Source organism: Amblyomma mixtum, chromosome 2 (genome assembly GCF_055824585.1).
Source record: "Amblyomma mixtum isolate Tamu chromosome 2, ASM5582458v1, whole genome shotgun sequence".
NCBI lineage: Eukaryota > Metazoa > Arthropoda > Arachnida > Ixodida > Ixodidae > Amblyomma > Amblyomma mixtum.
The window spans coordinates 108,570,552-108,810,772 of NC_143013.1; the positions used below are offsets into that span (position 1 = coordinate 108,570,552).

The following is a 240,221-nucleotide window of genomic DNA, read 5'->3' on the forward strand; positions in this document are numbered from 1 at the left end:
TACTTATGCCAACCGTTTCTTCATTGTGCAGATTTTCGCATTCCTGGCATCTTCTGGATACGCCGCCTTTAACGAAAGCACCGTCCTGTTCGCGCCTTATCACGAGCCTTGGATTCCAGTGGAAACGTGCCACAGCACAGAGCAAGACAGTCTAATCTACAGCGCTGCGGCTTTAAAGATCCCGCCAACTACCTTCACATCATCGACTACAGTGACGTCATCCCTGCCCGACGATATAAACCAAGCGTCGCCACAGGGACCCTTCAGTGGGCTCGGAGACAGCACGGCGATGCGGACTACTTATGCCAACCGTTTCTTCATTGTGCAGATTTTCGCATTCCTGGCATCTTCTGGATACGCCGCCTTCAACGAAAGCACCGTCCTGTTCGCGCCTTATCACGAGCCTTGGATTCCAGTGGAAACGTGCCACAGCACAGAGCAAGACAGTCTAATCTACAGCGCTGCGGCTTTAAAGATCCCGCCAACTACCTTCACATCATCGACTACAGTGACGTCATCCCTGCCCGACGATATAAACCAAGCGTCGCCACAGGGACCCTTCAGTGGGCTCGGAGACAGCACGGCGATGCGGACTACTTATGCCAACCGTTTCTTCATTGTGCAGGTCAGTTGCTATCCGTCTCTCTATAGCAAGAAAACCGGAGATCGTTGCCTTTTGCTGTTTCCGAGCCCAGAAGTGCTTATTTCCGTGATATCTGAGTGCGCTGATGTCGTGAAAGTGTTATTACTAATTGCTGGTGATGTTGAACTAAATCCTGGCCCTGGCCCTGGTACGAGGGCTAATACACAAAGCATGGATCTAGAAGAAATATCAAAGCTGCTTCGCGACGTACACTCAAGAACTGTCGCGGTGCAAAACAGCCAAGAGCTACTTCAAGCTTCAGTTACTGAAATTAGCAATAAGCAAGATAGCTTAGGTCAAAAACTGACAGAAGTTGTCGACCGGCTAACATGCCTGGAAGAAAAGGTGTCTGTTATCGACACTCTGCAAACTGATATGCTGGCGACACAAGAAAATATTGAAACCCTCCAGCAGGAATGTGCTAACTTACACGCACGCCTAGATGACGCCGAAGATAGATCCAGGCGCAATAATCTAATCTTTTATAACATAACTGAAGTGCCCCAAGAAAGCCCATCGGACGCTGAACAAAAGTTAATTTCAGTACTCTCCGAATTACCAGCCTTTTCTTCTTTAAGCTCCGATGACATTGAGCGTGCACATCGGCTCGGACGTGCCGGAGAGAATTCTTGCAGGCCCATTATCGCCAAGTTTGTTCATTCCAAGACTAAGGATCTAATTCTGTCCAATCGAGACACGATAAAAAAGAACAAGGTTTCTGTCGGTGAAGACTTCTGTCCCTCAACTAGGCTAGCTAGAAAAACGCTTTTACAATATGCCAAGACTCGCAGCACGTCATACCAGTTGAAGTATAAAAGGCTCCACATGAACGGGAAGTGCTACACCTACAACCCTACCACGAAAACCGTCATTGAATCTCAACTAAACAAGGCTGTGACCACCCAGAAACCTGTCACTGACCTTGCGCTATCCTCTAGCCCTTCTCCCAGTGGCGTCATCCAACCTTCTAGTTTATCACGTTAGCGGTCACAGAGGGGTCGTGGACCTTTTAATGAGCTTTCTGTTGTGTATACTAATATTCGAAGTGTCCTGAAAAACCGTGAACAGTTAAGTTCATTTATTGATTCTTGTGCAGCCCACGTAGTAGTACTAACAGAAACATGGCTCTCAAGCAAAATACGCGACCATGAAATTTTAGAATGTAACAAACGCTACAACTTTTACCGTAATGATAGAAATTGCCGGCCAGGTGGCGGAGTACTAATTGCCGTAGACCATAACATATCCTCATGCGCAATACATGTGACAAGCAATCTAGAAATAACGTGGGTTTTATTAAACATAAAAGGCAGGAAGATCACAGTCGGTGTATGTTATCGTCCACCACCCAGAGACCTCGAATTCATTAACAACCTACACGATGTCATTAATCTAATCTGTGTTCGGTATCCTGGTTCTCCTATTTTTCTTTTGGGTGATTTTAATTACCCTAATATCTCCTGGGGCGTGGATGGCCCCAGTAGTCTTCCTACTGATTCAGAATCTAAATCTTTTATTAACTTGTGCTCAACGTTCAATTTTTCTCAAATCGTCACACTGCCTACAAGATGCACTAGTCATTCTGAAAACACTCTTGACGTTATCTTAACTACATGCCCTGAATCAATTTCAAACCTCAGCATTCTTCCAGGACTTAGCGACCACTCACTCCTTGAATTTACGCTCGGATTCCCTGCCCCCCGAGCAGGAAAAAAATGAAGATTGTTAGGAATTACAGCCGAGGAAATTACGACGAAATTAATCGTGCATTATCTTCTTTTTGTGACGAATTTTTGAGAAATTTTGAACATCGCAGCCTACAATTAAACTGGGACTTGTACAAAACCAAAACAGCCGAGCTCATCAACAAGCACATCCCCATACGAGTAATTAAGTGCACCAAATCACCATGGTATAATAAAGCTCTCGGAAGACTAGCCAATAAAAAGAAGCGTTTATACCGCCTAGCTAAAACCTCAAAACTACAAGAGCGATGGCAAGCCTATCGCACCGCGAATGCTAGTTACAGTCGCGCTTTACGGGAATCCAAACGCTATTTCTTTCAACACACCCTCCCCAATCTGCTACGTTCAAATCCTCGACAGTTCTGGCGAACAGTAAAAGGCCCTGAAAGCGATAGGATGATTATTAACTCCAGTGATGGTCTACCGTTAACAGATGAACAATGTGCCTCTACATTCAACGATTTTTTTGCAGCATCGTTCTCTAGTCATGCAGACGTCCCTAAACCTCTGTTCGACATACCTCCGCTATCGCCAATGCCTCCCATCACAGTTAATCCAGCTGGTGTCGAAAAGATTATTGATTGCCTGAAGCTCTCTTCTGCTTCTGGTCCTGATGGTATCACGTCAAAATTCCTTAAAAACACCAAATTTTATTCATCTATCATCTTAACAAAACTTTTCGACCAATCTTTATCCACCGGCTTGGTTCCTGATGATTGGGCGGTAGGGAAGGTGGTTCCCACACATAAAAATGGTGACAAGCATGATGTTAAAAACTATCGCCCCATATCTTTGACATGTGTTCCATGCAAAATTCTTGAGCATATCATATCATCCCAAATCGCTACCCATCTTGATTCTCAATCTTTTTTTCATAGTTCCCAACATGGCTTCAGAAAATATTATTCATGTGAAACGCAGCTGGCATCTTTCACTCACTTTCTTCACAGCGTCCTCGACCACGGCGGTGTTGTCAACTGCATATTTTTAGACTTTTCTAAGGCTTTTGACAAGGTATCACACACTCTACTCCTCTTTAAATTACACCAACTTAACCTGGATCCCAACGTTTTTGCATGGTTGAGAAGTTTTCTTACTAATCGCTCCCAATACGTAACGATTAACGAAATCGACTCCAATTATGTCCCCGTTGATTCCGGCGTGCCACAAGGCTCCGTTCTTGCTCCCTTGCTCTTTCTAATTTACATAAATGACTTACCCACCAAAATTCAATCTCGCGCTGGCCTTTTCGCAGATGACTGTGTAATTTATCGTGAAATAACCAATCCCAATGACGAAAAGATTCTGCAATCAGACCTTAACGCAGTAACTGCATGGTGTCAGGATTGGTTAATGACTCTTAACTCTAACAAGTGTAACTTAATGCATGTATCTCGAATTAACTCTAATGTTTCTTCTTATATTCTTCAGGATTCCCCGCTTGAACAGGTAACATCTTACAAATACTTGGGCGTCTTATTTTCATCCAAATTATCATGGGAACAGCACATCAACTATATAACTAGCAACGCTAACAGATCTCTAGGCTATCTGAAACGTAATTTTGCGAACATTTCTTCATCTCTTAAATTACAATTTTATAAAACACTTATCCGTCCAAAGCTTGAGTATGCTGCTTCTGTATGGGATCCCGGCCTTGATCATCTGGTAACAACCATCGAAGCTCTTCAGAATCGGTCTGCTCGCTACATTCTCAGTAATTATCATCGTACTGCCAGCACAACTAACATGAAAAACACATTACACCTACCTCCACTCTCCTTGAGACGTCAGATACAGCGACTTTGTTTGCTCCATAAAATATACTACCACGACACACTTCGCAATCTTTTACTCCACCGGCCCTCTTATGTGTCACATCGCGTGGACCATCGTCATAAAATTGGATCTTTCGCATGCCACACGAATACCTTTCATAATTCATTTCTCCCGCGCTCAATAACAGAGTGGAACCACCTTCCCGAAGATCTTGTGTCTATTACTGATGTTACATTGTTCAAAAATGCCTTAAAAGCTCATTTTGGTGTTCCTGATTAATCGTTACGCACTGCTTATTTATTTTTTACCCCCGTATTACTATTTGTATTGTGTTCTACAGTTATATTTTGGTGTTCCTTACTTGTAGTACTTGTATTGAATTCTTGGATGTTTATTGTTACCTTCTGGTGTTCCTTACTATTTTTGCACTGTTTTTGACACCCCTATATATATGTGTATATATATGTATATATATATATATATATATGTGCCTGTGCTTTTATCTTAATTATGTTGAGTATTCCACTCCCCTCTGTAACGCCCGACCCGGGCCCTGAGGGTATTCGAAATAAATAAATAAATAAATAAATAAATAAATAAATGAAGTTACTGAGACTGGGTGTTTGCACAATGCTTTGTCGGGTGGTTTACTTTCAAATTTTATTTTTTGTCAACTGCTCTGAAACAGCGTTTGTCTTATTTGTACCCTTCCCTATTCTTAGAGAAAAACAAAAACGATTTCCTTTATTTTACACGGTGCATGAGAGGAAGTGGGGCCAGCAAAGCGAACGCAGTTTGCATATATCTTTCCTACCTACTAGCACACGAAGGACAGGCGAAGGGCCGCTGACACATGCTGATGAAGTGGCAAATGTCAGAACTATGGCATTTACAGAACAAATTTCTTGCTAAATTAAAGACTAGTGGCCTCTAAATTTGATGATTCCATTTGGAATCACTGGGCCGGAAAGGGTTAAGAGCAAATAATTTCAGGAGTCCCACAGAGAAGCATTTTAGGCCCCACATAATTCAGTTCGCATATAAACGGTATTGTTCACATTCTCTCAGATGCCAAGTTCATTAAGTATACGACAATGATACGAATGTCCTGGTCTCATCACGTTCTGAAGCTTAAGGAACCACTAAAACGAACATTTTTTGCTTAAATTAGGCGTTTGAACTCTTAAGAATCAAGCAAACTTAACCCTTAAAAAACAAAGCTCTTCGTTCTTCATCAAAAGGAAACCAAATATCCTTACAAGGCAACATAATAATTGGATCTGAACGATTGATGTAGTCCATAGTGTAAATATACTAGGGGTATGTTTTATTCACATACAACTGCAGTATGTTAACATAAACGCTTTATTATGTGAATTGCACAACACCATAACAGGAGTTTAAAATCGCAATCAATCTAGCAAATACAGTATATTTGGTGGTCTACAATGCCGTATTTGCCTCTACTTAATATACTCTTATCTAGTCTGGAGAACAACAGAAGCACTCATTCAAGTTACTAAGATAACAGAAGGAAATATTGCGGATTTTCGAAAACGTAGGATACACAGCACCTACTCGTCTTAATCATCGTTTAATGTGCTAAAAGCAAAAAAAAATATGTACAGCTACAAGGTGTTCAGCGAGTACCGTTTAAGCATGCAACGCCAGACTGTGAGTTTAACTGAAATGGCAAAGTTTCACTAACGATCTGGTCTACAGCACTCTGAACCAGAACAATGGAAAGTTGCCAAATGCCGTACAACCTATGGCCAGCAAATATTTCAAAACAATGTCCCACTAATACAGAAGTGCATAGAAAAGGCAGGCATAGATGTTTTCTACTTCATTCTCTCAGTTTAGTATAAACATTTTAAGGCGATATCGTTCAGGTTGTCTTGCAAAAACCACCAGGTTTCACCGTAGCGAAATTCCCTGAGTGCTAAAGAGGGCCGTTACGTCCACAGCAGAAGAAAATAAAAAAAAATATGACGACTACATGTTCGAGTACGTTACATTGGATGGATAATACTAAATGGACCCACTCTTCTATTTTAATCCACCCACTAATCCACCTTAATCCATTTTCTGGGGTGGGCCAGCTTTCAGACTCTGAAGACTCTTCTATGTTAGTCCACCCACTCATTCCCACTAATCCACCTTAATCCATTTTCTGGGGTTGGCCTGCTTTAAAACTTGAAAGTCCGTTGGAATATTGGGCAGTGAATCAACTTTGAAATGATATAGCATTTCCTTCTATTGGTTAAGAAGGTCCCAATTTTTTTCTGTTTCCGTCAGCTTTCTGTCAAATTTTGTAAACATTTTACGACGCAAGATTCCGACTGACTGTATAAGTTCCATAGCATGTTGCATTCTGCAGTCTAATTCGTACATAACGACCGAAAATGAGTGGCCAATATGTGTTCTAAAATAGTTGGTTGGTTTATGGGGTTTAACGTCCCGAAGCGACTAAGGCTATGAGAGACGCCTTAGTGGAGGGCTCCGGAAATTTCGACCACCTGGGGTTCTTTAACGTGCACTGACATCGCACAGTACACGGGCCTCGAATTTCTCCTCCAAAGAAATTCAGCCGCCGCGGCCGGGATCGAACCCGCGTCTTTCGGGACAGCAGCCGAGCACCATAGCCACTGAGCCACCGCGGCGGCTGTGCTAAAACAGTGTTAAACGATATTATTTACTACAGTGTATTTTACCCTAATGAACAACTTAATCTCGCAGTGATACTCGCCTGTAAATGATCATTATGTCATCGTGTTCCAAACTGTTGCTGTGCGTGACGCAAGAGGGCGGCGGCTCTCTCAAACTGTATATATACAGCCTTTCCTCCGGTCTCCATCTACGTATTGCGAATATATATATATATATATATATATATATATATATATATATATATATATATATATATATATATATATATATATATATATATATATATATATATATATATATATATATATATATGTATATAAGAAGGGGTGAAGACCGGATGGATCCAGTATAACATAAACGTAATTCGGTTGACACACGGTAGAAAAACAACAACTTCATTCTAACGTTTCGACCAGGGTCTGGCCTTCGTCAGAGTGATGACTCTGACGAAGGCCAGACCCTGGTCGAAACGTTAGAATAAAGTTGTTTTTCTACCGTGTGTCAACCGAATTACGTTTATATATATATATATAAAAGGCCCGCCGCGGTGCCTCAGTGGTTATGGCGCTAGGCTGCTGACCCAAAAGACGCGCGTTCGATCCCGGCCGCAGCGGCTGAATTTCGATGAAGGCGAAATTCTAGAGGCCCGTGTACTGTACGATGTCAGTGCTCGTTAAGGAACCCCAGGTGGTCGAAATTTCCGTAGCCCTTCACTACGGCGTCCCTCACAGCCAGAGTCGCTTTCGAACGTTAAACCCCCATAAACATAAACCTCTTGAAAGCTGCCGGCATGCCGCTTTTTATCGCTTTGTTTGTGGTGCAAGATTCGCCCACACCAGCGCCTCTAGTATAAAGGAGGCGCTGCCCACACTTATCTCGATTGATCGCATCCAGGCAGAGCCGATTCAGCGTTATTTCACAATGTCCTAGTAACTTTGCATGCTTTACCTCTAAAGTTCGCTATCAGCTTTAAAGTGAGCATGGCCTAGAGCCAAGGGCGTCCGCAGAATTTTTTGCAGGGGGGGGGCCCCATTGGTTGTTGGCGCCGGAGGGGGGGGGGGGGGGGGGCATGTTCGTAGCAAAAAGGCACTATTTGCGGTATGAATTTATTTATTTATATATAAATAAAAAATAAGTGAAATACACACATGAAATAAAAATTACAAACAGCAAATTAAAGTGTGGCTAGGAGAGATACATTGCAGTTTATCAACGAAGAAACAATTAAAATTAATAAAAAATCCAAAAATATACTGTCACTTCGTGGAGAAGAGTGCTCAGTATTGCTGCATACGGGTTCTCGACTCACCCGGATTGATGACCAGCACACAGCACAATATGGTCACAAACACGCAACTACAGTCACTCAGTCAGTCTTCCTTGAACAGCAACTGTAGACTCCTCGGATTTTTCTGGGCGAATTGCGTGATTACACGGGTGATAAATTCATTTCTGTGCTTCATTACACGCTCTCGGTGCACACTCATCACACACATTGATTGGAAAAACGGTTGAACGCGTACGTTGAAAACAAAAGATGTCTATACATACAACGAAAACTTATTTACAAGATAAATGCACGCTCGGAGCTTCATACACCTCGCTCCATCTTGCTCGCGCATCCGCACAGTCGAGCAACCGCACACTGCTCGCCGCTCGTCGCTTTCTCGTCCACTGTCTTGGTTGTTCTCAGCTTCGTTGACAAACGGCCACTAAAAACACCGAAGCACAAATACAGAGGCGCGCACACGTGCAAGGGCTTACTTCCGTGCGACTTCCAAGGGGAAGGGACACTCGCCACTCCGGTAGGAAAATTTGTTTTGTGTGTTTTTATGGTGTTCAGAGCCCCAAAACGACTCAGGCTATGAGGAACGGAGTAGTACAGAGTTCCGGATAATGTCGACCACCTGGGTTTCTTTACCGGGCACTGACCTCGCACAGTACACGGGCGCTGTTGTCATTTGAGGCCCAGCCAGAGGTGACAGGCGAGCCAGGCAGGCGCCATCGGGCTGGGCTGCGTTGACCAAAGGCGCTGGTTTTCGGAGAAGACGCAAGGGACGCTGGTGTGGGGGCGCCTCTGGAGACTGCGTCGCCGTGAACAAAAGATGCTAATCCCCTTTGCCGAAGATTCTGATAGCGGCGCTTCTACCGCACTGCGCTCTCCCGTGGATCGGAGGCACAGCGAGCGGCGGCGGCGCCAACTCATCGCCCGCTTGCCCCTGAGCAGCCCGACAAAGCGGGGGTGGACACGGCTGATTTGTCTTTCCCTCCTGAAGAATTCATCGGTGGCCGGCTTAACGAAGGCGAAAACAAGATGCACTGTGCACTGTCTGCCTCCGTGTGTCGCTATCTGCCTAGAGATCAAAGAAACAGGCACCCATTTCAAGACGGCTTGAAACACATGCTCGCTGGTGCCGCTGTATGTCTTCAACAGGTCGGCCTTCAGCAGAGCTAACGATGGCGTGGTTTGAAAACGGTGTAAAGACGCGTGCCCGGACGCGGCATTTCGCAGATGTGACCCAAAGCGTGGAAGCGGGGCTGCTTTTAAACTTTTGGCTGAGCCCACCACGGCCCCTGGCGTGCGGCCATCACTCACGGTTCGAGGGAGGGATTTTCCAGGGGGGTGCAACCGCCCCCCCTTGCCCCCCCCTCCGGACCCCCATGCCTAGAGCGGCAGGCATACAGTTCGACGACCGCCGAGCATGATTGCTGCTACGCCGCCGCCGACTCGTACTATTCTTTGCGGGCGCAAGTCAGCTCCAAGCAAGTGTTTTGTTTAGAAGTCATTTTCGCACTTCCCTGCTCTCCGGACTGCAGTCACCATTACGTGACATATGGTGGAGGTGCCTTCCTTAAGATCAACAGTTGGGATGACCAGAGAAAAGTAAGCCATGTTTTCTGCGCCCTGGAAGGACCAGCCAGAATTTGGTTCGAAAACCACGAAGCTTCTCTGGCGACGTGGGAATCATTGAAGTGGGAGTTCCTGAGGTCATTCACAAGTATCATCAGGAAAGAAAGAGCTCAGCTGCTTCTACAGTCACGCATCCAGCACCCGAATGAGACGGTGACCGCGTACTTAAAAGACATGAAGCGCCTTTTTCGACGTGTCGATCCTGACATGAAGGAAGAGAAGGTGGAGCTTTGATGCGTAGGGCTAAAGAGACTTTTCGTTCGTCTGACCAGCAATCCACAAAAGACCGTCGCTGAATTCACCAGCGAAGCAGCCACCATTGAGAAAACTTTGGAAGAACGAGTTCGCCATTTCCCTCGACAGCTCCAAGTGACCTTAAAGGGACAGTGAGGAGAGCACTATTAATATTTTTTATAGCAAAATCCGATAGTTCGGCATGTCATGGCTTTGTTGCCACTTGGCCGGCAGCGAAAAATGCATTTATTTCTAAGAAATTTGCATTCGAAGTTGAAAAAGTTTTTCCCGCCGCTCTGATTCAAACTTGGGATTCTCCTATGACGACAGAGGACTAAGTGACGTGAAACATGACGTGAACATGACGTGACGCAGACTCCGTGATTTCTGGCGGCCAGCAGTGCGGCCTAGCAGCAGCCGAAAAGAAAGCTATCGCCGGCCGCACGTTGAAGGCATCTATCGGCTATTGCGGCCGTCACTACAGTCGCTTCGCTTACGTTTGCACCGGCGTTTTGCCAGCGTTACGATGGATCTCGTTCTCGAAGTAGTCAACGAAGTTCTCGCAAATAGACACCTTTAGCATACCGTGTACCTTGTTACCGCTAGCAGAATACCGGGAGCCCGCCTAACGCCGGCGAGCAGGCGCTGATTGGTCCCGATGCTTCAGGCGCGCGCGTAGCTACCGGGCACGTGGCGCCATCTGGCGACGTCAAGGAGATTTGCGCATGCATGGGCTGCGCCTCAGTGATTTGTGCTTCTCGTGTCCTAGCGTTGCTAGAACCAAACACTGTTTTGTCCTATGACGTCATGACGCTTGTACTTGCGAGTTTGGCCTGTGGCGGCGATACCTGTGTTTTGGTTCTTGCTCTTTTCTACGTTACAAGAGCTTTGTTGTCAGTATTAGTGGCGATTTTGTAATCAGGAGCTGGTATTCTGTCGATACAAGCCAACTTCAATTTCTCCTCAGTGTCCCTTTAATAACCCTCTAGGATAGCGCATCATTCACAGAAAGCCTGCCGGATATGTCATCCGCGAAATTGTGCGGTAAGAGCTGCGTCGCCACGATCTTCCAACCAGCCCCAAGTAGCGACACTTGTGGAAATTGTCCGCGAAGAACTGCAGCATGCGCTTGGTTCCCCTTCATCGACGCCTCCAGCTGGAGCTCCAGCTTAACCTACACCACTACTGTACGCAGTCCTCAGCTCCAGCGACACACCCTAAGGCCGCATCTTCGACGTGAACCAGCTGTTCCCGAACGCCGCCACCCGTGCCCTCGCCTGCCCAACCTACGAACGACGCCCAAGTCCCAGAAAATGCGACGCCTGGAGGAATTCAGACAACCGCCGGCTGTGCTTCCATTACGGTGAAGCCGGCTATATTCTTCGTCACAGCCAGTACCACCGAATTGGTCTTCGTGGCTTTGCCGTTGATGCACCACGACCATTCTTCGGCCAACGTTTGCAAGAAATCATTTCGTTTATGTTTCGTTTCGTTTATGGGATTTAACGTCCCAAAGCGACTTAGGCTATGAGAGACGCCGTAGTGAAGGGCTCTGGAAATTTCGACCACCTGGGGTTCTTTAACGTGCACTGACATCGCCCAGTACACGGGCCTCTAGAATTTCTCCTCCAAAGAAATTCTAGCCGCCGCGGCCGGGATCGAACCCGCGTCTTTTGGGTCAGCAGCCGAGCACCATGACCGCTGAGCCACCGCGGCGGCTGTTTGCAAGAAATCGACGAGTACCTGCGTCGAGAGGAGTATGCGCCGAACTGCCTTTCGCTCTCACCATCACCGTCATACTCGCGTTTCGCGTCGCCACGCCGCAGCTACGCAGCCGCGGTATGAGGAAGGTCTCCCAGCCCCCGTAGGGTAAACTAAAGGCAGCAACCTCTGTAGGTGAAGTTGCTCACGAGCGAAACGCCCAAGACCTTCCAACACCGATACCGCATGAAGGGACCTCTCCCGACACGTCGACGCCACATGTAATGACAACCTCGACCACGACGCGAACCATCTTCAGAACGAGACCGCCACCGGAAAAGCTACGACAACACGCCCTACAAACGATTCAAATACACGACGAAGCCGTGACACGACGCCGAGGACCACGTGCAAGAGCCAGGAGATCCGACTTAGAAGTGGGTATCGACGGCCGGAAAGTCACCGCTCTTCTCGACACAGGAATCGATTACTTGGCGATTACTGAAACATTCGCTGCGCAGGTGAGCAAAGTCGAGACAGCTTGGGGCGGTCCAAAATTAGCACGGCAGGGGGCCACCTCATTACGCCATCGGGACGATGCACAGCGCGAGTAACTGTCAAAGGACATACCTATCCTGCGACCCTGGTTGTGCTACGGCAATGTTCACGCGAAGTGATCTCTGGCATGAATTTCCTTAATGAGCATCAGGAGATCACCGACCTGCAATCCAAGCTGATCACGATTTCAATGGACGAGGCCATCCCTTCGATGAGAACTCTGGAACATCACGTTGCCCTGAGTATCCTGGAGAAACAAGTGAGCGTCCCACCCTGAAGCCGTCATAGGGGAGGGGGGGGGGGGGGGCATGCAGCTGCTTCTAGACCGATGAATCGGCATCGCAAGAGGCATCGCACATTTCCGCAATGGCCAGGCTGAAGTAGTGCGGACTAACTTCAGCGAAGAATGCCGGCATGTTAACAGAGGAACGACGGTTGTCTTCTTCGCCCTCTCCGAACCATCCGCAGAAGCATCGCCTGACCAAGAGAATTCGCCCACTTTCGACGCAAACCCAGCCCTGCCTCAGAACAGACAAGACCAGATCCGCAATCTGCTTCGAAGCTAAAGCAAGTGCTTCTCGTCATCGCCGAAGGTCCGTCAAACGCCAATTGCCAAGCATCGCATTTAACCGAGCAGCACGGCCGACCTCTCTGCCAAAGCCACTACCGAGTGCATCCGCGAGAACGAATATATCAAAATTGCATACGGGATACGGACCCCGCACACCGTTACCTCATATGGGCCCCTGCTCATCAGGGGTTGGCAGGAAACGAGGCAGCAGACGCAGCCGCCCGCGCGCTCTCTCACCGGGCTGTTTTCTCCTCCCCATCCGATCAGGAACCCGATTTTAATCCGGTCTATACATTCAAAGATATTACAACATATTATCAAAATTGTCATCGCCTTTACCCTAGCCCATGTAAAGGCCTGAAGAAGGCGGATGAGCGGCTCCTTCTCCGCCTTCTCACCAATACTTTGCTGTGCCCGGCAGCGCTAAAACATTTTGATCCCTCCTTTAGCGGCAGCTGCCCACACTCTAGTGCAGTGTCTTCTGACACCTATCCCATGGTGTGGGCCTGCCCCTCCAACCCCGCTATTCCCCCGATCCCCAACCCAACCCGGGAGGACTGGGAGGCGACCCTGCTCGGCTGCCACGACTTACAGGCCCAACAAGCCTTAGTCGGGCGCGCCCGGGCGGCGGCAACCGCCACTGGGGTCCCATACTAGGGACCTCCACCTAGTGTTTGTAAAGATCGGGCCCTGACGGGCTGATCCAAACATACCTCCAGTTCATTCGAAATAAATGTTTTCACCACCACCACCGAGAACGACCAGCAACCATTCGGGAGCAAGTAGAAGAAATGATTCGCGACGTCATCCAGCCTTCAAAGAGCCTCTAGTGGTGATGAGAGTGGGCGTGTGGTTGTGAGTGTGAATGGACATGAGTGTGAGTTGTGAGTGCGAGGAAGTAGTTGTGAGTGTGATTGAACATGAGTGTGAGTGGTTGTGAGTGGGAATGGACATGAGTGTGACTGCGAGCGAGTGGACATGAGTGAGCGAGTGGATGTAAGTGCGAGTTACCGTGATAGTTAGTTAGTTTATGGGGTTTAACGTCCCAAAGCGACTAAGGCTATGAGAGACGCCGTAGTGGAGGGCTCCGGAAATTTCGACCACCTGGGGTTCTTTAACGTGCACTGACATCGCACAGTACACGGGCCTCTAGAATTTCTCCTCCAAAGAAATTCCAGCCGCCGCGGCCGGGATCGAACCCGCGTCTTTTGGGTCAGCAGCCGAGCACCATAACCACTCAGCCACCACGGCGGCGCGAGTTACCGTGAGTGTGATTGTGATGAGCCACCTCTCATGATGCCAAGGTATGCTAAATGTACGTCTGGTGGACTCGGCACATTTATATCCAGGTACGTAGGAGGGATCCAATCAGTGCTTGAAATTCTCTCGTAGAATTGTAGAGGCGTAGCTTGTTGGTCCAGTTGGTGCATGATAGCGAGTGGAGAAACCAGAAGAACAGGACGCGCACACACGGACGACGCTGGAGGTCCCGCTAAAGGCCGATTCACACGACGGTCCGCTCGCCCGCGGCCCGCGTACTACGTGTTCATGCGTCAGCACATTGAGAGGCGCGCTGTCGGCCGCGGCCTGGTCAGCGCGCCCTCAATTTGCTGACGCATGAACACGTAGTACGCGGACCGCGGACCGCGGGCGAACGGACCGTAGTGTGAATCGGCCTTAAAGGGACGCTAGGTTCCGTATCACGTGTAGGGCACTGTGTTTTCACCCCTATTTGTTGCAACAGGGCAAATTCACTTTGGCACGACTGCATAGTACGGGCCGCGCGGTGGCGTAGCTTTACACCCGACTTTGCCCATCTTGACAGTGAAAGCGCTCAAAAGGACAAGGACGAGAGAAAAGGAAAGACATACAAAGCCCATGCCTACCCACTGCCCAGAATAGGGGGATCGGAGTGTGCTGCGCCTAGGCACAAGCGAGAAATTATTGAAGGGGAAAGGATACGATGAGTTGGATTAGGAAGTGCTTGCTTGAGCGCCACAAACGCTTGCTGGAACGGTTTGTACTGCGCATGACAAACACCATGACTTCCAGCTCACAGCAATGGAACGGTGCGAAAAAAAAAATAGCCGACGATTACGTTACTTCCTAATGCGAAATTTGAGCGCAGCTCATGGGCTGTTTCAGCTTTTCGTTAGATTGAGGCAAAGATTTCAAGCAAGACATGTACAGACAACTTGTTATTTTTCACACATATTCCTTCTTCAAGAAACACCATTAACAATTCTTGATTGTCATGAAGGAAGCTTTGTGGTCGGAGAAAAAGGACATATGCTCGACTTGCTGCACCAATGCCTGGTTCTCAAAGACAAGGTCTGTGCAAGTGTTTCGCGGGATTGTCACAGCCGCGGGAGGCGTTACGAGCGAGAGAAACGGGATGTTCTCCCGCATAAGTGGCAAGAAATACTTGTTTGTCTTCATATCTACATTAAAGTACCCGTCCACTTTTCCACCCTGGCAGGTGGCAGTTAATGGTTGATCGCGAGAGTTCGCTCACCGTTGTCAGCGCTAATGCATACAGCCTACACACTCTCTCTTCACCCAAGTACCTATAAACGCGATTCAGGCGTCCGCTGACCCAGGGAACCAGTTATGCGCACTTCCTTTCCTTAAAATTATCGGAGTGTAACACGTTCTCGACGCCAACGCCAGTGACCACAACGAACGCCGAAGGCCTATATAGGGCTTCAGCGCCGCGTTTCTGGCACAACGTTGTTAATGCCAACGCATGCAGCGCACATCTGTCACTACCGCTACATAGCTTCAAGCTCTATTGAGGTGTCCACTGTTCGAAGAGGGCAGTTATGCGCCTTCCCTCTCACCCGGATGTGTGAGACAGTGCGCCATTTCCTTTCCTCAAAAACCAATTTACCAATTTTGCCCTCCGCTTTTCAAGCTCCCGCTCCATTGGTTTCGCAGCTGAAAGCACGACTAAGGTGTCCACTGCTGGTTACAACTGACAACGGTGACGCCGCGAAACGCAGAAACCGGCGCCAGAGAGCTGCGCTGTTAAAAAAAAAAAAACGCGACAGGAAGACAAGACGTGACTGACGCAGCGTCAATGAACTGGCCCAACAATCTTTTTTTTTTTTGCAGTTGACGCCCAGTTGTGTAGCACACGTATAGCGTTTGTATAGCACGTATAGCACTTGTATAGCGTTTGGCACACGTCGTAGGGCCGCAGCGGGTGAACTGCAAAATTACACCGTTCTTTCAGATAGCGTCTTCGCTTCGGCGGACGCGGTTGTTGCGACGCGCGTCTGTTCTTTCACTCTTTCCTCTTATCTATGAACTCTCTTCTATCTGCACGTGGCAGCGGTGGTGGCTAGGCTCGAGCCAGTCGGTAGGCCCGTGCACTTTTCTTTTCATCCTTCTCTCAGTCGCAACAACAACATAACAACAACAGCCTATTGCCATGCACCCACAAGGTACAGCCGCCCTGATTTTTAATAATATAGCGCGAGCGTCGACCGAACTGCTGGTCAGCAGTTCGATAAGCGTGCAACAAGGCGAGAGTTCGCGCACACGAAGGCAGAGCGTCGTCTGCTACGCTGTTCCGAGCACGAGGACACCCGCCCTGCCACAATAAGTTCGCAAGATCCCGCCAAGTCGTAGAGCGCATGCGCATGTTTAGTATATGAGACTCCATGAGACATGATTTCTTTCTCTTTTTTTTGCCTATTACGGGAGGCCAGCCTGGCGATGCAAAGTTATGATAAGAAAAAATAAAAGGAAAGAAAGTCTCACATATTAATGCGCATGTGCTCTACGGCTTGGCGGGATTTTGCGAACTGCCCTCTGCCCTGTACAGGGGGGCACATTCCCCGTCAAGCCTCTTTTTGGCTTTTTGTATGTGCCCACCCAAAAGCACGATGTTAAAATAAAGCTTGATTTGATTTGATATTGTGGCAGGGCGTATGTCCTCGTGCTCGGAACAGCGTAGCAGACGACGCTCTGCCTTCGTGCGCGTGCGCGTACTCTCGCCTTGTTGCACGCTTATCGCCGTTATAAGGCGCTGACCAGCAGTTGGGTCGACGCTCGCGCTATATTATTAAAATTCAGGGCGGCTGTACATGCGATGTACATGCGGCTGTACATGCGGCTGTACATGCATGTTATGCGCCTAAAGCGAAAAGACGACGCACAGTGAATGACCTGTGCAAACTGGTAAGAAAACCTGTGCGGGACGTCTGGCTGAGCCATTTAGGGACATTTAGTGAGCCATTTAGTACAAATTTTGGTTGTAAAGATGGTAGCAATGTCGTGGCAATTAATTTGCCCACATCGACCCTAACCCGAAACACTAATAGTTGCATCCATTCGCAGTGCACGGATATACGAATAATCTCGCGTTGCGAACATGTTTGCTCGCGCAGTACCCTCTCTGCTGTCGTCTCGTCATCTGAGATGCCTCGTCAGTCACTCAGTCGTCGCAACTGACGCTGTCAATGTGGGTCGAACGGTATTTTAATACTCCAGCGATCGCAATTCTTTTCTTACTCGTCGTCAGCAAAGCTGACAATAAAGCTAGCGTGAGCGTTCTTAGAAGCGGCTATTGTAGACTTAAACCCCCAGTGACAAGCAATTGTTTCTGACTGCGAAGATATCAAGCAATGCAGAAAGTTGGGCGAGTTGGTAATACATGTTGAACTTAGCAAAGCGCAATTAAAAGACAGGGACAAGAAGAAGCACACAGGACAAACGCTTGTATCCTGGGAACACAAGTGGCACAGGACAAGGGTTTTTCCTGTGTGCTTCTTCTTGTTGTCCCTGTCTTTTAATTGCGCTTTGCTAAGTTCAACATGCGAAGATATGTTCGAACCCAGTCCTAAACTTCATGACAAGTAGGCCTAAACTATTTGGCGGAATCAATTATCGATGTCACGCCCCCTTATTTTCCCCTTGATTGCCAAAAAAGCTTGCTGCTAGTCGGACCATGGAACCATACAAGCGACCAAGTACTAGGCTTGCGAACGTTCCGAGCTTCGACTTCGTCAACGCGGAACAGACGTTACCAAAACACTCCACTGTTGTCAACGCGGAATAGAGGCGACCAAAACACTCCACCGTTGCACCTACCTCTTTCATAGACGCTCCCAGCTTTGGCCGTGCGCCGACGCTGACGGCGGGTTGATGCTCTGCGCGCGCCGTTAGCTGTGGACGTATCAACGATGCCGTCCCGGAGGTTCTGACTGCGTCGCGTTAAAAAGACGCAGGGGAAACAAAATGACCGGTAGTGAGCCCTTTGCTCCGTTATGGTCTTTAACCCGTTCACTGCGTCGTGGCACACCGGTGGGTCACGCAACGCAGTCCAGCCGTGCTGGCGCAAACAACGAGGCGTTTCTTGAAGTGCGGCGACGATATGCTTCCACAAATGCATGAAATTGCGTTTCCACTATCATATCACAGATGGCGGTAGAGATATAAAGCGCGCCTGCATTTATTGTCATTGGCGCTTGCAATGCGTCTGGTGGTAAAGCTGACGGCTATCAGGAATCGGCGCAGAAAATGTTCCAGCTTTTGTTCGGGCGCTTTCCACATGCGCAACGTACTCTTGAAAAGCGCTCACAGCCGCCGCGGTGGCTCAGTGGCTATGGTGCTCGGCTGCTGTCCCGAAAGACGCGGGTTCGATCCCGGCCGCGGCGGTTGAATTTCTTTGGAGGAGAAATTCGAGGCCCGTGTACTGTGCGATGTCAGTGCACGTTAAAGAACCCCAGGTGGTCGAAATTTCCGGAGCCCTCCACTACGGCGTCTCTCATAGCCTTAGTCGCTTTGGGACGTTAAACCCCATAAAACCAAACCAAAACCAAACCGAAAAGCGCTCACAATTCGTGCAAAAGCTCAGCTGAAGCATTAGTCTGTCCTATTCGTAATAACTTGGCTCACTCTTAGTGCCAAGCCTCGTGGTCCTCATCCTTGTGCTTTCCAGCTTTTTGCGAGCACTCAAAAATCGTGATGGACCGTCAAAGATTCGACGGAGGTACAAAAAACCAGAAGAAAAGACCCTGCGTTGGAAGCGGATCCGCCGGGACACACGCAGCTCAAATACGAGTACAACATCGGAACATAGACTACGCTTTAGACATCGTGAGCTGGTGGTACGTAAGACGTTTAGCTGCAAATGCTCTGATTTGAACTGTTTTTTTTTCTTCGGAAAATTATTCTGGAAGTATTCTCGTGCATTGTTGCGCTTACGAAGGAACGGGGACACAATCAGGGACGACACAGAACATATGTGCGCAAACTATCAACTGCAAGTTTATTTCTGAGTGCATGTATATATAGGCATTGTCAAGACAAAAACAAAAACAAAAACAAATCCGTGGTCACATCGTCATGGCAAGATATCTTTTAACGTCCTGTCCAGCAGTAAAAAACATGCATTATCTTTCTGACTTAGCTGTTTGTTTTTATTTTTCCAAAAATTCTTTTTCCTGATTTGAGAGCTCGATAGAAGGCACGCTTACACATGGCCCTTCTTTTCCTGATTGTATGCAGTATGCTTCCCAAAGTTCCCTGATTAGCTTCTCTCTTGAACCGAGCAGTATTGCTGTCTGCTTAAAGTGAGGTGTGCAATTTTTGCATCTGGCGCAATGCGCTGCCAGATTTCCCGGTGAGTTGACAAGACTGCAGTTGCGCCTATGTTCTCTGAGCCTCTCATTGAGGCACCTACTGGTCTGGCCAACGTACGTTTGCCCGCATGATAGCGGTATCTTATACACCACACCTTCGCGGCATTCCACGAACTTTGTCTCATGTTTGACGCCACATGACACCTCTTTCTCGGCATTGTCTTCGTCGTTTACTTTCGCACACATTGCTTTCAATTTTTTGGGTGCTGAAAAAACAACTTTTACGTCGTGTCTTTGTGCAACCTTTTTCAGGTTGTGGGAAAGTGCATGGACGTATGGGATAACCACAGGCCTCTTCTTTTCTTTGGCATTGCCTTGGTCCTTTGTTCGGACTGTCCTTCTTAGCACTTTCTCTGCCACGGAAACGAGCAAAGGTGTCGGATAGCCTGCTTTTCTCAGGCGTGTTGCCTGCAGATGGAAGCTTTCTTGCATCTTGTGGCTGCATGATTTCTTTATGGCCTGCTCAAAACATGACATGGCCATATTTCGTTTGATCAGCTTGGAATGGGCAGAGTCATACGGTAGTAGGCCTTTCTCATTGCGCGTTTTGTACTGCTAGCATATATGTGGTTCAAGAGTGAGAGCTAGATCAAGGAACTGTAGGTTGTTGTTTGCAGGTAGCTCGTGGGTAAATGTGAGCCCCTTGTGGGCTCTTTTGAACTGCTCCAAAGTTTCTTCCAACACGTTGGGCGTGGCAAAGGTTTTATCTGCACATACCAAAAAGTCGTCTACATAACGGAAGCACTTTGTAACACCAAGCGGTACCAATGTTTTTTCCAACTCTCTGTCCCCTCTGGCAAGGAAGATGTCACAGAGAACGGGGGCTATAGCAGATCCTATGCAAATTCCGTCATTTTGAGAGAAAACAGCACCATTGAACTCGACACACAATGATGAAAGGTATGCTTTCAGCAGAGCAAGGAAATCTGTGGTACTAATGGCGCTCTCATTCATAAACTTCACGCAGCCATATTCTCCAATGCACTCTTCTACGCACTCGAGCACCTGCTCCCGCGGTACACAGTAGAAAAGGTCTGTCACGTCAATGGAGAAACAAGTCACACTGGGATCATTCTTCAGGTATTCGATGACTTCGTTCGAATTTCTGATGACGAACGGGTCTTTCACCGGAAGCTTGTTCAGATGGCACTGGAGGTATCCCGCTATGTTCCTTTGCCATGTGCCCTTATCCTCAACTATAGTTCGGAATGGTGCTCCTGGTTTGTGCGTCTTAATTGAGAAGAATGGCCTCAGAGTAAGCTTCTTGCTGTCCTTAACTGCTTTAGCGAGTTTTTCCAGGCCTGCGCTCTCGCATAGCTTTGCCGCTTGGTTGCGGTTTTTCTTCAGGGTTCTTTCGTTGAGTTGCTCTTGCCTGGTGAAATTTTTTGAGATTGCATCCAGAGCTTTTGCGTGGTAGTCACCTGCTTCCACTACGGCAAAGCCTCCTGTCTTGTCTGCCATCAAAAGTTTCAGTCTGTTATTACGTAGAAAATCGACGTTGATCTCGAATTGATCGAATTGATCGAATTGATCTAGCTCTCACTCTTGAACCACATATATGCTGGCAGTACAAAACGCGCAATGAGAAAGGCCTACTACCGTGTGACTCTGCCCATTCCAAGCTGATCAAACGAAATATGGCCATGTCATGTTTTGAGCAGGCCATAAAGAAATCATGCAGCCACAAGATGCAAGAAAGCTTCCATCTGCAGGCAACACGCCTGAGAAAAGCAGGCTATCCGACACCTTTGCTCGTTTCCGTGGCAGAGAAAGTGCTAAGAAGGACAGTCCGAACAAAGGACCAAGGCAATGCCAAAGAAAAGAAGAGGCCTGTGGTTATCCCATACGTCCATGCACTTTCCCACAACCTGAAAAAGGTTGCACAAAGACACGACGTAAAAGTTGTTTTTTCAGCACCCAAAAAATTGAAAGCAATGTGTGCGAAAGTAAACGACGAAGACAATGCCGAGAAAGAGGTGTCATGTGGCGTCAAACATGAGACAAAGTTCGTGGAATGCCGCGAAGGTGTGGTGTATAAGATACCGCTATCATGCGGGCAAACGTACGTTGGCCAGACCAGTAGGTGCCTCAATGAGAGGCTCAGAGAACATAGGCGCAACTGCAGTCTTGTCAACTCACCGGGAAATCTGGCAGCGCATTGCGCCAGATGCAAAAATTGCACACCTCACTTTAAGCAGACAGCAATACTGCTCGGTTCAAGAGAGAAGCTAATCAGGGAACTTTGGGAAGCATACTGCATACAATCAGGAAAAGAAGGGCCATGTGTAAGCGTGCCTTCTATCGAGCTCTCAAATCAGGAAAAAGAATTTTTGGAAAAATAAAAACAAACAGCTAAGTCAGAAAGATAATGCATGTTTTTTACTGCTGGACAGGACGTTAAAAGATATCTTGCCATGACGATGTGACCACGGATTTGTTTTTGTTTTTGTTTTTGTCTTGACAATGCCTATATATACATGCACTCAGAAATAAACTTGCAGTTGATAGTTTGCGCACATATGTTCTGTGTCGTCCCTGATTGTGTCCCCGTTCCTTCGTAAGCGCAACAATGCTCGAGAATAACAACCACCAACTAGCCCAATTTGAAACTCTCCTAATTCTGGAAGTACTTCATTAAAAAAGTCTAGTTTCAGGTCTTGTTCTTGATTCTTGGTGCTTAGTGAATGCTGAAACGCAGGGTTACATGGCGTTGCCCCACAAAGGGGAGCTGGTCGGTGGGTAGTAAACGTAGCAGGCAACGGTTTCAAAACGCACTCTTTATTGTGGAAACTTGTGCATGCCCAGGAAAAGAAAGACGAATAGAGGGCGCGAGAGCAACAATTGTTCCGACCAGAACGACCGAAACTCTTGGCTGCGCTCTAGTTACATAAAGCAGAAATTTGGCGCCGTTTTTCAAGGACATCCTTCAAAACGTGCTTCAGTCGCTTTCACTGGGGATGAAGCGAGCAGAGTCGCGGTAATAAATGACTCGATAAATTATCCAGATGCCGTATGCTACAAGGACTCATTATCCATTTTGTTTTTATGATCCATTTGGTCCTCTACGTCAGGTCATTACTGTTCGATGACGTAGCCGTGCCGTTCAAAGGTCTGTGGGAAGCGACCTGACTGTTGGCTCATTGGCGATCGGACCTCACTACTGGATGCACCTTGCAGCCAATATTGAATCGGAGCACGCAACGAATGGCGAAGGCTATCGTCAACGCGAGTCTCCGCTGCCTTTCATTTCTGTGATTGGTCGACTGTTGCTTTCTTCTGATGATCCCGTCACGCTTACGTCACGCGAAACGGAGCCGAAAATGGACAACGGATTCTTATAAAATATGGCCCCAGGTAAAACAACTTCCTGGAAATGCAAGGGCCAAGTGAACTTTGCGATGACGTTCTGCGCTAGCATACATGTTTCAAGCAGCCCGCACAAGCTATAGACCACCGAAAATGCCAGTAGAGCCATCTTTCAGCAGGCGGGAAAAATAGGTTCAGAAGTGTGCCCCACCGGTGTGTCACGCCGCACCCGAGGGAAGCATCCGGTGACCAACCGGTGGGCCACGACGCACAGAGATCAAAACTATGATAAGGGGCTACGCAGCGAACGTGTTAAACTATATTGAAAAGAACCTTATAAAATATTTGAATATTTGATTAAAGTTTTTTCTCAGCAGCACGCATTGTGCATCGGCCACGTGTGTCGCGCCACATGTGCTACTAAAAATAAATTCAAATTCTTTATTTCTGCCTTGTAAAGATACAGACAGAGGAGGCGCAGAAAAAGCTGCGAGAGACAACCTGACTAAGCCGCAGCCCCCTTTCGCTTGGCAGCAGCTTGACAGCAAGGCTTTTAATACAAAAGGCAGTTGCAAAGCGTGATAACAAGTATACAATAATGAGCAGGTACAAGAGAAAACGAAAGAACATTATAAAATATTGACACAATATTCACATTGGGTAGACACAGGTAATGGCAGCAAAGAAAAAAATAAAAAAAGCACAAAACAAAAATCCTACATGCTAGCATACAAAGCACGCAAAGACCTGTTTGACGAACTAAAAAGGTCAAAATTATTATATACATACGCGTTTAGCAGGGACGGAAGAGAGAACTGCAGGCGTTCTCTACCCGAGTTTAATCGTGGGGTCGGGACTACCCATGTCTCCGCATGCCTTGTTGTGTAGCTTGCATCTCGGGTATGTAGTTCAGCAAGTTTACGTATGTGGTTTACATTTCTACGTGTTTCGAGTTAGAACCGGACACTCAAGCGATATTTATACAAGTTGTGTATTTTTAGCACACCACTTTGTAGAAAGAGATCTTTGCTTGGCGAGTCCCAGGGGACATTGTAAACATGACGAAGAAACTTTTTCTGAAAAATGTAGATACGCTGAAGACAGCTAACTGTAGCTGTGCCCCACACTAGATGGCAGTAGTTTAAATAGGAGTAGAAAAGTGAATTATAGAGGAGTAACTTTACTGTTCTTGGAATGACGTATCTGAGCCGACTTATGACTCCGGTTATTTGAGCCAGTTTCGTGACAATATGGTCCGTGTGGTGTTCCCAAGACATGCTGGAAGAAAAAACTACTCCAAGGCATTTAAATTGTTCAACTATGTCTATACGTCGCGAGTTTAGTTTAATCTCGATGGGGGAAGGAAGTACTTTGTTTTTATGACGAAATATGACAGCTTTTGTTTTCTTCTCATTTATACGCATGTATCTGGATTCGGACCACTTTTGTAATTCACTCAAGGTGTCATTGCATTCCCGAACAAGGAGATCAAGATCATTTCCAGTAAAAAAGATGCTAGTGTCGTCAGCGTAGATAATAAATTTAGCGGCGGAGTTAATGTTGGAGATATCATTTAGGTACATATTAAAAAGTAATGGTCCCAATATACTACCCTGGGGAACGCCAGAAGTAACAAGTTTTAGTTCAGATGTCACATTGTCTATGCTTACAGCCTGTTTTCTATGCGAAAGATATGATTTCAGGATCATTTGAGCCAGTCCACGAATACCACAACGCTCCAAGTTTTTCAGGAGTACACTGTGGTTTACTAAATCGAATGCCTTCGAGAAGTCCACGAAGACACCAATAACAAAGGCCTTATTTTCAAACTGTGTTAGTATATATTCCTTTTGTTCGAGTAGTGCTAACTCGGCAGATTTATTTTTGCAAAACCCAAATTGATTAGGTGACAAAAGGTCATGTTTATCAATAAAATCAGACAACCGTGCATACAGAACTTTTTCAAAAGCTTTCGAAAGCTTTCGAAAAGCTTTCGAAAGGAAGGAACAAGTAAAAAAATCTCTGCCTCTCCCGTAACCGAGAGTAGAGTAAGCATGAAATTTTTAGGGGCCTAATGTCATCTCGGTGGACACCCGAACCGCACCGTACAGGAAGGGAGGAGCGCCACCACCCGTTCAGCGCGATGCCTTGTCATTTGAACGCAAGGTTTTTTGAGGAAAGGAAATGGCGCAGTAATTCTCTGCCATCTCGGTGGACACCCGCACCACACCGTAATGGAAAGGAGGAACGCCACCACCCGTTCGGCGCGATGTCTTGCCCTTTGAACGCAGCGCTTCTCCCCCGGGCCCCTGTGCGCCTGCGCGACTTTGCTTCGATGCGCGAAGCCCCTAAGAGATCACGTATGACAACGAAGTGTATCGTGGCATTTATGTGCTTTTTGCACGCGTTATTAGAAATCGGAAATTATAATTCCGTGCATTATCAAACGCACAGCGACTGATATCTTGATAAACATTGAGAAGGCACTGGCAGCAGTTATTTTTTGTGACTCCTTTGGAGACCAACCAGCGCTTGCATGCCGGTCGCGTAGGAGGGCTTACAGAGTCTCGTTAAATCTCGCTAAGTCTCGTACGGTGCCCGGATGTTCTCGTTTCAGTGCCCGGATGACTGGAATTCAGTGGTGGTGGTGGTGGTGAAAACATTTATTAAGAAAGGACAGGAGGTATGCGTGGATCAGCCCGTAAGGGACCGATCCTAGTATGGGACCCCAGTGGCGGTGGCCGTCGCCCGGGCTTGCCCGACTAAGGCTTGTTGGGCCTGTAAGTCGTGGCAGCCGAGCAGGGTCGCCTCCCAGTCCTCCCGGGTTGGGTTGGGGATGGGGGAATAGCCGGGTTGGAGGGGCAGGCCCACACCATGTGATAGGTGTCAGAAGACACCGCACTACAGTGCGGGCAGCTGCCGTTACAGGAGGGGTCAAAATGCTTTAGTGCTGCCGGGCACAGTAATGTATTGGTGAAAAGGCGGAGAAGGAGCCGCTCATCCGCCTTCTTGAGGCCTTTACATGGGCTTGGGTAAAGGCGATGACTGTTTTGATAGTAGGCTGTAATTTCTTTGAATGTATACACCGGATTAAAATCGGGTTCCTGATCGGGTGGGGAGGAGAAAACAGCCCGGTGAGAGAGCGCGCGGGCGGCTGCGTCTGCTGCCTCGTTTCCTGCCAACCCCTGATGAGCAGGGGCCCATATAATGTAACGGTGTGCGGGGTCCGTATCCCGTATGCAATTTTGGTATATTCGATAGGCTAGGAAGGGAGTGCAGCCTTGTTCGATGTTCCGACAGGCCCCTCGCGAGTCGGTGATTATGTATTTTGAATCGGAATGTGAGGCCGCGAGAGCAATCGCGACCTCTTCTGCTAGTGTTGCACTTCTGGCTCTGAAGGTGAGGCCGTTAACTGTGTTGCTGTTGTGAACTACCGCGGCCGTGTACCATCCCCCGTGGTGAGGACCGGAGGCGTCCACGTAGTATACACCTGATTTGTTGCCATAATGTCGGGCTAGCGCTTCCGCTCGTGCCAGGCGCCGACCATTATGGTCTTCGTGTGACGTTTGCTGGAAGAGGCCGCACGTGGAGGGCACGTCTCCACAGTTCTGGGATGCGAAACCTGTCTTCCATTGGAGGGGTGTGTTGTATGTGGAGTCGAGCAAGAAGGCGGCGACCCGACTCCGTTAGCGACAAGCGCGTGTACTGGTTTGTAAGGTGTGCCTCCCGGAGCTCCCGGAAAGTATTCACCACCCCAAGAGCCATAAGCCGGCTGTTTGAAGTAGTGATGGGGAGGTCAAGGGCACGCTTAATAATTTTGCGAAGGATGACCTCAAGCGCATCCTCCTCTTGTTTCCGTAGGTGGAGATAAGGAGTCGAATAGAGAATTCGACTGGTTACAAAGGCGTTTGCCAGCCGCAAGGCATCCTTACTTCGTAACCCCCCGCGTTTGTTGGAAACCCGGCGGACCATACGGCCCACCTGGTCCCCCACCTTTCGGAGTTTGGCCAATGTAGTGTCTGGCCGTCTGTGTTTGTGGATGTAGAGTCCTAGTACCCGTATCTCGTCACTTTCGCGTATGGGACCGCTCTCAAGAGAAAGAGAGATTTTAGTTGCGCACTTCTGTGAGGGGCGGAGGTGCACAAATTCCGATTTTTGAGGGGAACATTGAAGACCGTAGCGGCGGGCGTAGCGGTCTACTATCGTCGCCGCTGTTTGCAGGCTGGTTTTAATGTCTCCTGTGCTGCCCTGCGTGGCCCATATGGTTATGTCATCGGCGTACAGGGCGTGCTGCACGCCGGCGACACCATCCAGTTGTGCCGGCAGGTGCATCATAGCCAGATTGAAGAGCAGCGGGGAAAGTACCGCCCCTTGGGGGGTTCCCCGCGTGCCGAGTAGGTAAGGACCATGCTCTCTATCTTGGATGCGGATGTAGGATTGACGATCCATTAAAAATTGGCATATGTATCTGAATGTGTTGAGGCCACAGTCGGTCTGACTTAGGTTAGTGAGTATGATCTCGTGTGTTACATTGTCAAATGCCCCTTTGAGATCCAAGGCGAGTACTACCCGGTCATTATGGGGGCATTCGAGGGGGTCAAGGACTTCCCGATTAAGTTGCAGGAGGACATCCTGTGCGGATCTGTGTGGGCGGAATCCGAACATGGTGCTCGCAAATTCATGTTTGTGTTCAAGATATGCAGATAACCGATCCCGCACCATCGTCTCCATGAGTTTGCCCACACAAGAGGTGAGAGAGATGGGGCGGAGGTTATCTGTGTCAACTGGTTTGCCTGTTTTAGGGATGAAAGTGACCAGAGCCGTTTTCCAGTCAATTGGAAGGGGGGTGTCCCCGCGCCAAATTGCATTGATGTAGGCGAGGAGGGACTGGTATGCCAAGTCGGGCAGGTTCGTCAAAAGCTTGACGGTGACCATATCCCTCCCTGGCGCAATGCCCCGTTTCATTTTGGCGAGGGCCGCCCGCAGATCACGGAGCTGGAAAGGTTGATCTAGCTCCGTGTTCTCCTTGCCTGCATAAGAGTACGCAGATCCACGAGCGTCTTGGGCTGTACACAGATACTGGTCCCGAAGTTTCTGTGCCAGTTGAGTTGTGTTGCCAGGGAAAGCATGCATGGCTCGCTGCAAATGTTTTTGTGTTTCTGTTCGTGTTTGGGTTGGGTCGATTAGGGCTCGAAAGAGACGCCACGTGTTGCGGCTGGACATTTGTCGCGCGGCCGTGTTACATCTATCCACCCAGTTGGAGTCGGCGAGTTGGGCCGCGTACTCTGCCGCTTTCTGGGTAAGCTCGGCAATTCGAGCTTTAAGCTTTCTGTTATGTTTCTGGCGTCGCCAACGGCGGACGAGGCTGCGACGGGCTTCCCAGAGGTGTAGAAGGTGGTTATCCACGTCAGTGCCCGGATGACTGGATTTCAGTGCCCGGATGACTGGATTTCAGTGCCCGGATGACTGGAGTTCAGTGCCCGGATGATGGCTCTCGGTCTCGGCGTGACGTCACCACACTGCCGACAACGGGGGCTAAAAGCCTTTCATGCTTAAAATATTCGGAAGGCAGCGCTGCTGCGTTGCACGGTTAAGATATATAGGTGAGGACACTGTGCAGGCGGCGTACTGGCCGCAAGCGACCAGATAAAGTACCAGCCGCGTCATCCAAACCGGGCCGCTGATCGCAGCGCCAGTGTCGATGGAGCGGTGAAACTTCGCCGGGAGAAAGAAAACATAAATGAACTATCTCGTTGCGATAGCAACCATGCAGTTATCGCACGGCTCGTTTGCGTCACAAAAGCTGTTCGCATGGTATGAACTGTTCCTTGCGCTGTCATCAGCAGCATTGTCGTGGCACTTTAAAGGCCGATTCACACGACGGTCCGTTCGCCCGCGCACTTCGTGTTCATGCGTCAGCACACTGAGAGGCGCGCTGAATGAATGAATTAATGAATGGATGGATGGATGGATGGATGGATGGATGGATGGATGGATGGATGGATGGATGGATGGATGGATGGATGGATGGATGGATGGATGGATGGATGGATGGATGGATGGATGGATGGATGGATGGATGGATGGATGGATGGATGGATGGATGGATCGATGGATGGATGGATGGATGGATGGACGGACGGACGGACGGACGGACGGACGGACGGACGGACGGATGGATGGATGGATGGGTGGGTGGGTGGGTGGATGGATGGGTGGATGGATGGATGGATGGATGGATGGATGGGTGGGTGGGTGGGTGGATGGATGGATGGATGGGTGAGTGGGTGGGTGGATGGGTGGGTGGGTGGATGGATGGACGGACGTACGGACGGACGGACGGCTGGCTGGCTGGCTGGCTGGCTGGGTGGATGGGTGGGTGGGTGGGGGGTGGGTGGGTGGATGGATGGATGGATGGGTGGGTGGGTGGGTGGGTGGATGGATGGATGGATGGATGGATGGATGGATGGATGGGTGGGTGGGTGGGTGAATGGATGGATGGATGGGTGGGTGGGTGGGTGGGTGGATGGATGGATGGATGGATGGATGGATGGATGGATGGATGGGTGGGTGGGTGGGTGGGTGGGTGGGTGGGTGGGTGGATGGATGGATGGATGGATGGCGGCCGACAGCGCGCCTCTGAATGTACTGATGCATGAACACGTACGAACAAGTGCTTTGTTGAAAATTGCAGCAGTGGCTTTCAGTGCATCAATATCTTTCAGTGCAATCACGCTGTTTTATTTTCAATGTTTTCCTTAAACTCACTGAAACCGCTACCTACTGAGCTACAATGCGCAAATGTTTCTGTAAACAGTACAATGTAACTGTTCAGATCGCATACATTGTTAGCAATAGCTCCTAATTACGAAAAAAAGCTTTTGTGGGTTGCTGTTCCCAGGTATCGGCCAGTAAGATGTGAGCGATTTTATTGCCTCTGTAAGTATAAGTGTGACGAGTTAGTGGCATGGGTTGGAAAGGCAAGACCAGAAAAATTCAGAAACGGGAAAGTGACGCGCAATAAAGGGTGCTACGAATGAACTGTGTAGCTAAAAGTAAATGAAAAAATCAATACGTTCATCTCGTTTCAGTGCAAACTGTGGCACAGTCAAAGTTTGAGAGCATCCTTGCATCAGTGCCAGAAGCGAATACCAGAATAATTTGTTAGTGGCTTGTCAATACTGTTAAGGTTAATCATTCCTTAGGCCTTCCAGTACAGCGAGGAGAAGTTTAAGGTTGCGCTTGGTGTTGCAATGTAGTAAAGTGAGGAGGATATCACCCGACAATTGAGCCATGGTTATTTTACAGTAGGGGCTCTGGAAACATAGTTGCTGCACTTGTAGTTAGCGTAAATTCAAGTAAGGAGACTGCTAAAAACATACTGCTAAACAGGGGCGTACTTGAGTGCGCTGTCGGGAGAAAGTCGGACAAAACACATCCAAATGAGCGGAAAAATCAAGAGCAAGCAAACGACTGAGTAAACGAACGGTACAATAAGCTAGTGCATAGAAGTGCGAACGAGCGGCGCACACGAAAGCTATAGCAAATAATTTAAGGGATGAACTAACGAGCTAACTAGCGAAAGAACGAGCAGGGCGCGCAGCATGCGAACGAATGAACGGGCCAACTAACGCACGTACCAACGAGCCAATGGTCAAGAGAACAAAAAAGACGAGCGATGATTACATGCTCGGTTAGTATCAGGGCGCCGGCACTTATTCGTGTAGCAGGTTCAAAAAACCCGCGAGAACTCATCGCCTTCCTCGCCTTCAACTAAACCGCTGCTTCATAAAACCGCAGTTGGCAACGAAGAGGTACTGAAACAAAGCGGCAAAAGTGTTCGCTTCTTTTCATCGGCAACAGGTTTCGGGAAAATACCGTTCACAAAGCGCGTATTCCCCATAGAAAAGCATTGCCTCTAACTGGGGCCCGACGGACGGACGGATGGGAGCGTCCCCTTTGAAACGGGATGGTGGCAATTGCCACCATGCTCAGCTTTTCTTTCCTTATTTCTGTTCAATTGTGTTGTTAATTCTCATTAAGATTCGCCATCTTCTTTTACTTCGCTTTCCTACACTTCTAACCTTATGTCATATCTCTGCTTTTCAACCACCAATCCTCCAATCGCTTTTTGCTAACTTCCACTGCAGATTTATTTACATGACCATTGTTATCTTTAAACCCTAAGGCCTCAGGAAGAGTGACTGTGCCTGCATCGACATCCGGATGGATACCATGACATTTGAGTACGAGGTGTTCAATTGTTTTCACAGACCTACCACACACTGCACATGTGTCATCATCTTCGTTGAATCTTTTTATTGCGAAAGCAATGCTAGTTGCACGTTCAGCCCGTCGCGTAGCGAGGCCGGTAGCTACCAAATTAGCATATTGGATTGGATTGGATCGGATCGGATCGGATTGGAATGTAATGGATTGGATTGGATTGGATCGGATCGGATTGGATTGTATTGTATTGTATTGTATAACCGATGCATCATAACAAGTCTAACCACAAGCACCACCACCAGCTACACTACCAGCTGAACCACGGCGTAGCTACGGATATTGCTTTCGCAATTACCAGGCTTAACCAAGTTAAGCCACAGCCATTTTTTGTAGCTGCGTGTTCTAAGACACCCTGGCCTAGCTTCAAAGAGTAGGGCACTGCCTCTTGAGTTATGATAGAAAAATTCTTTCCTGATCTTTCTTTTCCAGTATCGATGCAGTTCTACACTATGCTTCTTTTCTATTGAATTAACCCAATTTTCAACTTCCGCGTTTTTAACCTGTCGTTTAATGCTCTTTCTTTCTCCGTCCTCATGACCGGCATACTTACTGGTTATTTTCCTAGTTTTTTTTTCGCCACTGTGAGTCAACGCTCTTTCTGTATAAGTATTTAAATACCTTAGCTACCCACCTGTTATCGTCCAGTTTCCTCAGGCGTTCTTCATATAGCATTTTGCTCTTAGCATCCCGTGCTTCGTCCCATGCCTAGCCCATATCCCCTTGTACTGACTCGTTTGTGGTTTTGCCGTGGGCACCTAGTGCTAATCTTCCAACAGCTCTCTGATTTACGTCTAATCTCGACTGAACTTCTGCCCTCAAGCACAGAACCCCATTCCCGAAAGTAAGCCCCGGCACCATTATCCCTTTCCAAATACCTCTGAGTACTTCATGTTTGTTGTACCGCCATAATGCCCGATGGTTCATTATACCGGCGTCTCTTCGCCCTTTTACCCTAAGAGCCTGTTCGTGCTTTTCCCTGTATATCTGCCCTTCGTTTAGCCATATCCGGAGGTATTTGTATCGAGCCGCTCTGGGCATTTGGTGGCCTTGTACTGTAAGAACCTGTTCAGTTCTATCGTTTAAAATCATTACACCTGACTTAGTTGTGCTAAAACTGAAACCTAGAGCGTCTCCTTCGTCTCCACAACAATTAACCGAAGTTTTTAATTCTTCCTGGCCGTCTGCTAACAGTACATTATCGTCCGCATATATTAAACCCGGGAGCCGCTGCTCGACAACATTTCCGCCTAATCTGCACGACAGATTATAACCTAGATTACTTTCTCATAGCCTTCTTTCCATATTTGTCACATAATGCATGAACAGCAGCGGTGATAGAGGACAACCTTGCCTTAATCCTGTGTACCCCCACAGTTGTGTTACTTTTATGCGAAGCATATTACTAGAGCTACACTACAGCCCGTCGAGCGCGGCGGTGGAGCTACCACCGTGACCACGTGACACCACGTGACAACATGACGTCACAGCAGAGGAGAGATGGGCTGCCGGCTCGCGCGGTCGGCCGCGGCGGTGGAGGCTCCACATCAGAGGCGCTGCCTGCTGCTGCTGGGGGTACATCAATACAGTCTATAGGGAATGGTGGCGGTGGTGGAATAACTAAGGGTGTTTCCAATGTACTTTCCATGGATGCCAAGAACGCTGTTGTAGCCGGTGCTGGGGCAGCGGTTGTACACTCTGCATTGAATTCACCGATGATCCCGTATATAGCTGCCACGGCAATCCTTGCTACACTTCTAGTGGTTGTATTAAAATGACCAAGTATTCAACCAAGGAAAGCCATGTATTACCAAGCGTAGCCATCAATATGCTTCGCATCTGACTAGGCTTAGCCTTAGCTAAGCCTCAGCCATTTTTTTTATTCCTTCCCATGTAATTTCAACTTTATTATCTCGGTAGATTTCCTGTAGAAAATAAATTACCTCATTATCGATACCTACATCTTTTAATATGTTCCACAGGAGTTCCCTGTTCACGTTATCGTATGCACCGCTTATGTCCAGAAAGGCTAAATAAAGAGGTCTGTTTTCCGCCTTAGCTATTTCTATGCATTGGGTAAGCGCGAACAGGCTATCATCTAATCGCCTACCCCTTCTGAATCCATTCTGAAGTTCTCCGAGTATCCTATTACTTTCTACCCATGACTGCATTTTTAATTTCACTGCCTGCGTTACCAGCCTGTATATAACAGATGTTATCGTAGTCGGTCGGAAGGATTTTATGTTCATCTTATCTCCTTTCCTTTTATAAATCATATTCATTTTACTTTGTCTTCAGCTGTGCGGAATTTGCTTATTTGTTATGACTGTCTACAGTATTAGCGAAGGAGCAGTATTAAAGAAGGAGCGCCATCTAGGCACTGTTGCGGTCACTAACGCCGTGTAACTTGGGCGGCCGGTCGCAGCTGCGTTTGGCTGAACAGGAGCACCCGTTGGCTGTTCTGCGTAATCGCGTTATTTTAGCTTTTTTGCATGGGGGCTGCTTGTTTTGAGAAGAATAATGATTGTGCATGTTTCTCGCGTTACTGAAGACTGTTATCTGGAACTGATGCTCTCGCTGGCACATTGCGCCTGCACACATACCAAATTTGCGTAGACTGAGAAACAAGTGCTTATTGCAAATCCACTCGGATGGAAAACATGTTCGCACCGTTGTCACATTTATGTTGACATGTACTTATTTAGCCGACAGCACTTTCTCGCCGAAATGTTTGCCGTCCATCACAGCCGGCTGTTCCAGGAAAATCTGGGCGCCACTGTGAGACTTCAAGCCAACGTCCACAAACTCTTCGTGTCACGTTTTCTAACCCATTTGTCGTGAAATAGAGAAGGCATTTTACAGACGAAAATGTTTTTGGCTGTCTCTGGGCCTTCCAGATAGATCCAGGCCCTTGATTTGCTTGCTCACACAGCACGGCTAACTGTACAAAATGGCCGAAATACTAATTGTTGCTATATGGAAACATGCTGATATGCAAATTTTGGCAGCTGTAACAAAATTTTGATATTGTTTTTTTACAGGCAAACGATTTTGTGTTTGGTATTCATTCATGATCCGGGCACAGAAGGGAGAAGCAAAGCCCACCGCTCTGCCGTCGTACTTGCAATTGAGAAAAGACCACGACCCCTTCCCCGGTGAACAGATGTTTTCCTCCGCCCCCACGAATGAGTGAAGGCGGAAAAAAGGCTCTTCCGGCTCCCACCGTAATTATCTTTTTATTTCGGCCAGCTTTCAGTGCCTTCAACAGTGCAGCATCTGCTCATACCGTTGCTTCAGAGCTACACAGAGGTGGAGAGACCAGCAAAAACGTGAGAAATAAGCGCCGTTGCGGAGGACTCTGGATTAATTTCGACCACCAGGTGTGTAACCTGGACTGACATCGCGCGGTACACGGGCGCCTCTTGAGTCTCACCTCCATCGGAACGAGGCCACCGTAGTCGGGTTCGAACTTCGGTATTCCGGCTCAGTAGGCGAGCAAAAAAAATCTTTGCCTCTCCCGTAACCGAGAGTAGAGTAAGCATGAAATGTTTACGGGCATAACACATTGGTTGTAGATGGTACTAGTCAAAATCTTGAAATGGGTCTAGTGATCAGCACACCACACCACACATACTGTGCACTGGTCCATGTGGACGCAATCATTTCCTGTGAGTGTCTGAAGAATCTCTTCCGCCCTGCCTCGTCAGCTGTATCCGGTTTCTGTCAGGCTCCATTGCTCGGCTTAAGCAGCTGTGACGGTGGCGGCATTTAAATGCAGGACGATGCAGAAGCGTACGCGGACACGACGAAACGCAGGCCTGACAAGAATGTATATGCCGCGCGTTCGAATACTCCGCAAGTGTGTATACATCTGCCTGCCAAAGGGGGCAACGTCATGAGCTGAAGGCCCAGCGGCCGGTCTTTCGCATGCGTGAGTGTGGGACCGCTGCGCCATCCTTGGGGACGGCGCGGAAGCAGTTTTTCTGCGCAAAGCCCTTCTCGCCCTGGAGCTCCCCTCTTGCTTTAAGCGGCCCTTCTCTCTTAGAGTGTCACGTTAAATCTCGTACGGTGCCCGGATGCTTTCGTTTCAACTCCCGGATGTGTGGAATTCAGTGCCCGGTTGTTGGCTCTCAGTGTCGGCGTGACGTCATCACACTGCCGACAACGGAAGCTAAAAGCATTTCATGTTCAATAACCGCTGTGCCGCCGCGGTGACATTTTCTCTTCTCCTTCGAAGTCGTCGGCGGGGATAGGAAGTACTTGTCTCTCCCGGGTATCCATGGGGAAGAGAGAACGAGCGGAGGGAAAAGCAGACTTCGTGTGATAGGGTGCCTGGTTCGAAGAGCACAAGAAAAAGGGACACAAGACAAGTGGTGGCTCGCCAAAGGACGGTTGTGCGCACAGAGCTGTCCCCCAGAATCGGTTCTCTTTCATCTCCACTGACGCAATTCAGTTGCTCCGCTGTAACCACATTTCGATGTAAATAAAACAGAAAAGGAAACCGCGTTATGTGTGACGTCATCATCATCATCAGCAGCCTGACTATGCCCACTACATGTCTCTCCAATTAATCCTGTCCTTCTCCAGTTGCGGCCACCGTATCCCCGCAAACTTAATCTCTCGGCCCACCTAACTCTCTGCCGCCCCCTGCTACGCTTGTCTTCCCTTGGAATCCACTCTGTTACTGTTAAGGCCCAGCGGTTGCCTTGCCTTCGCATTACATGCCCTGCCCAGATCCATTTTTGCCTCTTGATTTCGACTAAGATGTCATTAACCCGTGTTTGTTCCCTCACCCACTCCACCCGCTTGCGATCTCTTAACGTTGCACCAGGTGGTCAAAATTATTCCGGGCCCTTCCGCTATGTCATCTCTCTCCGTCCACTCTCTCCTTCCTCCCTTGCCTCACAACCAGATTGAGGTGTCCACCGAGAAGTAAGGCATTTTATGAGCTTATCATTTCCTCAAGATTAATTTTTCGCGTGTGATTAGAGCCGTGCCCGTTTATCTACACAATAAAGGCCTATTCAGTAATAAAACTGACAGCGGCGACATACAAACCGTTCACAAGAGGTGTCTGGCTTTTTCTGCAGCTGTCATCTCCCCTTCATCGTAGGCGGCTGCGGTGCGCATCTATTCGGATCTTTGTCTCACCGCTTCATTCCTCTATCTCTCATTTATCTGCGCGCGGCAGAGTGGCTGTAGCCCTTGAAAGCGATATTCGACTGGCCCGTGCACTCTCTTTTCCTATCTTCGAGCAGGCACTCACACAATCACAAGCCCACATCATACGCGGCGCCTTGGAGGCCGTGCATGTAGCCAAGGCGGAGCGCCATAGTCTCTGTACTGTGCAGACGACCAGAGCCACAGACTTGTGGATCAGAGAACGAATGCTCTCTGGACGCCGCCAGCAAGTGCGCCCTGCACCAGGAACCACGAGGATCATACTGTGCCACACGTTTCTCACACAATAAAGCAATCTTTGTGACCCTCCAATAAGAAGTACAGTCACTACATGTACTCAAAAGGTTTAGGTTTGGTTTGTGGGGTTTAACATCTGAAAGCGACTCAGGCTACGAGGGACAGCGTAGTGAAGGGCTCCGGGAATTTTGACCCCGTTGGGTTCTTTAACGTGCACTGCTATCGCACAGTACACGCGTCTCCAGAATTTCGCCTTCATCGAATTTAGACCACCGCGGCCGAGATCGAACCCGCGTCTTTCGGGCCAGCAGCCGAGCACCACAACCACTGAGCCACCGCGGCGGCTTGTACCGAAATGCGTCACGTAATCATTGTGATAGTGATTTAATAAACCAGCTAGCGCTGCTCACTAGTCGCACTCCTGGGGTCAGCAGCACTCATTCTTGCTTACTAGGAGACCGCAATCAGGGGGCACTCCATATACTTTGCCATCTAAAGAAGTGACCACATATATCTGAAGAAGTGTTCCTGGAACACTGCCGTGAAGTGCGCGGACCATTAGTAGCAAGTTGTAATACAGGAAGCATAATGTGTCACAGTTTGCTACTCCCTCGGGGAGGCATTTCATATCGTTGAAAGAACTACTGCCAGCTGAAGACAAAGGTTTAATATTGTGAGACAGAAAAAAAGTGAGACGCTCTTAGCGAGAAGGTTGAGTGCCTTGATGTTCCCAGCTGTGTCTCTGAGCTTGACCTCAAGCCTGGTGGCCCTGCCAAGGAGGGCCTGGCAAAAATCTGAATTCAGCCGCGCAATCGCTGCAGGAGATGAAGGATCGACCTTCCTTGAATGTTGTAGGTTGGCAAAGTGAGAGACTGTTGGTCAACAGTTAGGCACTGTTGGCCATGTGCGATGCCCTCCTTGTGCTTGGCCTTAGCGGGTCCGATTTCAAGCATGATGACTACTCCGCTGAGGGCCTTGAAAAATCTATGTCATCAAGTAGATGCTGCGAGGTGCAGGATCGAGTCGTTTTGAACGTTGCAGGACGACAAGATGTCATCATCCTCGAGTTGCTTTCCGGCAAAGGTGATACACTGCCAGTAGGGCGGAATTCCTTCTTCAGCCTGGATCTTGGCCTTGACGTTCTCTACTGTGTCATTGGGCTCAACGTCAAGAGTGAGTGTCCTTCCCCTGAGGATCTTAACGAAAATCTGCATGTTACCAGGCTCATTAGGCACGAGGTGCAGGGTCGAGTCTCTTTCAATGTTGTAGAACGACAAGGTGTGACCATCCTCGAGCTCTTCTCCAGCAAATGTGATACGCTGCCAGTTGAGGGGAATTCCTTCTTTGGTGCGGATCTTAGACTTGACCTTCTCTATTGTGTCGTTCGGCTCGACTTCAAGCGTTAGAGTCCTTCCCCTGAGGATCTTAACAAAAACCTGCATGCTGCCATGCTGATTAGGCGTGAGGTGCACAGTCGAGTCTCTTTGAATGTTGTAGAACGACAAGGTGCGACCGCCCTCGAGCTCTTTTCCTTCAAAAGTGATACACTGCCAGTCGGGCGGAATTCCTTCTTTGGCGTGGATCTTAGACTTGACCTCCTCTATTGTGGCGTTCAACTCGATATCAAGTCTGATGCATATCTTGAGAATCTTGACCCAAATCCGCATGCAACCAGTCGGAAGCCGTAGGATATGAAGGGTAGACTGGTCTTCAATCTTGTAGTCTGAGAGAGTGTGGCTGTCCAGGAGCCGTTGTCCCTGAAAGATCAAAACCTGTTGCTCGGGCGGGATACCCTCTTTATCCTGAATCATAGCCTTGACACTCTCTATTGTTTCGTCGGGATCGGGTGTAAGCTGAATGATCTTTGCAGTGAAAGTCTTGACAGAAATATGTATGTGTCTACCAAACCTCAACACGAGATGAAGGGTCGCCTTGTCCCAAATTTCGTAGTCTAACAGGGTGCGGTCATCTTCGAGGTCTCTTCCAGCAGATATAAGACGCTGTTGGTCGGGCGGGATACCCTCTTTATCCTGAATCTTGCACTTGACGTTCTCTATTGTGTCGCTGGGATCGACCTCAAGCGTAATTGTCTTTCCAGTGAGGGTCCTGACAAAAATCAGCATGTCTCTAGCAGAAGCAGAAGCCGCTGACCAAAACGGGTAGGATTTTGTAGTCTGACAAGGTGATACCGCCCTGGAGCTGCTTCCAGCAAAGGTGAGACGGTTCTGGCCGGGCGAAAGGTCTCTGGTCCCGGGTCTTAGCCTAGATGTTCTAGATCGTGTCGTTAGGCTGGACCTCAAACGTGATGGTCGTGATGGAAATCTTCAGGCTGAAATATCTGTTGAGAAAAAGAACAGCGTGGTTACTATTCAAGCACGGATGGTGCCCAGGCCTAGCAGTCTACATTGGAGTCGAAAAATCGGCCCTGCGGAATGTCTTAACCGCTTACATTGGTTAGCGTGGGCAACGAAATGTAAAAAAAAAAATATGATGACCCCCCCCCCCTCCCCCCCGGGCCGCCTGAGGCACAAAGGGGAGTCTGAGACAAAAAACTGTCGCAGTGAGACCGCACCACAACGATAAGAGGTGAGGGAAACATAGCTAAATATGGGCCGAAGAGTCGCCGTACCACTTGGTCATGTGACGTATAACTTGCGGAGAATCTTATATACTGTCCATTTTGGGCGTTTTAGTTGTCGTAGTGCGCACTTAAAAAAACTCCAATTCAGTAAATTTTGGCGACGCTTTGTCAGGGTTTATTCGGCTAAAGATGCTTTTGTAACTGCACAAGTCGGCATACGAAATGTTTGCGAAATGCTCCGCCAACGGCCCTTTGAAAGCTGAAATCAGGAGAAATCTCGATGGTGAGAATGCACTGGTTGCTATTATAGTTTAACAAAAATATGCTGCTAAACTTTAAAAAAGCATACGCCAGAACAAAACATTCCTGTTAATATTATTTCCAGGTAGCTCAAAATTGTCACTGTTGCGAAATATTTGTAAGTTTTGTTAAATGTCTTGCCCATTTTCACCAATCTCACCTTGGTTCGACTTTTTCAAGAAATCCATTTGAAGTAATTGCATGCTGTCTTCACCGAATTCTCGCCAGTAAACACATGCCACAGCACTAAAAAATATCCCATTTTGTTCACTGTGATTCCTTTTATGCTGTCGTTGTATGCTGCATTCTATGTAAAAATTTGAGAATTTTTCAAAAGTTAGCAAACTTAGATCAACTTTAGGTAACGGCCCTAATATTATTTGGATCGAGGACTACTTAGCTAACCGATCTCAGTATGTTGTAGTTAACAATGAAATTCCTTCTATTGCGCTCGTTACGGCGGGAGTACCCCAAGGGTGCGTTTTTGCTACACTTTTATTCCTTATCATCATTAATGATCTGCTCGCTAACATACAAGTTAAAATTAAACTTTTTGCCGATGACTGCATCCTTTACAACGAAATTAACTCTATAAATGACCACGATGATTTAAACAGCGCCCTTCATGAAGAGGCAATATGGTGTCAAAAAAGGCAAATGGAGTTGAACATTAAAAAAACAGCCTTCTTATCTGTAACCCGTAAAAAACAAAGATCCGAATATGTGTACAGCATCAATAACATACCGCTCACCCGAGTTCACGAACACAAATGCCTTGGATTAATCATTTCACATGATCTAAGATGGGAATCACACATTAACAATATAGTATCGTGTGCTTTAAAACGGTTGTTTTTCCTTAAAAGACGGCTTCGAGAAGCGCCACCGGAGACCAAACTGTTAGCATATAACACATTTATACGATAAGTTCTCGAATATGGAAACACGATTTGGTTTCCCTATACACAACAGCTCATTAACAAACTAGAAGGAGTGCAGCGAAAGGCAATTAGATTTATCTTTAACAAACGCAGGACCAGTGATTCACCATCCCAACTACTAAAACAAGCATCTATCCTTACTTTACAGAAACGCGCCAGACTAGCACGACTAAAATTATTGTTCCAATTAGTACATAACACATTAAACAAAGATACTTCGTTATATATACCTGTAGATGAATCCAGACCATCCCGGCATAAACACCCATTAACCCTTAGAGAGTACGCATTCCGAACCGACTGTTTCAGATATTCATTTTTCCCGCTTGCCATAAAAGAATGGAATAGTTTGAACCCCTCTATCATTACTAATACATCTTTGCAGAAATTTGTAATTCTGGTAGAAGAACAGTTGCGCGATAATTAAAACATAATTAGACAAGTACAACAGACCACTCGTATCACTGCATATAAGAGCATCTGTATGAGCAGATTACTTACAATGAATAAAATTGCACCTTTTCTTTGAAAAAAATGCTCTTTCGTTATGTGTTTTATTTTTTGTTATCTGTGTTTTTTCCCATACTGATGTAATTATTTGCAACTAACAGTGTTTTTAATGTATTCCATTCCATTTGTATTCGATTTGTACGTTGCTATGTGCCCATCCTGTAAACAACTCAATGGGATTGACAATGTCTGAAATAAATAAATAAATAAATAAATAAATAAATAAAGACCTAATGCGACACGATTATTTTCGACCGCATTATGAACGTAATCAGAAAATTCTTCCAGGAGCACTATTGTGTTTTTTGTGAAGCCAAATTGGGCTGGATTATGCAGAGAAAATCTTTCCCAAAGCGACTCCCTCACACAAGCGATATGTTTTTCCATTATTGCGCTAAACGGCACAAAATTGCGATCGGTCTGTAGTTCGTGCAGTAGTTTTTTTTACAGCTTTTGTAAACAGGCCTTAGGATCGATATTTTCACCTCTTTGGGTATAAGGTCGGATTCGAATATGCCATTTAATGTCTTTAGCATCAAATCTGTCAGCTTATTGAAATGGAAATAGAAGTCTCGAAATCGTACTTCTTCTACGCCTCATGGTGCTCGAAAGCTCCGTTTCAGATAACGGTGATAAAAGGGATGTGTGTGCGCATGCCCGTACTGGCTTGTATTCGTCATAGCTGTGGCCATTCCGTTCTCTTAGCTTCTCCGCGGCTCGTACAAACGTATTGAACTTTTCACGTATCACCTGCGTGCCTTGGTTCGGAAAGTTCTTTTTGATTGTACCCACAATGCTGAACTGTTTTGTTCTCCCTATTATTTTATTTGCCATGTTCCATGTCTTTCTCCCGTCTTGATTGCAAACTGCGAATTGATGCAAGAAGTATCCCCTTTTAGGTTGTCGTATTTTTGTCGTGACAAGATCATCTTCTGGTTCTTTTCTGCATCTTTTCCTGGTCTCTTAAGTAGCAGAGATTCATTATTTCATGAGTCATTCATTTATGGTGTGGATTTTTTTGCCACAGGGTGGCACAAATGGATGCACGATAATAAATACCTTGAAATATGTCAACTAGCTGCTTGCATGCATTTAAATTGTGAAGAGCCAACAGAGCTCTCCAATTAGTATTCTTACCCGCCGCGGTGGCTCAGTGGTTAAGGTGCTCGGCTGCTGCCCCGTAAGATGCGGGTTCGATCCCAGCCGCGGCTGTGTGGCTATGCGTGTGTGCGTGTGCGCTCGTGTGCGCGTGTGCGCGTGTGCGCGTGTGCGCGTGTGCGCGTGTGCGCGTGTGCGCGCGTGTGCGCGTGTGCGCGCGTGTGCGCGTGTGCGCGCGTGTGCGCGTGTGCGCGCGTGTGCGCGCGTGTGCGCGCGTGTGCGCGCGTGTGCGCGCGTGTGCGTGTGCGCGCGTGCGTGTGCGCGCGTGCGTGTGCGCGCGTGCGTGTGCGCGCGTGTGCGTGTGCGCGCGTGTGCGTGTGTGCGTTCCTGCGTGCGTGCGTGTGTGCGTGCGTGTGTCCGTGCGTGCGTGCGTGTGTGTGTGTGTGCGTTCTCGCAGCCTATCGTTGAGGAACCTGCCTGTCGGGCCTATGTACCATCCTATGTATGTAAGAAAGTAATCCGGGTTAATATCTATCGTACAGGTTGCCCGGAAAGGTAAGAGAGCAGCGGCTTCTCGGTATGGAGAGTGCGTATCATACTGTAATACTAGTGGACACCGAAGAAAATTTGCAGGCTAGTTAACTGTAGTGAAGACGAGGGATGCGCTCTAGGCTTCACTTTTAGCGCAGTGAAGTCATGTCTGATAATTCTCAACGAATGCACTTATCAGGTGCTAAGAATTCTACAATACAAATATCTGGGGGTATAGGTAAACGAAGGACGGATGATATACATGTAAAAGAACGAATAGACTGCTAGGGTTAGAGGACGAAGAGATACCGCAATAATGAAACAAAGGGCATTATGGCGGCACTAAATAAGAATAAAGTACGTGAGTTACTTGAGATGCAATAATGAAACCAGGGCTGACTTTTGGGAGTGTAGTTTTGTGCCTAAAGGAAGAAGTTCAGTCGTAACTAGAAATAAATCAGAGAGCTGTTGGAAGATGAGCATAGGTACCCATGACAAATCCACGGACGAGGCAGTACGTGGTTACATGGGAAGGGCATCGTTCGATGCACGGAAAGCTCAAAGTAAAACAATGCACGAAGTAGAAGCTTGGGCGGGTTGGTGATGGTTCACTTGCCACATAGCGCTAAAAAGACACGGACACAAGGGAGACACACAGGACGGGCGCTAACTTGCAACTGAAGTTTATTGCATGAAACCAGGCAATATAGCAGAGAAGAGGAGATAAAAAACATTTGAAATAAGGAAGCACTCAAACAGCGTTATCTTCGAACAAGTTTTGCAGATTAGAAGTCATGAAAAGCCTTTCCTTGTCAGATAGAAACACTGAGGCAGCACTGACGCACATATCTTCCTTTTTCGAATGTACATTGAACGCCTCTATAATTTCACTAGTAAGCTGATCTTTGTGGCAATCAATTACAACAGAGCTTTTGAAATCTTGATAACAGCCAGGACACTTCTTTGTTTTTCCATCTTTTTCTTTAGCGTTGATGTGGCCAGCAAGATGCCCCTTGACACCATTCCTGACACCATTGTTGTGTTCTCGCACCCTATCCTTGAGGCATCTGCCTGTCTGGCCTATGTACTTCCGGCCGCATTCCAACGGAACAGAATAGACTGCATTCTTTTCACTTGTGACATACTGGTTCTTATGCTTCTTTTTACATTTTATGGCTTTTTTAGGACGGGGGTTCACGCGATTACACAGGTTTGATAACTTGTCGGGAGAGGAGAACACTAACTGTACTTTTTTTTCTCTTTGCGGCGACGCGGTGGCTCAGCGGTTACGGTGCTCGGCTGCTGACCCAAAAGAGGCGGGTTCGATCCCGGCCGCGGCGGTTAGAATTTCTTTGGAGGAGAAATTCTAGAGGCCCATGTACTGTGCGCTGTCAGTGCACGTTAAAGAACCCCAGGTGGTCGAAATTTCCGGAGCCCTTCACTACGGCGTCTCTCATAGCCTGAGTCGCTTTGGGACGTGAAACCTCATAAACCAAACCTGTACTTTTGCACGGCTGGTTATCCTCTTGAGGTTGTGGGAAAGGGTGTGGCAGTATGGAATAACCGTCACTTTTTGTTTGTTTCTGTTTTAATTCTTTGGAATAGGCTCGCTAGGTTCAGCCTTTCCGAACTTAGAAATTGTATGCTTCAGCAACTTCTGAGCGACAGAAACGAAAAGATGAGGAGGGTAACTTGCTTCCCTTAGCCTGTTGCGCTGATTAAGAAGACTAGACTCTGTACAATGTGTTCAGGACTTTTTGAGCGCGTTGGAGAGGCATAAGTTAGCGATGGCCCGCTTTACTATCTTAGAATGCGCCGACTGGAACGGAAGGACCGGTCATTTGCACCGTGGTTGATAGGACCAACAGGTGTGACGTGCCTGAAGGTGGAGTTTTATGTCCATAAATTTTATAGACCGGTCTTCCGGCACCTCATGCGTGATAGTTAAGGGAGATAAGGCCGTGCTAAACCATTTTAAGATCTCTTATACAGTGGCCTGAATGTTCTGTCCGTTTACACTTGTCAGAACCAAATAGTCACCTACATATCGAAAATTTTTAACCATAGAAAAACGTCCAAGAATCTGAGCTAACTCTCTGTCCACTGATGCCAAAAAGATGTCACTTAGAATTGGAGCGATGCAAAGCCTATGGGAACTCCTGTTTTTTTGAAGGTAAACGTTCCCACCCAAGAGCAAAACGTCGAGGAGAGGTACATCGTTAACAGTTCAAGGAACCCTTGCACCGACACCCCCTGAGGCATTTTGGAAAGCTACGGTGCCATGACGGTCTATGCATTGTTCTACGTACAAAAGTAACCTGTCTTGGGGGATAGAATAATATAAATCTTTTACGTCAGTAAAAAAGGCCATTAACCAACCACTTCGAGTTTCCAGAAATTTAACTACGTCAAGGTAACTTTTTGTCTGATACGGGTCTTCTACTTCAAGCATCATCAATTGGTTCTTGAGAAAGTTCGATAGCGATTTTTGCCATGATCCCTTTTCGAATATAATTACACGAAAGGGGCAATCTACCTTATGAGTTTTTGCTGCGAAGAATATATTGAGGGTATCAGTGTCACTTTTTTCTACGTTCTTTTGAAGAGCACTAAGGTTCAACTTGGAGCATAACTGCATCGCTTTCTTTCTGACAGACGCTATAGAGACAGTTGTTCTGTCAAAGACGAAGTGAATGGCCTATGAGGCCTTAGAGTCGAAGGTGGCTTTAGGTAGGACGGCAAGCCCTCCTTCTTTGTCCGACAACAACAAACCAGAAGACAGGTCCATTCAATTTCTGGACATAAAACTCCACCTCCAGGCACGTCACACCTGTTGGTCCTATCAACCACGGTGCAAAAAACCGGTCCTTCCGTTTCATTCGGCTCATTCTAAGATAATAAGGCGGGCCGTAGCTAACTTATGCCTCTCCAACGCGCTCAAAAAATCCTGTACACATTGTACAGAGTCTAGTTTTCGTAATCAGTGCGACAGGCTAAGGGAAGGAAGTTACCCTCCTCATCTTTTGGTTTCTGTCGCTCAAAAGTTGCTGAAGCATACAATTTCTAAGTTCGGAAAGGCCGAACCTAGCGAGCCTATTTCAAATAATTAAAACAGAAACAAACAAAAAGTGACGGTTATTCCATACTGCCATACCCTTTCCCACAACCTCAAGAGGATAATGAGCCGTGCAAAAGTACAGTTAGTGTTCTCCGCTCCCGACAAGTTATCAAACCTGTGTAATCGTGTGAACCCTCGTCCTAAAAAGCCATAAAATGTAAAAAGAAGCATAAGAACCAGTATGTCACAAGTGAAAAGAATGCAGTCTATTCTATTCCGTTGGAATGCGGCCGGAAGTACATAGGCCAGACAGGCAGATGCCTCAAGGATAGGGTGCGAGAACACAACAATGGTGTCAGGAATGGTGTCAAGGGGCATCTTGCTGGCCACACCAACGCTAAAGAAAAAGATGGAAAAACAAAGAAGTGTCCTGGCTGTTATCCGGATTTCAGAAGCTCTTTTGTAATTGATTGCCACAAAGATCAGCTTACTTGGGAAATTATAGAGGCGTTCAATATACATTCGCAAAAGGAAGATATGTGCGTCAGTGCTGCCTCAGTGTTTCTATCTGACAAGGAAATGCTTTTCATGTCTGCTAATCTGTAAATCTTGTTCGACGATAACGCTGTTTGAGTGCTTCCTTATTTGAAATGTTTTTTATCTCCTCTTCTCTGCTATATTGCCTGGTTTCATGCAATAAACTTCAGTTGTAAGTTAGCACCCGTCCTGTGTGTCTCCCTTGTGTCCGTGTCTCTTTAACGCTATGTGGCAAGTGAACCATCACCAACCCGCCCAAGCTTCTACTCCGTACAATGTTTTACTTTGAGCTTTCCATGCATCGAACGATGCCCTGCCCATGTAACCACGTACTGCCTCGTCCGTGGATTTGTCATGGGTACCTATGCTCATCTTCCAACAGCTCTCTGATTTATTTCTAGTCACTACTGAACTTCTTCCTTTAGGCACAAAACTGCATTCCCAAAAGTCAGCCCTGGTTTCATTATTGCTTCTCAAGTATCTCTCGTACTTTATTCTTATTTAGTGCCGCCATAATGCCCTTTGTTTCATTATTACGGAATCTCTTCGTCCTTTAACCCTAGCAGTCTATTCGTTCTTTTACATGTATAACATCCGTCCTTCGTTTACCTATACCCGCAGATATTTGTATTGTAGATATGTATTCTTAGCACCTGATAAGTGCATTCCTTGAGAATTATCAGACATGACTTCACTGCGCTAAAAGTGAAGCCTAGAGCGCATCCCTAGTCTTCACTACAGTTAACTAGAGCCTGCAAATTTTCTTCGGTGTCCACTAGTATTACAATATGATACGCACTCTCCATACCGAGGAGCCGCTGCTCTCTTACCTTTCCGGGCAACCTGTACAATAGATATTAACCTGGATTACTTTCTTATCTCCAGTTTTCCATAAGCTATAAGGAATTAAGAGCAGCGGTTATAGGGGACAACCCCGCCTTAATCTTTTACGTACCTGGACAGTTGTAATTCTTATCCCTTCCCATGCAATTACAAATTTTAGTATATCGGTGTATTTCCCGTGTTCATGAATACCTTCTTCCGCAAACGAGCAAACAGGAAGTGGACGTGGAAGAGCCCGAATAGTGAGACTAAAAATTAAATAGACTTCGTACTGTGCGCCTACCCTGGCATCGTAGAGGATATGGAGCTCCTTGGAAAGGTCTGTTATAGCGACCACATGATGGTAAGGTCTCGTATTCGCTTAGATTTGAAGAGGGAACGGATGAAACTAGTGAAGCGGAAGGCTATTAACGAGTTAGCGTTAACAGGGAAGGTAGAGGAACTCAGGATGTCGCTGCAGAACAGATTTTCCGCTTTAACTGAAGAAGACGATCGTAGCGTTGAAACAATGAATGATAATCTCTCAGCTATTGGTACAGAGTGCGCAGCAGAAATAGCTGGTAGAACAAAGAAGACTCAACTTAAGTTAAGGACAACGCAGCGAGCTATGGAAAGAAAAATGATAGATGTAACGTTAAGATATCGGAAGCGGGCGGAGTGGGTGAGAGAACACACGCGGGTTAATGACATCCTAGTTGAAATCAAGAGGAAGAAGTGGGCTTGGGCAGGGCATGTAGTGCGAAGGCAGGATAACTGCTGGTCTTAAGAGAAGGCAAGCGTAGTAGGGGGCCGAATAAAGTTATACTGGCGTATGAGATTAAGAAGTTTGCGGGAATGCGGTGGCCGCAGCTGGCAAAGGACATGGTTAATGGAGAGACATGAGAGAGGTCTTTGCCCTGCAGTGGGCGTATTCAGGCTTATCGTGATGATGATAGTGAGTCACTTTTCTAAATCTCCTACGAAACCAATGTTGAGCCCTTGACAGATAATTGTTTGTTTCAAGAAATTCCATAATATGCCTGTAAATTATTTGCTCTAGGACTTTACATGAGTACGCTGTTATATAGAGATGGGTCTATAATTAGAAGTTGCTAGTTGCCGGATTTCTAGAGGGGAAGTATAGTGGCGAGTTCCGATGAGGAAGTGACAACGCCAGTAAATAGAGATTTCTGAAAAATTATTGCGAGATATTGAGATCACCAGAGAGAATAACACGTAAGGAAAGTGTTTGGGATATATTCCGGTCTAGCGCGTTTTTTTGTGCTGACATAGAATGCGGGCATGTTTCAAAGAGACTTGATAATTTTAGATATTAGATAACTGAGGCTTGGGTACATGTATTTTCGGCGCATTCATCTGCCACATGTTTTCCATAGACAGCGGGCTGGCTGGACAGCTCAGCGGTTAAGATAGGCAATGTATCCTATCTGTATCTCGTATCTTACCATGACGGTTTCGCCGCACAATGGTCTCTCGACATGCAAGCGAGGCTTCTTTTATTTTTTGTGGGCGTTTGTTGTCAGGCCTCCCCTCTCGCTACAAAGGAGAACGGGGCGTTTCAGCCTTAAGCTAGATAAGAAAAACGATTGATGGAACACCCATTTTATAGCAAGGCTTGACAAGTTGCAACGAAAAGACTTGAGCAAATCCAAGGTCGCTTCGCGACGTTCAAGCAAAAGCGTGTGAAGGAGCCTCTTTTTTTTTCTTGTGGGAGTGCGTCTGTACCCTTTGGAAACAAAATACTGAGGTTAAACACAGATGGCGTGAACTGGTGAGAAAATGTGCGCCGACGGACGATTAAGCGACTATGAAAAACGTTTGGTTGAATGGTTTGGTTGGTTTATGGGGTTTAACGTCCCAAAGCGACTCAGGCTATGAGGGACGCCGTAGTGAAGGGCTCCGGAAATTTCGACCACCTGGGGTTCTTTAACTGCACTGACATCGCACAGTACACGAGCCTCTAGAATTTCGCCTCCATCGAAATTTGAACGCCGAGGCCGGGATCGAACCCGCGTCTTTCGGGTCAGTAGCCGAGCGCCGTAACCACTGAGCCACCGCGGCGGGGGAAAAACGTTTGGGTGCAAGGAGTCAACTATCGTTACAACATCGTGGAGATTTACATTCATTCATTGACTCCATCCAGAACGCTATAGTAGATGATAATGTTTCCTCCCATCGCGCAGTACAGATTGAATCATACAGCGCTGCGATCACTCACTCTCTTCAGTCTTCTCATCTGATATGCCTCGCCACTCTATCTCCTCAGTGGGCGGTGTTTTAGTGCGGGCCAAATGGTGTGTCAGCAATCCGGCGATCGCAGCTCTTTTCTAACTCGTCGTCGACACAGGTGGCAATAAAGCTCAAATCAACGTTATTAGAAACTGCTTTTGGTGAGAAAAATGCGCAGTAACAAGCAATAATTTCTGTCTGCGAAAACATAATCGAACACAGCACTGAACTTCACACCAAGGTCGTCTAAATTCTTTGGCAGAGTGACATAGCTGCAGAAGTTTCGCCCCCTTATATTCCCCTTCATTGAGAATAAAACTTGTTGCCTGCCGGTCCACAGTAGTAGTCATGAAGCCAAGTGAATTCAGAACGATATAGATAACACACCTTCGTTACTTTGCAAACGTTCCTCTCCTAAACTTCGTCAACGCGGAACAGCGGCTACCAAAAGACTCCACTGTTGCACCTACCTCTGTCGTGGACGTTCAAAGCTTCGGCCGTTGTCAGAATGCCGACAACGACGGTTGATCGGTGCTCTTCTGACGGTGGTATCAGTGGTGCGCGTTTCAGCTCTTTTAGCAATGCAGTCCTATTGGTTCGCAGTACGTCGCCTTCATTGCACGCAGGGAAAACAACACCGCTTGTTCGCGCTTTGTTTAATTGTATACTTCAAGCTATAAAAAGCACCTGACAAAATATTTGAACACATAAATACATTAAAAGCTGCTCTCCGCAGTTCGCATCGTACATCGGCCACGTGTGTTGCGCCACCTGTAGTACTAAAAACCAAGCAACCTTCACTTCCAAAGCCGATTTATTGACCTCTTTCTATATACGTCTTCCGGCGCAGTCTTTTTCGGGACGGTGCCAGAAACAGCCATGGACGCGTCCATTTGGAAATAGGGGAAATGCCAAAAGTCGCAACTCTTTATTTATTGTTGTGAACTGTTTGCCGAATTTTGTGACACAATAGAAGCCTCTTTAAATGGGACCTGTGCTAATTAGATATGTGGGGAGGTTGATTTTATATACATTGATTTAACTAAGATCATAAGCAATTTTTTAAAATAGGCATTTTGATTTAAAAGAGCTCTTCCTTGAGTATGGAATTGCAACCGATGCCGTGCATCAGCAAACAGCCAAAGGGTGTTAACAAGCAAGCTGGTTAGGTCTAATAAGTAAATTTTAACTATAATGGTTGTGCTCGTAATTTTTTCAGAGGCGTGTACCTGTACCGTATTATCCATATCGGTTGTAGGTTTTAGAAATTGCAATTCTCGTCGCCGCTGGATCAGAAGTAATTTTGGCCCGCACACGGGCGAAAGCGAAACCGCGGCCAAGCAGCACACTTAAGGCCCATCTCCATGGACACATCGGAGGCGCACCAGCGCAGCGCTTACGCGCCCAGCGCCGCACCGCGACAAGCGTCGAAAAACACATGCAACTCGATGGCCTGTCGCGGCTACCGCGTTCAGCTCGGCTCGGCGAAGCAAACGGCGCGAAGGGCCGTACCGGATGCCGAGAGAACTGCGTTCTCTGATTGGTTACACCGACCGCAAACCAGCGAGTCACTTCCGGCGCCGGCGCGAGCGAGGCGCGAGCGAGGCGCGAACACGGAGAATATTTTAGGTGAGACGACGCCGCCGCTCTCCGCTTCGCGACAAACCTCTGCTTCCTAGCTCTCCAACAGATGGCGCTACCAACTCAGACCCGGTAGTGCCCGGTCGCTGTGTGGGCGAAGTCACGTTGTAAGAATAGGTGCGACAAGTAAACAAGAAACCAACTTGGTCTCGCAACGTCATCGTTGCGAAGCCAAAGCAAATCGTCCAGTAAAATAAATAGCATCACTTAACAGCTTCATGTTAGCCCCTGGCGTTCGGTTTTATGTGCAGCGAAGGCGAAACAGCGAGTTGGGGGGCTAGGTCCCGTTCGTCCGGCCGATGTCGGAGCATGCGTTAGGTAGTTTCTCTGATACTGGCTATCGCATGAATAAACAGCTGCAATGTTTTCGCTTACCCCAGTCACCCGTCGTAGGCGGTCAAGCGTGCCTACTGTTATACACCGAGTTTATATTCTACCGCTCACGAGTGGCCCGTCATGGCAATAACGTCGCAATTTGGCGATAAGCGTGAAAGTAAAGGGAATTTACAGGAAACAGTTGCAACATTTCAGCCCAGAAAACGGCTAATAAACTGCGATAACCCTTGCAACCTTATTCTGCTGTGTCGGCGGTGTTGGCGTGATATTGGCAACTAGAGATTCGATACTGTCTTTACGCTTTAGTATTCCTACGTTAAGACACATACAGTTTATAGTGTTGTTCATGCGAAGAATACCTACATTTGTGTGGATGGCAAAAAGGCGTTGACATCATAAATTTCATTTATTTGCAAAAGAGAAACACTACATTGGTAAGAGTGAAGCCAACAGCCACAGAAACCAAAGGACACAGGGGATTTTATTTTCTTTTTTTTTTAAATAAATTTATTCATTTTGTGGTGTTGATCAATTTGGAATGCTGTGTTGTAATATTCTAAATTGATCAACACCACAAAATGAATAAATTTATTAAAAAAAGAAAATAAAATTTCCTGTGTCCTTTGGTTTCTGTGGCTGTTGGCTTCACTCATATTTATAACGAGCCCCTCATTCCCCTTCCCTGGTTTGCTTAACTACATTGGTAAGTGTGACAGTGTACATCACACCACACACACACAAAACAAAGGTATAGTCACATATGCGGTACAAATAGGCACTATATTACACATTGCGCTCGTCCCGTATAAAAGAAATCATACAAGTTTCGACAATTTACGCAAGTCATGGCTTTTCTTTACATTCTTGTTCTTTAGCTGTCGGCAATACTGGCGCATTCGCAGGCACACATAATAGTGTAACAGCTTAGCAAGCATTTCCTCTTTATGAGCGGCACATGGAAATGTGAAGTTGAAGTTTTCTAGCACAGCGTCAGTCGTGCAATCGTATACATCACTTTCGCCGGCATGTTTTGCGAAGTGCTCCTCAGCGTTTTGAAAAAGATGAAACAGGTGCACATTCGGATGCATGAGCCTTCCTTTTGTTTTACAGTTTACCAAGTCGGCTTCAGGTAGCTTTGAAATGCCCTTCTGGACCTCGTCGTGTAATACGACCGTGACCTCGTCGTGGAATACGAGGTCACGGAACCCTTCCGCGTCGATGCGATGCACAGCCCAGGACGGAGTCGGAAGACAGAGAGTTGATCCTGTGTTGAACATTTCTTCGAACGGCGATGAAGTGCAGAGGTCACTTGCCCCGACAACATCGCTGCTCTCGTTGACTTCGCCGTCTGCGCTTTGAGCAGATGGTGCTGCTGGCAGGGTTTGAAGTCCGGTACCTCCACTGCTGGTCCCACGCGTACACGCGGAGGAAGCTGCACGACAAGCCTGCCGTCTTGACTGCTTGCGAGGACTTCTCACCTTCTTTGACAAGTAGCTCGGCGCTCCTTCGAAAATAGTTGGCAGAGCATCCTTGGCAAGTCCCGCTCTCCTGTTGCCCGACATCAGAACGCGGCCATCAATAGCTGCGGACCACGTTTTCAGTATAAAGTGAGGAGCGAAATGGTTTTCACAGACACGGTCCATGCGCTGCAGTACCCGGTCTTTGCGAGGGATCGCCCGTAGCCGCCGCGGTGGCTCAGTGGTTATGGTGCCCGGCTGCTGACCCGAAAGACGCGGGTTCGATCCCGGCCGCGGCGGTTGAATTTCTTTGGAGGAGAAATTCTAGAGGCCCGTGTACTGTGTGATGTCAGTGCACGTTAAAGAACCCCAGGTGGTCGAAATTTCCGGAGCCCTCCACTACTGCGTCTCCCATAGCCTTAGGCTTTGGGACGTTAAACCCCATAAACCAAACCAAACCGTCTCCATGCGTCGAGCCTGGCTTGGTCGTGCGGCGGCGTAAAAAGCGATAACTTCTCTTTACAGGACTTATAGCATGTGTTGCAGTAAGGTACAAAGCACTTCATCGTCGCGCAGCATACCAGTACACTAAACAACCGAACAGATCGACGCGTAAACACACGAGCGCGCGATCACAAGAGCAGGCGCAGAGGCGGGCGCGGCGGGCGCTAGGGCTAGGGTGCCTCCATGCGCGCGCGCTCCGTTGAGGGTGAAGACAACTGCGTCGTCTGCTACGGCGGCCGCCATTGCCATGCCCACTTCAAAGGCGCGGGGCGTGCGCCAACAGGCTTTGTGCACTTCCTACTGCAAAAGCGCGCTCGTCTTCGCGACCAAAAGAAAACACAACTGCGTTTCGCGCCTTTTCTAATGAAGTGGCAACAGAATAGGCTTGTAATAAGGGACAACTGTCCAAATATTTTAGGATTTGGACGGTCGTTTCTCCTCGCACACGACGACTCGGGTGCTGGATTGGAAAGAGTTCATAGAGCGCACTAGGAACCTAACTGCAGGATTAAAATAAATAATAACAGCAATATCGTAAGCAGGTAGATTGCATTCAATCACTCAATTGTTCAAATAATTAAGAACGCTCCAATAAGTGATAGTAGGTACCAAGAAAAGCCTATGCAGAATGCACTGAAAAAGTGAAGCTTTATTTTCGCATGGATGACTAATCGACCAAATTCACTTTTTCTCAGCTGTTATAAAATTTTTAGGAGAGTACAAGTAATTTTATTTGTAACAAGCTCAGGGGCACAATTATGCCATGTGTACTATAAGCGGCTTTCCGCGCATCTCATATCGAGCAATGAATTCAGGAAGGTGGCATCACCGATGTGAGCTGCAGTCGGCAGACTGTTACGGCTGTCGCTAAACGTTTTAATGCGAGTGCAGCTCTCGCATTCCTTGGCTCGTTGTGCGAAAAGCCCGCCGTCGCCGTGGCAGGAATGCGTGCCAGGAATGCGCGGCAGGGCTCCCTCCCAGCAATTAACCCAGGGGGGGGGGGGGGGGGGGGGGGTTATGACGAGTGTATTGTCACCGCGTGGGTGAGAATGCACAAGTTTAAACCTGTCGGCATGGTGAAGGAAGGAGCGAGCAGACACGGGAATATTCCTGCAGCTACCGAGTGCATTAAAAGGAAAATCCCCGCGGCCAACATCAGCTGGCCTTCAGTTTTCGGAGAGCGAGGTTGCGGTGCTATGCCGTCTTCACCATCTGAAGTTCAATCACTCGCGTCCACATCATTACGCGAGACAGCAAAGTGTGGCCGTAGGCGGCAGAGCATGGTCGTCTCGCTTTGTCGCGACCTCATAATCAGCAACTTTCAGAACCTCGCAAAAATTACGTAGCCGCACTGAACATTGGAGTAGCATTTCGCCGCAACCCTACATTCAGCGACAAGTAACGCTCTCGCATTTATACATCATAAGGATTGCTTAAGTGCCCCCATAATCGAAATGGACTACACTTTTCCTTTACTTTACTATGAAGGAGAATTGTTTGCGCCATTGTGAAGAGATTTCATGTTCATTGTTTCAAGTTAAAATGCAGTCAGTGAGTCAGAACAGCAAGCGCACCAAAAACAGGCCTGAAACTTTTTTCAGCGAGAAAGTCTCATTCAAAGGAAAATACTCGAACAACGCCCTTTTTTTTTCTTTTTTGCAGTCCATCTCGTCGAGTGAATGCGGGCATTTTTGTTTACTTAGAAGGTGCGGAACTTTCCGGGCAGTGATACTTGTTCTGTGAGCAATTTAATTTGCTCCCAAATTCGCCACACAATCCCTGTGCACCAAGCTGCTAATCCCCAGCGGCACTTAATTTCAGAGCGATAATATTTACATTTCCCTGTTCAGACCTTCCACACGTTCTCTCAATAAAAATAAATTGCGTACCTCAACGGCACGCACATGCGAATCCTATGGCATACGAAGGAAAGTTTTACTCATGCTGCAAATGCACGATGTGTTTGTCTGCTGCCACTTGTCGCGCTTGGTATTTACTGTCCAAAGCAGCCTTCTCTTGGGGTCCCTCGGGAACTTAAATATTCTCCATCCATTTCTGGAGTGGTTGGTGCACTGCGGCACACAACAACCCGGCATTTTTCGATGTGCGCCCGGTCAGCACCAAGAGAAAAGGCGACAAAGCGAACGCACGTGTTACGGCCGCCGCGCCGCCGCGAGAAAGGGCATGAAAATGGCCGCCGATGGACTGTCACGGCCGGCGAGGCGGCACTCGCCCTCCCAAAGGGTGACTCCACCCTAGAGGGGGCGCGCGCGCATCGAGGCACCCTATAGGGCGCTAGAGTCACTGGAAAAAATTTCAGAGTACCGCAAAGGTCGGAATTTGACTGGCAACACTGAGCGGCCACTGCCATTTACCTTCCAAGCCGACTGCATCGAAGGAAGGTCGCCGTGTTGAAAGAGCTTGATATTCGGTGACATATCGGGTTGAGTGTTCACTGAAGCGCAAATACTTCGTGTTCGGAGACAATGGTTACTCAGAAGAGAAAAAAATATTGTTATTTTGTGCGAAGTAATGCAGCCGGCGGTTGTTTTACTCCGCGGTTGCGTTTACTGCAGGAACTGTACTATGATTGTGAGCAGCATCTTAGCGCTGCTATCGGGAGCTTGTGCACGCCTCTTTTTCCCCTTCCGCGGAGCAAGCTACGAAGGAAACATTTCGCCGCTCCGAGCAGCAAAGAGACAAGCTCGTGCTTTTGGGCAGTGAGCATCGTGGACCGTCATGGGACCGCCGTCTCGTTCAAGCAGGACGAAACTACTTGACATTAGCTTCTTCTTCCCATCCACTTTAGGCTTCTCGAAGTCTTCAGCGCAAAAGTGGTCCTGCAAATGTTTATTGTACAGTTAGAAGAGTGATGCTGGTCACCCCAACGCTGGGCTGTCCAAGGAGGCTCCCAGGGCTTTTTCGAGTGAAGCCCTGTTTCAAATATGTGGAACAAGAAAAACATGGAATATAGCTGTAATAATAAGCTGAAACACCCAAATAAAGAGGCGAAGAAAAAGAATACGTTTTAAAGGTTTCTAAGTTTACGCAGTGACACTTAAAATAGCTTATTTGGGATGTAAACACGCATGTCGCCGCAAACACGCAGCTTCAAGGATTGCTAACATTTGACCCATTTCTATTTTTCTACCAGTCCCAACACAACTGAACAGAAAGCGGCCGTTACGTGAACGTAAGACATGCCCTACCATGCTTTTATTGACTGCGATCGTCACGGTCCGCGAAAAACAAGTGCCATGGCTCGAATGACTCGAGGTGCGGAAAGATCGTGCGAGTGCTTGATGCACGTTAGGACGCGGAATTCTCGCGCGACAAATGTGCCTTCGCGTGCCACAAGCACGGAATAGTCGGAAGAGCCGCGTGTGTTGAGTAACAAGCGCGTACACGTGTACCCGCGTCAAGCGGGCAAGCTGCGAACGATCGCTGCACGACATGCGCGACGGTCTTGCTGTGAACACCTATTTTCTTAGTATCCTATCGCTAACACCGCGTGCACTGCGCTTACATACCTTCTAAAACAGCACCAAAAAGCACAAGCAAGGTGCACTTACCTCGCACAAGCGTGTGTTTTTTTGAAAACTTGAAGTTCTCCCGGCCGATTCTGTGCAACTACGCAGAACGACGCTCTCGGTCATTTTTCCCGGTCGGAATCGAGAAAAAAAGTCTTTCCGGACTCGGTTCGGTTGCTGCATCCGAAGGCGCAGCAGCCAGGCATGATTTCTTCAGTATCAAACACGAGAGCGACAGTTGCAACACGAGAAACGTCGGGAACCTGCGCTCTTCTCAGCCGGCCCGACCGGCGCTTGGAAGGTATATGGCACCCCAAGACCACGTGGTACGGTTGGGCCAATGACCGCGTCGGCGGCGCGGGGAAAAGAAATGCGGTACTCTGAAATTTTTTCCAGTGACTCTATAGGGCGCTAGTTTCGCGCGCCACCTCTCGAGCGCTCTTCTCACTAGAACTCAACTCTCCTCTCCCCGGGAAGCGTCGCCTCCGCGCCGTTCGCTCACCTAAAATATTCTTACACCGTGGGCGCGAATATCTGACATGGACAGATATTTGCCAGCGCCGGCTCGCGTCGGCGCGTCGCGCATGCGCAGTCCGGCTCCGGCGTACGCTGGTACGCGTAGGCGCTGCGCTGGTGCGCCTCGGATGTGTCCATGGAGATGGGCCTTTAGCCTGGTAATGAGCGCGTTTATGCGCTGGCCCGAGAACTCTCCCCCCGAGCCCCGGATGATCAGGCACCCAACCCTGCGAAAGAGGCCCCATCGGTCCTGTATACATATCATCAAATCACAACATTCTACAAACTCAGCCGCATGACACTGCCACCACCCCACAGTACCTTGTCGCCCTCATTCAGCGCCACAAGGCGACAATTACAGACAGGCTGCTTCATTTCCCCCCACCGTCTCTCATGCTTCCACCCCACTTTTCCTCCTGATTGTACCACCTGCGGCGTGCTCACATCCACACTTTTCCACTACCTTTGGGAATGTCCTTCCCCAAAGGCAGTACCCCCCATCCCCAGTCCCACTCATTCTTCCTGGGAGGCTGCTTTACGGACCGCTCAGCCCGCCGGCCAGAAATGGCTGGTGGATCGGGCTTCACGTGAAGCACAAGCCCCTGGACTCATGGACCAGTAGGGGACCACCCTGGAAGATTTTTTTTTGTGTGTGTAATAAAGTTGTTTCCATCCATCCATCCACACTTAGCCCCGGTTACAAGCATGCGCCAGCCCGTGCCGCGTGTGCCATTGCCTTCTTTCAAAGCGTGTCAGGGAATCACGTGACACGCAGGCCACTGGGTGACGCATTACGGTAGCAATTAGCATAGCGCGTACCGCTGAACGCGTACCGTGCCCTGCCACGGCGCTGTTGTTGTTGTCGAAAAGATTTATTGGCACAAAGAAAAATAAGAAAAATAAAAGGTTGCAGAACTGGTGTCCTCATTTCAGGACCCCAGCGACTGTCGCTGCCGCCCAAACTTGAAATATCACCTCTAGCCTCGCAAATTCTAAGACGCGCTCTCGCCGATCCAACTCGCACAAAAGTGATCTGGGCTCCTGGCCACCAGGGTCTACGAGGCAATGAGGCCGCTGATGCGGCCGCCCGAGCGCTCACACACCGGGCTCCTCATCCTAGCTCTCATGGCTCAGAAGCTCATAAACCGCTTCTGCGGTTCCGCGAAATCCTAATTCATTATTGCGACAGCCACCGTCTCTACCCGGGACCTGCCAAGGGGCTGAGTAAGGCGGAGAAGCGAACTCTGCGGCGCCTGCAGACAGGAACCCTTCTCTGTCCTGCCATAGCAAAACACTTCGATCCGAACACATATGGGCGCTGCCCGCACTGTGGAGAGATCTGCGATATCTTTCACATGGTGTGGGCATGTACTCAGAATCCTCACCTTCCCCCTTCCCCCACCCCCACCCGAGAGGCATGAAAGACTGCCCTCCTCAACTGCTCCACGCTGGAGTCCCAAAGGGCTCTGGTCAAGCGGGCGCGAGACGGGGCCTCGTCGTGCGGTGTCCCGGACTAAGGATACCGACCATGTAGCAGGGGGTTTTTTTAACCCTCAAGCTCTCTTTGAATAAAAGTTTTTCACCACCACCACCACCCAAACTTGCTCGATAAGCTGTCTCTGAATGGCAAGGTCGGAGCTGAGCAGAGTGGCCTCCCATTGCTCCTTAGTTCGAGGGAAGTTTAACTTGGGTATGGCCATTTTGGTCCGACACACCCGCTTGTATATGTCGTGTGACGTTCTTCCCACCACGCGCGGGAGCCTTCGTAACGGTCCGGGAAAATGATGTGCTACTTTTATGGATTACGAAAGGCGTCGGTCAGGAGTTGCCTCCATTCTCGCGCCTCCTGGGTGTTTAGCCTTTCATGCGGTAGGGGATTATTGCTGGCGAAGCATTCTAAAGTATTGGAGCCCTGCACTGCTGGCAATGGGGATTTCGGGGGCGGTGTCCGTGTCGCGGGTGTCTGTTGCTCGGTTGGTGCGCCCTCGAGCTAAGGGGTGTTGCACAGTCGTTTTTGAAACGAAAGCTTCGCTACGCTAGGTAAAGTCAAGGTCACCGGGTCTGGAGATTTGACCGTCAAGCGAGCCAAAGATAAAATTTTCTTCTCTTAAGGCGCGGTTCAGGTGTCCACCGAGATATGAGACGGACACTGCGCCATTTCCTTTCTTGAAAGAGCGATTTTTAGTTTCCTCTTTTTTCCTTTCTTCTTTCACTTCCTTCTTTATCGGTTCCCTTGCGGCGCGGTTCGGGTGTCCACAAAAATGTGACAGTTACTGCGCCATTTCCTTTCTTCAAAGACCAAAACAAACAAAACAAGTAGGCCGCCGGCGTTCATTGGCGTTGGCATTGGGTCAGTGGTCCGTGGACACCTCAATCTCGCTGTCATGGCATTGGTGTTCACCTGCAAAAACCTGCTTCGGTTTGGTTTGTGCTTTGTGGGTGTTTAACGTTCCAAAGCGACTCAGGCTATGAGGCACGCCGTAGTGAAGGACTCGGGAAATTTCTGCTATCTGGGGTTCGTTAGCCTGCACTGACATCGCACAGTACACGCGCCTCTGGAATTCGAACCCGCATCTATCAGGTCAGCAGCCGAGCACCATAACCACTGAGGCACCGCGGCACCCAAAAATAAAAAATAAACCTTCTTTCGCTCAATATTCCGTGGTTAGTAATGCTAAACCGGCAGCAATCGTTTGTACCTTCTGCACCGCGCAGTCCGGACAACAGGCGTCCGGCCGGTCCGGCGACCGGAGGGGAAGTTGGTGAACTTCAACTTTTGTGCTGATCTGCGAGCCCGGCCGGCGACCGGATTGCAGCTATTGGCTGCTTTTTACGTGAGGTCTCAGCCCCCCCCCCCCCCCCCCGCTCCACCTCCGCTTCTGCCGGAGCAAGATGGCCGTCCGTCGATTGAACCGAGTAGCGAGGCATAAGTGGTGGCAGCTAGGCGGCGAAGGAGGAAGCAGTATTGAAGAAAAGGTCTTAGGCGCGGGTTGGGGTGGTGTTCCCCTGCCCGCGGTGGGCTCCTCTTCTAGGCCGGACGCCAGGTGGCCGACCGACGATGTCGTTCGGCGACCTCCTCGGCCCGCTCCCTGACTCAGAGTTGAACCTCCGCGTCCGAGCTGAGCAGCGCGGCCTACCACTGAGATTGGGTAGAGAGCTGAAGACTCTGCGGGGACTTGTCTTGATTACATATGTATAGGATGTGCGGTGTGTTTGCGTTTTGGAGCCCAAAGAGAGAATAGTGGGGCTGAACTGCTCTGGGAACCATATCGAATACATGTGCGGATTAAAGAAAATGTCTGTTTGGAGCTGCCGCCAACTGACTTGTGTTTTACTTGGAGATCTATGTGGTTCCTCAAAGATTTGTCTTTCTTTCTTGAAGTGGGTAGTAATTTCTTTGTAGGTCGTCACTCGCTCCTTGGCCGCACCTCCCGGTTAACCACGAATCCTCGGGCAAGTTGGTGCGCCGCCTCGTTTCAATTGTGGTCCGAATGGGCGGGGACCCAGATCAATGTGATCTGGCGGGTACTGGAACTTTTTTGTAAGATATTGATGGCTGCGGAGTGAGCCCTTCCTTTTGCAAAATTTCGCATTGTGGTTTTAGAGTCGCTGATGATGTATTTGACAGTGGTAAAGGTAATGGCTAAAGCTATGGCAGCTTCTTCGCCTCCTCTGGAAATTTTGTTTTATCGATTGTCGCCGATGCAAGGCGAGAACCTCGATGATCGACAACTACCAGGGAAAAGGCGTCATTGTCTGCATGTTCTGCCACGTCCACGTGCGGCGTGTCTTTATGAACTGAAAATCTTTTGTGAAGTTTTTGTGCCTTAGCCTTTCTTCTGTCCGTATCGTAGTGTGGATACATGCTTTTGGGCAGAGGAGGGACTATTAAGTGTTCATGCACTTGAAATTGGCAAGGTGTGTGCACGGACTGCTTCATATTGTATTCCTGCTTCCTTTAGGACGAAACGTCCGTTTCAGAGCCTGATAGTCTTTTCGTATTGTGCGATGAGGTGTGTTCCATCATTTCTGCTAAGGTGTTATGGATTCCTAACTGTAGTATCTTTTTCATTTGGGGTATGACGGGGGAAACTGAGCGCAATTTTGTAGGACTGTCTAATTAGAGAATCCAGCTAGTCTCTTTCTCTGCCTGTGAGGGTGAAGTATGGTGTAGTGTAGTTGACTCTGCTAAGAACGAAGGCTTGTATTAGTCTCCTGGTCTCGGCTTATTTAACTCCTATTTGGCTATTCGCAATGTGTCTGATGAGGAGGGAGATTTGATTGGCGGTGTGTCTCAGTTTCTTAATTAGTGTGTCGTTTTTTTGTTTGACTGTATCAGCATTCCCAAGATTCTTAGTGTGTCCACTTCTGGGATGGCTGCCCCTTCCGCGTAGATTTTGATTTCAGGCACTTTATTGCTTCTTTGACTCTTTGGGTGTAGGGTGAGGAGTCCAGATTATTGCAGGGGAACACCCGAGTCCCGCGGCTTGTGCCTCCTCTACTACTACATCTTCCGCTCGTTGTACTGTGTCTTGTATCGTGCCGATACTCCCCTTGGTGGTCCAAAGGGTGATATCGTCCGCATACAGTGTTCTAGGTCTGGGATTTTTGCGAGTGCGTGGGCCATTTTGAGCGGCGTTCCTCTCTCTCCTAAACTGAAGGTGTCGGATTTGATTGCGCCAATTTGAATTTTAGCCGTTCTATCGGAGAGAAAGTCTTTGATGTTGTTGAACGCTCTTTCGCCCACATTCAACGGTGAAAGAGATTCTAGGATTGTTTTGTGTTTGACGTTATAAAATGCTTTCGTTAAATCTAGATCTAGGATTGCCCTGGTACTCCTTTCTTACTCCTCAGATAGAGTTCGTTCGCTAGTCTGAGCATCGTATTCTGTGCTGATAAATGCGGTCTAAAGCCGTCCATAGTGTTTGGATACAAATTCTCTTTGTGCATGTGGGACTGGAGTTTGTCTAGTATGACGTGCTCTATCAGTCTTCCTATACAAGAAGTAAGGGGAATAGGTCTGAGGTTTTCGAACTCTAGCTTTTTGCCCGCTATTGGGATGAATTTAACGATTACATGTTTCCAAGACGCTGGGAGCTTTGCCTCCTTCATACAATCGTTCGCAATGTCCGTGAGGGCTGTGATGGAAGCGTCGTATAGGTTTCTGAGTGTCATTGTTAATGCCGTCTTCTACCGTGGTGGATGTCGTGCGTATCTTATGCAGGGCTGCTCTTATTTCTGTCATTGTTCAGTCAGCGTCCAGGATAGGGTTATACCATTAGCTGTGACAAGGCAATAGCATATGAACCTTGTTGGGAATTGCTATGCACGACCACACATACCCCGCAAGTGAAGAGTAGGATTTCCCTCTCCACTCTGCCACCTGCCAACCGTGGCAGCGGTTTCTTGCGTATTCATGGCAGGTGGCAGATCTCCAGCACAATTTCGTCCACTTGGCGATCTTTAACGTGCACTGATGTCACACAGCACACGGCAGCCTTTAGCGTTTTGCCTGTATCGTAATGCGGCCGCTGCGACGGGTTCTTGTGTTCTCCTTCCCTCTTCCGGAAGCGGGCAGGCAAGGAAGAGAAGGGAGCTGAGGGAGAAGAGAGACAGGATAAGGAAGGTAGAGGAGCGCAGAAGGAAACAGCAAACAAGAGATATGACCTGTGCTGACTCGCGGGAAAACGGTTGCGCCCGCACGCAGGCGTTCCCGAGAAGAGGTTGTCATTCATCTCCGCTGGCATGAGTTGGTTTCTTCGCGCATGGTTACCAGTTGCGTGCGTGTTCTTATGCCTGTGCAGAGAGAAAACCGCCAGCGGCGACGTACATGTAATTCGCAAGGGGTACCTAGTATCTGCCGCAGTTGTCGTTGTCACTTCGGCGCAGGTGACCCGAGCGCGTGTCTGATCTTTGTCTCACCTCTTTACTTCCCTAACTCATCAGTCTGCACGCGGCAGTGATAATGGCGAGGTTTGTTGCAGTCGGCCTTTCACCTTCGGTCAGCCACACACACACACGCGCACACACACACACACACACACACACACACACACACACACACACACACACACACACACACACACACACACACACACACACACACACACACGCACGCACGCACGCACAAATGCTCTCACACACATCACAAGCGGTTCTGCAGAGGCCGTGGATGTAGCCTAGGCAGAGGGTCATGGTCACAGCGCTGGAAGTATGCAGGCGGCCAGAGCCACAAACGTACTGCGGGCCACACAGGGAACGAACGCCCTCTGGGCGCCGCCAGCAAGTGCGCTCATTACCGAGATCTACGAGTATGAGACTGCGCCACATACTTCTCACACCATAAAGACTCCTTGTGACCCTCCCAAAAGAAGGAAAATCGCCGTACCGGAAGGCGTAACGTCATCATTGCGTTAATAATTGCGTCAGCCGGTAGCGTTGATCTCTCTTCGTACTCGTTCGCGTGGTCAGAGGCTGTAATTTTTGCTCGTTATTCTCGCTTCCTAGAAAACTTGAAGAAGGCGCGCCATAAACTTAAGCATCATCTAAAGAAGTGACCCTGGCATGTCCACAGAGGCCATTAGTAGATAGTTGTAAAAGCAGGCAGCCTACTATTTTCATGTCCTTGTAAGCGCTACAAAAAGCTGAAGACGGTGGTCCACTTTTTTTAATTTTGCAGAAAGACAAGATGCTGCCGCCCATAGTGGTTACGAGAAGTGTTCCTGGTTAGACGGGACGGTGCCTTAACGCTCTCCGCAGCGTCACTGGACTGTACTTCACGTCTGATGGTCCTGCCATGGATGCCCTGACAAAAATTTATCGATGGTTCATACGACAGGAATGCGAGAGCATGAACCGTTTCCAGAATCGTTCGCACTCTGCTGCTTAGGTTAGGATTTTTCAATTTTGCTTCGCAATTTATTCATCGGCTCTGCGTTCACTGCTCGAAGGCATTGCTTCAATTATATCGTCTTCCGTAATCGCCATACTCGTTACGCTGTCATTTCTTGAAGGAACGGCAGCCATCACATTACCGCATCATCCCTCCGCCTATCCTTCATCCCACTCCGTGATGAAATCGCTTCGATCGCTCAGCCGAAGATGTCACTGCTCACTTTAGAACCATACCGTACATCACACCACGTGTTTAGCGCGAGAAACAAGTGCAGGCTAGTGACTAGTGCAGGCTCCACGTGTGCGTGCGCCGCTTTCGTGTTTCCCCCCGTCAGCCTCACGCGTTCCATCAGTCTTACACAGACTTACGTAATAGATACGTTTCTCTTTGTTTCCCTTCGCGCACGACACGCACTTCAAGCCCAGCTCACACATTCTCTCCGACTCAAAATCCGCCGTAACCAATTTCTCCAAAGGCTTGATATCCCGCACCGCGGCTCAGCTTCTACGCTTCTGGCACCCAACCCGCCCCGTAACCCTCATCTGGACCCCAGCACACGCAGGCCTCCGGGGTAACGAGGGGTGCACTCCCTCGCCCGAGGTCTCACTTTCCGTGCTGGAGTTGGACCCCCACCGCCATGCTCGGAGCGTCTGCTTACCTTCAGAGATATCCTTACACACTACCGAGATATCCGGCGGGTTTAGGCACCGCCGGCTCCCTCCCTAACCCTAACCCAGGCCTCCCACTGGCGTCGACTTCAGACCCGTACTGCTTCCTACGCTATTCTCCTTCATGCCTGGTACCCCGATCAGTTCCTCTCCTCCTGTAAGCTCTGCGGGAAACAGGGAGACTTTATTCACATTCACCTTACATCCCCTACCTTCCCACACCCTCCATCCCCAACCACGGCGAAGTCATACTGGGAGATTCTATTGGCCAGCTCCGCTGCTGCTGACCAGCGCCGCCACATCCATGAATTACACCCACACGTTTTCTCGCCATGCCCATCTAACGCGCTTGACACAAAAAATTGAATTCAAGCACGCAGTCAAGGGTCGACTGCTCTCGAATGTCGTAGAATGACAAAGTGCAGCGTCTTCGCGCAGTTTTTCATTAAATATGAGACACTGTTGGTTATTTGGGATGCCCTCTTTGTCCTCGATTTTAGCCTTGGCGTATTCTGTTGTCTCGTTGGAGTCGACTTCAAGCATGACGGCTTTTCCAGTGAGGGCCTTGACAAAGATCTGCTTGTTACCAAGAATACGTTGCATGAGGTGCAGTGTCGACACTTTTTGATGCTTTAGAATGAAAAGGTGTGATGGTCCTCTACCGATTTTCCAGCAAAGGTGAGGCGCTGCTGGTCAGGCGGAATGCCCTCTTTGTCCGTGGTCTTCGCTTTGATACTCTCTATTGTGTAATTTGGCTGGACTTCGAGCGTGATGGTTCTTCCAGTGAGAGTGCTAACGAAAATCTGCATGCTATCACGCAGACTCAGCCCGAGGTGCAGGGACGAGTCTTTCCTGATATCGTAGAACGACAAGGTGCGACCGTTCTTGAGCTGTTTTCTAGCAAAGGTGAGACGCTGCTGGTCGGACGGAATAACCTCTTTTTCCAGGATCTTGGCCATCACATTCTGTATTGTGTCGTTAAGCTTTACTTCGAGCGTGATAGTACTTCCCATACGGGTACTAACAAAAGTCTACATGTTACCGCACAGACTTTAATATTGTTCCGTGACGGCCACCAGAAGAATGAGACGAGTTGACTGATGGTAATGAGATGATTTACTGACCGCTGGCATAGCGCAAGCGCTCCGTCCCACGCTACTGCCAGCTTTGTCTTCTTCGTCACATTGCCCGGTGCCAGCGAGCTATTGTCCTGCTCGTAAATAGAAGCAGGCACCGGCGAAGGGAAGCGCGAAATGGTGATGGTCATTTTCTTTTATTCCAGGTGTTTGCCATTAGGCATAATGGGAAATGGAGAGAAAGTTAGAAGAAGGAGTGTAAACAAGCCTCGCTTAAGATGCGACAGAAGTTCTCGGTAAATCAATTATCATGTGTCCACTTGCGATAGTCTCCAGCAACGTCCAAATGCAGGCCTATCTTCATTAGAAAGCGTCGTCTCACGAAGGCTGTAGCCGGGCAAGTTCACAGCAAGTGTTTTTCGCCACACTGCACGGTTTGGCGCAGCACCACAATGGGGACACTTGTCAGTCACTTCGAAACATTTGTCACGCCACCGACGACGCACAGAAGGAGTCAGAGCCGCTTCTGCCCGAATCCGGCGCATGAAGGACGGTACAGCATAAATGGGAAGGTGGTGACGATGAAAGAGATGAGCGATGAGTTCCCGCCCCCGAAGCTTCCGGGCCGCAGGTCGCCAGAAGCCGAAAATTGAGGCCCCAGGACGCGCCCAATGGCAGGGAACGGGGAACGGTGTCTGCACATGTAAGCAGCGTCATGGGTCGGTGCGGCCAGTACAGGTCGGGACGGTCATGGCGTCGGTTCCACTTCGTCGTGTCCGGTGGTGAGGGCGAAGGAGGAAAGGAAAGGCGAGGTCGGTTCGGGTCTGAAAGGCTGGGGCAGGGCCGGGCGATGCAAGCCAAGAACTCATGGCCAACGACCATGGCTGACGCAGGACGCCGAGGCTGCAGGACAAGGATGCCGATGATTTCCCAGCACCTCCAGCAAATGTTACGTGACGGCCAGCCGAAGAATGAGACGAGTTGACTGATGGCAATGAGATGATTTAATGGCCGCTAGCCTAGTGCGAATGCTCCGTCTCGCACCACTGCCAGCTTCGTCTTCTTCGTCCCAATATGAGGGTCAGGGTCGACTGTTGGTGAATGCCGCAGGACAACAAGGTACGATCGTCCTTGAGCTGTATTCCAGCAAATATGAGACGCTGCTGCTCGGTTGGGACGCCTTCTTTGTTCTGGATCTTAGCCTTGACGTTCTCTATTCCATCGTTCAGCTTCACTTTAACCGTGATGTTCATTCCCGTGAGGATACTAACAAATATCTGCACGTTGCGACGTTGACTCAGCTCTGGGGAACAGGCTCGAGTCCTTTCGAATATTGCAGAATGACAAGGTGCGACCGTCCCTGAGCAGCTGTCCAGCAAAAGCGAGCCGCTGCGGCTCGGGCAAGGTACCTTCTTTGTCTTCGATCGTAGCGTTGACGTTTTTGGTCGAGTGGCTGAGCTGGGGTTGAAGCTTTACAGTCCCTCCCGTGAGTGTCCTTCAGAAAAGCTACATGTTGCCACCTATACGCTGCACGATGTTCAGCGTAGGATTTGCTTGAATGGCGTAGAATGTCACAGTATGACCGTCCTCAAGGTGTTTTCCAGCAAAGGAAAGGCTCTGCTGCTCGGTCAGGATGCCCACTTTGTCCTGAATTTTAGCTTTGATATTCTCTATTTGGTCTCTGGTCTCGACGTCCAGCGCGATGACCCTTCCAGCGAGGGTCTTAACGAACACCTGCCTTTTGTCACGCGGATTCAGCTCGAGGAGTAGGTTCGAGTCTTTCTGAATCTTGTAAAACGACACGGTGTGACCATCCTCCAGCAAGCTGCTAGCAAACATGAGTCGCTGCCTGTCTGGCGGGTAACCCTCCTTGACTCGGATCTTAGCCTTAACGCTCTTAATAGTGTCGCTGAGCTGTACTTCAAGCGGGATGGTCTTCCCTGAGGGAGTCTCAACAAAAATCTGCATGTTGCCACGGAGACGCAGCATTAGGTGCAGTGATGAGCCTTGTTTAATGTTGTAGAACGACAAGGTCTGAAAGTCCGCGAGCTGTTTTCTAGCAAAGATGAGGCGTTGCTGGGCGGGCGGGTAACCCTTTTTGACGTGTATCTTAGCCTTGACGTTCTCTATTACGTCACTGGGATCGACTTCAAGCGTTATGGGCTTTCCCGCGACGGTCTTGACCAGAATCTCGATGCTACTACGGAGACGCGGCACGAGGTCCACAGTCGAGTCTTTTTGGGTGTTGTAGCACAGGAAATTGTGACCGTACTCGTTCTGTTTTCCAGAAAAGATGAGAGGCAGATGGTCGGGCGGAATATCCTCTTTGTCCTGCAGGATAGACTTGACGTTCTCGATTGTGTAGCTGTGCTCGACTTGCGTGCTATTTTCAGCGGTGTTTCCCGCGACGGTCATGGCAAAAAGAAGCTTCATGCGGAGGAAGGACTGATCTTTAATGTTGTAGAATGCCAAGGTGCGAACTTGATCGAGGTGCTTTCTTGCAAGCGTTAGACGCTGCTGACAGGGCGGTATACCCTCTCTTTCCTGGATCTTAGCTTTGACGTTTCTTATTGTGTCGTTGGGCTCGACTTCAAGCGTGATGGTCTTTCCCCGTATGCCCTCGACAAAAATCTGCATGTTGGCCGATCTGTAGAAGAAAAAAACAGCGTGGTTACAATTTAAGCACGGACGTTGCTCAGTCCTAGCCGTCTGCGTTGAAGCCTAGTAAAAAGCACTGCGGAATATTTTGGTCGCTTACTAATGTAAGGTAGGACAATGAAATCGTAATTAAGAAAAATGCCGCCATGGCCGCGCCGCCTATGGCGCGAAGGGCTTTAATGAGACGGAGTAAAACTAACGGCAATGTGACGGCAAGAGGTGATCGAAACGCTGGTGGAAGACTTAAAGGACTATAGACACCTAATTTTATTGCGTGTTTCCTTCTCTCAAATGATGCGTTAGATACTAGAATAGACGGATGACTGTGGGGTTTTGCCTACAACCGCTAAATATTATAAAATGGAATTTCTCCTCTCATGCTGTTGCGGTTTCATCAGACGAACGATTGCCGTGACGTGTAGTAGATGTGTAGGGTCACGTGAGGCACAGAAAAAAGCAGAAAATGATGCGTTAGATACTAGAATAGACGGATGACTGCGGGGTTTTGCCTACAACCGCTAAATATTATAAAATGGAATTTCTCCTCTCATGCTGTTGCGGTTTCATCAGACGAACGATTGCCGTGACGTGTAGTAGATGTGTAGGGTCACGTGAGGCACAGAAAAAAGCAGAAAATGATGCGTTAGATACTAGAATAGACGGATGACTGCGGGGTTTTGCCTACAACCGCTAAATATTATAAAATTGAATTTATTCTCTCATGCTGTTGCGGTTTCATCAGACGAACGATTGCCGTGACGTGTAGTTGATGTGTAGGTCACGTGAGGCACAGAAAAAAACAGCAATGTAAACGATGATACGCAGTTTTAACTCACTACAGCACTTACAATAGCCTGTTTCAATAGGTAGAATCACAACAAACGACGTATCAGCAGTTCTATTGCTGTTTCTTTTTAAACATCAACTACACGTCACAGCAATGGTTCGGTTGATTAAACCGAAACTTCGCCAAGAAAAAAATTAATTCTAAACTATTTAGTGGCCGTAGGCGAATACTACGTAGTGGTGTGTGTATACCAATGTCTAGAGTGTCGTTTGAAAGAAGAAAACAGGCAAGCAAAAATTTGATGTCCGTAGTGCTTTAAAGTTGAAGAGCACTTGCTTAGAAGACGTATAACTAGGGCAGTATTTTATGTACTGAATACTTCTCGTGTTTGAGTTGTCACGATAGGCATTATTCATTTGAGAGGTTTTATAATGAGTTTCGCTACAAAAATCGGCTTTGTAATTTTCAGGTGGCAGATCTTATGCTCCTGAAGATGCCTTTGTAACTGAGCAGGTTAGCATTCGAAATATTTGTGAAACCCACGGCAATAGGTTTCTTGAAGGGCTGAAATCGAGAGAAATCTCGATGGCGACAATACATAAGGCGCCATTTCGGCAACAACTTAATTTTTACAGTTAGACCTTATGAAAGAAAATTTTCGTATATGGCTACATGACATTTTTATTCTGAGACCTGGACTGTATATGCTTGCCTGTAAATGCTGACTGCAAATGCTTCTAAATACTGTAAATACGGAAAGTTGACTAAGTAGTTGACCCAGTTTTAAGAGGACGTGTCTATTACTATAAAGATGTATTGAAATAGGAAAGCTTAGTGGCCGTAATCATAGCAGTTAACTTGTATCGGAGTACCCAGAAAGCATCTTTGGAATCTCTGTTGTTGGGACGGCGCTTTCAACGCGTCCAAAGGGAACCTTTTCTGAAAAGAACATATGTGAAGCCTTGTAACCTGGAGGCTTCACATCAATTACGTAATCAATAACGCTAACAAAACATTAAGTCACCTGCGACGTAATTTTTCTCGTGCACCGCCTCCTTTGAAATCATTTCTTTATAAAACATTAATACTTCCAAAGCTTGAATGCTCAACAGCAGCCTGGGATCCTAGCCATGACTACTTAATTATTTCATTTGAACGTTATCAGAATAACTCTGCTCGTTTCATTCTCTCTAACTGAGCAGCAAGTATTACGGAAATGAAAACTAATCTGAGTTTTCCAACATTGTCTTCACGAAGAAAGGTTTGTTGGCTAATCCTGTTCCAGAAGTTATGTTATCATTCGAGCTTGCACAATGACTTCTTGCACAGACCTTATTACTGGTCGCGTCGCACTGATCATCTCATAAAAATTTGCCATCCTTTTATGCAAAAACACTTTCTTTCTTAAGCTCATTTGCTCCCCGTACTTCTAAACAATACAACGATCTTCCTTATGAAATTGTATCTATTACTGATATAAATTATTTTCTCTCCCATGTCTCTCCAATAAACCTTGTCCTTTGTCAGGTGCAGCCACTGTATCCCCGCAAAATTCTTAACCTCATCCGCAAACTTAACTTACTACCTCCCCTGCTTAGCTTGCATTCTCTATAATCCACTCCATTACCCTTAAGGGCGATCGGTTATCTTGCCTTAGCATTACATGTTCTGCCCAAGCCCATTTCTTCCTCTTGATTTCGACTAGGATGTCATTAACCCGCGGTTGTTCTCTCACCCACTGTGGCCGCTTCCGGACTCAACGCTACAGCTGTGAACTTTCTTTCCGTAGCTTGCTGCGTTGTGCTTAACCCTTTCAGCCCTGAATTTTTTTTGCTACTTCGGGAATTTTTCTAAAGTGTTATTCTGCTTCACTGCCACCCAAGGAACACACTAGTGCAAAAAATTTCTCTAGGACTCCCTTGGTTTTAAAGATGGCGCCGTGTCCTATATATAGGACACCAGGGCTTAGTGGTTGCAAGAACAAAAAAAGGAAAGTTTGACCTTACTCTTTATTTCAAGTCTTTCACAAAAATTCAAATATTGAGAACAAACAAGCTGGTTGCTTTGAGGTGCAGCTAATACTGGACATCGATTAATCCGTGTTAAAAGTTTTGAAACAGCTGGAATGAGTTCAGTGGATGAACCTTGATAAATGACGAAGTCGTAGGTAATCCCCGAGGCGGCGCACAGCATGAAAACTTTCACTTCCCACGTATGTGGTTTCCCTTTGATGTATTGTTTTGTATCGCTGTCCTTTGAACGGAATGATTTGCTCATCGCTGCAGAGATGCTCCTCGAAAGAGGTTTAGGCAGGCATCTGTCACGAAATGTGTCCAAATCTGTTCTGACCTTCCAGAAAGGATAATTGGTGGTGTGGTCTTGTTTGAAAGCTTGTACGCGCATTGCGCGTGCCGTGCTCCCATGGAACAAAAACGGACGCTCGGGATAGAAAGAGCGTTTATTTATCCCGTTCAGCCAGCTTACATAGCGTGACCGGGCGAGGGTAAGGGGAGGAAGGGACGAGGGAAAGCGTGAGGAGCATGTGCTTCGCGTTCGCCGTTGTGAGTCATAGCGTTCGCCGTAGTGAAGGCATAGCGTTCGCCGTAGTGAAAGCATAGCGTTCGCCGTAGTGAAAGCATAGCGTTCGCCGCAGTGAAGGCAGAGCGTTCACAGCAGGTCCTCGTTCATGTCTACAATGTGCAAGCAGATTCTAGCCGTGGCTAGCGAAAGACACCCGTCGCTAAATACTGTGAAATCAGCTTTCTGATTTCTTCTTCGTCATCTCAACGGATTTTCCTTCTTGATAAATAGAATACATGTTTGTTTCCTCGGTAAGAACAGCAAAAAACACTCTTCGGCACGTACCGAGAAAAATACGGATACGGGAACGGGGTCGGTAGACCATCAAGATCATTCTCATTCTCGTCACCAGATTATTGAGGTTGATACGTGGCTGCTAGCTTATTGAAAGCTCTCTTGCACCACGACCTGTCTTCCGGTGTTGCTTTGTCAACTTCATCACCGCTGGAGGCAGCCGAGAGCTCAAATCCACGTCCTCCTCAGCGTCTTCAACCTCCGACACGTAACCATCCTTTAGTGCAGCAAAAATGACATTTGGATCCTCGAGACGCAGATGTCTTAATCGAGGCCGCTTTGCCATTGAGTAAGGTCACAGTTTTTGCCTCTGCAATAAAACAAAAACAAAAATTAGGCATCACCAAAAAAAAATGTTGCACACTGCATGCAACACGCGCCGGTGGTTTATAACCACTGAAGCCTGGTGTCCTATATATAGGACAGACATATCGCGGCGTGCTGCGACAAATGTACTAACCGCACAGAAAACGTTCTACAACTGTTAAAGCCTTTAGTGTCTTTAAAACAACCTGCAAAATTTTAATCGCGAACACGCTCTTAGGTATGGAGTAAAAAAATGACAAAATAGCATTTACCATTGCAGCCGCCGTTCCCATCTTCCGCCATTTTGTTTGTTTACTCTCGGCGCTACGATGAGGAAGACGAAGGAGAAAGTGCTGTCTGTGCTTATAGGGATGCCTTGGGAGTCGGCTCAGTTCTTGTTTCAGATTATTGGGCATTTTAATCATCACTTATAGCCGTTTTGCTTCGTGTCCTTTTTATAGGACACCAGGGCCGAAAGGGTTAACTTGAGCTGAACCCTTTTCGTTAGCCTACACGTTTCTGACCTATACGTGATTACCGGTAAGATACAGATGTCTACTTTTCTCATGAGTGATATTGGTAACATTGTATATCTGAGATTAATTTTTATGTATCCGTTTTTTAACACTGAGCACTGCCGCGGCTTGTGCTGCATTGCTAAAAGCAGTGGAAAACATGGCGAAGGCCTTTGGTCGTTTTTGTGTTGGTTGGTGGTATCCTGGTGCCCGGAAGATCATCATGGGACATGAGTCGCATATTTGTGTGTGTGTGTGTGTGTGTGTGTGTGTGTGTGTGTGTGTGTGTGTGTGTGTGTGTGTGTGTGTGTGTGTGCGTGCGTGTGTGTGTGTGTGTGTGTGTGTGTGTGTGTGTGTGTGTGTGTGTGCGCGTGCGTGCGTGCGTGCGTGCGTGTGTTGCATTCCGAGACGCTACGCATTGCAGTGGCGATGGAGGTATCATTCGCGTCCGTCAGAGCACTTGGTGAGTGCCACGTGAATGGGTGTGCTTGCGTTGTGTGCGGGTTTGGAAAGTAGCAGGCAGGTTCGAATTATCACAACGGCCGGTGACATCGCTTCGTAGAGGCGTCCAGCAGGTGAGACGTAACACCGGCGGCTGCAAGGGGCTTCGGTCCACGAACCGGGGTCACCAAATCCTACGACGAGCGCTGGCTTCCTAGAGCGGACCGGGACCTGAGGCCTTCTTCAAACGCGAAGCATCTAAGGAGGAACGACGACTGACAAACTACAGGGACCGAGAGCCGGCAGGCAGAAGGACTCCGAGGGAGCGGAGGCCTCGAGAGACGAGCGGCGGTAGAAAAAAAAATGGCCTGGCTTAGCTTATGGTTAAGCCTAGGATGCGAAGCATACCGCCGGCGGAGGCTGCGCGTCCGCAAGCGAGCGCGCGAGTTGAGCCCCAGCTTTCACAGCTGTTGTGACGTCAGCGCCCCTAGCGGAAGGAGAAGGAGTTAGGCCGCCGGTGGAGGCTACGCGTCCGCAAGCGAGCGCACGAGTTCAGCCCCAGCTTGCACAGCTGTTGTGACGTCATATCACGTGGTGCGCCATGGAGGAAGAAAAAAGAGAAGAGAGGCCGTCACGTGACATTGTGTGAAGCCGGAAACCAGCTCGGCGCCATCTTGTCCGAGCTGACGTCATCGCATAAGTCCCGCCCTCGACTACTGCGCGCGCGTTTCAAAGCCAACGAAGGAGCGTGCTACCGCAGGGGCACAGATCCCCGCGCTCGTGGCGCTTGGCTGCTTACCGGCCGGTTTAGGGCGCTCTATGCCGGTGTTCGTCAGCGGAAAAGTTAATAAAGCGGAAATACCCGTGTGAGACAGGCGGCTACTTTCAGTTACTGCTTCGTACTGCGTCGTCTCCGCGCTGTCTCCAACTGCTCGGCCCTGGTCACAATTAGTAGCAGCCGAGAAAAATACTTATCTCAGCTCTTGCAAGCGCGGGAAGTGACCTTCGCTTTCAATTACTGCGGTGGCCCATCTTGCGGTGGTTATCTGCGCTGGCCCCCCTTTGGCAACGCCCGTCCCTGGGACTCTGAAGTTGAAGGCTGCATTCGATGAAACTAGTATACTTGCTTGCGCTCGAAATTAGCATTCACCGGGTGAGGTGAAGGACACGCGAGAAACGTGGGCCCCTCGTCGCGCGAAACCACACGACGGCCACCGATGCCCGGGAAGGGCATTCGTCCGGTATCGAAAATTTCCTCCCTGTTCCTCAACTCTTGTAAGCACGGGAAGTGACCGTCGCTTTCAATTACTGCGGTGGGCGAAGGACAACTAAGCACACGCGAGAAACGCGGGCCCCTAGCCGCGCGAATTCCACACGAGCAGTGGTGTAGCCAGAAATTTTGTTCGAGGGGGGCACATGTTTTATTTATTTATTGGAAACGAAAATAATGGAAACGAAAATAAATGTGGAAACGAAATGTGGAAACGAAAATAAGAGTGCCCATTTATTCTTCACCATCGCACGGCGTATGGCACTCCTTTTAATTCTAGGCACAGTTCACCCCATTATTAACAGACCTTTTTACGTCAGTTTACTTTTTAATCCTTTGCATTCTCCTCAAATGAAGGTATCGCGAAAATAAAAAGTGCTTTTTTTTTAAAAGACCTGCAGCCGAGCGCAGGTTTGCGTATGGGGTTGAAGTTTTGACAAATGTTATTTGTTTGCAGTTGATGACTTTGTTATAGAGCAGAAGCTTTTGTGTTGTATATTTATTTATTTATTTACAATACCCCTAAGGGCCCTCGTGCGAGGGTATTACATAGGGGGGTATTATATGATGTGAAGATATTGTAAATAGCCACAGTTTTTTCGTGCGAGTTGTTTTTTTTGTGAGAAAATAAATGTTTTTTACAAATGAAGTTCTCGGCATCCTGTGTGCATTCGTATCTTTATGTAGATATTGCAGTGAACAAAACTAACCCTTCGCCTTTATTAAAGAAAAAAAAATCTCTAAGGTATTGTTTAAGCGCAGGGTCTCTATCTTTTCATTTTTACCGGCGGCGTATAACAGGGGCGTGCAAGCATGCAAAGCGAGCGCAGCGGCTTCCTTTAAAATATCGCCCTCCACCGATGTCATGGCCCCCGCTGCTCACACAAGCGGAATCGCGAAAAACGAAAGTAGTTACACTAACACCAGTGACGATCACTAGAGCGTTGCAAGAGCACGCCTAATAGCAACGAGGTTTCACTGCCGATGGAAACGGGAACGGGAGCGCGAATGGCACACGCACACTGCACGCACAGGACGCGAAACGTCCGCGCAATATGCCGACGACCTCTCTAGCGCACGGCGTATTGAATAACTGGTAAACGAACAGCGCGAGTGCTCCTCAGTAAGCAGCGGCGGTCTCCCGACGGCTCCGAGCAGTGACGCAGTTGACGAAATGCCCGTGCGATCGTGGTCGAGCACGTTGAAATCAATGCACGCAACAACGAGAGTTTTGCAGCGAATTCCGCCTGAGATATGAGTGAACGGCGCCAACGTAAGCTTGTGAGCACGATCAAAAACAAACTCGAGCAGTTGAGAAAAGTACGCCGCACCGCAACTGCTACGCCGCGGTCGTCTGCTACCGCCCGGCTTGCAAGCAGCAACTACGACGCCGTTGCTAAGCTGCCCGGACTGGGTAGCCTCCCGATCGCGAAAAAAACCACGTGATTTCCTCCACATTTTTCTCCCATGGTGCTGTGTGGAAAGGGCCTCTCCTCTCTTTTTCCTTCCTCCATGTGGTGCGCCGATGCAGGTCAAGTGGTAGCTACGCGGCCGCGCGCGGCGCAGCAAGGAAGAGCTCGGTTGTGCGGCTAGTGTGCTTCGCATAATAAGGGGAGAACGGGCACGGGTGTCGTGTCAACAGGCAGCATCCTGACCGAGGAAGAAGTCGTAATCGTAAAGGTGTACAGACTTGAACAAATTATATTTCTACGCTCTACGCTCGTCTACGCTCGTCCTGTCTGCTTCTTTTCTGTGTCCTGTTTCCTGCGTAGTTTTGTGTCTTCAGTAAATTATATGTGTTCTGCCGTTAGAGACTTGTGGCCTGGCTTCGTCGGGAGGGGGAGAGAAGACAAAGCAGAGTACTTTCGGGGACAAAAGTTTGCGGGACGTGAGTTCTTGGAAAACCGCTTATTGTATTTCCAGCTCGCTACCCAGTCGCCTGATATTGGAACCAGAGCAAGGAAAATTTAGCCGTTTAATACCTTCATAAGATATCAGGCGACTGGGTAGCTAGATAGAGCTACAATATACGTTTTTTTTTCAAGAACGCGTGTCCCGCAAACTTTTGTCCTCGACAGTGCCTCCTCTGCGATGAAAATCTCTCGTTCGTCAAAAACTCTTACATTACGTGCAGCATGAGTTACTTGGATTTACTCATTGTACAGAGCTGCTCAAGGAGCTCCGGGTTCACATGTTATATATTAGTATTCTGGAGAAGCACAATGTTCACGTCAAAAGAATGTAGCGGAGTGCTGCCTTAATGCATGGTTTTTTCATGTTGGCAGGCAAACCATTAAGTGTCCATAGCAGCCAAGTGAGGCAGATGTTCAAGAAGTAGTCGAACTTTAAGGCAATAAGCATTTCATACTTGCTCAGCTATTTAATAATTAAGGATTCATTGAGCAATCAGCGGAGGAATTTTGCTGGTGTGTCGTCTTTTTAGACATGTCTGCTTCATCCGCTCCAACTGGATCCAAGTAGACATGTCTAAAAGGACGACACCTGCAGAATAGCACATCAGGTCTCCATAAGATTTTTTTATTAATCTCTCCTCTAACACATATGAAAATGAATATTTCACCTAAATATTAAATGTTACTTCAGGCACGCATGCAGGTAGTATAATTTCTGTGTTGCAGAAAATTTTTGTTGAGAACTATTTCTTGTTCTTGCTTGTACATCCTGTGCTTTTATTTTCAAAACGTAGCAACCAGTCAGCAGAACAAGAAATCCTAAACCAGTGTACAAGATAGGGTGAGAAGTATAGAGGCGCTGCCTCATTTACTGCCCATTTAACTTACTGACCTCATTTGCCAAGCTCATCTATAATTCCCATTTCAGTAGCTGATCTTTCACTACGACACCAATATTACAACATACAATATTGACACGTGGATTAGAGGCAGAACAATAAAGACAGCCTTGATGCTTTCACGTTAATATATATCTCCTGCATGGACGGGCTAACGCAGGGTTTCGCACAACACCAGAGAAAGTGTTGTGTGCCCTTACACCGTAACTGCAGCCAAGTTGGGTCGCTTCTCTAACCCTGGATCAAAAGCGATAATCATAATGATGATCAGAGAGGCTACCTGTAAAGCAAGAAAAAAAAAAGACGGCAGTGGTATTCAGCCAGGTTCGCTCTACTGCTTACAGTCAGCAAGTATCACACTCAGTCACGTGCGGCAGGGTACGACTCTTTCCTTCCCACTACGATCGAGTGCGACGACTGAATCGCGATCGTGCCATGCTCCCCACTACCTCGGGAAGCAGCACCCCGCCACCAACCTTTCCATTCGCACTCTGTGATGTTGTCGAAGGTCCGCTCCTGGCACCGTGCACTTCCCCAGTACCTCGAGAAACTGCCCTCATCCACCGACCATTCCATTCCATCCTAGTCCGGGATGTTAGGCGAAGGTCCACTCTTGTTGCCTGCACCGTCCGACCACGCTTCACACGTTGGGGTGCCTGCGCTGTATCGCAGCAAAGCAGGCCTGCACCATGTGTGCACTGCAACCCAGAGGTGCATCGTGGGACGGGAAGAAACTGAAGAGATCTGAGGTGACACGCATATTTCCGCTGAACGCGACTCTTCCACCGCAACCAGGTACTTTCGGTGCAGCACTCTTTTTGACAACCTCTCCGCTCCTGCGTGCGAAGGAAGACGTCAGATGCCACCGCCACGCCGAGTATCCACCGCTCTGCTCGGGCAGTCCGACCTGGGCTACATTTGCTACGGCAGCTGGGATATTCAACCCGCCGCCTCCCATCTACACTACAGCCTTAATGAGTCTTCTATGTATATGGTAGTAGACAGAGGAGTGCAGCGTCCTTATATATGAGTGCGTTCTGACGTTCAGCAGTCGTGCTTAACGCCGAATTCACGCACCCGTTCCCTTTATTTCCGCTGTAGGCATTCGGCAAAAGGCTGCTGGGTACCTCGTGTTACGCCTTAAAATCCAGGCAATGGTCCGCGCCATTCCTTTGGTCAGTGCAAATACTTTTCAAAGCAATACTTCACAAGGTAGTTCAGATGACAAACCGATGTTGTCGTTGTTTTGCCCTTGGAGATTAGTGCATACCCTCATTTAGAGGTTGTTGTTGTCCTCTGTTGGAGTGGTGCATACCCACAGTGGGGCCTTGTACAGTTAAACGTTTAATTGTGAAACATCGAATCACTTCAGTAGTCGAGGTTGAACCTTCGTTCCGTGGTTTCAGCTCCTTCTTCTCCCAAGAAGGACTTCTTCATGTCCTTCGAGCAACATGTTTAACCCCTTACGGCATAGCGTATCGTATTGTAACAGTTGTTCCTCACTGAAGCGACCACCATGGAGGCGACGCTCCTGCAACGAGCCCGGCAATACAATCGAGATGTAAGCACGCTTGGGCCCGCTGTTTCTTCGATGCCGCTAGGGAGTGACGCGGCCGTCTTACGTGACCTAATCAGGTCGATCGTCAGACAGGAATTGCAAGCCCTCCAGCTGCCTCCCAGCGCGCCGTCTGTTACATCGCTGTCTGAAGTCGTCCGGGACGAGGTCCGCCTAGCAGCACAGCAGCAACTCTGAGATCCCAAGACAGACTGAGGTCAGACCTACCTATGCATCTGCTCTCTGCCGGGCGCCAGCACCAGGCTACGACGTGAGTACCGCGACCCAAGCATTGCAGCAGTCTGGTCTTTCCCGTGTGCCTGCTCGACCAGTCTATCAGCGGCCACGGAAATGTGATGTGTGCCGTGCACTGGACCGGCGGCCCCTCTGCTACCACTGTGGTGAAGCGGGTCATCTTTACAGGGCCCGCCCGTACCGCCTAGTGGGTCTGCGTGGTTTAGCGCCCGACGACCCTTGCCCACGCAATGGCGAACGACCACTCGAAATTGAAGCTCATCTGTCGGCCCGTCAGAGGCCTGGGACATACGGTCGCTATGATTCTAGGTCGTCATCTCCGCTGCGTTACCGTTCCCCAAGCCCTCGCTGAGACGCCAGCTATCCTGAGCGGCGTTTTCCCAGTCCACGCCGGGAAAATTAATTCCAGCGGTCTCCGGAGGCAAGGCCGCTGCTGTCGGGAAAACTGAAGATCCTCCGCCGCCGATATACCGATACGCTGATTTCTCACAGGGGCAGGGTAGCGACAGCATCCGACGCGCTACTTCTGATTTGCGTGTGGCAATTTACGGAACTGACGCGATCGCTTTACTTGATACTGGTGCAGACTATTCAGTGATGAGCCACGCCCTCGCCCAGGAACTGAGCAAAGTTTTGACGCCATGGTTGGGCCCTAGCATTTGCACGGCTGGAGGTCACCTCATTAGCCCGGCCGGAAGGCCAACGGTGAACCAACGGTCAGGAGGGGGAGAAGGAAGGGTCCGTGACGGGCGCCGGCGAGGCGGGATGATGCACGCTGCAAGCCGCGACATGTCCGAGAGAGTGTGGGCTGTGCGCGACGGCGGGCGCGCGGCGCCGGTTTTCAGAGAGGCCAGCCAGCGAAATGTGGGCGCCAGCACAACAGCACCACCGCCGCCAGACAATGCGCCACGAAGACGAGCTACTTCCGCGTGGTGGTGGTGGTGGTGGCTCGGATGCGGGGCGCGCTCGTACGCCAGGCTCCTCCAAGTTCTCGTCCGGTTTTCAGCCGCAGGTAGCTCAAGGCTCCTTTCCGTGAACAGGTCCCGCTCGTCAGGACAGGATCACTGCTCCGCCGCCTTGCCGCCCAGGTGCCTGGACCAGCTTCGCTCGGTCGTTCCGAAGAGCTTGATCGTTCTGCATGTTGCCAAGAACCGACCGACAACAGACAACACCCAACACGAGCAAGTGCCCTCCGTCACCCGTCAAAACGCCAGACTTAGAAAGGTCATAAAAACTCCGCTAGCAATAGTTCTGTCCCCTTTTCGCTCCCTCTTCAACAAGAGACACATGTGGGATACCAGAACTCTTAAAACCAGAACACGAACAAAGTGTCAAACGCAAGCAACACAAGGAATGAAATGAATGTAAATTGGGTCCCTCGAGATCACTTGGGCAGGAAAACAATCGGCTGAGGCCGCGAATGAGGACATCAATTTTGCCCCGATTTACGAGCGAACTTTACAACCGTTCGCGAAGTCACAAAATGAAATCACGAGGAGGTCAAGGTAGCCTTGCTCAGAGCACACGGCTTAGTGCATCTGCGTTCGCGTTTAACTTGCCTTTCTTGTAACGAACGACAAGATTGTGCTGTTGGAGTATCATATTCCACCTCAGCAACCGGTCGCTCTTAGACGACATATTATTCCACCAAGTTAGTGGGCAGTGGTCGGTTTCTACTACGAACTTGGAACCGGCGACGTAGCAGGCAAGCTTCTGAACGGCCCATACCAGGCAGGCGCATTCTTTTTCAAAAGTGCTGTACGCCCCTTCACGACAAGTCAACTTACGGCTTAGGTACAAAACTGGCCTTACATTGCCCTCCTCATCCTCTTGGCATAGCACAGCTGCCATGACCCGATCACTGGCATCACACTGAGTTATGAAGCCTTTTGAAAAATCAGGCGCCATTAGAACTGGCTCCTCGCTCAAGGCTTGTTTCAGCATTTGAAACTCGTTCTCTTTTTTTTGGTTCCATATCACCTTCACGGGTTCCGACTTTCGAAGCACGTCTGTGAGAGGACTGGCAAGCGTCGAGTAATCTTTTACATAATGCTGGTAATATTCAGCTAAGCCTAAAAGGGCCCTTATCTCGGTCTTAGCGGTTGACCGGGGGTTGTTTACGACAGCGGCTACTTTGATTTCTGACGGTCTACGCCAGCCACGCCCCATCACATGCCCTAGGTAAGTCACTTCGGCGCATCCTGGCTGGCATTTAGCAGGTTTGACTGAGTCCGGCATCTTTCAGCCTGCTCAGCACGACTCGTAAGTGATCTACGTGTTCTTCCCATGTGTTAGAAAAGATGGCGACATCGTCAAGATACGGGAGCGCGTATTCGGACAGATCATGGAGCACGTGGTCCATTAGATTGGAGAAACAATATGGCGCGTTTTTGAGTCCGAAACTCAACATGACTGGGCGGAACGTTCCGAATGGGGAAACGAACGCGGCGTAGCGGCTGGCGCGCTCTGTAAGGGGGACTTGCCAATAGCCTCGCACGAGGTCTAGTGTGGATATGTAATTCGACTTTGACACTGTCTCCACCCTTTCCTCAAGGTTTGGTATTGGATAGGTCTGATCCCGGGTTATCGCGTTTAGTCGCCGGTTATCAATGCACGGTCTGGGATCTTTTCCCGGTACTTGCACTAGTATCAAGGGTGACGTGTAATCGCTCTCACCCGGTACTATGACTCCCAGGTCGCACATTCGCTTGATCTCACCTGCCATGATTTCTTTCTCTGCACGGGAGAGCAGCGATACGGATTACTACGGATCGGTCCTTCACACGTTAGCTCGATATCGTGCTCAATTAGCGTCGTCTTTCCGGGACGATCAGAAAACACTTTTTCGAACTCAGAAACAATCGTTCTCAAGTCTTCCTTCTGGGCTTGGCTTAGACGTGGTTCTAGGTTAACCTGTTCTAACAGTGCATCCGAACCGCATTCCTTCCTGTCCGCAGAGGTCAGGATTTCTGCAGCTTCCTCGTCCGAACCATTCAAAATCACATTCACGACAGCGTGACGCTGAATGTACGGTTTCATCAGGTTACTATGATAGACTTTGTTGGGTCTTCTACCTAGTTTAACTTCGTAATTGGTATCAGAAAGTTTCGATACCACGCTCGCTGGCCCTTCCCACTGGACCTCAAGCTTATTTTTCTTATACGGTCGCAGTATCATTACTTGGCTGCCCACTTCGAAAGTACGCTTCTTTGCTGACTTGTCGTAGTACTCTTTTGACAATTCTTGCGCTGGCTTCATGTGGCTCTCGACAAGATCTTTCCTTTTTCCGATCCTTTGAAGTAGGTTAAGGACGTACGCGACCACGTTTGGGTCTTCCTCATCGCCTTCCCACGACTGTCGCAGCATGCTCAGCGGTGTTCTTAAGCTCCGGCCGTACACAAGCTCCGCAGGGCTCAAGCCTGTGCTCTCATGGAGAGAGGATCGTAAAGCGAACATAGGAGCAGGCACGCAAGCTTCCCAATCGCGTTTGCGCTCAAAGCAAAGAGCTCGCAATATTCTTTTGAGCTCCGAGTGCATTCGCTCTACTGGGTTGGACTGCGGGTGATGGATCGAGCTATGTACGATCTTGATACCGCACCTTTCGAAAAAGTAGAGGTTAGGCAGCTGGCAAAGACACTGCCATTGTTACACTGAATTTCCGAGGGAAATCCGACACGAGCGAAAACTTGAGAGAAGGGCGTCTACGACCTGAGGAGAATTGAGCTCTTTGAGAGGTATCGCTTCAGGAAACTTTGTCGCGACACACAGAGCTGTGAGAATGTACCGACAACCATTCTTGGACTCGGGCAGTGGCCCTACAATGCCAATTACCAACCGGCGGAAGGGTTCAGTTATGATTGGCACCAGTTTCATGGGCGCCTTCCACTTGTCGGTAGACTTGCCTACTGTCTGGCAAGTGTCGCAAGATTGCACAAAGCCTTCAGTGTCCTTCCAGCAATGAGGCCAGTAATACTCTTGGGCGAGCCTAGCTTTGGTCTTTTTCAAGCCGAGGTGCCCTGCCCACGCGTTTTCGTGCGCCAGGTTCAATAGCTGACGGCGATACTTGTGTGGGATCAAAAGTTGTTCGTACTTACTACCACGGGCGTCAGCATAATTTCGGTACCACAAGCCGGATTTCTGATGAAATGAAACATTCTTTTTCTTTGTTTCTCCTTTAGCATTATCCAGCAAAGCTTTTATCGAGCTATCTTCCCGCTGTTCCCGAACGAGCGTCGCTCTGTCAACCTGAGTTAGCTGGTGCCAACTGTCAGAAACTGGGGTCAATGTGAAGTTCGCATCGCTCAGCGGTGCCACTGTTACCTTTTCGTTGCCACTAGCGTTGAAACTCTTGTCAGTTTCATTAACAGCGAGTTCTCCGCTTCACCGAGAGCCCTCGACCTGAAGTTCTGCCGACACCGTATCCAGGCTACAATGCTCATCTGCTTCCCTAAGCGGTGTTTCCCTCTCCGGTGCAAGATCAAGTTTCTGCGAAAGCTTCCGCGCTTGAGATCGCGTAAGGGTCATGCATGCCATACCGGCAAAGAACGATGTGCCTTTATCCCTCAGAAGCTGCTCTGAGCTGTTCGAAAAGAAATAAGGAAAATGCTCAGGGAGGGCGGCAGACACGGCCGCCTCGGTGTTAAGCTGACCAAAAGGACCCTCAATGATCACTGTAGCGATCGTTAAGCAAGCACATTGCTCCTCGGCTACTTGCCTTATCCACGCGCATTCTCCTGTAAAGTCATTCGGAGAAACTAAAGACGGGTGGACAACGTCCATAGTTGCCGCCGAGTCACGAAAGGCTTTGCAACTCTTACCGTTCACACTTATCTCCTGCATATATGGTTCCAACAACCGCATATTCTTGTCTGTTTCCCAAATCGTTGCAAAACAACCATTTGTCTACAGTTTGCCGCGATATGTCCTTCCTTTTTGCAGTGGTAGCATGTCAAAGGCTTCCGTGACTCAAACGCACGTGCGGCATCAGCGCGCTGCTTAGGTGCATCGTCAGATTTCCGTAACTCCTTTTGTTCTTCGCCCACAGCCTCCTTTAAAGCAGACGCATCTTTTTGAAAATCGCGACGCGTGAACGGTTTTCTTCCATCAGGCTTCCTTAGAGAAGCATCATTTGTTTCCGCCTTTGCGATGCGTAATGCCCTGCTGTGCAAGTTTCGACGACTGTAGTATTCCTCAGCCAGCTCTGCTGCCTTGTTGAGCTTAACCTCAGGAAGCCTATCCTGCAGCCAGAGCCTTACATCGTCCTGGATACAGCGGTAGAATTGCTCTAGCGCAATGCACTCTACCACCTTATCACGATCGTCATAAACTTCCTCGCCCTTGAGCCATTCAACTAGGCCGGCTTTCAGCTTAAACGCGAAGTCGATGTGCGACTCTGCCTTTTTTCGCGTACCCGAACCTTTGCCGGAATGCCTCAGGTCACAGCTTATATTTCCTCAACAGGGCCTCTTTGACCTCATCGTAACTCTCAAACGCCTCCTTCGACAAACATGTTATCACGTCAAATGCTTCCCCGGGAAGCAGAGCTAGCAAACTCTGTGCCCACAGCTCTCGCTCGATGACATTCCTCTCGCAGAAATGCTCAAATTTTACGAGATACTTTGCCATGTCCTCACCGATTACGAACGACGGCAGTTGGTATCGGATTCTTTGGCCGTTAGCCTGCCTGTCATTGAAGCTACGCTAGGCGCCGGCGAGCTTTGCCGCAGCGCCAACTATTTTATTCTTCTAATCTCTCGGCGTTCCTGTCGCTCTACCTCTTCCCGCTGAAGGCGTTCTTGCCGCTCTCGCTCTGCGCCTTCGCGCTCACGGCGTTCATTGATCGCAGCCACGGCCTCATTGGCTTCTTCAGCCGTTACGCCCTCCTTCCGCATGATCTCGAGAATCGCATGCTTTCGTTTCGCACGGCCTACGGTAAGGCCTAGCTCTTCACAAATTTCGACGAGTTCTTTCACTTTAAGGTTCTCCATCGCGCAAAATAGTCTCTTGCAGCTTGCCCTTGCGGTTCAGTGCTATAGAGCTACTAGCATGACACGCGCAAGTAATTCTTTCCAACAACGCCTCGTTTACTCCCTCTGCACCAGCTTAAGTTTCAAAGCACTCCGACTTGGCTCGAAACAGCAAAGCTCTCTCCAGTGCAACACACAGCCCTACTCTAAACTAAAACTACAATCACGAGTGCTAGAGCAGTCTGGCGAATTGAGGGGAAAACATCAGGCACTCACCGCGCCGAGGTAGCTGACGCCGGTAGATCCCACCGCTGCCACCACTGTTGGGACTGGGCCTCCGAGCCAAGGAACGGTCGAGGCGACGGTGAGTCAAATGACTTTTATGTACAGTATGTACAAGGGCTTTTACACGATACAAGGGCCAAGAGCACCACGGGCTAGCACAAAGAAGGGCGGCGCCCGGCGAGCGTAGTTCCTGCGTGATACCTCTTCTGCTGCCCGTCTGCTTCTCGGGCTCGTTGTTGCTGTGACTGGGAGAAGGATGAAAAGGAAATTGCACGGGCCTGCCTACTGGCTCGAGCCGAGCCACCACCGCTGCCGCGTGCAGAGGAGAATTAAAATGTCAGAGGAAAGAGAAAGAGAAAAAGACGCGCGTCGCAGCAACAACCGCGTTGAAGCGGACGCTGCTGAAAGAACAGATACGCGGCCGAAGCCGCTATCGCTCCACCACCTCCACACGCCACCTCCTGCTCGGGCTGGTTGGTTGCGACTGAGAGAAGGATGAAAAGTAAAAGTGCACGGGCCTGCCAACTGGCTCAAGCCGAGCCACCACCGCTGCCACATGCAGATAAAAGAGAGTTGAAAGATAAGAGAGAGAGTAAAGACGCGCGTCGCAACAACCGCGTCCGCCGGAACGGACGCTGGCTGCTCAGGCTCAGCGCGGCTCCGTTTTTATAGCCGCCGGTGTCCATTGTGGCAGCCAGCAGTTCAAATCCTCCAATCAGGTCACGGCACTGGCCACCGTTGAAATTAGATTAATGGTCGAGAGGCGCCCAGCCGTTGAAGGCTTGCAGTCTTGGAGCGGGCGGCCGGCGAATCGTCGTAGGTGTTCGAACCAACGGTGAGGAGGGGGAGAAGGAAGGGACCGCGACGGGCGCCGGCTAGGAGGGATGATTCACGCTGCAAGCCACGACATGTCCGAGAGAGTCTGGGCCTGCTTTGCGCGACGGCGAGCGCGGGGCGCCGGTTTTAAGAGAGGCCAGCCAGCGAAATGTGGGCGCCAGCACAACAGTACTCTTTCTTCTTCTACCTCTAATCCACGTGTTAATATGTTCACAAATCGATAATCTCATGTGTATAACATTTTCGAACTTGTTTTAGGCTGCCATCAGAGCAGAGCCTAATTAGAACCCTCGATTTCAAAATGCGTTCAATGCATCAGAGTTCGCTAAAAAAAAAGCCAGAACTGAACAGAACACTTATCGTGCACTTTTTTTTTGCAACTAGTACTAAGTTCGTTTGGTTTGGTTTATGGGGTTTAACGTCCCAAAGCGACTAAGGCTATGAGGGACGCCGTAGTGGAGGGCTCTGGAAATTTCGACCACCTGGGGTTGTTGAACGTGCACTGACATCGCACAGTACACGGGCCTCTAGAATTTATCCTCCAAAGAAATTCAACCGCCGCGGCCGGGATCGAACCCACGTCTTTCGGGTCAGCAGCCGAGCACCATAACCACTGAGCCACCGCGGCGGCTAGTACTAAGTTCAGTCGGTACAGTTATGACCACTGGTTTTCTGAGATGAGCCCAAAACATCAAATGTCACATGTTAAATTTACGAAGTATTTTTGTTTACCGTGGGCAGTTCAGAGCGAAGTTGTAATTGCATCGATATTAGAGTGTTTGCCATTCCTGGCGTTTGTATGCACCCGCAGCAGATATGCTCATAAGAGAAATTTATTTGGACTCTCGATCAAAAAGGGACATGCGTCCCTCTACAAAAACAGATACATTGCGGCAATTGATGTCGCCCTATGCACACACACTCACAGGGAACGTAAGTGTCCAAAAACAAAAAGTGTCCAAGAAATCTCTAGTGGGTCCATACGTGGGGGAAGCACGCCGGGTTGAAAACCGCGCACAAAAACCCGCGAACAAACAACGCGCACGAACAACGCGCACCACACACGCGCGCCACACTTAATATGGATATGAATATGCGACATAATATAATATGGATATATAATATTAATATGGATGTGCGATGTTGCCACTAATCTTAGTATTGTTTCTTCGTTCGCACTCAAAGCCTCCGGCACAGGGGTGCATCATTTTCTTCGTGACGCGATATGCGAACACTTATCTCGAGTGATCGCGGCCACGCGCAAGTGTTTCTGCATTTTTCCACGTTATTGTAGTTGCTTTCGGTTCCTTATCTCGAAGGTTTCTTGCCAGATTTAAATTGACCGCGGCCTAGAACAGCAGGATTCTGTTGGACAACTGCCGAGCACGCTTGTGGCAGATGCGGTGCGCACGCGGATGCTTGCGGGCTGAAAAAACTGTCTTCCGGTAGCGCTGTTTTGACTTTCGAGCCTCCCAGCTGTGGGAGCGGCATGAAATCCCGCCGTTATCTCCTGCTGCGCTGCCCCATCAGTCTCTAACCTCGATGCCGGCAGACGAACGCAGGCTCTACCAACACCGGCAGGTTGGAAGCCTTTCTTTAAGCAGTGCTCGCAGTCACGTCGCTAGACGGGCCGTTGTGTATTATCAGTAGCAGCTGTATAAATACTCCACGAGTGTTTACGCTTCGCTGCCTTCTTCAAGCACAGGCGCGACCGTGGTATGCCAGCTATGCCGCCGTCCAGGCAATCCGAAACTATAGCGGCTGAAGGTCGCATGTCGACCAAGCGGGCTGTGTATTCCCTGCAACGGGTGCAGGTTTCTAGCAACTGCCTCGATGGGACAGACTGAATGAACTGTGCGAATTCGTGATCAAATCTGCGCGGACGCGTTACTGGATGATTTAGCGACTGCTAGGAAATTGTTGTAAAATATATACTTGTTAATTTTTATTGCACTGGGTAAATAGTGGTAGCAATGTCACGACGATTAATTTCCCCACACTGATACCAGCACGAGCCACTATAGCAGATGACAGTGGGGGCTTGATCCCTTCGCGGTGCTCAGATATGAATCACCTCGCGCTGCGATAACTCGCTCTCTCCACATCGGTACCCTCGCAACGGTCGTCTTCGCCATCCTATCTGCATCGCCGCTCGGTCTCCCCATTCGGTGTTGTAATCATGTGCGAGCTAAATAGTGTTTTAACACTCCGGCGATAGCAATTCTTTTCTAACTCGTCGTCAGCTCAGGAGACAGTGAAGCTCTTATCAGAGCTATTTGAAACTGCTTTTGTTAAAAAAAAAAAAACGGCAGTTAAGAAGCCATAATTCCTGACTACGGAAACACCACCGAAATCAGAACTAAACTTCACGTCACGCAGGCCGAACTGTTTGGCGCAGTGACGTAAGCGCAGACGGTTCTCCCCTTATATTCCTCTTCATTGTCCAAAAACTTGTCAACGATCGGTGTACAGAAGAAATCGGGCGACCGAGTGAATTTGGAACACTCCCATACACCAGATAGCACATCTTCATGACGCTTGCAAATGGTCCTCACTCCAACTTCGTCAACGCGGAACAGAGGCTACCAGAAGACTGCACTGCTGCACCTACCTCTTTTGCAGAAGGTCGCAGCAGAGACCGTTGTCACTACGCCGGCGCCGACGGCGCGTCTACGCTCCTGGGCGGTGGTGTCGGTTGGCGCGTGTTTGCGCTCTCTCAGCGACGGAACCGGAAGTTCGTACTACGTCACCGTTAATAAAAGCAAAAAAAAAGCAAGACGGCTGCTCGTTCACGTTAGGACTGATGCTTGGGCGAGTTGGTATGCCATGTTCAAGAAGAACAGCGCGAAAAGACAAGGACCACAGGAAGATACACAAAGACAAGCGCTTGTCTTTGTGTATCTTCCTGTGGTCCTTGTCTTTTCGCGCTGTTCTTCTTGAACATGCTCGTTCACGCTTTGTTTGATTAGGTACGGCAGTGTATAAAAACGTGTCCTTGAAAAAAAAAATTTTGATAACGTAAAACGTTTCTCTCAGCTGTCCGCTTCGTACAACCGTCGCGTTCGTGCGTTGCGCCATCAGTACTGCTAAAAAAAACAACTATAGTGGGAAGTTATGAAAAAAGAAGTAAACAAGAAAAAGGCCAATGACGTAATTTTGTTTTTCTTTTGCGGAGCCGCTACGCAACCATAAGTTGGTTCGCCTCTCCTCCGTTGTTTCTCGTGCTCTTTACCCCACCCCGCCTCCCTCTTTCCCCGCTGTCTCCGCTGAGCTGGCCGACCTTGGACGCACGGAAATGCCCGCGTTTACGGCTTCGATAATGCCGCGCCTCGTGGAAACGAAACTGCGAAACTTCTGAAAGCGCAGTGGCGTAGTTTTTTATGCGAAGCATTCTAGCCGCACAACCGAGCTCTTCCTTGCTGCGCCGCGCGCGGCCGCGTAGCTACCACTTGACCTACATCGGCGCACCACGTGATATGACGTCACAACAGCTGTGAAAGCTGGGGCTCAACTCGTGCGCTCGCTTGCGGACGCGCAGCCTCCACCGGCGGCCTAACTCCCTCTCCTTCCGCTAGGGGCGCTGACGTCACAACAGCTGTGAAAGCTGGGGCTCAACCTTGGGCTCAACTCGTGCGCTCGCTTGCGGACGCGCAGCCACCGCCGGCGGTATGCTTCGCATCCTAGGCTTAACCATAAGCTAAGCCAGACCATTTTTTTAGTTCTTAGACGGCCGCGACTTGCTAGTGTAGCGTTAAATGCCAGATGCTATGTGTCGGGCTGCAGGTCACCCATACGAGTATCAGGAGCCGGACGTAAGATTCCCCTTCCCCTTCAGATAACTGCGCCCTCTTTGCTTCTCTGTGTTCTCTTGAAGCCGCCCATCGTTGTTCGATGGCCTCCTTAATTTCCATATTCCACCAGCTTCGTGGCTTCCTCTTTCCTCTCCAGCGGTATACTCCTTTCACCTGTTTCATTTTTGCAGTGATGAGTAGTTCTGATTATAATCCCATATTTCCATGAAGAGTTTCTGGATTGCTTCCTCTATGTCGGCTGCTATTAGCGCTATTTGTTTGTCGTTTAATTTTGCGTTGTCTTTTTGACTTCGCTGCATTTCTCTTTTGACTAGGGCTCCCAACTGTAGACTAATACGTTTATGATCACTTCCTAGGCTGTACTTCCCCTCTTCGTCTACTTCCATTATTGCGAACTTGCTATAGATGCCCTGCGACATTAGACAGTAGTCAATGGTTGTCTGCCTGTTACGGGATTCCCACGTGATTTGTCCCTCACATTTAGTTTCTCTATTGACAATAACTACGTTGTGCCGCTCACAGAAGTCTAGCATTAACTTCCCGTTACAATCTGTGTATCCATCCAGATCCTCGATGTGGCCATTCATGTCTCCAAGCAGAATAATATCGGCACCGTCTCCAAACTGCTTTATATCGTCATTGAGGCACTTAACTAGATCCTTGTTTTCTTGCCTGCATTTGTCCTTGGTCCCTAAATAAACTACCTCTAGCCATGTCCTTTTACCAGCAATTGTACCTGATACCCAGACATGTTCTTTGCAAGTTGATTTTATTCTTTGCCACTTTGTTCCTTGATGCATCAGCATACCTACTCCTCCTCCCTTCTTCTGCGTTGTTGCTCTGTTGCACCCTTCCCAGACATAGCCATGGATTAAAGGTGGATCTTCTAGATCCCTCAGATGCGCCTCGCATAGAGCGTACGCACCTACTTCTTTCTCCTTTCAATGCTGTTCTATTTCTAGTCATTTCGCTCTCTTTCTACCCCCTTGCAAGTTTATGTAACTGATCCTGGCGTTAAATTTCTTTTTCGTAGTTTTCTTTCTGGGCCTCCTAGTAGCCATTTTGTTGGGCTCAGCCGCCATTGTTACATTTTCTACTTCGCTTCTACCTACCCCCAGTATTAGAGAAGTAACGCCATCTAGGCACTGTTTCGATCACTAACACAGTGCTAACTTCGGTTTAATCTGCGTTTGGCCGAACAGGAGCACCCGTTGGCTGTTCTGCGTAAGCTTTTCTGCATGGGGGGCTACTTGTGTTGAGAAAAATAATGATTCCGCGTGGTTCTCGCAGTACTGAAGACTGCACTGATTCTCTAGCTGGCACGGTGTGCCTGTGCGCACACCAAATTTGCGTTGACTGAGAAACAAGGGCTTATAGAATATAAACGACTCAGGTAGAAGGGATGTTGTTCGCACTGTTGTCGCATTCACGTCGACATGTACTTAGCAGCCAGCGCTTTGTGGTTGAAATGTTTTCCGTCCCTCATAGTCAGCGGTTCCACGAAAATGGGGGCGCCAATGTGAGACTCCAAGCCAAAGCCCGAAAATTCTTTGTCTCACATTTTCTCAAAATTTGTCGAGAAATATAGGAAGGCATTTTATGGATGAATTTTTTTTGGCTGTATCTGGGTGTCCCAGTCACATCGAGTCTTTTGGTTTGGTCCCTCACACAGTACGGGTTTACTGCACAAAAGGAATGAAATGCTCATTGTTGTTATTTGGTGACATTCCGATTTCTCAAATTTGGGAGCGCTAACGAAATTTCAATGTCGTCTTTTGGTGTCGGCACATAAGCTAACATAACATAGAGGCGATTATTTTTGTTTCACATTCATTCACGATCCGGGCAGTGATGGGCACAGTAAAGCCCACCGCTCTGCCGCCGTACTTGCCATTCAAAAAAGACCAAGACCCCTTCCCCGGTGAACAGATGCCTTCCTCGTCCCCCATGAAGGAGTGCGAGCGGCAAAAAGGGTGCTCGGGCTCCCACCGTAATTTCCCCTTTGTTTTGGCCAGCTGTGGGCGCCTTTAACGGTGCAACATTTCCTTATATTGTTGCTTCAGAGCTATCTAGGCTGGCACGCTACAATGAGATGAAGAGACCAGCAAAAATGAGAGAAATAAGCACCGTTGTGAATAGCTCTGGATTAATTTCGACCACCAGGTGTATTACCTTGACTGACATCGCGCAGTACACGGGCGCGTTTTGCGTCTCGCCTCCATAGAAACGCGGCCGCTGCGGTCGATTTCGAACTCGGGTATTACGGTTCAGTAGCCGAGCGAAATAACCGCTGTGCCACCGCGGTGGAATTTTGAAGTTTATTTTACCACAAAGCAAAAATTGATACATGAGATGTGGTAGGGAAGATGGGAAAAAAGCTACACATTAGTAGCTTGATAGCCCCACCTCCCAATAACTGACAGCGGATGCTTTGACAAAGGTGAGTAGCGCAAATTCACGCAACAAATATCACGACTGCGAAGCTAGTTTGCAAACAATAGACATCAAATTCAAACAGCTCTATTACATAAGGAATTGGAATAAACAGATAAGTATTAGCAAGCATTACACAAAAAGTTAATACAAGTCAAGTTTAGAAAGTGCGCGCAATTTCTCTATTGTGAGGTGAAATTTATTTAAAACCTGTGGAATGCTAGACTGAACCATCTGAAATCCATAATTTGTGCGAGATCTTGGAGCATGCCACAGTTCTGTGTGCCTCATTAAGCGTAAAGATTTGTTACTTTTCCAATTTCTCTTCTCCTTCCCTCTCCTTGACTGGGATAGATAAAAAAGAAGGGGGGCCCGAAGGAGAACTACTTGTCTATCCCGGATAGGCATGGGGAAGAGAGGAGGAGTGGAGGGAAGAGCAGACTGGGTATGATAGGTTGCCTGGTTCGAAGAGCACAAGGAAAAGGGGCACAGGACACGTAGCGGCTCGCGAAAGGGTGGTTGCTGTCCCCAAGAATCGACTCTCTTTTTATCACCGCTGGCGCAGTTCAGTTGCTCCGCGGCGGCCTCGTTGCGATGGAAGTAGATCTCAAAAGGAGACCGCGTGATGTGCGATGTCAGCGTTCGTTAAAGGTCCCAAGGTGGTGGAAATTATTCCGGGCCCTTCCACTATGGCACCTCTCTTACTGCGTCCACTGGCTCCTTCCTCCTTTACTTCACAGCCAGGTTGAGGTGTCCACCGAGAAGCAAGGCATTTACTGCGCCCTTCATGTCCTCAAAATCAATTTTCCACGTGTGATTAGCAGCTGTGCGCATGCATATCTACGCAGTAGAAGCCTACGAAGTGATGAAACTGCCAGCGGCGACGTACACACCGTTCACTATGGGTATCTGGTTTTTGCCGCTGACGTCGTCGCCGCTTCAGCATGGTGGCTGCGGCGCGCATCTATTCGGATCTTTGTCTCACCGCTTGATTCCTCTATCTCTCATTTATCTACACGCGGCAGAGTGACTGTGGCTCTTGACAGTGATATTACACTCTCCTTTCCTATCTTCGGGCAGCCACTAACACAATCACAAGACCGCACACACACATCACACGCGGTGCCTTGGAGGCCGTAGACAGAGCCGAGGCGGACCATCGTCGTCATAGCGCTGCAAGTATGCAGGCGGCCAGAGCCACAGACTTGCGGCGGATAGAACAGAGAACGAACGCCCTCGGGACGCCGCCAGCAAGTGCGCTCCACACCAAGAACCACGATGCTCAGACTGTGCCACACGTTTATTACATCGTAAAACACTCTTTGTGACCCTCCAATATGAAGTCCAGTCGCTGAAGTCCAGTGTAGAAGTCCAGTAAAAAACCTCAACCGGATGAAACTCCATACATACACTTTGGCACCATCTAAACAAGTGACCCTGGCACGCCGTCGGTGAACTCCACAGTCGATTATAGTAGCAAGTCACAAAACTGGCAACCTACAATGTCACATGTTGCTACTCCGGCTGGGAGGCATTTCACATCGTTCAAAGCATTACTGCCAAATGAAGACAAGGGTTTAATGTCCTAGAACAACAGGGTCCTCATTCCTTGCCGCAAAAAGGTGAGACGCTCTTAGCGGAGCGGTTGGGTGCCTTGTCGTTCCCGGCTGTTTCTCGGAGTCTGACGTCAGGCCTGGTGGTCCCGCCATGGAGGGCCTGGAAAAAATCTGAATTCAGCCGCGCAGTCGCTGCAGGAGATGAAGGGTCGACCTTCCTTGAATGTTAGAGAATGACAAAGTTATGCCGTCCTCGAAACGTTTGCCATTCCGTCTGAGGCACTGTTCATCATGTGTGATATCCCCCTTGTCTTTGGCCTTAACGGGTCCGATTTCAAGCATGATTACTACTCCAGTAAGGGCCTTGAAAAAATCGATGTCACCGCGTAGATGTTGCAAGGTGCAGGGACGAGTCTCTTTGAATATTGTAGAACGACAAGGTGTGACCGTCCTCGAGCTGTTTTCCAGCAAAGGTGATACACTGCCAGTTGAGTGGAATTCCCTGTTTCGCATAGATCTTAGACTTGACATTCTAACTACTGTATCGTTGAGCTCGACTTCAAGTGTGAGAGTCCTTCCCCTGAGGATCCTAACAAAAATCTGCATGCTGCTATGCTAATTAGGCACGAGGTGCAGGGTCGAGTCTCTTTCAATGTTGTAGAACGACAAGGTGTGACCGTCCTCGAGCTGTTTTCAAGCAAGGGTGATACACTGCCAGTTGAGTGGAATTCCTTCTTTGGTGTGGACCTTAGACTTTACGTTCTCTGCTGTGTCGTTGGGCTCAACTTCAAGCGTCAGAGTCCTTCCCCTGAGGATCATAACAAATATCTACATGCTGCCATGCTGATTAGGCACGAGGTGCAGGGTCGAGTCTCTTCCAATGAAGTAGAACGACAAGGTGTGACCGTCCTCGAGCTCTTTTCCAGCAAATGTGATACACTGCCAGTTGAGTGGAATTCCTTCTTTGGTGTGGACCTTAGACTTCACGTTCTCTACTGTGTCGTTGGGCTCAACTTCAAGCGTGAGAGTCCTTCCCCTGAGGATCCTAACAAAAATCTGCATGCTGCTATGCTAATTAGGCACGAGGTGCAGGGTCGAGTCTCTTTCAATGTTGTAGAACGACAAGGTGTGACCGTCCTCGAGCTGTTTTCCAGAAAATGTGATACACTGCCAGTTGAGTGGAATTCCTTCTTTGGTGTGGACCTTAGACTTTACGTTCTCTACTGTGTCGTTGGGGTCAACTTCAAGCGTCAGAGTCCTTCCCCTGAGGATCATAACAAATATCTACATGCTGCCATGCTGATTAGGCACGAGGTGCAGGGTCGAGTCTCTTCCAATGAAGTAGAACGACAAGGTGTGACCGTCCTCGAGCTCTTTTCCAGCAAATGTGATACACTGCCAGTTGAGTGGAATTCCTTCTTTGGTGTGGACCTTAGACTTCACGTTCTCTACTGTGTCGTTGGGCTCAACTTCAAGCGTGAGAGTCCTTCCCCTGAGGATCATAACAAATATATACATGCTGCCATGCTGATTAGGCACGAGGTGCAGGGTCGAGTCTCTTCCAATGAAGTAGAAAGACAAGGTGTGACCGTCCTCGAGCTCTTTTCCAGCAAAAGTGATACACTGCCAGTTGAGTGGAATTCCTTCTTTGGTGTGGATCTTAGACTTCACGTTCTCTACTGTGTCGTTGGGCTCGACTTCAAGTGTGAGAGTCCTTCCCCTGAGGATCCTAACAAAAATCTGCATGCTGCTATGCTAATTAGGCACGAGGTGCAGGGTCGAGTCTCTTTCAATGTTGTAGAACGACAAGGTGTGACCGTCCTCGAGCTCTTTTCCAGCAAAGGTGATACACTGCCAGTTGAGTGGAATTCCTTCTTTGGTGTGGATCTTAGACTTAACGTTCTCTATTGTGTCGTTGGGCTCGACTTCAAGCGTGAGAGTCCTTCCCCTGAGGATCCTAACAAAAATCTGCATGCTGCCATGCTGATTAGGCGTGAGGTGCAGGGTCGAGTCTCTTTCAATGTTGTAGAACGACAAGGTGTGACCGTCCTCGAGCTGTTTTCCAGCAAAGGTGATACACTGCCAGTTGAGTGGAATTCCTTCTTTGGTGTGGATCTTAGACTTGACGTTCTCGATTGTGTCGTTGGGCTCGACTTCTAGCGTAAGAGTCCTTCCCCTGATGATCCTAACAAAAATCTGCATGCTGCTATGCTGATTAGGCACGAGGTGCAGGGTCGAGTCTCTTTCAATGTTGTAGAACGACAAGGTGTGACCGTCCTCGAGCTGTTTTCCAGCAAAGGTGATACACTGCCAGTTGAGTGGAATTCCTTCTTTGGTGTGGATCTTAGACTTGACGTTCTCGATTGTGTCGTTGGGCTCGACTTCTAGCGTAAGAGTCCTTCCCCTGTGGATCCTAACAAAAATCTGCATGCTGCTATGCTGATTAGGCACGAGGTGCAGGGTCGAGTCTCTTTCAATGTTGTAGAACGACAAGGTGTGACCGTCCTCGAGCTGTTTTCCAGCAAAGGTTATACACTGCCAGTTGAGTGGAATTCCTTCTTTGGTGTGGATCTTAGACTTGACGTTCTCGATTGTGTCGTTGGGCTCGACTTCTAGCGTAAGAGTCCTTCCCCTGAGGATCCTAACAAAAATCTGCATGCTGCCATGCTGATTAGGCACGAGGCGCAGGGTCGAGTCTCTTTCAATGTTGTAGAATGACAAGGTGTGACCGTCCTCGAGCTGTTTTCCAGCAAATATGAGGCGGTGCTGATCGGGCGGGATACCCTCTTTGTCCTGAATCTTAGACTTGACGTCCGCTATTAGTTCGCTGGGCTCGAATTCAAGCGTAATCGTCTTTCCAGTGAGGGTTTTCACAAAGATCTTTTTTCCAAGCAGGAGCAGCACGAGGTGAAGGGTCGCCTCTCTTTGAATTTTGTAGAATGACAAGGTGTGACCGTCCTCGAGCTGTTTTCCAGCAAATATGAGGCGCTGCAGATCGGGCGGGATACCCTCTTTGTCCTGAATCTTACACTTTACGTTTTCAATTGTGTCGTTGGGCTCGACTTCCAGCGCAAATGTCTTTCCAGTGAGGATCTTCACAAAAATCTGCGTGCATCCACGCGTCAAATTTGGCATGAGGTGAAGGGTCGACTCTTTCTGAATGTTATAGTCTGACACGCTGAGGCCGTCCTTGAGCACTTTCACACCAAATTTGAGAAATTGGCGGCAGGGCGGGATACCCTCTTTGTCCTGAATTTTAGACTTGACGTCCTCTATTAGGTCGCTGGGCTTGACTTCCAGCGTGATGGTCTTTCCGCTGAGGGTCCTGACAAAAATCTGCATGTCTCTAGCAGAAGCAGAAGCCGGACGCCAGAAAGGGCAGGCTCGTTTTGAATGTTGTAGTCTGACAAGGTGATACCGCCCTGGAGTTGCTTCATACAAAGGTGTGGCACTGCTGGTCGGGTTAGAGGGCTGCCTAATCCCTAGATCTTCTCGGTCTTGCCGTTGAGCTGGACTTCAAGCGGGACGGTCGTGACAGAGATCTTCATGCTGAAGTATCTGTTGACAAAAGGGAGAGCATGGTTACTATTCAAGCACGGATGGTACCCAGGCCTAGCAGTCTGCACTGGAGTCTAGAAAGCGGCCCCGCGGAATATCTTAACTGCTTAAATTCGTTAGGGTGGGAAACGAAATTTAAAACAGATATGGTGTCCCCCCCCCCACCCACCACCCTGCCTATCGTAAAAAGGGGAGTGTGAGACAAAAAACTGTCCCAGTGAGGCCAAACCGCAATGGCAAGACTTTAGGGAAACGTAGCTAAAAATGGGCTGAGGAGTCGCCGCACCACTTGGTCATGTGACGTATAACTTGAAGAGAATCTTATATAATATCTATTGTGGGCGGTTTATTTGTTGTAATGCGCACTTCAAAAAATTCCAGTTCAGTAAAATTTAGGGACGCTTTGTCATGGTTAATTAGGCTAAAGATGCTTTTGTAACTGTTCAAGTCGGCATGCGAAATGTTTGGCTAAATGCACTGGCAATGGCCCTTCAAGAGCTGAAATCGAAAGAAATCTCGATTGTGAAAACGCACCGGTTGCCGTTATGTGTCCAGCCAATAATATGTGCTGCTATGCTTAAAAGAAACGTATTCCAGAGGAAAACATTTTGGTTAATATTAGTTCCAGGTAGCTGAAACCTTCGCTGTTGAGAGGTCTTTGCCAGTTTTGTTAAATGTGTCGCCATTTTCAACTATCTTCATTGTTTCGATTTTTTTCAAGAAATTCCTTTGAAGTACTTGGACGTTTTCTGCGCCGAATCATCGCCAGCATGCACATGCGACAGAACTGAAAAATATTCTGTTTTGCTCACTATGATTCCAGTGAGAAAAAGAGTACACCATGTAAAAATTTTCAGAATTTTTCTAAAGTAATACTCTTGAGAATATCTCTTTTTCAAAAGACTTCAATGCTTGCACCTAAATTTACATACCATTCGCAACTATAAAGTGCGATAACAAGTGTGTATAGCTGTGGCGGTTCGTGCACGTGCACCTGGTGAAGAACGCTGTTAGTGATTTTTCCTGACGGCTGATTACCGCGCCGTCCTAGCATCCTTGTCCCACGGCACGGTGAAGCTACCCTTACACCGTGCCCCGCGGAACGATTCCCATATTTGGACATGGCACAAAAGAGCGCGAGAGACGGGACGCGCGAGACGAGACGTTACCATATTTGGAAGCATCCGACGAATCTGTTCGTATGGACCTTAAGAGGTTTGGTTTGGTTGGTTTATGGGGTTTAACGTCCCAAAGTGACTAAGGCTATGAGAGACGCCGTAGTGGAGAGCTCCGGAAATTTCGACCACCTGGGGTTCTTTAACGTGCACTGACATCGCACAGTACACGGGCCTCTAGAATTTCTCCTCCAAAGAAATTCAGCCGCCGCGGCCGGGATCGAACCCGAGTCTTTCGGGTCAGCGCCGAGCACCATAACCACTAGGCCACCGCGGTGGCGGACCTTAAGAGGGCCGGTCATTACGACCCCATCGGGATTGGAACGGGGAGGGGACAAATGGAGCGGCTACACGCTACGGAGAATGAGGGGCGGCAAAACAAGGAAACCGAGGTTTGGAAAGAAGATGCCATGGCAGGAACGGGCAAAACGATTGAAGCTAGCCGACGAGATGGTCGGAGCAGAGCAAGGCATCTAGTGTCCCATCTAGTATCTATCCTATCTAGTAATTTTTGTCAATGGCCGTCAATGGTCCGTCCGTCCGTCCGTCCGTCCGTCCGTCCGTCCGTCCGTCCGTCCATCCATCCATCCATCCATCCATCCATCCATCCATCCATTCCATCCATCCATCCATCCATCCATCCATCCATCCATCCATCCATCCATCCATCCATCCATCCATCTCCGAACAACTTCCATCCGTGAACACAGGATCTGAACACCAGAACCGAAGTGAAAACCGAACTTCTAGCGCACCTAATTCGCATTTCACCTAAATACGCAAATCTACCATCATTTTTCGTGTTCCGCGATCGACTAATAGCTCTCTGATTATTGCAGAGGCACGGAAACCGGCATTTTGAGTGTTGCGAACAACTGAGACTTGTCGGCACATTTCCCGTCTAATGTCCTAACATGAAAGACACCCGTTAGCCAGCAGGATCGTGATGAAAGCGAAATTAACCAAGTGTTTCCAACACCGACAGCACCTTTCAAATGGCGAGCATTCGACGGGAGATTTAACGTTCCATCCTTGGCTGCTGTCCACCCTTAAGATTTCGCGTCTGTCGAAGATGTAAATAGAAATGATGGCGCTTGCTACTAACCAAATGCACCAAATGTACATGCGGTAACCTGACCATATTCGTGTCAGGAGTCAATAATTCTTCGACATCAGCATTCGTAATTCCAGAGCTGAACGATCGACGAGTAGTTAAACTGTCTCATGCAACAGTGTCAATGATGTTATTTATTTGGCAATGCAGTTCAGAGTATCAGTAGTAAGTCACTCAGGACTTGAACTGCAAAGCATGATCAATGAGTTAAGCAGAGCAGAATGGTGGGGCTAAGAATTAACATGCAGAAAACCAAAGTATTATTCAACAGCCTAGGAAGAGAACAGCAGTTCGCAATTGGTGGCGAGGTGCTGGAAGTAGTAGGAGAATATGTCGATTTAGGGCAGGTAGTGACAGCTGATCCGGGTCATGAGAGGGAAATAACTAGACGAATAAGAATGGGGTGGAGCGCATATGGCAGGTTCTCTCAGATCATGAATGGCAGTTTACCATTATCCCTCAGGAGAAAAGTATACAACAGCTGTATCTTACCGGTACTCACCTATGGGGCAGAAACGTGGAGACTAACAAAGAGGGTTCAGCTTAAGTTAAGGACAACGCAGCGAGCTATGGAAAGACAAATGATAGGTGTAACGTTAAGAGATCGGAAGCGGGCGGAGTGGGTGAGAGAACAAACGCGGGTTATTGACATCCTAGTCGAAGTCAAGAGGAAGAAGTGGGCTTGGGCAGGGCATGTAATGCGAAGGCAGGATAACCGCTGGTCCTTAAGGGTAACGGAGTGTATTCCAAGAGAAGGCAAGCGTAGTAGGGGGCGGCGTAAAGTTACGTGGGCGGATGAGATTAAGAAATTTGCGATAATACGGTGGCCGCAACTGGCGAAGAATGGAGAGACATGGGAGAGGTCTTTGTCCTGCAGTGGGCGTAGTCAGGCTGATGATGATGATGATAAGGAGTAGGAGACCCACGTCGGTAGGTGATCTTCTGCGACGTACAGGCTGCATTAAAATCCTTCCACAGCGCATGTTCTGAAGCACAGAAGACAAGTTTCGTTTACGTAACGCTCAAAGAATTCTCAAAGGCATCAATGATGCAGCATTTAGTAGCCTTCCAATGGATAACCGGGTATTGTCTTATCCAAGGAAACACTCAACAGATGCAGCGGCCAGGCAAGCTCTTGCTAATGCTACAACTTCTAGCCAGCCATTATCAGGATGTGTCTGCAGTCTTTTAAGTTACATGCGAGTCGGTATGAGCGAAAAAATTTGGTTCCAGAGAAATTACGCAGGTGCTAACCTCTTTCAAATTGACTCCCTCTCACAGTTTACAATCCCAATTGTCACAAAATTCGGCGCATTTTTTAAACAAAGAAACAGAAACAGCGCCGCGCGGACGCATCTCGCCAGCGCAGGTCGTAAAACGGGGTAGAAGGAAACCCGGTTAGCGACTAGCCTTGTTTGCGTGGCTGCCCCCTCCACCACCGCTCGCCCAGTCGGCGCGCGGGGTGATTGCCGTCGATTTTTCTAGAATGTCGGAGATGTTTCTACTCGAAACCGGCGGAGAGGGCGCAGCCTTGCGTGTGGTAAGACATGTCCTCCTCCTCTTCACTAGCACGTCGGCAACGGCGCTATGACAGAAATTTCCAGCAGCTCCTGGAAGCCACGTACTCCCGGCGTTTGACCAATCAGGAGCGCGCGTCCGGCGCGAGAAGGAGGAGACGGCACGGGCGATACTGTATGTGCGCGCCTACTCTGGCTCGTAAAACAGACGGGGACCAAGCCTATATAAGAAGGGCGTTGACCGCTGTCAGTTTAGTCCGAGCCGCCGTTCAAGCTTCACAGAAGTGCGCCCGCTCGACTCCCGGGAGAACACCACTCGCCCAGCCACGGACCAACGAGGCAGCGTGCGCCAGCCTGCGGGACGGCATCGCCGTGGACCTCTGGTCGTCTGACTGTCGCAGTGCCCGGTGAACAAATTGTGTTTTGTTTGTTTGCCTCCCTCTGTTGTGTTAGTGCACTGTAGGTACAATATTTCCTTTGCATTGTATTCTCTCTTGAGTATAACCTTGCATGAGTTGCATTATTTTGTTAATCACTTTGTATGTGTTTGTACTAGTGATTGTGAAATCCTCTGTATCGTCTCATTGCTGTATAAATTTAGTTTTGTTTGTGAACCTTTGGCTCCGACCCATTCTCTGGCTTGCGACCGGTGAAAGCTGGGCACCAAACGCCCAAAAACCTCTTGTCACTTGGTAGCTCGTTTCCGCTGAGCTTGCCACGCAGAGTCGAGGGCATCTCCTTTGAGTCCCTTTCTACGTAGAATTGGGCGAGCAGACAACCCACCCACGATGTGTATGAGGGTGTACCCCATGTGTTACTAGACTGCCCAGAGCATGAGAGTTTTAGGAGCCGACTGAAGAGGGATTTGACCACCCTTGATGGAAAGCCTTTCAGTCTGCAGAATGTATAGGCTCATGGCTGACGCATGCGCGACAGAAATAGGCGATCATAGCGCTGACATCTTTCCTCGAGGACAGTGGCATCGTCGGGAGGTACTAGAAGTATCTAGTAAATTCTGTGAGTAAATTCTGTGACTGTTCGCCTTGGCTCGTGCACTCCAGAGCCCTGGCAATTATTGGGTAAGGAAATTGGGTAAGGTGGTTCCACTCCACAAATCAGGCGACAAACACCTTTCACTCAACTATCGACCAATATCATTAACCAGCATTTCTTGCAAGATAATGGAGCATGTCATCCTGTCTCACCTAGCTAACTTTCTTGAGTCATCTTCGTTCTTCAACTGTGCACAACATGGTTTTAGAAAATACTTCTCTTGCGAAACAATTAATAAGTCTTACGAGCAATATTAACTTCATACTTGATCATGGCAATGAGGCTGACTGTATTTATCTAGACTTTCGCAAAGCATTTGACACAGTGTCGCACAACTTACTTCTTTACAAGCTAAGTAAACTTAATATTGACCATAATGCACTAAGGTGGATTGAGTGCTTTTTGTCTAGCCGATTGCAGTATGTACACGCTAATGGCTTTAACCAGTCACCCATTCCTGTGACCTCCGGCGTCCCACAAGGTTCTGTCGCAGGTCCTTTGCTGTTCCTTGTATATATTAATGACCTGCCTAACAATGTAACATCTTCAGTAGGACTCTTTGCGTACGATTGTGTCGTTTACCGCGAAATAAAAAATATGAATGACGTTGAATTACTTCAGGCAGACCTAACCACTATCTCTAACTCGTGTTCACAATTGCAAATGACTCTTAATACGACTAAATGCGAAGTAATGCGCTTTTCCCGTCGCGAAAATTCAAGTCCCGTTGCCTACACTATTTCTTCTTCCTTGCTAACACCCGTGGAATCTTATAAATATCTCGGCGTCATTCTAACACCAGATCTAACTTGGAAAGCACACGTCAGCTCTATCATAGCTTCCGCTAACCGCATGCTTGGATACCTTAAGCCCAATTTTTACTTAGCACCAAGCACTGTCAAGCTTCTTCTGTATAAGTCACTTGTGCGCTCAAAATTAGAATACGCTAACTCTGTATGGGACCCTTTCACTAACACACTCATCGACACCCTAGAAGCTGTTCAGAATAGAGCAGCGCGTTTTATTGTGCGCAACTATGATCGTGCTTCCAGTGTCACAGAAATAAAAAATAGTTTATCGTTAACCCCTCTTGCTCTGCGCAGAAAAGTGTCCCGTCTGTGTCTGTTTTTTAAAATTTACAGCATGAACTCTACTCTGAAAGAAGCATTGATCACAACACCAACATATGTTTCATCCCGCATCGATCACTCACGGAAAGTTGGCGTTCCTCGCTGCCGGACAACATCCTGCATAAATTCCTTTATTCCAAAAACATCGTCGGAGTGGAACCACCTACCACCACATATTGTAGCTGCAAAGGACGTTGATGAGTTTAGGGCACTGTTGTCATTACAATATGGTTTACCATAGCCTCAGTTGGTTCACTTCGTTTTGTATATTGTGTATTTAGCCCTGTTCCTTTTTTTTTTCGCATGCACTTTGTTCTGTTAATAGCCTTCTGCCATCGTACCCGTTCAATGTCTCTACGAAGGGTGAAGTTTTAGTTCATATCTTTGTGTTTACATGAAATGTTTTTTGACTGGTTTTGTGAATTTATTCGTTTTGGTGTTGGTATTCCTAATTATTGTATTGTTTCGCTTTTTTTAATCATGTATTTTCTTGCAGCTAGTTTTTTTTTTTGCAATCATGCCTATCATTTTTTGTAGGCATGCCTATGTATGCGTTAACCCCCTTTTTGTAACAGTTTCATTTTATATCTATGTACCACTCCCCTCAATAATGCCCTGTGGGCCATGAGGGTATCAGAAATAAATAAATAAATAAATAAATAAATTATGTGTTTGCATCTTTTATCTGATGTGTCAGATATCGTTATTGTTGCTTCTCTTTGTTTCCCCGACATTTCTTGGATTTGGGCTTTTTATACCATTTACTGTGATTAGGACATATCGTTGCTTAGAGTATATTTTCTGCGGTTGAATTTCTTTGGAGGAGAAATTCTAGAGACCCGTGTACTGTGCGATGTCAGTGCACGTTAAAGAACCCCAGGTGGTCGAAATTTCCGGAGCCCTCCACTACAGCGTCTCTCATAGCGTTAGTCGCTTTGGGACGTTAAACCCCATAAGCCAAACCAAGCCAACCATCATTTTATGTCTTTAGGTAATATCATTACTCATAGTATATTTTGTATCCTATAGGTTAGCATTTCTGGCGTGACCTTTGTATTATTTGCATTGTGAATTGTGAGCGTTGTAGCTGCGCTTTACTGACCGTTGTGAGGCCTGTTTTAGTGTTTTTCTCCGATTATGTGAAAAAGAGTAGCGGGCGCCACACTCAGGCACCAACATTTCCTTTTATGTCCATGTCAATAAAAAAAAAAGCTTTTCTCTACCAACATGCAGCGCCGCAATGCTAGGGAAACGGCGCTATTCAAAATCGTTACTGCCTTGAAAGTAGCTCAGTCCTACTCATTTTTCTGTCACTTGGCATGTTTAAATCGGAATTTTCAGCAAATTCGAGGCTGTATCCGACACTGGTGGTATTTTAATGCAAAAGCATTACTAGTCTCATTACGAAAAAAGCCAGCCCCGTTTGTGCGTGTGCGTGCTTGTACAGTGGTGAGCAGCCTTGTCCAGAGCGCTTGAGCAGTGCGCACTTGGTAACAAAAACCGAAATTAGAGAGCAGCCCCTCATTACAGGGCAAAGTTTTCGTGCCTGCTTTGTTTACGAGGCTATCTGGCGCTACTTCCGCGCAAGCGTTGCAGCTGGACCCTAGAGGCTGCCACAAAATATGGATTTGTTTGCAAGGAAGTGCACCGCCCGAGCGCTCTAGACAAGGCTGCTCACCACTATACATGGTGCAGAAAATGCCAAAAAAATAGGGTGACGTCATCAAGCGCCCGTATGAAGCACACAGCGAGCCGAGCACCGCCACTTCAGAAAATCTTATACGTGTCGTTTTTCAGTGTATACTCGCCACAGGCCGACCTCCATGTGGCGCCAGTTTTTCCGACAGTCGTACCAAAGTGTGACGCAGCCGTATGTCAATCAGAGTTCCAGGTGGGGCCATACGATATCTCGTTGCACATAGCTTGCATGTGCTAGTCATGTTGGAGCCTGGCTTGGGATACGGATTCGAACCGGCCATATATGCATCTTCAACTGCATGTCCTATTGGACTGTCATATCAAATTTTTTGGTCATGAAAAAGGAAGGTTCATGCATACTACAACAAGCAAAAACCAAAAAAAAAAAGATTTTTAGACAAAGATTGCCGTTTTTTCACGCACATGTTCGCTTAAAAAGTCTTCTCCTATGGTGAGCACACATTTATTTACCACCCTCTTCATCACCATCTTCCTTCACCCTTATCTGGTGTAGCAGGACAGGCTAACTACTAGGCACACATCTCCTGAAATCATTGCAATGTCTCTCTCTCGTTGCCACGGCCTAGCCCGCAGAAACTTGGCTTCAGAAAAGGTCATTTTTTAAGTTACGATTTGCTCTGGATCGACGGACGGACGGATGGATGGATGGGAGCGTCCTCTTTGAAACGGGGTGGTGGCAACTTCCACCATGATCGGTTCTTTTACTTTATATTTCTTTAAGCCACTTTTGAGAGTCAACGGTGTTATGTACAAATTCGCCATTGACTTGAAATACAATTTTTAATCTTTTATTCCAGAACTTGTAAAATGTCACCGCCCTGCTTTGAGCCACCATCTTGCAATCGCTTTTTACTAACTTCTACAGCAGATTTATTCACATGACGTCTGTTATCTCTAATTAGGGTGGCAGCTTGGGCTTGTTGGTAACACATGTAACTCTCGGCCGCACGAAGAGTGACTGCGCCTCCATCGACATTTAGATCATACCGCCACATTCTGGTGGAAGATGTTCAGTCTTTTCTTTTGTACGAGGTGTTCGTACCGCCCTTCCCTCCAGCGAGTACAGTGAGACAGTGTTCAGTGTATACGTGCTCATCTTTTCACTGAATGTGGCAAAATTAGCGAAACTTCGAAAAACAACTCCTCTTGAAAATTAACAGTGCGTAACAAAATATCAAGCAAGTCGCAGTAGTTCATTCCAGTCTGAGTAAATTTGTGGTATGGCAATAAAAGTTGGAGGACAAATAACGCAATAGTAATCAACTACTTTTTCTGTAAATGTTCAGTTGATTTTATGGGGCTGTAATTTGCCACTATAATCAGCTACATTTCAGACGGAGTAATTTTTCTATAACGTGTTCAACACTACTGGAAGCAGCATTTGCATTTAGGTATGTAGCTAGCCAGGCCGCTGTTTGTAAGCAGTTGCAGTTGTAGTAAATACCACAAGAGAATTTGCGTCTTGCTGCCTTCGTCGAGCACGGAACCGACCGCGACATGTCAGCGACGACGCCGTCCAGACAATCGGAAACTACACCGGCCGAAGGTCGCGTGTCGACCAAGCAGGACCCGTATCTCCCGCAATCGGCGCAGGCTTATCGCCACTGCCTAGACGGCACCTGTGCGAATTGTGAGCAAATCTCTACGCACATGTGACTGGGAGATTTAGCGACTGCTAACAAATTTTATTAGCAATTTCGATGGCAGTAAGCCAATAGTCCTCTTTACAATTAATCTGTCCATAGTGACTCTAAGACGAACGCTTACAGATGACAGTGGGAGTTTCATCTCTTCGCGGCGCCCAGATGCGAATCATCTCGCTCTGCAGTCACTCTTTCTCCACAGCGGTACCACCAATATCGCTGCCGTCATGTTCGTCACAGATATGCCTCGCCACTCGGTGTTCGCGATAGGGGCTGTGAGTGCGGGAAAAATGGTATTTTAAACCAGAGCGATCGCAAAAAAAAAATAAATAAAGCGGGGGGGGGGGGGGGGGGGGGCAGTACCAAGCAATACTTTCTGGTCGCGAAAATATAACCGAAATGAGCTCTAAACTTCACACCTCGGTGGCCGAACTATATATCGCGGAGTGACATTCCTGGAGACGCTCCGCCTTTTATTTTCCCCTTCATTGCCAAAAAACTTGTTGCCGGTCGGTGCACGGAATATATACATCGACCGAATCAATTCAGAACGCTCCCACTAGACTCGCGAACGGTCGGTACTTCAACTTTGTGCACGTGGAACAGAGATTAACAAAACACTGCAATCCTATACTTACCTCATTCGTAGACGTCCCCAGCTTCAGCCGTTGTCACTACGACGCGGACTCCGACGGCCCTTCTATGCTCCTCGGACGGCGGTATCGGGCGCGTGTTCCCGCTATGCGCTTTCTCAACGTACGGATTACGTCACCGTTAATAAATGAAAGAAAAGCAAAAATACCGCTCGCTCGCGCTTTGTTTAATTATGCACATTAATTTACAGACGGACGCAAATGATAAAATATTCGAATACATAGAAACTTTCTCTGAAAAGTCCCCTTCGTACATGGGCTGCGTGTGCTGCGCCATCTGTACTACTGAAAAGAAAGCAAGTAGCTAGAAACTCGAAGGAAGGAAGCAACCAAGGAGAGGCCTATGACGTATGCGTGATGTTACTTTTCAAAAAACTGCCAACATGGCCGCGAAGGTACAGCCTGATACCATGCCTGGTACGTATGCTTGTACAGCTAGCCAAGCTCTATCGAAGCCGCCGTCCAACCGGACGTTGGTTCGTGTCTCCTCGTTCGTTGTTTCTTTCTTGCTCATTCTTCTCACGCGCCTCCGGCGCCTCATTCCATGGCCTCGCAAAAATTATTACTTCTCCGCGGTCTCCGGTGAGCTTCGACGCGCTTGCGGAAAACGCGCGCTTGCTGCTCGTCTCGTGAAAGCGGAACGTTGCGAGTGTAGTCGGAGTGGTGGCATGGTAATGGCATAGAATTCATACGGCTGCTGGCCACGGTTCGCTGGTGGAGTGTTATATGCCAGTTGCTGTGTTTCGGGCTGCACGTCGCGCACATGACTGTTGGACATCACGTTCTAACGTGAGCATTTTATCAATTTTATCAACTCGGACTTGCGCCAAGCGCAAAGTAGTGTGCGCGCCACAATCGCGATCACACTTCCCTGAAAAAAAATTCAGGGGGCACTTTGGCTCTCTTAAATGCTGCAAGGCTGGCGCACTCTTTGGCATTGACTGCGAGACTTTGTGCTGTACTAGTGCTTTTTTTGACTACACATTACAACTACACATTTTGACTGTTTCTGAAGCACGACTCTCGCTCTGCTTCGATGAGTTCGGTTGTATCCATGGCTCTGTTCGCAGTAATGAGGTATGTAATGTGGTCACCCATGGACAATTTACGCCCCCTGTTGGAGCGGACAACAACTATTTTATTAGTTGTCGTGTGCTCCAAAAGGGGGCGTCAGGCATCCGTGCATTACTTTGAATCCGCGCACTCTGGCGTCATAACCATTTCGACCAACCGAAAAGCGTGACACCTCTGCTGACAACCTTCTGTCGACAATGATGAGGCATTAAAGGCTTTTGCCTTAATGAGTTGCGTCGAAGGAAGTGGGCTGACGTGCTATTTGAACCGGTTGTAAGCCCCCAAAGCGCGCCTGTATCTTGTTCCGCGCAGTGCTTGCCAGAGCACTCACCCCTGCCGTCGCAGGCACGTATTTATATCGCCGCATAATGCAAATCCTTGCCTGTATCATACCTCCAACAATGCTCTTTATTTCGTACTCAGTATGAACTTCGCCACGACACAGCGTAGTTAAGGGCTGCCCTAAAGATACTTAATTAAATACAAAGCCCCCGCCGGCACTGCTTAAACAACGTAGGTTACTTTTAAATGGCAATGACACATAAGCAGCTATTGAGGCTGATCGAGACGTGCGTGCAATATATAGTAGAAAGTGGGTAACAATTTTAACGGAAATTTTCAGAAAGCTGGCCCCGGTTAAGAAGCTATTTACTTTTCTATTTCCCATATCTCCAGGCTGAATGACAGTCAATTCGTTGGCCCCGGCTGTCTTGGAACTGTTGAAGTTCTTTATATAGAGACGTAAACATGGGTTTTATGTAATTTGCTCATGTCGCTGTTGCATTACAGAAATAATTTTCACATGTTTCACAGGCGCTTTCGAAGTTGTGCTAGACAGTGCTTGAATTGAACACTGGCACATTTTTTTCAGGCACAAATTAAGGTATGCAGAGAAAGTATACCTGCGATTATTGGTGCGAATCCACTCATACGCTCACCAACACCGACCAAGAATCTTGTCACTTGCATCGTACGTTTTGTGCCGTCCCCTAGCAACCCAACGCCATGACAAGTTAAAAAAAGCATAACACATAGTTACCTTCAAAATTAGCCCGGCCGCCTCGAATTTGACCGTGCCCAACTTAATGGTGACTTCCAAATTTGGCCCGGGCCACCCCTGAAATTGGACCTTGGCAGATCTGGGTCAAACCCATGCCTAGCCATAAGTGACCACACCCAACACGATGGTGACCTCGAAATTTGGCCCCGACCACCCGTGAAATTTGACCTTGGCAGATTTGGGCCAAAATCGATGCCCAGCCATAGCCGAGCGCGCCCAACACGATGGCGACCTCCAAATTTGGGCCGGGCCACCCTCAAAATTTGACCTTGGCAGATTTCGACCAAATCGGTGTCTAGCCATAACTGACCAGACCCAACACGATGGTGACCTCCGAATTTGGCCAGGACCACCCCTGAAATTTGACCTTGGCAGATTTGGATGGCGACCCCCAAATTTGGCCGGGACCACCCCTGAAATGTTACCTTGGCAGGTTTGGGTCAAAACCGATGCCTAGCCATAAGTGACCACACCCAACACGATGGTGACCTCCAAATTTGGCCCGGACCACCCCTGAAATTTGACCTTGGCAGATTTGGGCCAAAATCGATGCCTAGCCATAGCTGAGCGCGCCCAACACGATGGCGACCTCCAAATTTGGGCCGGGCCACCCTCAAAATTTGACCTTGGCAGATTTCGACCAAATCGGTGTCTAGCCATAAGTGACCACACCCAACACGATGGTGACCTCCAAATTTGGCCCGGACCACCCCTGAAATTTGACCTTGGCAGATTTGGGCCAAAATCGATGCCTAGCCATAGCTGAGCGCGCCCAACACGATGGCGACCTCCAAATTTGGGCCGGGCCACCCTCAAAATTTGACCTTGGCAGATTTCGACCAAATCGGTGTCTAGCCATAACTGACCACACCCAACACGATGGTAACCTCCGAATTTGGCCTGGACCACCCCTGAAATTTGACCTTGGCAGATTTGGGCCAAAACCAATGCCTAGCCATAAGTGACAACACTCAACACGATGGTGACCTCCACATTTGGCCAGTACCACCCCTGAAATTTGACCTTGGCAGATCTGGATGGTGACCCCCAAATTTGGCCGGGACCACCCCTGAATTTTACCTTGGCAGGTATGGGTCAAAACCGATGCCTAGCCATAAGTGACCACACCCAACACGATGGTGACCTCCAAATTTGGCCCTGACCACCCCTGAAATTTGACCTTGGCAGATTTGGGCCAAAATCGATGCCTAGCCATAGCTGAGCACGCCCAACACGATGGCGACCTCCAAATTTGGGCCGGGCCACCCTCAAAATTTGACCTTGGCAGATTTCGACCAAATCGGTGTCTAGCCATAACTGACCACACCCAGCACGATGGTGACCTCCGAATTTGGCCTGGACCACCCCTGAAATTTGACCTTGGCAGATTTGGGCCAAAACCGATGCCTAGCCATAAGTGACCACACCCATACGATGGTGACCTCCAAATTTGGCCAGGACCACCCCTGAAATTTGACCTTGGCAGATTTGGGTCAAAACCGATGCCTAGCCATAAATGACCACACCCAACACGATGGTGACCCCCAAATTTGGCCCGGACCACCCCTGAAATTTTACCTTGGCAGGTTTGGGTCAAAACCGATGCCTAGCCATAAGTGACTACACCCAACACGATGGTGACCTCCAAATTTGGCCCGGACCACCCCTGAAATTTGTCCTTGGCAGATTTGGGCCAAAATCGATGCCTAGTCATAGCTGAGCGCGCCCAACACGATGGCGACCTCCAAATTTGAGCCGGGCCACCCTCAAAATTTGAGCTTGGCAGATTTCGACCAAATCGGTGTCTAGCCATAACTGATCGCGCCCAACTCGGTGGTGACCTCCAAATATGGCCCTGGCCACCCTCGAAATTTCATTTTGGCGAATTTGGATCGAAACTAATGTCCAACCGTAATTGAGCGTGCCCAACACGATGGTGACCTCTGAATTTGGCCCGGGCCATTGCCAAAATTTGACCTTGGCGAATTCAGAATGCTTTCACACTATAATATGTTTAACGAAGTTAAAACCCTGGCAGTTTTTAAGCATTAGCCACTATTGCAGAGTTTGTCATGAAGCTGTGCCATAGCTACAAGAGATTGCACTTTGGAAGCCTCTATGTCAAGCCATGTGGGGTCATGAACACTATTACACAGCACATCAACATTTTTGCGTTTTGTCCCCACTGAAATGTGGGTACTATGGCTGGTATAACACTAGCAACTCGTGCTATCCAGCTGAAGGCTTCATCCTTCAGTGAATAGCATTTGCCTGTTTTTAAAACCTTGTGAGGGCATTTCGGCTTTTTAAACCGCATAAATCCAGGCATGTGCACATGCTTTGATCATGCCTCCTTACTTTTACATCAGTAGTGTTTAAGCATATCTGGACAAGCGATTTTTGTACACAGTATATTCCGGTCAAAGATCTGAGAACTCGTGATCGTTTTGTCGTCCCTAGAGTCCGAACTCGATACGGCCAGCGTCTGCGAAAACATTATGTTCCTTCTGTGCTCAACCGGTTACCTAAAGAAATGTTTTCTGCTAACTCCAAAAAAATAGTGAAAGCTTTTCTTCAGAAACTTCGTTGTTAGTTCCAGCATTCTGTTATGATTCTATGATTTTACGTCTTCTTTATTTTTCCTTTTGTTAAATTTTTTACTCCGCTCTTTGAATTTATTTTACTTTTCTTATCCCCCACTTTTTCTTTGTTTTTTTGGCACTTTGTGTGTTCGGTGCATGAGGTGTGTGCCGTCTGCTGCCGGGCGCTGCCACTCAAGCCTTCTAAGGCTTTGGCAGGCCCGCGTTTGTATTGGAATGAATAAATAAAAATATTAATATTATTATTATTATTATTACATACTTTACCAGAGTGCTCATTGGCTTCCTTTCTGTGTATACATGGGCTTGGCATCTATATTGCACTAGAAGCACGGCATCCTGTGTTTACAGGGTTAGCACGATTTATTACATCAACACGAAAGAAATCCTTCTATGATTGGTTTGGTTTATTGGGGTTTAACGTCCCAAAACAATTCAGGCTATGAGGGACGCTGTAGTGGAGGGCTCCGGAAATTTCAACCACCTGGAGTTCTTTAACATGCACCGACATCGCACAGTACACGGGCCTCTAGAATTTCTCCTTTATCGAAATTCAGCCGCCGCGGCCAGGATCGAACCTGCGTCTTTCGGGCCAGCAGCTGAGCGCCGTAACCACTGAACCACCGCGGAGGGGCAAAAATCTTCCTGTGATACTAGCGCTGATCTCCCATGCTAATCATGATGGCAATTCAATGAGTGTTTACCTGAGTAACAGCAAAAAAATCAGACTCAGACACCGGTGTTAAATAAAAGACAAAACATTTATTACATGCCATGAAAAGTGACACACGTTAAATACTCGCATCCATAACGTAAAAAAGGGGGAATTTGTATATTAGAACATTTATGGCTCGAAAAAAAAAAAAAGATTTCTCTCTTGCTAACAGTAACAAGGAAACAAATTTTTATGGCAGAAAGCAAACAAAAAAAACTGGAACTGAAACAACAAGACAAAAGAAAGGGAGGGGCATATCACAAAACCCCGCACAGTACATGACAATACATGGTATTGTAGCAAAACTTGTATTAGTCGCAGGGCACAGCCGCTGCCGCCTCACCCACTCAGCCTTTCACACCCGTGTATCGTTTTCCAGGGAGGAGAGCTTGCAGCCATCGCACAGAGTGGAAAACATTTCAACTTGTCCGCTTCAGCGCGCCTGCTTGCATTGCAGTTTCACTTACTTTGTAGCTGTCCCTCATAAGCGAAAACTACTCTGGGCTGGAGCAGCATTCTCATCATCTCCAAGGCACCTCTGAGATGGGGGCTTCCATTTTGCTGGGACTTGTTAAGGTTGATGAAAGCAGCGATGGGCTTGAACACAATAGGAGCCTGGTTGTTTGCCTGTACGCCGCTGTTAACTACTCTGTTGGTCAACGCTTATGTTTACTTGAGCGGTGTGCTAAAATGGTCAAGGAAAATTTTGAACTCATGAACATGAACTCAATTCACTGAGGACTGTTTAGCCGGCCATCATACTCAACATGCATCATACAAACAGAAAGAATTAAACGCGATATTCATCATAAAAAAACAAGCAAAGAAAAGACTACTTTTCTCACTTATGTAGGAAGCAGACGCATTTTATTCTAGTCAGAACTGCGACTAGGTCAACTTTTAAGAAATGAACTGTTACGACAAACCTGTAGTTCACTACTTTGAAGTTTTACTGGTACTCTCTTGAAGAAAACAGCACAGCAACAGGTACAAGAGAGAAGAATACAACGGGACAGCGCCTGTCCCGTCGTCTTCTTTTTCTCTTGTCCCTGTTGCTGCGCTGTTTTCTTCAGGAATATACCAACTCGCTCAACTCGCCGTTTTACTGGTACTCTCGAATCTATTTCCAAATCTCCAGTTCAAAAATCTCCCAAGCTGACGATACTTTGAAAAACTTGCACCTGCCGTTGGATACATAGCTGATTGCCTGCTGACTACATGCTATGTGACTGAGGCTGGTACGTTTAACGAGCACTACATCATCTGCACCCCTGAAGAGGAGTGCAGCCTGTTTTATGCATTTGGTGCTGAAATTTAACTGGCCCCTTCAGGACCGCGTATATAGAAGGAGTAGTCAAGGATGTGAGAAGGCATCTCTCCTAAAATTGAGTCCGAAGCTCCAGAAACCAACTCGAAGAACATACAAGGAGAGTAGTTTTCACCAAATTGGGACATGATTTAATCCAAAATTAATTAACACAAGGAAATGCGACTCTGGCAAGCAGCAGGCTGTCTCCTCCCTTATGAGTTCACACTATTTTCGTCCGCTCGAATGTGGACCTCACTGAAGGGAAGTGGTGGGGCATAAAAAAAAAAAGTGACAAGTTTTGGCGACGGTAATAGCGTTGTCAAAGCAACGTACTTGCATCTCCCGGCCAGCATGACGGGCCAGAAGCAGACCATTTCTTGATAATAGGGAGGGAACATGAAAAAGAAAAACACAAGCAGCAAGCAAAAACCGCGAACGAGATAAATGTCAACAACTATGTGCAGTAAATTTCTTCTCTGAGTGACGTTGGCTGTGACAGCATGTTGCAGAGGGCTCGATTTGTCAGTGGCTATGTTCGTAAAGCTTCAACGGCTTTTCCATCACCTCAACACAGTTTGATTGCCATAACATCCGCGTTCTCCTCAGTTGCCGAATGCCCTGAAGAAGGTGGCTTTGTGACCCAAACCTACAACACAGCATCTCCCCTAGTGCTGCCCACTCATCTCTAGCTGAATGGTTTATGTAGCTACAACAACATTAGCGCATATCAAGACAAAAGGTTCGATGACGTACAATCTGCACCTTGTTCACAAGAATGAAGTGTTTTCTGCATCTCTACAAATGGTGCTAGCAGAAAAAAAAACTGGCTGAAGTTTTCTAACGGCAAACAGAAAGCAAGTATGTGCAATGTGAGCTCTTTGAACAGACCAAGCAAATCAAACTGCCTGAAAAACCCGGCACAATATTTTTTGCCACTGTTGTTACACACTAGTTAAAGGTGCAGTGAAGAGGATTCTGAACTCGTCTTTCTGCCGCGGGAACTCGATCTACATGTGCCGAGCATTCTTCGAAATTTCGACTTATTGCCCTGTGTGGCCGATTTCCCTAATTAAATCGAATTAATGTCCGGCTCCTGCCTTTATTTTTTGAATTCTCCCCGTACGGCGGGCCGAGTCGACTAACGCGTGGAGTGCCTTTCAGCCAGCTCCGTGGAGGCTTTGCTTTCGCTTTATTTTGTTTTTAGGTTTCCGTGAACAAATACTTTCATTCACAGATAATATAGCCGCAAAATAAGCCCTCAGAAATAAAAATACACGCGGACTATTTGCTACTACTGATTACTACGTATCACTCCGCCGATGGCAGAGCGGCAAGCCGCCACGGGACTGGGTGAAAGGCACTCCATGCGTTGGTCGACTCCACCCACCGTACGAGGAGAATTCAAAAAAAAAGGTGGGAGCCGGTCGTTAATTCGATTTAATTAGGGAAATCGGCCACACAGGGCAATAAATCGAAGCTTCTAAGAATGCTCGGAACGTGCAGATCCGAGTTCCCGCAGCAAAAAGACGAGTTCAGATTCCTCTTCAGTGCACCTTTAAGCACTGACGAGATTCGCCTTCAGCTTTGACAGTAAAGGGGATGTTTTACAAGGTTTAGATGCTATCTGAAAAGTGCAATGTGCAGTTCGCGCACATCGAGAAGGCTTCATTCCATAAGACTGAAGCCACTGGTCACAAACTCAGTATCACGCCACCAGATGGCAGTATTTGACATAGTTGCAGTAGAGGCCTGGTTTTGATTTGTGCACTTGAAAAAAAAAAACGAAAACAAGAGGGAAGAAGAAAACCTAAGAAGAAGCACTCGCCAAACTGAGAACTTGACAACACTCTTACAGCGACAAAAAGAAAAGCAACTCCTCCATACCATCACAAAAATGGCGAAAAACTTGTGACATGGCTAAATTTACTTGTGACAGAGTCAACAACTTGTTATATGAGGCATTCCATTCAGCGTGAACTACACAACTCAGTCCATAACGCAACTAACCAAACCTAGCTAGGATGACAAAGTAACAAGAAGATTAGTCACTCAAAGCAGGCAAGAGATATTTTACACGAGCCCAACATTTTTGCAAACCCACATCTCCTGCCAAAAAGTACAACGCAAGTCGGCAAGAGCTAGTACGAATGAAAGCTTGAAGGGGCGTGGCACTACTGGTCACAATTTGCACCAGGGACTCGCCTACTCACACAAGCACACAAACACATTACCCCTAGGCCCTATAAAATGGCTTAGTTTGTGCAGCCACAGTTTAATAAATAGAACAAGAATAATGATAATTGCAGTAATAATAATGCAATACGGAACAGATCATCAAAATCCTCGCGGCACATGATTTGTTACTGTCTGAACAAAGTGGAATCGCACGTACTGACGATGTAATACACGGCTGGTGCTTTTTCCTGAAGAAAGAAATTGACACTTGGAAGATATGCTCCAGGTACAGCATGTCAAAGTTAAATTTTTCTCCAAACTGATTACCAGCTTCTATGTGGAAAATATAGAGCAAGCAAGCTGGCAGGACCATTCAGGGCTTCCCCTTGCTTTAGAAGTCGCTCACTGCCTTTCACTAGTGCTTTAAATCACTCTACTAGTAAGCCCCGGCATTTGTGAAAATGCAAACGCATTTTGTGCGCAGATGAGCCAACATCTGAGGTTCAATCATGCAACAAGCTGGTGCTTTAAATTTGCCCGCTCTATCATGGCCAATCACAGCACCGTATAAAACAACTCACAGGCCTTCTGAAAGAACTTCATGCAACAGCAGTGGACGTCCTCTCTGCAGGAAAGAAGCACCAATCGTCTGAACAAAAAAAACAAACAAAAGAAGCATGGCAAGCACACAGGTGCGCATACTGTACAAAAAAAAACAATTGGCAAAAACCAGATTAAGTGGAGCATGAGAAGCAGAAAAATGGCATGGCAGATTACCTCCATGCATGTACGGCCTCATTTACATGTGCGTGTGCAGCGCCCACATCAACATGCGATGGGACTTGTCAGATTTGGATTCAAACAAAAGTATAAACACCCGAGATTCTGTGCCTCTCTCCGAAATAGGTTTTACACAGCATAAAACACATCGTAGGCACATTCCCAATGGATTAAAAAAAAAAAGCATGGCTTTCCTCTCAACTTCACACTCAAAATGTGAAGAGGGCTGAGAAATGGTAATAACTAAGATCCCTAAGTGGGCTTTATAAAGAAATAAATAGTGGCGACAGGGTGGCCAGGTGGTCAGACCTAATATCTGAACAAAGATTGCAGTGGTAGACCAACACGTAGAAAACGTGCTGTTGTAACGTTACGATCTTTGTTCAGATATTGCATTCTGATGAAAACACCAAGCAGCAACACCTGTGATGCTAACAGAGGCCAGCTTAAACACGTTCATCCTAAAATGGTTTGCTGCTGCTATACTCCGTTTCACACGTAGCAGGCAACGCTGCGGAGGTTGCTGAAGTAGTGCGTCCGTGAAACTATATTACTCCACCACGTATCATTTGTTCTTCTCGGAACTTCGGTCATTGTTTGGATGAATACAAAGAGCGGTGTAAAACGATGTAGTAGCATTGAAAATGATGGTCGAAGCTGTGAGGCGCTCAGTGTTGGGCTCTCTGGCCATAATTTTCACGGAGTGTGAACTACTTTTGGGAGCCGATTGAGTAGGGGTGATTCGACCTACCAACTGCATATCATACCGCCACGTGTACTTTTTGCTTCTCGAAATCTCGACGAGTCGCAGGATGAAAATGTGGCAAGAGGTAAAACGAAGTCCGGGAGGTGCCAGTCACGGCACTTAAGATTTGTCGCTACGAAATATGTTTGTGTTCGCTTTGGTTGTGTGGCGAACTACTTTTTGCGTGCGGACTTAGCCTGCGCGAACAGGTGCGCCAGCTTTGGCAGCGTTGCCTGCTATGTATGAAACGGAGTATAGTTTATGAACAGCCCTAAAACATCCTTTTGCGGAGTGCAACCCTTCTCGATACCTTTTCCTGCACGAAAGGCCACCCGTGGCACAAAACCTGATGGCATTGTTTTGCAACAAAATGGCACTGCCAGTAAATCCCCTCGTAAAAAAAAAAGCACGCAAAGGTTCAGAATGTTGCTTTACGTGTTTTTCATAAAAGTGCGAGTGAAATGTGCCTTAAATAATGAAGCAAGGGGAATCCGTCAAAACAGCTAAGTCCTAAATTTCATTTCATGTCCAAAACACTTAATCGGTCATTAAAATAAGCTATTTCTTTAGCCATCCTGTCACCCCAGCAAAGCAGGTCTCTTCTAAAGACAAGTAAGCATCTAAATAGTGACCTTGCTTAAAAGCAGCAAGAACCAGCCTGACCAAAGCGGCTCGCTGGGGATCAACAAGAATTCTGAAGGTCAGTCCTCTCTCTTTAGTTTCTTTCCACACTCAAGTAGCCCTAAAACATAAAATCTGATTATTTCCTGCCTACAGCTAATCTCATTTCTGAGATACGACTGGCGCAACCAATCACTTTTTTTTATGCTTCTCTAATTGTACGAATTATGTCGCTATATTAAGCCTTATTCTTCCCCTGGAAGCAAGTAATAGCGGGCAGCTTGCCATCATTTCCTCACATTAAGATGAACAAAGCCAACACAAAAACGGTGCTTGCTATATCCACTGACCCTTCGATTTAGTTATTTGGTGTTTACTTGGCAATAACTGCACTGGCACAGAAAGCAAAAAATGAGCTTTAAGTAAGCACAGCATAAGGCTTAGCTCGCCTGGAGCAGTGCCAAGTGTAAAACTAGAGAAAAATTAAAACTTTCACAATGTGTACAGCTTTCAAGCTAGTTGATGGCACAGTGTGCATTTTGAGTGTTGCGAGTCCCGCGTGAAAGACTTAAAAACAAAAGCCCCCCACTGCAATTCCAACTGCGCATAAACCAAGTTTTCCGGTCAACAACACTGTTGACACAACACATGACGCAAAACTCTGCTGACACGAGGGCGGTGCGATCCCAACAGCGAATGCAACTAGTGCGCAACAAGCTTGCAGGAATGTGAAAAAAAATGCTGTTGATCATACGCACGGGCAACAAATGTGTCGGGAAGGTGGGGACCGATTGGCTGCTACTAGTAGCTAGAACACACGCTATTGTGTGCCAAGAGCCACACTTCTAGACACTGTAACAAATGTTTTTTTTTCCTACCTTGCACACAGTTATTTCCTTGTGACACAGTGTAAACATATAAATGTACAAACTCTCACACATTCACACTGTTTTGTTCAGCCCACAATGCTGTGCAAATATCGCACAGTGGCAGTCTAAGAAAAAGAAAAAAAGACACAAAGGACTGCACTGTCTGATCGTTCTGTGTTTTGGTCGTTCTTGCCGACAGTAGCTCGTAAGGAAGGTGCTCTGGCCAGCAAAGGAGAGTGGATTGTAGCGGCCCAAGCCCTTCAGTGTTACACAACGCTCAATTCATCACCTGTCCTCACAAGGACTGGCTGAAACTAGCAGCCTTGCTAACAAAATCGCTCGCATCGTCAGCTTAGCTTTTACGCTCGGCAATCTGCACTCGGTGCAATTCTGTGGCAAGATTTTACGTACGAGGCAAATGCTACAACTGTGGCCCAGGTGTCGGGCATCAACGGGCAGTGGCATGCTACGCTCCACACAGTCTATTGTGAGTTTACCCTCAAAGTCTGGGCAACGGCACTATAAGCTGCTCAGTGGCATAGCCTGTCTAACAGTCAACACTGCGTAACTTGCTTTTTCGCTTTTGCTTCCAGTATTTTTTTTTACTGCTTCATTGAAATCACAATCAATCACATTTATACCCTTGTTACACGGGCAGAGTTAACCGTGGTTAGCATAACCGCGGTTACCGAACTTAACTGTGGTTACCTCAAACCGAGGTTCGCCGGCTCACTACCGTTCTCGGTTTCGGCATCCACCGGCCGGGTGCAACGAACAAAGTGACGCGGTGATCGGCAGAGCGAAGCAGCATTTGCAACGCAGTGTCTAGAGTGCCGTCCAACGGTGCCGGCCGGTGGCAGCACTGCCTCCACTGCCGTGGTACATACATCGGCACACCTCCTGCAAGCCGTCCGCACCAAGGCAACGCCTTTGCGACGGAGCCCTGGCGCCAGCGTCTGAAAACCGTGCTAAGCTTTCATGCTGTCGTAAATAATAAGCCCTGCGATAAGGGAATGTCAAAAATGAATCCTCTTCGAGGATCGCTGACCTGTACCGAGTTGACGGTAGAAGTAATAACTGCGATACAAGCTAGGGCGTAGCAGCTGCCGCTGGTGCACCGCGGCTCACCCGATCTCTTGCACGCTAGCTCCGCCGTCGCTGAAATCGATCATATATTTTCTTTTAGCATGAGACAATGGGGTAGTCAGTAAGGCAGTGCAATGAGTAGACCATTTACTGCAGTGCTGGTCAATTCAAAAGTGCAGCCCACTGTGGCTTCGATGCGAAACAAGTTAGGCCTAGCGACGAGTAGGGAGTAGCACACTGTCAAGAGCGCCGTCGTCCGCCGCGCTCGCAGGCGGCACCACCGCAGTCAACTCTCGAGATCCGGTGCAGCGAGCGTAGCGCACTTGTCGCCTACTTTAAAGATGCGGTGCAGGGAGCGGTCCTTTTTCGATATTACAGCCCTAGAATGTGCAGCTCGAGCACCGCGGGACGGTGCTGCAGTACGCTGTTGCTGCGCCGTCGGACAGCTGAGGCTGCACCAAAGCGCCGTTGGACGGCTCTCTACGCACTGCCTATTTTAATGCGCTGCTCTTGAAATGTGATTTCACGCGAAAAAAGTATGTTGCTGAAGTGCACCAGCTCGTACGCTTTTCGAAACTCGGACGCCTGCGGGCATTTTCCGTCCACAGATGCCACCATATTCTCGGTTAACAACGCAAACCGAGGTCGCCAAGCTCGGTTCGCGATAACCGCGGTTAGTCGTGCAACTACGGTTTGGTCCGCCATGTAACATGTGCTAACCATGGTTACGCTTGATCGCGGTTATGCTAACCGCAGTTAACTCTGCCCGTGTAACAAGGGTATTAGACCACATGCCAAAAACTTGGAGTCAGCTTGAGCCTGCATGTTTGCACAGATGTGGGAGCTCACAAGAATCTGATGCATATTTTATAAGCACACCGTTATAACTGCACCCGTCAAACATGGCTAACATGAAAGGGAGAAGAAAAACCCATGCAGAAAAGTTACAAACACTGCTTCCATGTGCACTAGCATCCAATATACAGACCTTTGCCTCTGGAATTGATCAAACATGCCAAGTGATGCAATTACACTCGCCAGAACGCGGAGCCAGATGCCGAGTGAGAGTGCCGTAGAAAAGTGCAAAATCTGAGGGTGCACCCCGACAAGACACACACATCTCCATGTGCAGGATGCATAACGCATGTTGCCCATTTGCATGAGAGAGAAGTACAAATGCAGAAACAACTGCAGAGGCACGCCATAGAAACCAAAGGCTCCAATAGCGCATGCGGATTCAAAGAAAATTGAAACAGCCTCTTGGATAAGAAATGCCGACAGTAGAAACGAAGCCCCACTGGGTACAAATGTGAAAACACACAAGCATCGCTGATGCAAGTATCACTGACGCATCGAGAGAGGGGATGGGAAAGTACGAGGATGGAAGCATGTGAAGCGAAGGCTGCTGCAAAAATTTTTCACCCCATGCAAGGCAAGCCACATTGCAAATGGTCACGTCAGTTCACAAGAGGTTTCTCCACGGTATGGTGCTGCATTTCTGTTGTGAAGATGCCAGTGTGAGTGGTCAGTCCTTGTTACGGATGGTTGTGCGAGAAGAGTTTTGTTAGTATCCCAACCCTTAATGCTTCGAAAGTCGCACGAAAACGTACGGATGCACATCCATGCGCAAGCCATTCAATATCAAAGAAAGCCTAAGTAAATACAGCCCCCTTGATCCTCACACCTACAGCTGTAAAACTGCACCCATAGTTTGTGCGGGTGTTTAACGGGCGGAAGCGCTGACACTAAAATGCTCTCCCAGAGTAGCACAGCTCTCTATACACAAGCTTCGTAGAATGACGTCAAGTTGACCGACCTCCATAAAAAGCGGTTCAAGTTCGACCCTCTAGGGCTACCAGGAATGTAGTACAAAACAAGAACCAAAGACTGACGCAGCTGACTGCCGACAGCAGGTGCAGACGAAATTTGCATGAGCAGCAACTGCTGTAGTCACAACCGCAGTGCCTCTCACTTGGCCAAGTATGCCAAGGCACAGTGCAAACCTGAGACAGTGTAGAGGTGTCTAAGCGCAGCAACACAGACGCTCCCCTGCACACAGTGCAGGTCATATTTCTCTATGAGCACACTACGAGAGCCTCTCTAACAGTGCAACCATTCGCCCACAGTCCTTGTGATCGCATGACAGTCACGGTGACTGGAGGACTGCCTTCGGGCAATCTCACCTCAGCTGCTCGTATCAGCACAAAAATAAATCGTGCATAGAGCATCACCGCAAAAACCTGAGACTCCATGGACTTCGCATGCCGGATGACAGGCCCCAGTATCACTGACACATCGTTCAGCATGTATGATTTGTCAAGACTGCAAGAGCGGCAATCTTCCCGCATAGAGAAGTTACACTGCAGGTAGGAGAGAGGCTTCATGCACAGCTTTCTTTCTCTCTTCCTCTCCCGTTCAGAGGGAAAAATGCAAAATGTGTGACCTCTAAGGGCTAGAACAGGTCGGGGCCAAGGGTCCAGTTAAGAGTACACCATGTGCTGAGGGCCGCGGTGCTAGAAGTTCCTTCTTTCCCTTTTGAGCTGCCCTCGTGTCTGGATGTTGGGGAGGAGTCAAACATGGACAAATGACTGAGGTGTATATGCACCGAAACAAAAATGGTTGGCCTTCCCAGGGCCTGAGGTTCAGCTGTTCTCCATGCTCGAGGATGCAGGGCCAAGAAGGAAAGGGCACGTGGTCAGGCGCCTTCCCGTTTCCTTGGCAGTCAGCCATGAGGACGACAGCACAGAAGGCAGCACAATGCGTGCGCCCTTTAAATGTCAGTCTTCTCAAATTTTAGAGTCCAACTGCACAACATCTAGTGACACTGATGCCTTGCTTTCAAGGGTTTGCTCCAGGCTTCTGCAGCCCGGAGTCCTTCCTCGGGGGTTTTCTTGGGTACACAAATGAAGTGCCACACTCAATTGCTTGCACGTGCTGGTCTCCTTCTGTGTAGTGGGACTTCAACTCGCACCACAACAAAGGTGCTGCTCCCACTGAAAGAAGCTGACAGGACAGCATGGCAGAGTCTTCCTGTTCAGAAGTGTCCCCCGCCATCCCCCATCAGGATGGAAACAAAGGCAGCAGCACGCATGTGCCATCCATAGTTGAGTGTCACTGGGGCCGAACATCCAACTTTGAAACAATGGACACCACAGTGCCACACTGCAGTGGATCTCAACCATTGAAAAGTTGGCCATTCAGTCTCCTTCTTTCCCTAGACCTTGGGGAACAGGGAGAGGATGGCGGCGCACACCTTCTGAGGGTTGGTCTCTTCGGGGCAGAGCTCCATGGCGGCGCGCACCTGTTCCTCAGGGAAGATGGACGACAGGTGGTAGTAGAGGCGGTAGCGGGGGCTGGCCGTGTCCAAGGGGGCGCTGACCTCAAGTGGCGGCGGGGGACGGCCCATGGGCAGCCCTCCCCAGCCACCAGTGTGGGGACTCAGGCCTGGGAAGGACGGGTAGGGGCCTGGGGCCGGCACCGGCGTTGTCGCGCCCGCCAGCGGGAACGCGTCCAACCTGCATGGCATCAATCAACTGGTCAGTCCCCACAGCCAGTCGCAGATCAGAACAATGACGGGCGAGGCATGACAGCAAGCAACTGGAGACGAGAAAGTTGAATCAACAAGCTAAGAAAGAAGGCACACCCTCGGTAGTGTTACGTTTCTGGGAGATTCGTCGAACGACGAGCAAGCAGCGACACCGAAGGTTATCAGGAATGCCTTTATTCCATCTCGGTAGCCGAGCAGGAAAGAGCAGCGCAGCGCTCTGCCGTGCCGCTTATATAGCCCGCGATATCAGCGTTTTTCATACGCGTCATGATGAACAGGCAATCAGCAATACGTTCCACGCGACAGAGGGTGTTATCGCCAGAAGAAGACGTAACAGAAGGAACAGCGTTCAGAATAACATGAAGTCCGACACTCGAACTACATGTGTAACGGCAGGTATAAGGAGCAAGCACATCTGAACCTTGCCAAGGAAAAAGAACCACGTGCCACATTGTTGCACTGCATGTAGCTACTATGGGTCACGCTACTGCATGGCATGCAGCTACTAAATATGCACCAGAGCACGATTGCACAGAAGGGTTACAACAGCAAACAAGACTACTGATAAATTTTTCCAGTCACTTGGCAATTTGGGAAGTCAAATATTGTTCTTATCAGTTGCCTTTTTTGTTTTGACCCTTGGAGAACCCTCAATGACTCCTCAGAATTGATATCTGTGAGCACTAAAGCAGCATAAATTTTTAAAGCATGAAACAATGAGACCATGACGTTCCCTGAAGTGTGATAAAAAAGCACTCTGCAGTGAAGCGGTCTAGCCACATTCAGGCCTACCACAAACTGTTCCTCCATGACCAACGGTAGTAGTGTCGAAGTTTTTCTTGTTACCTCAGAAAAGAAGCTAACCATATGAGATCACACAGGTGAATATTTCTGACTGAGAATCTGCTTGTTCAAGCAGTACTGGCTTATTAGCGCATTCCCAATAGCTGCTGGAACCATTAGCTTCTATGGTAGCTCCGAAACATTACATTTAGTTCTACAGTGAAAGCTCGTTATAGCAAACAGGTAAAAAATCCTAAAACTGTTCGACATAGCTGAAATTTGTAATATAAAATTTCGACAGAATGCACGCAAAAGTGGCAAAATTCAGTCAGTGAAGGGACGGTAATTTAGGCAATGCTAACTAGAGAAACGGAGAGAGAGAGACGTCTTTCCAAGTTTCAGCGCTGTTCCGAAGGCGCTCACGGCTATTTCGGAGACCGCAAGAAACCAAGCACGCTAGGTTGGCTTTTTCGCAAAGCACCGAAAGCGCAGGTTAAAGGGACACTGAGGAGAGCACTATTAATATTTTTTTTATAGTAAAATCCGATAGTTCGGCATGTCATGGCTTTGTTGCCACTTGTCCGGCAGCGAAAGATGCATTTATTTCTAAGAAATTTGGATTCGAAGTTGAAAAAGTTTTTCCCGCCGCTCTGATTCAAACTTGGGATTCGTCTATGACGACAGAGGACTAAGAGACGTGAAATATGACGTGCACATGACGTAACGCAGACTCCGTGATTTCTGGCTGCCAGCAGTGCGGCCTAGCAGCAGCCGAAAAGAAAGCTACCGCCGGCCGCACGTTGAAGGCATCTATCGGCTATTGCGGCCGTCGCTACAGTCGCTTCGATTACGTTTGCACTGGCGTTTTGCCAGCGTTACGATGGATCTCGTTCTCGAAGTCGTCAACGAAGTTCTCGCAAATAGACACCTTTAGCATACCGTGTACCTTGTTACCGCTAGCGGAATACCGGGAGCCCGCCTACCGCCGGAAAACAGGCGCTGATTTGTCCCGATGCTTCAGGAGCGCGCGTAGCAGCCGGGCACGTGGCGCCATCTGGCGACGTCAAGGAGATTTGCGCATGCATTGGCTACGCCTCAGTGATCCTGGTGTTGCTAGAACCATTCGTTCTAGCAACACTGTTTTGTTCTATGATCTCATCACGCTTGTACTTGCGAGTTTGGCCTGTGGCGGCGATACCTGTATTTTGGTTCTTGCTCTTTTCTACGTTACAAGAGCTTTGTTGTCAGTATGAGTGGCGTTTTTGTAATCAGGAGCTGGTATTCTGTCGATACAAGCCAACTTCAATTTCTCCTCAGTGTCCCTTTAAGCGCCAGCTACGGGCTTCCCCGCATTACAGCCGTGTGGCGTAGAAAGCGTTACGTCAGAGCCAAAGCTGTCGCCCCCAATGGGCACTGAAACTTCAATAGATGTCCGCAGGACGTCTTGGACATCCTCGGGACGTCCAAGGGTGTTTCAGTGTCCATTGGGCCCACCACCTCCACGTCGGCCAACATGATTGCAGGGTTGTTACTGTAAGCTCATAGCAACCTGCGCGAGGGAGCTGTCGACAGATGCCAGAGGCGTGAATGCGTGCGGACTGGCAGACTGCAATCTTACACGCCGCTGTTGGCGAGTGCAAGATAAAAGCACACAGCTTGGCGCGAACGCTTGTCGCATCACCCCCGAGTCGTTTCCCAGTGCTCACCGGGTGTCAGAGGTGCTGCTGAGGCGCTGAATGGCCGCCGCCTGTTGTGACCGTTGTTGCCGCGTCGAGTCTGGCGCACTGGCGATGCGCGTCACCTCGGCGTGCGCCGTGGGCAGGGCGCCCCACCCTCCGCCGGGCATGAGGCCCGAGTCGCTCGCCAGCCGCCCGAGGGCTCGGTGCTGCAGGTTCTCCTGGCTGCCCGCACGCCCGTGCACGGCTTCCGCCAGGCCCACAGCCGGGGGAGGGACTAGTCCGCCCACTGCGGCGCCCGAGGACGCGGCCGCTCTCAGCTGGTAGAGCCGCGGATCGTAGGCTGGGTTGAGCGTCAGCTGCCGCTGGAGCTTGCGGTGCAGGTTTCCGCTCCCTAGTGTGTCATCGCCGGCACCGCTGGCGCCACCGGGCGACAACATGGGGCTTCTGCACAAGCAAAAAAGAAGCCCTCAACTCATCATCATCATCAGCCTGACTACGCCCACTGCAGGGCAAAGGCATCTCTCCCATGTCTCTCCAATTAACCCTGTCCTTCGCCAGTTGCGGCCACCGTATCCCCGCAAATTTCTTAATCTCATCCACCCACCTAACTTTCTGCCGCCCCCTGCTACGCCTGCCTTCGCTTCGAATCCACTCCGTTACCATCAAGGACCAGCGGTTGTCTTGCCTTCACATTACATGCCCTGCCCATGCCCACTTCTTCCTCTTGATTTCAACTACGATGTCATTAACACGCGTTTGTTCCCTCACCCACTCCGCCCTCTTCCAATCTCTTAACGTTACACCTATCATTTTCCTTTCCATAGCACGCTGCGTTGTCCTTAACTTAAGGGGGGATGAGGGTCTTGAAAACTTGTTTTTTATTTTTCAACATAACTTGTTGAAACTTAGCATGCAGGTGTATCATAGAATGCTGATTTCAAATATGCATTTAGATTTCAAATATCGCACCTGGAAGAAAATTTATCGCAAAATAACATCCCAATTAGGCAATTTTTTACGGGCCTTTATAGTAATTTATCAGTTAAAGAATGATTTTTTAAGAATAAGCAGACATCTTCAAAGGCCCAAAGCACATCCTAAAGCTTTCTTTTTTCCTTTAAACATGATATATGAGCAATTAGGCCAAGTGTGGGCTAATTACTGCGACGTCATTTTTTCTTTCCAACTTTGTTGTTTATTTATGATCAACAAAATTAGTTTGCAGACATTCTGTTAGCTTTAGGATGTGCTTTGGGCCTTTGCAAATGTCTGCTTATTCTTTAAAAATGTTTATTTAACTGATAAATTACTAAAAAGGCCTGTAAGAAATGACCTAATTTGGATATTTTATTTTGCCATATATTTCCTTCCAGCTGAGATATTTGAAAACTAAATGCATATTTGAAATCAGCATTCCATGATACACCCAGGTGCTAAGTTTCAGAAAGATATGTCAACCGATAAAAAAAAAGTTTTCAAGACCCTCATCCCCCCTTAAGCTGAACCTTCTTTGTTGGCCTCCACGTTTCTGCCCCATACGTGTGTACCGGCAAGATGCAGCTGTTGTATACTTTTTTCTTGAGAGATACTTTTCTCATAGGTTTTTGAATGAAAAAGAAGTGCACGTATGTCTTATCGCCAAAGTTGACACGAGCATAAAAATTTTTGCAGTGTGCGTAGCTAAGCAATAAAAAGTCAATTTATAAACATAAACGTGCCAATTTATTTTAATCATTACCGAGAGCCAGCACTAAATGGGAAAACAGCATCTGCTATTGTGAAAAAGAACTTAGCAAAGCACAGCTTACAGGACAGGACTGTAGACACCAAACTTTTGCTTGTGCATTTTGTTCTTTCAAATCATGCCTTAGGAATTAATATACAATAATCACTGCATGACATTCGCCAATGACCGTTCAGTAATTTACAAATGAATGTCTTCTTGACGCTGTTTCGGTTTCATCAAGTGAACGTGCAGTTGACCTTTAGGTCAAATGAGGCACGAAAAAAAACAGCGATATAACTGCACATACGTTGTTTGCTGTCATTCTGTCATTCTTGCTGTCATTTTCTTCTTTCAGATGATGCCTTAGAAATTAATATACAGGAATCACCGCGTGACATTTGCCAACGACCGTTCAATAATTTACAAATGAATTTCTTCTTGACGCTGTCTCCGTTTCATCAACCGAACAGTAGCTGTGACGTGCAGTTGACCTTCACGCCAAATGAGGAACGAAAAAAAAACAGCGATACAACTGCTGATACGTTGTTTGCTGTCATTCCAGCTCTTGAAGAAGGCTGGTTTAAGCGTTGCAATTGCAATAAAACTGTGTCAGCATATATATTGCAGGTTAATTTGTGCCTCACTTGATCTAATGGTGAATTACATGTCGAAACAATCGTTTGGTTCATGAAACCAAAACCGAAACAGCATGAGAGAAGAAATTCAATTATAAATTATTTAGCCCTTGTAGGCGAGTACCACATGGCGATCCATGTATTCTGATGTCAGAAGCATCATTCAAATAATGCCATATCATGTGCGCATTTTCAAAGGTGTTTTTAGTTTTTTTTTGTGTGTGTGTGTATCTTCCTGCATGTTTCCTTCATGTAAGAAGGTTTTAGCAAATAAAGCCTTTAGTTGCGAGTCAGCGCTTGTCCTGTGTCCTTCTTACTCTGGTTCCTCGTCTTTTTGCACTGTGCGTCACCATGACATCATGGCATGCAAGCAAAGCACAACATATTTCATTCGTCACCTGTAATCTGCTCTCCTTTGGCTGATCAACCTGACAAAGCGAGGTTCAAAAAATACAGGGCACTACTACTCGTAGTTCAACATTACCGGTACTTTCAACCACCTTAGGTTTGATTCCGCCGCCTTATATCAACATTTTCACCTGACTTTGCAGATAAGAGTGCAAAGGAGCAGCAACAACAGGCCTACGACTCCAGTCAGTCATATGAGCAACTGCTACAGCCATGGCTGTCTTAACAGCTCACCCTTTGGGTAGTGAGAATGCCCCCAGCCCAGAGTCTGGGTCGGAAAGCCGCTTGGCCACTGACAGATGTCCCCCGCCATCTGCCTCCAACAAGTCGGCACCCAGGAGAGACGCCGAGGGGGGTGGCACTGATGACTTGGTCCTCGACAGTGGCACTTTCTTTTTGGGCAACATTGCTTCGGTCGCTCCTGGCGGCAGGCTTTTCGTTTTCAGCAGCTCACCTGCATGGCACCAGCAAAAGGAGAAAGCAATCGATGAGTGCCTGCATGAGGAAGCTCAACAGCTCCGCACAGTCAGTTCGGCCAAATAGGAAAGGCATGATCAGGGAAGCCTTGATACCGAAATTCATTACTCTATCAGAATCCTAAGAGAAACCAAACAAATGGTCCCACATTGTTCATCGTATCCGAGAATTCATGGTTTACGAGGTTTAACGTCCGAATGCGACTCAAGCTATGAGCGACGCCATAGTGGAAGGCTCCGGATAATTTTGACCGCATGCGGTTCTTTAACGTGCACCGATACTGCACAGTACATGGTCCTCTAGCATTTTGCATCTCAGAATTCATCTTCCTCGAGTTTGTCTCGACGGGAGTGCACTGTACAGGCCCTTTTTTACTAAGAGATTGAAGATCACTGCCATATGTCTGACACTGAATCATGGGAGAAACCTGCCCACACTTGATGTGAAAAGCTCCCGCATTCTCCACCCACATTTTAAAAGCCACCTCCCCCCAGTTGCAAAAAAATTCAGGGAGGCGCTTTGTTGACCTAAAGTGCGATGAGGCGAAATCCTTAAGCGCGGTGTTGCTGCTTGTGTCACTGATGTGTGGTTAAGATGTTAATTAAGTACACAATTCTTAGTGAATCTTAAATGCTGGAGACACTGGAGGGCATTCGGGAGGCACCCGTCTCATTCGACGCCTTTCTGCAAACACTCTCCAGCGTCCTAGACAAGGAGAACTACATATGCGTTGGCAGGAAGTAGCGTTGCCATTAGCACACTCGGCTGTGGAACGGAAGGATGGTGGTTCGAATCCCATCGTGCACAAAGATTTTTTTTTCTGGTCTGACTAGAAAAGCGTGACACCTCTGCTGACAACCTTCTGCTGACGACCTTCCGTCGACAACGATGAGGCATTAAAGGCTTTCGCCTTAAAAAGTAGCTGCGACAACACGCAGTTCACTACGCATGTCTGCCTCATCTGTACTGCATCTGACAGCTATGTTTCATCAGCAGGCCTTTTTCGCTATCGCAGAGGCAAAGTTTCTTGTAACCACCTCGTTGAACATTTAGCGGATGCCCCCTAAGCAGGTGGTTCCCAGTACCCCCTAGTACTTGCACCCACTCACCGCCTGGAGACGAGTCGCGGCTCTTGATGGCGCCACGCGCCTTCACCTCCTGCAGCTGCAGGCGGGCCTGCTCGGCAAGCCGCTCGGTGACCGATTTCTGCGGAAGGTTGCCCCGCTCGGGGTGGTAGTACTTGCACTTGTTGCCGTACGTGCACTTCTTGCCATACGGGCAGCTGGGTGGTCCCTCGGGCGGTGGGGGCAGAGTGCCGCTCTTGCGCAGGAACGCATCTAGCGAGGGTCCGTGCCGACCCAGCGGGTCATCGGGGGGCATGAACCTGCAAGGCGGCACCAGCGTCGACTTAGAACATGAAAACCATAGCTCCATTGTCGCACTGAGCCAGGCAAAAACACACCCACAGAAATGACATGACATAAGAGGTCTCAATGCAGTACACTTCAAAAGTTTCTAGGCCACACTGTTCTTTGGTCATATCGAAACCTCAGACTCCTAAATGGATAGGTGCTGTCCGAAAGGCTCAGTGCACCAGGAGCACAACAATCTAGACAGATTGGTTCTTGTTTTTTTGGGGTTTAACGTCCCAAAGCAACTCAGGCAATGAGAGACGCCGCAGTGAAGGGCTCCGGAAATTTCGACCACCTGGGGTTCTCTAAAGTGCACTGACATCGCACAGCATACGGGCCTCTAGAATTTCGCCTCTATCGAAACACGGCCATCGCGGCCGGGATCGAACCTGCGTCTTTCGGGTCAGCAGCCGAGCGCCATAACCACTCAGACAACGCGGCGGGTCACAGTCTAGACAGAATGAATGCCATTCGTTGGTTTCTGAACACGAAATGTTTCGAGAATAGGAGATAACAAGCAGCAGCGCGTAAGTGTGCTCGCGTACCTGTCATTGACGAATGTGTACATGAGCAGGCGCTCCTCGACTACGCGCTTGAAGTCTAGGCTCTCGGCCACCAGGTCACGGTAGTTGTCGTTGGAGACGACCACGCCGTCGTTCTGCGCGGCCATCTTGAGGATGTAGCGGTCTTCGTAGCACACCATTCGCTTCCCGCCCACGTTGCGCGATGGCGTGAAGAACAGCAGTCGCTCTTTCTCAAGCTGCAGCAGGATCTCTTGGTCTGCATGGAACAAGCGCAGCGGGCCCAAGACTGATGAGGCGAGTCGGTGAATTCAGCGAACACTTATTGGAATTCACAAGTAGGTGCATGATAGCAGCTTTAGCCAAGTGTGCATCACAAATGTGACATATTCACAGACAGCAGACCACAGTAATCACAAGCTAAAGTAGCATACCGTATTTTCCGGTGTATAAGACACACCCGCCATATATGCAGGCTCTCATCGAAAAAGTTGGTATATAAGACACACCCGTGTATAAGACGCACCCCAATTCACACAGTTAGGCTAGCGAGGCTTCGTTATGCTTGTGCAACCATCGTGCAATGCACCGTACCTGTGAGAAGTTCATAAGCAACGCTAAGTGATCTAAAAAGGCAACACTCACGCCATACCCACTCACGTTTTAGCAAAAAGAAAAAAAATGAAAGAACTCTCCTTATGTCCATAACAACATTCTATGTTTACTTAAAACCTTCGAAGTTTTCATCTTCGGATGTGCTTTCAAAAAGTACGTCTATTTCTGGAGGCAACACGGCTGAAACATTTTCTTTGCACTACGTACACGGAGCAAACAAAGTTGCAAAAGGTGACTAAAAAAAAAAACGCTGGCTTGTATTGGCTTGCCTTGACAATGGCGAGAAGCACGATTGTCGCCATCTTATGGCATTTCACATTACTTTTGTTTGGGGCCTCTGAAACGACAGCGTGTTTATCATCCCAGAAGTCATCATCCCCTCCGTTTCATGATAAAGTTCACCTAAAAAGTTGCGCATGGTGGTCCCCGTATTGAAGTATAAAACGTGTTACAACCGCGTGATTGGTAGTGATATTTTTTCGGTGAAAAAAGCTTGAACATGAACTTGAGTAATTTCTGAACTCGCAAAAAAAAACGAAAAATTATCGTATAAGACGCACCCTTGTATAGGAAGCACCAGCAATATTTTTGAAAAAAAGCCGCGTCTTATACACCGGAAAATACGGTATGTATTACCTAACAATATCGAGTGAGCAAATGAGTGGGTAAGTCGCTGTGCTATGACATACATTAAAGGTGCACTGAAGAGGAATCTGAACTAGTATTTTTACTGCTGGAACTCGATCTACACGTTCCGAGCGTTCTTGGAAACTTCGAATTATTGCCCTGTGCAGCTGATTTCCCTAATTTAAATCGTATTAACGGTGGACTCCCACCTTTTTTTTTTCTTTGAATTCCCCGCAAACGGTGGGAGGAGTCGACCAACCTCTCACCCAGTCCCGTGGCGGCTTGCCGCTCTGCCATCAGCGGAGTGACACGTAGTGATCGGCGAAAGAAAAGAGTCCGCGCGCATTTTTATTTTCGTGGGTCTAATTTGCAGCTATGTAGTCTCTGACTAGACCTATTTATTCACGGAAACCTAAAAGAAACAATAAAAGCGAAAGTAAAGTCGCCACGCGACTGCCTGAAAGGCACTCCAGCATTGGTCGACTCCTCCCACCGTACGGGGGAGAATTAAAAAAGAAAGGCGGGAGCCGCACGTTAATCCCGTTTAATTATGGAAATCAGCCGCACAGGGCAATAAATCGAAGTTTATAAGAATTCTGGGAACGTGTAGATCGAGTTCCCGTGGCAAAGGCAAGTTCAGGTTCCTCTTCAGTGCACCTTTAAGAGGCCATCCCATCTGAATTCTAAGAGGAAAAGTTTACAATGCACAGAGGGCAAAACGCTTCTCTAGAACACGCTCCGGGCGTTTTTAGGGCTGAGCACGTGAGATATAGAGACAACATTTGATTAAAAATGGTCTGGATGTAAGCATGTGCAGTTAAGCTCCTAGGATTTTATCGCCATTTTTTGTCTACCTGGTCGCAGCAACTTTGGGAGCTGCGGAACACACAGTTCGTTTGTTCTAGGCATGTGTTTTGCCCTCTGTACATATTACTGAGAAGACATCAATACAAAACAGCTACTTTTAAAGCAAATGCATACAGCTAGCTTTTTAAGCATTCTTCGATAAATGTGGGGCAGCGCTTTGATTCAGACTTCGATTGGGTTAATTGGAGGTATACGGGAGAGGCCTTTGCCCTGCAGTGGGTGTAGTCAGGCTGATGATGATGATGATGATGAGGAAAACTAAAGACACTAACGGCCAGGGCCACGGGAGCGGTAGCAAGCTGGTTGTGTGCACCCACCTTTGATGGGAGTCTCGGCTCGCGAGGCTTCCTTTCGCCAGCTGGGAACAAAGACCGAGATGTCCGTGTGACCCCTGGCCCTGAACCACTCCACAGCCAGCTGGATGCCTCGGCACGAGAAGACCTCCTTGTTGCCATGACTGCAAGAGAAAAGACGGCACACTTGTAGCATGACATAACCACAAATAATTCACCGGGCATTTACCCTTGTCAAAAGCCGGCAAATGCTTATTGGAACTCAGGAAAGTCTTACTGGATCACAATGACGTCACTCGTGAAGTGATTGCGATTGGACCAATCCGTGATTGGCATTCTGGCTACAGAAAGCATGGCACGATGCCATGAACTCATGCACGATGTCGCTCCATCTTGACCGATCAGTGTGCTGCGCTGTCATGACCTCATTCCATTCTTATCAACCAGGATGACACATTGCGCCTGGTGCGTTGCGCCAACGCTGCAGAATGGGAAGCAAGACCTTAACAGCTGTAGCTGTAAAATTTGTAACATTCTTTTGACTCTGCGTGCACAAGAGTTACTGCGAAACAGGATAAATTATTCATCACGAAAACAGTCTGACAGTAACAGCAGACACAAAAGAACCTGTGGGATGGCGCATCTACGGATTTCTTTTCTACATTACAGAGAATTGCAAACTGGTTACCCTTACTCTTCTTTAGCAGGTGCATGCAAGTTATGCTGGAAAGTGAGGCTGCACAGCAGTTCTGCACAACACCTATAGTCGGATACAACACAAGAATGAAGTGGCAAATGCCTGTGAAAGGAGCCGCTCCAGCCGATGGCATAGACCAATTCTCCCCTCTCCTCCCTGACTGATCCCCTTTGACCTCCTAGCATAAAATTTCAGGGGGTGGCAGATGAAAGTGAAGCAGTCACAGCTTAATCGGATTAACCGCAGCGCCATGAAAATTGGTTGAAGCCATTGGTTGGACGGGTTCTTTGAACAGCATTTGCCGCTTCGTTCTCGAGTTGTATCGAACTATAGACACGTCTGCATGAAAAAAAAGCTAATGTTAGCCAACAGTTGACAGTGGGATAGTAGAAATACAAGAAAAAAAAGTCCCAGACTTGTTTGCCCTCCCCCAATAGTGAAGCAGTGACTGCGATATCTTTTCGCTCTACAGCACACTTCGCTTATCTGCCGCGCTCAAGTCTGACGAGTAGAGTCGGTGTACATGCGGCCCGGTTGTTTCAATTAAGCAAATCATTTGTTGAACGTTGGCGCTCTTGTGCGCCTCCGCGGTTTAGCTTTGCGTTGAATACCTTCGAACACGTCGTACCAACAAGGCCGGACCTCTACCTATCTGCCTCCAAGTCGCAGCAGTCTTGATTTCGTAACAGCGCCCCTCGCTAAAGTTCCCGTGACGTCTCTACCCCCCCCCCCCCCCCCCCCCTTTCTCGTTGGCCGATCGAGACACCGGAGGGGTCACCTGAACCAAGATCGCGCGGCTCGGAGAAACCGAGAGCACAGAAAGGGAAAGAAGGCGGGAAAGGGAAGCGCCGCCCGCGCATCCTACCCTCTCCCCCGTCATCCGCCAAGCGAGTGCCGCGGATATTTGCGTGAAAGCAGCAGCAATCGGGCTTCACTGCACGACGCCCACGCGCGCGGAGAAGAGCACCCACGCGTTTCTTTTTTTGCACCGGGCACGGCGCAGCGCCGTTCGAACCGCCCTGCGCCAATTCGTTCCGTTCACTTATCGGCACGTCACCGAAACGCGGCGGCCGCTCGCCAGCGCAGGTTACGACCGCGTATATACGACAACCGTCCACGCAAATATGCCGGGGGATCGCTACACTTCGTGACAGAGGGAGGGACAGAAAAAGAGTTCACTAACTGTACACCCTTCTAAAAGTGTGGCCGTCTCCAAAAACCTGTTTTTAAGAGCTCTTCGGGTTTTCAAACTATAAAACAGAGTCTGCAGCGAGACCCCGAACCGGCGTTACAGGGGTCGCTTTACGAATCGAGTATTTTTTAAACATTATTTTACGCCAAGGCGATGCCGCTGTTTATTGTCATTCAGTTGGAACTCAGCAAAGAGCGTTTAAACTACTAATTAATGGCGAAATTTTACAACCTGAAAGTTGCGGAGAGTCGAAAGCTCGGCTCCCGTTTCTGCGGCGATAATTTCGCTCTCACGCTATGCGGAGGACCGATTACAATCTAATGAGTTCGAATTTGGGAGCAAGATCCCAACAAGCAAAGACGCAAATAACAAGCTTGATAACGTCGTGTGAATTAGGCTGTAAAACGGGAGCCGCGCTTTCTTTCAACTGCCGCCCGAACCCAGTGGCGCTTGAAGCCCTGTCTTGAGCAGCACGAAAGGCGCGAAGCAAGTGATGTTTTTTTTTTACAAAGCACGCATGAGAGCGCTGTAATCGCGGCGCATTCGGGCGCACGGAGCGCGCTGTCACGTGGTATTTTTTAAACTCGGGCTTTCGTTTTTCCCGAATAAAAACGGCCACGCTCAGTCTACCTCGTTGGAAGTGCCTTGGTTGGACGATATTTGTGGAGCTCCACCACTTTCTTACTGACTCCTGAACGTTTCAAGCTATATTTAAGAAGATTATTTATCTGAATAATTTTTATTTAAATAGGACGAGCGAGAAAATTGGTACTGTAACTTTAGATAAACCCTAACAACATCCACGCGATTTCAGTTTTGAAGAACGCTTAGGTTTTTTCAAAATTTTGGTCCAAGTTAGCTGGGACCTTACGAGGCGAAACTCGCCTCTCCATGGGCGTCCGGAGGGGGGGGCAAGGGGGGGCGGCTGCACCCCCCTGGAAAATCACTCCCTCGAACCGTGAGTGATGGCCGCACGCCAGGGGCCGTGGTGGGCTCAGCCAAAAGGGTAAAAGCAGCCCCGCTTCCACGCTTTGGGTCATATCTGCGAAATGCCGCGTCCGGGCACGCGTCTTTATGCCGTTTTCAAACCACGCCATCGTTAGCTCTGTTGAAGGCCGACCTGTTGCAGACATACAGCGGCACCGGCGAGCATGTGTTTCAAGCCGTCTTGAAATGGGTGCCTGTTTCTTTGATCTCTAGACAGATAGCGACACGGAGGCAGACAGTGCACAGTGCATCTTGTTTTCGCCTTCGTTATGCCGGCCACCGATGAATTCTTCAGGAGGGAAAGACAAATCAGCCGTGTCCACCCCCGCTTTGTCGGGCTGCTCATGGGCAAGCGGGCGATCAGTTGGCGCCGCCGCCGCTCGCTGTGCCTCCGATCCACGGGAGAGCGCAGTGCGGTAGAAGCGCCGCTATCAGAATCTTCGGCAAAGGAGATTAGCATCTTTTGTTCACGGCGACGCAGTCTCCAGAGGCGCCCCCACACCAGCGTCCCTTGCGTCTTCTCCGAAAACCAGCGCCTTTGGTCAACACAGCCCGATGGCGCCTGCCTGGCTCGCCTGTCACCTCTGGCTGGGCCTCAAATGACAACAGCGCCCGTGTACTGTGCGAGGTCAGTGCCCGGTAAAGAGACCCAGGTGGTCGACATTATCCGGAGCTCTGTACTACTCCGTTCCTCATAACCTGAGTCGTTTTGGGGCTCTGAACCCCATAAAAACACACAAAACAAATTTTCATACCGGAGTGGCGAGTGTCCCTTCCCCTTGGAAGTCGCACGGAAGTAAGCTCTTGCACGTGTGCGCGCCTCTGTATTTGTGCTTCGGTGTTTTTAGTGGCCGTTTGTCAACGAAGCTGAGAACAACCAAGACAGTGGACGAGAAAACTACGAGCGGCGAGCAGTGTGCGTGCGGTTGCTCGACTGTGCGGATGCGCGAGCAAGATGGAGCGAGGTGTATGAAGCTGCGAGCGTGCATTTATCTTGTAAATAAGTTTTCGTTGTATGTATAGACATCTTTTGTTTTCAACGTGCGCGTTCAACCGTTTTTCCAATCAATGTGTGTGACGAGTGTGCACCGAGAGCGTGTAATGAAGCACAGAAATGAATTTATCACCCGTGTAATCACGCAATTCGCCCAGAAAAATCCGTGGAGTCTACAGTTGCTGTTCAAGGAAGACTGACTGAGTGACTGTAGTTGCGTGTTTGTGACCATATTGTGCTGTGTGCTGGTCATCAATCCGGGTGAGTCGAGAACCCGTATGCAGCAATACTGAGCACTCTTCTCCACGAAGTGACAGTATATTTTTGGATTTTTTATTAATTTTAATTGTTTCTTCGTTGATAAACTGCAATGTATCTCTCCTAGCCACACTTTAATTTGCTGTTTGTAATTTTTATTTCATGTGTGTATTTCACTTATTTTTTATTTATATATAAATAAATAAATTCATACCGCAAATAGTGCCTTTTTGCTACGAACATGCCCCCCCCCCCCCCTCCGGCGCCAACAACCAATGGGCCCCCCCCCCTGCAAAAAATTCTGCGGACGCCCTTGCGCCTCTCTCCCGCGGCCGCGGAGAGTCACAGGCGCTGTCTGCTTCCTTCGACCGCCGCCGGATGCCGCCCTCGTCAGGTTCCCGAGGAGGACGCGAGCTCGCGCCGTCGCGTGCATTTCCGTGCTTCCGCGGGAGAGCATATTTGCGCGGCCAACATTTTCTTCGCAAATGTCATGCTGCCCTGAGTTATCGCGTGGTAAAACGTGGACTCATAGTACGGGAGGCAATTTACATGCGAATTCTAGCTGTTGGTGTGCCTGCGGCTCGGCGCTCTTCCACTTACTGGTGGGCAGTGCCGCGCGCGATGGCTGCCCTTTTTACTCACGTCGTGAAGGAAATTCGTTGGATACTCATGAAGCATGCGAAGGATATTAGCTTTGTGTGCTTACCTTCAGTGTCTTAGGGACCACGATAGAGATGCATGCAGCAAAGTTTGCTGAAGAAGTAAAAAGATGAAGAGGTGCATATGCTCCCGGCGCAAGCATCGGTCATAATTAAGGCAACACGTACATCATAGCTTGCTGATTCGCGTGTCCTCTTCAGACGGAACAAATCACTGGGAACAAGTCACTGGGAGCCTTGAAGGAGATGACGCTGTCTTTGCAGGACTTGTATCCGCTATTGCAGTTCGGAACAAAGCACTTACGTCCCATCGTATGCTACAGCGAGGCAGTAAGGCGTACCGGGCCCACGGAGATAGACCAGGACTCGAGCGCGAGCACTCTACCACGTCGGTCACACAGCTTCTGGAGACTAGAGCACACGACCCCACCCGCTGTTTCGAGGGTGTTACGTGTTACAGAGCGCTCGTGACAATAAACCACAACGCGCGCCATGTTTTTTTTTCTTAATTTTCTGACACCGCTACGGCGGGTTTTTTCCGTGATGAGGCTTGTAAGGCCTCTAGAGCTTTACAGTACGAGCTTTTTTCCTTCAGGAAAACAAAAAGGCCGGCTAAGGTCATGGCATAGCTCGGTTTAAGTTCAGCGAGAGCCATGGGCACAGCAACGCATCGGCGCTCCGACTGACTGTCCCACCGACAACCTGTGGCAAGCGCGCGACTTCGCACTGGCGCTCAGAGAGGGGCCGAGTTACGGAACGATTACATCGCGAACCCATCAGAAGTGAATCAGTTAGCACCGCTGCTATTGGTCGATATATCCGCCAGCCCGTGCCGACCAATCGGAGCGGCGCATCTTGACCGTTGTGCTGAATGTTTTGAGACTGTGACCTTTCCGTAATTCAAACGTCCAACCGGGAGTCGCCTGTGAGGCGGTGATTATCGCCGCAATTAAGGCAAACAAGGGATGCATCATGAGAATGTTTGCTGAACTAATGAAGTATGCAAGGAAGCGGTGATGGAGTGTCCGTGTCCAAGCAGCATAGTGAAACAAAATATACGTGTCCGCGGTGCGACTCTGCCTCCGCCGCGTTGAAGGGGACCAGCAGGCGTCGATGGGTAGAATTGATTAGCTTCGTTATTTTATTAAATATTGGTCGGAAGATTGGTCGGAAGCATAGGAAAACAGTCGGTCATACATTTAGGGGCGCGCCAAAAAATTTGGATGTGGTTTAGCTCTGGTTAAACTTGGAGTGACGCGAGAGCAAGCGCTCCCGCCCACTCCACTCCACCCCCCCCCCCCCCCCCCACTCGACACGGCGCATGCGCAGATCTGTTGTTGCAGCTCGGTTTCGCCGGCGCGCCGCGCTGTCGGCTCCGCAGCACGTGACCAATGGCTCGAGGCCACGGAGCTCACGGGGTGCCACGCCGAAGGCTAGAAGAGCCGGCGTAGTGTAGCTCTCGCTACAAAAATCGTTTTCCCAGAACACTGGGGACCATTTCTTTAGCCAATAGGAATTTAGCTTGTTAGAGCCAGTGAGAAGAATTTTGTTCATATTGAGAGGGACATTGGCGCGCCGAACGGCCTCGAGTTCTTCTCCCGCGAGCACCGCGTGTTTACGGCGCACAGGCACTAAAACGACAACCGAAACACAGGTCTATTAACGTGGCAGTTTGGGCTTGTTAGTAACACACGTCAAACAAAAATAGCGCAGGGGCAGAACAGGGACAAGCAAGGACACACACGAGCGCTCGTATGTGTCCTTGCTTGTCTCTGTTCTGCCCCTGCGCTATTTTTGTTTGACGAAACACGGGGAGGGAGAACACACAGTCTGTGCCACGCGCACCGCTCCGTCCGTGCTCCAACTATTTGACGTGAAAACAGATTAACAGAATTTCATTCACTCGCAGAAATCACCCACAACAGTCACTGTCTGATTACTCATTACCGAGTATCGTAATCTTCGTGCGAGTTTTTTTGTTTTTCTTCGCCGCGCACAGCGAATCTTTCAATACTTTGTAGACGGTTTTGCTTGTCATAACGGGGTTTACCTGTACTTATTTGTTTACCTTAATTTTTTTTTCGTACTGCAACCTCGCACGAAGCTATCTCGGGATAAAAATGTACCAACAAGCGTAACAACCAGCTCCATATGAGATAGTATGAAAGAAAGCACAAGAAAATTGTTTGAAGCGAATCCGACCGCTGCAGTGGGCCGCGTTTGGATGGAGGCGAGATGCAAAAGGCGCCCGTGTACTGCGCGATGTCAGTGCACGTTAAAGAACCCCAGGTGGTCGAAATTATTCCGGAGACCTCCACTACGGCACCTCTTTCTTCCTTTCTTCTTTCACTCCCCCTTTACTCCTCTCCTTACGGCGCGGTTCAGGTTCATAATAAATAGTTTTAAGGCGCAAAAAAAAAAAAAAACAGACAAGACACATTGGTGGGTAACAGGACGAAGCGCCAACTTTCAACTGGCGCATGTGTCTTGTCTATTTTTTGCGCCTTAAAACTATTTATTATGAACCAAAACCAACTAGCCCAGCAGCAAGTGCTCTTAGGCGGCCCAGATGTCTGCCGAGATGCGAGACAGATACCGCGCCATTTTCTTTCGTCAGAAACCGAAATTAATTTGGCGTCCCAAATGGCTCAGGCTATGAGGTACGCCGTAGTGGAGGGCTCCGGAATAATTTCGACCACCCGGGGCTCCTTGACGTGCACTGAAATCGCACAGCACACGGGCGCCTCTTGCGTTCCGCCTCCATCGAAACGCGGCCGCCGCGGTCGGGTTCGAACCCGGGTCCTTCGGGACAGCAGCCTAGTGCCATAACCACTGAGCCACCACGGCGACTTCACATGAAAAAGCACAGTGAAAAACCGCGACTACGAATCACAGAATCTACAAATTCTTTCGGCCGGGAAGCAAGTTCCAAATTTCTATAGCTGATTAATAGGGAAGGTGACCTCGAAGTCCTTCGTGCTCACGCCTGTAGATATCTCTGGCTGCCTCGTTTATTTACAAAAAATCTTAGGCAGTCTATAGACAGTCCATAAACTTTTGTCAATAAATTTTATGGACTTTCTGTAGACAAATTCTATAGGCTAGTATAGACAATTCAAATTCTATAGACTCTAGATTTATGGTCATACACTTCTAGCAGACCTTTGCGTATACAGTCTATAGACTATGAATAGACAAAGTAAATATCTACAGTGAGGCAATAGTTTATAAGAAGTGTATATTCAAATCTATGGATTGTTTTTGTTATGGCGGCGTCCTGCAGCGATATCCCGTATTTCATTGGTCTGTATGCCCCTTTCATTTCTGGGGTATCCTGACACATACGTGCTGAATTCAACGTCGCCGCACAGACGTTCATAGCTTCTCGTCTTCGCTTCTTTTTTTTTCTCTCTTGCACAGCCAGTTCCTGTTTTTTTCTTTTCCTTTATCGCGGCCGCGAATCCTTTAGCGACAAGAAATTTTTTCGCGGCTACGCGGATTTTCCGCCTTCGCTGCGGGGCGAACGCGGAAAATCCGCGTTGCCGAGAAAAAATTTCTTATCGCGTGCACGCCCTCGTACGTGAGCTCGCGCTCGATTTCGTGCCAAGGGAAAGGAAAAAAAAAGAGTAAAAAAAATCAAAAGAAAGGATCGGCGACTGCGCGGCCTGTTTGAAGCGATGCGATGCCAGGGGGTTAATGCGCTCTTCGCCGGAACGCTGTATTGCGCAACCGGCAATGGAAAGCACTGTGCGCGTGTTTTTGCAGTTTCTTGTTGTCGTAGTTCGCCACCGGGTCGCTGCTGACGTCACGCTCTTAAGCGCTGCAGGGTGGGAAAATGCGAAAAAAAAAATCGGGTAGGAAGTCAGAGGCTTTGTTGGTGTATGAACGCCTCCGTTTTCATTAGAATTTGACGCCGTTTGGAAGGCTCGTTCCGTTTTTGGGCGGGAAAAAATAAGACCGCCACTGTCTGCAAGACGTTTAAGTAACGAGCGTTAGCTGTTTAGTTAAGGGAAGTACACCAATGGGAATACGAACTTGTACGCTTATTTCCCCATATGATAACGCACTCACAAACATTTCACTTGTACATATTGCAACCACCACACACGCTGCTGTTTCTCGTCATTATCAGGTGGTTGCTTCCACAGTGCTATTGTAGATGGCGCTACAAGTCTGAATGCGATAAAGCCCCTTCATTGAGGGGCTTTACAATGCGAGATGTGCTGTTTTCTATTTGCTGCCACAGATGGCGCTGTCACCTCAGTGTGGTTGCAGACCCCACGAAATCTCGAAACGTGATGAGTAAGAGCTCAGGCTCTTAAAAATTTGCTCCTTTTAAGGCATATTGCACTGCTGAACCACCTTTCCGTACCCTTCGGTCGGTTTTTTTTTTTTGGAATAAGGGAGCGCACTAAATCGGTCGACCGCGTTAATGCGCCCATACATGCTTCTGGTTGCGCATGTGCCCCGTGAGGTGCAGATGTGGTGTATGGACAACTGTATAGCTTTTCACCAGGCGTCGGTGTGAGATGGCGTGAACTAACCTGAACTTTGTTTTAAGGATCCTTGCAGCTGCGATCAATTATCGTGTGTCCCGTAGAAACGTAGGATTTCTTAGCCGGACCGCCAAACACCAGTGCCTTGTGTCCCAGCCACGGAGATAGAAGGCTTTTAGGAGGCGCAACTCCATGGCCCCGCGGCCGGATGGATGGATGGATGGAAAAACTTTATTTTCGTCAGAGAGCATGTGTGGACGATTCCGTGTTAGATGGCCATCAACCCGTGGCTGACGGCGACCTGGGTGGCCCACTCCACGGCCCTGGTCTGGACGACCGGGTCTGAGCTGGCCAGCACGGCCTCCCACTGCTCGAGGGAAGGATCACGCATAATGTCCGCCGGTGGCGGTGCTATGCTACAGCTCCATAATACGTGGTCATAGGTTGCCAATTCGTGACACCATTTGCACTCCGGCTGAATGTCCGGGTAGATTTTGCTCAACACGTATGGGTTGAAGAAACATCTGGTCTGCAATCGGCGCCAGACGCATTCCTGCGCCTTCACCAATTGCTTGTCCGGGGGTGGGTAAATCCTCCGCTCAAGTTTGAAATGATTAGTAATGTCATGAAAGGATACCAGCCCATCTCTCGTGGACCTTCCCGGGACGTCCGGCTCACCTACTCGGCTGACGAAACCTCGAGCATTCATGTGAGCCGTCTCGTTCCCAGGGTTCCCAGAGTGTGCAGGTACCCAGACAATTTCCGCCTCCGTAATCCCTCGCTCCGTGGCCCGATTCAACAACCGCGCCGCTGTGACAGATATTCTGCCCCTCGCCAAATTTCGGATGGCTGTTTTTGAATCGCTGAAGATCAGGTCAGCATTACTACTAGTCATACCTAGTGCTATCGCCGCTTCCTCTGCAGTTTCTGGGGAGCGGGTTTTGACTGATCCAGAGGCGATCAAGTGGCCCCTCCCATCCACCACCGCAATTGCAAATGCATCCTTGTTCTTATACTCGGCGACATCTACATAGACTGCCCCGTTGTACTTCCCGTACTTAGCATGTAAAGCTTTGGCTCTTGCCTTCCTGCGGTCCTCGTGATGTATTGGATGCATGTTCTTGGGCAAAGGTTTTATGTACAAGCCCTTGTGCATTTCCCGCCTCACCTGAATTTTCGTGTCACCGGCTGGAACGTCAACTCCAATGCCGATCCTTTCCAATATGTCCCTCCCTGCTTTTGTTTTTGAAAGCCTACCGAGCTGCATAACCAAGTGCGCCTCCCGTAGTTCTTCTAGGGTGTTGTGCACCCCTAATCCCAGCAGCCTTTCGGTAGACGCATTCTGAGGCAACCCAAGGGCCGCTTTATACGCCTGCCTAATCATAGCCTCCACCTTTCCTTTTTCCGCCGCGTCCAGCTTCAAATAAGGCGTCGCATACACTATTCTACTGAGCACAAATGCCTGCACTAGCTTACACAAGTCTTTTTCCTTAACACCTCTCTTACGATTGGCGATTCTCCTGATTAGCCGCACGGTAGCATTGACCGTATTTTTAAGCCTTTGCAATGACTCGCTATTCTTCCTGTTAGTCTGCAGATAGCGGGCGACCAGAAAACGTCACAGAGGAGGAGAGGAAGGGAGGTCGGTTTCCGTGGCGCGCGGTGCCCGCTTGGGCAGCGCGAGGCACCGCGCTGCGCGGTGCGTGGCGCGGTTTCGGGACGGCGGAGCGTGAAAAAAAAAAAAAAAAAAAAGCAGTGCGGGAACATATTGGCAGGGTGTTACAGGGAACCATGGGCGTCCGGAGGGGGGGGCAAGGGGGGGGCGGCTGCACCCCCCTGGAAAATCACTCACTCGAACCGTGGGTGATGGCCGCACGCCAGGGGCGGTGGTGCGCTCAGCCAAAAGGGTAAAAGCAGCCCCGCTTCCACGTTTTGGGTCACATCTGCGAAATGCCGCGTCCGGGCGCGCGTTGTTCCGCCGCTTTCAAACCACGCCATCGTTAGCTCTACTGAAGGGCGACCTGTTGCAGACATACAGCGGCACCGGCCGGAATGTGTTTCGAGCCGTCTTGAGATGGGTGCCTGTTTCTTTGATCTCTAGACAGATAGCGACACGGAGGCAGACAGTGCACAGGGCATCTTGTTTTCGCCTTCGTTACGCCGGCCACCGATGAATTCTTCAGGAGGGAAAGACAAATCAGCCGTGTCCACCCCCGCTTTGTCGGGCTGCTCAGGGGCAAGCGGGCGATGAGTTGGCGCCGCCGCCGCTCGCTGTCTCCCCCGATCCACGGGAGAACGCAGTTCGGTAGAAGCGCCGCTTTCAGAATCTTCGGCAAAGGGGATTAGCTGCTTTTGTTCACGGCGACCCCCCCCCCCTCCCCCCCCCCCCCCCCCACAAGCGTTCCTTGCGTCTTTTCCGAAAACCAGCGCCTTTGGTCAGCGCAGCCCGATGGCGCCTGCCTGGCTCGCCTGTCACCTCTGGCTGGGCCTCAAATCACAACAGCGCCCATGTACTGTGCGTGTCAGTGCGTGGTAAAGAGACCCAGGTGGTCGACATTATCCGGAACTCTGTACTACTCCGTCCCTCATAGCCTGAGTCGTTTTGGGGCTCTGAACACCATAAGAACACAAAAACAAATTTTCCGACCGGAGTGGCGAGTGTCCCTTCCCCTCGCAAGTCGCGCGGCGTTCCATTCACCCCCAAAGTGCGCATTCGGGGATATTGCGGCAAGTAAGCCCTTGCACGTGTGCGCGCCTCTGTGTTTGTGCTTCGGTGTTTTTAGTGGCCGGTTGTCAACGAAGGTGAGAACAACCAAGACAGCGGACGAGAAAACGACGAGCGGCGAGCAGTGTGTGTGCGGTTGCTCGACTGTGCGGATGCGCGAGCAAGACGGAGCGAGGTGTATGAAGCTGCGAGCGTGCATTTATCTTGTAAATAAGTTTTCGTTGTATATATAGTCATCTTTTGTTTTCAACGTACGCGTTCAACCGTTTTTCCAATCAATGTGTATGATGAGTGTGCACCGAGAGCGTGTAATGAAGCGCAGAAATGAATTTATCGCCCGTGTAATTACGAAATTCGCCCAGAAAAATCCGAGGCGCCTACAGTTGCTGTTCAAGGAAGACTGACTGAGTGACTGTAGTTGCGTGTTTGTGAACATATTGTGCTCTGTGCTGGTCATCAATCCGGGTGAGTCAAGAACCCGTATGCAGCAAGACTGAGCACTCTTCTCCGCGAAGTGATAGTATCTTTTTGCATTTTTTATTAATTTTAATTGTTTCTTCGTTGATAAACTCCATGTATCTGTCGTAGCCGCGCTTTAATTTGCTGTTTGTAATTTTTCTTTCGTGTGTGTATTTTACTTATTTTTTATTTATATATAAATAAATTACTCCCCAAAGTGCCTTTTTGCTACGTATATAACCCCCCCCCCCCCCCCCCCCGGCGCCAACGACCAATGGTGCCCCCCCCCTGCAAAAAATTCTGCGGACGCCCTTGCAGGGAACCCCTCCGTTTGTGGTCTGGGGCCGCTGATGGGGTATCAAAAATGTTACCATTCCAGCTGGCTTGCACGGAGAACAGCGGCTAAGTAGTTGTAGACGTCGTGCTTCTAGCTGTGGCTAAACTAGCCAGCCCACGGTGGGGCTCACAATTTTTTTTAAACATTGCACCGCTCCCTTTTCATCCCCTGCGGTCAGAGGGACCCTGAAGCGGGCTTCCAAACGCTGTACTTTCCCTGTAAGGCGGGTTGAATCCCACGATGGACGAGCCCAGCTGGTTCCTTATCTCCCCTGCCTCTTTAGCTGCAAGGGAATCACAACGCTGTCACCGCTAATTGGGCACTGCACGTATCGATACGGCTTCGTGTCACCAAGCGGCCTCTTTCATCTTGTTGTGGAGCGGTCCATTGTAGCTAGCCATGCCTGAGACGTCAGGCTCTTCTATTTGGCTATTCGGGTCAAAATGGGCTAACACAATGCGTCGCTGCCCAGCTCAGACTGTCTTGAGAACGGCGAGGAAGACAGCCCTGCTTGTGCACAGTGACGGCTGGGAAACTTCCCCCGCTCCCTGCAGAGGAGCTCCGCCAAATCTTTTAGCAGCTTCGGACACAAAGTCGCGGAAGGCGAGAAACCAAGAAGAAATAAATAAATAAGGAATACTCTGTTGCAGCCGGCGAAACCGAGCTGCAACAGATCTGCGCATGCGCCGTGTCGAGTGGGGGGGGGGGGGGGGGGGGGGGGGGGGGGGGGGGGGGGGGAGTGGGCGGGAGCGCTTGCTCTCGCGTCACTCCAAGTTTAACCAGAGCTAAACCACAGCCAATTTTTTTTGGCGCGCCCCTAAATGTATGACCGACTGTTTTCCTATGCTTCCGACCAATCTTCCGACCAATATTTAATAAAATAACGAAGCTAAGTCAATTCTACCCATCGACGCCTGCTGGTCCCCTTCAACGTGGCGGAGGCAGAGTCGCACCGCGGACACGTATATTTTGTTTCACTATGCTGCTTGGACACGGACACTCCATCACCGCTTCCTTGCATACTTCATTAGTTCAGCAAACATTCTCATGATGCATCCCTTGTTTGCCTTAATTGCGGCGATAATCACCGCCTCACAGGCGACCTCCCGGTTGGACGTTTGAATTACGGAAAGGTCACAGTCTCAAAACATTCAGCAAAACGGTCAAGATGCGCCGCTCCGATTGGTCGGCACGGGCTGGCGGATATATCGACCAATAGCAGCGGTGCTAACTGATTCACTGCTGATGGGTTCGTGATGTAATCGTTCCGTAATTCAGCCCCTCTCTGAGCGCCAGTGCGAAGTCGCGCGCTTGCCACAGGCTGTCGGTGGGACAGTCAGTCGGAGCGCCGACGCGGTGCTGTGCACATGGCTCTCGCTGAACTTAAACCGAGCTATGCCATGACCTTAGCCGGCCTTTTAGAGCGCAGCTCTTTGGCGTCCGTTCCTGGGTTTCGCGTCGTCGTCGGCGTTGTCGTCGGCCTCGTAACCAGCTCCGCCCCCCTTTCATCCCCCCAGCGCTAGCAGCGACCGACTGATACCGCTGGATGCCGCTGACGCCGCTAGAGAGTCAAGATAACGTGACTGCATAGAACACCGTCGCCGCCATGCAGAAAGAGGAGGAAAGGGTCCCCCCCCCCCCCCTGTTCTTGTGTGGCGGATAGGGTGCTCTTCAGTTGCCGACGCGCCGGTTATTTCACGTAGGCCCCGGCACGTCGACGAATACGTGACCACCTTCCCACGGTTAGACCTGGTTCTTAGCGCTGCGGAAGCGCCGGTATCATATTATTGTTTGTGTCGGCATCGGCGGCGTTGTCCCTGAAACCAACCAAAATTCTGTGATAGCGCATACATGTGTTGCTCGATTTCTTTGCCTCAATCTATCGAAAAGGTGAAACAGCTTATTTGCTGCGCTCAAATTTCGCATTAGGAAGTAACGTAATCGTCGGTAATTTTTTTGTTTTCCTGAAGGAAAACAGCTCGTACTGTAAAGCTCTAGAGGCCTTACAAGCCTCATCACGGAAAAAACCCGCCGTAGCGGTGTCAGAAAATTAAGAAAAAAAACATGGCGCGCGTTGTGGTTTATTGTCATAGAATTCGGATTGCTCGAGACAATTATGACGTCATCAGGTGACTTGACGCGCCACCTACTACAGCTGCCAACTTCCCCCGCCCGCCGCCTCGCCTCCTCCTCCGCATTAGAGACTTCATGGACAAAACTGCATTGTGGTGTCATAAAATTCGCTGTTTGGTCGACAGTTGTGACTTCATCGGTTCACGTGACGTGCCACCTCGCCACATCCGCCACGCGTCCTCCTCTCCCTCACCCCTCTTTCTGCCTGCCAACCGTGCGCAGAATGGACGGAAAAAGGACAGACACGAGCGCCAGCCAGTGCCTGCTATCGCATTATCACACGTGATCACTGATCAAGCCCCCCCAGGATTTTTTTCGTTGGGTGGATTCAGCTTTCGTACGATACAAGTTACGAAGTAAAAGTTACACGATCCAAATTACACGGTACAAGTTGCAAAATGCTTTAAATATACCGCAGGCGATCGAATGATGATTGTGCATGCGCGGACAGCGCCACGACACGGGAGACCGCGCACACGCGCAGCCCTTGAAGCAGGACATCGCTTGACGTCCTGCACCCCGCATGTCGCACGTGCCTGCAAGTGGACACTGAGGGGACAACCTCGCAACGCTCTTCCCAACCTGCCTCATATCGTGGGAAGGTACAGCGCGAACAAGACGACAGACGAAGCAAGAGGACACAAAGACGAGACCGCGTGTCCTCTTGCTTCGTCTGTCGTCTTGTTCGCGCTGTACCCTCCCACGATGTATTATTACAAACTCGCCCAGCTACCCATCCTGCCTCATATCACTGACCGTGACGCACACCAGTGCCACGCGCAGGATGGCCCGCGTCGGAGAAAGATGTCGGCAGCGCACCTTAGAGCACATGACGTCAGAAATAATTATAGTAAAGCAACAAACAAAAAGGAGCAGCACGATTAAGCATGGTCGGCTCACGACTGAGTGGAGCAGCTTAGCGGTGCCAAGATGAGAAATTAGGCCTAGGCGTAAGCAGTACCAATGTAACAATGGGACAAAAATAAACGGCGTCTTTATGTGTCGTTAGTACGGAAAGTGTAGCCTCTGCTTCCCACCTAGCCCCAGTGGTAAGGAGGCTGCCTACACACTTCATTAACACTTCTTTTTGGGCGAGTTGGTGCATACTTGATTTGAAAAAAATAGCGCCAGAGCATGCAAACCTCCGGCCAACTTCCCTCGCGCCACCCAAATCTACCGTTCAGAAGTGCCTACCACCTCCCCACCCTCAACTCTCCTACCTCCACCCTTCTTAGGCACCAGCCATCTTCTCTACCTCCCCCTCGCCACCCTCGAACCACCATCGCCCACCTTTACCCTCGAGAGAAATTTTGTCCCGTGTGTGGAGCCTCGGCTTTCATTAAAAACACTCAGCAGAGTCAAAGCCCTCAGAGTAGTCGTCGACGGTAAATCCCAGTGCGGTCACAGGACTAGCGCATAGGATGTCTGATCGCCCAGTAACTTGTTTTCTTTTCTTTTTCGTCGTGGGCGCACTAGGAAACTGCGCCGTCATTGAATGTCGTTATCCATTCGTGACTCCCTACCCCTTCCTCAGCGTTTCAAATTACACGCCGGCCAATTTCGGTCCGAGTGAATACTGCAGCGGCTCAGTTGCCACGAGCACTGCCACGCAGACCAAGCTCAAACTGGTCAGCGCCGCAGCTGCTCGGGGAAAAAGCTCGCGACGCCGGGGGACGCCCACTGCAGGCCGAACACAACGGCGAATCCGGGCGAATCTGTATGGCTGTAGCATACAGCCAACGCTGTACGCTTGCACTCCGTCACGAGTACGCTTCTGCTCGATGCGGTGCTTGCCCTCAGACACGTGAACACTACATTTTTCTTTTGAAGGGGGGGAGGGTGGGGGGGGGGGGGGGGGGAATGGGGCTATGCGGCACATGTCGATCGACAGCAGTGCAGGGTGGAGGTCTCGCTAGAGCGTGACAACTTTGCATTCTGCTACATCGCATTGGCGAAACGACCCAGCCATTCTCGTCATGCGACTGAGTGGAGACCCCAGGGGGAATAGTTCAGCGCAGTCGTGAAGCGTGTGGAAACGCTGCCTAAGTGGCGCCCACAAAGCAAAGTTGGGAGGGACGACGGAAGAAGGCCGCGCCACAGATGACGGCCAGGGGCTTGCGCTCGCTCAAGCCGCGTCAGAACCCCGCAAACAGCCTGCAGCTTTCACCGCAGCTCACGGTATCAGTGCTTCGAGCGTTGCCCCCTCGACCGAGGCCCCGTGCAGCGCCGCTGTGGTCAGTCACTCCGCTAGCCCGAGTTCTGGGGCGACGCTCCCTGCAGTGTACACCCGGACTTCGGTTACAGAACCCGGGGCGGCGGAGATAAGACCGGAGCCCTTCACTACGGCGTGGCCCCCGTTGCATCGCGCACGTACTAATCAATTAGCTATCAACCACCAGCCCCGGTTTACCTGCGCTCCGAGAGAGGCGGAGAGCGAAAAAAACGCGCGCGCAACTGCGCCGAGCGGGTTTCTTCTCTCCGCCTCCTCGGGGATAAAGTGTTTTTCTCTTCACCCCCGGCGAGCATTCGAGGGCGATTGCCCCCCGCCGCCGCCGAGAGGAGTCGAGAGAGATCCGGGTAGCGCACCACCGGCCGTAGTGGTAGTACAAGTGCAGCGCCCGACGGCATCCTGGTTGTGCCTCCTCCATTCCTGGCCGCCCACATTTTTACTCCTTCTCTTTTCTTTGTTTGTTCGTTTCTCCCGCTTCTGGCACTTCTCGTTGCGCGATTCTTCTCCCCTCCGCGGCTCCCCCTCGGTACCGCGCACACCTCAGCTCTCCTGCGGCAGCTCCTCCTCCTTGGGTATGCGCGACTCGTGCGCTCCGTGGGCCCCGCCGCGTATCCGGTCGGCGTGCCTCTCTCTGCCGGACCCGAGCGAACCGCACCGATCCTCCCTCCACAGGCGGCAGCCGGTTGCGGCCAAACAGCTGCGCCCCGCAACGCCGGCCAGTGAGGGGGGCTGGAAGCAGCTGATGGTCCATTTGTACACGCGCAGAGGAAGGGGACAGCCAACCACCATCACCGCGTGTGATTACGCGAAGGAGGATGGTGCTGCATTCCTGCGAGGCGTACAGAGCCCACCGAAACGCGGCAGACGAGATCGCTGCGCTCCGACGGCCCGCTCCGTCTCGTTGGGCACTTGGGAGCTGCTCGAGTGGTTGGCGCTGCGCAACCCGCGCTGAAACTACATCGCTTCTGTCGCAGAAGTCCGGGGACGTCGTGCCCGAAGGCCCTTATAGCGAATGGTCGAGCCGCGGTGGGGTTCTACAAGTGTAGGGACGTCGTGCCCCGAAGGCGACTGGGCAAGCCGCGATAGGGTTCTAGGTCGACCAGAACCCGCTAACGCAGACTGCAATAATCGAAGAAGGGCACGGTTTTGCACCATTTGCCCGTAAAAGATGCAAAGCGCATCGACAGCATCAGCTCGGCGTAATGTAGCCGATGATTACTATTTTCAAAGCTGTCGCCGTCTCGGGCATCGGACCCGCGACCTCCTGCCAGGCAGCTAAGCGCCCCAGGCGCATGCGTGTAAAGCGATAGATCAAAGTGCATGTCCACGTGACTCAATCACTATCACACAAACCAGGGTCAATTTTCGAAAGACGGCGAAGAAGCGTACCTATGTCGTTCGTTTTAAAAATGAATGCTATAAAAATAAACAGTTCTACGCGGTTGCCTTCGGAAAGACAGCATCGCTACGATGGACGGTCTCGAGTCGAAACGTCACAGCGGGAAGACGCATACAATCATGGCACTGAATCGTGACACTCTCGCTCCCTAACTACGCGATTATGGACGCAAGAGTCCGGGCCAAACTCCTGCGCCTAACCAGTCTAGAGAAAGGTTTCGTTCCCCGGCGCAGAGACCCACACTGAAACCCACGAAACGCGTGCGCCTTCAGCTGAGTTCAAACATGAGGCATCTCGCCCGTTTTTAGCGAGACGAAGGAGATGGATACGAAGACCGGCACGTGACGAATGTCTAACACGGTGTGTGTCCGAGTGTTTCTTGAAGGGCAAGCTATTAAGGCGAAAGCCTTTAATGGCTCATACTGTCGTCCGTCAGCAGAGGGTGTCACACGCGTTTAACTCGGAATCTAAAACAGATAGAAAACCAATGGTGCTTTAGACAGAGGAGGGAAAAAATAAACCTAGAAGCCAAGTTTGATGAGTGTAGATTAATTAGTTAATGAATTATAGGTAGAAATGTCGAAATAGCGCAGACGTCGACATAGCCACGGGGACGGTGTGACGTCACATCCACCGGAAGTCGTCACGGCATAGTGTCCTCGGCTTTCGCCTCTCAACGCTTTAGTTGCCAAAGTGTGCTCGCAAAGCTGTACTCGTCAACGATGTGGACGCGCTGGATCCTCAACTAACACACGGCGCAAAAATTAATACGTCCGACTATAGCCCATCCTCAATTTGCCCATGCGATGTGGTAATTGTCAAACTTATGGTGTCTTCGACTGGTCGTTTCAGATAGCTCTAGAGCGCTCTGAGATGCAGCCGCACGTTCGGCTGGTCGAAATCAAGCGCTCTGACTACATTCGGCTGGTTCTTTCAGAGCGCCCGCCTCCAGCTCGGAGCGCTCTGAGGCGCTCCGAGAAAAAAGTCGGAGCGGCCCCGAGATGTGTTCACGTGACAGAGCCACTTCCGCCGTTTCGCGGAGACGGATGCGAAGCCAGGGTAGCCAGGGTAGCCAGGGCACATCACGACCGGTCTGGCGAGGCATTCTTACGCATCCGTAGAAGCAAGTTTTGGCGCTTTAAACGTCCCTGCTGTGTGGCTCTGTGAGGGGAAATGTCGAAAAGCAGACGAATCATTAGGCTGGGTACGCCGTCTGTGTTGCTGTCACATCTGGGGGCTGCCGCGGCATATCCAGAGTGGTACAACGGGACACTAATTTTTTTTTTTCGACGCGAGCCGGAGACGAAGAACTGCTGGGGCAGCGATACAGGTTCAGCGGCGACGGCGGTGTGGGCGATGCAGACTGTGATTGCTGTCGTTGACACCAGCCGCAGCGCCACTGCGGTGTGGCGATTCCGGAAGTTAGGTCCTTTCCCTCCTTCTTGCGCTTTCGCTCTGAAAACTTGCTGACCATTCGGCTTGACCGGTCTCGCTGTGCGCTCGGAGCTAGAGCGGCTCTCACCTTGCCAAATCCGAACCGGAGCGTGGGAGCGACCAGTCGAAGACACCATTAGTAAGAGTTCGGGGAACGCACCCTCCCAGCGTCCTCTCCGACATTCCCCTCAACCACGGAGCCCTCAACCACGGAGCCCTCAACCACGGAGCCCTCAACCACGGAGCCCTCAACCACGGAGCCCTCAACCACAAAACCCTCAACCACGGAACCTTCAACCACGGAACCCTCAACCACGGAACCCTCAACCACGGAACCCTCAACCACGGAGCCCTCAACCACGGAACCCTCAACCACGGAACCCTCAACCACGGAACCCTCAACCATGGAGCCCCACGGAGCCCTGAACCACGGAACCCTCAACCACGGAACCCTGAACTCAGCACAGTGACTTGCATGGACCGCACCAAGGCCCGGTCTTGCAAACTACAAACTTTGCTACACGTCAATTTCGTAGCAGTGAATTTTCTCCCTTTCCATTTTTTCTCCGTTCCTCCAATACACTCCCTTCTCTTCCCTCGTCTATGCCTTGTGGCATGCTGTAGGAAGAAAACAAAAAGTTTGCTGAAGGTTGTAGAACTTGTGAACCCGGTCACATGGTAATGAGTGCGCCGTGAACGCACCCCGACGCCTCCCTGCTGTAGCAGCCACGAAAGGTCACCACAGCTGACAAATGTCCATCTGAAAACCATAAACTATGAGCTACGGCTCCGTCGGCAAGCACAAAAGGTTCGTACAACAATGGCTGTGCCAACCACAAACAGGCTACCTCAGACTGTGGGTCGGAACGGCGAGACGGCTAAACCCAAGGGCGCATTTATCTGTTAGTGTTGAAAGAAGCTACTCGAAAGGGGGAGTTCTTATTTGAACCATGCATTTCTTCGGCTTTTTTCGTCACAAGAACAAGAGAGAGAGAGAGAGAGAGAGGGGGGGGGGTTCAGCATGGTTTTCCCATGTAATATTTCCCACAAATCTGTCCATGCTTTGAGCGAAACTAGACCTCACAAGACACGACTGTGGGTGACACGGTGATATTAGGCCCTGGCCTTATACCCTCACAAAAAAAAAAATACGGGGAAGAGTTCCCTCACGTATGACTCGATGACCATCAGGGCATTCGGTTGTGGTGCCTAAAGCGCACAGCTTAACCGCCTATTTAGTTTTTTCGCGACAGATCGTGTTAAAGGCCTGAGCGCTACTCTGACTTCGAGACACCGCCAGTGAGATGGCCGCCAGAACTCGGCATTACGCCCGCGACAACGCTCCAACCCACAAATACGGCCGATGGAGCAAGTTTTTTTCCGGCTGGAAAGTACACATTAGAGTTCCGGTCGAGGGCAGCAGTCAACTTGACAACACTAGGGGCCTTCGCGCAGGTGGGAATTTCGCTGATTGCCCACTAGGGTGCCAAAGGAGCAGTTTCCGTCCAAACAGCCCAGGGCCGGTAACGTCCACCGACAGACACGGAAATGGCCTGCAGGCGGTAGCGAAACTCACGACGAGCGGCGACAGTTCCGTTATCCGTCACCACGGCACTAAGCCGCTCCGCGCATCCTTCTCGATAGAACTGGAGAGACTTGATCATATATGACCATCCCTGCATCACAAAGCCTATAAATGGAACGATTTTTATTTCCGTGGGAACCAGACGTACACGCAGAGCTTATATGGGCTAAAGCTTACGAACGGGATGCTAGTTTTGCAGAAAAAAATTCGTTGGAGGCACTTAGATATCTCTTAAGTGCGGGAAGGCGAAAGCCATTTGCGACTCATTGCACTGATTTGAATTTGCCGCGCTTGAATTCATTTCACGAAAGAGGACAATAGCGTGGAGAGAGAAAGCGGTGACGTCACGCTGCGCATGCGCAGAGCGTCGGCAGTTGTTGCTTGGCGGCGGATCCCACTGCTTCGACGTCCTTTCGTCTGGTGTGACGTCTTCGTCTAGTTTTCCTCGTTTTTGAGCCACTTTTACCCAAATTATAGAGCCTTAGGTGGTGTTAAGTACTCATTGCGCTTAATTACACATTTTTCAATCCAACTGGACACAAATCCGGCGTTTTTCCGCCCATTCTGTGATAACTTTCACTATGCTGTGAGACTTCCGGTGGATGTGACGTCACACTGTTCCCGTCACTATATCGACGTCCGCGCTATATCGACGCATTTCGTTTTCTTCGTTTTTTTCGCTATAATTGGCTATAATTAATTAACTATTCACTCTACAGTCATAAAACTTGGCGTCGGGGTTACACTTTGTCCCCTCTATCTAATGCTACCATTCGTTTTTTCCTTTCAGCTGCACTCGTCGATGAGTCACCCCAGGCGCTGGATGTAACGCAACGCCAGACGGACGGACGGGAGAATGAGCCAATAGACACCTTTAGCATACCGTGTACCGTGTTACCGTTACCGGAGTACCGGGTGCCCGCCCACCGCCGCTGAGCCCGCGCTGATTGGTCCCGATGCTCCCCGCGCGCGCATAGCTGCCGAGTACGTGGCGCCATCTGGCGCCGTCAAGGCGATTTGCGCATGCGCATTGGCTGCGTGCGGGCACCCGGTACTCCGGTAACGGTAACACGGTACACGGTATGCTAAAGGTGTCTATTAAAGGCTTTCGCCTTAAAAAACATTTCTCCGTTGCTCACTGCCCAGTCAGCTCGAGTTAGTTCCGACGGATGGAGTACGGGTGTCTCCTCACTCCCTGCAAGGCTTTTTTATTTACTTTTTTCGCTGAACTGGTTTGCCGTTCCCTTTCAGTTTTGGCCACCGACGCGCATCTCATAAGTTCTTAGTCCATGACTGTGCACCTGAAACTCGCAGATATGCTCTGCGTAGCAATAGGCGCGCAGCTAGTCGCTCGCACAGGCAACAAAGTTTCGACACACTTACGCAACCGTTGAAAAAATGAAAAAAAAAAAGCTAACCGCGGCAATGCTATACTACCCGTGAAACGAGCGTGTGTTCGGTGGCGCAGAAACACGGGGGCAAGCCTGCGCAGTGGATTCGACACTCGCCATCTGCCGGGCGTTCCGGAAGACGCACAGTGCCCCATCCATAGCGCACACGCGAAGGAGCCGCCGGATTCCGCGAACGGGCCGTTGCGGCGCCAGGGCTTCCAGGACGGGAGGACGAGTCACCTGACGTCACCGGCGGCAGGGCGGAGTACGGAGAAGCCCCGCGAGACAGCGGAAAAAAACACCACCACGACCACACCGTGGGGGAGGCGAGTTGCAGAGCCCGTCTGTACGCCTGCGTCGGTTCCGCACTCTCCAGAATACTCTATGGTTAAGGCGGCCGCAGCGAGCGGAGACGGTCACGAATTGATAGTTAGCGAGCGCAGAAATGACGTATTCGTCTCTTTTCCACTCGTTAACCATGAATGCGTACCATCTAGCCAAACTTCTCACGTTAACGGTCACCAAGCGCGTTAGCTGGATGACTGGATGCATGAGCGAGGGGCCATGTCGAATAGAACAATGACTGAAGGATGTTAAACAATTTCTCCCTTTCTGTAACGCGACAGTGACAGTTCACTTCGCCAGGGTATGACAGATTCCATAACAATGCCCAACCATTAACCTAACCTAAACGTTGCTTTTTTTTTTTGTCTCGGACTAATCTATTCTCTCGCTTTCCTCAACGAACGCCAGCCTGAAAGCTCCTCTTATTTCTGTCTTCAAAACTGCCCTACTTCAACGATTCCCTGGTCCACCTGAGCCGGGAAAGTCTTCTTGTGCTTCTAGTTTCGCAGTTTCATGAGGAGTAACAAGTATCCCATGTGTCTGGAAGGTTTTGGCCGCACGGTTTCGTCGTCAAGCGCAGATTCTCAGCTTCGAAAATTAAACGTCCATATAAAAGGTCGACAAAGAACGGTTCTTTCAGTTCCGTCCTAAGAGTGCATCTAAAGCCATTTCAAGACAAGAGAAAGTGGCTCGGGAAACGCAAGTTACGACACAGCCTCGCAAGCGACGCCCTTGTAATCGGCGATAACAAATTTCGGCTGCCACCGGCATACGCCGCAGCCCAAATATACGCCGCAGGACACAAATATTGGCAACCACACCTCGAAATCCCTTCCCACGCGTCTGGCCGTGTCGGCTGCGACTGCGCGGTGGACGTCACGCGACTCTCCCAGCCTTCGTCTTCCTTCAACAATCAACACTAACCCGAATGACGTCAACGCCGTCCGGCCGCCAGCGATCGTCTGGGCTGCAAACAACGGCTGGCCGCACCCTTCTGCGTCGTGTCCTGCACCGGTATGCGCAAGAAACGACGGACCCGACACCTAAATGAGAGCTCGGTGGGCGTCTGTATAGCCGGCCGGCGGGGCCTCGTCGCCGACTATGCGCCCGTCAGGCGAGCCGCACGTTTGGCGCTCACGGCCGCTTTGGCGACGCACCAACTACTCGCGCGAAACATCGCCGGCGTTCCTTATCGCCGCACCCTCGCGCCACGGCTCCGGTGTCTCTTCCAAATTCCAGCTAGGAAGAACCGGTAAAAACAATAGAGAAAAAAAAAACGGAAGACAACGAAGCGCCGGCAGTCGAAGCGGGCCAGCACCGTGACGTCGGCGAGTGGGAGGGGGGCAGGGAGCTGGCAGACGTTCCGCGCCAGGAGGCAGATCCTCTCGGCTGCGTCGTTCGTGTTAACAGCCCGTCGCCCCGACAGTCGTCATCGTCCAGCCGACACCGGGAACGACCTCGAGGTGGCGGCCTTCGCCTCGCGTGAGGAATACCCCGCGAAAGTTGGCGGCGGCCGCACGTCGACACCGGGAGAGAAAACGCAACCCGTCTGGCAAGACCATCGGCCCAACGTGCCGTCTTTTGTCAAAAGTAACCAGGCTGCATGGTTTGCTTCTAGCTTGTATAGTGGAGCCCTTGTGGCTTTCCGAAAGATCAAACGGTGTTGGAAGGTAAGAAGACCCCCCAGTCCTTGCCTTTAACGACCGTTTCAGCTTCAGGGAAGCTGTAAGGGCTCCACTGTACGAGCTAGAAGCAAACCATGCAGCCTGGTTACTTTTGACAAAGACGGTACATACACACGCTCGTTTGTTCTCGGAAGACAAAGCCCCTGACAAGCGGCAGTCTCGTGTACGAGGGGGTACCCAAAAGAAACCGGACTTATTTTTGTTTGAACTTATTTCTTCACATTTTAAGCACAGACCTTCAATCTCCTTCAAAGTATTCCCCACTTGCAATGATACGCTTGTCGAATCTTTCATTCCATTTTTCAAAACATTGTTTAAATTCATCTTTTGTTATGCTTCACAGTGCCTCCGTCGTTTTTTTCTTCACCTCAGCAACATCAGCGAAACGCTTTCCATTCACCTATTTTTTCATTCTAGGAAACAAAGAAAGTAGCACGGGGCAAGGTCGGGAGAGTATGAGGGTTGAGGAATAGGGTCATGCCATTTTTGGTCCAAAATTGTCGTAGAGACAGGGCGGTGTGAGCAGGGGCATTGCCATGATGGAAAAACCAGTCACCTGACCGCCACAAATCTGGCCGCTTCCACCGCACACTGTTGCCCAATCTTTTCAAAACATCCAAGTAGAAAGCCTGGCTAACTGTCTGACCCTGCGGAACAAATTCTCAATGGACGACTCCTCTCACGTCGAAAAAACAAATCAGCATTGTTTTGAGGTTTGGTTTAAGCTGACGAGCTTTCTTGAGGCGAGGTGAATTTGAAGTTTTCCATTGGCATGATTGTTGCTTTGATTCGGGATTCGATTCAGTAACACTTGAGTTGTCCCCATAGCATCGTCCTTGTACGTCTCTCTTAATATTTCAAGAGTTTCCATGCAACTTTTTCCGAGCAAAAATCGTAATTTCACCGGCGCACGCTGTTCACGAAAATCAGCCATTGCAAAAACGACGTTCACACAAAACAGTCGTCACTCTAAAACTCTGCCTAAACTAGTCTGACCTCCTTCAACGACGGCACTCGGCTTACTGACTCTGGAATGTTCGTTCTATGCGCTCCTAGTGGCAGAACGCGGTACCACAGAAGCGTTACCGAGCAAAAAATTTAGTCCGGTTTCTTTTGGGTACCCCCTCGTATATCACGACCGCCGCCACCCCTCCCCCATCTGAGCCCTTCCTCCTCCGAGGCTTCAGACCGCCCCTCATCTCCACGTTCGACGGTCCGGCTGACCATGGAAGATACGCGCTGCTTCTGCGTCTACTACACAGAGATGCGAGTCGTGTGCATACGTTACGCCCAAGACGCGTTTTGTGCAGGACACAAATTGACGTCCCGCCTGTTCTCCGCCAGGTAGTTACGTGCAGTGACCGAACGCTCCGCGTGTGCTACCTCGGACGATGAACAGCTGGACGCCCCCACTCCAGCTGTTTCTGTGCTTTGTGTCGTGCGCGTGTGAATGTACTGTGACCTACCAGATCTTCACGCGCGTGCGACCTGTATATATGTTTATATTTACCATGTAGATATGTAAATGGATTTATTGGCAGTGTACCCCTTCCCCTGTCCTTTCTACTATCCCCTCAACCCTTTCCTTTCATTCCTACACTCTGCCTGCTATCCTTTATTTCGCTGCCCCAGCTCAGGTGCTTCCAGCGGCGATAGCAGATGCCGGGGCAGCAAACATTCTTTCACCTTCCATATTAAATGTACCAATAACCACCACTACTACTACTACACAAAACAGCGCGAGTGCGTGCGGGCTGCTTGTTTCCTTCCTCCTCTTTCCTTCAGCGCTGCCCATTGTTTTCCGCCTCCTTCTTTCCACCTCCTTGGGCGGCGGGGTCGCGTGCAGGGGCGGCGACCATCAAACCGGAACCTTCCCGGAGGAGCGGAGGACGGTGGCAGTTGTGACGCACACGCGGTGGTGGGGGGATATCCCCAGCTCCGCGACAACGCCAACGCGGTGACGACGAGGCGCTGGAGGAGGAGGAGACACGGCGCCGGCTTCGCTGGGAAAGCCCGCTTCTCAGGACGTGCCGGCGCCGATGCCTCCGCGCGTACTTTTTTCCACTCAGGGCGCGTTTTCCCGTTCACTTGCTTGGGCTTTGTCTGCTCAGTCGACCTTCCTTTTTTTTTTTCTCCACCTTTATCCTGTAATTCTCTTGCGGCGGAGAACGAGCTAAAAATTACAAATGCAATGCCAACCACCACAGAACCACTGTGAACCAGGCGAACCATAAAAAAGTAAATAAAAACGAACAAACGGGGGGTCATTTAGGTTGCCTCGTATGGGGTGAGCAATGTTCTTAAGATTTTTCCGCCATAACTGCGTTTGGAAGTCGGGACATTCTGTCAGTATAGCAGCCAGCGTCTAAGAACGGGGGGGAAGGGGGGGGGTTCCGATGAACAGCTGAGTTCGCGACGACCCCAATCCACTCCCTCGAGCGGGAAGTTGTGCCACTTACGCCGCGAGGAAAGGAAACTTTTCCAACTTGTCCCATGGTCTGCAAGAAACACTATGAAGGCCCGTACGGCGCCGACTGGTTTCCCATACTTTTAACACGGCCCGGTCGATCGGCGCTCGGACCGGATCGTACAACACCCCCCCCCCCTCCCCCCCCCCCCCCCCCCCCGCCCCCATTCCCGTTTGTTCTCCACTCCTCACCCCTTTTCTGCACTGAACCTCCACCAGCTTCGTTCTGCGTAGTACAGTCGCGGCCAGAATAACAGGGAACACGGTTCGGAACACCCTTCGGTGCGGATGCATTTGTACTAGTTGAACACGTCGTTGCACATGCGCATTTGCTTTTCTTTTTGTTTTCTTTTCGCTACAAGAGGCAGGCGCAGCAATTGACACAGGTAAGTCAGGCTAATAGCGTGTGTGTCTAACGCCAACGCCACCACGTTCCCATTCCCACTTTTATATACGCTATATACAGGTGTGATTCGTTAAAACCCTCTCTCCCTGCCTCGTTTTCCGCCACGAGTGAAGGCAAAAAATATCCATTTTTTTTTTCGTTTCCTAGATTCTCCTTTCCCAGAGCAAAAAAAATACTAACGTTCCGGTTTAGTTTCGCGTCTCGCAAAAAATAATCCGTTGTTTTGTACGCTTCTTCTTTTTTTCTTTGACTCCGGCTCGACATCGCGGCGGCGAGGGAAGACGAGTCCGCAGTGGTTCCCAGGACCAAGCATAGCGGGCTAGGCGAGAAAGAAACAGGCCGAAGAAGCGGGCGCCACACAGCCGCCGCAGATCCGGCAGCGCGGTGCTCAATCTCAATCGAGTCACGATGCCGCTGGGGCGACTTCATCCGCGTCCTCCTCGCGGCGTGCTGGGCTCACGTGCTCTCTAGGACGACAACGGTCGATGTTCACTGGGCCTCTCTGGCGCTTGCAGCAACGAAAGGCAGGCACGCGACTGGAAGATGACGTCAAGCCCAGGGCGCACCTTCGCGAAGCAAGCGCCAGCCACTACATGCGGCGCGCGACGGTGGCGGTGCATCAAGATGACGTCACGCGGCCACCGGTCCGATCGCTGGGGTCCGAGAAGGTTGCTTCTGACGCGACCGCGCAACCATACACCGTGACCGCGTCATCACCGGGACGAGGAGCAAGGGCATGCACGCGACCGATCTGGCAGCCAACGCGGCAACTGTCCATCCTGCTCGTACGTTATGGTCCCGTGTCACGCAATGCGCGCGCCTTTGACGCCGCTGCCGTCATGGACGAACGGATCCTTTTCTTCCGCCTCGCCGGGCAGGGAGGGTCGGGAGGGTAGGAAGGCACCGGGCCTAACGACGCGTCGAGTAAAATGAATGATAACAACAAAAAAAAAAACTTGTACAACACTTAGATGAAAAGTACAATGCGATAGGATTAGAGATCCCTCCTGCGAAAGCACCCCTTCATAGATGCCCAGATCGCAGGGAGCCCTCAACTCTCTCTCTCTCTCTCTTCTACTACGCACGCAGTGGCGCAGCGGTTAGGTTATGCGCCACTGCCCCGGCGGATGGCTGTTTCAAACAGAGCCACAGGTGGGACTTGTGAGAATTCCCAAGTTCCCGTAAGGCTCATTTTTGCACGGATAGTTCTTCGGGGGGCTGTCTATCTCTCGACCAATGAGCTGACGCGCAGCGCCGCTGTGACGATTCGTGCGCGTACACCAGTGGCCGCACAAACACGGTCAGTGACTCCCGGGAGGCGGCATACCGCGCCATCCTGGCGGCGTGTCTCCACGGAGGGGCAAGGCCACATAGCGCATAGGATGGCCGTCGACGACTCCTACGGTGGGGATTAAGCCTGTCACGGAGATTCCAGGGGAGAGCTGCGCGGAGTGGACCCGGTCAGCGACTTTCCCGGGAAGCGGCAGACTGGCGTCGCGTCGCCACGAAGGGGGGCTCGACGCTTGCACGAGGAGGGAGATCTGCGCGGAGGGAACAAAAGGAAGCGGCGAGCGGGCGGCGCCGCGGGGGCGGCGTGAAGCAGCCAGCGGCTACGGCGAAGGTGGAGGCTGCAGAAAGAAAGAAGAAAAATGCTTAAAAAGGGGGAGCCGACGGGAGGAACGGACAGACAGGGACCATTCGAGCGAGCGGACGAGACGGAAGAAGGCAGAAGACCGGGGCCGCGCATGGACCAGGGAGCCCGGGGTCTGGCCTTCGCTCGCGTTCGGACCTCCACAGCCCGCTTCAACGCCTGGCCGAGAACGAGAGCCGCACAGCCGTGAAGAAATCCCCAGCCTGGCCGCAGAAGACTTCCAGCCATTCGTCGAGCCCGTGCCACAACAAACTGACTGAGCCCCGACGTGGACGAGCCCTACTGCATTTCCCGTAAGCGGCATCAAGCCAGACCCATTAATTAAATCATATTCTAAAATCATTCTTGGAGTCTGTGTATCAATCTCCTCGTGCCCAGTGTGGACCCAGGGCCAATTTAAGAAACCGGTCCATCACATTGGTGTCAGAAGTGGGGTCCACACTTAAATCATTGGGCAAAAGCTGGATTGCACCCCCAGCGAGAGGAGCTTGAGGCACTGACTATTCGGTCTAAAATGGATGCGGCCCTCTCGAGTGCACAGCCCTTTGGGGCAAGCGTATTTGCTTTGTCAAGCATGGTGGAGAAATTCACTGGCGACGGTCAGGGGCCGTCTATTGTTGAATATTTTGACATGTTAGAGCAGGTGTGCAAAATGGGCGGTTTAAATGATGCACAGCAGCTGGGAATGGCAAAATGTCGCATGTCTGGAGCAGCACATAACTTTGCCTGGAGAGATGAGGAAGTGAGGAAGGCTGGCACGCTGACTGAATTCAAAACCCTGGCGTTCAAATATTTCGACAGGGAACCTTCCAGCGTAAAACTCAGGCGGTTCCTCGACGCTCGACAGGGGCCAAAGGAAGACGCACGCGCGTTTGCCTCCCGCCTTCGCTTCCTGGGGAATGAAACCCTAACGCGAGAACCGGGACCTGATAGTGTGAGGCAAAAGTACGCTAAAGAGCTGCTGCTGGAGCAAATGAAGTCACAGTTCCTCATTGGCCTGATGGATCCAGTGCGCAGGTTTGTCTTGTCTAGAGCACCATCGACTCTTGAGGGAGCGATAGAGGCAGCCGTAGAAGAGGAGCGTAATGAGCTGCTGGTCTCTAGTGAGGAACGGGTGCGGCTCGTAACGGAGCTAAAAAGCGCAAGCGCTGACGTGGGCGTTATTCAGTTGACTGATAGGCTAGATCGGCTGGAGGCGCTCCTTGCTGAAAGCGTACAGGCGAACAGCAGGAGCAATTTTAGGGACCGTGAACGGAGGCAGGTTCGCTGTTATGCTTGCAAAAGGTACGGTCACATTACTAGATTGTGTCCCGAGCTAAACCGCGAATCGGGTGTATCAAATGGGCAGCAGCGTGCACAGACCGACACGGAGAGGGAACAAAGAGCCACCGCTCCAAAGAAACTCGTAGAGTCCCCCGCAGCCGAGCCGGTTGAGGGAGGTGACGGTAGTTGTGCTATTGTAAGCGTTTTTGGAGAGTCCTGTCCGATTGCCAAATTCGTGGTAAACGGGGTCACTTGCAAACTTTTGGTTGACACTGGCTCCCGGATAACGCTCCTCAAGGAAAAGTTTTTCGATTTACTGACAAGGAGGGGAGACAGGCAGGTGCAAGAGGCCCGAGAATCTCAGAAAGTGCGCTTCGTGGGGATTACTGGAACTGATCTCGGCACAGGAGGATTGTACCTTTTGCGCTTCACAATTGGGAACAGTAGCTTTGACCATCCAAGCTACATTTGTTCAGACGCGGTGTCGCTGCCGGATGACATATCGGGCCTCGTAGGTCAGGACCTGTTGCGGCAACATGGCATCGATGTCATACTGAGCCAAAACTGCCTTTCCTGTCGCAGAACTTTGGTCCCATTAGCAAACCGAGAGGCTGAGTACGTTGCACGAGTAGACTGTGGGGAACAGAGCGCGGAACAACGCTCGCCAACACATGCAAGTGTTAGTGTTAGGGCAAAGAGAGAAACGGTAGTGCCGCCTCGGTCTGAGATAGAACACAAGCCAGGCAGGGCGCACACAAACGCGGACGCATTAAGTGGAGCTAATTTGGTGCGCACCGTGAATGAGCTTCTTCCAGCTATAGATACAGACGACCTCCGCACCGAGCAGCGGAAGGACAAGGCGCTAGAGAAAATATTTCATGCTGTTTCGGGGGGGATCGCCCGAGACCCCGACAACTGTTACTTTGTTGACAACGAGGGGACACTACGGAAGCGCACCCGGCCCACGCGGTTAGGAGGGCAGGCTGGCCAAGTATGGGAAAGAGTGGTGGTGCCACGGTCAATGGTGACGCACATCTTGAGAGTTTTTCACGATGCCCCGTACGCGGGCCATCTGGGAGTAATGAAGACGCAACGAAGGTTGGAGCGTTACTATTACTGGCAGGGCATGCGTTCCGACGTTAAAGAGTACTGCGCTAACTGCCGTTCTTGCCTGGAAAGAAAAACTCCGCTGACGTCTCCATTGCAAGTGGCCCATGACGTAACAGTCGAAACATTACGGGATGCAGCCGACAAGAGGAAAAGGCGGTTCGACTCTAGGGCTAGGGCGGTTCCTTTCAAGGTGGGAGACAGCGTATATCTTGAGTGCGTGCAGGTCAAGGCAGGACTCGCCCGTAAGTTGACGCCCAAATGGAAAGGACCTTACTGCGTAGTAGAGCAGCTATCGCCGGTTAATTTTCGGATTCGGCATATCGCAGGGGCATCGACAGCTGTAGTTCACGCTAACAGGTTAAAGGAAGCACCAGCATGCTCGCCTCTTCCTGAAACGGCTGCCTCAAGGGGACAGGAGGGGGAGGACGATCTTCGCACGGAGCCCGCCATTGTAAACCACCCTGCATTGCAGAAAAGCGGTCAGAGCAGCCAGCACAAAAAGTTCAGTCCCTGTGATTAACTGGAACACTTCATGAAGTCGCAGCTCGGAAGCGCCCTCCTTGAGGAGGAGGCAGCCCAATCTGGCAGCCTGATTCCACGGACAGCAGCCGAACAAGCTAGGTCAGCTGAACCGGTTCCTGCTCCCTCTCTCATTCCAGCAGCCAGGTACTACCTACGAGGCAGAGTAGTAGACAAGGGGTTGCCTCACTAAGTCTGTATTCCCTTTTGTTTTGTTAGGTACGGAACAAGTGCGATTCTTTTAGTTTCGTTTTGTTTGTTTTCTTGTTTGAAATCTTGTACTGTTAATTATTATTTCATTGTGTGCACTCGAGTGGTATCTACGTGAAGGAATTGTTCTTAAACTTCGGTCTGGCTCGATGCTCGTTGGGAAGGAGGGCGTGATTTTCGTGCAGTCCTGAACAGCTTGCGCGCCCGTGTGTGTGTGTGAGTGTGCGGTGAACTCCTAATGTTCGATGAACATTCTTTTTAAGAAGGAGCGGATGTGACGATTCGTGCGCGTACACCAGTGGCCGCACAAACACGGTCAGTGACTCCCGGGAGGCGGCATACCGCGCCATCCTGGCGGCGTGTCTCCACGGAGGGGCAAGGCCACATAGCGCATAGGATGGCCGTCGACGACTCCTACGGTGGGGATTAAGCCTGTCACGGAGATTCCAGGGGAGAGCTGCGCGGAGTGGACCCGGTCAGCGACTTTCCCGGGAAGCGGCAGACTGGCGTCGCGTCGCCACGAAGGGGGGCTCGACGCTTGCACGAGGAGGGAGATCTGCGCGGAGGGAACAAAAGGAAGCGGCGAGCGGGCGGCGCCGCGGGGGCGGCGTGAAGCAGCCAGCGGCTACGGCGAAGGTGGAGGCTGCAGAAAGAAAGAAGAAAAATGCTTAAAAAGGGGGAGCCGACGGGAGGAACGGACAGACAGGGACCATTCGAGCGAGCGGACGAGACGGAAGAAGGCAGAAGACCGGGGCCGCGCATGGACCAGGGAGCCCGGGGTCTGGCCTTCGCTCGCGTTCGGACCTCCACAGCCCGCTTCAACGCCTGGCCGAGAACGAGAGCCGCACAGCCGTGAAGAAATCCCCAGCCTGGCCGCAGAAGACTTCCAGCCATTCGTCGAGCCCGTGCCACAACAAACTGACTGAGCCCCGACGTGGACGAGCCCTACTGCATTTCCCGTAAGCGGCATCAAGCCAGACCCATTAATTAAATCATATTCTAAAATCATTCTTGGAGTCTGTGTATCAATCTCCTCGTGCCCAGTGTGGACCCAGGGCCAATTTAAGAAACCGGTCCATCACACCGCGATGGGCAGGCGGCGAATCCATCCAATTTATTTGAATTAATGTCAACGCCACCCGCTCTTTCGTGACACGGAAGGATGCCGGCTTTTATCGAGAACAGGCCCTATAACCCTATCGCATTGAAAAATAGCCCGCTAACCGCCTTTGCCGAACAAACGTAAGATGGTCGTTGGGTCAGCGTGCCAAAGTTTGCTCTCCCGGTAGAGGCCTTCACAAGCAGTACATCGCGAACATCGTTATCTCCGCAAGATGCTGGGTTCGACTGCTATAAGCGCTTTCATGAGTTAATAATGACTATTAGAGCGTTTCTGGCGCATCGGATGACACATCACGTAACTTCTGAGCGAACAATAAAACATATCATCGAAGACTAAAAGTAATCCATTCGTAGGAAATACTGTTCACCGAAAAAAAAAACACCGTTCTTAAGTGACCACTGAAAAAAACTACGACCCCAATGGAGGTGCGGCGTACCGCTTTTCTCTTTCTTTAAAGCCTTTGTTCAAGTTCCGCGAAACAACCACTACAAGCAGAAGCACCGTTAACGCTTAACGTGCTCTTACAATTCCAAAAGCGGCCGAACTTTCTCCAGAATCACACCGCTGCACGAGCAGCGAACACGTGGATCGCAGAGGCTTGTGCCGCGGACGCACTCTCTCCCTGGACGGCGCACCGTGGCAGGGTACGCCACGCACCGTCCCATCCAGCGGCAGCAGTCACAAGACCAGCAGCGCGTACCAGGATCCGAGCGCACGCGCGTCAAGAGAGGCGCCTGCGGGTTTTGCAATGCTGCCGCCCATCACCGGCCCGCCGAGCACTGGAAGCGCGCAATCAAAGCGGGTGGCGAAACGCGCGCGCATTTAAATGCGGCCGTACGGCGTTCGCGCGCGACCATGTTCTCTCGATAGCAGTTCCGAGAGGGTCACGCGCGCGCATTGTTTAACCGCCTTGAGGGGATCTCGAGAGCCGTCACATCTGCGCCCGTATCTCTTGCGCATCACCCGCCGCTAAAGCTAACGCAGGACACGACGGCGCACGTATCGTGATTCCAAAGCATGCGCAGCATAGCATCATCGGGACGGACTTCTACTCGCAAGCACTAATGACAGCTTACCGAAGGGGCACGTGCAGAACATGAAGGAGAGCGGGGTGTATCGCAGTTTCAAAACAGAGACAGAAAAGGCGATTTTGTTCGATAACTCGTATTTATCCCGAACGTTAGAAGGGTAACGCGATAGCCAGCCTTTCGGAACTTACTGGTACAACTTGCCGAAGCATGGCCTCTTGACTGACATCTTTGGTAACCCGCATGTATCTCTACGCATTTGTACCCCCGGAAACCTGACTTAAACGCATGCCTTACCCGCAACGAAACGCTCTTGTTAGCTGTCCTCTACGCAGTTCCTTCTAACGCACCACATATGCGACCGCTCAGTGGACACGTACCCCTCCTTCCCATGCTCGTACACGCACGCACGCACACGCACGCACCCAGTTGTATACGCACGAAAACCGTACCGGAAGACTGTCGCCCGTAAAGAGAACACTTTACTATTACTACTACGACACGATGCCGGAACAAGAGACGTCTTCGCGCACGGCCTCCTCGTCGCCGACAATACGAGGACCTGGGCGGTACTACGCGGCAACTTGATTGGTTTATAGTTGGTTGATGGGGTTTAACGTCCCAAAGCGATTCAGGCTATGAGGGACGCCGTAGTGAAGGGCTCCGGAAATTTCGGCCACCTGGGGTTCTTTAACGTGCAGTATACGGGCCTCATGCATTTCGCCTCCATCGAAATTCGACCGCCGCTGCCGGGATCGAACCCGCGCCTTTCGGGTCAGCAGCCGAACGCCGTAACCACTGAGCCACCGCGGCGGCGCTACGGTCGACTAAAATACGAAACTTGCGGCCTATGTCGACACACACCGCCCACATCAACGTTACAAGATTACTTTCAGACGTCCCGATCGTACCTCTGCTGCCCAGGACCGTTCGTGCAGCCTGAATGCCACTGTAGTTGCACATTCAGAATAATATTTGTGTCCTATCTCGGATATATCTTCGTTAAACAGGAATTACCGGCGTAAAGTGGCGTGAACCACGGCGCGCTCGTCTCATAGCGGTAGTTCGTGTGACGAGGGACCGGCCGGAGCGGGCCAACAGCGTCGAAAGCGCCACCTCAAGAGAGGGAGCCGATTGGGGCCAAGTTTGGCCGCCGAACTGCAGCGGAGTTTGCAAACTGACCAGGTAATCTAGTAACGTTGGTCCACATCACGCTAGATGACAAAACACGGCCCGGCGTCGTGATCGCAGCCTCGCTCAGCGGCTGGACATACCTCATGGCCACGTTGCTGCCGTCGATGACGATGGGCCTGAGCGGGTCGTCGGCCGCCAGGGAGGAAGAGCAGAGCGGGTGGTCCACCCGGGAGGCGGCCCCGGGCCCGCCAGAGTCGGCGCCCACCGTGGTTTGGTGCTGCTCCCGCGCGCCCAGACGCACCAGCTCGGCGAGCAGCTCGTTCTGACCCGGCTGAGGTCCGAGCCGCCGTAGCGCCTGCTGAACCTGCGAGGGACCACCCACCATCAACGGAAGGGCGAAACAGTTCCACCGAAGGGCGAAACAGTTCCACCGAAGGGCGAAACAGTTCCACCGAAGGGCGAAACAGTTCCACCGAAGGGCGAAACAGTTCCACCGAAGGGCGAAACAGTTCCACTGAAGGGCGCAACAGTTCCACTGATTGACAAAGCCCAGTGTAGAAAAGTTAACCGCGCAAACGAGCAAGGCCCAAACTGATATGCTGCGCTCCCGGGTTTCTTTGTGGCCAGCGCGACCGACAGGACCGGCAGGCAAAATAACAAGGCGTTACCGGGAAGGGCGAGGAACTTGAAGGGATTGCAGACCATGAAAGCACCTGGTCTACGCTGAGCGATAAAAAATTCTACCTAGTTTGTTTGCCGTGGATTACCGACCACCAAAAAAACCCCTGTGTCATACGTGGAAGCGTTGGCGGCTAACCTAGAGAGCATGCTCAAACAAATTATCAAGAGCTCGTGGTCACTGGCGATTTCAACTTGCCAGGTATTGATTGGAATGAACCGCTATCTAGGAACCCGACGATTCAGCTTCGAGATTTTGTTTTTTTCATAACCTGAAACGAATAGTCACTGTCACAGGCATGCACCGCAGCTACGAAATCGATTCTTGACCTTATATTTCCGAAATATCTTCCGGAAGATGACCCTGTAACAACTGCTGATGGTATCTCGGGCCATGAGATTGTTCAGGTAAATTTAGAAATTAGTGGCAAAAAAAAATGCCTCCCTCGGTTAGAACTTCTCGTGCCTTTTCTGCTGCAGATGATGGATCTGTTTTCGACACGATTCGTCTTTCGCTTTCTGAATTTAAACATGGCGATGACGTCTCCCGTCTTTTGGAGCGAATGCAAAACACGTTTTTTTCTGTTGTTTAGAAATGCTACAAAGCGTCGGAACCACGCATTAGTAAGGTCATAATCGATCTAAAGCAGTGTATTAAATGGAACGGCAACGTTATACATCAGCATTAACCGCATTAACCGCATTACCACTTGGCTAGATTAAATGAAGATTTCGAGCAGCAAGTTTTACGGGCAGACTCTCATAGATCTTTAAAGGAACGAACCTTCTGAGAAATTCTGGCGCTATCTCTCAGGTTTCAGACCACGTGTATTAAGTAATGTAAACTAACTAAATACTAGTTTTCATCAAGCGTTTACGGGGCAAAAACACTTAATATTTGCGAACGCAAACTTTGGTCCACCACGCCACCCAAGCCCAATGCCTCATCTAGCTCTTGATCATGAAGGAACATTTTCTCTTCTTTTAAATGTTAAACTGAAAAAAAATATCATACGGCGCTGAAGGCATACCAACTGTCTTCAATACAGGATACTCCAAGGTTGTATCCCATTATCGCAATACTCTCTTTAATATGCATCACTCAATTCTCCTTACCCTTTAGAACTAGTTGAAACTCGAGTGACTCAATCCGAGGTCCATTTTAACAACGCAAGGTGAGCGGGTCCGCTACGAAAGTCGTGCAAACGTCTACGATTACGTCATCACGTCTCAGCGCTCATCGCATCAAAACAGGGGACAGACAGACACACGGGGGACGAAGGCTTGAGCCCTTCAGCGACCTCACCTGCGCCTCGGTGTATCCCAGCTTGACGGCGAACTCTAGCCGGCTGGCATACTGGGGCCCCGCCGTCACGTACTCGGCGAACTCGGCGCCCAGCGTCTCCGAGACGGTGCGCGAGACGTCCTCGTGCTGCCTCGTGCCGCCGCCGACGTCGGCCGGGTTGTTCTCGGTGTCCGAGTCGTAGCTGGAGTCCTCCGACTCGAGGGTCCTCCTGCGGCGCACCGACTCCGGCCGGCCCGTGGACTCCACCGAGCCCGACGAGGAGAAGGCGCCGCAGCGAAGCGCCGACACCGCGTCGGCCGCCGACACGGACTCGCACGCCGTGGCCAGCAGCTCCTGTGGGAGAGAGAGAAGACGACGGTGGGTGAGAGAACGAACGATACGAGAGGAGCACAATACGAGACGAACAGTACGACAGCAACGGTGGCCTAATGGTGGCCTAATGCAATGTAGACAAACTGTATAAAGTACACAAACGAGTGGTGCGTCTTATTGCCAATCAACCGTACGACGCCCATACTGCACCCCTTTTCACGTCATTAAATCTTAAACCTGTAGCTGCATTATATGAAGATACGCTGTTAAAACGATACCAAACATCAACTAAACACAATGACACATTCCTTCAATGTCTTTCAGGTTTGAGTGCAAAAGAACATGTGCGTTCTTTGCGAGTGAACGTACCCTGGCAGGTGCCAAGAGCCCGCACTAATTATGGACACCAAATGTTGTCGCACAAACTACCAACCCTGTTAAATTCCCGCGCTTTACCTATTGTATAAGTGCCTCCAAATGCTTCTCATTATATGCTTAGTGTTAGCCTCTATAACTGCTGGTTGTTCTGTCAGTTAGAATGATCTGCATTTATTGTCTGTGCATTCTGATGGTGCAATGTAATTTGCTAAGCTGTTATGCTGTATGCCCTGTAACGGAGCGCGGACCTCGTCAAGCCAAGTATGGCGTTTTGTCTGCGTGTCCTCAGTACTCATAGTACTGAAATATACTTCAACTTCAAACATGTTCGAGCATCCGGGCGAATTGGTACTGGCTCCTGACTTAAAGAACGTTACTGCGCTATACAACGGAGACAAAGACGAACCACGTAAGGAACGTGTTCTGCACATGTCCGTTGTTCGTTACGAGGTTCGTTACGAGGTTGCGGGAGGTGCGGTGTTCGATCCCCACTGCAGCAGGGTACCCACCGGTGATACGATGGGTACACAAAGCTGTCCCCTGGCCTGGCGCTCGGCTTATCTGGGGTGAAATGCTTGGGAAATGGGTATTTGACACCAGCTTGTGTAAACGAGGATACTTCGTGCCAGGGCGCTCTTTGACCGCAGACGCCCTTGCGCAATAAACAACAACAGTAATAACAATAATAATCAGCCAATTCAGTCCCAGGGTAGACTAACTGCGCTTGAAGACCCTTTAAGAAGCATCTGATGTCGGGTTATAATTGTTTTACCGCACTCGCAAGAACTCGCAAGAAGAACACAACAGACAAGAGCAGCAGGGACGAAGAGGGCATGTATTGTTTTCTGCGCTGGCTGTCCTTGGAGTTACTTTTTACGGGATCGAGTAATAATAGCTGCACTTTGAGAGACTGACGACTGCGGCACCGACGTTAGTCCTCAAGAGATTAAACCTTCGAGTACTTTGTGTTCTCTGGCTTAAAAAGAGAATACCTGCCGCCAAACAATTTTCGATGAATGCGCGAATGTCGCAGGCGTCATCTTTCTGCCCCGAGCAAACACTGGTTCGACTAATCCCAACAGAGACACGAAGACACTACTGTCGGGACAGGCCGTAGAGTGAGACGGTATATAGGGCCGACCAGCTACGTCACCGGTGTACACGTTTCCATCCCGTCGGTTCGTTTTTAACGCCTCGGCCACCGCGACGAACACAATTTCCCGGCTACCGCGAAGCCACGACTTCACGCTCGATTCATAACGGCAGTCGATGACAGCAGCGTTCGATCTCGATCAGCAGGGAATAGGACAGACCAGAGTACCACCGCGAAGCGGACCTGCGAGTGATATAAGATCGGGAGGACGCCCATTAATTATCAGCTTTCACCGTCAATAAATCCACTCCGGTGTGGGAAATGCGCAGAACGCACTTCCGCGCCCTTTTTCTTTTTTCCTGCGCTCGTTCCAGCGATCAGCGTGGCACCTTGGCCGGATGCACATACCGGATGCGCTTGTCCACGCACCCCAGCGAACCGACAGGGAAAAAAAAACGGATAGCTTAATATTTGCACAGTCGGCATAGATACAGGCATCTCCAACGCGTTTGCATTTCTGCCTCCTTGTGCTGAAGCGTTCAGAAGAGACTATCGCGCCGAAATGACTTCAAGCTCGAGGATGCAACAGCCATTAGCGAGCGCAGATGCAGGAAATGTCGGATCCTTTGTCTGTCCTCTCTTTCTCCCTGCATTTTGCTTTTTTTTTTTTTGGGGGGGGGGGCAGACATTTTTGTTATTTGTCATTTATATTTTGTGTTTGTATTCCTTTTCATTTTCTTTGATTTCTTTCTGTTTTTAGTGTTATTTACATTTTTAATATCTGTTTTTTTTATTTTTATTTTTTTAAATTCAGCCATTTTAGCCAATGTATGGATTGTTATGTGGCTAGTGTTGGACTGGCTATGGATCTGTCTCGTGGGACGAACGCCACCGATGAGCCAAGAAATGCCTTCGCATTAATACAAGAGGCCATTCGGCGAGCGTGCGGAGTACGTACCCGCTGAGAAACGCTCAACAGTACGGGAAACATTGCCTCACTACTTTGAGTAAGGAGAGAAGTGCCGGGAAGTGGTTTATTAAGGACGAGATGACTTTAGACTTAATCCTTCGCACACGCACTGCGAAGAAAGAATGACGTGGCGACGGTTGCTGCGGTGGAAGGTATACAGTAGAACCAGCCAATCCCTGCGCCTGCGAGCACCGCGGTTCTCCCCTCATTTTTAAAGCTTCCAGTGGCGAAAACACCAGACGCGCGCTACCGAACGAAATAATTTTTTTTCTGCCATATTGCCTTGTTTTTCAATAGCCTAGAATAAGCTCTAAGTAGAACTTCATTCTATGATGTACTGTTTCATGTCTGTTTTTATTTATATACTCATCGTACATTTAGGATGCAAATTCTCGTCCAGCGCTTCGGACTTTTTGCTGAGTGTGTATGTATTTTTGCTCTGCATAATGCTTACTTTTTTGCCTACTTTTCTTTGATTTCGTTTTATGTCCTTATCAACGACACTTGTACCGGCCCGCCGGACCTGTGAAATTTACGTGTTTGTTTGTAATGTAGTAGGGGGCTTAGGCCCTGTCAGGCAACATTGTGCCGTTAGCCTCAGCCCCCTCTTCGGCAAACGTCTAAGCAAGAAATAAAGGGGAAAATTGTGTGCCGTTACATCTTCGTCTCAGCGGCGGAAGTGGTGCAGTTTACGTGTCGCCATCTGTATTAAAGGCCGGAAAGCAAGTTTCCACCGTTTGCTGCAGAATACTAGCTGTCCTCCTAATAGCGCCAGCAGGAACGGAAGCGCGCAGAAATTCCGATTTTTTTTTTTCTTATTATTCCGCTGCAGCCCGTGAACTATTCAACCCACGCACCACACAGTAGTGCGGGTATACGCATTCCGAACGTTCGGAATCCGAATCGTGTCATTTGTTTTCTTGCAGCAGCACATGATCGGGCCAATCATCAAGACCAGTGGGAGGGTATACTCTACAACAACTCGTGGGGGAATGGGGGGGGGGGGGAGAGGGGGGGAGTATGACCGCCGATGATGCTTCGCATATAAGAGACGCAAAACGCTCTCCGCGTTATCTGGCTCGCCCCGAACAAGGTGACCAAATTGCTGGTAACTACAAGGCGGACTAACCGGTCACGCTTTGGGAGAGGGGGATAACCGCGCCCGGCGTCGTGATTGTTAGACCTCCCCTCCCCCCCTTGGCGACTCGGTCGCTATTTTTCACGGCTCGCGACCGGTTATCTGGTCACGTGGCTACAGAGCCTCCACACGATCCGAGTGAGGAGCCCTTGCGCTGTAGGCTCTTGTCGGCTAACTAATCATTTTTTTTTTGTGTTCCTTGTCGGCTAACTAATCATTTTTGTTTCTCTCATTTTGTTCGCTTTTTTCTCCTTTTCTTACGGCGTGGGTGCGACCAGAGAACCTGCAGACGACCCCGCAGGATGGCCATGCGCCCTTACGAAAATCTCTTTATGCAGTCTGGTCACTACAAGGTTAAAGAAAATAGCGCAAAAAACGAGGACGAAAAAAAAGGAAACAACAGGCAGCGCTTTCCTGTCGTTTCCTTTCCTTCCGTCCTCGTTTTTTTTTTTGCTCTATTTTCTTTAAGCATGTATCACCAACTCGCCCGTTTCGCCATTGTGTTGAACTACAAGGTAACTACAACGACTGTCCTTAGACTTTTGTCAATAGTCTGTTGATTTTCGATCCAGAATTCTTACAGAGCAGTCTTTAGACAATACAAATCCCATAGACAGTCTATATAGGCAATCACAGATTCGTGGCCATACACGTTTAGGAGACTTGTCAATAGACAGTCTATAGACTATGAATAAACAAAAGCAAATACCGACAGGAAGGCAACAGAGCCTATAGAAAGTCTGTAGACCACTTTTACAAGGGCCCGGTCTGTTCACCGCGGTCGGCAACGAACGACACCTTCTTGAAGGTATTGGTGAGCGCTATCAAAATACGGAAAAGGGACGAACAGACAGGACGAAGCGCTTTCTAACAACCATTTAATCTCAGAATAAACACGACTATATGCACATATGGATGTCATATCATACACAGAAGAGGGAGGTGCGCACGCGCTGACAGGAATGAAGGGGAAAAAAAAAAAAATTCCTATCAGCGCGTGCGCACCTCCGTCTTCTGTGTATGATATGACATCCATATGTGTATATAGTCATGTTTCTTCTGAGATTAACTGGTTGTTGGAAAGCGCTTCGTCCTGTCTGTTCGTCCCTTTTCCGTATTTTGATAGCGCTCACCAATACCTTCAAGAATGCATTTCCAACTAGCCCCAGTAGTAGCTCTTTTGACGACACCTTACGAAGTCGTCTACAGACGAGAGTTTTGCCGAAACTCCGTTTGGTAAGGAATTAAACGAGACCGGACAAGTGAGACCGGACAGGGGAAAAGTCCGAATGTAACCGTACAATGTGATCCAAGGCAAAACCGACGGGGCACAGCCATTCGCATTCAGCGCTCAACGAGGCCCATTGCGACAACCACGCAGCAGAAATTCGGACGTAACGTTGGCGCCGCATTCGGGGGAAGTCCCCTCGGCCGCGATCCCCGCACGGCCGCGTGTGTACGTGCTACGTGCTCGGAATTCTGCACAAGGCCCGAGCATGTAAACGGCACGTGTTGCTTCTCTGTGTATACACACGCACACATCCGACTGCGACCGCCGAAAGGGTTGTAACGCGCGGCGAAACGTGTTTGTTCGCACAGCAGCTTCTACGCCGCGCCGCATGTGCGGTGACTAGAAGGATTCTTTGTTTGTTTTTTTTCGAAATAACATCCGCGCCGTATACAGAGCGCGCAGTTCAAGGCCGAAACACGACCTGACGAGATTCGAAGCAAGCTGAATTCGGTCTACGAAAAACACGCGAAATCTCCAAGCAGTTGTTTCTTTTTTGCCACGTGACCAAACGGAACTCACTGGGCTCTGTTCAAACATGTAACTTTTTGGCTCTAAGCATACTGCCGACACCACGACAACGCAACCGCCGAGTGAACTCCATCGAGTCGGTGACCCTGCTTTTTTTTTTTCTTTTTACAGAAAGAACAGCAGCCCAATTGCAGCCAACACAGCCGACAACACAGCCGACCATTTTCTCCTATCGCTCCATACACGCCGCGCTTGGTAAACAAAAACAAAAAAAAGAATAATAACAACCCCAGTATGGGCGCACCACGGGATGGAAGAAGTGACAGAAATGGCAGTACCACGCATCGCACCCAGCAGCACTCCCCTTTGAGGACAAACATGGTTCTATACCACACAGGCGACGAATTTTCAGCACTGCCCCAACACTTCCCCCCTTTGCATCACTCATCTTGCAGACGGCGAGTCCTTACGCTGTCGCCGCAAAGCACTCCTCAACGACATACCGCCGTGTACACTGCAGCCACATCATTAAGAGGTAATAAGGGAGTAATTACTCGTTGGCATCCACCCAAGCGCAGCCATACGGCTACAAAGGAAAGCTATACAGCTTCCTCAGGGACTTCGTTGTCAAAGAAAAAAATCGTGCAGGTCCGGGGTTCGAACCACGGAACACCGATACAGCGAAACAGTGGCTATACCAACTGAGCTAACCGGGACATTTTTTTTTCTTTCGTGGTATTTATTCTACATATATGTCCTCTCTGAGCTAACGAGGACGGCTAGCACATAGTAGGGCGTGAGCGAACTGATCAACAACTCGAAGTGGGAACAGTGTTGGTCATAAGTTTAGAGATGAGAGGCTACTAAGAGGTGAGACTGTACTGGGAAGTGTGCGTCAGCGATAGCCGGGCCGTTCGGCTCGGGTAGGACACTCTGTGACAGCTTTTCTTGACAATGAAGGGACTGCTACAGCGGTGCAGCAACGTCAGTGCGTCGTGCCGCCAAATAGTTCGGCCGCATGACGGTGAACATGGCTGCCCGGCACGTTGTACACCTTCGCGTTGACTTCTTTCCACCACTTGAGCGAATGCACTACGTAGATACGCGTAACTAGACGTGCCAAGCAAATTTGTGTAATAAAAAAAAAAACGTTTCTTTCTTCACGACTTTCAGCGTTGAACGTTAGCAGCAGTGTGTTAGAAATAATGCCTTAAATAACGAATATAGGCAATACACAGTTTTAAGAGAAAACTAATGGCCGCAAGCGAGGAGAGGGCATGTTTCGGCTCCGTGGCTTGCACTCCGCTGCCAGAAAAAGTTGGCGCGAAGCATAGGAGAGGACTCTGTCCCACGATGGACGCAATTCTGGCAGTGCTGACGATGACACTGCGGCTGCCATACCAAGGCTTCGTACTGCTGGCGCCCAACAGCCGCATCGCTGGAACAGAACCAGGCAGGCCTTCGGCGACAGCTTGGTCATCGAGGTGAGGGACCTTCCTCATATCATCTCCCATCCTATTGGAGACTACGGACGAACCCGCCGCGGCGACAGCTACGCGAGGTCGGAAGGGGAACGACGAACAGGGCCCCTGAACGCAGTCCCTGGCCGCTTTGCGCGCTTTTGAAGGACGCAGGGCAGCCTCTAAGACGTGCTTTTATGGACTAGGTGCGCTACGAGAGCCTCCCAATACGGGGATCCGCCGCGATGGCCCAGAGACCACTCTCATCACTGCACGCACGCCGCGCGCGCGCTTTTTTTTGCAAGAGGCAATCAACCGGCCTCATTCCGCCGCTCTTCCGATGGAACGTACAAAAACATCACTGCCCCCCCCCCCCCTCACTCAGCCTCTGCGCTTCTCCGACCCCAGGGGCACAGCGCAGGCCTAGGCCACCGCAGGGCCAGAGGAGGCCGGAGCGATGCACCACAGCCATCGCGGAGGAGCATGAAACACGGGAGAGAGCGCGGAAAGAGGGGGGGGGGGGAGGCACGACTTTCACGGAGTGGCCGCGGCGTGGCCGGGAATCATCATCCGCTGCTGCACAGCGCGCGTGAGTCGAAGAAAACTGCTCCCCCCCCTTCCCCTCTTCCCGCCTCTCCCGAGATGCACGGAGAGAAAGTAGTTGTTGCACCGGCGGTTCCGCGCCCGCAAAACACACACGCACGCACGCACCGTACACGTCACGAGCAGGCACGCACGCTTCCCGGAGAACAACGCACGGCGGTCGGGGGCGAGGCAGGGAAGGGAGGGAAGAAACTCAGCAGCGAAGAGAATAGCATGGAATAACCCCCCTCCGTTTCGATGAAGGAACGAACCGTCCCGAGAGGAGCGCGCGGAATTCCGTGCCGCGCAGAGAGCAGCAGCAGTGGCGGCTTCAAGGGGGCGTCGAGATGGGCTTCTTCTTCTCGTGCCCGGAGAGGAGGGGGGCATCATCATCGCGACCGAAACGAGTTCCGAGTGCTGCTGCCTTCGGCCAGCGAGCAGCAGCACGCGCCCGGGACGGACGACGATGCTCCTTGTGCGTGCAGGGCAGCGAGAAGGAGGGGAAAGGAGGACGGCAGCATCGCGGACACCCAAAGGACTCGCCCTGCTCTCCGGAACGGAAGGGCAGGTGTCCGAACGTGGCTTCGGGGGAATGCTGCGAAACGGCGGCCATTCCGATCCCTGTACTACCTTCGCTCGAGAACTTCTATACCGATTCGTAAGGAAACTTAGCAGATCACCGACCACAATCGCAGCTTCTTCTTCAGCAGTCGCGCAGCAGAGGGAGCACTACCTACATTCTGGTAGGCCTGTGCTCCCGTAAATGCGGCATCGGTACATATAGATTTTATATATAGACATAAAACACCTCATATATGAATTATATATACAGACATATATATATAATTCTCGAAACGAAGGCTCGTCAAAAAATTAGCCCCATCGTATGGCTTGTAATGGTTCCCCTGCGTTCCAAGCCACCTGAGGGTAAGAAAATTTCTGATCCTGACCCCTCCGAAGGTTAGGACTTACAAGGCTCAGAAGCAAACCCCTTTAATCTTCTGACAAAGGCTGTAAAGAACGCTAGCTGGGAACAAAATCATGCGAGCCGAGGAAGCATTTTTGTTGCCGCGATATTACCACTTTCACGAATGTTTATATTTATCTCTCTCTCAGTGTACTAAGGACGGCTCTGACACACTCTCCCCCAAATCCTGCGGTGAACAACGCGAGTTCGACGGGGGACGTTATGAAATCCCAAAACGGAGACGAGACATTCGGTTCACCGAATCCAGAATGAGCGCTCAGCAGCGGCAACCTATTCCAATTCTGAGTTCACTGCCTTTCACTGATAAAATATATTCCAATTCTGATTCTATTCCAATTCCATTCTGGCTCTACTCTATCCCACTGCTATTCGCGATAGCTTCTCGCAATGCGGAGAAGCGATTGCGGACAAGGAAAAGCTCCCGAAAGCATCATTTTAGACAGACAGTTCTTCGGGAATTCTTCTTAGTCATTTTTGCTGAGTCATTCTTAGTCCAGCGTCTCCTCTACAAGTAGAGATGGGGCCGGTTGGCAGGTGACCGTCGGAGAGAGGGAAATCCCCTTAAACGCCACCTGTCACTAACAACAATGAAATTATAGCTTGCGAAGTCGGCACAATAAACTTGAGTGGAACCGTGCATTAGAAGCGTCCCGGAGCAAAGGAGAACACAAGGTATTCAGTGCTCTTTCGAACCACAAACTTGTAATCAACAAATGCGCATTCTACAGGTCTACGAAGAGAGAGAGAGAGAGAGAGAGCAAGACGTGCTGGAAGATATGGTGCTTGTTGTGTTGGCAGTGCACACTAAACATCGCCAGCCATACCCCTTCGAAGGTTGGCAGTTTGTGCGTAGGAAATGCAGCACTCTGGCACAATATCGAAGTGACACCACACAGGCCCACCTGACTACAGTCGGGCACAACTTGCAGCATACCAATATTCCTCAAGAAAAAAGTATACAACAGTTGTATCTCACCGGTACTTCACCTATGCGGCAGAAACGTGGAGGCTAACAAAGAGGGTTCAGCTTAAGTTAAGGACAACGCAGCGAGCTATGGAAAGAAAAATTATAGGTGTAACGTTAAGAGGGCGGAGTGGGTGAGGGAACAAGCGCGGTTAAATGACATCCTAGTCGAAATCAAGAGCAAGAAGTGGGCTTGGGCAGGGCACGTAATGCGAAGGCAAGATAACCGCTGGTCGTTAAGGGTAACAGAGTGAATTCCAAGAGAAGGCAATCGTAGCAGGGGGAGGCAGGAAGTTAGGTGGGTGGATGAGATTGAGAAGTTTGCGGGAATGCGGTGGCCGCAACTGACAAAGGACAGGTTTAATTGGAGAGACGTGGGAGAGGCCTTTGCCCTGCAGTGGGCGTAATCAGGCTGATGATGATGATGAACTTCCAGGGACTTTTCCCCATCAAAGGACCTCCTTCCAGCCAGTGGTGCGGGCTGATTCTCATGACCCTGCTAGCATGACAATGCCGGGAATGGTAGATTAAAGGGGATAATCCCGTTCCTCGATAATCGGGGATAGACCATCTCTCTGCATTGCGTCGCCGCTCCCTGTATTGTCACGCTAGCAGGGTCATGAGAATCGGCCAACGACATTGGCTGGAAGGTAGTCCTTTGACGGGGAAAAGCCGCTTCGTTCTTGAGTTGTACCCGACTAAGCACGCCTCGAGAACACGGAATGCATGCATCGACCCACACGACCATAAGGATGAGGATCCCATCCCCTCCTTGAATCTCATGTCTGAAATGAACCCTCCATGAAGCAACCCACCAGCCACCTCCCCACCCCACCTCAACCCACTTTCCCCCTCCAGGAAAATTCTGTCGCGTAAGTAAAGCCTGAGCTCGGAGCATAAACACCCAGTTGATTCAAAACATTAAAGTATTCGAGGGTAAATCCAGCTGCTTTCGCCGAATTATCGCATATGTCTGATCGTCCCATAATATTTTTTAGCGCCGCGTTCCGGCATGCGAAACGCGGTGTCAGAGTAGAGTAGAAACATTTATTTGTAATTCAAAATAAACGCGAAGTCCTCTGCTGCGGGTGTCGTCCTTGTTTCAGGACACCACCGCGCGGCAGTCGGGTCCGCGACCTTGCGGCGGCCCAGGGGTGCTTGACGTAGAGACAGGTGCCCGTCACGGGGTGGCTTACCGCGTTTGCACACGCCTCAGCCTTGGCGCTTACATTCCACCGACAGCTGCTGTCAGCCGGGCTCGGACGCACTTGGCCTCTCTCTTCCCGCCGCCTACGCCTACGTACGAGCACGTGTAGCCGGGGGAGCGGCGCATAAAACCGCGGAACGCACGAAAGAGGAAGAAAACAAAAGCAGGCACAGGAGGCACGAGAGATAAGAACACCGATGTGGCTGCACCTATGGGGGGAGCGATAAGGCAATGCGCCACGTGCCGCCAAACAGCTGCGTACGCCCTGGGGAGGATGCACTATAGTGAGCATGAGCAACGCTGTTTTTTCGGGCTCCACCTTTGCGCTGAGGGTATTTTCCGGAAGTTGGCGCGTGACCCGCGATGCGCTTTTGCCGCCCTACTACATTTCGGGCTGCTTGGAAGCATAGTGTTCCCCGAGGCCTGAAGCGCCCGGATGGAGTTCCAGGGGCAGATTGCGAGCCGACTGAACACCTATGCCCAACACACGGCCTAATCTGCCTAATCACACCTACTTCCGGTCACGCAGCAACTTCCGGAGAACGCAGTCGCGTCAGATCGCACTCGCACTGGTGAGCGAAGAAAGAAAGAAAGAAAGAAAGAAAGAAAGAAAGAAAGAAAGAAAGAAAGAAAGAAAGAAAGAAAGAAAGAAAGAAAGAAAGAAAGAAAGAAAGAAAGGAAGAAAGAAAGACCGGAAGGAAAGGAAGAAGGAAAGAGAATGAATGAATGAATGAATGAATGAATGAATGAATGAATGAATGAATGAATGAATGAATGAATGAAAGGCGACCCGTCAATCAGCAGCCGTGAGTTTTCGGGGACAACGCTCGCGCGCGCATGCAAGCGTGCTGCACGCCCACTGCAGGGCAAAGGCCTCTCACATATCCCCCCAGCTGACCCTGTCCCGTGCCAGCAGCGGTCACCTTAACGCCGAAAACTTCTCTCATCCGCCCATCTAACATTTTTGTATCAGGTTTGGAACAAATGCTTTCGTATAATATTGTGTGTTTGTAAAATCCTCGCCGTGTGGAACAAAATACGGCACTTTACACACAATGCGCACAACTCGTTTCTGTATAATATAGCGAGTTTATTAATGTATTCAGTTGTTGGAGCCCAGACGAGGCATCCGTAGTGAACTACAGAAGAGACTAAGGAGTTGCACAGTAGCATGCTTACCAGGTCGTTCTGACGAAAACGGCCTTCGAGTAAATTCGATCACCGCTCCACCTGCTACACTGAGACGACGTAGGAAGTAAAGTATCGAAGTCTTTCGGCGCAAAGGAAATTATCGCACACGGGCGCTTATGCATACGGCCTACGCAGAAATGCGGTCGCCGCCGCGAACAGACCCCGTCAAGCGGTCGCGTTGGCGTCACACCTCATCCCGACGCGTGCTTCGGGGAACTCCGGGCGGGGGGACCGTCCGTAACTGCAACGCCTCCCGCGCAAACTCTACACGGGAGACGTCTTGACGAGACCCACGCGTACACAGCACAGCCATCGTCTCATGACAGGTTAAAAGATCGGACGCAGATCGACAACCCCCGCAAAGGGCAATCGCTCCGATGGCAACACTCCCTATCAGATGGCGAGAAACCGTGGCCGGCCCGCGAAGGTTATACCTCGTGTAACGGGGCGTAGGGGGTGCGTTGCGCCGCCACACCCTGTATACGCGATCATTTATTGCTTCCTAATCTTATCGCCCGTTGTCACCTGCAACACACCGGTATACAACCGCGTACCATGCCGGTGAAGCAGATTACACAGCTCCGTCACGGCGGTACCCCGTCATAGCAGGTACCCCTGGAGCGAAATTTATGAGCTTGCGTAAGGCCAGAGCTTTCCCTGATACGGTTTTCTATGTACTGTTCATAGTTCCTCGCTGCGTTTCATAACATACTTACAGACTGTCGTGACAGAAAAAAAAATGGGGGGGCGCAACTGAACGTCTTCTAAGAATGGAATTAAAAGCAAAGTTAACAACGTCCCTAGTTTACAGGAAAACAACACTTTTTATTTCCAGATTTGAGGACGCAAAATGCTCATCGCCTTTGGAGATCACAGTACAACCAATACACAACAATATCGGAATAATGTTAAATGTCGATCAACCAGCTTTCATTCCGAAAGAACGTGGCTTTAACGCAGCGGGCATCGCTCATACATCCTCACGGTCTCTCTGGTGGTTATGCATGCATCCATGCTTTTGCGGGTAATATCGGTACGAGTGAGAAGAAAGGAGGTAAAAGACAGGAGGGCGGCGCACAAAAAAGCTATTTATAGGGCTATACACAGTCTTCGAATGCAAGGGCCCGCATAAAGTCGGACACGTAACTTCCACTCATCGTATTGCAGGCCTCCACTCCTTATTAATCCTATCACGCCACGAGCTAGAACGTCAGCCACCGAAGCGACTTTACACAACGGTCGAGGTCCGGGACGCGACGCAACCGCCGTTCATAACACGAGCGGACGGCTTAATGGGCTCGCGTCGACCCGCTACAATGACGTCAGGAACGATCTCTCTACGTACAACGTCCACCTGTTCCTCGATTTGCTTTTTTTCGAGGCAGCTTTCAATCGCGCCCACAGGACAGAGAGAGAGAGAGACAGGTTCGAACGCATTGCGCAGTGCCTAATAATCTGCTTCCCTCGGAAACAGCTGGACGCTGCAGCGCGGCGAGGGATTATGCGCGCCAAACAACTGAGAGCGCGCGCGCGCGCGCGCAAATCGGGTCCGACGATGACGCTCGCTGGCTGCTCGGAGACGCAAGCCGCGCTGACGCTACTGACGCAACGCCATCGGGGAACCGGAGGCGTCACGGTGAAGAAGAAAGGCGAGCTTATGGAGCAGGATGCAGTACGCGGAATGGTCCCCCTCCGTGACGTCATAGATTTTGCACTGAATCCCTGCAGCTGCGGCGACCGAGACGTGTGGGCTGCTTATCTGTCACGGCGAGAGCGACCGAAGCCCCGGTTGCGTCACCGTGGCCGCTTGCCAGGCTATACTGGATGGAGCTGAATTTTGTTTCCCTTTCAGCGTCGCTCCTCATCCTCCACCTGAGGGAACCCGTGCACAAAACACGCATGTACAATATAACCAGCCGAGGCAGGCGGCGTCAACACGAAGGTGAAGAATACCTTCGGGAAGAGTCAGTGCAGGTTTCGGTTTGGTTTATTGGCTTATTGGTGTTTAACGTCCCAAAGCAACTCAGGCTATGAGGGACGCCGTAGTGAAGGTCCGCGGAAATTTCGACCACCTGGGGTTCTTTAACGTGCACTGACATCGCACAGTACACGGGCCTCTAGAATTTCGCCTCCATCGAAATTCGACCGCCGCGACCGGGATCGAGCCCGTCAGTGCAGGTTTCGTAGCGGCGAGATAATCTCAGAAGGGCAGTCGCTTCATGCCGTGTCTTATTTTAGCTTATTTCGCTTATTTCTTACGTTTGTTTTCAACGCTACCCTTCATGTGACACTCCAGCATAGAAATGGTAGTATATTCAAATAAAAAGTAGTAACAGTAGCGAAATAACAAAAAAATGACGGAGAAATCCTAACGCGCTGGCGCGGACTGATGGGTCAGCCTTGGAGGGAACAGCTCTACTTTAAGCACGCGTTTTTGCGACTAGTTTTCAGTGAAAAAAAAAAATAATAATGAAGTTTCAGCACGGTTGGGGAAAGCTGCCCCTGTTATTGTGCAGAGGAAAAGTGTGCCGCTTACACTGGATATAGTGTCAGCCGCATGCATGGGCTCCCATTATACCGTCTTCCCTACGCCTGCCACCGACGGGAGCGTTGGTCAAAGGTACACGCCTCACCGAGTTTCCCCCCCAGGCCTCACAGTGCGGCACGCTATAGTATATTACCAGCGTTCCAAGTCTCTCGACGGTGAGGGGAATTCCCGTCCTCGCGAATTCCCATGAGACTCAGGAGCTTCCAGAGGTGTAACAGGAGCTCCATACAACACTGGTTACGCATCAAAGCATGTGGTCTGCACAGTTCCGCTCGATATAGTACTATATAAGAGGAAACACAGGAGCGAGCGGACTCTGAGCTTCGCAGAGTTAGCAGACGATAACGGGATGGGATCGATGATGGGATCAGTGCGATTTTAAGATGCGAAATTTCTCAAGACAGCGGGGTTGTCTCATTAATTTGTTCATGGCCTCTACCTGCAAAGCATGGACTGCCCATTCTAGATTGTGTTTAACTCTGGGATGCCCAGGCAACAAACATGCCCAGCTTTCCTGGCCATCGCTAGACATCACCAACTAGCGCCATCTATCAGCCGTCAGTGGCGACCGCTGCGTCACTCAATGGGAATATTTTCACACGAGATGAAGATAAAGTTCAAGGGCGCGGTGAGATGGTAGGTCAAGCTGCTGGTATTGCGACGACCTGCAGTCTTTATACGCGCTGCAAAACAACTTTAAAATGCTTGCTGCGCTCCCACCTCCTAATTGAACCGGCCAGATGATATGAATGCGATGATCCAAACACTCAACATTCCGGGGGCGAATTTAGGAACGTGGTGCCCACTCCTTTCCCTACTCCCCAAGCGAGAAAATTTTGCGTACGAGAAATTTGCTTAACCCTAATTTTTGTGACGAAACCGGTCCAAGAAGAACGTGGTTCAAATGGGACGCTCCCCTTACGTGGATGATCCATTAATCCTCCCCTGCGAAATTCTCGCGGAAATTTTTTGTGTTCTGCACAATGCAGCACGCGTATAGCGACGACCGCGCTCACTATACGCACTTGCCCAGGTTTTCTGGGCTTCATGCCAGACAAAAGTTCTGAACTTCGAACACTTCGTCGTTGTAGGCACCCAAAATTTGCTAAAATTCGAAATGCTCCCATATTTATTAAAAAATATACAATTATCGCATCTATAGAACTGACAGACTAGGCCGAATGCTGAACTCTAAAAATGCTCAGGAATAAGTGGTAAATTCACAACAAGACATAAACGCATTCCTTCCTCTACTGATGCAGCAGCATGCCTGTTGAAATCTGAGTTTGTTCAGCTGGTAAGGTAAGCTTTTTTAATGAGTCGTGACCTTTCAGCGTGCCTTCTTCACCTCTGGCAGCTGGAATCTCGACCATGCTTCCATAAGTAAGTTATAAAATGCAGTTTGTGCAATACTCTGAGCACTCGAAATGAGTTTTCTATGAAATCAGTTTTTTATGAGTCTGACTATGAACGCTGGCTAACGACATATGCACATTCGGTACCTTGTACACGTTATAACTACGACTTCCCGCGGTGTTCATTATTAAGGAAAATGGCAGGCAAGAAGCCGGCCCAAGAGGGCACTACCAGTCCGGTATCACATACGGTGTCCGTCCGTCTGGGCAAACGAGCGGTGGTTGGTTAGACGCCGCCGCGCCCTTATCAAGCGGTCGGTATTCCGATTAGCCGCGCTGCCCGCCGAAACCCTTTCATTGAGAGCCCTTTATCGCTCGAAAAAATGTGCCGGTGGAGAGAGAGAGAGAAACATCCCGGACACGCAGTCGCGCGATAGACGCAGCGCATTCCATAATTACTTTCGCTCGCAGAGGGACGGAATAACGGCTGAACCGGATACGGACGATGCCCCCGCATGAACACAATGCGGGGTAATCTTGTTCCGTTTTTGCATCCATTGCAGTTTCATTGATACGTCACAGTATATCCGTTTCCTAACATCGTCGGCATGATGCACTCTTTCTAGTCTTTTTTTATGCCGGCGACATCGCAGAGTTGCCGACGTTACGGTTGACTTGGATTCAGCCAGTGTTGTTTGTCGGTTATTGCAATCTTCCCGTATATATATGGTCCATAAATTTTACGCAGATTTTTATGAACTCTATTACCTTCCTACAGGTATCTCCTTTTGTCTATTCACAATCTACAGACTGTCTGTATACAAAAGTCTACTGAAAGCGTATGTCCATAATGTACAGACTGTCTATAGACTTCAGTGACGGACAGTCTATAGACTGTCGAAAGCTATTTTTGTAATGGTTGCATAGCAAAAAGACGGGCTTCCGTCAAACTCTTGACTTCAAAATGTCTTCGTGGTTACTGCGTGGAAAAACTAAAACGCAGAAAAAAGAAACGTGTGAAAAAGCGAATGCATTAAAGTGCTCAGTCATGACATGCTGCAGAATAACTATGACTACGAGACTATGCATACTTTGTACAAACAAGTGATGACTCATGCTACGTTGCAGAATGATTATGAGTCATATGACATTCATACGTTACGTTTCGTCATTTATGACTACACATATTCGCTTAATGAGTTGTGAATTCGTACACCGGGGTTCTGACGTCATCCGACACGTTGCAGAATGACTAAGGGTCATTATTTTCATACATTACGTTTCGCCATTCATGACTACCTATGTATGTTCGCTCACATGCGTCGTGATCTCGTACACCGCCGTTCTGACGTCATCCGAATCATCGTGCCAAGGACGGCGCGGGCGCCGGCTTTTGTGCGAATGGAACACACTGTATTGCTTTCGCATTGAAAGCGTGGATACGCGATCTACACGTCGTCGCCAAAAGACGAGCAGGTACACGCAACATGATATGGTTCACACTGTCAGCATATGCAACCAACCACAACTCCCCGACTGCGGGCATTCTATTCTCTCTATGTATAGCTTCCCTGTGGACGCATAGAACCCCCTGACACGTTTTCAGGTTCGGCGCAAAACCTAAAATAAACTCGGTTCTTCAGACAAAACTGAGCGAAAAACGGGAACGAAAAGCGACGATCACACTCCCATATTTGCCACCGGGGACAGCCTGTGTGAGAACCTAATGAGCGGAGGACGGTATGGCAGCTACTCAACCACTGTACTTACGAGTTGACCTACGAACAGTGGGCAGTGGCACAAACGAATAGACCACGATTGCCTGCGAAGGACATTAGCGGGGAACGGAAGATATGACAAGGATCGCTCGTTTGACTCGAGAGTTTCGTAACAGCCATCGAAGACACGCAATCATCTGTATTTGTGCCTACAACTCAAATGTAAACATTTACTCCGCTCTTTTTGTTTGTACCTTGTTTTCTGATATTTCCTGTGTATAACTGCTTGCTGCATTTATTTTGTAGATGTTTGTATCCGAATGAGCCGTAGTTACTCCCTTTTCATCTGCCACCCCCCATGATTTCATGTTAGCAAGTCCAAAGGGATTGGTCGACGACATAGGCTGGAGGGGCATTTGCCGCTTGGTTCTTGAATTGTACCCGACTAGACGGTGAATTACTACTTCAAGTTCGGCGAGCTCTTCGACCGCACAAACTTTTCCTAAGTCCCCCACCGGGACCCTACTGTGTGTGTTCCATGAAAAATGTGTTTCCGGTGGACAAATTTCAGCACCCTGCAACTTTCAGTTAAGCGAACCTGTACGGAAGCAGATTTCGGCCGGCATGCAGCAATTGTCGTCCGCGAAACTTCGGATACTGCTCATCTAGAAAATCTTCGAGATTCCATATCTGCATTGCTTTGGCGTGGCTCACTACAGCAGCATGAGCTCTAGGCAGCACTGAACATTAATCCCATAACATTAAGGTTATGGGAAGGTTATTCATATCCTATGTTTATTTCAACGTTTGAGTAACATTAAAAAAAAATGGGGCCGTTCAGAACGATGTATTCACGTTTTATCAAAACAAAAAAGTAACATCACCTAACATTTCGTTACTACCTAGGGCAGTAGCCGAATGTACTGTCAAGCGCGCTTGCCTCACTCCCCGGAAAACTGCTTTCGAAGATAACTGGCACAAAAGCAAAGCATTAATGCGCACACTGAACCTGACAGTTTCTGCCGCCCAGCAAGCATATGTGGGGAAAAAAGATGTACAAAAGCATGAATTCCACTCATTCACGAAGTGAGCAATTGTAAATATAAAAACCCAGCAGGAAATTACTGTTTTCATCAGAAGTGCGTAATTATATGCCAGGACTTCGCAGTGTTGAATAATAAATACGTTTAGGAACCCACTCAAACCAGTTCGGTTAACCCAAATGAGCGCAGCTCATTTCAATTCAGCGAATACTCCCTCGAGGTCCTCTGAAGTGGATTCAAGTGTCATTTTACTGCACAGAGATAAAATCCCGTAGTTGGAACAATCATGTGATTCCAGTTTTCAAGCTACGCAACTTGGAAAGCTCTTTCGTGAACATATCCTGTTCTAACGGCAAAGTCTGCGTCGTCTGGCATTCCGAAGCAAAGCTAGAAGCCTGCGGTCGTCTATGTTTCTTTTCTTTTTCATCCACCCCGCTGTTCCTCGCGCAGTTAGCTGAACAATTAAATATTTCCCTTCGCTAAGCATACAGCTGAGAATACGACCGAATTAGTCAAGAAGGGTCCAAACTTCTTGCAACAACAAAGTCCACATGTGAACCAGTCACGAAATGCTCATCTTGGGGGCAGGCAAAAACAAACAGTAAAGAACGAAACCGCTACGAAAAGGCGGAGACGCGCATATGGGAAAACGCTGTTTTGCGACAGGTTTGCCAAGCAGCATAAAGCAGTAGCGCAGCTGGTGAATAATGTCATATTACCTCAAATTCCCTAAATGGCATTTCCAAGCAGACTGTCCCGAGTGCAGGCAGCGACGTGAAAGTCACGCCAGCCTGCTCAAACCAGTCAACGTTAAGGCATTTTACAACCACAACTCGGTCACATATCGACAGCAAAAGCGGTTTCAACGAAGTTCCGTACGCGCGCAAACTGAGAGCGATCAATACTCACAACGCTGCGCGCAGTCATGAAGAGGGTCTTCGCCGAGGCAGCCAGCGTGGCGGTGTAAAAAATCCTCGCGCGTCGCCGAAAGCGCAACACTCCCTTCACCGGGACACACTCGGCCGAATTCCGACGGCCGGGTCAGCACAGGCTTGAGGAAACGGAACGGTGCGTCCGCTTGGTGCAGGCCGCCGCACACTGGGCGTCTCTCCACGACGGCATGGTGTCCCTCAAGACCAGCCTCTTCCGAACACGACACTGGGGAGGCAGCGAAGATCACTCGGCGTGGAGGGACACGATGACAGGCGCGACGACCAGTAGTGACGAGACGCGTACCTGACGTCTACGGCAAACAGACCATACTGCCCACCACACTCCTCAAAGAGCAATCAAGATGACACTAATGACGACGACGCATTCAGCCACTGCTTTCGGTAGGACACTGCAGACGACGACGAGACCAACCGCGACCAGCGGGGGACGCGCTGACGTCAGCGTCTCCGCGCACGTGACGTACGCTACTGCGCTCGTTCGTCAACAACAGCCGCGAAGACAGGCGTCCAGTCTCCCACGGTCCTCGCTATTCGTCGTCGTAACGGCAGCAATCCGTACGCAAGCGGCAAGACGTGGCTGGAGGACACGATTCCTCTCCGGGCGTAGCAGACGAACCAACGGCGAAGGTGCTTGGCGGCAGGCGCACAGACGAAGGATGCGAAAGTATCGGGTTAACACCAACTCGGTTAATCCAGCAGAGGATAGCGTTGCCAAAACAACGGGCCTCTCCTTCTCCTTTTGTCGCACTTATCGACAGCGGCTGCACACACCGCCTTTCCTGGCCACGGGTGGAATCGGGCCGTTCTCACGGGCGACCGGGCCACACTGAGCGCACAGCAGACGATGCCGGCGGAGCAGACGGCCAGACCGGCGAGCAGCCGCGGACAACATCCGGGAAGCAACGCGCGCGGAGCTGCTGTCACGCTCCCACAGGGCGAGGAGGAAGATAGAGGTAGAGGATAAAGATGAGGAGGAGGAGGAGGAAGAGCAGGAGAGGTGCTCCCCGGCCGCCGGACGGGTCGGCCACCGGGAGAGTCGGTAGCGAGGAGAGCGACCTGACGCGGCGCCGGGGAGCAGGTGTCCCGGCGGCGGTGCGCGCGCGGAAAAACGCGTGTTTGTCGCCCCTCGGACACAGAGCCGCGCGTACGGCCGTGCCAGCCGGATGCCCTTCCCTCCCTCCTCGCCCGCACAGCACGAAGACGCAGGCAAAGAAACAGGGGCGGCGGAGAGCCAGCAGGTGACGGATTCGAGAGCAGGGCCGCCTGACGCCAGCTGGAAGTCGCGGCCGCTCTTCCTAACCTGGAAACGATTCCCTCGCTTCACTCTTCTTCGGCACTCGATGGACGAAGAGGCCCAGATCGGAGAGAAAGAAAGAAAGAGAAAAGCGGCGGACTGGAGGAGGCAGCGCATGCGGTTGCGGAACAATGGACTCGCCGACAGACGGAGCAGAGCGGGTCATCGCTCGCGGAACAGCCGAGATATTTAATGCAAACAAGAAAGCAGGCTCGGGGGATCATCGTCTTCGCTGGGCGTCGGAACACAGAGCGACAGGCCGAGCGAGTGGGCCCGCCCCTTACGAATTTCTTCAAATCCCAAAAGAGGACGCGAGCAGGGTATCCGAGTGCGGGCTGAGATAAATGTAATTCGTAAACCGGTCACTGCTTCGTCGCTGCGAAGCCGATTCGTGCGCAAGGGAGAATCAACTGCGCTAAATGTCCCGATTCGATCGAACAGGCCGCCCCCGTAGACCCGACTCCACTTCCATAACAAATGCGCGCTGCAGCAAGCAAGGAAGAAATTTCTTCCCACTGCCTCCTCTAAAAATAAAAAGGAAAAAAAAAATGAGAGCACAGAGGCGAACTGCGGCCTTTGCAAAAAAACGCGCCATTCGTCTTGCAATAAAAAAGGCGGGAAAATGTCCTCATTTTTGCTATTCCTCCTCGCGCTCACTTTGAACATATTGTATCCAGATTTCGCAAAATTTTCTGGCCCTCCCCTATACCCTGCATTTGAGGAGTTCCAACGTTCAAGTCTCCCTTTCACACTGCAAACGTACGCCGACGTTAGTGAATAACAAAACAAAAGGGAAATTATGAGGGTCCTCGAAATTTGACTCGATCGATCGAAGCTTTTTATACAATACGCACTACAAGCACTATCCTATATGGGTATGGGTTTAAGAGAACGTCTTGCTGGGCTAGTTGGTAATTCATTGTAAAGGCGCGAAAAACCTCAGTCCCGTTCTCTTGTCTTGTGTGTGTGTGTGTGTGGTTTTTGGCACCTTTACTTTACAATGGGTATGGATGAGGGGCATTTAACATCCCGAAGCGACCTATATGGACTACGGACACCGTAGTTAACGGCTACGGATGAATTTAGACAAAGTGGCAGTTATTTAACGTGCGCTGACATCGCACAGTGTACGGGCGATGTCAGCGCACGTTAAGTAAGTCAGCGCACGTCACGGAGGCCCCGTATGGACAGTCGGATGTCCATACATCGTACAGTGCGCGTCAGAACATCCCCTATACAAGGAAACCGCAATGCCGGCGAAGCCGGCACAGATGCGGCAACGTACAGGTCAATTCTGCCGTGTGCAATTTTATCTCTCTTTGTCGCCCACGCACTGTAAAAAGCCTCGGAGCCGTCACTTCAGTGTGACACAGTCTGTCTGAAATGAGGCTCTCAGACAGCGCGCGTTCTGCGACAAAAGCGAGAACCGTTTATCGCCGCAAGCGCTATCTCAAGGAGGTGTGTCGCCGCAGTATCCACTTCTTCCAAAGTGGGCAACGCGTTTCGAAACCCCGCGATAGGGGGACAGTCCGGAATAGATCGCTTCGAGAGGCGTCTGCTCATGAAAAGTGGCGCCACGTCACACGAGAGCGTCAGTCGACGCGCATCTGGACAAAGCACAGCCGTGACAGGTCCGTTAAAAACGACGGAGAAATTACCGGGGGAATAAGAATGGGTCGGAGGGCACTGTAGGCCTCGAACAACGAGAGCTCTCTCAGGAGGAAAAGAAGCAGCAAAACTGCAAGGCTCTAGGAGGAAGTCTGGAGAGAGCGCAGGCGATCGAGCCATAGAAGAGAAAACAAGTCACTACAGGGCCCAAAACTGAAGAAGACTGGGGAGAAGGCATGCGATCCAGCCATACAACAGAAAAAAAAATGCGGGCTAATGGTGGCCGCCAGAAGGTCATCCGAGGACAAATGAGCGCTGTTCACCGGAAATCAAGACGAGCAATTGCTGGACACTCAATGGCTGGACATTCCATGCGTACGGATTAACTAAGATTGGTTTGGTTTATGAGGATTAACGTCCCAAAGCGACTCGGGTCATGAGAGACGCCGTACTGAAGGTATCCGGAAATTTAGACCACCCGAGGTTCTTTAACGTGCACTTACATCGCACAGTACACGGGCCTTTAGAATTTCGCCTCCATCGAAATTCGACCACCGCGGCCGGGAACGAACCCGCGCCTTTCGAGTCAGCAGCGAGCACCATAACCACTGTGTCACCGCGGCGGCTGAAAAAAAAAGTTTGAAAAACGCGACAACGTTAATGGATTGATGCTCATATATATGCATAATTGTTTATTCTCCACTTATATTCATATATCGCTGGGAGCCCTCATAACACTCCTGGCGCAGCGGTGCAGTGGTTAAGCGATGCGCCACCGCCCTGCGATGGCAGGTGCTCCCAGCGGCCGGGCTTGTGAAAGGCAGGTTGCTGTTCTCGACCAACCTCTCGCGACCAAATCATGCATTGAACTTCCACGATGAGCAGTTTGCTCACAGTCCTGCGGGCAGGCTGTGATGACGTCACAAGGTCACGTGACCGAGGTGACCCTACCTAGTACTGCCACCTAGGGGTAACAACGACGACGTCGGATTTTCTGCATACCGGGACTCCTTAACGTTGTCGCGTTAAAACAAAAAGCCCCCGCCTGATTGGCTGGACAGGTGACGCGCACGCCAACCAGCCGCTGTTACGCTATGGTTAGAACTCATAGACAGGGCTTTCCCTTTTTCCAGCACTGCTTCTCAACCGGCTGATGATAACGGTGAACGCTGAGAGCGATTTGCGAGACCAAGGATCCTTTCCCATTCCGATAACGCGGCCGAAACCTGACAGCCGCCACCGCGGTGACCACGTTGCACCTGCGGGCCTGTCGGATGGTTCCTGTTGCGGATCAGGTAGCATGGTCGGGCCGGAGAGGGAATGAGAGAGGTCGGAGACGAGGATGCGGGAAAGACAGGGAGAAAAACTTTATACAACTAAATTACATTATGTAAAAACAAAGCGTCTCACCATCGAGCGTCTCACCATCGAGCGTCTCACCATCGGGCGTCTCACCATCGGGCGTCTCACCATCGGGCGTCTCACCATCGAGCGTCTCGCCATCGGGCGTCTCACCATCGAGCCTCTCGTCATCAAGCTCCTTGTCGAGACTCATTGTTTGCACATAATGTAATTTAATTGTATAAAGTTTTTCTCCTTGTCTTTCCCGCGTCCTCGTCTCCGACCTCCCTCATTCCCTCTCCGGCCCGAGCATGCTACTTGATCCGCAACAGTACGGACGAGACCATCATGCACCAGACCACGACGCTTCCCGTCCACATATCAGGAACATGTAGCCCCTTTGCCAAAAGTAACCGAGCAACAGGTTCTCGCTTCTCAAACGTATAACGGAGCATGTACAGCAGCCCTAAAGACCGAGCGGCGCCATAGTGTAAGGACAAGGTCTCACCTTTCTTTACACGGAATCAGAGCTTAAGGGCTGCCATGAGTGCTTCGCTGCGCGGCTAAGAAACAAACCACCTGTGCCGGGTTACTTTTGGCAAAGACTGTACGTACGCTCGCACGCACATACGGGCTGACGGCACAAAGTTGCGCGGCCGCGCCGGCAGCTTCGTGAAAGAGAGCGGCGGCCGGTTCTTGGCGCGAGATTCGGCCAGGAGCGGAGAAGTTCCCGGAGCTTGCGGGTGAAGAGGATGAGGAGGGCATCCGCCTCTCTACCCATGAATGGAGCGGCCGCACGATCGCCCCCGGGGGGGAAGCGCATCTCCGTCTCTCTACCTCGCAGGAGGAGGCCGCCTCGTTAGCCGACGCATGCACGATGATTGCGAACCGGATCGCCGCCACGACAAAGGGCCAACGGAGCAAGGGTGCGCGGCGGGGTCGGCCGATGGTGAACCGCGATTCATTCTCTGCACCGCAGCGCTACAACAACAGAGGCTGCGAGAGCCAGCTGCCACGCAGCACACTCCTCTGCAGCCTGCTCGCCTTCCCTCTGCTCTCCCGTGCTCCGGCGAGCGTTGATAAAGCTTTCCTTGTTACCTGAACAGGGCGGTAATCAAAGGACGAAGTTATAGGCGCAAGACTTTAAGCCGATAGCCTTTAATGCCTCGTCGCTGTCGACAGAAGGTTGTCAGGAAAGGTGTCACGCTTTTTCTAGTCAGGCCAGAAAAAAAATCTTTGTGCACGATGGGATTCTAACCACCATCCTTGCGCTTCGCACCCGAGCGTGCTAATAAATGGCTACGCTACTTCCTGCCAACGCATGTGTAGTTCTCCTTGTCTAGGACGCTGGAGAGTGTTCGCAGAAAAGCGTCGAATCAGACGGATGCCTCCCGAACGCCCTCCAGTGTCTCCAGCAATTAAGATTCACAAACAATTGTGTACTTAATTAACATCTTAACCACACATCAGTGACACCAGCAGCAACGCCGCGCTAAAGGCTTTCTTCGCCTCGCCGCACTTTAGGTCAACAAAGTGCCCCCTGAATCTTTCGGTGCCTCTGCCTCGTTTAATGCAGTCAAACATTTCTCGAAGGAAAACCTAATTTCGCTTACTGCTGCGACAGGTCAGCGGAGCAATACAGGACGCCGCGGGCCCTGGCTCATTGTTACCGGGTTTTTTTTTTTTAGTGCTTTCCTAATACCGTTCGCCACTGGAGATAACAGCGAGTGCGCCGGTGAACTAGCGTGATCGGGTGCTCCCGCCACTTCCGGCTCGCGCATGCGCACATCGGGTATAGGCATAAAAGGGAGTGGCGATGCACACCAGCACCGACGACGCTCGACGAACCCAACCTTAGCGAGGCTGGCACATGGAAGTTCATCAGAGCGGAATGACTGCGCGATAGATCAATACAGCGCGGTATAGGTGTTTAGCACCAGTTAGCGACTTGGACTCACGGCCGCGAAATGCGAGGCAGCTATTCGTCGACCTGCCGGGCAAACGGTGGAGGTGCACCCCGATGGCAAGCGACGCCGCGAGGAACTCTTTCATTATGCCAGTAGCGAAACTCCCTACAGAACCCATGCACTGAAGTCCGGCTGATGGATCCACAATGGACATTAGATGACTATCGCGACACCTTTCGGTAGCAAAATAAACTGTGTACAAGGTACCAAATGCGAGATGGTTGTTAACCGCGCTAGCCAGTGGAAACGAGAAAATTGAAGCGATGGGGAGGGGCTTAGAGCAGACAGCTTCTAAATGCAGTTTATAGCTCAAATGCGCGCCTAGAGCCCTACCTCTTTTTTAACTATGCATAAGCATCGTGCCTGGCACACGCAACGTAAAACCACGATTTGTTGGTTGACCTTGTCACGACCCCTTTAATCACGAACGATGAAGGCAGTTTTTATTTGGCAATAGCTATGTTTCGAAGCGGAAGCAGCTGTTACGGTGGTACGCGGTGTTAAACGTCCAAAAGCGGCACTGGACTGTGAGGACCACTGTAGTGGAGGACTTCGGATTAACTTCGACCATCTGGGGTTCTTGAAAGGCACACTGAGAGCGACGCACTCCAATTGCTGATCTCATTAAAAGTTAATTCCCTGGCTATTCTGGGTGTGTTAAAGAAACACTCAGGAGAACTAGAAGCTGGTTTGCAATGATATATTACGGCATTCTAACCATGAAGGGACCACCATCGGCAACGGGGTTTTTATAAGCGAGAAAATATCAAAAACCGAAATACAGGTGTCGCGGTCACCATGAACATCAACGCAGTGAACGCTTATCGGCCTATGATGACGACACGTGTATACGTGTTTTTTTTTCGCGTTTTATACCTAATAAGAGCTCCGTTTTCGGTGAAAACAGCCTCTTTGCGGTTAAAATGGCCAAAGCGATTGATACAGGCGGACCTCAATTACTCCTCAGTACGCGGGCGCTTTTGCACCCCGCTTCCATCGAAAAGCGGCCACTGCGGCCGGGACACGGCAAGTTTTATAACTTATATTCATATAGATCCGACAGTGTCCTTATGAAAATGGTCTATAGACAGTCCATAGACTTCTTATAGACCTTATTGCCTTCCTATAGATATCTCTCTTTGTCTATTCATAGTCTATCGACTGTCTATAGACAAAGGTCTACTAAAGGTGCATGGCCATAAATCTATAGATCGTCTATAGACTGTCTATAGCATTTGAGTTGCCTGCAGACTGTTCTTTAGGACTTGTCTATAGACAGTCTACACACTGTCTAAAAATTTTTTGTAAGGGTGGGGCTCCAAGGAGCGCATCGATGCGCTGCCGCACTTCCCGTCTCTCCACGGCGACCGCCGGGCGACGCGAGCAACGCTGCCACCTGTACCTCAAAACGGGCGCTATGTGCACGTGAGAAGAGTGATGCCCACAGCTGGCTTCCTTCCAGGAGATTCCCGCGACATAATGTACGACACCCCGTCAAGAACGGGTGAAGGTTGCGCGCCAAGGGGGAGTGGCCGCGATCGTGTCGAGAAGCAGCGAGGAGGCGGCGTCCGTCAAGGGATGCATTGCGCACCTCTCCGATCGGAGAAGACGGCGACGACACGCGCGCGACAAACATGCTTCGCGTCAAGCACACCGCGACTTCCGCGCCGCGCGTCCGTTAGCTGTACACTGGTGCATCGATCGTCCACATCATCGCGGAGTTTTCGAATTCGCCAAATAAGCCTGCACGGAAAAAAATTTAACCCATGTGAGCAGCCCCGTAAAATACTTCCGCACAGGAATGAAGTTCAACGCATGTGATGCAGCCCACTAAGATACATCCGCACAGGATTAAAGTTCAACGCATGTGATGCAGCCCACTAAGATACGTCCGCAGGGGAAAAAAGTTCAACGCATGTGATGCAGCCCACTAAGATACATCCGCACAGGAATAAAGTTCAACGCATGTGATGCAGCCCACTAAGATACGTCCGCAGGGGAAAAAAGTTCAACGCATGTGATGCAGCCCACTAAGATACATCAGCACAGGAATAAAGTTCAACGCATGTGATGCAGCCCACTAAGATACATCCGCAGGGGAAAAAAGTTCAACGCATGTGATGCAGCCCACTAAGATACGTCCGCAGGGGAAAAAAGTTCAACGCATGTGATGCAGCCCACTAAGATATCCGCACAGGAATAAAGTTCAACGCATGTGATGCAGCCCACTAAGATACGTCCGCAGGGGAAAAAAGTTCAACGCATGTGATGCAGCCCACTAAGATACATCCGCACAGGAATAAAGTTCAACGCATGTGATGCAGCCCACTAAGATACATCCGCAGGGGAAAAAAGTTCAACGCATGGGATGCAGCCCATTAAGATACGTCCGCAGGGGAAAAAAGTTCAACGCATGTGATGCAGCCCACTAAGATACATCCGCAGGGGAAAAAAGTTCAACGCATGGGATGCAGCCCATTAGGATACGTCCGCACGGGAAAGTTTCAACACATGTGATGCAGCCCACTAAGATACATCAGCAGGGGAAAAAAGTTCAACGCATGTGATGCAGCCCATTAAGATACGTCCGCACGGGAAAGTTTCAACACATGTGATGCAGCCCACTAAGATACATCCGCAGGGGAAAAAAGTTCAACGCATGGAATGCAGCCCATTAAGATACGTCCGCACGGGAAAGTTTCAACACATGTGATGCAGCCCACTAAGATACATCCGCAGGGGAAAAATGTTCAACGCATGGGATGCAGCCCATTAAGATACGTCCGCACGGGAAAGTTTCAACACATGTGATGCAGCCCACTAAGATACATCCGCAGGGGAAAAAAGTTCAACGAATGGGATGCAGCCCATTAAGATACGTCCGCACGGGAAAGTTTCAACACATGTGATGCAGCCCACTAAGATACATCCGCAGGGGAAAAATGTTCAACGCATGGGATGCAGCCCATTAAGATACGTCCGCACGGGAAAGTTTCAACACATGTGATGCAGCCCACTAAGATACATCCGCAGGGGAAAAAAGTTCAACGCATGGGATGCAGCCCATTAAGATACGTCCGCACGGGAAAGTTTCAACACATGTGATGCAGCCCACTAAGATACATCCGCAGGGGAAAAAAGTTCAACGCATGGGATGCAGCCCATTAAGATACGTCCGCACGGGAAAGTTTCAACACATGTGATGCAGCCCACTAAGATACATCCGCAGGGGAAAAATGTTCAACGCATGGGATGCAGCCCATTAAGATACGTCCGCACGGGAAAGTTTCAACACATGTGATGCAGCCCACTAAGATACATCCGCAGGGGAAAAATGTTCAACGCATGGGATGCAGCCCATTAAGATACGTCCGCACGGGAAAGTTTCAACACATGTGATGCAGCCCACTAAGATACATCCGCAGGGGAAAAAAGTTCAACGCATGGGATGCAGCCCATTAAGATACGTCCGCACGGGAAAGTTTCAACACGTGATGCAGCCCACTAAGATACATCCGCAGGGGAAAAATGTTCAACGCATGGGATGCAGCCCATTAAGATACGTCCGCACGGGAAAGTTTCAACACATGTGATGCAGCCCACTAAGATACATCCGCAGGGGAAAAATGTTCAACGCATGGGATGCAGCCCATTAAGATACGTCCGCACGGGAAAGTTTCAACACATGTGATGCAGCCCACTAAGATACATCCGCAGGGGAAAAAAGTTCAACGCATGGGATGCAGCCCATTAAGATACCTCCGCACGGGAAAGTTTCAACACATGTGATGCAGCCCACTAAGATACATCCGCAGGGGAAAAATGTTGAACGCATGTGATGCAGCCCATTAAGATACATCCGCACATGAAAATAGTAAAACGCATGTGAGGAGTGCATTAATATACGTCCACACGGAGAAAAAGTTCAACGCATGTGATGCAGCCCATTAAGCAATACCTGTTACATTAAATTGGCAGGGCACACCAAAGTGTTTTGTGCGGCCATCTTCTGCTCCTGTCCGTACCTCTTTCTGAGAGCTATTTCATATTAATGAGCGCCCATTCAACTCAAAGCAGCCCGCACAAAAGATGTGACAGGCTGCTGAATGCAGCCGGATACAACTCAAGGACGAAGCGGTAAATGCCCACCTGGACGCCCTTCGTACAATGGCGCCGGGCGATTTTCGTGGTTAACAACCTTGCGCTGGCTAGCGTGACATATCGGGTAACTGGCATGCGCAAGAGGATTAACAGCGGATTAACCGGGTGAAATGTCATGACAATCGGTCGAAGCCATTGGCTGGAGGGCTTCCTTTGAGGGACATTTGTTGCTTTGATGAGTAGTACAGCACCATATTATTATCACTCCTAATTACCCCATAGCATTCACCCCAGCGTGGCCATACGGTTACAAAGAAAACTTACACGGCGTTCTGAGAGTCTTCGTTGACCAAGAAGAAATCTCTCGACTAGCATGTCTGCTTCTCGAGACTTACCGCACACCGCGCAGGACTCACCGTCTTGAGCGTATATCTTTTTCATAACCGCGCGTCCTTAACAGCCCATATGTAGGTTCAAGCAATAGGGTTTGTCTGCCCGCCGAATCAAACACAAACGTGGCCAATTCGCAAGGTCTTATCGAGATTAGGTCTTGCAGGAGTCCAGTACACGCTTTTGGTTGCACATAACGAGGCGGATTCGGGGACAGGTTTGTTCGAATACCGAAAGTTTGCGCGTGACGACAGGTGCACCACGACAGTGAACCATAAATAGCTTCCAGAGTGCAAGTCGGAGCAGATGGCGATAAGCGCATGAGATAAGCCCGCGGACTTTCAACGTGGACGCAGTTTTCCGACGTGGCGGTCGCCATGACGCCGGAGCAAGGCATCAATATCTCGATGCTAGATTTCACTACGAGAATGCTACAACCGAGGCTGAACTGGTCCCCGAACGCCGGCATAAAGGTAGAAATATCTGGCATTATAACAAAGTCACATGGGCATTACGAAGTTCACTTTCCTTGAAAGAATGACACTTTCACTGCGCGCTGTCACACGCAAAAAAAAATTCAGAGGGGCACTTTGTTGACCTAAAGCGCGGTGTTGCTGCTTGTGTCACTGATGTGTGATTAAGATGCTAATTAAGTACACAATTGCTTGTGAATCTTAAATGCTGGAGACAGTGGAATGCGTTTGGGAGGCATCCGTCTGATTCGAATCCTTTCTGCAAACACTCTCCAGCGTCCTAGACAAGGAGAACTGCATGTGCGTTGACAGGAAGTAGCGTAGCCATTGCACGCTCGGCTGCGGAAAGGAAGGATGGTGGTTGGAATCCCTTTGTACAAAGATTTTTTTTCCTGGTCTGACTAGAAAAAGCGTGACACCTCTGCTGACAACCTTCTCTCGACAACGATGAGGCATTAATGGCTTTCACCTTGAAATAAGTGCCATTTGGAAATGATTGCAGTGCAGATGAATGTTGCAGCACCTTGTGGAAAATTTGTTTTCGCGTAAATACCTACAAAATACAATTTTATCGCAGATGTGATTAGTGCGAGTTGATTTGAGTTTTATTTCCACATCTACACAAATGTTAACTGCTAAAAACATCACGATCCGAGACAAGTAATACACACGGCCATACACACGGGCGTTTCGAATGCCTTCCAACCGAATGTCATTCGACTCGACTGTCGCCTTGTGCTGCTAGGAGAATTTTTGGCAGCATTCGGCTGACATACATTCCAGCTAACGGAGCTCCGGGAAGACATTCGAGATTTTGGGCTGCCTCCGAAACTCGAACACAGCCCGCACCACCCGCAGCACTGACCAACAGCCGTCGCCATCATTTCGCCCCGTCTACACCAACGCCGCAGTGCTTCGGTTCTATGGATGTTTATTTCGTATGTGTTGCTCCCTTTTTACTGCTTCTTTTCTTTTTCAGCAAATATTTTGTGTGCATGCTAAATGAGTGCTTGAAGATCCCAGTACACCACTGAATTTTTACCACATAAGCGCGAAATTTCCCCAAGAATGCACCGATGAGGACGACTGCACTCCAGTACTCTTGCTTACATCGCTGTGTACAAACTGCTCCGCTGTTGCTCGTTTTGCAACAGCAGTTTGCACTGCGCGCCTGGGAAACTCTTGGTAGCCGGGTTGCTGGCATCGCGTAGGACCGGCGCTTCTCGCTAATCATCCCTGCTTTCTCCGATGCGAAGAATACTTCATTTTGAATCTGTTTACCTAAAAGCATAATCGGTGACCGTTCGCATTCACCGAAACGGCCTTATTTGCTATCGAAAAGCGACGGCGACGACTGCTGCTGGCTGCCTGCAAAGCATTGAGCGGCAGTCTGGGTCCCACCGGCGCTTCCCGTTCACTGCATGCGCGTCTTGTAATGTAAGCAACAGTCGATTTCAGGTCACTTTTGTCAAAGCTACACGCGTTGTCCATTTTCGTTCCCTAAAACTTGCAAATTCACTCGCCACAATTTCTGAAATTGCATACATGAACCCTGCGGTCTCATTAGTCCTACCGCGGAAGGGGGGTCGTCGTAACTCGCAGAGCGAGAGTAGCTGTTCAAGTGCGCGCATTAGTTTTAGTTGCTGATGATTTAAAAAGAAATGACCATTAAAAGGCGCAATAAAGAAATTAAGATGCAGATTTTAACACCGTTTAATTCTCAAAACAATAAACATTTTTTTTTAATGTCGAGCACTGCTGTTCAGAACACACACTCGCCTTGCCGGACCAAGTGGAGTGAGTTCGCCAAACTCACTACGGGGTAAGTGCGTTCTGCAGGGAGCGTCACTAAAGCTCATCGTGCGACACTACGCGAATGACACTTTAGGAGAATGGCACTTTAGGCGAATGCCACTTGTTGAAAGTGACACTGAATGCGCCCGTGTGACAGGGGTATTAGTGTCGGATATGAATGCTTCACACGTTCGGCTAACAACACATTTCTGCGGTGTTCGTGCATACCTCCGTCGAAATTTTGCCGTACTACACGGTACAGCACAGCAAAGGCTAGAGACACATGACAGCCATAGTTTTAAGGCGAAAGCCTTTAATGCCTCATACTGCCGTGACCAGGGAATGCTAACAAGTGTGTCCGCGTTTCGGCGTCACTACTTAAAAAATAAACTGCGTCGAGGCTGGGGATCGAACCAGGACCTCAGGCATTTGAAGTGGAGACGCTACCACTCCGCCACGAAGGCTCCGAGTTTGAGCATGAATAAAGGCGTATCTAGTGAATGCATGGGTTTCATGAATAGAAGGAATAAAAAATGAAAAGAAAAGAAACAAAAAATTAAAAACGAAGAAAGATTGAAAATAAAAGAACAAGAAAATAAAAACTAAAACAAAGAAATAGAAGAATGAAAATAAAAGAACAAGAAAATAAAAACCAAAATATAAAATATAAAAAAACAGTGCGGCAGGAAACGCTTTCGCCTTGCAGCAAAGTGCCCCCTGAATTTTTTTTTTCTTCGTTTCTTTCGACGTCAGGAAGAGAGGCTTCAGAAAGACGGGGAATCTGATCGCATAAAAACATGAGCCCAAAACAACCCCATTCACACTCCTGTAAAGAAATTGCAACTCGACGCATTCACCTTCACTTCTTTACAGTGCGTGTCGAGCAATGTCCCTTAATCTGTACCGAAAGCTATACACTTCTGCCGCACACGGTTGCCAGCGCGGCTCAGAGCGCCACGAACTAGGTCACCCTCGCCGCGACGCACGCACGCACGACAGACGGCACGTGGAGTTCCCTTCCCCCCAGCTGACGCGGATCAAGGACGGATAATCCGACACCGGGAATTACTGCAATCCCATCGGGGCTCATCCGGATCAGCGCGCCGGTCGCTCTCGCTCCGCTGTTGCCGCATTTACCGGCCCGTAATGAGCAGGGCGTCTAGCTAAAGGTCGCACAACACCGCCAGCCGAACAGAGCACGGGGACGATGACGAATAAAAGCGAAAACAAAACGAAAGCATCCCGCGTGAGCTGGCGTCTTAGACTCCTTAGAACACTCAGGACACTTATCTAAAGCAGCCATATTACATTTCGGAGAGACTAGACAACATGAAAAAGATTAAGAGTTGTCAATGCCGCATTAATGTATTTAGGTATTCGCTTTTCCCCAACACAATTCTGGACTGGAATAAGCTTCCGAATGGTCTGGTTTGTGCACGTGATTTCCAAAGTGCTATTGAAATGATAATCTGATGTATTTCTTCCAGTTCTCGTGCGTTTACCAGCGCTGTGCCGATGTGTTATCACTCATACTACTTGTGAACTCATTTAGCCTTCTTTTAGTATGTTGTGTTATCCTTGCTGACATGTTTCCCATTATGTTCTTTGCATGTGTTATTTGTATGTAGTAATATTCTCCCTACAATAATGCCTCATGGGCACTGTAGGCACTTGCAATAAATAAATAAAGAAACCTGCTACCGCAGTTGTAATTGCCGTACCCACTTACAAAAATTTCTTTAGACAGTCTGTAGACTGTCCATAGACTTCCGTCTATAAAGTCTATAGACTGTCTACAGGCAAATCCTAGAGAACAGTCTACAGGCAATACAAATCCTTTAGACGGTCTATAGAGAATATATAGATTTATGGCCATACACTTTTTATAGACTTTAGTCTACAGAACGTCTACAAACTACGGATAGGTAAGAGAATATCTATAGGAAGTCAAGAGAGTCTATAAGAAGTCTACAGACTGTCTCTATAGGCCATTTTTATAAGGGCCGCGGCCGAGAGCCAGCCAACAACACACAATGACGTTCCGTGCAATGTGGTAAAATGACAGCACCACGGAGTTGCCGCATGCAAACAGGAGCGCCTCACAAGGACTTTAACCTCGCGACTTGGTCGAGGCGGGTCGACCAAGTGGGATACAGACAGTGTAAACGATGCATGGTTCGTTTACACTGCCTACCAATGCGTATCTCGATCGAGAAAGATGCAAAATATGCTATAGAGCAATATATCTTGGGAAAAGTTTGGAACAGCCGAGACAACAATCGGCAAACGAATGCCGCGCCGTGGTCATTCTTGGCGGACGCCAGCAGAAGGTACACAGTTCTAATGGGTGACTCTCGACAATTCTGCCCGTATACGCCACCGACACGGGTATCTACGACTCGGCTTACCTGCATAGATAACGCCCTACAAAGACACTGCTGTTATTATCATTACTATAACAGAACTCAGTCCTCTTTTATTGCATGTAACTTCGCCTTTCTAATATGCATGTATATCGCTCTTACTTAACTTCTGCTTCCTTCCAACAGTTTTTCGTGTTTTCTAATTTCTTCAAAGTGTATGCACTGATATTTTTGCTTTAAATCTGTGTTTTGGCGCCTGATGTTTCTCTTTTATCCCATCTGTTGATCGTATTTTTGCTGTACGAATACACCTGCTCACTCAAAAGTGGCTTTTATGTCTTCATTCCTTAGTCATGTTCTTCACGTGGTGTATACCTTTAAATACCGCTTTTTAGGGCTCGCATTCTGTACAAAATCCCTTTGTTACTGACATTCTCTGTTGGTATCACTTTCTCTATTGGGTGTTATGTTTCTATATAAACCGTATCTGTGTGTGTGTGTTTTTTTTTTTTTTTACTTTGCCGTTCGTGCTACAGTACCAAGACCGTATGGTTGTTCCTGCGCAAGTTAAGTAAAGACAGACTGATGATTTATTTATTTTTATGACCACCAGGTAAACAAGGAAGTTTTCGATTAAGACACTCCGCGACTTCAGCTTGCTCCGGAGGGCCCAGCGAAGGTCGGACGCTGTAATATCCACAGCAAGCAGCGACCGATAAAAGCCCCGCGCGGTTTACATGCACTCACGCCAGAGAGAACTGAGGCGGTGAAAAATATGCGGCGTGTGCATCCGCTTGCACGCAGAGAAGAGCTACGCCCGCCGATAAGAAGAACCTCGCATACATACGTTCCTCTTACTCCAACCCTGAGATACGCGCTCACGCCGAGGTCTCTTATCGCTCAAAGGCTTTAATTTTCGCGTACTCGAGTCCATCCACCCTGCAGCAATCGATGCTCTTTCTATCTTCTTTCTTTTTTCCAGGGAAAAAAAAAGTTAGCCCCGCTATACTGGGGTTTCTATCGTGCGCTAACAATTTTTTCCCCCGCTGAATCCGTAAGGAGGCTATTCGCGTTTTCGCTCAAGAAGACACGTCCTCAGCGATGTCCACTACCACAACACCTCCTAGAAGCAGTCTAGGAGGTGCTGCTGGCTGGCTGTGCAATGCAGTGTCCGGCCGGTAGGCAAACTGCCGCTGTGCACAACATCCGCCTGCCAGGGGGAACGGGCATACCACACACACGGTCTGGCGAGGCCAGCTCCGTGACGCGGGATCTCGCGGACGCACCGAAAAGAAAGAAAGAAAGAAAGAAAGAAAGAAAGAAAGAAAGAAAGAAAGAAAGAAAGAAAGAAAGAAAGAAAGAAAGAAAGAAAGAAAGAAAGAAAGAAAGAAAGAAAGAAAGAAAGAAAGAAAGAAAGAAAGAAAGAAAGAAAGAAAGAAAGAAAGAAAGAAAGAAAGAAGCCGAGAAGGAATCGCCGAGACGGCAGCAGCAGAGCCAGGTGGTCAGTACAGGCGCACGCGGATCTTGATCCCTCTCCCCTCCTCCTCCGCCGGTGCTGCCCGCCGGTGCTGCCCGCGCGTGCGTCAGTATGCCGTACGTATACTGCACGCACCTGCCTCTCCGAGAAGGGCAGAAAGAAGCAGGGATTGCGCAACGGCACTGCGGCTTTTCCGCGTCCACGCCGGACAGGGCGCAGCGGACCATAGCTGCACGGATTGCGCCACCCGAGCGGCGCGCAACACGCGCGGTCACCTTCTCCGGAGTCCGGGCATCTGTCAGAGGGGAATTAACTTCGAGACCGTTCGCTCCAACTCACTGGATGCAAGTGACTGCGTAGCGGTGGTCAGTGTCCACTCTACATACAGACTCAAGTGGATCGCGTCACCACGTAAGACACATTGCCCGGTGCGCCCCTGCCATATACCCTATATCACTGATCATCATCATCATCATCATCATCAGCCTGAATACACCCACTGCAGGGCAAAGGCCTCTCCTATGTCTCTCCAGCTAACCCTGTCCTTTGCCAGTTGCGGCCACTGTACCCGCGCAAACTTCTTAATCTAATCCGCCCACCTAACTCTATGCCGTCCCCTGCTACGTTTGCTTTCTCTTGGAATCCACTCCGTTACCCTATATCACTGAGGGTGCCCGAATTCCCACCTAGGCCACGCGTTCACTGCGCAGACGCCGACACCATTCTGAGCCAAATACTCAAATGGTGCCCCGCCTCAGTGTTATTCCAGGAGGCAGCAGTTTCGTCTTAGTGGGCCAAGATGCAGTCCAATCAAGCTGCCAGACACCGAAGACTCATTTCAGGCAGGAATTCAGAAGCTTCCGTCTCCGCATCAGAGGTGAACATAATGTTTCTCCCACAGAGCCTTGTCTACGAGAGCGCCTGCACGGAAGGCCCACCCGTCTGCCTGGGGTCGCCAGGTGGCTCCTACATGTTCCCTACGCAAGACAAACTGTCCGCAGTATCCGCATCTGCCTGACAGGGATAACACATTCGATGGCTGGCACAGAAGTTAACGTCAAGACGTACTATGCAGCTCATCCCAGACAAATCGGCTCATACACAATCACGAAAACACAATCACGCATTTAGGCTGTCACCTAGCGTGCGTGACAGAGATTAGTGGGGTAGAAAAAATAAATAGAAAATAGAAATGAAACAAAGTGCATGACAGCGAGAAGAGTCGCAGCCTGCTCCGAAAATCACCGTGAGGCGTGGAGTTCGAATCAAGGGCTTGGATGCCGCACCGATACGACGCGGAAAACGCGCGGGTCGCCCAAAAGGACGCGCACGTTCCAAATAACGGACAGACCGCCTCCTTGAGCGACACTTCGCATGCTGTCAGTACACGAGACCAGCAGGGTGTCCGCATGCGCGCTGGGGACAGTGGGGAGAGAGGCAGACACCCAACCTCGTTACCACGGCAAGCCCCTCGGGGTCGCCTGAAAAACGCACGACGTGACGGGCGTGCAGTATCCGGAGATCCATATCGCAGCTACACGCTATAGTCGTACCAGTGGGGAAGAGCACTGCAGGGGAGGAAAGTGCGACGGACGGAGGCGAGTGTTTCAGGACTGCAGGCCCTAGGGCAATTTCGCCAACTGGGCTAGTTGGTAAAGGTTCATGGTGACACACAGCGCAAAAAGACGAGGAACCAGAGAAATAAAGCCACAGGACAGGCGTTGACTCGCAACTAAAACTTTCTTATATGAAGGAAACAAGCCGTTTTTTGTGTGTTTTGTGGTGTATCTTTCTGCTTGTTTAATTCATATAAGAAGGTTTTACCAAATAAAGCCTTTAGTTGCGAGTCAACGCCTGTCCCGTGGCTTCTTCACTCCGGTTCCTCGTCTTTTTCCGCTGTGTGTCACCATGATTCATCATTAGGTCCTTTCAGAATAACAGAGGAGGGGGGGGGGGGGGGGGGGGGTTACGGGAAAAGCGGGGCGCCATTGCGCATGTGCAGAACAATACCCCCCCCCCCCCCCTCCCCCCCACCCTTGTATTCTAAACGTCTCTATTTACTGAGTTATACCGGCGGTCCCTGGGGAAGACCCTTCACTGTAGCGACTGCGTGACAACGAGCGGTGAAGGAGCGACGCGTGGAAAGCCGCGCTACAAAGTGTCCAAGCGCACTCCCTTGCCTTGCCTTCTCTGGAGCCCCCGATAGCGGCAGCAGCAGCCGCGGTGACAGCGTCAGCGATCGAGGGAGCGCATCGGAACCGCGAGGGATGCCGGATGCGATGGGCGCGCATCGGCACACGCCCATATCTTCTCAAGAAGAGGGCGCGGGGGGGGAAACGCGCGCCGCGCATTCTTCTTCCCTCGAGTGGGGGCAACCTGCGGCGGCCACCATTGGAGCGCGGACCCGTGGCGTGTTCCGGTGGCGCGATCCGAGGAGGCGACACGGGGCGGGCGAAGGGGGCGTATCGGCCCGGAGAGGAGGCTATCGCCGATGATAACTGTGCCGCGCGCGCGCTGCCAACGGGGGAATACCCCCGCGTCGGACACACGCTCAGCGCGACGACGGGCTGTTGTACTACACCGGCGACGACAGCGCGGAACGAGTCGGTGAGCGTCGCCGCTGCTGCGTTCGGCCACTCCTTCGCCGCCGATCACGGAGGGCAGCGCCCGAAGGTGCGCCGACCTACCAGCAGCAGCGCCGACCGGCAGCCAGCAGCGCGGGGACACGGAACAAAGGAGATTAGAGCCCTACCTAACTGGCAATAAGGGAAATGGAGGGGATCTTCAGTTTTACTGGATCAGCAGCAGTAGTGTCATTGCGCGAAATTCCGGCGGGCGTGTGACAGCAAGGGAATAAAGCCGCCTGCCCACTCTCGCCTTGCACCCACTGTAGAATAACGAGCTCACCACTCACCCACGCACCAAGCTGCACCGATTCCAGCGCTCCAAAAGCCTCCACCCACACCGGAACAAATGCTTCACTCCACCCATTACACCCTCTAGAGAGCGCCCACCCGTTTCTACCTTCGCAGAAGCATAACTAAAGAGTGACGGCGAAATCAAATTCAAAGACGCGTAGGGAAGGCAACCAATGTAAAGCGAAAGGCAGAAAAGCCGCGCTATCGCAGCTTCGCGGCATGAAGCTCGTATGACGGTCAACTTTTTTAGACGCAACTGGGAACCGGGGACGAGCGCAATGCGCAGGCCCCGTTTCCACAGGCCGAGGCATGGGGCGGCTCGTGCACTGCTACAAAGCAGAAATGCAGAACTCTTGCACTGCCTTATACTCGGTGCATCGTGAATGGGAGGAAGCTGCTAGGGCCCGGAACAAGTGTGAGAAGCCGACAAGGTCTCCACAGGTTTGAGGACGCACTTGGCCGTTGGCTACGGCCAGTGACCCGGTGTCGCATAGAATTGCTGATACGCTGTACAGGCGCGGATATATGAGTACACGAACAACACTGGGCTGTTGTAACGCGTTCAAGTACACAACTGTTCGTGAATCTTGAATGCTGGAGACACTGGAGGGCGTTTGGGAGGCATCCGTCTGACTCGACGCCTTTCTGCAAACACTCTCCAGCGTCCTAGACAAGCAGAACTACACATCCGTTGGCAGGAAGTAGCGTAGCCATTAGCACACTCGGCTGCGGAACGGAAGGATGGTGGTTAGAATCCCATCGTGCAGAAAATTTTTTTCTGGTCTGAGTAGGAAAAGCGTGACACCTCTGCTGACAAACTTTTGTCGACAACCTTCTGTCGACAATGATGAGGAATTGAAGGCTTTCGCCTTAAAAAGGTAAGCCGATACACCACGTCAGTGGCTGCTGCTTGCGGAGCACAACGAATAATCGGGGACGGTTTACCGCGCTTGGGATCCTCTGCAGAGCAGCGTCGTTGCTGACGCATACCTTCTTCGCGCACGCAGACTTTCCGCCTACTCCCAGTGTGAAGCGGCATCATTAGTCCCACCGCATCAGAGAAAAAAAAGTGCATTCACTCCTGGGTCCAGCAAGAATTCATGACGAAGACAGATGCGACGCTCTCCCCACTTCAGAGACATCCGCCCAGATGGGAGTGTACGGCTAGTCGCTCACCGGATGCCTGTAAAGGAGTTTCAGATACTCCGTTAAACGGAGTACGTGATTTACTCTTTTGTAAGGAGGTATATTTTTGAAGCCTAAAGAAGTAAACAATTCACCGCTTGGAGGCAGAGTATGCAAGTATATGTGCTCCTTTCCCATGGCATATAAACTGTTTTACGGGAGATGATCAGCCCTTTAAGAAGCGGAAGTTTTGAATTGCAACATATATTGCGGACATATCAAGAGACGCTCTCGGATACAGTCATCGCGGTGAATGCGAAAACACACGCAGGAAACTGCCTCACGCAGACGCACTGCGACTGCCGACACGATGGCTCCTTTCGCTCACAACGAAGTAGGCGCCACCAGTAAAAACCGAGATCCATCCGGCGAGAATGTCCGGTTGCCACTCCGACCGAACAGCAGGTGGGCGGTTTTTTCCTCTTTTCCGAGGATTTCGGAGAGACTCGTTCTCGAGAAGCGATCGAAGTCGTGCGCGCACACGCGGCGAAGGCGGTCGCGGAGGCGGCACCGAACAAATTTCGCCGCCACAGAATTTTCACTTTGTGACGACAGCGGCAAAGTGCAGACCGGCTCGGTCCAGAGGGGGGCCGAAGGGAAGACCAGAGAGCGAGAGACCGGTGAGGCTGCACCGCTGCCCACTGCACGAAACTCTACAGACAGATACAAGCACACGCACACACGGATACGGCACGCACTCTGTTGGGGGTGGGGGCCACAAGGCAGAGCGGAACTGCACGGGCACGACTTCACCGAGGGTGGGGGAGGAGGGGGTAGAGGAGAGTAACGAGGTGGGGGAAGAAGACGGGATGCCCTCACGACCATCGAAACAGGGGTATCAAGGTACACACACGAACGGGAAGTCAGCGAACGGTTCCCGGCGTATACAATGACCGGCGCGCTCTGCAGAGCACGGTACTAAACCATCTCAGGGCGCGCTGCGCGAAAGTCGTCCGGCCAGGTTCCAGCATGCACTGCAGCGCAAGAGGCCGCCGGGTGAAGAGAGGGGGGGGGGGAGGGGGGGGGGGGGGGAGAGAAGACGAGCGACGAAGAAACCGCTCATGTCTACCGCACGCGCGCACAACACACACGGATCGGCCGGCGGAGGCCGATCCGCGGGCGTGCTTTAAAAACAACGCCGAGATCGAGGCACGGAGGCTGCTTGCTATAGAGAACAGGGGGGGGGGGGGTAGTAAAAACAGCGGCGGCCAGCAGAAACTCCGCTGCGCGGGAACCAGGGAGGGGTGTATCTATGCCCCACCATGCACAAGCGGTGAAGGAGCAGCGAACCCGTCTCCCGCTCACGATTCCTCGCGATCACGCCTGCGGAGGAAAGCAGGAGTATCCCCCCCCCCCCCCCCCCCCCCCCATCACGAAGGGGGGAAGAAAGAACAAGAGCGGAGAATAGGGGGGGGGGGGAGGGGGGGAGGTCACAGAAAACAAATTCGCCCGCAATTACTATCTCCCCCTCCGCCCCCTTTCCTCCGAGGAAGAAAGGGGCCGTCCGTTTCTCCTCCATTTTCGCGGGGGCCCCATAATGGCGCGCTCCGCGAGCGATGTAGCAGTCAAGAACAACAACAAAAAAAAATTAAAACGAGAATCCGCTCCGGAGCGGACCAAGAGAAGCAAGAAGAAAGAGAAGAGAGGGTTCCGAAGAGGAAGGAACCCGGATTTCGGCCGCACCTTGGCCGGTGCGGCCTGTTGAGCGCACGACGAAGCCCGCAGCGGCGGCAGCACCTCGGTCGCCCAAAGCCGGCGCGCACGCTCGGCCGCCGTGCGGCACCGTGAACGACGGCGGGTCAGGTTCACGATCACGACCGGGAGCTCCGGCGGCGCGGCCCGGACGTAACCGTCACGCCGCCATCATCGCCGTCGTCGTGTCGGCGGAGCTGTGTGCAGCGATTGACTTTCATCGAGTCCATCGGGACCTCGCACATCCTGTTGGGCTCTCAGAGAGCACACGTGACCGCCGGGCGCGAGCGCTAAAAGAGAGCCGGGGAAGGAGCCTTATGCGCCGTACTGCAGTTGTGCAGTTCCGTTAGCGCCGAGTAATGAGGCGCGCACAATTAGGGAGAGGGTGTTAGCGGAAAAAACGCCCCGTCTTTGCCCGAGCGCCACATGAGTGGAAAAAGTTGTAGACCGGATACAAAAGTCACACTCGGCGGAACAGCGGCGAATTTCCCTGCCGGCATCCTTTGGCGCGTCCGCAAGTACTCCGCACACTGTTCAACAACGGCAGGCGTCCACACGAGTCAGGACACCGGAGGTTTCTCGAACGCACAGACCTGATTCGAAGGCTACTGAGCATACAAAAGAATAGCATCTCTAATTTTTACCAGTACTCATCAGTCGTTTGATCAACACGGTGACCGCTCAAGCTGCTTCTTGGAGTGGCATATAGCTGCCAGCTTCTTCCCTCCTCAACGGAAGGACAAACGATCGCTGGCTAGGTCCACTACTGTTCGACGCACGTGACAGTCACAAAGATCAATGCTAGATAATCGCAGCCAGCACTAACCAGGGGGTCGTGTTCTATAACTTGTCCATTTTCTGCTGTCCATTCGTCCATATTCGGTCCTCTTGTCAGTGGTCACTCAGATATACCCGCGTCCTTCAAGCGTATGGGCCAGGCACAAATCTGGCAAGATTGCTGCAGGCAGAAATCTTGCGCTCCTGTCTGCAAAGCCGCTAGCATGGGAATTCAGATGGTGCAAAAATGATCACAAATACAGACTTAGCAATAACAGATTCTCTGGCTCCTTCTGGTTACGTTCACGTCTGTCCGACAGCAAAATGCGCATTATTGGCCGAGAAGATTTGATTCGAAAATCTTCCCACCAGTAGATTCAAACTTGTGACGTCCTTATCGAAAAGGGCTCGTCGACACCGTTTTGAAGTCAATGACGGCGCAGTGTGGCCTCTGAGATCCGCGATGCAAAATCGGCGCCGACGCGAGCATTTTACTAGCGAGATCGGCCTGTGGTGGCGACACCGTATTTCGTTTCTCCGTCTTTTCTAGTTTACAAAAGCTCTGTTTTCCGTGAGAGTGGTCGCTTTATGATTGGCAATACGCGGTAGCCTATCGATTCTGGCGAACATCTATTTACCCTCGGCGTAGATAACCTGGGCCAGGTTGCGCTCACAACATGAAAATTTGGCAGTGATTAAGCTGACAGTCATCCAACATCGTCAGCCTAACTACGCCCCCTGCAGGGCAAAGGCCTCTCCCGTACGTCCCCAATCAAGCCTGTCCAGTGCGAGCTGCGGCCCATCCAACTTTCTGCCGCCCCCTGCTACGCTTGCCTTAATTTCTTGGAATCCAGTAAGGTTGCGTGACGATTTCAGTTCCCTGCGAGTAAAATAGATTTTCTTGCAAAGCCAGGAGAGTTCGCCAACACACACACACACACACACACACACACACACACACACACACACACACACACACACACACACACACACACACACACACACACACACACACACACACACACTGGTGCGAAGAGACAACCAAGTACATTAGAAACGAAAAGGAACAGCACTTGAAACATTCGAGTTACACTCTATTATGATCCAAGTACAAGGAGCACTGAGTTCACATCTACGAACAAAGTTTATTATCATATTTCAACATATAGAACTTGAGAACGTATTAGACGGGGATCGTTTAAGCTACCCGACGAAAAAAAAATTGGCAGCGGTTTAGCTCTGGTTAAACGTGCAGGAATCCGAAAGCAACTAGGAGAGAGAGAGGGGCGATGGAGAGCGCGCGGCAGCGGCGGCGGCCCCGGCACGCTAGCTATGCGCCGCCACTGCGCATGCGCAACTGGCGATCGCGGCGGCGGCAACTCTGAGTCACCCGCGCAGCGACGGCGGCGGCGCGCCAGCTGCGCGCCGCGTGACGTCACTGCTCCTCGCGCATGCGCAGTATGGCCTTTCGTGAGCTCCGCGAAGTGGCTCGGCGACTCGCGTAGTGTTGCTTTCGCAACAAAAAACGGCGTACTTCTCGCCAACACCTCAGGAGTCCGCCGGCTCAGCGGAGACGAGCGTTAACGTTCGTACTGCAGAGTCCTTCTTTGACTATCCTAAACGTACAACTGCCCATGTTGCAAAATAAAGCACTCTCACCGCTCGAAAAACTTGGAAGTTAGAGAAACGTTACGACCCTCGTGCCATGATTAGGACGTACCAGCCAGTGGTGCTCCAAACGTGAACATGGCAGAGACTGAAATGTAGCAAGAAGCCGACAATAGCTGATCACTGCACGGTCGACAGGTGGCTCTGCGATCTCCTCACCATCGCCATCATGCTAAAGCCCCTATTTGTGAATCGAATGTGCTTTCCAATTCTTTCTTGCCGAAGACCAGCACTCAGTGGAGCCACCTTCCACCCCATATCGCCTGCACTGAAGACGCGTCATCCTTGAAGGCACTCATTACCAAGTATATTACGGAACAAGCATCTGCATCATGATTTTTGCTTTTTCCTTGTACTTGTTCACTATGTATAATTTTGTTTTGTTTTTTACGCCCACCCCCTCTTATAACACCATGCGGGCCCTGAGGGTATTGTAATAAATAAATAAATAAATAAATACTGCTGGCATGTGCTAAAAACTGACAGGGTAGGTATGGTCAACTTGCCAAAAGTGGTAAAAAGTGAGACGGAGAAGGTTGGCGAACAGCGAGAGATTAGTACAGATATGGGGAGAATGAGCTAGGGCGACCATTCCCGATAACAAGAGGATACTACTACTACTCATGCATAGAGGGAAGCCGCGCTCGCATCGAGGCACCCTATACATTAAGCTGCGGGAACTGACCGCGGGAGAATCTGATAGGCACAAAAAAAAAGCACCGATCGTAACGCGGCAAGCTCCAGCCTGTCCTGCAGTACTGCACGAAACCATGAGAAGGTTCCTAGCCGGCATTCCGTAAGCGGAACTAGGGAACCTACATCTGTACGGAGGCTTCCGTTGGACGGCAACCTATACGTGCACAGCAAGGGCACAGCGCGTAGAAAACGTGAGCGCGGAGCAGATAACGGCGATTTCAACGTCGGCCCCGGGCGGCAGGCATCGCACAGCGCAGTAATAAAAAAAGATAGAAAAGAAACGCGTTGCGCAAACGGCCACAGGGCGCAAGGCGGAAGAACGCGGCACCTCTCGTATCTCGCCCATCACGCCGGGGTCCTGACGCGGCCAAGGCCGCGACCGCCGGGGGCATCGTATATACGGACGAGCCATAAGCGCCGCCGCTGTGACGGACACGAGCCGGAAGAGTGTGTTCGGGGCCGCAATACAACATCTGCCTGACGCTCCTGACGTCCTCCAGAACCTTGCGTTCGGCCGCGGTGGACGTAGGCGATATATACAAAAATTTAAAAAAAAACACCAGCTAGACGAATTTAATTCGGCGCACTCCACTATACGGCGACTCGTCTCTTCCATTCACCACGTACTATCGGGGACAAAAGTGGTAGACTCCACGCGGCGGGAGCCGGAGCGACGGAAATCTGCGGCATTTTGACGAGCCAAAGCACGAAACATTGAAACGAACCAAGCGACATGCCTGCTGATGATAAAGGCTGTCTCGATCCCAGATGCCGCCTATAGATGGCGTTGAAACGCAGTTTTCCGTTGCTCCGGCTCCCGCCGCGTGGAGCATGCCACTTTTGTCCTCGATAGTACATCATTAACATCATCATGAGTCTGACTACACCTACTGCAGGGCAAAGGCCTCTCCCATGTCTCTCCAAGTAACCCTGTCCTTTGCCAGTTGCGGCCACCGCATCCCTACAAACTTTTTAATCTCATCCGTCCACCTAACTTTCTTCCGCCCCGCTTGCCTTCTCTTGGAATCCACCCCGTTACCCTCAAGGACCAGCGGTTATCTTGCCTTCGCATTACATGCCCTGTCCAAGCTCATTTATGGTAAACTGCCGTTCATGATCTGAGAGAATAACCTGCCATATGTCCCCCCCCCCCCCCCCCCCCCGCCCCCGTCAAAAGCCGTTAGGCCACAGCGTTCCCTTCCAGTGAAATGAACGTTCCCTTATTTTCGCCTGTAGAGGAGCATTCAAAGAACACGTCAAGCTTCTCTACCGTGGGGAGAAAGAACCTTTCTCCCAGCATTTCAAGGCCCTGTTGTCTTTAATGGTGCCGCCATGGCTCAATAATGTGGGTCGAAGAAGAAGCCTTCGGCCTGGAGACTTTTGACCAAAACTGTACTTCCTTCATCCGTTCGCCTCACAGCGGGGTTCGGGTTGTGACTCTATAGGCGATACGGTTGCTGCGCCTTTTCCTTTACTCGAGACCAGCTTACGTTTCGACGCTGCACCTCCACCTAAACTAACCATTCTAAAAAGAAAATGGCAGGTGCCTGGCTAAATGAGCGAAACCCTGAAAGACAGTAACGAAAATGATCTCCCGCCGTGAAGAAGCCTTGTGTGGCGGAGCAAGAAGCTCAAGGACAGCTGGCGTAACACATTATAGGTCTACGCTGACAGCGATGGAATTTTTTGCTTGCAAGGAACGAACACCCGTCTGGTTCCACGGCCGACCCAACTTAACCGTCGCTTAGGTTGCACAACAATGTGCGGCTGTGATTCTGGAGGGAAAGTTAGAAAGCGAGCCTTCATTCCGTTTCCACTTCATCCGAAGCACGACAAGATCGCCGAGAGGCTGCTTCGCACTCGCATCGTGCCAACAGTCGCGCGACCCCGGACGAGGCGACCGCCTGTACACGAGCAAGTGCATGCGCAACGCCCTGGGATGCGAACACAACGACCGCGAGCAGCCACGATGAGCGAGAGGAAAAAAAGGCCCCTCTGTCGACCTCGCACCGAGAGGGCCCCGGGAACAATGATGCGCTGGATGGGGCCCCGGGACGGGGACCTCCGCCGCAGAGGGAGCGGGCATCATTGCCGCAGCACACCATCACCGGAGTCCGGCCCGAGCAGGGGGCGTAGTCCGAGCAAGAGGAGCGGCCAACGGCCAACGTCCTCCTCCGGAGGGAAGGCGATGCCGCCAAGGCTGCCCAGCCCCGAGAGGAACAACAATGTCGTGACTGCAGACAGCGGAATCGGTATCGGACGACGCGTCGCAGACGACAATGGGAAGACGCCGCCGCAGACGACGCGTGCAGCACATACGTAGTAATACACAAAGCCCTCACGTTGCAGACGACACAATGCCTCCGGCCTTGCCACAGCTGCACAGACGCCGCCGAGGGTCGACGACCGCGTTCGTGGCAGACGAAGCAAATAAAAGCGAGTCATTTTTCAATCGCCAAACCACGCTCGGGTGAACCTAAAACTCATTAGGAATGAGCACTGCTGTCATCAGTGACACGATGGCCAGCTGTGCGCGACGCCGTACGGTGAGGCGTATACATACGCGCTTCTGCTGTCGGCACACCTGACGAGATAATTTTACTTGGCCAAAGCTACTCGTTTGGGAGACATGACCGCCCACGCATTTAAAATGTAGAACCTATCAGAGTACAGCTTTTTGCAACGAGGGCCGTATGGAAGCATCGCGGCGAATGCGATGGATGTTGCCTCGGACAGTGCCGGCGAATGTCACATTTACACAGAGACACACGGTTGGCAACCCTGACAGAAAGCAAGGACGCGAAGTGCACGTGAGAATATAGTGCGGACTACGGTGGTCCACCTACGAGATACAAAGCATAGGTCCTTTACGCGCTGTCAACAATAAATCCAGTTCTGAAGCCACGCATCAACGGACTAGCTGGCAAAAAGCATCCAAATTATGAGGGAAAGCCGCAACTCATGCGTGCAGGAGACGGACTTGGTGCAGTGGTTAGAGCGAGTGCAGGATAAATCCGCTTGTTGGTGGCTGCCAAACGTTTTTTTTTTTATTTTATTCAAATTACTGTTGCACTGAAGGTCGCAGCTTGCTAGTAATGCGTCAGGTGCATCGGGGCCTACCTCAGTGAGTTACGAACAAAATACTTGCCATCGGGATGGGTGGCGCCATCTCTTGTAAACGCCACAAATCGCAAACGTTTTCTTTTCTAACAATTATTTAGCTAACGCCTGTGATAAAATTGGGTGTTATTGATAAGGAAACACCGTTTTCCGTGGACATGTGCTATGGGGGAAAAAAAATGCGGCAAAGTACGAGAACAGTAGGTGCACGTATTTACTGCCAGCAACGGTCTGGGGCTGAACGATGCAAAGGAGTTGGCTTCTCCGCAATTCATGGATGCTTTTCAACCATGTGACAGCGTTTGTTCAATAGAGGAGCGAGCGGCCTAGGAACTCTAGGTACTTACACAGTAACTCTACCTAGAAAATCCGAAGATATTGAGCACGCTAGGAATTAATGGCTAGGTGACATCTGTCACCACACCGCTAAAAAGGGGAGGCTATCTGTCTGTCTATCAACTCTCAAGGTTCCCTTACACTCAAATAAATAGACCCAAAAAGCACAAGATTGAAAAGCCGTCGCCGTAGCCCAGTTGGTAGAGCAGCGGCCGCGAAATTCAGAGGACGTTGGTATGGATCCCACCAACGTGTTTTTTTTCTTTGACTTTTATTGACCTCTGAGTAATAAAAACTACAAAAAATTAAAAAAAGGACATCCCTTATGCTCCCTGCTTTCGATGATCGCTGGCTTCCGCCATCCATCCAAAATTCAGAGGACGTGGGTGCGGATCCCACCTGCAGAATGCGGTTTTTTTCTTCTGCTTTTTAATCTCTCAGTAATAAAAACTACAAAAATTTCAAAAAGACATCCCTTATGCTCCTTGGTTTCGATGATCGTTGGCTTCCGTCCATCCGTCCGTCCATCTAACCTACCTACCTGTCTGTCTGTGCTATCTTCGTCTCCTGGGCGACAGCTTTTTTTGGCAATAAACGGGGGCAGAGGGGGGCTACAAGTGCGGAGCGTGTGTCAGTCCGCCAAATATGTTGGCTGCCCGACACCCTACCTGCGGTGTGCCTAGCCGCTTCGCGCGCTGCTCCATCCGCGGTACCCTCTCTCCATCGCTGGCGCAGCTGGCGCCATCTGTGGAAGATTTTTGTAACTAGGCGTGCTAGCGTGCGCCCGACTTAGGCGGCCGTGGTCTAGCAAATTTGTTATACCTAAGAAAACATAGTTTCCTCCAATTCCTAACGTTGGAAGTGGGCAGTTGAGTACGAAATGTGCCTTAAAAAAAGGGCCCTCAAACGCCTTCTGAGGAACGCACCTAAACTCGCTCAGTCGCTAAATTATGTTGCCATGATCACCTGAGCCCAAAAAATACACCTCTACACGCAGCACAGAACCCATAATCGCGGGTGTAAGTTCGTAGCCGTTTCCGGCAACTTTTCTTTCTTTTTAAATCTCACTCTCATCCGTGCCACACGTCTGCGGATGTCGGTTAAGATGTGGCTATTGGTTAGAATATGTTACATGTCACGGAGGAGACGGAAGCTCCCCCGCCTTCAAGGGAAATTCTCGCGCCCGTCGGCAGTCGGCAGAACAGTAACGGAACAGGTTTAGGAACAGCTAGAGTGCCTTGATGGCTAGAGGAGCAGCGTCGACCTTTGAGCGTCCAAAATGTGACAATAGTAAAGGGCTTTAAAGGCGCAGAGACTCCGAAATTCGAAATTTGACGACATATAACTGAGCTGTTAACAAACGTAGACCAAAAATTCGTGCTGGAGGACATTAGTGAAGCGGCGACCTTTAACACCCCAGGCATAACACAACTTTTTCGAGCGGCCGAAAATGCGGATGGTAATCTAATGAACACCACCACCAGGAGTAAGGACTCTATATGCCGTCTTTCCGGCGGTGCCGTAACTTGGCGGTTCAGCATTCGGCACGCGCCCAACAGGTGGCAGCACTATGACTCCAATGGAAAGCCCAATAAAAAGTGTCGCTCGCTATTTGTCTCGTAACACTTAATCTAACACTTCGGCTAGAAATGGCACAAATGAGGTAATTACCGTGGAAACCTTTGGACACTGGCCATGTCGCTTAATCGGCAGTCCATTATGTTACCAAACTGGGGCCATATTTTTGTAGCGAAAGCTACATTGGCCACGAACTTGGCGGTGCTCCGAGGAGGCACAGAGACCGACCTTGAGCCGTTGCCTAGCAACCGCCGCAGCTGGCGGACGCCGCGCTCTCGCCGCGCCATCTGGCATGACGTTACACCACGCCCCTCACCGCCGCCGCCGTTTGGTATGACGTCACACCGCGCGCCTCGTCGTTGCGCTCGCCTCCGCTACGTATATCTTGGCATAGCCAAGCTAAGCCACTGTCAATTTTTTTATATCTCGTTCCTGTTTCATTTGGTTCTTGTCCATGGCCCCTCCTACCGGTGACGCAGGACGCGGGTGCTGACGTCACAAACTGGCCGTGGCAGCATCACGCCCATGATGCACTCACTTCTTTGCATAAAAAAGCCGACCTGGCGGACCTGCGCAGACACCAACGAATGACTGAGCAAGGCGACCCGTTTTACACGTCTGACGAGCTTTTTATAAGCGCTGCTTCCGCCTCGAAAAAGAAACTGAGCGGTGGATGCCCAACTAATCGGCGGAATATGGCGCACGTGACACGGCCAGAGTAAATACAGTGGTGGTAGAGTGGCTAAAGGCCTGTAAGACCAGTCGTTTGCTTTCCCCCCTCCCGGTGCTTTCTTCGCGAATGACGTCACAACCGAATGGAATGAAAACGAAGTGAAACGTGGTACGGCTCTCAAAGTTGCTTATTACAGTCGGATACAACTTAACTCTGCAGTGAAGCTCTGCCCACATTCAGGACCACTAAACAGAATTCCTCCACGACGAAAAAGTAGTCCGTAGTTGAAGCTTTTCTTGTATACCTAAATAAGAAGCTTATCGTTAGAAAAAAAAAAGATAAGCTCTAGAGTTTTAATACCTGGCTTGTTTAAGATAGCTAAACACTAAAAAGCTGATTTCGTGTACTGTTGCGATTGGCCAGCGGAGTAATACAGGACACCGCGGCCCGTGGCCCAGTGTTAGCAACTGCTGTTTTCTTTTAAGTTGTATCATACTACAGCCACAGTAACGGTTCCAAGTGGCTGAAATACAAACGCTTCTTTTTTTATTTTCCCCGACTCGAAAATTGCATGGTAAAGCTCAAAAATGGACTTCTGCATTAAAACTGCCGAACTTTTCGCTCTCTCCCTCTGCGGGGAAGAATCTGAGAGAGCGGCAGCTTTACTTCCACTGCACCGTCAGTGCAACCACTCCAACTGACCACTGATCGCCAATAGAGCGAAAATGCCCTTCACTGATGGTGGCCCAACTGCTCCTCACAGGCCTTCGTCTCTCTTTTCTGATATATTGACCTTCAAAACAAAATGAGAACAGCTCCTCCAAACGGGATCTTGTCAAAGTCTGAGCGTTCTACATGACAGCATTTGAAGGATTCCGCTTCTAATGCGGGGTGTGGCGCCGCCGGAGCAGTGACGCACGGTGTCCCACATAGCATCCCACAGGCCTTGTCTTCTTGCTGTGGTTCACGCTGCAACCGCTAGGACGCGCTGTGGTTTTGCGTTCAGACGGTCGACACGAAATCCCGAGAGTGTAAACTTTGAGGAGTGCAATTTTAGAGCGCAGCTCTTTGGCGCCCGTTCCTGCGTTTCGCGGCGTCGCCGTTGTCCCTCGTAACCGCCGTTGTCCCTCGTATCGTACGCAGTGTCCATCGGCTTGTTCGGCTTCTTTGCGCATACAGAGCCATCATTCGGTCTGCTAAGTCTACTCCGCCCGTTTTGTCATGGTATTTTTTTATTACTGCTGGGCGCGGAACATCCATGTACTTCTTTTCATTCTTTCATTACCTCTTGCAGGTGTGCTCCGGGTCGACTCCAAAGGATGTAGAGAGCATGAGAATAGGCTTTTTGTCCAGCCATGTCGTGCTTGACGTGATTGCTTCCCAAAATCTTTGTCACTCGTCAGGCGCGCTTCTTTTGGAAGTCGCTTCTTCATAAGCGTGCCAGTAGCAAAGACCTCTCTCTCTTCAGTAGTTCATCCGTCAAAGAGCCGGATGAAACCCAGCAGTCAATGTGCAGTATCGAACACAATGGAACAGTTTCCACAAGTGTCAGAACTGAGTTCCCATACACACCAAGGCCGAAGTCTGGAAAGGTGTATGTTCCTTTGTAGATTTTGGAGCCGTAAGTCACTCCGTCCTTTCCCGCTAGAACAAAGTTCTTGAGTCCCACTGGGTGGGGTTTGTTTGGGACATACTGCTTCACAGGACAACGACCGGAAAATGGGATAATTTGCTCGTCGACGCAAAAGCAATTTGGTCTTTCCGGGGACAAGCAGCTCTTCCGCACCTTCTCGACAAAGGCTGCAAACTTCCACAGCATTTCAGACTTTTTCTCACTTTCAGTGATGACGTCACTCTCACTCTCTAAAGCGATCTCTTGGCATGATGTCCGCTATTGCACTAACAGCCATTTCTTTCTTCCAGAGAAAACGAATTCTTGGATATACTATTACTCCCATGAGCACGGAACAACCCAAAACTCCTTGTGCATACGATGGTCAGTTTTCTGAGCAAGCATCTGTCCAAGCATCTCTTCGTTCGCATACTGCTTGTAGTATTCCAGTGGTGAGAAGTCACGCCTGTCCCCCGAAAAAAAAAAAAGCCGGTTTCTGGATCCAGGACATCATTCTCTGGAGCTGAACTCGCTGTTCTCCACAAAAAAACACGTGTGAAGTTTGATGGGTTCGTTCTTCACTGTCGCAGCCAGAAGAGGCATCAGTGTACTCCTCGGTATCACAGTCGTATGCGTCAGTATCGTCTCCTTCACTTTCACAGTCTGATATATATCGGAGTTATCACGGTCACAAACTGACCTCAAAAATCTCTTCGACCTAGTTCCTAATAGGCAGAGCTGAAACAAACAACAAAAGCATTTTAATTTCTAGGCTGCACACTTAGAGAAAAAAATTGCGCCTCTCCCGTAGCCGAGAGTAGAGTAAGCACGAAATGTTTACGGGCCTAACACAGGCTCCATTGCTCGGCTTAAGCAGCTGTGACGGTGGCGGCATTGAAATCCAGGACGATGCAGAAGCGTACGCGGACACGACGAGACGCAGGCCTGACAAGAATGGATATGCAACGCGTTCGAATACTCCGCGAGCGTGTATACATCTGCCTGCCAGAGGGGGAAAGGGCTTGAAGGCCAAGCGGCCGGTCTTTTACATGTCTGGGACCGCAGCGCCATCCTTGGGGAGGGAGCGAAAGTTTTCCGCCGAAAGCCCTTCTCGCCCCCTTTCTCTAAGCGGCCTTCTCTCAAAGCCCCTAACAGATCACGTATGACAACGAAGTGTATTGTGGCATGTATGTGCTTTTTCCACGCGTTATTAGAAATCGTAAATTATAATTCCGTTCATTATCAAATGCACAGCTCGACTGATATTGTAACGTACTTGTTGACGAAGGGGGGCTTTAATAACAAGTGCGAAGACAGACAAGGCCACGCAAGCTGGGGCAGCAAGGGCGACAGATTCCACACGGCGCGAGCCCTTCTTCGTCGTCGTCAGCAGCTATGCGCCACCTGGCAATGCTAGGTGGCATTATTCCCCCCCTTATGAAAAAAGAGCGCTGTCGACGAAACAAAAAATAAACAAGAAACGAGCAAAGTTCCGCAAGTGAACCGTTCCAAGACATCAACACGTCTGCGTCACCGAGTATAGTACGGCTTAAGCCGTACAACGTGCACAATGTCAGAGCTGGGCTGTCGGCGTCGGGGTTGCGCAACACCGTCCGGAACCACTTCATAGTTTACGTCACTCACACGCCGGATCACTCTGTAAGGGCCAAAATAGCGGCAGAGCAGTTTCTCGCACAAGCCTTGGCGACGGACAGGAGTCCATACCCAGACTTGGTCACCGGGTTTGTAGTCAACCTGTCGGTGGCGAAGGTTGTAACGGCGCGCGTCGGTGCTCTGCTGTTGCCCGATGTGCACACGGGCCAGCTGACGGGCTTCTTCAGCACGTTGGGCAAATTGTTGGGCGTCTGGGTCGAGTTGGTCATCCTCTGGGCACGGGAGCATGGCATCAAGCATGCTCTGAACTTCACGTCCGTACACAAGGCGGAACGGTGTAAAGCGCGTAGTTTCCTGCAGGGCGGTGTTATAGGCGAAGGTGACATACGGCAGGACCTCATCCCAAGTTTTGTGCTGGACATCTACGTACATGGACAACATGTCCGAGAGGGTCCTGTTCAATCTTTCGGTCAAGCCATTGCTCTGCGGATGGTAGGCTGTGGTCTTTCGGTGCGTTGTGCAGCTCAGCCGAAAGATGTGGTCGATTAGCTGCGCTGTAAACGCCGTCCCCCTGTCGGTAATGACGTGCGATGGGGCGCCGTGTCGCAAGACGATGTTGTGCATGAAAAACTCCGCGACTTCGGAAGCTGTGCCACGAGGGATCGCCTTGGTCTCGGCGTAGCGAGTCAAATAGTCGGTAGCAACTATGATCCACTTATTGCCGGCGTGCGACAAAGGGAAAGGGCCGAGGAGGTCCATACCGATCTGGTCGAACGGAGCGCGAGGGGCTGTAACGGGCTTGAGAAAACCCGCCGGCTTAAGTGGTGGCGTTTTCCGGCGCTGGCATTCTCGGCAGCTTTTAACGTAGCGTTTGACATCATCAGAAAGTCCAGGCCAGTAGTACATGTTCCGCACTCTGGCGAGCGTACGTGAAAAGCCCAAGTGGCCAGATGTGGGCTCATCGTGGCAGGCGAAAAGAACGTCAGCTCGGAGATCGGCTGGAATGACCAGAAGGTAAGGTCTATCGTTGCCTCTCGAGTTCTTCTTGTACAAGAGGCCTTGCAGCAAACAGAAGGAGCCAAGACGTCGAGAGAAGTGGCGAGGTATAGCCGTATTGCTACCTTCAAGGCCGTCAATGAGAGGGCGAAGTTCCGAGTCCGCCCTCTGCCGGGTCAGTAGGTCGGAGGCGGTGAGCGTACCAAGGAATCCGCTGTCGTCATCGGGCGCTGCTTCGCCAGGATCAATTGGTGCGCGCGACAGTGTGTCGGCATCTTCGTGTCTGCGGCCGGACTTGTAGACAATAGTGATGTCAAATTCCTGGAGCCGTAAGCTCCAGCGTGCCAGGCGTCCAGATGGGTCTCGCAAATTTGCCAGCCAGCATAGGCAGTGGTGATCGGTTACGACTTTGAATGGGCGGCCGTATAGATAAGGGCGAAACTTCATGGTGGCCCACACGACCGCAAGACATTCTTTTTCAGACGTGGAGTAATTGCTCTCGGCGCGGGAGAGAGTACGGCTAGCATAGGCGATAACCCTCTCAAGGCCCTCTTGGTGTTGAACAAGGACAGCTCCAAGACCGATGTTACTGGCGTCGGTGTGAACCTCGGTATCGGCATCTTCGTCGAAGTGCGCAAGAACGGGAGATGTTTGAAGGCGCTGGCGGAGCGTAGAGAAAGCGGTCTGTTGCTCAGAGGTCCAGACAAAGGAGGTGGTATTCCTGGTGAGACGCGTCAACGGCTCGGCAATCGTGGAAAAGTCCGCAATAAAGCGCCGATAGTACGCACAGAGACCCAGGAAGCGCTGGACAGCTTTCTTGTCGGTTGGAACGGGAAAGCGCGCGACGGCGGCAGTCTTTTCGGGGTCTGGCCGCACTCCCTCAGCGCTCACAACGTGACCCAGAAATTTGAGCTCTTCGTAACCGAAATGACACTTCTGGGGCTTCAGGGTAAGGTCAGCCGAGCGGAGAGCGTCGAGGACAGCCCGCAGGCGCTGGAGATGTTGATCAAACGTTTCCGAAAAAACGACGACGTCGTCCAAGTAGACAAGACAGCTTTGCCACTTGAGGCCTGTGAGGACGGTGTCCATCATCCTTTGAAACGTAGCCGGGGCGGAGCACAAACCGAAAGGAAGCACTTTGAATTCATAGAGGCCATCTGGAGTCACAAAAGCGGTTTTTTCGCGGTCCCGTTCATCTACTTCAATTTGCCAATAACCGCTCTTCAAGTCAATAGATGAGAAGTACTTAGCGCGCCGTAATCTATCCAGCGAATCGTCAATGCGCGGCAACGGGTAGACGTCCTTTTTGGTCACACTGTTCAGTTTGCGATAGTCGACACAAAACCGGAGAGTGCCATCCTTCTTCCTAACGAGGACGACAGGCGAAGACCACGGGCTTTGGGAAGGTTGAACAACGCCATCATCAAGCATTTCCTGAACCTGGGTTTGAATAACTGCCCGTTCTTTAGCAGAAACACGGTAAGGCTGCTGTCGTATAGGGCGAGCGTCGTCATAGGTGATGATGCGGTGCTGCGTGATGGGTGTTTGACGAACCTTCGAGGAAGAAGCGAAGCACGGCTTGTATTCCTTCAGCAGAAGCTCCAAAGCCAGTCGTTGTTCCCGAGGCAGGTGGCAGTTTATGTCGACGTTTTCAAGGGAGGGCTCGTCAGTGCCGGCTGCCGCGGAAGCAAAACAAACAGGAGTATCGATAAAAGGTTCGGCAGAAGCAATAGCGGTTCCTGCAAAAAGATGTCGGTACTCATTAGAAAAATTTGTGACCAGCACCGCAGACCGGCCACTACGAAGCGTTAATAGACTGCGAGCGGCACAGATGCCTTGAGTAAGCAGGAGTGAACAGTTAGCCTCGGCGACTGCTTCTGCGTCATGCAAGTCGTTGCAGGCGACTTCAACCAAAACACTGCTCCGTGGCGGCAACGTGACACTGTCAGCAGAAACACGAAGGGCGGCACTGCGGTGGCAAGAGTCGGCGAGGTGGGTGGCTTGACTGGTCGAAAAGCTGATGATTCGGTGGCGGAGGTCGATCACAGCACCATACTCCCGCAGGAAGTCAATGCCGATAATGAGATCGCGGGAGCAATTGCACAGAACTACACAACTGATGACGAACGTAGATCCATGAATCTGAACGCGAGCCGTGCAAATGCCCTTTGGGGTAACGAGATGACCACCGGCTGTACGAAGATGCACCACAGAACATGGAGTAAGCACTTTTTTCAGAAGAGTCGCCAATTTATCACTGATAATTGAATAGTCGGCCCCGGTGTCCACTAATGCACTGACTCTGTGACCGTCGAGAAGAACAGGTATGTCCAAAGAAACGGGGCTGTCTAGGTCGGATGACGGTGCCATCTGTTCACGGTCGGAACGTAGCGGCGGCGACGGGAGGTCTTCAGCGCAGCGACTCCCAGCGACCTCGCCCCCGAAGGTCGCCGGTCTCAGTTTTCCCGACGAGGGCTGGGCGAGCGACCCTGTGGTGCTCGCGAGGAGCTGTGGGGGTTCGGGGAAGAGCGCCTCGGAGACGATGAGCGCGGCTGATGCGGCGTGCGGGCTGAAATTCGCTGTTCCGCTAGGAAATCTTCAATGGCAGGGGGCCGATGGCCAAACCGGGGTCTGGGTGAATCGGCTCGAAAGCCCTGCAGACCGAGACGTCGATAAGAGCAGTTACGGTAGAGATGTCCTGGTTCTCCGCAGTGAAAGCAGAGTGGCCGGTTATCAGGTGTGCGCCAGATATCGGCCTTCCGCAAGGGCGCTCGGCGATCGTCGAAATACTGCACTGGTGGCACGGATGACCGCGGCTCAGGAGGCGTTACCGGAAACGGTGGTGGCGAAACCGCAGCCGGGCGCCTCGCAATTTCAGCATAGGTGGGGCGGTGACATTCTCCTGGTAGAGGAGGTGTTTCGACAGCAGGAGCCCTGAACGCCTGTTGCACTTCCTCGCGAACAAGAGCAGAAATCGAACCTAGCGCTGGCTGCGAAGGGCTGCAAAATTTCAGGACCTCTTCACGCACGATGGTGCGAATCAGTTCACGCAGATCGTCAGGGTGGCTCCCGGAGGTAGCAAACGATGCGGTGACAGCAGCAGCATGCACGGGCCGGTCGTAGGTCGCAGAACGTTGTTGCAGCACCTTTTCCATCGTTGTGGCCTCTGTAAGGAATGCAGCAACGGTCGATGGTGGGCTGCGCACGAGGCCTGCGAAAAGCTGCTCTTTGACGCCACGCATCAAATGCCGGAGTTTCTTGTCTTCCGGCATGGCCGGGTCAGCTCTTCTGAATAGGCGCGTCATGTCCTCGACGTACATCTGGACAGTTTCGTTCGGCAGCTGGATGCGAGATTGTAGTGCACGCTCAGCTCGTTCACGACGATCAGCGCTTGTGTAGGCCTCCAGCAGCCGACGACGGAACTCATGCCACGAGATTAAAACGTCCTCTCGGTTCTCAAACCAGGTGCGAGCACCATCCTCGAGGCTGAAGTAAACGTTCCGGAGTTTGGCTGCGTCGTCCCATTGGTTAAACGCAGCTACGCGCTCAAAATGAAGGAGCCAGTCCTCCACATCCTCAAAAAGTTCCCCACGGAACGTCTTGGGAATCCGCGGAGTCTGCAGGGTGTAGTGAGATGGCGCGGCAGCGGCAGTTTGCAGAGGAGAAGGAGCGGCTGTCTCCATGGCGCCGCTCTCTACTAGTCCTACCTCCGGAGGCAGTCCCTGGATCCTCCGACTGAAGCGGTGTACCGGGGTGTCGAGTGGTACAGGGCTGGCGCGACGGCTGCCTGGAGGGGTCTCTTGCATGGGTTCACGGGTACCCAGCACCTCCACCAAACTGTAACGTACTTGTTGACGAAGGGGGGCTTTAATAACAAGTGCGAAGACAGACAAGGCCACGCAAGCTGGGGCAGCAAGGGCGACAGATTCCACACGGCGCGAGCCCTTCTTCGTCGTCGTCAGCAGCTATGCGCCACCTGGCAATGCTAGGTGGCAATATCTTGATAAACATTGAGAAGACACTGGCAGCAGTTATTTTTTGTGACTCGTTTGGAGAGCAACCGGCGCTTGTATGCCGGTCCCGTAGGAGGGCTTAGAGAGTCTCGTTGAATCTCGATAAGTCTCGTACGGTGCCCGGATGTTCTCGTTTCAGAGCCCGGATGATGGCTCTCGGTTTTGGCGTGACGTCACCACAATGCCGACAACGGGAGCTAAAAGCATTTCATGCTTAAAAAACGTTTCTTCACGCGGAACCGATCAAGAACTGGCAGGACAGGAAACCAACGTCCCCGTGCAGGGACATTTCATTTAGAGCGCCGCAAGTGGCAGAAAACTGTTTATTGTTCTCACCAAACAACACTAAAATGTTCCTTAAATTTCTCTAGAATTTCGCCATGGCACTGCACAAGATTGTGGGTGCAATCGCGGAAACCTCGAGGATTGGAAGAAGCGCGGCAGACAGAGTTCCCAACTCCTTACCGACATCAGAAGAGAGGCGCACGCAGGCAGTTTGACAGTTGGCGCCATCCTGCGGAGAATACGCGAAATAATGCGCGTGAAGCGAATAGTTTCTCAATACTAAGGAACACCTAAATGAGCTGCTCCGTACTGCAACCACGACATTCAAGCCGGACTTCAAGGTGCTTGCTTCACGAATGGGGTATCGCAATGCAGGGGAACAGTGAGCAACGGCTGCATGAGTGGGATTCACTGTTATGACAAGCTTTGCTGCAAGAAATTTAAAAAATTGCCCCCCCCCCCCCTTTTATTGCGGCTCTTCACTAAGAAGATAATTTTTTCTCCTTATATGGCTCTTTGCATTTGAGTACAACCACGATCGACCACAAATTTACACCAGTAGTTCATATAGACCACAAATCTAATATATGTACACCGTCCAATGTTTTCGCGACATCAGATTAGCGGTTGTGCACTCCTTAAAGGGATACTGAGGACAAAGTGAAGTTGGCCTTAATCGATAAATTGGGTGCACTCTAACGACACACATTCTATACCTAGCTAAACTGAAGAGGGAGCTTTTATAAATTATAAAAAGCCAAAGAATGAAATAAAGGTGACGCCACCGTCGTCTGATTTTGCAAATAGACTGCAGTGTATCGAAGCAGTTCATTTGTTTGCGGATCCCAGAGGCTAGGTTACAACACCACCGACTAGAAAACAAGAATCACGGAGTACTTTTCGGTGTCGACGTCACTAGTTTGAATCGAGTGGCGGCAATTTTTTTTAACGCAATTTCCTCAGAAATAAACTCACACTTCTGCTGCCTGATAAACAACAATATATCCGGAATAAAAAAAAATGGCTGTGGCTCAGCTTGGTTAAGCCCGGTAATTGCGAAAGCAATATCCGTAGCTACGCCATGGTTCAGCTGGTAGTGTAGCTGGTGGTGGTGCTTGTGGTTAGACTTGTGGTGATGCATCGGTTATACAATCCAATCCAACACAATACAATCCAATACAATACAATATGCTAGCTACCGGCCTCGCTACGCGACGGGCTGAAAGTGCAACTAGTATTGCTTTCGCAATAAAAAAAACAATCGATTTTTACGTGTACGACATTGGCTAACAGGATCACAACGTGAAATTCGCCTCCGCCCGGTAAATAATTATTACTGCATTTCTTACATGCAGTTTCGGTTCCAGTTTCAACAGTCGAACGGTGGCCCTGATCTCACTATATTTGAGATCACGTGAGGCATACCAAAAATGCAACAGGTGGTTGTTCACTCGCTGTCATTCACGCTTCTGGAAACAGATTGGCGTAAGAGTTAGAGCGAATCAAAACAGAAAAGCGGCGATTACGTCGCTGCTTTTAATCTGCCTCCCGAGGGTTCACACTTACATACGATGCCACAACCGTCGGCCAGTAATAAATTAATAACTGGGCTCTGCGGAATTCCACCCGGTGACGCGTGTTTACTATAATATCGCACGCATCATTACAAAGAAAGAAAAACGGAAAAGAAAATTTGCCCCCTCCACCCATTTAAGGACCTTTTACAGTTGCTCGGCAAAAGAGGTGAAATTCCAGTCAATTCCGCATTAGGTATTACGCCCCCCCCCCCCCCCTTCCCCAGTACTCAAGGCCGCCACAGTGATTAGATACGCTTCGAAATTTAAAAAAAAAAAAACAGCCATCGCAATCACCATCAGCAGTAGCAGCAGCCCTGCCTCTGCGTCCACTGCAGGTCAAAGACCCCTTTCTATTGATCTCCAATCAGACCTGTTCAGTGCCAGCCGCGGCCATGTTATGCCAACGCATTGCCCTATATCTGCCCACTTGACTGTTTTCTGCCCCCGATACATTTACGTTTTCTTGGAATCACCTCGGTTACCTTAACGCATCATCGGTTATCTTCCCTTCGCACAACTAGCCATACCCATGCCCATTTGCTCTTCATGAGCTATAGGCTAGCTATACCATTAACTCGGATCTGCTCCCTGGTCCATTCTAGTTTCTTAACGTTAAACCTATAATTTTCTTTTTCATATCTCCGCTCTCCTCTATCTAATTTCAAGCCTTTTCGTTAGCCTGCAAGTTTCAGCCCCATATGTAAGCACTGGCAAGAATGCCAGTTGAAGCTGAGTTTTATTTTGACAACAGGGCAGTTGTTAAGGAGGTTGACGAAAAGGGAATCAATATGGCCGGCTAAGCGTCAACTTCCTGTAACATCTCACACATCATACTGAGCAAGTTTTATATCCTTTCTTCTTGGGGAATATCGGTACATCTTTATAAACGAGGAACGCCAGCCCGATGCGCTACAAAGCAACCTTATTCGTCCCATAATTTCTTTCTCGTCATTCGGATCTGCGGTCAATATTTGGCCTTAAAAGAGCCTTGGTGTAGTTAATTCACGAAAGTAGAAACAATTAAGTGTATAACGAAGGAGAACGAGCCGTATACCACAGTCTATCCGAGGTGAGAAGCAAAATACTAAAATGGGCTGAGAAAAACGCGTTGGGAGTTATCAGGAGGTGAAAACAGTTACTACCGCAATCGAAAAAAGGAAGCTGAAAAATCTAACCATGCCAGCTCAGGCGAACAGCAACTTCAAGCGAGTTCGTGTGTCTGCCTGAAGGTTTACCGTGAAGTGCCTTAATTAACCCCGAGTGTGAAGCTTTGTCTCACTAATGTGTCCAATGAAACGCTGGTGTCGCCGCCACCCGGCCCTTCTCACAAGCAAACATGCGGTGACGACAAAACAGCTTTTTGGGCGGATCCCTGAAGTCAGTCTACACAGCCATTCACTTTCAAATGGTGATCACGGAGTCCTTCCCGGTCTTAAAGTCAGGAGTTTGATTTGATTAGCGGGGGAGGGGGGGAGGGGGTCATATTTTTTACACTCAACTCTTCCAGCGGTAAATGTATGTTTTGCTAGCGAAACATCCACACAGAAAGAGCAACAGAATCTGTTTTTACTGAGCAAAAAAAAAAACTGCATAGACGTGTCCCCTGTGTCAACCTACGGTATACAGGACCGGATAGAGCTAGTCACCTTGCTTCGAAGCCAGACTTGCAGAAGCCAGAGCTGCGCAGCGTCAGTGAAACGTAGCTAACAATTTAATTCTACGAAAGTATTCCAAAGTCTGGTGGTTGCCGAAATTACACCTTCTCGTGAAAAAAAAAAAACTGCGTGTTATTCCTGGATTTAGCGTCCATTCAGAGCTACAGACTTCCTCCAATAAGTACGCATTTTTTTGTCCCCATCAGATTAGCAGCCACTGTAAATCCAATGAAGTACGCATTGATGGTTGCGATGGCATCTTAAGTGAACTAAAATTTCTCCCCGCCGAGCCGCACTTTCAAACCTGCGAACAAGGAGGGCCAGATGGCACCACATCCAGAGGCGAAGAAAGGAGGAGGGGGGTATATTAAGAAATTAAATCTGGAGCCTAACTCGCGCCATTCAAATATACTGCCGCGCTCCATTTGGGGACAGCTCATTACCGTAGTGGCACGGCGCTTACCTGAGCACATAGCAGTATTTTTTAGAACCCTTGCTTCAAATAGCCCAACAGTCACCCTTCGGCCAGCAGTCGATGAAGGTGAATCGTTGGCCTGTCTTGAGAAGCAGTGGCCATTGTCTTTCCTGTCGGCAGAAACGTTTTGTTGCGAAAGCAACACTACGCGCGCCAGTCAGCTCGGCTCGTCGCGTGGTCGCACTTTAGCCGTATGCCGTGGCCCACGAACGACCTTGAGCCGCCGTTGCCTAGCAACGCCGCAGACGCGCTCCAACAGAAGGCGCCGCCGTCGACGCCGCTGGCTCCACCAGGTGTGCTCCGCTTGGGTAGAGGGAGAGGTGTCGCCTCGCCTCAGTGGATTCCAGTTGTTATGGAGAGCGCGAAAGAGAGGCACCAACGAAAGAACGAAGCGAGGAAGAGACGACGCGCTCAATTGCTTTCGCAATACAACTATAGGTTAACCAGAGCTAAACCACAGCCATTTTTTTTTTGCTTTCTTTGAAGCGCTTTCACCAGACGTTAGTGGTCCCAGCTGTGAGAGCTGTTTGGACCCGGAGGTGTAGAGGTGAATCCAAGTTGCGTCCACAGCCGCAGGTCGACACGGAAGCCTCTGAATGCTCGGAAACGTCCCGTCGAGTGCGCATTTGGTAGGCAGGCAAACTCTCACGACACCCATCGCACACCCAACTTCGGCATGTATGACTTCTTCGTGCAGGATGCTGTGTCTATGTTGTGTATACCCATTCAGCTACAGGGGGGCGGCCACTCAACAGATGGAAATAACTATTGTATGAATACCTTCGGGCTAAGTTGGCAATGGAGACTGCTCAGTACATGAAGCAGTGGAGGACTCACACTCCAAACACGAATGCGTATGTGGGAGTAAACTCTCATCTAGCCCACTCCCTTTTATAAAAGAGTGTGCTACACTCTAAACAGGAGGGAGTAAAAAGAGTAAAATTGTCCTCTATCGCAAAACGGTGTGCATTAGAGAACTTACTCCCTTATTACTCCCATACAGGTGTATTCGTGTTTACAGTGCGGAGGACAATTTACACCCTGTTTACTCCCATATAGGTGTATTCGTGTTTAAAGTGTAGAGGACAGCTTACTCCCTTTTTACACCCATATATTCGTGTTTAAAGTGTAGAGGACAACTTAATCTCCTTTTACTCCCATATAGGTGTATTCGCGCTTAGAGTGTAGAGGACAGCTTACCCCATTTTCACTCCTTTCTGCTTAGAGTATAGAAACATCGACCCCACACAGACAAGTTGGATAAAATGAAGGAAGAAGAAAAAGAGAATTCAGTATAGGCTCCGACAAATGTCGGAAACCTCGCTCATTTCCAGTCGGCCGCCCTCCACAAGGATTTCCCACAAAGATCTTTCCTCCAAGATGTCCGCAGTGCTGACCTCTCAAGAGGTAGTACATCGTGCACAGTGAGTTTCAACCAGAGTACTACAATTCGGAGTGCCCGTTAACTTCACGCAACTGGATTTCATCCTTCGCCATCATCCACTTCTTTAAATAGACATACTTGAGCACTTAACGGGAGACTCCACTTTCTTGGCGAGAGCTGAACCGTCCGCTTCAAACGCACGTGAGGCGTAAAAAAGCAATTAACCCTTCTCGCTGATATCTGTTCTCAGCTAGGCTGCAGAGTGCCAGCTTTGACGTCAACGCAAGAATTGTGCGGCACCATATCTTAGAAATTTACTAGACTTATCAACGCTTGTTATCCGATGATAATAAAGAAATAAAAGCGATACAGGCAGCTAAGATTCCAAGTCAAACTGCGCCCAAGCGCTTAGTAAGATGGTTTTTCCTTAGTCTTGCATAATTATCTCACTTTATTGCATAAGTGTGTTCTCAGAATAAGGCAATCGCATTTTTATAGGCCAAGCTCTACAGATCGTCCATTGTGCTAAAAATAAACCAATGCTTCTACAAATACTCACAGAAACAGAGAACGGTGTGTTTCTCTTCAGTCCCACCTTCCTCCGTTTCCTTCGGCGCGGTTTAGGTGTCCACCGAGATTTGAGACAATTACTGCGCCATTTCCTTTCGTCAAAAACCAATTTAATCCTTCCCAAACCACATGTGGACCTGGCATTTTCAAAGACATGCAACAAACACGCTCAAGACTAAAAACCGCTTTAACCGATCCCTTCGCAACGTGCTCCATATTACCATGCCTTCTAATATCGTGGTTACGTCATAAGCAAATAACAGATAAGCAGCGCGTTTTTTACAACGTATCCATTAAGTACCGTCCTCTATCTGCTCGTAAGCGAGGACGCATTTCTACGAAATTTGGCACGCAGCAGACGAAACACAACTCTAAAACCCAAATGTCTGCGTTGCAAACACAACGCGCGTAACACGGGCTGCACGCGCACAAGGCCAGTTTCTTGTTTTCTCACTTTTACAACCTGATTACGCAACACTTGGAATGACATAACACGCCTTCGGTTAATTCCGACGCATCCTGTTCGAAAGCACGAAGGGAAAACCCCCCAAACCGGCCAACCAACCGTGCGCGCAAAATCGATGACTCGCTTCACGAAAGTCGCACGAAAGCGCTGACCTCGACGGCAGATGATCAGCCTCCAATGACGAACACACGACCACCGACGTCGAGCGACGTCGCAGAAAGTCGAAGCAGAACTAACGTGCCACACAGACCCACTAGGTCCTTTTCTTATCCAAGACCCTCACCGGCCGCTCATTTATTCCTCTTTTGTTCGACTTTTTTGCGAGTGCGTGTAAAAGAAGCAATCTGCTGACGCTCGCCGCTGCTTGTCGCGCACAATTAGGCGACGACAGGCGCCTCGCTCGGATAGGTGCCAGAGCAGCGGAACGGAAGCGCTCACGACGACGCCCCGGCATACGCAAACACCGCCGGCCGTTTACGCCCGAGGGCACTGGAAGAGTACCTCAGCAATCCAAACAACCGGCCGCCTGACGCGATCGAGAACGTACCGCGCAGAAAAACCGCCCAGCTTCCGTTTTCCTCAACTGAGCCCGCAAGGAGCGGGAAAATGATCAAAATTCGCGCCGGCAAGGTGTTCTCGACGAGCCATTCGCAAGGAAAGGCGCGCCGATCCCAGCCGTCAAAAATGTGTACACACGAACTCAATACGGCGAAATGGCACGAGAAAGCAGAAGCGGTCAAAGAAAAAAAAAAAAGAAATAAAACGTCAAGAGCGCGGTGTTTCACCTCTCCGGCCCACCTGTTTCCCGTGTCCGACTGGCAACAACCATTCGGTCGGTTGTTTTCTGTGGGTTTTAATTCACAAGCTCCAACTCCGCGAGAGAGATACTGAGAGATCGCGGACAAACATGCCTGTCCAGTGTATACGCGAGAAACCTTTCCGATTCACGATTCGGCGGCGACCACTCATCGAAAGCCCGTTTCGCGCGCATCGGTAGGCGGGCCGGTGGCCGTCGTGTTGACGTCCGGCTGTTGCGGCGGGACTTTTTTTCGCTCACCTTGGAAGCCTTGAGCGCCGACGGCTTGCTGGCCGTATCCGCCCAGAGCTTGAGCCGCACGCTGCGGCCGGCCGGCGGCGGGTATCCGGCGACGAGGCCCTGGTCGGCCGGCGCGCAGCATCCCGCCTCGTCTACGCTCAGGATCTCGGGCCGCACGTTGAACAGCGTCCGGATGCGCTCGAGGCAGCAGTGCAGCGCGTCCATGTCGCGCACTTGCAGAACCACATCGGCGCTGCATTCCATGGTAGCGGCGACGCATCCGTCGCGGCGATGCACCGCCGCACTTGAGCCGCTGCTTCAAACACACACCACTTCACCAGCGCCGAGCCGCCGACGACGACGGGCTGCTGCCGCTGCAGCTTGCGTCCAGCCACCGAACCTTCATCGCAGCGACGCCGCCATGTTGGAGAGGGGAAAAGGCGTGGAGCGAGCGTAGCGGAGTGCGAACACGTAGGCACGCCTGCTGCGACCGCCGAGGGAGAACGCGCGCGCCGCTCTGCCGCAGGTCGGAGCAGCGGCGCTGCGTGCGCATTCCCGGAGAAGACGCTGTAGGCAGCATCTGGAGCGTCAAATTAGTTGGCGTTGAGGTAGAAACCAATAGGTCGGGCGTACTAATTTTATGTGCGTTCAGAGAAGACGACCCGCCCCCCATCCCCGTTTGACTCCAACAGTATACAATCTACTGAGAGCTGAAGTTACCCCACCCCTCCGAGCGACGAGACTTAAAATCAGAGCGGCGTGTTTTCAAGGTAGCTCGATTACGGCCACTTCAACGTTCAGTCACCTCGCGTTATCAGACAGTAGAGCTGCGCTAGTATCTAATTTTTAAGACTTTAAAGAGCACAATGCCCTCTGAAAGCAGCGGTGAAAACCTCTCTGGCATTGACTTGCATTTAATTCATGTATACTCGATGAATGCTGCGGTGTCAAGCTATATTTCCCAGGTGCTGACAATTTTAATGAGTGAGAGACATTTTCCACGGCACTGTTTCCTGTTCCGCTCTTCCTACGGACATTAAACTTAACGAAGCGAATGAAACTGAATGAAGCGAGTGTCGACAGCTTCTCCACTGAAATCAGGTTATTAAAACGATCTTCGCGCAAATTGGATCGGCAGCAACGCATCCGCATGGGCATTCGCCATTGAGTACTCTTGCGAGCCTCTTCCGGGCGATAAGTGAAGCTAAGGTAGAAGCTTGGGCGAGTTGATGTTTGTTCATTCTAAAACAGCGCAA

General features: G+C 49.9%; 4 protein-coding genes and 2 pseudogenes across 6 annotated transcripts; all 6 read right to left on the minus strand.

The window, feature by feature from the left end:
• Positions 1-37,153: 37,153 nt before the first annotated feature.
• Positions 37,154-49,627, minus strand: LOC149360520 (polyubiquitin-like). The gene is made up of 2 exons (XM_089572370.1): positions 49,571-49,627; positions 37,154-38,810 (listed from the first exon to the last, which is right to left on the minus strand). The coding sequence occupies exon 2, from the start codon at positions 38,593-38,595 to the stop codon at positions 37,465-37,467; it is 1,131 nt and encodes a 376-aa protein (XP_089428496.1). The 5' UTR covers positions 38,596-38,810; positions 49,571-49,627; the 3' UTR covers positions 37,154-37,464.
• A 15,652-nt stretch (positions 49,628-65,279) lies between these two features.
• On the minus strand, positions 65,280-65,660 carry LOC149360521 (polyubiquitin-like). Its single transcript, XM_089567863.1, has one exon. The coding sequence runs from the start codon at positions 65,658-65,660 to the stop codon at positions 65,280-65,282; it is 381 nt and encodes a 126-aa protein (XP_089423989.1).
• A 463-nt stretch (positions 65,661-66,123) lies between these two features.
• On the minus strand, positions 66,124-88,971 carry LOC149360522 (polyubiquitin-C-like). The gene is made up of 2 exons (XM_089572371.1): positions 88,896-88,971; positions 66,124-68,370 (listed from the first exon to the last, which is right to left on the minus strand). Exon 2 carries the CDS (start codon positions 68,358-68,360, stop codon positions 67,230-67,232), a length of 1,131 nt encoding a protein of 376 aa, XP_089428497.1. The 5' UTR covers positions 68,361-68,370; positions 88,896-88,971; the 3' UTR covers positions 66,124-67,229.
• LOC149360523 (uncharacterized) lies at positions 77,583-84,085 on the minus strand (annotated as a pseudogene).
• Positions 88,972-93,814: 4,843 nt separating the features above from the next.
• LOC149360524 (polyubiquitin-C-like) lies at positions 93,815-107,786 on the minus strand (annotated as a pseudogene). Its single transcript, XR_016288840.1, has 2 exons — positions 107,633-107,786; positions 93,815-97,643 (listed from the first exon to the last, which is right to left on the minus strand). The product of XR_016288840.1 is annotated as a polyubiquitin-C-like (transcript).
• An 8,083-nt stretch (positions 107,787-115,869) lies between these two features.
• LOC149360525 (uncharacterized) lies at positions 115,870-239,460 on the minus strand. 2 transcript variants are annotated; one of them, XM_089572372.1, is made up of 9 exons: positions 238,987-239,460; positions 172,173-172,505; positions 170,329-170,552; positions 134,296-134,435; positions 131,894-132,128; positions 131,046-131,320; positions 129,694-129,913; positions 126,718-127,134; positions 115,870-124,196 (listed from the first exon to the last, which is right to left on the minus strand). In XM_089572372.1, exons 1-9 carry the CDS (start codon positions 239,227-239,229, stop codon positions 123,896-123,898), a joined length of 2,388 nt encoding a protein of 795 aa, XP_089428498.1. In that variant the 5' UTR covers positions 239,230-239,460; the 3' UTR covers positions 115,870-123,895. The 2 variants fall into 2 exon arrangements, with proteins under 2 accessions (XP_089428498.1, XP_089428499.1); XM_089572373.1 differs by lacking the exon at positions 238,987-239,460 and adding an exon at positions 191,788-194,104.
• Positions 239,461-240,221: the final 761 nt, after the last annotated feature.

Bases quoted from the DNA above. Each gene is read 5' to 3' on its own strand.
- LOC149360520 (XM_089572370.1), bottom strand. From the start codon at position 38,595: ATGCTGATTTTTGTCAGGACCCTCACTGGAAAGACAATTACGCTTGAG.
- LOC149360521 (XM_089567863.1), bottom strand. From the start codon at position 65,660: ATGGGAAGTACTATCACGCTCGAAGTAAAGCTTAACGACACAATACAG.
- LOC149360522 (XM_089572371.1), bottom strand. From the start codon at position 68,360: ATGCAGATTTTTGTCGAGGGCATACGGGGAAAGACCATCACGCTTGAA.
- LOC149360525 (XM_089572372.1), bottom strand. From the start codon at position 239,229: ATGGAATGCAGCGCCGATGTGGTTCTGCAAGTGCGCGACATGGACGCG. The intron at 134,436-170,328 runs GTATGTCCAGCC...TTTCTCTTGCAG, and splicing joins GGCAGCAACGTGGCCATGAG to TCATGGCAACAAGGAGGTCT. The intron at 124,197-126,717 runs GTGAGCACTGGG...GATGCCATGCAG, and splicing joins AGCAGCACCTCTGACACCCG to GTTGGACGCGTTCCCGCTGG.